The sequence below is a fragment of the Lutra lutra genome, chromosome 10 (assembly GCF_902655055.1).
Source record: "Lutra lutra chromosome 10, mLutLut1.2, whole genome shotgun sequence".
NCBI lineage: Eukaryota > Metazoa > Chordata > Mammalia > Carnivora > Mustelidae > Lutra > Lutra lutra.
The window spans coordinates 86,697,834-86,956,403 of record NC_062287.1 but is presented as its reverse complement, the minus strand read 5'-3'; the positions used below and the strand labels follow the sequence as shown (position 1 = coordinate 86,956,403).

Genomic DNA, 258,570 nt, shown 5'->3' with positions numbered 1-258,570 from the left:
ATGTGTCTTCAGTTCTGAAATAAGTATCTTAGGCAGGAAACAGATGGGCCTTGCTTTTTTATCCATTCCTTTAACCTGTGTCTTTTGATTAGAGTGTTTAGTTCATTTACATACAAAATAATTATTGATAGGTACATACTTATTGCTATTTTGTTACTTGTTTTACTGCTGATTTTGTTTTTCTCTGTTCCTTTCTTCTCTTGCTGTCTTTTCCCATGGTTTGCTGGATTTCTTTAGTGATATACTTAGATTCCTTTATTTTTTTGCATATCTATTACCGCTTTTTGAATTTGTGGTTACCATAAGGTTTATATATAACATCTTATGCAAAAACAATCTATATTAAGTTGATGGTCTTTTAAGTTTGAATTGATACATTTTTTTTAAGGATTTAATTTTCAAGTAATCTCTACATCCAACATGGGGCTTGAACTCACAACCCTGAGACCAAGAGGCATATGGCTCTACCAACTGAGCCAGGCAGGCACCTGTGAATCCATTCTAAAAACACTAAAATTTTACTCCTCTCCTCCCACATTTTAGGTATATTTTGTCATATTTTATATCCTTATATTTTGTGACTCCCTTGACTGACTTTTATAGATATACTTAATTTAATTTAATTTTTTTTTTAAATAAGTAAATTGGCTGTGGAAACCAACATGGGGCTTGAACTCATGACCCTGGGATCAAGACCTGAGCTGAGATCAAAAGTCAGATGCTTAACTGACTAAGCCACCCAGGTGTCCCTGGATATACTTTTTACCACTTTTGTGGTTCCCAGTTTTCTTACTCCTGCTTATGGTCTTTCCACTTCAAAGAGTCACCTTTAACATTTCCTGTAAGGCAGATTTAGTTGTGATGAATTCCTTTAAATTTGATTGCCTAGAAAATTCTATCTCTCCTTCTATTTTGAACAATAGCCTTGCTCGATAGGATATTCTTGATTGCAGGTTTTTTTTTTTTTTTTCCTTTCAGCACTTTGAATATATCATGCCACTTTCTTCTGGCCTGCAAAGTTTCTGCTGAAAAATCAGCTGATAGCCTTATGAGGTTTCCCTTGTATATAACTATTTTCTTTTCTCTTGCTGCTTTTAAAATTCTCTCCTTATCACTACATTTTAGTTACTATGTGTCTTGGTGTGGACCTCTTTGGGTTAATTTTGTTGGGGTCTCCCTACATTTCCTTGATCTGGATTTCTGTTTCCTTTCCCAGATTAGGGAAGTTTTCAGCTATTATTTTCTCAAATAAATTTTCTGCTCCCTTTTCTCTCTTCTCCTTCTGGAATTCCTATAATATGAATGTTGTTATGTGTGATGGTGTCACTGTGTTCCTTTAACCTATTCTCATTTTTTTTTTTTTAATTTGTCAGAGAGAGAGGGAGAGAGAGCGAGCACAGGCAGACAGAATGGCAGGCAGAGGCAGAGGGAGAAGCAGGCTCCCCGCCAAGCAAGGAGCCCGATGTGGGACTCGATCCCAGGACGCCGGGATCATGACCTGAGCCGAAGGCAGCTGCTTAACCAACTGAGCCACCCAGGCGCCCCACCTATTCTCATTTTTTATTAATTGTTTTTCTTTCTCAGGTTCAGCTTGATTGCTTTCCATTACTTTGTCCTCTAGGGCACTGATCCATTCTTCTGTTTCCTGCCTACTATTTATTCCATCTGATGCATCTTTAATGTCAGTTATTGAGTTCTTCATCTTTGTTTTTTTTTTATGTTTTCTATCTCTTTATAGAGGTTCTCATTGAGATCCTTCACTCTTTTCTCATGTCCAGTGACTATCTTTTTTAAAAGATTTAATTTATTAGAGAAATTAAGAATGAATGATGGCCAGGGAGAGGGGGAGAGAGAGAGGGAGAGAGGTGAAGCAGACTCCCTGTTGAGCAGGAAGCCCAGTGCAGGGCTCAGTCCCAGGACCCAGAGATCATGACCTGAGCTGAAGGCAGACACTTGACCAACTGAGCACCCAGGTATCTCTCCAGTGAGTATTTTTATGACCATTACTTTAAATTCTCTATCAGGTATATTACTTATCTCTGTTCCATTTGGCTCTCTTGATGAGATATTGTTCTGTTCTTTTATTTGAGATATATTCCTCTGTTGCCTCATTTTGTCTGTTTGTCTCTGTTTCTCTGTGTTAGGAAAGTCAGCTGTCTCCTGCTCTTGCAAGTAGTGGCCTTATGAAGAAGAGGTCCTGTGGTGCCCCACAATGCAATGTCCCTTGTTCACCAGAACCTGGTGCTTCAGACATATCTCCTATATATGTGGCATGCACCTTGCCGCTGTGGCTGAGCTACTTTTTCCTTCTGTCCAGTCATCTTCAGTGACTCTCTTCACCTGTTGTGGGCAGGATTTGGTCCTTGTTTTGTTAATGGGCCAGTCTGGGGCCATCTTAGCTTAACTTGGGTGAGACCAGGCATTTGCCAGAGCTGTGGTGGCATTGAACTGCAGGGTGCTCTGCCTGTGTTATCCCCTTGGGGGGCTTTCATTGGTGGGTGTGGCCCACAACGAGACCACCTGTCTGCCCCCAGCCCACTGCTGGGGCTACAGTCAAACTGGTGTGTGTGGTTATTTTCTCCTTTCTCTTGGGCAGGAGTCACTTTGGAGTGGCACTGGCCCCTATCAGGACTGCTCACACTTGTGGCACCCCTCCAAAGTCCTTTTTAGATATGGCCACATTTGTCAATGGACAAGGGGTGCCCTCCAGAAAAGACACCATTGGTAACCAGATGAGCTTGCTCAAGAAAATGAAATCTTGTAATTCCTGCCCATTAAGATATGCATGCTATGGAACAGAGGCCATTGTGTAATGTTTCCTATGCTGCCTTATTCTAAGTGAGTTTAAATTGTTTTTATTATAGTTATTCTTTCCTTCTCTACTGTTCTGTGTTGGGGTATTGGGATGATCAAACATCTATTAGCAGCAATTCATCTAACCACACAGAACTATACCCAGATCTGAGAGAACTGAACACCATGAGGGGTCCTTGTGACAAAATTAGATCAAGTGACTTGATAATGCTTTGGGTGATCTCCTTTAAGTAGAGAGGCAGAGCTGGACAACAGGAACCAAAAGCACCCCATGCATAGCAGAAATTCATATCCAGCCTCATGGTATGAAATGGGAGCTGAGACAGGGCTTACCCACAGGGAAAGGAGTTGTTGTAAACTACATGTGTTTGTTGGAGGAGGGAGAAAATGCTATGTGGAAAAGAGCTGACAAATTCTGCATTGGCTGGATGACTGAATCCTATCACTATAGGACAGGAGCCCTGAACTTACTATTGCACTCCTAGTCTTGATTTCAGGTCCTGAAACTAGTGGAAGGCAGCTTCAGAAATTCATGAACAGGATAGACTTAGGACAGAGCAAAGGAGAGAAGAAACTTCTACTCAAGTTAAATGTTCAAATAATATTTTTAGGGCATGTAATGAGAATGAGTAGAAATAACCAGCCAATGAACTCTATATATTGGAGAAATTAATTCACTGCTTATAAAATGCAACTGTTATTCTGCTATCAAAATTACTTTAAAATAAGTGCATATCATAAATTCAAGAAAATAAATGAAGCAATAATATACTTTAAAAAAAAATAAGAAAATGTAAGAAAAGGGCAACTTAAATTCAAAACTAATGGGCATGGAAAAGAACCAATTAGAAATAGTCCTGGAAATAGAAACATGGTGAACTGGATATACAGGCAGACCTCACTTTGCACAGTGTAGTGTTAACGCAACTTATGCACATCAGAACTGTGTCCTCACTTGCATTCTTCTGTGATCATTGAGGACACAGTTAGATATGCACAAATTTCTTAACATGATACCATGCAAGGCAAGGATGGCTTGGATCCTAGGCTGAACAAAGTAAAAGGAAGAATTTGTGAATATTGGAAGCTAGTGCAAAAATTTGTTGATAGTATAATACAGACAGGTAAAGATATTAAAACATGAATAGAAAACTAAGAGACATAGGGGCTAGTTTAAATATGTTTAGACATATGCTCTAAACATATTTTTTTAGGCTCTAGAAGAATAGAATGGAATAGAAAGAATGTTAAAGGGTCAATAATTGAAGAAAAATGTTTGTTTTCAGATTTTTTTTTTTAACGTGCATATTAAGGGACACTTGGGTGGCACAGTTGGTTCAGCGACTGACTCTTGGTTTCTGCTCAGGTCGTGATCTCAGGCTCATGAGATCGAGCCCCGAGTCACACTCTGGGCTCAGTGTGGGTCGGCTTCAGATTCTCTCTCTCTCTGCCCTTACTGCTTGTGCACTCTCTCTCTCTCTCTGTCTAAAAGAAATAAATCAATGTTTTTTTTAAAGTGCATATTAAGTGGGACGCCTGGGTGGCTCAGTTGGTTGAGCATTCAACTCTTAATGTCTGCGTAGGTCATGATCTTGGGGTTGTGACATAGAGTCCTGAGTCTAGCTCTATGCTTAGCAGGGAGTCTGTTTGGAATTCTCTCTGTCCCTGTCCTTCTGCCCCTACTCCCTGTGTGTGCTCTCTTGCTCTCTCTCTCTCTCTCTCTCTCTCTCTCTCAAATAAGTAGATCTTTTTTTTTTTATTTTAAGTTTGTACTAAGTGGTGAGAGAAAAGGGCTGGGGAGGATCTCAGTAAACAAGTAAAGCCTGTGAGAGAGACTCCAGGGGGCCCCAGCAGAGAACCTCATATGTGTTCTGTCTGTTCAGGGACACAAGACACAGATATGTGACTCACATATGAGAAAGCAGCCTGTGGCAATGGAGCAAAAGCTGTGTCTGGGAAGTAATGGACCCACCACCAACCATAAAACTGACTACATGAATGCTAGGGGCTGGGTGGGAATCTGGAAGAGCTACGCCAATGGAAAAACATTCAAAGGGATCTTGAAGGGAAGCAAGAAGAGCCTATAAAAGTGCCCATGGGAGAAAGATCTGCGTTTAAATGTCTGCCAGGTCCAGAATGCCCAAAGCATTCTTAACAATAGTACTGGCCAAGAAAGACCTTTCTGATCCCCATGACCTGTCCTCCCTCCCCTTGCTTCCACACAAATGGGGTTAGTGGAACAGCTAGGGGATAGAGGAGGAAGAAAGAGAGAAGAAACTCCCATCTCTCCTAGATGATGTGTTCTTATCTGCAGTAGGCCTTAGCTGGGAGAAGAGAAAAAATTTAAATACCACACTGAGGCTGAATTTACAACTTAAAGTGACCATAACATTTTATTATCTAAAATTATTGGTTGTCCAAGTTTTCATTCAGGAGTGGGGAAGGACTACACCTAGGTTTAGAGAAACAAAAATAAAGTTGCTTTTACTATTATACCCTGGTTCATAAACTGGTGACAGTAATTTCAAATACTACTCCAAGTTGGAGCCCCAGATCGAAAATAAACCTACTGGTCCTGCCTAGTACCCACAAGCCCTCCATGTAGCAAGGAGCCCACTCAAACTACATGAGAAGATCTCTTTTCTTCTTGATGTCCTGGCTTCCCAAAAGGGGGAGAAAAATCCTTCCTTCCCATGATCCAAGTCTCCTTTTCTACTCCAGGATGATCAATGGTGGGGAAATAAAAATATTTCCTTAAGGGGAAAATTGTTTCCTCCTCCCCACAAGGAGTATAAGCTAACTTACGACTCAGACAAGAAACGATAATAAGATATAGTGAATTTCCTAATGTCGGTAGTCTTGATATTCCGTGTAGGATCCCCTTTATTCAGTGTAGGGTGAGCTTTTCAGGACAGCCAGGTCTTTACTGTGGTCTTTCCTCCAGTGTGAGGCAAAGAGACAATCAGGCTGTGTGCCTTGTCCTCACGTGGTCTGGTCTCAGGTCCTAATCAGGTTTAAGCTCCTATCGGTTTGGACAAGAAGAAATACACATCTTCTAAGAGGTCATTTTCAGGCATAGAGCATTAAAATTCAAGCTTTAAGGAAAAAACATGTCTGTAGTGGCATTGATTTAAAGATGGACTCAAATTATACTCCTAAATATAATATTTGACTTCTTAATCTAGAGTATTACCACTTAGGTCATTGTATAAATAAAGAAGTCCATTCAAAAGCCTTCCCAAAACATCTAACCCAAAGTAAATGAAAATTTTCACTTCTGAAAACAGATAATGGTAGCATCTTTCAAATGACATTTCACTGTCTTACAAAAACCATTGGCCCCACCAGGTACCTCATTATATCCATGTTCTCAGCATCAGTAGCATTAATGGGCACACAAATAGAGGTGGAAAAAATCTATCATCTTATAGCAGGCACCCAAAGGTACTTGATTTACTGCTGTGTGACAGGGTGACATTGGATAGAAATAGATTAAACCACCCACATTTGCTTTTTCAAGTACATTTTGCCTTCTAAGATTTGACACAAACTTTGTTTTTAATACTTATGACTCACTTTTCAGGAGTGGAAATTTTGAATCCATTTCTCAGGATGATTTGTCTCTCGAAGGCAATATTCTGCTCTGCCATCTGACTATAACCACCACAGATGATGGAGGACTGTAACATAACATATGGCTCAAGTGGTTCTCATGTTATAAAAATGGTTCTTTACACTTCAGTGCAGGCTGAGTGGCATGCCAATGGTTTACCACCACCTGAGTCCAGTGCTGTGCGTAGCAACACACAGATATGTCTGATCCATGCAATGACCGCTCCATAGTGCTGGCTGCCCCCCTCGTCTCATTTCTCTACTTTACTTTTCTCTCTCCTGTCGTCTGTCATTTCTCCTGGGTTCCTCCCAAGCTTTTCAACTTTTGGCCAAAACAATAACATAAATAGATGTCGTGAGAAAGTATTTCAAGTTCATATAAGTGAAAGTTGCTGTTGAAAGTGACTAGAGATTTTTGTCAAGTCACAGTGATCACCAGACCTGTTCGAGAATCTAAAGAAGAAAGAGAAAAACAGTGCCCATAAAGAACTGTCAAGTATCCAATAATGTACATGGTTTCTCCAGTTGTTCCTTATAAATTCCCATTTCCTGGACCCACTGCTGCATATGTCTCCTTGTTTCCCCAGACCTCTGCTGTTCAGCAGTAGGACTTTTGGTTCTTTTTAGTTCCCACTGTAAGTTGGATCAATTGCAATATCTCTCCAGGTCATCAGTTAGTTTCTCTGCTTCACTTGGAAAGTAGATATTCTCTGTTTGCTCCTCCAGATCCACTCTCCATCCTTCTCTATTTACACTCGGGAATCTTGACCTCATCATCCATTTGGCCCCATGATACCCTGGCTTCTTGCTGAGTTCAGCCATTGTGGGGGAGGGGGCTGGCATGAGTTGAGAGGTTAGGAGGAGAGAGAGTCCAAGACATTCATACCTCAGCTGCAGAGCTAAAGGTGATGATTCTTAAACTTTGGAATTCCTCATGTGTGCATGTTCCTGCCAAACTTCTGGAAGGAGTCCTCATGATGTGTTTACATGTAATGTATTTTCATTAAATTAGAAAGAGTAAGATACTTTAGTCACAATTGAATATAACCATTGTCTCTTTCCATCCTGAATTCCCTTCCATCACGCTATCCTTTTATCAGGTGTCATTGGAGTGGCTGTGGTTATTTTTAGCATCCAGGTAAGGAGACACTGAGATGGAGACTCGTTTTATTGGGTTTAGTGGAATTTAATTATGGTGGTTCATAGTGTCTTCCCTGTGTAGTTAGGTTATTGTTCATAAGGCTTCACAGGCTAAAAAGTGGCAGAGTTACATCTGATTCTAATACTAGGGATCTGTATTGCCTTTCCCATGTCTGGTGATCATTAGTGAGCCTTTGATTCCTCAGCCTCTTGCCAACATTTGACACTCTTTTCCCACCTCACTTCAGACTCCAGCACACTTTTGTGGTCTTGTTACTGGGTCTTATCTCCCACTACTGTCTACCTGTACTCTTCACTCTACCAAGCTAGAATTCTTGTCTTTGCTGAAGCTTGCTCGCATTGCCCATGCCTTCCCTTGGCTTGAAATAATCCTCCTCAATCACAATCACTTAGGTTCTTATTAACTTCTTGCTAGCTTAAAGATGGCATAAAATTCAAAATGCAATGTCACAGCAAGAACGGTTATTACACACCATCAATCTAAGGAGTACTTGGAATTAGCCATGATACAAAAAAATTTGAAATGTCCTGAAATCTTACAAATCCCACATAAAATAAAGTTGCTTTCCTCAATTTGAGAGTTCATAAATTTTAAATGTTATCAAAAATATGTTTTATATTATCATGTAAAATATGTGATTTTCCAGGATTTTGTGATGTTTATGGTACTTACCAGATTATCAAAGTTTGTAACTTGTGATTTCTTTTAAAGAAATAAAGGCTGTTTTGTTTTCTTTTACCTAATAAGGTACTGCAAATTATGTAAGTGTTAGACCCCCGGAAGTCTGTACCCACCCTTCCAGGCTCACAGCTCCTCAGGGTAGTCATTTCCTACAGCTACAAGTGTAATTATTTCCAGGAACCACCTTTTTTTGTCTTTGCCTCTTCTAACCCAGGGTGGTAAAGCCTACCTGATAATCACAGGTGGTTTAATCTCCCCCCTTGGTTTCCCTTAACTCTAATCACACTTTTTGTATAGGTCCTTCATGAAAATTCCCTTAGTGATCCCATCAGAATGTGCTATCTCCTGCTGTGATCCTGACTGATACAATTTGTAAAAAGCAAAATAATGTGATGCATTTTAAGGAAAATTTTCTGGAGCTATTATAGGCCTATCTTGATCCATATTTATCTCCAACCAACATGGTATAGGGCAGGAGTTCTCAAACTTTTGGACTTAGACCCCATTTACACTCTGAAAAATTATTGAGAACCCTCAAAGAGTTGGCTTTTATTAATATTGGAATTACATATATACACACACATACACACACATACATACATATACACATACATATACACACAGAGATAAAAATTTTAGAAATTTATTTATTTTAAAATAAAACCAATAAGCCTAATATATGTTAATATAAAAGATATATTGTTATGAAAAAGAACTATTTTCAAGATAATTAGTGAGAATAATGATATTATTTTACACTTTAGCAAATCCTTTCATGCCTAACATAACAAAGGGGAATCGGATTCTCATACCGGTCTTGGAATTCCATCTCTTGCAATATCATGTCATGTAATTCTTGGGAGACTCCACCGTATACCTTTGAAAGAATGAAAGCGAAAAAGGCAAATAATATCTTAGTATTACTAAGATCATCTTTACCTTGTAGGCCCCCTGAAAAGGACTTGGGAACAACATTTTGAGAATCAATCACTGGTGTAGAGAAAGAGACTGATTTTTGAGAGTTAAGATCCTTACATTTTGGTCCTAATTCTGCCATGTCCCAGCAATGTGGTCTGCAATAAATTATTTAACTTTTTTAAAACATAGTTTCCACATATACTAAGTGAAGCATGCAAGCAGAACTTAAAATATTACTAATACTAAAATTCTTTAATTCTTTAACAGAATTAAATGTTTACTTAAAGAAGTATTAACTGTCTTTGAGTCACTTTGGAAGTTACCTAATGAGATGTCAGTATGGTTCATCTAAATGTTAATGGAAGTCAAATGCCATAATGTTGAGCTTCATTACTGAAGGCAGGCATCAGAAAAAAAAAAGAAAGAAAACATTATATCTAATTATGATTTATTTTGTTGAGAAATGCATATTGGAACTCTCAATCTCAACATTGCCAAACCATCATTAAAGATACAATGTGGTTATGATGAAACATAAAGCTGCCTTAGAAAATTACAATAATGATTTCCAACTTCCCATGAGTTAGGAACTTAAAGAATTAAGTGGCAAATATGTGGCCAACCTCAAAGATACTTGGCATAAATGTTGTGAATCCCCGCCACACCCCAAATGTAATTGTGGGCTAAACAATATTATTAAATTCTGAGGGTAGAAGTGCTCCTATTTTAAGAACTGAAGTCTAGGAAAAACAATATCCTCTGCTGCTGACTGGCTGGGTTGGACAAAGGGCAGAGATGGCTTTTGTAACTCTCCCCACCCTTCCTGGGATGTGTCCAGCCCATTGAGCAGCCTTGTTATGGAACATCCAGTTAAACTGGATCTCTGGGGGTGGAGCTGAAGTTACTGCATCAGTGTGAGAGCAATGTGCACCAATAACACAATCCCTGCTTCTCCTTAATTTTTCCTGGGGTTTGATCTCACATCTGGACCCACAGAAAATGGCCACTAGCATATGGGAAGAGTGATGATGGTAGAGACCAGGGGTAGGGGGAAAAGAAAGAATGGATCCATTGAGGAAGTCAGTTATTGTTAGGTAGGTAGGGCAACATCGATACAATAGACGCCTGTTCCCTTGAGAAAAGACTTTTGTTTAACATAGGGAGTTTTCGGTGTAAGTCATGCTCGTTGGGTATGTCATAAAGTGATCTAACCTGTTGATAGTAGGCTGGAGTTTTGGAATCCTCACCCTTTACACCAGTGGAAACTGGTAATTGAATTTGGTTTTCTTTGTGGTTTCTCCAAATGCACACTGATCGTGAACATTTTGAGTCATAGCATAAGTGTTGTAAGTCGAGCTAGTTCTGAACTGAAAGTTGAATTTTGTGGCTAGCCTGTCCTCAGTTGTTCAGCATTCAAAAAACTTTTATTGAGCATCTACATATGCAGGCAATGCAGGTTCAACAGTTAGTAAACAGTCATGGTCTTTGCCCAACAGACCTTAACACCTACTTTCTCCAGTTAGCAATATCATCGTTCCAGAAATTAGGAGATCATCCGTTCCCAAAGGGCAATTGACTAAGCTGGAAGGAACAATCCACTCCCACCCCTCAAGTTATTGATTTTAAAATAGGGGTTCAACTGTATTATTCTCTCTCTCTCTCTCTCTCTCTCACACACACACACACACACACACACACATTTTATGATTTTGATGTCACATTTTATCTTTTTATCTTGTGTATCCTTAACTAATTATTGTAATTATAGTTATTTTTACTACTTTTGTCTTTTATCCTTTATACTAGTTTTACAAGTGATCAATCCTCTAACTTTACTATATATTTACCTTCCCAGTGATATTTATCTTTCCATATTTGTTTATATTACTATTTAGCACCCTTTCTTTTCAAATTAGAAAAGTCCCTTTACATTTTTTGTAAGGCCAGTTTAGTGGTGATGAGTTCCTTTAGCCCTTGCTTGCTTGGAAAATTCTTTATCTATCCTTTACTTCTGAATGATAACTTTGCTACCGTTCTTGGTTGGCAGGTTTTTTTCTTTCAATATTTTGAAAATAACATGCCATTCTCTTCTGGTATGTAAAGTTTCTGTTGAAAAAATCTGTTGATGGTCTTAGCAGGTTCCCTTGGATGTAACATGTTGTTTTTCTTTTGCTGCTTTTAATATTCTCTGCTTGTTTTTGACTTTGGCATTTTAATTATAATATGTCTTAGTATAGGTTTCCTTGGGTTTCTTTATTTACAACTCTCTGGGCTCCTATATGTGGATATCTTTTTCCTTCTCCAAGTTAAGAAAGCTTTCAGTCATTATTTATTCAAATAAGATTTCTGCTACTTTCTGTCATTCTTCTTCCCTATCTGAATGATAGTCTGTTTGATATATCCCGTAGGTCCCTTAAGCTACCTTAACTTTTTTCATTCTTTTTTCTTTTTATTGCTCTGATTGGGTGAGTTTCACTGCTATATCTTTGAGTTGACTGATCCTTTCTTCTGCTTCATCTAGTCTGCTATTGAACTCCTCTAGTATATTTTTCAGTTTAGTTTAAAATTCTTTAGCTCTGTGACTTCTATTGATACTTTCTCTTTTTTTCCCTCTTTTTAAAAGATTTTATTTATTTATTTATTTATTTGAGAGGGAGAGAGAGCAGAAGCAGGGGGAGGGGTAAAGAGAGAGGGAGAAGCAGACTGCATATGAGCAGGAAGCCCAATGCAGGACTTGATCCCAGGATCCTGGGATCATGACCTGAGCCAAAGGCAGATGCTTAACTGACTGAGCCACCCAGGCACCCCATTTGATACTTCTTATGTTTCCCATCTCTTTGTTATAGTTTATACTGCATTCTTCAAGTGGTGAACATCTTTATGACCATAACTTTGAACTCTTTATCAAGTAAATTACTCACCTCCATTTCATTAAGGTTTTTTCCTGAAGTTTTCTCTTCGTTTAGAATATATTCCTGTTTTCTCATTTTGCTTGACTTTATGTGTTGACTTTATGTGTTTCTATACAGGAAATGAAACAACTATGTCTCCTAGTCTTAGAAGGAGTGGACTCATTTAAGAGATGAACCCTGTGTTTCAACCCTGCTCTAGCTCTTTGTTGTCTCTCAAAACTTTGTGCTTGTCCAAGCAGCCTATTATACTTCTAATAGATCCCATAGCTGAGGGTGTGCCAAGACCTGTCACTGTCCCAAAGGACCTCTGTGCCTAGATCAGGCCGACCAGAAGCCAGACCCTCAGACATCAAATTTTAAAATATGCAAATAGATATAGTCCTGTGGAACTGCAAGCAAAGCCCTCCTGGCCACCAGAACCAAGCAATCAGAAGGGGCCCCTAGATGGCAACCACAAAATTCAGAGAACCAGAAATGTGTCAAAGTTCCCATCTGGGAGGTACTGGTATTCTAGACCATGGCAAAGAGAGCACAAAGATGATGCTCACCAATGTCCATCCCCATGTTTTCCAGAAGGCTTCTAGATGTGTGTGTGTGTGTGTGTGTGTGTGTGTGTGTGAAATTAGATACCCGCACTCAGGTTGATGTTTTAATATAAGCAGGTGAGCCTCTTTCACTTTAACTCTGGGTGCAGTCAGCTCCCTCTGAGCTTCACCCTAAGGCAGATGAGATCAGGAACAAGGTAAAGATGCCTGTTCTCAGCACTTTCATCCAGCATAGTATTGGAAGTCCTAGCCACAGCAATTAGGGAAGAAAAAGAAATAGAAGGCATCCATATTGGAAAGTAAGAAGTAAAACTGCCACTATTTGCAGATGACATGGTATTATACATAGTAAACCCTAAAAAAGTGTTAGAAAAAAAGATGAATTCAGGAAAGTCAATACACAAAAATCTGTTGTTTCTATACACTAATAAAGAACTATCAGAAAGAGAAATTAAGAACGCAAACCCATTTACAATTGCATCAAAAAGAATAAAATGCCTACAAATCAATTTAACCAAGGAAGTGAAAGACCAATATATTGAAAAATATAAGACATTACTGAAAGAAATTGAAGACTACACAAATAAGTAAAAATATATTCCATGCTCATGGATTGGAAGAATTAATATTATTGAAATGTCCATACTACCCAAAGCTATATACAGATTCAGTGCAATCCCTATCAAAATTCCAATGCCATTTTTCACAGAAATAGAAAAAACAATCTTAAAATTTGTATGGAAACATAAAAGATCCTGAATAGCCTAAGAAGTCTGGAGAAAGAACAAAACTAGAGGCATTGCATTCCCCAATTTCAAACTTTATTACAAAGATTTAGTAATTAAAACAGTATGGTATTGGCATAAAAATAGACATGCAGCTCAATGAAACAGAGACTTAGATTAATGTAACAGAATAGAAAGCTCAGAAATAAACCCATGCATATATGGCTTATTTATGACACACAAAGGAATGAAACAGGACCACTATCTTATACCGTTCACAAAAATTAACTCAAAATGGATTAAAGACTTGAACATAAGACCTGAAGCCATAAAGCTTCTTAGAAGAAAAGATAGGCAGTAAGCTCTTTACTGTAGGACTCAGTGATGATTTTTTTAATCTGACACCAAATGAAAAGGCAGCAAAAGCAAAAATAAACAAGTGGGACTACATCAAACTAAAAAGCTTTTGCACAATGAAGTAAAACATCAACAAATGAAAAGGCAAACTACTGAATGGAAGAAGATATTTGTAAAGTATATATCCGATAAAGGATTAGTATCCATATATATAAAGAATGCCTACAACTCAGTTGCAAAAAAAAAAAAAAAAAAAAACCCTGATTAAAAATGGGCAGATCTGAACAGACATTTTTTCAGAAAAGACATACAGACAGTGAGTTCGTACATGAAAAGTTGCTCTACATCATTAATCATCAGGAAATGCAAATCAAACCACAAGGAGATATCATCTCACACCTATTAGAATGGCTATTATCAGAAACACTAGAAATAACAAATGTTGATGAGACTGTGGAGAAAAGGAGCTCTTATGTACTCTTGGTGAGAATGTAAATTGGTACAGCCACTATGGAAAATAGTGTGGAGCTTCCTCAAAAAATTAAAACAGAACTACCATCTGATCTAATAATTCCACCTCTGGGTCCTCATCCAAATAAAATGAAAACACTAAATCAAAAAGATATAGACGCCCCCCCGTTTTTACTGCAACATTATTTATAATAGCGAAGATATGGAAACAACCTGAGTATCCATTAACGGATGAATGGATAAAGTGTGGTGTATATATAGGGGCGCCTGACTGGTTCAGTCAAAAGAGCATGCAACACTTGATCTCAGGGTCATGAATTTGAGCCCCATGCTGGGTATAGAGAGTAATAAACAAACAAACAAATATTGTGTGATATATATATATACCTCAATGCGTTGCAAATGGCAAGATTTCATTCTTTTTTGTGGTTGAATAACATTCTAATATATATATACAAAGATATAGATATATATTTGTGGTTGAATAACATTCCAATATATATCTAATATATATCTAATATAGATCAAAGAAATATATATCTCTTTGATATATAGATTATCTATGTGTATACATAGATATCTTTGATATATATATCTCTTTGAGATATATATATGTATCTTTGATATATATATATATCTTTGTATATATATTAGATATCTATATATCTAATATATATATTAGAATGTTTTTCAGCCACAAATAGGGACTGAAATCTTGCCATTTGTAATGCATTGATAGACCTGAGATTCTGCAAATCCAACAAGCTTCCAGGTAGAGTTGATGCTTCTGGTCTGAGAACCATACTCTCTCCCTTTCTAGACCATACACTGGGCATCCTGCTCAAAGGGTTGCATAGCACAAGCTTTGTCCCTGGGTCCATCTTCCTGACTATAGCCCACATTACTGGTATGCATACCACCAGGACTGAGGTCCACTCCAAGGAGTGGCTATTTGAGGGTGAGGTGACAGAGCTTAGACATGCAGGGATGTCCATGATTGCATATGAAAATGCCCATGGTGTGAGATGATAAAAGAAGGGGTATAGGAAGAAAAGAAGGAGGTGTACTAGGAGTGGGTGGGAGATTGGTGGGCAGGGTCTGGCTCTCCCCACACTGCCAAATTCCAGTAGGGAACCAGAAGTCCAAGAATTCTGTTTCAACCTGGCCTTATAGTTTGTTATGAAGGCAACTTCGTCAAGGTAGGAGGACAGTATAAATTTTATTTTATAGTTTAATATGTAATAGTTTAATAGTTTGTTAAATATTTAGGCAAATAGTATGTGAGCCTCCCTTCTTATTGCCTGCCCCGACTTGGGCCATGCAGTTTAGGGACAGGTCCCTACAAAGATTTGCTTCAAGCCAGACCAAGAATCCTGTGGGAGGTGGAACTGGCCAGAACAAAATTTCACTAGGAATGTGCAGAAATTCTGGCAAAGATGTACAGTGGGAGCCTTAACCTAATAGCTGGATGATATTTAAATATTTGGAAAATATCAAAATATGATAAGGCAAAATATGTTAAGACTGTATGTACTTGATAAAAAAGATGGCCTCATCCTCAGAAAGCTTACAATCACATTAGAGAGGATGTAATCAAAGATAAGTAATACCTTAGCAACAATTTATCTGATACATTGAATACACACACACACACACACACACACACACACACACACTGTGAGGAACTATTGAACACTCAAGCAAGTTAAATAACGTCTAAAATGTTGAGGGCATTACATCAGTTTTCTACCTAATAGAGAAATGGCAAAAACTAGAGAGAATTACCAAGTATTATTTCAGTGGATCTGTACTTGACCTTTCAACATGAAGGTTTGCAACAAGATTCCAAAACCACAGTCACACCTCTGTGTACACAGAAAACCAGAGTGCAAAATGTTCTTTTCTTCACAAAATCATTGAAAGTCCTGACAAATCAAATTTGGAACATACTTGCTGTTAATACCCACCAGAGTTTCTTTCTTATTGGCTAAATGCAGTGGCTATTAGAGACCAAGACTGGCCAGGTCAATTAGGAGCAGTATCAGGTGTGAGGACCCTTGGCCCAGAAGTCAGAGACCGCTGGATTTTTTTTTTTAAGATTTTATTCATTTGTTGACAGACAGAGATCACAAGTAGGCAGAGAGGCAGGCAGAGAGAAGGGGAAGCAGGCTCCCTGCTGAGCAGAGAGCCCAATGCAGGGCTCAATCCCAGGGCCCCGGGATCATGACCTGAGCCGAAGGCAGAGGCTTTAACACACTGAGCCACCCAGGCGCCCCAGACCACTGAATTTTAATATCAACTCCGACTCTAATGAGCTATGCAACCCAGGGAAGCTGTTAAACCTCTCTGTGACTCCTCTTAAAACTAACATGACTATGAGGGCTTCGGCATTCTGTGGTATCTATGAAAATATTATTGATTTCACTCTTCAAGTATTGCTGCTGATGGTATGATTTTCTGTTGCCAAAAAAACTGACACACATGACAGAATCAAAGAGGAAACAGAAGTTGAGTCTCATTTTTGCTGCTGAGAATATCAAGGCTCAAGTTCAGAAAGAATCTGTGCCAGTTAAGGCTCACATATACAAGGGAAATTTATTGATCTGAAGTTAAAAGTCCCATGAATAGGCAAGGTTTTCAGGTGTTCATTCTCTTAGGTTCAAGTTCAATGAAAAGTCACTCACTCTGCAGTCTAGGCTCATGTTTGAATTTCCCTACAGTCCCACAAGGCAGGTATCATGATTCCCCTTTATTAAATACAAGTACCTACTTGGTACTTGTATTTGTGGATGGATTTGTGCTGAATTTAAAATAAAGCCATGCATTAAAAAAAGCATCCAGCACAATCCCTGGCACAAAGTTAGAGCAATAAATATCAGCTATTTAGATATATTTATATATATTATTATATATAATATATTAGACACATTTTATTGTCTATGCTAGTGGACTTTGAATTGTGCTCCAAGGAAAATAAAAGTTTCCATGGATTCCAGAAACTATGAAATATCTGCTATCAGTAATGAGAATTACTGAGTAAGGAGTCCATTTGTTGATTTTTTGAAATTTAGTTTACATATTTGTATGTTCTGTGTAAAACTTTGCTTGAAATAAATGGGCTTGATGGCTAAAAATATATTTAAAAGCCACTGATGTGTTCCAATATATTAATTTACAAATTATAAAACTGAATCACAAAGAGCTGAAGTTCTTAAATTCTCTGCTTTGAACATCTTAATAATATCTGTTAGGACATACTTGGTTGCAAGTAACAGAAAATCCAAATTAACTGGCTTAAATAATAAAGGCAAATAACAGTCACATAGCTAACAGAAAGGTCTATAAGTAGGACCTATGTCTCGGTTGGAGTGATTCAACAGCAGCTCAGTGATATCATCACGTCCTGTCTGTCCTATTTGCCTCCTTATCAGTTTTGTCTTGTCCCTGGCTTCCCTATGATACAAAATGGCTGCCACTCTTCCAGGCTTGAAGACCATCCCAGGCTATCCAGAAAGAAAGAGCGCTGACACGTCAGCATGCCATGTGAGAATGCTAACGCTCACCTTGATTGGACTGGTTTGGGTCATGTGTTTACTTCTAAGCCTTTCTATGTCCAGGGGGATTAAATATGCCATTCAGGGTACAACCTTGAAGTTGAGTTGGATGTTATTCACCTTCCTCCAAAGCACACAGTCTGTGAGTGAGGTATATGCTCAAACAAAAACCTGGACACCATTCGGAAGAGAGGAAGAGGGAACAAGGACTAATACAGCCTAAAATGTGTGGTTTTGGGTAAGTTACTTCCCTTCCCCTATCAAATAAGATATTGGACTTCCCTTCCCTTATCAAATAAGATATTGGATATCAAATAAGATATTGGACCTGGGATCTCAAATGTTTATATGCATAAAAATTGCCCAGGTTACTCATAAAAACTGCCAATTCAAAGACCCCGTGCTAGGCAGCTTATGTTTTTCTGAGGGTCACACATAGAGAAACACTGGACAAGATCAGGGCTACTGAAATTGAGGGCCAAGGACATGTGCCCATTTATGAACTGTTTGTTACTGCTCTGTAATGAGGTAAGGAGCTCATTCCAGAATACAGATCAATTGTGACACTCAGTACACTATTTGAGCTAATTTTTTTTCAGTACCTATTATGTGCCAGTAACAGTTCTTCACACCTGTGCATCAGTAAAATGAGTAAAAACAAAACCCCAAAACCTATACCCTTGCAAAGTTTGTCCTAGCAAACCTAAATTAACCCAGTTTCCCATCATTCTAGGTACAGAGAATAAAGGAAACATTGAGTTAGATAGGAAATACAGCAGAACGATATGTAGTCCACTTTAGTTAGAATATAGCTTTTTTTTTTTTTTAATATAAGACTTTCTTGATGAAAAGAGCAGTACACTGATAACTGGATCACAGTAGAGTTTCATTCTCTAATTATACTGATTATCAGAAGGCAGCTTCTCTGCAGATACTGATAACCAGGGCATAGAGAAGGTGGGTCATGGTGAGACATAAAGGGCTCCAACGCATGGGGGACCACAAGGCACTAGACGCCACAAAATCTCACCCTTCAGGCAGCAACATGGAGAAAGTGAGGGCAGGAACAGTTTACATGGCCCTAAGGACTTTTTCCCTTGTTATGCCATTGTTGTCAACCAGATAATACTTCCTTAACATGATGTTCTGGAATTAGGCTGATTCATAGGGAACCTAAATTCAGAAATGGCCCCATGCCATAGATGAAGGCTGGGCAACAGGGCAAGCTGGTACTGATCCTTGTTTTCTTTAGTTTTCTGGTTGAAGCACATCCTTTGTGACAAATCATATATCCTTCCATTTATATGTTCCTCTGGGGTATGTTATATTACAAAACATTTCTCAGGGATAATATTTCAAAATTCTGTTGGAATGAGATAAAGGGGCTTAAATTTAGAAAATTAGATTTACCAATTTCAGCATCCTTGTATTTTAGAGTTAGATGATTTGAAAAGCAGTGTTGGGTGATGTAAAAAGCCCAGACCCTGAAGATAAATAGATTTGAGTTTCAATCCTAGTTCTGTCCATTCAACTCTGTCACTTGGGCCTCATTTCATAAATGTTGGTGATATTTGTACTTACTTCTTAAGGTTATTGTGAGAATAATAGGAGCAATTCATCTAAAGCATTTAGCACAATGCCCAAGCGCTTAATAATCCAAATTAAACATAAACCAAAAATCTAATCAGCAAGTTAAGATTGTAATAAATGTAGCAGGTATACTGGTAGTAGTAAAGATCTAGGTTAGTGTAAGAAATCTTTTTATTCTCTTTCTGATAACCATACTCCAGTTTTTCTCTCAGAAGTCACCTACATCCTGCCCTTCCCCCAATCCATATGTTTACGGATGAGTTGATGCCACCCCCAGATTCATGACTAAAGCCTGATGGGTTAGGTCATTGCATGACACTGCCGTTGTAATGGCTTTAGCATGAGAACATGACCCAGTTGCAGCTAGTGACAATTTTGCTGGGAAAGCTGAGAGAAACCTGACTTTATTCTCTTGAACTTGAAGCTTGAAGGTGCCCATGGCTTTTGGCAGTCGTTTGCCCCAGATAAGGGAAGAGGAGATGCAGGGAAGCCCACACAGAGAAGAGCAGAGCTCAGTGATGAAGAGAAAAAATCCTGATGACATAATTTGATGCCTAAATTCACCTGTGCCAAAGTTTTGGTTAAATGAGACAGTAAGCTCCCTTTTTGGCCTGCATTATTTTTGCAATCTAAAGAGACTAAACTGGGGCACCTGGGTGGTTCAGTCATTAAGCATCTGCCTTTGGCTTGGGTCATGGTCCCAAGGTCCTGGGGTCGAGCCCACATCAGGCTCCCTGCTCAGCAAGAAGCCTGCTTCTCCCTCTCCCACTCTGCCTGCTTATGTTCCCTTTCTCACTGTCTCATTTGTCTCTCTGTCAAATAAATAAATAAATTAATAAATTAATTAAATAAATTAAATCTTAAAAAAAAAAAAGAGCCTAAACTGATATACCCACAGATGCACGTTGTAACATACTTTTATTAGAAAGTAGACCTAGAAAGTCTTCGGCTAATTTTCTGAGGCTGGTACATAAGTAATGGTGGGGGCCGGGGAAACATACGATCATCTCAATGAATACAGAAAAGAGATTTGATAAAATTCAGTATCCATTGATGATTTAAAAAAAAAAGAACTAAAAAAAATCAGGAATAAAAGGAACCTTCCTTAATCTTAATTGAACAAATGGTATCTGGAAAAAACCCCAGCAAATAATCAGCTGAGTGTACCATTAAAGACTTCCCCTTGGAGACTGGAAATAAGACAAAGACAGTGCTAATCATAACCTCTACTTAATGTTGTTGGGTATACTAGAGGCCCTAGATAGTGTGATAAAGCAAGACAAATAAAGAAAAGACACAGCAATTAGGAAAGAAGAAAGAAAAAGTCATTTACAGATTATATAATAATGGCATTAAAAAATCCAAAAGAATCTATTTTATATTATAAGGGAAGGCAGAGATTTTAGCAAGGTTGCTAGGATACAAAGTCAATAAAGAAAAATAAACAACATTTCTGTACCAAAAACAAATAGAAAATAAAATCTGAGAAGGTGATACTATAACCAATTGCATTGTTACTACTAAGTACCTAGAAACAAATTGTTTTAAAATTATGCAAGAATTCTACAGAGAAAATTATAAAATTATATTGAGGTATATTACAGAAGACCTGGTTAAATGGGAAGATATACCATATTCATTGGCCAAAACACTCAACAGAATTTGGGGGTTTTGTTCTGTATTGTTTTGTTTTAGAATTTGACAAGCTGAATTTAAAACGTACGTATATGGTAATACAAAGGACAAAATATATCAAAAGCAATCTTTTTTTTTTTTAAAGATTATTTATTTTTAGAGAAAGAGAGCAGAGCAAGTGAGAAAAACACAAATAGAGCGGGGAAGAGGGAGAGGGAGAAGCAGACTCCCCACTGAGCCAGGGCCCAACGTGGGGCTCGATCTGAGGACCCTGGGATCACAACCTGAATTGAAGACAGACACTTAACCAACCAAGCCATCCTTATCCAAGGCACCCTTATCCAAGACAGTCTTAAATAAGAAGCACAAACACACACACACACACACACACACATAAGAAGCACAATGGCAGAGGATTTTCTCCAATAGATACCAAGGTATGTTGATATCAAAGCTACAGTAATTAAATCTGTGTGAAACTGATACAGTAATAAAGAAACCAACAGATAAGAAAAGCATATCCTAAAAAAGGACCCATACCTTTATGGACTTCAATTTAGACATAAGTAGCACAGGGCATGGGGAAAGGACAGGGTTTTTTTGTTTGTTTGTTTGTTTGTTTAATAATGCTGAGATACTTAACTATATATGTGGGAAAAAATGAAACTGGACCTAAAAGGTATTGATCTCATTGATAAACAGGCACATGCAATTTAAAAATCGTAGGGAGATATCACTGCACGCATCAGGACACCTGAAATACCAAGTGGTTTGAGGGTGTGAGGCAATAGGCATTTTCACACACAGCTGATGGGAGTGTAAATTGGCTCGATTGCTCTGGAAGACAGGTTGACATGATTTATTAAAGGGTAAGAAATGCACACTCTGTGCCCCAGAAATCCAGTTCTGCTCCAGGAATACGCCTACGTGCACAAACATCCAGAACGAAGCATATACGTGGTTTGTCATGACCAGAAGCTGGAGACAACCCGAACATCCAGCAGCCGTAGAAGGGATTCTTCCTGTGCTGGGATATATCCATGTGAGGGAACACTAGATAGCAATGATGGTGACCAAACATTAGTTAAATATGAGTGGGTGTGCGAAACAGCCTAGAACCAAGACAGCAGAAACACACACTGCAAAGTTACATCTTAAAGTTCAATTTTGGCAGAACTTAAAACATACTGTTTTGTGTGCTTACAGAGGTGGTAAAATGATTAAAAAAAAAAAACCAAAAAACCAAAAACAAAAAAACAAGAAGAAGCCCGATGGAGAAAGGGATGTCTAGGGATAGTCAATATTCTATCAGTGCTATCCAGTAGAATTTTCTGGGTGATGGAGATTTTCCATACCTGACCCAGCCAACACTGAGACCTGTAGTCATATGTTGCTATTCAGCACCTGAAATGTATCTGGTGTGACCAAGGAGCTGAATGCTGAATTTTAATTTTCTTTCTTTTTTTTTTTTTTTCCACTAAAGTGAAGATTTAAATAGCCACATGAAACAGTTGCTACTATTTTGGACAATATATTGGTATCTATTTTGGATCAGTCAAGGTCCTTTTTTTTTTTTAAGATTTTATTTAATTATTTGAGAGAGAGAGTATGAGAGGGGAGGGTCAGAGGGAGAAGCAGATTCCCTGCTCAGTAAGGAGCCTGATGCAGGACATGATCCTGGGACTCCAGGATCATAACCTGAGCTAAAGGCAGTCGCTTAACCAACTGAGCCACCCAGGTACCCCCCGGCTTTTAAAAGAGTTTATTTATTTGACACAGAGAGAAAGAACACAAGCAGGGAGAGCAGCAGGCAGAGGGAGAGGGGAAAGGGCTAGATCCCAGGACCCTGGGATCATGATCTGAGCCAAGGGCAGACGTTTAACCAACTGAGCCACCTAGGGGCCCCCGATCAGTCAAGGTTCTAATGGGAAACAGCAGGTTTACTTAAAATAGAATAATTTGAAGAGTATTAACTTATAAGACAATAATTACAAAGGTACAGGTATAGGGGAAACAACCTGGGGCTAGCGGCAGCTAAGTTGTCACCACGAGTAGCCTGCAGAGGTAAGGGGAATGATTGGTTCCTGGAATCAGAAGGATGGAAAATTAAGTCGATTCTACCATGTCAAGAGGAGTGGAAAGACACAACCAGCCTGAAATGGCCTCACACTGGGAGCCAAGGGAATAGATGCCCTACCCCTACTCTCTTTCCTTCCTCAGATCTCCAGCAGAGACTCCCCATCAGCCAGACCCAAGAGAGAGTCATACAGCAAAGTTGCTCATTGGTCCACACTGGTCAGCATCCAGGATCAGCAGCAGGTAGGCAATGAATCTAGGGGGAGAAACAGAAGATATATGGCACATGGATTTGCCCCCAGTGCTTGCTTCATTATTGTTTATTACATCATACTTATACATATTATTCTTTTTTCCCTATGGGATTGTGGTTTACAAAAAAAAAGCTGGGGGGGAGGAAAAAGGGAGGGAGGGCGGGTTTAAGGGAGTGAAGGAAAAGAGGAAAAGATAAAATGGGAGATGAGTAAGAAAGAAAACAGATCTGATCAGTGAGCTCCTGTATTATATAACGCTAAGAACCTAATGAATTTATCAAAACTGAAAAACAGTAACCAAGAGTCTGAATAAATGAACATTATCAAATGTTTTTGTCAAGTCAATAAAACAGTAGAATTTTTCATGCTATCTACTGCATTTTGTTACCTATGATGAATCTCAGATAGTACCCTCTATTTTTTAATCTTACAATCTTTCTTTTTAAAGTAACCAGGAATTAAATAAAATGTATAATGCGCTCAGGAATGCTGTGAACAAACTCCATAGTGCTGTGAACCTTTGGTTTTGTTTGCCTTGGTATGTGTTGGAACTGCACTCCAACGTTCTGGATAAAACTAGAGCCATGAACTTGAACTGCGGTTTGTTTTTAAAGATGGGTGTATTAGTCAGGAATGCTTTGGCTGACAGTGAAAGACAACTGGCTAACTGGCTTCACAGAGACTATTTTTCACACATTAAAAAAAAAAAAAAGATCTGGATACAGGCAGATGCTGATGCTGATGTTCAGTAATTTCTGGGCCGACATCTTCAAGATTCTTCTGAACTTGTCCTGCCAGCCACCAATAGCTAAAATGGCTCCAGGCATGAAGTTGAAGGCACCTAGTGTGGAGCAGGAGGAGGTTCTGGAGGATATAAGCATCAGAAAATAAGTTTTCTTCCTTAGCCCTCAACAAACTACATCTCATTGGCTAGAACTGCGCCACATGGCTACCCTGAGAGGCAAGGAGGCTGGGGACAAGAGTATTTAGCTCTTGCAGCCTCGTTTAGGGAAGTTGGCAGGAGCTAAGAGGGTTAAACAGCAGTTGTTCAGCCAGTTCAGCTATGAATGCCTAAAATATCTCACCTGCAATGTCCAAAACATCTACCATGAGAATGATGAATTCTTTGGCTTGAGGAGTAATTTCTAGAAGACCTCTATTTATATGTACAGGTTGCCTTCAAGTGTGACACATCACCAACACACTTGGGCCCTTTGTCGTGTTAGCATTGATTGTTTTCTGAAGATGGGCTAGCAGTTGCCAAGTATAAAGCCACCCACTGAACGAATAAGATAATTAGGCTTTAACATAGTAGAAATCTATCAGGAAATCTCCAGACATTTAGAGTAGGCCTTTAGTATCAATCATCGGGGAAGTCACTAAATTTAGCAAGCCGGCCAGGTAGGGTAGAAGACACTGAGAGATAAATTTCACCCACTGTTCTTAACCCCAGATAACTCTCAAAGCCAATTTCCACAGGGCAAGGCAGATTCTCTCCAGTATATAATAACTTGATAGCATATGCAGTTTATAGTAAATGGTATGTAAGAGCTGGCTTCCAAAATTAGAGCCTTTCTCCTCTGATCTTACTGATTTTAGGCTTTAGTATGTGTGTTTTTGTCAAAGTCTTCATTTTCTTTTTTTTTCTTACTATAAAGGCAATAGAGGTTTACTACGAAGAACTCAGAAAAGACAAAGAAACCAAACCAAAGAAACTTCTAGCAATCCCTAATCTCCCTCCTTCAGATGCAACCACTCTGTGGATTTGATCCATCTATGTATTTTTGTTTACCAAATTAGGTCTGCTTTGCATACTGCTCTGTTTTATGTCCTTTTAAAAATTTTAACATTAAATTAGGAATATCTTTTCATATTTGTTTATTTATTTATTTATTTAAAGATTTTATTTGTCAGAGAGAGAGAGAGAGAGAGGGAGCACAGGTGGGGGGGGGGAGCAGAAGGAGAAGCAGGCTCCCTACTGAGCAAGGAGCCTGATGAAGTCCCAGGACCCAGGATTCATGACCCTACAGTATCTTTTTAGTTGTCACAAAGTATTCTGTTAGATGGGTGTTCCATAATTACCCTTGTCAATTCTCTGGCGTTGGGCATTGATATTGTTTGTTTTGGTTTAGTGCTTTTGTTCTGTTAACCTGAGAAACAGACACTGAGTTATTTTACCAGCAAAAGACGGGCTTGTTTGGGAAATAGAAGAGAATTGCAATCAGGGACAAATATGCTGCAGTAAAACCATAGGCAAGTTGGGAGGACAAAGAGAGGCTTTTTTTTTTTTTTTTTTAAGGAGAAAAGGAATAATTTTGGAAAGGCTGTTATGAACTAAGTCCACTGGGTGGGGAGGTCCTCAGTCTGTTAAAACCCCAGCTCTTGATATCTGCTGAGGTCATTTGCTCAGGGTTCTGTGATACAGTCCCATGTTGGGCTCCCATTCAGTGTGGAGTCTACTTGAGGATTCTCTCTCCTTCTCTCTCTCCCCTCCCCTCTCTCTTTATCTCAAATAAATAACCTTTCTAAAACAAAACAAAGAAAGGTCCACTGGAGGAAACTGGAAGTTCAAGATGTGGTGGCTTCTCCTTGGCTGAACTGTTAATGTGGAGGTAAGAAAAGCTTGTCCTCCTCCAGCTGGAGCAATAGAGCAGTACCCATGTGCAAGGTTAAATCCAAGTAGGGTCAAGTCTATCTCTTCCTGTTGGGTCTGCACTTGACTACTGAGTGGTAAGGTTTGAGAGCCTCTCCCGCCCCCCGCTGAAACCTACCCACTCCAATCCAGAGAGATTTCCCATGACTAATTTTCACAGTTCTTTCATTTGTTTTGGGTATTATACATGGAACTGTGATCAAGATCCTTAGAGTGACTTTCTTAGGCACATCCACAATAACTTCCTTAGGATAAATTTGCAGAAGTGAAATTATTAAGTCAAAAGTTATGCTATTTTTATTTATTTTTTTAAAGATTTTATTTATTTATTTGACAGATCACAAGTAGGCAGAGAGGCAGGCAGAGAGATAGGGAAGAAGGCTCCCCACCGAGCAGAGAGCCCAATGTGGGGCTCGATCCCAGGACGCTGAGATCATGACCTGAGCCGAAGGCAGAGGCTTAACCCACTGAGCCACCCAGGTGCCCCAAAAGTTATGCTATTTTTAAAAGCTTTTGATGAATATGCTTCACTTGATCTCCAGAAAATATGCATGAAAGTATGCATTTATTCCTTCATCCTTCTTGAAAGGACTAAGTATTATCATTTGCTATGTTTGCAGTTTTCCAATACTTTGAGATCCCAAACTTGATGGTGTCTTTGAGGTAGAACACACAACACAAACAGGTGATTTCTATAAATTATTTGTCTTCAGCCCTTGGCCCCTGACCTTTTTTCTTAACTTTGCCTTGAGGACCTCCTGTGGTGGATTGGATTTTTGCCCTGTTACAACTGGAGATTCTTTATTCTTTATGTCAGATTCTGATTTGGTTTGAGAGTAGAGTTCCCGGATATTTCTGATCATCATATAGGTTTGAGAGCCACTGTTTTTTGTTTTTTTTTTTTTTTTTCCAAATCAAAGTTTATTTTAACAAAAATACATTGACTACATGCTTAAGTTAGAGCAAGACAGATGGTGTGATTGTGAACATCCTGCTTTGAAACTAAAGCTGAAATCTTTCAACATTCTTCGGTGAGCTATATACTCAATTATTCAACATCTACTCATCACACTCTACATTCCCAACCTACATACTAGGGATCTAAAGATGAATAATAATAACCCTAGCCCTGGAGAAGCTTGGGCTGAAAGGGAGGCAGATATGTAAACAGATAAATCACAATGCAGTGTGAAATATGCTATTAAAATATTTTTCTCACATGTCACATTAGCACAAATTGCTCTGTGGGGACAATTGGACATTAAGTAACATTCGGTTCATTCATTTATTTTCATAATACTTAATAGAGCCAGGCCCTATAACTTTATTTTCAAAATGTATTGTTTTGGTATAACAAAGCAATATATACTCAATTCAGAAAGATTGTTAAACGCAGACAAGCAAAAGACAAAAACAAAAACAAAAAACTCCTACTTAAAAACTATAACCCCATCTACTTTATCTACCTTGAGCCACTATTAGAACCTTAGGATTTTAAGCTTTTTTTTTTTTTTTTTAAACAAAAATGGGATCCAAATATACATGTTTTATATGTTTTAAAGATTTTATTTATTTATTTGTCAAAGGGAGAGAGCAGAAACAGGGGGAGCGGCAGGCAGAGGGACAAGCAGGCTCCCCACTGAGCAAGAAGCCTAATGTGGGGCTCGATCCCAGGACCCTGGGATCATGAACTGAGCCGAAGGCAGATTCTTAACCAACTGAGCCACCTAGGCATCCCAACATACATGTTTTATAATCTGCTTTTCTCATTTAATATATCATGAACATTCAAAATAAAAGCTATTTTCTATGTCATTTTAAATGGTTATATATTATTCCACTATGTTGATGTTCTATTATTTATTTTACCCATCTGGTATTATTATTTATACTGCAATGGATTGTTGTTGTTGCTAAATATCTGAGCTCATTCTAATTTCCTTACCACAAATTCCAAGAAGTAAACCCTGTAACATTTGAAGCACTTCACCTGTAGTGAGATTTAGCGACAATGACCACAATATAAGCCTCCCAGCTCAGCTGTGTTTTGTGGTCTTGGGTTTTAGTACTATCTGCCGTTGATTAAACTGGATCACAGGTGCACGTTCAGGTAGGGGTAAAAGTTCAATGACTTTTACCCCTGTAGCTAGCTGGAGGGTATCACCATGCTATAAAACACAAGATTATGGTTAGTTCTGAAATGTAATGTCTTCTTGAAGCCCAAATGGCAAGCCGTCTGGGATAATTTGTAGACTACCTCCCCACCTTTTATTTTTCTTAATGTCAATATTTGTAATTCACGCTATCTAAGTGTTCCCTTGGCAAGATCCTCATTGGGCCACATTTAGCTGCAGCTTGCCAAAACCAGGAGTATATTTCCTGCTTTGCAAACTTTTATGTGACCTTGATCCACTCCCAGTGGACTGTCAGCATGTTAATTTTGCTCAAATAAAGAGCAGTTTGCTCTCCAGGGGGTTATATTCTTATTCAAAAAAAAAAAAAAAAAAAAGAAAAGAAAAGCAGAACAAGGAGGAAGGAGATTCCCTCAATGTCCATGAACCAGGGTGTCCAGGCAGGTCCAATGTGGGCATAATCGTACAGTGATTCCAACACAGGTTGCCTAGTTCTTCTGGCTTCAGCATGCCCCAATTTATCAAACATTAGAAACGACCCAGGAGTCACATCATAAAGCATGAAAACACATAGTTCCCAAGAATATACCCTGAGTTCCTCCAGCCCCTCTCAAGTCACCAGTTTCCGGACTAAGTCGGGCCAAGTTCTTATTCCGCTCTTTAACACTTTGAAAAGTGAACTCCAACTATATGACATTCTGGAAAAGACAAAACTATGAAGACAGTAGAAAGATCAGTGGTTGCAGTGGGGGAGAGAAAGATGAATACGTGGAACACAGGGAATTTTTAGGGCGGCGAAGCTATCCTGTAGAATGTTATAGTGATGGGACTCATGTCATGATACATTTGTCCAAACCCACAGAATGTCTAACACCAAGAGTGAACCCCCCAGTGAAGACTATGGACTCAGGGTGATGATACTCAGTGCAAGTTCATGAGCTGAAACCAATATACCCCTGCAGTGAGGGATGTTGGTAATGGGGAGACCATGTATATTTGGGAGCAGGGAGTCTATGGGAAATCTCTGTACCTCTTATTTTTGGTATGAGCCTAAAGCTGCTCTAAGAAAATAAAGTCCAAAGAAAAGAAGAAGAAGCAGGAGCAGATGCCAGCAAAGCAGGGTTGCCTCATCAGCAGTGTTACATCAATTACTCCTGAAGAATTTCAGAAGGCAGGTTGTAATTTCAGAATCATGGATGAGTGGGCGAGGCAAATGGCATTTATTCTTGTCATTAAGATGCCAGAATATGGACATGAAGGCAGCCACAGTCCGAGTCATCACTTTGTATAATTGTCATATTAACTAAAAGCAAGAAGAAAGAACGTTGACTCTATTGCTCCTGCTCCCTGAAAATAGAATTTTTATAGTGAGGTTGGTAGGTAATTGGGAGACCTACTTTATTAAGTAATTTTTAACTACGGACTAAGTGTTTGGGGTGACTTTTCCTGTTTGCTGTCATAAATGATGTATCTTGTTATAATACTGGTTTCTTCCCAGCTAATCTACCTGACCTTGAATCTTCTTCCCTTTGGAGAAAGAGTGCTCTAAATTGTAGTGCTTAGTGTGTATTTACAAATCCTTTGCTGTACAAGCTTCACAAGCAAACTGTGGATAGCCCCACAAGGAGATAGAGCTTTCAGTTTCTGAGCAATGAATGTTGCATAATTCAGTGTAAGTCAACTGAGTTTAATGCAACAAATATTTATTGAGTGCCTCTTCTGGGTTTAAACAGTGCTACTCTCTGGAAGAAAAAGGGCATAGAACAAGAGACATAAAACGGACTTCTTCCAAAACCAGGTAATGTTGTTGGAAAGAAAAGACATATACCCAAGAAACAATTCGGTCATACTTTGGGCATACATGATAAATTTCATTTGTTCATCTATTCAACAAGAATATGGAATGCTTTCCCTGGGTCTGCGCTAGGTAGGAACCAGGAATACACAGTTAAATGAAATAAAACTGCTGCCTTCAAGGAGCTTACAGTAAAATGGAAAAAATCGGACAAGTAAACAGGAGTCTCATCACACTATGATGAGGGATGATTACAGCCGAAGTGGGGTTGGGTGTGGGGTAGGGTGTGAGAAGATTATATATAGAAAGCTTCACAGGGAAGATAATTCCAGGGGGCCTGACTAAAAGGAACTGGGGCTTTCTGGAGAATTAACAGATCCAGGTCTGAAGCAGGGAAATGTAAGCCTTGTTAGATATTTACATTGTTTCTTTTTTAGAATCACTGACAATACAGCAATGGATTTTGTTGTTGTTGTTGTTGCTAAACTAATTTCCTAACCACAAATTCCAAGAAGTGAAACCCTGTAACATTTGAAATAGGCATATCATTTGCTCATAAATCTCTCTAGCAAAGTGTATTGTTTTCAGAACAGTCATGTATGAAACAGACAAGGGTACTGAGTGATAGATAAATTACAAATTAATATGGGCTAGAATACTAGGCAAAGTTTCACTTAGAAGCTGAGTAGGAACTCCGCTGCATGGAAGATATATAGGCTTTGAGAAGGCAGCATATAAATTGGTATAACATTTGGGGGAAAATTTGTTGACATATTTTTTAAAAAAGATAGAGCATACCCAGTGACCCATAATCCCACCTCTAGGAATCTATCATATAGAAATAATTGAAAAGAGAGAAAGATTCATGTATAAGAAAGTTTATTAGCATTATTTGTACAGCAGAGGAGGAAAGGAAGAAATGGAAGGAAGGAAGGAAGGAAGGAAGGAAGGAAGGAAGGAAGGAAAGAAGGGAAAAAGGGAGGAAGGAAAGAGAAAGGGTGAGGAGATGGAGGGAAAGGAGGGAAGGAGGAAGAAGGAAAAGGGAAGAAAGAAGAAGAGAAGCCCCTCAGTAAAGGACTAGCTGAAGAAATTCTGGTATACCATGCAATAGAATATTGTTCTGTCATTGAAAGACTGCAGTAAAATACATTACTAACTCAGAAAGATGTCCACATTATCTTGTCACATGATGTCTTGCAGAACATGTGCATAATATAAATTCATCCCTATGAAAAGAAAAAAAAAAGTGTGCATATGTGTGTGTGTTTATGTGTGCAGAAGAAGACCTGTCTGTGAAGCTCAAGGGAAAATTCTGGAAAGCCCAATTGTTAAGGAGCATGAGCTTGAAGGAATAAGCAAAGAACTTCTACTTCCTACTCTGTACAGTTTGTTAATTAGTGGGTTTATAGTTTATAGTTAGTACTTATCTTCATTGTATTTTTCCAAATGCAAATTTTACATATAGAAAGACATGTAAATATTACAAATAAAGTTGCTATCCTAGATTCCTAATATAAACTGTAAAAATATTTCTTTTCTAACTTAGGTGAGGGTGATGATTTAAAAACCAAAAACCACACTCTGGAAAAATAATTATTAGAGAATTACTCCCTTCAGAATCCTATAGATAGCCCCTTGATAAGGAGGGGGGAGTGTATTGGCTTCAATTCAGAAATTAAGAAAACAGATTAATAGTGGCTGTTCATCCTGAAAACAATTATTTTCACATAGGAGGGGAAAGTAATACTTCACCAAGTGTACCCTAAACCCCACAATCTAAAGCAGCACTCACATTTCCAAGTGTCTTCTTGGCATCGGGGGGCAGTAATTTGCAACCCTGGGGCATGTTCTGTTAATGTGACACTAGCAGGTCTCACATTAAGATTGGTCCTGTTGGGGTGCCTGGGTGGCTCAGTGGGTTAAAGCCTCTGCCTTTGGCTCAGGTCATGATCCCAGGGTCCTAGGATCGAGCCCCGAAATGGGCTCTCTGCTCAGCGGGGAGCCTGCTTCCCTTCCTCTCTCTCTGCCTGCCTCTTTGCCTACTTGTGATCTCTGTCAAATAAATAAATAAAATCTTTAAAAAATAATAAAAAAAAGAATGCTCCTGTTATGGGGCATCTGGATGGTGCACTTGGTTGAGTAGACCACTCTTGATTTCAGCTCAGATCATGACCCCAGCATCGTGCGACTGAGCCCCGCGTCTGGCTCCGTACTCAGAATGGAGTCTGCTTGAGATTCTCTCTCCCTCTCCCTCTGCTCCTCCTGCTCATGCCATCTCTTTCTCACTCAAATAAATAAAATCTTAACAACAACAACAAAGGGTCTTATTAAGCCTGCTTCAAACCACTGAATAAGCCTGGCACACAGACTTACATGGACATTGCTCAATGTTACGAACTTTGAGATTTGCTTTTAAAGATACTGGGAGATGGGGAAGCAGGTGACAGTGTAAACAAGGCTGCCATAAACTGATAATCCTGAAAGCTGGGTTTGAATGAGGGTTCATTCTCAAATTCTATCTTTCTATGTTTGGAATTTTCAGTAATAAAAAGTTTTTAACTAAGATCGTCCAAGCGGAAGTCAACAAATCTTGGTTATTAATCATGTGTCTGATTCTGGTTTGCTGACCAAATTGAGTCAAGAAAAGTTTCTGTGTTCTGGTGTTCATCTGTAATAGGAGGTCATCCCTAATGCCCACTAAGATCTTCAATTCCAAGTTGATGATTTTGGACTGCTTTTTAAAAAGACTAAAATGGGGTTCAATTTTAAAGCTTTGGTGCTAAATTAATGAATATTCCCACCATAGCCTTGTCTTCAAATCAATTCAGCCTTGAAACAGCTGAAGAGACCACTCCCTGAACTCTGAAGGTCATTCCCTCCAGTCCATCCCTGCACTGGGAGCTGTGTGCAGTCTCCCCTGTAATATTGAGCATTCTTGCTTCAGGGAAGAAAGAAATGTCTTCAGACTATGCAGTGAATTCATAAATAGGAATAGCTCTTTGGTCCCAAATCTATCCACTTGGGAAATTTAAAACTTGTTTAAAGATCCAGTCCCTAAGTCAAGAATTTCATTTAACAAACACATTTTTAGCAAAACGCACAAGAGCGCCACCTGCTGGAAACCTCTGAACATCCTGACGTCGGGACTCCGTGCATTCCAATTACCAGAGACCCATAGGTTAAAAAAAAAAAAGTTTTGTCAGCCCCAGACCTACTGAATTAGAAACTCTGCAGGTATGGCTCAAGAATAAGCATTTTTGTACCAGTCCTCGGGCACTCTGAGGTTTAAGAGACAAATGCCTTAGCATTCTGGGAATGCTTGTCGAAAATACTTTTACCTGGATCACGCTCCAGGCTTCCTAAATCAGGACCTTCAAGAAAGGGAGCTGGGACTTCAGGTTTGCAATTAAAATGCAAGATGAGTCTTACAAGATGAATGTTGAGTAAATATCGCAGAGTTGAATATCATATGTCACCGTAGATATTCTCTATACTGGGACGGAAGAATACAACGGCAGTGCATTTCGAAAAACATACAGAATATTCACCTGTGGGGATGTGGCATTATTACCGCCATGAGGCTGTTCCTTGGTTTTCTGTCCTCTTGTTTGAATGCAGCTCTGAGTTCCAGGCCATCCACTAAAATTCTTGCCCTTAATCCCCACGTGCTGATGGTTTCATCTCTAATAGCATCTAACAAATCTGAAACCAGTTGCCTAATAAGCAGAATTCCCCCCTTGGAGAGACAGTCTCTACCTCCACCCCACCCCACCCCACTCCACCCCCATCTGGTTTATTCTGTAAACCTTTTGACCTGCCCCAGTGCCCAAACCCACACCACCTCCTTTTCCCCTGTGGACCAGTGCTCTAGGTTTTGACCTACCTTTGGAATCACATTTGTGTCTAACAGATCACTAAACTCCAGCTTTAGACATTGGTTAGTGGGGAACGTTGCTCTGTTCTGGGATTTATCTGGATTGCTTCCAAGGGTCTTGCCTTACCGTCTCTGCATGAGCAAACTCATAAACATGGTCACTGTCTTCTCTGCTTTGAGCTAAATAAAAAGTTCCAATTACTTTTGCAGCAGCCCCGGGGCAGGAGGAATTCTCTGCCGAGTTAAGCCTGGTATATACTAGGTTCAAGGAAATATGAAAAAGCCTGAAAGGAAATACTATCCCTCATGACTATACTAGAGGGAGAAACAGAATGCAGAATTTCCCAAACGTGACTACTGATCTTTGTTTCACAGACCAACCCCTAACACCATTCTGCAGAATGTGCTTTGGAGAAGTGGATTTCTTTTTCCCTGGGTCATCTCGGGGGCTCTTTGTTCCAAATGATCTGTGTATCTCTTTAGTCATGAGGTCCAGAAAAGGGGGAGAGAGAAACAACAACTCTGTGTCAGGACTGGGCTAACATGGGTTGCATGGAATGGAAGTATCATCTCACAGTTTCCACAACATTGGTTCCTTTTTCATGAATGAGGGTTCTGCTGGATTTTCTGCCACAAAACTTCTCCACTAACCATGGCACACTCTTACAATGCCTGGCACCATTTCCAGCTCTCCTTGAGTTGCATGGAGTATTTTCTTCCTCGTATTGGTGTCATGTCTCTTCTACATGCACCCAGCTGTGTGGTGAGTCAAAGAACTGAGAGTGACCCTTAATCAAAATATGCAAAGCATATTTTGCCGAATAGTTAGTCTCGTATGCCTGTCTCACTGCATATTAAATCTTTTTTTCAACGGCAGGAACCTTGTCTAACGCACCTCTGTAGTGTCTAGCACAGTCTAGGCCCAGTAGGTATTCAATGAATATTATTGAGAGTTTACCAAAAACGATCCACAAACTAAATTGAAACTTGGTCACTCCCTAAAGTCAAGGACATAAGCGACTTTTCTCATATGAGAGTTCTGCCTGTACTTAGTTTACTTAGTTTTAACCCCTTTGCTTTCTCTCTCTCTCTCTTTTTTTAAGATTTTATTTATTTGACAGAGAGAGATCACAAGTAGTCAGAGAGGCAGACCAAGAGAGAGGGGGAAGCAGGCTCCCTGCTGAGCAGAGAGCCCGATTCGGGGCTCGATGCGCGGCTTGATCCCAGGACCCCAAGATCATGACCTGAGCTAAAGGCAGAGGCTCAACTGCCACCCAGGCACCCCACCCCTTTGCTTTCAAGATAAATTCTACGGTATTTCATCCCTTAATCTCCAGATAGATTTTGATTTTGTAAGAAACTATATAACAAAATATGAGACATCAGCCAAGGTAAAGTTTCTAAACTGTATTTCAAGCTTCCTCCCTTATATATTTTTGCATGGGCAATCTCAGATTTTTAATTACTCACTCCACTGGGAATTCTCCCAATATTTGCCATGGTTTCATCATGTTCTTTTTAATGTGTCCAGATACATGATAGTTGTTTTTCTCCAAAAATGATATTTGGGCCAGGCCTGGGTTGGGAGAATACTTCCCCTTCTTCTAATATAATTTGCATTCCTAACATTAATCACATTACCACCAGATTGCCTTAATTAAGCACACACGTGTATGTATAAGAAGCCATGTCTTTTCTTTCTTGATCCAAAGTTTTTCACCCTGTTTGCCAACTTCCCAAATGACTAACTGAAATCAATCAGCTGGTTAATTTTTAACATGGCTCAATGTATTTTGTCCTCTATCTCTATCTTTCTATGTTTCTTTCTATCTCTATCTCTTCTGTGTCTCATGTAAGTATAAGAAGCCATGTCTTTTCTTTCTTGACCCAAAGTTTTTCAACCTGCTTGCCAACTTCCCAAATGACTAACTGAAATCAATCAGCTGGTTAATTTCTAACATGGCTCAATGTATTTTGTCCTCTATCTTTCTATGTTTCTTTCTCTCTATCTCTCTCTCTTCTATGTCTCTTTACCTTCTATGTTTCTTTCTCCCCCCATCACATGTAACACAAAGAGACACACTCTGGGTTTACTCTGTATGTCCCGTCCTCAAGTTGGCCATAGAAGACTTTGGTGAACATGTGAAAGACAAGAGATCTACAATCTTGACCAACTTTCATAACTTTCTAGTCCCTTTACCAGATTTTCCCATAAGAATTTTCTTCCTTTTTCTTATGAAAAAGTTACAACACACATTTCACTATGTATCTCTAAAAGTAGAGAGTATTTAATAAACATACCACACTACCATTACCACATCAAAAAAGTACTAGCGATTTCATAATAGCAAAGATCTGGGCGATGTTCCTGATTTCCAGATGTTTCATAATGTCAAAAGTTTATTGATTCTAAAAAATCAAATTCCAAATAAATTCCACACATTATGACTAACTAGTTGATATGTCTTAAGTCTTTTTTAGTGTATAGGGTTCCTAACCATCTCTTTCTCTCTTTGTAATTATTTATTCATGAAACTCAGTTGTTTTTCCAGTAGTAATTTCCATGGCTGAATTTTGCAGAACAAATATTTGCGAGTGGCTTAACATCCACAAGATTCTGAAATTTGTCTGTAGGCATGTTTGATTGTCTTTACACTTTTATGTCATCAAGTCATTTATAAGATAAATGGCATCGACTCTTTCCTAGATAACTTTTCCACTCAGTAAGTTCCTGTTTTAAATTTCCAGTTAAGAAATTTTCTCTGCTTCTTAAGGGTGTGCACAACAAAAAAAGAAAAAAGGAAAGAAGGAAAGAGAGAGAAGGAAGGAGGGAAGGAAGGAAGGAGGGAGGGAGGGAAGGGAGGGAGGAAGGGAGGCAGGGAGGAAAAATAAAAACGACCTTTGGGCAATTTCTTTCCTCTAAATGTCCATTAGAGGGCGACATTTGCTTTAAAATTATATTTCCGCTAATAAGTTTTAAATTGCATCACATTTCGTTTTTGGCATGTTGAACCTCAATACCCACTTTTTACTTATCTCAGTTCCATCCGCTGTAGTCACACCTTGTGTCCTCTGTTAACTTGAACTCGCGAACTTGTGTCTTCCACCCTTGACTCCGTTCTCTCTCCTGACCATGAGGCGGCGATATTGCATAAATAAAAGACCCGCAGAAAGGAAACATTAAGCCAAACTGCCACAGGAAAAAAAAAAAAAGGAATTTCACAGGGAAAGGGCCATTAATTTCAGAAGTAAAGAGACAAACCAGACATTTCTAGTTCGTATCCAAGTCACGGCCCGAAGTTGGAACTGTGTAAGATACAGCACAAAGGAGCCCTTCAGGAGCGGGGGAGGCTGACTTGGGGGCACCGCGTGCACAATCTCCTCCTTCACTTTGCGGTTGCTCGGGAGGGGGCATGTGCACGTTCGAGCACGTGTGTGTGCATAGCTGCAGGACAGCAGGCGGACGGGGAGGACTGGGCGTGGATCTGCTGGAACCACAGCGCTCTGGCTGACCGCTTCTGGACGCAGGGCCGGAGACAGGTTAACAAGGGCGCTGCTTGGAGGTCAGCACTCGCTTCACCCCGGAGGAAACCGAGTCCCGGCGGGGCGCAGGGCTCCTCCATGGGCACACCGTCAGGAGGTGGTGCATGCAGCCAGGTGCCGGAGCGCAGGCCAGTGCTACCTAGCGCCCTTCTCACCTTCACACACACCCCGGACAGAAAGTCTCCACCTGACAGCCAGTCGTACTGTCCAAATGTAACGCGGAAGGCACGGGCTCTTTTGAGACTCTGATAAAAGTTAGGACCCTCTCCCCAGAGTTAATGCTCAGAAAACTGCGTAATTTCCCGTGGTGGGGAGGCAGGGGGACCACAGACCTCCTGGAGCCCGTCTATTCGTCAGAACTGGTCTGACTGGAACCTGGAGAGCACCGTAAAGAAAACCAGACGGATTCCGGAGAAGCGAGGAAGGACGTCCTTCCTCCCACTAAACACAAATGAGTTTCATCTCAGGAAACGGGAGGGGCCTGTCAGAAAGTCGGGGAGAGAGGTGCGGTGCCTGGCTGGTGCCTCCTCCCCTAGGCGGCTGTTCCACACCCCTCCTCCCAACCCTGGGACCACAGTCGACAAGTCAGCATCGGTGCAGGGCTGCAAGGGGGCTTGAAAAGGGGCTGCGAACGCCCAATGCCTGGACGGGGGGCAGGGGGCAGCGCACCGTGGCATTTCCTTTATATTTTTCATTAAATCGTCAGCTCCGGAGCCTAACGCTTCGACCCCTCCTTTCCCGGTCTGTGCTCGCACCTCCCGCCGCTCCCGAGGGCTCGCGAGCTCTTCCCCCTCCTCCACCTTCATCCCCGCCGCTTTTCCCGACCCTCGGCCTCCAGCCCCGCCTCCCTCGCCGCGGGGTTTCACCCGCAGCCCCGTGAAATCTGCATAGTGACCGCCCCTCGAGGAGATCATTGGTGCAGCCCCTGCCCGTCGCGGCCGATGATTGGTGAGCCGCCCCGGGTTATTTGCATGCCGGCGGCGGCTGGGTACCCAGCTGTGCGGGCCGCCCGCGCGGCGCAGAAGTTTGCTGAGCGCTTTCTCGCCGGCTGGTCCCGGACTCGCGCGGCGCCGCGAGCCGCCTCCTCCTTCTGCCACCGCCCTGTTCTCCCGGGATTCCTTCTCTGCGGACAGACGCTCTGCTGGCGGGAGGCTGAGGAGGACCAAGGGGCTGCCGAGGAGGAGCGGCAGGGGCCGTTCCAGTGACAGCTTCGCGTCGGACTCTGGACGCGCGGGGCCCCGGCCGCGGAGAATCTCGCCCACCTTCCCGCGGCCTCCGGGCGGGCGATGCGGCCGCCGAGCGGAAGGAGGGCGCCCGGGAGAGCCTAGAGCCTGTTCCTGCCCACTTGGGGAAGGGAGCATGGAGTTGTGAGCGCCCCTCGCTCGGCGAGGCCACCGCCGGCAGGCTCCCCATGGCCGGGACGTACAGCTCCACTCTCAAGACGCTGGAGGACTTGACCTTGGACTCCGGGTATGGGGCCGGGGACTCGTGCCGCTCACTCAGCCTCTCGTCCTCCAAGTCCAACTCGCAGGCGCTCAACTCTTCGGCGCAGCAGCACCGCGGGGCGGCCTGGTGGTGCTACTCCGGCTCCATGAACAGCCGCCACAACAGCTGGGACACGGTGAACACGGTGCTGCCCGAGGACCCCGAAGTGGCCGACCTCTTCTCGCGCTGCCCGCGCCTCCCCGAGCTGGAGGAGTTCCCCTGGACAGAGGGAGACGTGGCCCGGGTGCTTCGCAAAGGCGCCGGCGGCCGGCGGCTGCCCCTATTCTCCGCCGAGGCGGTGCGGCGCCTGGCGGGGCTGCTCCGCAGGGCGCTCATCCGCGTGGCCCGCGAGGCGCAGCGCCTGAGCGTGTTGCACGCCAAGTGCACCCGCTTCGAGGTGCAGAGCGCCGTGCGCCTGGTGCACAGCTGGGCGCTGGCCGAGAGCTGCGCGGTGGCCGCGGTCAAGGCGCTGTCCCTGTACAGCATGAGCGCCGGCGACGGGCTGCGCCGGGGCAAGTCGGCGCGCTGTGGCCTCACCTTCTCGGTGGGCCGCTTCTTCCGTTGGATGGTGGACACCCGCATCTCCGTGCGCATCCACGAGTACGCGGCCATTTCGCTCACCGCCTGCATGGAGAACCTGGTGGAGGAGATCCGGGCCAGGGTGCTGGCCAGCCAGAGCCCCGATGGCGGAGGGGCCGGGGCCGGGGAGGTGTCCCCCGAGGCCCTGGAGATGGTCATCAACAACGACGCGGAGCTCTGGGGCGTCCTGCAGCCCTATGAACATCTCATCTGCGGCAAGAACGCCAATGGTAAGTGTGCAAGCCTCAGGCCTTGGATAGATGGGAGAGAATTCCCGCCCTGGGCTACCCACGGGGTGAATTTCCTAGGGCGAAGCTGGTGAGTGTGCCAGGACCTGGGATAAGACGTTTGTTTTGAGGATGGAATTCATTAAATGGTTCTTGCCAAAGATAGTTCTTGGGGGTGGCTGGCTTTTGGAGGTTGTGGCGTCATCACTATGTGGATGCTGTTTAGTGATTGAGGCTCTTGATCAAGCCATTCCTGAACCTCTTTTCCCACGAAGCTGACTGCCCTGCCGCTCTTTACCTTTGCTTGACTGGATCTCTAGTGGTCCTTCCCCAGCAGCAGAGCAGATGGACTGTGGCTCTGACCCTAGATCTCTCCAGCCCAATAGCAGCCGCCAGCGGATCCAAACTCTTAAGACCTGAGCCTTGGATAAGTGGGATGGAAGGAAGGGAGCAGGAAGACCAGGATCAGGTGCAGCTGCCTTGAGCTTTGCAGGCTTCAAGGATGCACTTCAGGCCTCCTCCTAGAAGCAGCAAAGTAGTGGTGGGTTCTTAACTGTCTGTGCTCAGTGTTATAGTAAATGCACAACCTTATGGGCTTTCCTAAAAGAAATGATGACCCAGTAAACTTGGTGATGGGGGATGGGCAACTGCATGATGGGGAGTTTGAGAAAGGAACCACACTGGGTAGTTGCATTTCTCTGAAGGATGACAAGGCTTCAGTGCAAAGGGTGGAAGGAAGCACTTGACCTTCACCCTGGTAAGGCGAGGGTGTGACATACATTTAACAGCAAACTGCCTACCAGACTCCAATTTCAGAAGTCAGCAAACCATAAATTTAGAATGGTACTATGGCTAGACATCCTTGCAGTCTGATTGGAAGGCCATTTTGGGGACAGCCTTCGGTGACAAACAAGTAGTCCATGGAAGAGGGCAGGCGGGTGCTGAAAGGGATAAAGGGAGTCAACTTTAAACATGGTTGAACATCAAAATAGCTAAAATTTAAAGTGAGCACTTAACAGTACGTCAGTCCCTATTCTTAGCACTTCATACATTAATTCAAGAAATCCTAGCAATTCTATTAAGTGGGTACTCTCCAGTATGATCCTCATTATACTGATAGGGAAACCAAGGCTCACAGTTGTTAAGCAATTTACCCAAGATTACACAGACATTAAGTGACAAAGCTAAAATCTGAGCCTGGGCAGGTTCCAGAGTTGAAGCTTTTGGCCATCAGAGGAGAGGAAACAGCTTCATTCTTAACAGTCCAGTTTCCAAGGAAGGCAGCTGACGTCTAAGCCTCATCTTGAAGATAGTTTGTGTGTAGCAGCATGACTTTGCTTAGCCCTTCCTTGGTTTGGGTTTTAATTCTGGCACCACCAAAGGAGATGCCTGGAATGGAAGAGCACTTGCCTTTTAATTTTCCTCCTCTGAGGTCAGAGTTGAGGTCAGCCCAGAATCTGTGTTGATGATGTCACAGCTGATAATTGTGCTTTGCCTTCTGAGTTTGTGGTATCAACACCGGGAACATGAGCTCCAGGAGAGGAAGTCGAGGGCAGGGGAATTTCCACCCACCATCATAGCCCAGGGGAGAATCCTGTACTTTAGGCTGCGGGGGAGGCCCAGACTGAGCTCAAAGAAGGAAAGCTCCCTAGGAGAAAAGACGGAGGCCCGGAGCCTGTAGACCAGACTAGGACAAAAATGGAACAAGAGGTGCCAAACAGAACCAAAAACGCCCTTCGTGCTCAGCTGGTACCCAGCAGGTAGAGGAACTTCTCAGTTTTTCCAACTGCAAATTGAAGCTAGGAAGAACAGCTACCTCTCCGGGGTCCCCTGAAAAGTCAGAGTAGCCAGGAATTGCTAGAGCACAGCTGTCTTCCACTAAAGGGCTTACCCCAAAATGCCATTTCTTATCTAGGGTCATCACTCCCTGGGATTTCTTTACAGGCTGAGTTTCTGACCCCATCATTGAGCCTCCTCCCTTACTCCAAACAGTCCTTCTCAAGCAGTGCTAGTCAAGACAGCAGGATGCCACGTGACAGACAGCAGGGCTCCCTGGACAACTCGAGCAAGCAAGCGTCTCCTTCTGTGCCTTCCCTGGTCTCCTGGGAAGTCTCTTGCAGGCAAGGCGACCCTCCGCTTCCACTTAGGAGCATGGATGCTCATTTTTTATACATGAGATCCTGCCGGTGGCCTCCGTAAACAGTAACTAGGTTGATTTATGAAGTCTGTTTAGACAAAGTGAAAGGAATGTTTAGTAGAGGAGCGGTGAATTACTTATGCCTGAAAGCTGACTTCAGAGGGTAGCAGAAATTGCTCAGGGAAGGAATGGGAGATCCAAACCTGGGTCACGCTGAAGCCCAAGGCCGGCAGGGTTACCGTTTACGCAGGTGAAGACCAAGGGAGAAGTGGCTACACTTGGGAGGAGGGTGCCGGTTCGTGTTCTTGTCCTGCTGGTCTTCCCTTTCAATTATAGCTTTATTGTTGTTGTGCCTGCTAATTATACAGCATGGGCACATGCATTTGACTCAGCTATATGGGGCTCTTAAACTTTTAATGTCTTGCAACCAGGAATTTAAGGGTCCTAATCCATCTACTCTGGCCATTACTCAGAGTGCTGGGCGAATATGGTTTTGCTCAGCCCAGGATGGATGATAAAAGTTCTGTAGCGTTTATACAACACGATCTCAGCTTCGCAGAGCATCAGGAGCTCTCTATCACTTGCTCATTCGGTATTGATGTCCGTGTTCCTGGTGTCATTAAGGGATAGTATCTCCGTGGTTTCTTTATGGGACGTAGTATTTATAAGCATGGAGCTGGCAGAAAATAGAAACTTCTCCGGTTCGCTGCCCTGCACCACCCCCTCCCCCCGCCAGCGCCTGCTCTTTCCTATCCCTGATACTGAGACTCAGTCCTGGGTTTCTTCTGAAAGAGCTTTCAGGAGTGCTCAAAGCATTTGAGAAAATCCTCTTCAGTTCCAAACCTGTATATGAAATGAGGTTTTTGCTGAGAATGTCCTTGCTCCGAAGCAGTAACCCGGAAGTGCCCAAGAGTAGCCCCTTCACGGAGGTAAAGAAGGCATTCTCTGTCACCTCTGCTCTTTATAAGAGTGACCCGGGGCACATTTCTTAAGCATTATCATCTGTAAAATGAGGGGTCATAACTGCACCTGCCTCATGAGGTTGGTATGAGGATTGGGTGAGATCATAGATTTAAAGATCTTAGCACACAGTAAATGCTCAGTAAAGGGTAGCAGTTCATTCAACAAGTATTTACTGAGCACTGACCCTGTGTCCCCACTGCTGGGCTTTAGAAGTGCTGTGGATTAAGGGGAGAAGGAGGGGAGGGTCCACCTCTCCTGAAGCTTATAAACCAGTGACAAACAGGGATTTTACCCTTAGTAGTAAATGTTATTTAAAAAAAAAAAAAAGGCAAGGTAATGGGATAATGTGACTAGAGCTAATCTAAATGACAGCCAAGGAGGGCCTCGTTGGCATGTCACTGATAATAGGAAGTGTATCAGTACCACTGCTATTGAAGAATCTCTAGGCAAAATCTAGTGACTCGGGACTTGTCTGAATTATTTGGTTATTTATCATCAGAGGCAAGCCCCAACCATGTCATTTACAGCCAAGAAGTACAAGGGCTGCGTACAGCGGGTGTGCCATTCTCCTGGAGGACTCTGTTAGCAAGGAGATGATAAGGAGATTTCCCTGAAGATCCGTCAACGAAGGGGACAAGAGTTAATTGAGCCGCTAGTTGGTATTTAATCAGTTTTCACACCTGGGTAGTCTGAGGGAGGAGGGCAGCTTCTCTTGGACAGTTTTATTGAAGCCAAGGGAGCTGGTAAAACTGGAACAAAGCAAGCTTTGGAAATGAAAACTTATTTTTTTTCCCCCTTGACTGCCAGAGAAACGCAACCCAGCCTCGAGTAGTTAGAGGAACAAGGTGGAGTTGTTCTGCTTTTTCCACAAGGCTTTACCTGACTCCTCCACCCCTGATTGAGAGAGCCGCCTCTCCTCCATGTTTCTGCAGCCCTCAGAGCATATGCTCATATCATTTCCTGCTTGGGTCTGTCTCACCCACCCCACTGTGAGCTCGTCGTTTCCCCGGGACCCCACAGGGCATCTGGTGCGTAGTAGGTGCTCTGTACGTACTCATCGGGCAAATAAATGATTCTGCCGCACAGATGTTTAATTCCATAAAGTTGCTTTGAAATCCTTGGACACTGTGGAAGAATCTTCCCTCTTTTAATACCGTGGCAGAGAATTTCAAGTTCTTGATGAACAGAGGCAGCATTTGGGGGGTTCCCAAGCCTCAGGAACCTCATTCAACCTTTGATACCCTGATTTCTCACAGGGTTCCCGAGGCCAGCTGTGCTAAGTAGATGTAAATGGAGGGGTTTCATTTGTATTTCAAAGGTAAATAAGGGGAGCTCTTCAGGGTGCAGTACCCAAAGTGGGGGTGTCACAGCAGAAGTCTAATAGGCAGCAGATAAATCCGTAGGAGGACTGAGTTGCGAGATGGAGGCAGCCAGTTCCCCTAAGAAGAGCACCCTCACCCCTCCCTTGCCCCCAGAGCTGCCCCAGAGGGTGAGCTCGGTTGATGACTCTTGCTCAGAAGAGGCTCCACCCCCTGCCTCCCGTCTGAGAAGGAAGTAAGGCTGGCACTGCTGAGACACTCCCGGGATGGACGAGCGACACCTAAGTTCCAAGGCAAGCCAGAGACATAGGGTTGGTGCCAGTCCTTGGGCTGGTGCTTATCCGTCCCACTGTCTGTACTTGGCCTTTGCCTGACAGGACGGGGCTGGACCCTTGGGCCCGTCTCCACACTTCCATGCTCTGTGCAGCACCTGAAACATTTTTCATCCATGACCATAAAAATCCATGGAACAGGATGGCCCTTTCCCAAAATTCACAGCGAGGTCATAGATGTGGCAGGACCAGGCCCCGGATCGCCCAAGCCTTAGGCCCGTGCTTTTCCTGGGAATAAAGGTGCGAGGAACTATATGCGACCCTCCCCACCAAGCTCTTAGTGACAGCAGTATTTATGACAGATTTTATCAGTTGGCGGCCTGCTGGGTCCGGGCGCCCTAAATGGGTTTGGCCAGTGAGTCTTCCTAACCAATGTTGAAAACCGGGCTTCAAGATCTGGGCACAGATAGGCCCCCAGAGGGGTCTGCCTTACTCTGCATCAGTGCTCCTGGCTGTCCCAGAGCGAACGCCGCAGGTGCCATGGGCCTTAAGGACCCCCGGTTGCTGCCCCTGAGGGGCAGGGAGGGCCTGCTAAAGGTCAGCTGCTTGGTGAGCAGTCAGCCCAGCGCAATGGAAAAGCTGTGGCCTCCGCTGCCAGACTCGTACGGAGGGTGAGTCAGTTCAGGAGAGGAAGAAACCCAGTAGGGAAGGCACCCCAAGGGAGCCTGCGTTTCAGCCACTGGTCTCTGGGAGCTCAGCTCACAGGCTCTGGAGTTGGCAGAAGAGCCTTTATGATTTCCTGGTACAGCCTTCACGGGGCAAAATATCAGTGCTGGGAGCCCGGGGAGAGAAGCAGCCTGCATAGCAGGCCCCGGAATATTTTGGCTCTGAAGCCTGAGTTGGGGCCCATGCCTCCAGCCAGTGGCTCCATGTCTCCGTTGATCTATGGGAAAACGAGGGGCTGGTTCTTCTGCGTGGGGCACTGCCCTTGGTGCCAAGCGGGGGCTCCAGGGGTGGCCTAGCGGCTGGGGTCAGTGTGAAGAGCAGAGCTCAGGGTCGGCCTGCCTGGGGGTCCTTCCTGGCGCCTTACCTGAGAGGCTGTGCGACTCTGGGCAGGTTCACTTCTGTGCCCTAGTTTTCTTCTTGATAACAGGATTTCTTAAAGCTTGTCCCTGCTGACCTGTGGGACTGGATGGTTTTTGTTGTGGAGGAAGTCCTGTGGATTGTGGGGCACTTCGTGGTATCCGGGCCTCTACCCACTAGGATGCCCGCAGCATCCTGTCCCCTCCCTACTGCCAGCGTGACCATCAAAAGCATCCCCAGACCTTGCCAGATGTCCCCTGGGGGGCAAAATCGCCGGGGACTGAGAAACAGTACCCGCCTCACAGGATGACTCTGAGGATTTAATAAAAGCCCCTGTAAGGAACTCTGTACTCTGGCGCATAAAATATTAATTCTAATTATTGCTGTGTTTTTGCAGACTCGTGTTGAATGTACTAGTCTTATTTGCTTTTGCCATAGTGGGAGTCTCTAGTGCAGGGGGAGATCGTGACCCAAATGCCAGGGTGACAAGGAGTAGCCACAAGGATTTCCTTGGTGACTAATGGGTAGAGGGAAGTTAGGGAATCTGGAAAAAGCACCCTTGCACCCTGCTCCGTTATGATTGTCCCCAAGATGAAGCTGGCTGGCACAGGTCAGCCAGATCAGACCCCCTTCCCCACCCCAAGCTCCTGCCTGGCCCCCTGCACTGAGGACTGTGGCAGTGCACACGCTAGGCTCCCGGCCCCAGGGAGCAATTCCACTGTGGATATTGGCCCCCGCTTGTTGGAGCTGCCAAGTCCTGAGCCATGGGACAGCAGGTGTTTTGTGTTTTGCTGGCCTGTCATGTAAACATACTTTGTGGTCTTCTTGCTTGTTTTTTTTTTTGTTTTTTGTTTTTTTTTAAAAAAAGCCTCAATGGTTTTGCAGCTCTGGCAGCGTGTTCAGAGCCCCATGCCGAACTGGGAGGAGAAGGCGAGGGAGCACAGCTCAAGTAAGCTGAGACGGGCACGCCGGCCTCATTACCCGGCTTCTTCCTGAGAGCAGGCTGCGGACGGGGCAATGGAGACAAGTTGGAGGAGGGCAAGAGTTGATCTTGACTATCAGGGAGTGTGGGGTCTAGTAGGGAAGGCAAAGCACATGCCCAGATCCTTGCAAGGAAGTCCAGGGTGGCTGGCTTTCGTCGGCAAGGATGGTGCTGATTGCTTTCCATCAGCTCTTCCCCTTCTGCTCCCGAGCCCTTCTAAGAGGTGGATGTCCTATCTGCCCTATAGATGGGGACCTGGAAGCTTTTGGTGACAAGAGAGCTCAAAGCGGGGAAGAGGAGGCCTGGCTGGGAGGGAGGGCTGCTTTGTGAGGATGTGGCATGGGGACGTGGGACTGGGGCAGGCAGGTCTGTGGCAGGGAAGGGGAGGCAGTGTGGAGAGCACACAGGCTTCCAGACGGAGGGAACTTGGTACGCAGAGACCTGGAAGCTGAAGTGTGTGTGTTGGAGAACAGCAGGCAACCCCGCTTGGCCAGAAACTTCAGATGCTGGATGGGGAGAACGAGGCAGATAATGCAGCAAAAAGGGACAGCTTTCCCACATCTTTTATCCAGATGTTAAGAAGCCTGCCAGAGTGCAGGAAGAGAGCTTTCCAATACTCATTTTTATAATTCAGAAATCGAGTGCGTCTGCTCCCCCAGCGTATCTTAACCACAGCCGCAGACCTCCCGTTACCCCTTTTGTTGATTGGAAGCTTGGCCTCAGCAAAGCACACACCCTTCTCTGCACTTCCCCCTCCCCGGCACCCCTCCTCCCCGGCACACCCCCCCCCACCCCCCCACTGTCCGTTGTCCTAGCAGTACAAGGAAGGAGGGAAGACTGAGCAAGCTGGCCTGGGCTGAGAGGGCATGAAGAACCAGGCTATCATTCACCTTGCTTCTCCCATTCAACTTGGCTTCACACTCAGCCTTTCGTCCCAGGGCCCTAAACAGAGCAGTTCGGGCCAAAGCAATGCCAGTACCAAATGAAGGTCAGGGCTGACAGTCCTGTTAAATGAGGCCATTGGATTGACTCTTGCCAAGGCAGGGTTCTCAAATCCTGGAGATTGGAGAGGGACATAAAGCAGGATAAGATACTTTCTTTGGTCAGGAGTATGATTTGATAGGTTCAATTTCCGGTTTAGCGTTGATCATTCTGGAAAGTAGTGGGTCAGTTCTCAGGTTTAGTCACCTTCCTTTTCCAGAGTATTGATAATAAAGATTTCAGTCTTATTAAATGCTTGATCTGGTGGAACCATGCTATCACTGCACACCATCTGGACCGGACTCCCTAGGGTTTGGTGGAATTCCACTGACAATAATAAAATGTGATAGGTCATCAATGGCCTAGCTAATAACTCTGCTGTTGGTGCTTTTCCTGACCCCAGTGAAGGAATTCTCCTGTAAGAAAAAGAGCTTATGAATGAAATATATTTGTATATACATATACACAGTTGTTTATAGTTAATGATTTGGGGTCCATTTTTTTCCAGCAGTGAGTTGAGGAGAGAGGGTGGGTTCAGATCCATAATGGGAAAATTAAATAGGGAAACTGAACTTGGAAGTACCAGATAGACAAGATTTGGGTGGGAAGAGATTAAATTGGAACTCAGGGCAAAACAAGCCTTTCAGTGCATGAAAATCATCCCTGAAACCAAGGCCAAGCATTTGTTAAAAATTTAAAAAAAAAAAAATTTTTTTTTTTTTAGTCTGTATCTTTTAAAATATGAAAATCAGCATTTTCTATGAGGAGAGCTGTTAATAAACACAAGCTAAAGCTCACATACCAAGCAGCCCTCTGTGCACAAGCATCTAGGACAGTCCAGTCCAGCAAGCTGAGGGCTTGGATCTAGAAAGCTCTGTGTTGGAGCGTGGCCCCTCTGTGACCTGGAGTGAATCACTCTGTCTTCTTGGCTCTCCGTTGCTTTATCTGTTGTGTGAAGAGGTCGGGCTAGATTCTCCAAGGGCCCTTCTGTCTCTGATAATGTTTCTAGACCCCACAAGGACGCTGTGAAATCTTTTTCCTAAGGTCAAGCCCTATGCTTAGCATCCTGGGGAAAGAAACAGCCCGGGATGGAGCTGGACGTGCTCTCTGAAGCCCTGTCTGGGTGGTAGGACGAGACACCAGCCTTTTCCATATTGGGATGAACTGCAATTATGTATTAGAAATTTTACTAAACTCCCCCACCCACCCACCCCCATCGAAGGGATAAGTTCTGTCTTCTCCTGGCCGACCCAGCACTTCGGTGCGCAACAGCTGTGCCCAGACCCTGGCGGGCCGGCACTGTGGTGGGACTGGCTCCCTTGAGGTGACTTCATGCAGTCGGTGTTGGAGGCCCGCCTACCCAGACTTGGGTATTTATAGCAGGGGAGCAGCTAGGGGAAAAAAAAAAAATACGCTACACCCGTGTTTCTCCTATGTGGGACAGAGACAGGCATTGTGAGGAATTTAGAAAGCAGGGCTGTATAATCCAGCAAGATATTTTTAAATGCTGTTTGTTGCAGTTGGCAGGGCCGGTTTTTCAAAGAGGAGGGAAAGAGTAAGGGGGGATGATGTCAGGCTGCCAGCATCCCCAGGCACTGGGATGTGGAGCTCAGCAGTCCAAGGTGCTTGGGTTCTGAACCCCGGTTTACCCCGTAACCACAAAGTTTGAGCGGCTCTGCGAATGGGGCGGCTTACCGTCCTTCTTCCCTGCCAGCCCATGCACCGGATGAATCCCCAGGCTGAAGTTGAACAAAATGTTCAGAAGGAGGCAGAACAGACAGCCTCAAAAGTTGCTCCTGTACATGAGCACACACTTTGCGGGCAACTTGCTTGCAGCTGTCCTTCTGGATATAACCCTCCCAGGACGAGCCGGGCAGGCCAGAATGATGCTGGGACCCAGCTCCATAGCAGGGGAGCTCACTGCCTGGTGGGGCTGGCCCTGGACAGCCATCCCAGGGAGCCCTACCTGGCTCGTGGGTGCTTGTAGAGTATTCTAGGAGAGACCTGTGTGCCTTCTACCGTGTTGGTCTTTGAGGAGACAGACCATGGGTCACAGGGGTTGGGGTTGGGAACCCGGGAGAGGCCAAGAGTTGGGTTTGGGATGCATCTACTTGTTCATCCAACAAATATTTGCTGAGGGCTTACTGTGCGCTGGGCACCCTCCCAGGTCTGGGGACAGAGGCCTGGGGGGGAAGGAGGAAGAGGGAGGCATGCTGTAAGAATCACGGTGAGGCCAGCCAGGCTGGAGCAGAAGGACCCGGGCAGGGGAAACAGCAGGTGGCTGGTGGCTCTGGGAAACGAGCGTGGCTGGCCTGGGGTGAGGGTAGGGGAGCAGGGAGATTCGGTTGGAGAGACAGTGGAGGGGTGGTGAGCCAGGTCGGGCCTTGTAGGCCATTGGGTGGCTCTTCGACTGTTAATCAGAGTCTGCTGGGAGCCAATGGAGGGACTTAGTGCACAGAAATGACACAATCTGATTTGTACTTTAACGAAATCAGCCCCTCTGCTAGGTTGGAAGGAGAGCGTAGTATCGAGGATGGGATAGAGGCAGCCTGACCGGGGAGGCTTTTGCAGTGATCCAAGCCAGGCAGGATGGTGGCTTGCGTTGAGAGTCAGCAGGGAGGTTGTGAGTTCGTGGGTGTATTTTGAAGTTACAGCCTTGGGCTATGTCAACAGTTTGGAGAGGAATCAGTATGACAGTAAGGTGTGTAGTCTGAGCCCCTGAAAGGAGGGAGTAGCCATTGCTTAGAATGGAACAGCTATGTGCGGAAGAAGTCGGACTGAGCCGCAGGTCAGCGTGTGAGTTTGGTTGCTTGTCCCACACTCCTGCGTAGAGATGCCAAGCAGGAGGTTGGCCTCCAGATCTCCTTGAATGCCCTTAATCGTATGATGTGTGGAAACATTGCTTCCCCTTTGACCTGCTAGTGGGCACCGTCCCAGGAGGGTCAGATAGGGCCTCTGGCAGGAGAGATTTATTTTGTCTTTTAATTCCATGGTTGAGGGCCTTAGGAGCCCCTCAAGTTTGCTCTCTAGCTTCTTCAAGGGCAGCCAGCGGCTTTAATGAAGATCGTAGACTCAATCATTTCCTGTCATTAACAAAAGATCTGCTTAATTCGGACCAGGTCTTCGGTGGATCGATCTGACCCTGGGCCTGTACCCCTTGGTCTTTCGAAAGTGAGGTTCCATTTCAGGCTCTTTGGGTTCATGGAGGTCAAATCTGAGTCAGGAATTTAGCCCCAGAGAGAACCTTCTTGGGTGCTTTGAGAAGGCAGAGGGGGATCCGGAGAAGTCGGAGAAAGGCTCTGTGGGAGGGTCCGAGTGTCTGTTGGATGGGCTGGTCTCCTGTTCCTCCTGAGGGGCATGACAGCGCAGGGTGGCCGAGAGGTGGAACATGAGAGAGTCGCCACTGCCTGACTGCCAGTTAGTTATCTGGTCACTGAGCCTCAGTTTTCTTCTCCTGTTTAATGGGTATTTATCATGGTTCTTATCTCATTGGGTTGTTTCAGTGGCTCATGACCCTGGGTTCACATTAGAATCACCTGGAGAGCTTTAAACCCACGTGCATGAGTGCGCGCGCGCACGCACACACACACACACACACACACATGCACACCTGTGTATGTGTGTGTGTCTTAAGGCCCCACCTCCAGGAATTCTGATGTCTGATGTAAATGGCCTGGAGTGGGGCCCAGACCATGTGGGAAGTGTTCCTGGGAAGTCTGGTGCTCTGTGAGCACTCAGACATTAGCTATTATTGGTGGTAAAAGAATCATTGTCTGGAGTGCTCATTTCTGCCCCACCCCGGATGGTGACTTTCCTTCACTCTGCTGCTATGCTGCTTTGGCTCACTCATCTGGAAGGATCACCAGAGAACACCCAAGAGAAGCTTGAATTGTTAGGGTTGCGTGGAAGGGGCCGAGTGATATAACAGAGTTATTTATCCCTTTAGTAAATGAGGTGGGTACTATTTTATTCCATCTTTGAGTGGAGGAAACGGAGTCCCAGGTTAAGTCACTTTCCCAAGGTCGTGCCACTAAGAAGTAGAGACTGTAGTCGAACCCAGGCAGCCTTCCCCCAGCTTCTCTACTCTATAGCCATGCTGTGTTCCCTTCCCAGCCAGAGAAGCCAATGGACTGAACTCTCAACTCAGAACCCCAGCACATCCCTACCTCATAGGAGCTTCTCCAAGGTACCAGCCCCAAGGCCATATCCCTCACCTCTATCCTCCCACGTCATTCTTAAAATCACCTGGAGTGCTATGTCTTCTTCTTACCCCCCCTTGCACAGGGGAAGACCGTGAGGTTCAGAGAAGTCTAAGTGGCATAGCTGGTAAATGACCCAGCAGGATTCAAACCCAGGTCTGTCTGGCTCCAGAGTCCCCGGGTGGGGAGGGAGTGTATACAGTGATTCCCCGAGCGGAGAAAGGAACAGGTTGGTCCAGGAGGGCGAGAGGAACTGAAGCAAGGCCAGAGCATCCCTCGCTGCTTCTGAACAACAGAGTCCTGTAAGTGCCTTAAAATAGGGACCTTGCTTGGCCGGGTGGCCGAGCCGAAGGCCTGAGAGCTGTGGTTGGAGGTGTTTGGTTCTCTGCATGTTTAAAGAGATCTCCTGCCAAGCTCATTGCTTCTCATCTGTTGCTGTGAATGAAATAACCTCTGAGAGACTGTATGTGTGGGTTGCTTAAAATAGTTCAAGAGGAAGAATGTTTGGAAGCTTCTAGCTCCCTGAGTCTATTTCCTCTTGATTTATGACACCTTAGAGAGTGCCGGGCCTCCTCTTGTTTATTCTTCTGGCTTTTCTTTTCTACCATATTTTAGCCTTTATGTCACTGTAAACCAAAGAAATTTGTCCCCAGAAAAAGTGACAACCTTTCCTAAGTAATTTAATGGTAGGGGGCTGCACATTTGATTTTTTCTTTTAAAAGAAGAAAAAAGAAAAAATGAGGCGAGGCTGTTTGTTTTGGAAACAGTCATGTCCCTCTTCCAGCTGCAGAAGTTCCCAGATCATAGTGATGGTGTTTGCTCTGGGGTGAGAAGAATTTATTTTATTTTATTCATTTGCACTAAGACCTGCCTGGAAGCGTGAGTTTTCTTGCAGCCTTCGCTGTGTGGTGCCCTGGAGGCCTGGGCTGTGGGGGAGAGGAGTTCTGTTCTGTACGAGGCCACTAACTGGGTGAGGCTATTTAAATGGAAATTTTGTAAAAATTCAATGAGATTTTAAAAAAATCACTTCCTCAGTCACACAAGGCACATTTCCAGTGCCCACTCATCACAAGAGGCTGGTGGCCACCATATTGGACAAGGCAGATGAGAGGCCTCTCCATCATCGGAGACAGTTCTAGGGGATGTGTGGCCATTAGAGTGGGTCATTGGTCGGTCACTTGGGGTCAGCATTCTGGGTTTTCACAAGCCTCAAAATTTTAACTATTCTCTAGCCTCTCCAAAGCTCTCTGTTTGCAGAAACAAGAAGATTCATGGAAGTGGAGATGAAGGCCATTGATTCTTGTGGCTCTAACCTCTGGACCCTTGACACGAGGTCAGGTTTTACGGTTTTCAAGCTGCATGGCCTAGGGCAAGTCACTTAGCCTCTCTGAAGTGGTTTCCTTGTCAGTGAAAGTGTGGTTTTCAGATACCTTGGGCTTTTGTAAGGATTAAACAAAATGAAGAAATAGGAACGAAACACTTAGAATGCCTGATACAAGAACACACACGTGCTACAAAGTTTAGTACATTTTCTCCCTGCAGCGACATTGTATCCTTCAGAAGTAGATACTGTTTTCCTTCCGGGGTTGTGAGACAGGAGACAGGCTCCCCAGGTGCCACAGCTGCCATCTCTGCTGCGACTCCCAGCTGCTGAGTTGGAGGACTTGAACTTGAGTTCCAGAGTTCTCCAAGCCTCTTCTCCCTTCCTGGATTGTAGATGGGCCCAAAGGCCAAAGTTGGAGGCTGTTGTTTGAATTAAAGACCCTTCTGAACACATGTTCTTTCAGGAACTCCTATTCCTTCCACCACTGGAGGTGAGCTCTTTTCAGAGGCCTTTTGCCTAAAGTGGGCCCGTTGGTATCCACTTGAGAGCTGCTGCTGCCAGAGCCCGTGGCTCCTTAGAACTTGACATTTACCCAAGAGGTTAAGATTTTTAGCATTTTGCAGGACCTGGGGTCCTTTTGCATCTTTGCTAAGAGGCCTGAGCCCGAGAACCCTTAGTGGGATCTGGGAGGAAGGTGGCTTTGAAAGGAGTGTCCTTTGAGAAGAGTAGGACCAAGAGAGGCCTCTCTGATGGGTAGAGGCCTCTGAGAGGATATGTCCTCACTCTGGAGGCCTGGGTTCAAACACCAACTCCATTACTCACTTGCCCAGATCATACAGCTCATTATGGAACCTTTCTGTGCCTCAATTTTACCATCTGTAGAATGGGCATAATCCTAGAACCCTCCAGGGCTTTTCTGAGGACTAAATGGGATGACGCCAAACCAAGCCCCCAGCCCAGTGCCTGGCACCAAGCAGCCACCAGCATGTGCTCCCGGCTATCCTCACGGTCACTGCCTCCGGGCGATGGAATTTCGCATGCTTTCACTTCCCATGGGGCTCACCTTTTCTGCTTGAGGATGTATTATCTGTCTGGTCAGAAGAAGTGACCCAGGGGGTGTCAGCTCTCCCAGTGAATGGCTAGGTCAAGTTTGTATATCTTGAGCCTCCATGTGGTCTTTTCTCTTGCTCCTCTCTCTCTCCTTTCTGGAGGACGGTGAGGGTAAAAAGTGCTACTCTGTGCAATGGTCATGTCAGGTCCTCACAGGGTAACCAGCAGCCTGCCTCCTTCCTGCTGTGCTGGGTGACCAGCACTGCCACATCCAACAGTGGACTCAGAGCTGGATTTGTTCTGTAAGATGAATTTGTGGTGGGAAATGCCCATATCGTTATGCATTTGCCACTCGTTTGCCTACATCCAGAATGTGCTAAATCTGCCACTTGTAACAAAATCCAAATAACTTGGAACCGTATGCAGGGAATCGAGTAACTGTCACCACAGTTGTTTCGGAAGATGGATTTCAGTGAGGGGAATCCAAGTGCCACCGAGGGTGGTGGTTGCCCTACCTTCCTTCCACAGATGGTTCTACCGAGGGAGGCACCCCTTTCAAGCAGACGCTTCTAAGAGAAGAAGGGAAGGACATGGGGCCAGGATATCGCATAGCGTGATGTCCTTTGTGTAACTTGGGCCCTGCGTGGGCCGTCCCAGGCCGACCAAACCCTTGTCCTTTGCACGGCTTCCCTAGCATTGACCCATCACTCACAGTTAATCGGTAACTAGGACCCTTCTTGGCAAACAGTTGCTTTGCTAGTTATCTGTGCCAGGGTCTTCTCTGTTATTCCAGGGGGCCCCTGGAAGGCCAAAAGACCCCAGTGGGGGGAGGGGTGTCTGTCCAGATACCTGTAGCATGAGCCCAGGCGCCTCCTGTGCCCCAAAATGGAGGCAGTTCTCGCATCAGTCATTTCCAGGCCTGGCTGGGGGCTGGAAACATCTTGGGGCACTTGTAGAAGTATTCCAGGCCCCACCTTGGACATAGTAAGTAAAAACCGAGAACCGTGGGGCCAGAACACTGTTTCCTAAAGGCCCCGCAGGTAATTCAGATTTGTGAATCCATCCTCACCTGGATCTAGGCACCTTTCAGAGTATGCACTGGGCAAAGGCCCCTTCAAGAGAGAGCAGGCCCGTGCGGCCGGTGCATCAGCGTCTCCCCTGCGCAGCGGGGTGAACACTGTGGTGTGGCTGGGTGGGAGGGGGCGGGGTGGGGTGTTGCTGACATTTACTGGGTGCTCTGTCGTTCCGTCCTCTCAATCACACTCTGAGGTGATGAGAAGCCAGGCTGATGTTCACCGAGTGCCTGCTCTGAGATGGGACAGGATTCCAAGCGGTTTGCATGGGTTACATCATGGAACCCCAAGCCCACCTATAAAATAGAGGCACATTCATCTTCCCTTTCCAGATGAGGAAGCTGAGGCCGAGAGACAATTACAGTGACTTGGCCAAGTGTCACACACACACAGCAGGCGGCAGGGGTGGGATTTGACGTCAGAATTATCAGACTTCAAAGCCCACGGCTTCCCTTGCTGGAAGCTGACTAGGATTTTAATCCCAATCCTTAGGCTCTTGAGAGTGGGTCAAATAAGAATTCTGTATTCTAAATAGAGTGTGAGATTTTCCAGAAGGGTTTGCCATGCTGTCTTTCCTTGCAGCATTGCCCCCTGGCCCTCCAGCCCCGATTTTCAGAGCCTAGTTCTTTCCGTCTGCAGACCCAGCCCCTGACTGAGACCGGCCACCTGTAAACTTATGCCAGTCGCCGCTGAGCCTGTCTGCGTTTCCGTCTGATTTTTCTCTTCTCCCTCCTCCCCTTTCCTCCTTCCCTGCCCAGCCCCTGCTTGCCGCTCTTCCGGGACCCAGGCCTAGAGTCGGCACCTTCCTCAATAAATCAATCAATTGGGATCTGGGAGTGGGACAGTCACTGCCCAGGGTGCAAACTCCACACAGGTCTCCCAGCCACTATCCCTCTTCATCGCTGCCACTCAGATGGTGTCCCTCTCTGCAGCCTGAGAGGCAGACAGCCCTGTGACTGAGGGTGCTGCCTGGGTTGGAAGCCTGGATCCGCGGCTTCCTCGATGAATCTCTTCCTTGATGAATTCATATCTCCAAGCCTTAGTTTGCCTGTGAAATGGGGATAATACTACCTACCCCTTATGGTAGTTGCAGGGTAAGGCAGTTGTAAGGCAATTACACTTCATAAGACCTTTAAGATAGTATCTGACACGTAAATGTCTGGTATGTTAACCATTACGATGATCATGAGGACAAGGGTGACTATTGGGGGTGCAGGTGAGGGCCCTTGGGGACCCGTCCCACAGTCAAATAAGGGCACCCACTCCTATGTGAGCACATCCTGAGTGTTTTGGTGGAAAAGATCAAAGGTTTTAGAGTCAAATCTGGGTTTAATCCCAGCTAAGGTGATTTTTTTTTTTTTTTAAATGTGAGGTTGGGAAAACCCCAGAGCCTGTTTGATTTGTTTTGATTTTTAATCTATAAAATGAGGACGGGAACAGCACCTGTCTCATGGTGGTATAAAGGTGAAAGGCAAAAATGTGAGCAAATCACAGGCTTAGCTGGTAACGAATGAATTGGGAAGAAAAATAGGGGTCGAATGAACAGTAGCAGTGTAATAGATGAAAGTAAAACTCAACCTCAAATGATGACATAAGGCATGATACAGCGTTCGTCAAGTTAAAAACAAAATTTTTAAGTGAAACAGTATCAGAGGGACGCGTCTGGGCACAAGAAACATGCATAAACGCTCTCCTGAGCGTGGCTGGTGAACTCGGCTGGTATGTATGACTGGTGCGGGGAGGGAGGACCCGATGGCTTCCTTGTGGAGAGTTGTCAAGGCTCTGGCTTTGTTTTGGAGGTGAGTTCCCATTATCACAACAAAATAAACATGGTCCTGCACCAGGGATTACCACACGTCTGATCTGTGCATCTCACTAAGAACATAGTGGGTTCTCAGTAGGTGGTAACTGTCGTTATACCATGGGCCACCCGGACCATTCCCTAGGCCACCACGATTACACTCTGAGATGGCCTGTCATCTGCACAAAATGCCCAGGAACCACGCCTTCCCACCTCCACCCCAGTGGCCTCTGCGTGGGGAGTGTGGAGCAGTAGGGTCATCTCCATTGCCTCTCTCTTTAGGTTTGCCGCGGGTCTTGGGCATCAGCTCCTGTGTGGGTCTAACACAGTTGAACAAAGACGGGGCTGTTTTTTGTCCGAGCTGTGCCAGATATGAGGGCTTTCATTTGAGTCACTTTAGGAGCGTTTGTGTTCGGCAAGGGAAGGCAGTGTTTGGGTTGGAGCCGATGGTGTTTGTCTTGGTATGATCTTAGACCTCACCATCCAGCGTCATGACCCTTGCCTATGGCTTTTCTCTACCCGTGGTTCCTTCCCTTGACAGAGGGGATGCATGGAGGGTGCTGGAGATACCTAGTCCTGTGCCTCTGGGTCTGTGGCATCTGGGTCTCAATGATCCTCACATCTTGCCACCCTCTGAGTTTGATGAAGGAGAGGAGAGTATAGGTTTTGGAATTAAGGACACCAAGGTTCAATTTCGAGATCTTCACCATGTCATTGGGAGGCATGGGCATTATTTATTTTTCTTTATTTTAAATTGAGGGGCACAAAGTACAGATTCCTAAATTCCATGCAGCTTGATGAAATTTTACCCAGCTGTGTAATCGACCCAAGGGAAGCTCAAGATCTAAAATATGCCCACCCCAGGAAGTTACCCTCATGGTCCTTCCCCATTAGTACCCCTCCCCACCCCCCGGCATCTACCCCCAAGTAGCCATTATCCTGACTTTTGTCACTATCCATTCATGTTGCCTGTTGCAGAACTTCTAGGGGTGGGAACATTATCAAACCTTTCTGATCCCCATGTTTTTTTTTGTTTGTTTGTTTTTTTTTGCAAGCGAAATTGTAGTACTTGTGTTGTAGGGTTAAGAGAATCAAATGAGATACCATGTGTATCTCATCTTTGTAAAACAGTTAACACTTCATCAGGTAAAGCTGTTTATTGTTGACTGTTGACATGGTGGACTTCTGAGTCCTCGCCTATGTCTTCCCCTCCGCGCTAGCTGCAAGGCCTGTTTCCTGTGCCCTGCACGCCCTTCCCTGCCCTGTGACCCCTTGAACACCCTTCTGAGATGGTTCCATCTGTGGTTTTCAGGGTTTCTTACTGAAAGCAGTTCTTAATAAGGCAAAGGAAATGGGCAGGAAAGCCGAGTTCTGCTGTTTTTGCTTCTCTCTCTCTCTCTTTTTCCAAAGAGGGTCTGTTTGTTCTATTAGCAAAATCAACAGAGGCATTGCTGGACTGGCTCCCCTGGGTGGGGGCTCCTTGGGTGCTGCTCTTGCTGACATGCCAGGAGTTGTGGTCACTGAGGGTTCAGAAGCTGTGGGAAGAGCCATCTTTCAGTTCCTCAAAAGCAAAAAGCCAAGTGATCTTCTGGGTTTGCCTAAAATTCTAGGGTTCTCATTCAATTCCTGAGGCCAAGAGGAGACACTAATTAATACTCTGAGTTTGGGCTGGGGGTGCACTCTGTTTTCAGGATGTGTGATTCCACGTGACCTTAACCCCAATGATTTTTATCCTGTCCTTTCCCGAGGAGAGGTTTTCATGGGGGAGGAGGTAGAACCATGTGCCTGGCGGGCGGCCTGAGCGAACAGAGGGCAAAGTGGGGGCCATGAAGGCAGAGTCTGTGAATTTGTGGTGAGGCCCAAGGCGAGGTCTGCCCACAGGACACTGTACACACATTTACAGAACATCAGGTCTTGGGTATAAATACAGGTGAAACGTTCTGGGCCCCACGCTTCAGGGAGAAGCTTCTAGTCGGGAAGCAGGAATTAAACAGGCATTTGTACCATGGTCTGCTAGATGCTGTGCTTGGAGGACCCCGGCTGCTGATCCAGATTGGGGGTACAGGGTCATCGCATCCCTGGAGCCGGTGTTGTTTGCATGGGATTGGAAATATAAACAGAGGTTAACCCTTGGATGTCTGAAACATGTGGCTCCCATCAGCGTATCCTTGGGACTCTCATGAAACACATTTCCAAGGATAACATCCGTCCACCCCATAAAGGAGATTTTGGGTTTACTGAACTGCTTGATGCCTTTGCTGGTGACAAGACCATTGATAATTGTTCCCCTACAGCAACCTTGTAGCCTCTGTGCCCTGGGCAGTGGATGGAATGTTGAATACACAGGCCCTCGGATTCTGCAGGAGAGTTTCATTTCCCTGCAAGGTGGCTGAGACGGGCTGAGTGGGGAGATCCATTTATAAACCGAAGACTTTATTAGTAAGAGCTTATGAGCAAGAGACTAGCCCCGCCACAGAACCCGATGAGGGATGTGTTTGTTGTAGAAGAAGATACCCGCTTGGCATCCCTCACGTGGCCAGTCATCGCGTGTGGGGCCGGGATGCCAGATTTCTGCAGTTACCATGGGACCCAGACTTAGACAGGAAATCATGGTAGGATGGGAAGGAGTCCAAAACACACACGGCTGGTATACAGGCTGCAGTTAGGAAAGAGAGTAAGAGAACAATCTATCTATTTTCCTGCATGAGGAGTGCAAAATCAAATGGGGCTGTTTTTCCACGACTCCTTACGTTTTATGGACCTGACTTTCAAGCTTTAAGTTTTTCCATATTAAGCAATCCTTGGGTTATTTGAAGTGACCCTTTTGTATGTTTGTGGAGAGCACTCCTGAGGCGGCTTATGTGTTTTTAAAAGCTCCCAAACTTAAAAAGAACCAGTGTCCCTTGCAGCCCGGGGAGGGCGGGGGGCGCGTTCTTTCTCCAGACCTGGAGGGAATCTCTTTTTGGTTCTTTCACTGTGGTCTCTTTCCTGCGCGCCACCCCCATGAAACCCCACACTCCCGCATTTTCCGGGACGTGCCAGTGGAAGGTAGGAGGGGTCCTGCTGTAGGCAGACTCCTCACGGCTGGGTTTCCTGGAAATCTCTGCCGCCCGGTTCAGCAGCTGACATCTCTCATTCATAAAGAAGCACCTTTTCATCCCCCCTGTGCAGTTGTTAAAAGAAATACAAAAAATCAGGAAGGGAATCTTGCCTTCTACAGATGTAGCTCTGGAAAAGTCCAGACCAGGCCAGACTGTTCACAGCTTGGGAACAGTTCCAGGCCTCCAGAGGAACATTTCCCAGGTATCTACTGAGAGAGCTCTGCATGGACTGCCCTGATCTCTTTCTTGGGGGCCGCGCTGAACCGTCAACGAAATGACAGTTACAACACGGGGCTCGCAGCCCTGTGCCCCATTGGCTGCTGTCTGTCTCTCTGCTGGGTGAGGTATGATTTATCGAAGTCATTTCCCTGGGTTGATTGCCCCCACCTCACCCTGTGACATTCTAACTTAACTGCCAGCGTGGGAGTGAGGGGAAGGTGATACTAATATGGGGACAGCACCCTAGGGTTTTTACAACGTCATTTCGCGTTCTGCCTCATTCGGTCGCCGTGATAGCTAACATTTATTGAGCCTTTACTGTAGACCAGCTACATTGCTGAACACTTTACAAACTTCACCAGGTCTAATCCTTAAAACAACCCTATGTGGTAACACTCTATTTCTATTTTACAGACGTGGAAACCAGCCCAGAGAGATTAAGCCTGTGACCTAAGATCCCATAGCTAGTTGAGGGCGGGCCAGGGATTGGAACCCAAATCTGCCCACCTCAAAGCCTGTGTTGTTCAATGCCACGGGGCAGGGCCCCTCATTCCCTGTGCTCCAGGCGGATGGCTTCATTCTCTTATCAGGAGGAACCAAGGGTGTGTTTGAGGTGCCAGGGCCAATGAGGGACCCGCCTGGGGCCAGACCTCGGGTCTCCTGAGAGACCTATACTTCGTCATTACCCGAGACCTGTTAGCTTGAGCAGCATTATCTAAGTGAGGTCACCAGCACTTTTTTCCTTTTTTTAAAGATTTTATTCATTCATTTATTTATTTGAGAGAGAGAGAAAGAGAGAGAGAGAGAGTGAGCGGCAGGGACAGGGAGAGAGAATCCGAAGTGGACTCCACACTGAATGCATAGCCTCATGTGGGGTTCGATCCCACGACCCCAAGAGCGTGACTGGAGCTGTAACCAAGAGTCAGGCGTTTAACCAACTGAGCCCCCCGACATCTCAGGTCACCTGCATTTCTAAGCCAGCAGCCACTTGCTCAGAAGTGGCCAGCCCTGTACCCATTCTTCAGGATGGCCAGATGGGAGGGATTCTGGGAATCCATGCTCATTCTACTTCTTGAAGCTGGGAAGCTTTCACGTTACCACTTAAAAGTACACTTCTGTTTTAAACTCCTGGGTCAGGATTCTGTAGGTCGCAGGCATCTTTCAAACTAATTAAGAAGGACGTACACTGGCTTATTTAAAAGTCCTGAAGGAAGGTTGGCTTCAGGGATGCTTTGAATCTGGGGTTCAGTAGGGTCTTTGAGGCCCTGTCTTCTCTTGCTTGCTCCCTCCTCTTGATTCTGCTCCTGGCTTGGCTCTGTTGTCCATCAGCTTTTTCCCTGTGATTATGAACTGCCTGCAGCAGCCTCAACTTAAAGCCTATAGCGAAGGGGACAAGTCCCCTGGCCTGGCAGCTCAAACAAAAATCCTGGGTTTGAGTCTCCGTGGCCTGACTGAGGTCATAGGCCCACCGTTGAACCAGTCGCACTGCAGTTCATCGCCCACACGCGGTTCCCAGGCTGGAAGGGAGGGCCGGGAGCCCTGATGGTCACAGAACTGTAAGGGGGCTCTGCGTAGCAGAGAGCAGAACGGGTGCCATGGAGACAAGGCACTGGGGGACTTGGGAGGGGGAGAGGTAGGCCGGGCGATCTGGGAGGAAAAGTCGGATGGAAAAGCCAGTTTTATGGAGAAACACATCTGCCACATTAGGCTGGGCAAAGATAACTTTTATTTGAAGAGAGCTTCAACAGGCCATTCATGTGGACATGAAGTTTACGATGTCTTTCTGTTGCAGCTATTAGAGCAATTAGTCTTGTTATATCCTCTGACTCCAGCGTACATTTGTTCTCATGTAACCTTTCCTCTGTGGAAGAAAAGCACTTTGGAGTGCGTCTTCAAGAGTCAGATTATAGGTTTGAGGGAAAGAGCCATTAGGTCCCAAATAGCTGGTGACCAGGATGATTTCTGTCCCAGTGGCACCTAAATGATGCCGGATGGACTGAAAGGGCACCTGTCTTTCCTTCCGGTCGGTCTCTGGCTCAGGGCCACCTGCAAAGCTTAGTGAGACCGTTTGGTCTAAGTTGTGTGTTGTCAAGTGTCCCAGATAAGTTCATCTTGGGGATCTCTGCTTATAATCAGCTGCGGGGGCCAGTGGAAGGTGTGATCATCTTGAGGCCACAGGTTTTCGGAATCCTGGATGGTTTGGTGGCGAATTTGCTTTCCATTTGTGAACTAAACCAGACAAGGAGGGGTGTTATTAAATGTTCCTTTTGAAGTGCCTGTAGCTAACTAGATCCAGATAGTGTGAACGTGTGGCCAGCAAGGGCTCCTTGAATGCCTGTCCTGGGCCGGCATCTTGTAGGCGTCACGGAGGCCAGAAAAGGAGTGGTTTTTCTGCTGGAGGAAGGAATGATCCCGTGATGGTACCAACAGGAACTGTTCATTCCACAGTGACTCCGTGCGGGCCCCCAAGCAAAGCACTTGACATATACTGTTTCATTTAATCCTCCCAACAGGCAGGGGAAGGCGGAGACTCTGTCCTGGGCTTGAAGAAGAGGCAGTGGAGGCTCGGAGGGGTTAGGGACCCCGCCTCAAGTCACACAGTGAGTGAGTCTCAAAGCCAGGCTCACGGTGGGCTCTCCCCAGCTGCACAGCTCGAGTCCCTCACCCCAGTGCTGTGGACGGACCTTGTCACTACAGGATTTCTCACCGTTCAAAAAATGAGTTCTCCCCTGATAACAGATTTCATCACTCGTGAAACCACAGGCCTGGGAAGAAAGAAGATTGCCCGACTGCTAAGGCCAATGCCTTTCCAGAAGGAGGATACTGGGTGGGCCTCCTGCCAGCCTCTCTAACCCACGTGATGCCTCCATCTGTCTGACTTCTGACTCTGAGCTGCCGGTCCAGCCTGTCTGCAACCTGGACAGCGGGATGGGTCTGAGCACAAACCAAATCTGGCCTCAGGAATTGGGTGGGACCAGAGATTGTCCAGAGCTATGGAGGGCACCACAGTCTCAGTATTTTCACACACTGTGTGGATGACACACGTTGGGGGGCACAGACAGCATGGGGGCTGAAGGTGCTCCACTGCAAGGAGCCGGGTCTGGGAGGCCAGACAGCAGACAGAGCATGTCTCAACCATACACTCGCACACCACCGGGGGCTTGTTTAAACCAGATCCTGCCAAGGTCGTAGAAGAAAACATAATCCAGAACCCTTTCTTCTGGGCAGGATCATTTGCTTTTTAAAGGCTTCTCTCCCCCCGCCCCCCTTATATTGTTTCTCTTGGTAAAAATGTGAGAATAGAAGTGAGGGAGTTTTTGCCCCAAATCCTTGACAACATGAACCTTGAGCACCATGAACATAGCAGGATGTTCTCGAGTTGAAAATGGACCCCAAAGAACGAGGGTGTAATCCTGGACTGGGGATGGTATTTTCAACAAGGTCACTAATGTGTTGGGGTGGTTTTCCCTCAGAAGCTCATTGAGATCAGAAGGGAACTGGGAGTGAGTACAGAGAACTAGATGAGCTTGAGGCCTGGGAGGGGAAACCCAGGTCATGTCCCTGGGCTCTGGGGCAGCTGAGGTGGGAGAGAGGGTGGGAGAAGAGGGTCTTTCTGGACGGTTTCCACCTCATCCTGCTAGAAACTTCCATCTTTTCTGATGTTTTATATGAAAGCCAGTGTGGTAATGACCCTCTTTGTCCCGAAGAATTATCTTTGCTCTGAAGTCTCCTTGATCTGATGTTAATGATGGCCACTGCAGTTTTCTTTTGATACATATTTACATAGTATATTTCTCTACATTTCATTTTAACTGGTTCATATCATATGCCAAGTGAGTTTCTGGTAAACAGCATATAGTTGGATTCTGTTTTTTCTCTCTTCTCACTATCTCTGTCTCCACTGGCGTGCTTAGTGTGTTTACATGTAATATAGTTGTTGGTATATTTGGATCTAGGTTCTACCATCTTATTTTTTGTTTGTCCCTCTGTTTTTGTTCCTCTTTCCTTTTTCCTACCTTTAGATTATTTGAACAATTTTTAGTATTGAATTTTATCTATTATATTTTATTTTTTTACCATCGCTTTGTGTAGTTTTGTTTTAAAAAGTGGTTGCTCTAAGGTATAAGAAAATACTTTTCACATCAACTGAGAAATCATATCTTGATACTTAAGTGCAATGTAGACCGCTCACCATCATATAGGTCCCTTTACCCTCCATGTAAAATCTAGCTTTAGGGGAAGTCATTGTAACCCACCAATCAGGGAGTGTAGAGAGGGGAGGAATGAGTGGAAAGAATGAAATCTGGTTTATCTCATTTATTCATTCATTCAGTAAACTTTATCGAACATTTAACTAATGAGCTAATAATAGCTAACTTGGGCTACTTACTCTGTGTCGTGCACTGTTCAAGTTCTTTACCGGCATTAGGTTATTACTCCAACAACCCTATACTGTAGGTACTATAACTATCTGCATCTTATAAACGAGGAAACTAGGGCACAGAGTGTTTAACTTGCCCAAAGTCACCTAGCCAGTAAACAGCAGACTTTTGACCATCGATTTTCTCTCTCTATCAGAGAGTCTCGATGGAGGAAGAACATACTGGAAGGTATGCAGACTCTTAGTCTGTCCTAGGGATCTTGCCTTCTTCACCATGTTGAGATCACCCCCTGCTAGAGCTTGCTGGTGGTCCATGAAGAGACTCCTTTTCCTCCTCCTAGAAACACTGATGGGAGACCTTCTCTGTGGCAGGGGTTACGCACATAATTTCAAAGCTCTGAAAATGGACCTTGAATCGGAGGTCAGAACTGGAAGGGACTTCTCTTCAGGTGTGAAATTGGAGGTGGGAGGAGTGAAGCAGCCTGCCATGGAGATGGCAGGGCGGGATGTAGGTCTCCTGACTCCTGTTTTTGGTCTTTGTGCTTCCATGTGCCTTCTTGGCAGAAAGGTGTGGGAAGCGGCAGAGTAGCAGAGCTGGAAACTGATCTGTAAGTGACAGGGACAGCCAGCAGGCCCCACAGGGGAGCCCTTCCTTGCATGCCAGGCCTCAGAAGGCTTTGGCAGCTGGGCTGCGCTATTTAATAACCTCCTGGAGGCTGATCCAGTGGTCTGGCAGTATCACTTGCCAAGGCCAAGTTTGTTTGGAGCCTTCGGTTTCGTATTTCCTGAAGAGGCAGAATGAACCCCAGAAAGACCTGTTGGAAGGAGAACTCTATCACACTGACACCTGCTTTTTAATAGCAAGACCTAGTATGGGAATAGCAAGTAGACCTCACCTTGTGGGCCAGACCGAATCGAATGACTCCAACAGCCTACAGCGCTGTGTTGAATCCGGGCTCCATGGAAAGAGTTTGGCGATCTCTTAGGGATGCCTATCCTGGGCCCAGGAATGGGCTGGAAGCCTGTGTGTCAGGTGTGTGTCACCTTTAGTGTGCAGAGACTAAAAGTCCTGGATCTTTTTTTTTTTTTTTAAAGATTTTATTTTTATTTATTTGACAGATCACAAGTAGGCAGAGAGGCAGGCAGAGAGAGAGAGGAGGAAACAGGCTCCCCGCTGAGCAGAGAGCCCGATGTGGGGCTCGATCCCAGGGCCCTGGGATCATAAGCTGAGCCGAAGGCAGAGGTTTTAACCTACTGAGCCACCCAGGCACCCCAAAGTCTTGGATCTTAATCGTAGCACAAGACCTGCCGTCCTAGGATTATTGTGAGGAGTAAATGAATAAACGTAAATTGTTCTTTAAATGGTAATCATTCTAGTTAGTGTTAATGAAGGCTTTAAGAAGAGAGAGAATTCGATTTCTTCATTCGCATATTTGAGCGCCTTCTATACACATGGTGCTGTCTTGGCACCAGAGAAAGATTGTGTAGGGTACGCTGGTCACTCTTCTCACAGAGATTGTTCTAGATGGAAGAAATAGTGACTCGTAAACAAATAGGGTAACTCCAGGTAGCAGTGAATACCGAACGGCAGCAAAATCAGGCCAATAAGACAGAGAAGGATCCTGGGGGTAATAACACCAATGTGAGGAGGTGACAGCTGGACAGAAGTCTGAGTGTGAGAAAGAGCCAGAAATGCAAGGATCTTGGGAAACATCCCAGGAAGATGGCAGAAAAGGTCCAAAGGGCCTTGAGGAAGAACAGCTTGAAGGCATGGCGAGCTTTCCGAGGGCAAGTTCAGATCATAGCATACCTCACTTACTAGATCCTTGCTACAAAGTGTTTTTAAATATTAGAATAGAGAATTGTGTAATGCGCAACTGTATGTCCATCACCCAGATTGAACGGTTGTGCCTCTACTTGGCTGAAATAAATGAAATCCCAGACATCATGACATTTTATCCTTAAATTCCTTAGTTTGCATCCTCTGAAGAAATAAGGGTTCGCATACGTGTTGCATAGCTTCTCACATTTAATTGTCCCAATGACATTATCAGAATTCCTTGATGTAACCCAGGACCTACTCCATATTCAGATTTACCTGTTGGCCTCAAAAATATCTTCTCTAAGTTGGTTTAGTGTGAATCAGATTCCGAACAAGATCCCACATTACTTGCCTAAGTAATGAAATCTGGTTTATCTCATTTATTCATTCATTCAGTAAACTTTATCTAACATTTAACCAGGCAGCTGAATCCCCTCCCTTCTAGGTTGGATAATCCAATGACAAGTATTGGTAGTAAGAGTAGTAATAATAGCTAACTTGAGCCGCTTACTCTTTGTCACATACCGTTCAAGTTCTTTACCAGCATTGTTGTTCACCCAAACACGTTTTTATGATGGGTTGAATTTTGAGAAAGGCATTTGACACCAGGCCTGCATTTTGGGATGGCTTTTGTATCCCTCTGTGGCCTGATATATAGTTTAAATCCTTAGGACCCCAGGAGGACTGTGAGCTATGATAGATATTGTTGGATTGTCTCCCAGATTGGCACCAGAACCTGCTGTCTCCCCTCCCCCCCACCGCCCCATCCTTTGTTTTTGCGAACAGAACTGTGGCTCTGTTCAGGAATCAGAAGCATGGTACATGATGTGTCTGGGTGTCTGGGCTTTCCCTCCTGGCCCAGAGGTGAGTCCTGATTGTCCTGCCGGTTGTGGTACTTGTCCCCCAAACAGTGATTGATTTAGGAATGGACTTGGGATCTCATTCAGGCCATTGAGGGAAGTCTCCTTGGTGGGGCTTCTGGAAGGGTTTTCCTCTCAAAGGGATGACCTAAGTTTGGGGTCATCTTCTTTTCAGATTTTTGGATGTCATATGGGTTCCAACATCATTGGATGTTGGAACTAAGGCAGGAGCTATCCAGTGGCTGTGCAGGGAAATAGGATAGAACCAACCATCCTGATGCAGACTGAGAGGGGAAAAAAGGAAATAACTTGGATCCTTTATGATAATGTTGAGCCACAGAACCAACCAACCCTGAAACTCCCCTACCCAAGATGACTTAAGAGCTAATATTTCCCCTTACTGTTTAAGCTACTTTTTGTTGCTTTTTGTTGTTTTATACCCAGAAGCATCCCAATGAAACATACAGTTCACAGGCAGCTTTCTGGAAAAAGAAATGTCATCCCTGATCAGTTTTAATTTTCTTCGAATCATAAAAGGGGAACTGACCTTCAAACTCTCCTTGCCCTCCTGATTAAACCTCTGTGTGTGTTTGTGTTTTTTTGAATTGGTTGGTTAATGTTTCTCCTTTTCCTTTGAGCTCTTGGCATACCACTGTCTGTGATTTGTCTAGAAACGTTTATGAATGTCTGACTTCTGTGGATTGGGGAAATCTGCACATGTCCCCTCTCTCCTTGCAAGACTTAACCCAAGCTGAAACATCTTTGAACGGTGTAAAGCCAAACTTCGTGGGAGATCTTAGTGTATCTGGCTGGAAGAAAGATAAAAACTGTGTGGGTAACAGAAGTAAGCTGTTGTCCTTGGGAGAGGAAAGGCAGCAAGCAGGCCTTGCCCTCGGGGAAATAAATTTAGCCCGGTATATATGTGTTGGGAGAATTTGGCGACCCTCTGGTGTGGACACAAGGCACTCGTGGAGGAAGTACTTAGTGACAGTTAGGTGAGTGAATGGAAAAGGCACTCCATACCACCCACCCAAAACTTGGGCTTCCAATTTCTACTCTGCTTTGGAGAAAAGATTCTGCAGTGGTGAGACATGTCCATTCAGGTTGACCTATTGTCCTAAGTCTCCACTGGTGGGGAGTTGAAATGGCCATGGTCTTCAACTTGGAGATTCAACTTGGAGATCACCCAGTGACAATTTCTCCCTACCAACTGGACTGCTTCTGCCACTGAGTACATTTCTAGGGCCCTGTCTTCACACATGGCTTGTCCAGGAGATGCAGAATATTTCAGTGTTTGCCCAAGTTTAACATCCTTAAGAAAGTCTCCTCCTTCCTCCTATAAAAACATCAGTGCCTTCAAAGCTGGATTAGTTCCTGTTTGGGTCACCCATGCACGTACGTGGGACAGATAGACATCAAATCGTATTCAGCCCTGTGAGTCAAGATCCTGGGGAATGAGCTGTGTGTTAAGAATAAAAATATCATTAGGAAACCTGTATTAAGGGATTAGTAAATTCTAGGTCTTAAGCTCTCTATGCTTCATACCTAGGAACTCACTATCCACTTGCTCTCGAAGAAGGCATGGTGTCTCATTTTCCAGATAACAAAACTAGGGCTGGGAGAGGTGAAGTAACTTCCCAGGAGGTGACTAGTCATGGAAAGGGGACTCACACCCAGGTCTAGCTCTTTCTGAACTGCTTCCCAAAGTCGGCAGCACAGGCCACTGCACAATGTGTGGTGGCCATCCCCTTCTTGCCCACGCCCCATCTGTGGCTTGGAGCTATCCTGAACCTAGGTCCCCCTGCCCTGCCTCTTAGACACTGGCCAGCCCAGGCATCCCTTGGTCCTGATGGGAATTGTACCTCTGTGACAGGGTTGGAAGAAAGCCCAAAGGAACCTTGCTGGTGACTCTGTGACCTTCTCCGCCTGACCTCAGATAGACCGCCTGAAGTTGGTGGGATGGTGGGAAAGGATTGAACCAAGGCTTCCTGTCCACTAGATCCAGGCCGCAGAGCTTCAATGCACGGCCTTGCCTGTCTTTTCTCCTGGAGTTCGGGGTGGTCTTTGCTCCAGTGCCGTTCTTGTTACTCTTGGGGGGGGGCGGGGGTGGTGACAAAATGTGGTCCCCAGGTGCTGGAGCCTTTGCTGTCACTCCTGCTAAGGCAATGCTAGTTACTGGCTCCAGAATTTTCGTCTGGGGAAGAGGTGTCTTTGGCAGCGTGGCTGACTCAGGCTAGTAACTGGCGCAGTCCCTGGAATGGCATGCCAGCTTCCTTCCTTAGCCCTGAGATGATACCTCTTGGTATTTCTTCATCAAGACATCTTGTTTCTCTGAACACCGGGTTTTAGGGATTACTTGGGCCGGTGCTTAAGCTGCTCAAGGAAAACCTGAGAGCAGCGTATTGGATCCTTATCATATGACGGGTCACCTCCCAACTCAGAACATGGAGTCTCAACTCCCCAGCTGGCACTAACTGGAAAATAATGCCCTGGGTTTTTGGACTCTGTACTTACTGGGTGATTCACAGTCGTGAAAGAAGTAAAACCGCCTTCTTTCCGATTGCCCTGAAACCCGAGTTGGAATTCTGATGACTGCTCCATTGTGTCGTTTGAAGCGGAGACTCCAGTCACGTCCTGGCTCTGCCACCAGATGGCCAAGTGACCTTTGGCCAGTCACCTGAACCCTCAGAGCCTGTGCTTCCTTCTCCAGGAATGGCTGGGGTATGACTCGGTTGCCCTACAGATCAGCCATCGGCGATCTTGCTGGCGAGTCCCTCCCCTTACTGTAGCTTGTTATGCTTGTTCTCTCTGGCAACACCTGTGGTTGGGTGCTCTGCGGGCCAAGTGCTGCCTTTGGAAGTCCCCATACAGCACCAGGAGAGGGGACGTGTCCCAGCGCCTTTGCCGGCAGGAAGATTATAGTCTCCAGGGTAGACAGGCCTGTCATAACATGCTAATGACCGTGATAATGATCTGAACATAGGGCAGTGGAATCAGAGGGCGAGGACTGCCTGAGCCAGGCCTTGTCCAGCGATTCTGGAGTAGAAACTAATCTCCCAGGTGACATGCATCACCTGCCCGAGACAGGTTGTGCTTTTATGGAACACCTACCAGCGCACATTGTGAGATGTCAGGAGGCCTTCTGTGCATCTCTGTTGGCGGTCGGAGTCACTCTATCTCTGTCGATCGGGTAGTGGCCTGCTGGTGGCAGAGAATGAGACACCCTTGAGGTCTCTCCTGTCCCAAGCCCCACCGCATAGTCATTTTGGAGCTGATACGGATGGGGCCTGAGTGTTCTGTCCAGATCTTTAAGTTCTTTCCCATGTGGCTTTCTGGGCTTCCCCCGATGAGGTCATGGGCGTGTGGAGTGGGGAGCTGTGTCGTAGACGGCTCACGTCTTCAGCCTCACTGCACCTTAAGCATACATGGATCCTTACTGTGCCCTTCGTGCTGTCCATTAGGATAGACCCAGCTGAGCTTGAATCATTCTGGGAAGCCCTTTATTTTATTATTTTTTTAAGATTTTATTTATTTATTTGAGAGAGAGCGCGCACAAGTGGGAGGAGGAACAGTGGGAGAAGAAGAAGCAGACCCCTGGCTGAGCAGGGATCCCCACATGGGACTCGATCCCAGGACCCTGGGATCATGACCTGAGCTGAAGGCAGACGTTAACCTGATTGAGCCCCCCAGGCGCCCCTTGGAAGCTTCATATACAGTCTTACTGTGGTAGAGTTATCACATTTAAGTATGCGGTGTATTTGAAAGGTGAATGTGCAGGTATTTATTTACAGATATTTGTGTGTGTGCTGAAGCTCACAGATTAGCAGCAGCACCAATGGAAACAGGAATTTGGCCTTGGCATTTTTACCACACAGCCGGGTGCCTTTGTACTTAATGATGTACTTGTGGCAAACACATGTTTACACTTGGTCACTGACTTAAGCCTGTCGGTTTTAGGGAAGCAAATGAGCAGAATGTAGGAGATGATCCAAAGGATATCTTTGGCTCCCAAGGGATCAGGAGGTCCAGACCACTGGCTGGGCTGGAGCTGAGCTGAACATGAAATCATTTCTAGAAAGGCAGTACGTACCTACTGAGGAGTTCTTGTCTCTCCAGAGGGTCCCAATTACTGATGATGGAAAAAGGAAAAAAAGGAATAGTTTGCAACTTGTCTAATATGCATGTGACAAGTGCTACTGTGTGGCCATAGTCTGGGACTGACCACAGAACACGGGCTCATGTTGCATGCCCTCGGGCAAGAGCCGTCCCCACCCTGCGCCCCGCAGAGCACCTTCAGAAGGCTGGAACCCTAGTGTCTGTCCCGCTAGGTGGTTAAAGCAGAGTGCTGTTGGCATTTTTGGCTCTTTTTGAACAAATCTGGCCACTGGGTCATGAAGTTGGTTCTGGTCATGTCAGGTGTTAGGACAGTGCAAAATGTTTCTTTCTTACCTTACAACCCTAACTGTGAACATTTAATTAGCAGCTTGACACTGATTGGTTAAAAGTTGCTGTGTAAGCTGACCTGTACAAATTATCTTATGCCACCTCGTGTCCCTTCTTTGTAAAGGGACTGACTGGCGCAGGTGTTTGGGGAGTCTGTCCATGTGTCGGAACCACGGACTCCTGCCGTGGAAGCTAGTCTAACCAGTGAAGGCTGGTTGCTTCAGCTAGCTACTATGAAAAGGGAAATTGTTTTGGAGACCTGTATGCCTGAGGACCAGACTTCTGGTGGGAAAAAAAAAAAGCGCGTCAGGGCTGTGGCCTGCCAGAAGTCTCCCTTTCCTCTCTGCTGCATCTGCTGAGGCTTGTGGGTGAGCTGGGATTTGGGCAAGGGGAGGAGACATGGAGGAGAAGGGAGCTGGCTGCGGGGGAGAGAGGAGAATGGGAACCCAGAACTCATCCCTGGAATCAGTCTAATTGTTTCCATTCCTCCTCATGAATATTTGGAGCTCTATTCCCCAAAGCTTTTCTGGCTGCCCCCAAACAGCTTTCCATTGTTTCAGAGTTTCCCAGAGATGGGTTTTAGAGCCTCAGAGAGCCAAATCCCAGACCCTTCCGAGCCCGGGGTCAGGAAGGCCCTGGACACAGGTAATTTCAGATGTCTCACTTCTCTCCATCAGCAGAAATCAAGTCGGCCCGGACTGGGTGTGTGTATTCAGTGAAATCCAGGAACCTCAAGCCACTGGTTTTAATCAGGACAGCTCGCTCTGTGGTAACTGGGGCTCCTCAACCAAGGATCTGGTCCCACTTAGGTTTCCAAATGCCGGCAAGCTTGTTTCCACACAGTGTCTGCCACTCACGTGGCCTCCTGCAAACGTAGACGGTCCAGAAGACAGACTCACTAAAGCACAGGCCTCCCTTTAATGTGGAATTCTGAACGCTTCTGGCAGAGATTTTTCCAGTCTTTGCTTTTTTTTTTTTTTTTTTTTTTTTTTTTTAAGGAGGGTAAGATAATACTTGATGGCCTTTCTGGAGAAGTCATTTGGAGAGATGAGCTGGAACGTGGCAACGTGGAAATGGTCAGGAGCAATGCGAGGTTGATTATGTCTTGTACAGCCCGTGTCTCCCTCAGCTTTTCAGAGCCAACCCCTAGTGGCAGAGCAGGCCCCATGGGGGTGTATCCTATGGGGTCTCATAGAGTCTCCACTCAGAAGGGCCCCCCACTTATTGACTTATTGACTTATTGTCACTACCTTGAAACCCTTAATGTTTGAATGAGGGGCTCCATACTCTCATTTTACCCTGATCCCCATAAGTAATGTGGCCCATCCTGCCAAGAGGGTTCGGGCACCAGGCGTGGACCCCTGGGCTGAAGGCTGGGCTCTGCCGCTCACCCTCCATGAGACCTGGGGCTCAGGGATGCTGACCTCTTAGCCTCCGTGTCCTCCTTTCAGATGAGAACCTGCCCCTGTGGCTGCCACCGAGAGAAAGATAGGTTATGCCCTGCATTGGTAGCCCAGGGTGTAGCATGTGGTAGGCCCTTGAAAACACACACATCTGGGTTTCCTTTCTAGTCCTTTCCTTGTGTAACAAGCACTGTTGAACACATAGGCTAGGCACTGAATTGTGTCTCCCTTAAATTTGTATGTTGAGGGGTGCCTGAGTGGCTCAATGGGTTAAAGCCTCTGCCTTCAGCTCAGGTCATGATCTCAGGGTCCTGGGATCAAGCCCCACATCGAGCTCTCTGCTCAGTAGGATCCTGCTTCCCTCTCTCTCTGTCTGCCTCTCTGCCTACTTGTGATTTCTCTCTGTCAAATAAATAAATAAAATCTTAAAAAAAAAAATCGTATGTTGAAACCCTAACACCGCCCCCGCCCTGCCCCCACTCCAGTGTGGCTGTATCTGGAGATAAGTTCTTCAGGAGGTAGTTAAGGATAAATGAGGTCATAAAGGTGGGGGCCTGATCTGATAGGATTGGTGGCATTATAAGAGAGAGAATGGAGGGGTTTGGGGGAGAAATCTACCATGTGAGAACACAGGGAGACAGCAATGGGTCCTCTATAAACTCTCACCAGAAACCAAACCTTGATGAGCTGTGATTTTGAGTTTCCCGTCTGCAGAGCTGAGAAGAAATAAGTTTCTGTTGTTTCAGCCTCTCAGTCTGTGGCACTTTGTTCTAGCGGCCTCCACCTGACTAATAGGACATACTAGGTGCTGGATCAGACTTGGGGTGTAGACACTTCATCAAGGAAACCATACCTGGGTTCTTTCTTCGGTGAAGTGGAAGTATAAGCTCAGACCCATTCCTCCCTCCCTGAGTGGCTTCTGGAAGTCTCCGCTCTGCCTCACTTTATCCAGGAAGAGCAGCAGCCTCAAAAGTCTGGGACCCCCAGGACGTGTGGAACGGCTGCTCATCCAGCTTTGGCCTTGCTGGGTTTGGGGTGCTGGATATCCAAGAATCAATGCCACCCTCATGGAAACGGCCCGGGAGTATTTTCTGCAGTCATGGGCATCAGTCTCCTCCTCCTGCTGCTGTTGTAAGTCAGGACTTGTTTCTCAGGTGTTTATTTGTATGGCACACCACCGGCAGTCCCCTCGCCCCAGTGCTGTGTGTCAGCCAGGTCACGTCCCTGTGACCCCTCCCCCCCGCCCCAGCTTGGAGAAGAACTTGGCCTGCACTTCCCCTGGGCCTGTGCTGGGGAAGTCCCTCTCTGAGGGCGGGGGCAGGGGGGGTGGTTGAGGTTTTATGCAGGGAGTCTGTGGACTCTGGCTACTCATTGCCATGGTCGGAGCAGTAATGATGATAACCAGCAAGGCCTGAATGTTAAGCAACTGGCACCACTCGGGTGCTTTATGCATATTAACTCATTCTGCCAGACTCGAAAAGTCCAACTTTTAAGCCTGTTTCACAGATGGAGAAACTGAGGCAGGTAAGTCCTCACAGTGGCATCTCTCCCACTTATAAGGCATAGCTGATAGCATCGTGTGTGTGTGTGTGTGTGTGTGTGTGTGTGTGTGTACACATGCACATGTGTGATACCAATGCCTGCTATCTCTCTGGGTGTTTGAGATGACTTCTCCAGATGTCCACCATCAGATGGCCCTTGGCTGCTCATGAGGGACAGGAGGGCCTTGACTTAACTAGGGACGTGGCTGGCTCCACTGGGGCAGGAAGCGGGGCTTCTCTGGTGAGTGTGGCGGTGACGCAGCCCACTGCTCAGGTGCTGGCTCATCTTCCGAGCCAGGTGGCCTGCAAGGAGCTACCAGACACTTGAAAGAATGTGGTCAGACCACATCCTACCTGGGAGACAGCTGGGGTGCTCAGCAGCCGGCCAATAGCAGGCTCTGTCTGTGAGCCAGCCCTCAGGAGTGCCTCTTTGGGGTGTCTGGTCATCCTCTTACTCCTCTTCCCACTGCCGGCCACTCTCCAGCTGCAGACCTCATTTCACAGAAGGCTCCAGAACCCTTGAGCAAAAACAAAACAAAACAAAACAAACAAACAAACAAACAAAAACCGCATGGGCTCTTGTATAAGTTGCCCCATTGACAGTGAGCTCTTATTAACCCTTTTAGTCCCTGGGCCATTTCCAAATCAAGAATACAGATGTAACTTTAGTGTGCGTATCTCACTTGCTAAGGAAGGTGTTTTGTTTTGTTTATAGAACGTGGTTTTTAGACTCACTTAGGCTTGGTGGAGGCGCAGCTGCACCACTTGCCAGCTCTGTAACCTATCCCAAGTAACTTCCCTTCTCTGAGCTTGTTTCCTCCTTAATGTGAGAATAAAAGAAGCTGTCACCCAGGGTTGTTGAGAAGATTGAGTGTGATAATGCACGAAACACATTTACATAGTTCCTGGCATATAGTAAGTGCTCAGTAAACATTAGTTGCTGCTATTATGCAGTGTGAGGTTAAGGTATATCCTTGGGGAGGCTCATTTTTCTTAAATCAACTGGGAGAGGAAAGAAGAAACAGGAACTCAGGATTGCAAACCAGTCTGATGCAGGGAACATCTTAGAGTGCTCTTTCTGATCTAGAAATGGTGACGTACTGAACACTCTCCCAGGCGCAAAAGCCAGAGACTACGTTCTGAAGCAGCCAGTATCTGTCCAGCCCCATCACTGTGTACGGTTCATTCCTGTCATCCTGGAGGCCACCTCCGGAGGGAGCTACCACCCCCGGCCCACAGTTGAGAAAGCTTGCTTGACTCTGCAGAGTTGAGCCAGAAGCATCTGACCCCCAGATCCAGTGTTTCTTACCTCTCAGAGACCCTCTGAAAGTGAGTGGAGAACGTGGGTTTTCCTGGGACCCCAGTGTTGAACCAGACCAGGAACTCTCTTGGGTACGTCTGGATGTGCTCAGTCCCCTGGAAGACGCCCTTCCAGGCTTCTAGAACCAGCTGACGTTCCAGAGGATTATTTTGAGTCACTTTCTCTGAATGAACTGACAATTAGAAGTCCTTCCCCGGGGGCGCCCGGCTGGCTCTGCCGGTAGAGCACGCAACTCTTGATCTCAGGGTTGTTGAGTTCGAGCCCCATGTTGGGTGTAGAGATTACTTTAAAAAAAAAAAAAAAAAAGGAAGAAGAAGAACTCCTGCCCCAGCAGAGAGGAATAGTCAATTGCTCCCTCTTTTACTATAGGCTTCCACGCAAGAGAAATGGTGTAATTACCCTAAGACAGGGTGCTAGGAACCAGGGCTGTGTGTAAGTAGTTGGCCCACATTGAAAATGCATACCTTACTTAAAAAAAAAATTTTTTTTTTCTTTTTTTTAAATTTTAATCTCAGCCCTTGAGAGCAGCCTCAGCTACCAGCCCGGAAGGAACTATTCTCCCTCTCTCTCAAAATACCAGTGGCAACTGCAGAATCTCTAGGGGAGCTGAGGCGCTGCCTTCCTCTGGTTTCAGGGGGCGGTTGAGGGGTCGGTTTGAAGCTCCCTGAGCAGAAGGTCGTCTTTTACAGCAAACTGATTTGGGTTGGTTCAGAGCGAAGACCAAGCTGCGGCCGCTCTGGTACTTGGACGGTGGGTGAGACATCGCCTCAGATATTTTTAAACCTTCTGGGCTGCAGATAAATCTAGAAGCGCGGCAGTGTGCCTTTCTGGGGCTGGAGCAACAGCGAGCTAGTGTCGTGATCCTGTCCAGCTTTGCCTCACAGCTTGCAGTTCTCCGAGAGGTGAGGCCGCCCTTCTGGGCACGCACGAGGCCTGCCAGGGTCCACCGGCCTGAGGCCCACGGTCCCGGAGCAAGTTCGGAGGCAGCAGAGAAGCAGCTCCTTCTCACAGGCCGAAAAGGTCAGGACCAGAGGACAGTGGAGGAGAGGCCTGTGCGTGGATCCCCTGGCGGGTAGAGTGATGTCCTCTCCATGGGATTTCCGTCAAAACTGTGCCATCCTGGGTGCCTGGGTGGCTCAGTGGGTTAAGCCGCTGCCTTCGGCTCAGGTCATGATCTCAGGGTCCTGGGATCGAGTCCCGCATCGGGCTCTCTGCTCGGCAGGGAGCCTGCTTCCCTTCCTCTCTCTCTGCCTGCCTCTCTGCCTACTTGTGATCTCTGTCTGTCAAATAAATAAATAAAATCTTTAAAACAAAACAAAACAAAACAAAACAAAACTGTGCCATCCTAAGTCCGACTGGTATCCTGCCTTGGGCCCTGGGCTTAGGAGAGGGACCACCACTAAGGAGCTGCCTCCTTTCAGAAAATATCACACCTGTGCACGCCTGTGTTCTAAAAGCTGGTTTTGAGTGTTTCTTGTGGATTTGGAACTGTGCTGGGGACTGAGGACAGGGAGGGGCAGGGGGACAGTGAGGGTCATCAGGGGGCTGTGCATTCAACAGGGTGTAGCTACGAGGCAGCCCACCCCCTACAAGAGAACCTTGCACCCCCCGAACCACGGACACCTGACCCCACTGGGTCAAGGAAGTCTCCTGAAGCCAGGCTCTGAGGGGGAGGACTTGAGTGTGGGTGCTTGAGGGGAGGGACTGTACAGGGAAAGGGAACGGCCTGCATGAGGGCCCTGAATCAGAAATCAGCCAGGACTTGAAGGCTGGAGCGGCTCTGCTGGGGAGGTAAGCTCTACTAAGGATTGTGGTATCTGCCCTGAGGTAGGGGTTGTCATGGTCAGAACTGTGCTTACAAAGGAAGGATCGCTCTCACTGGAGAGTGGATGGGTGCTTGGGGCGGGGTGGTGAGTGGGAGGCCTGTGTGGAGGCACTCGGTGCCCCAGGAGAGAGGGAGAAGACTCAGACCAGCTAGCATTGGAGATCGAGGTAAGTAGGTGGTTTAAAGGACACCCCAGTGACAGACTTGGAAGCTGATTAGATATTGGCAGCTTGGAGAGGGACGTGACAATCAGGACTCAGGTGTCTGGCATTCACGGCAGGGGAGATACTGCAGGCTTTCATGGAGGTGGCGGGGAGGGGCCCATGGGGAGAGGACCAGGTTTGGGACATGCTGAGATGGGGGTATCTGAGATAGCCAAACAAAGTTGTAAGTAACCAGTTGGATAATGGATCTGAGGAGGACTTGAAAATCATCCCCATTTAGGTGAGCAGGCCTAGAGGTCCTGGAGTCCTCCCTGCAGCTCAGCCCGTCTAGGCCTTATCTCGTTTCACCAGCATGAGACACACACATGTAGTGCTTATCCCCCTTTTAGAAATGAGAGTGGAGGCCTAGCAGGTGGAGGGAGACGCCTCCCAAACCACATGGGTCATCCGTCTCGGGGTCAGGCTTACGTGACCTGAAGCTCCCACTCTGCCGACCGTCAGGGGACGTGTAGGTTTAGTGAGGCCTCAAGTTCATGCGGTTCAGAAGAAGAGCCTGGGGGAAAAAAAAATCCAAAATCACATATGCAACATGAGCATAAAAGTAGGTATTTACTTAGATTGGAAAAGATACCACAACAGATTGATGAGAGCTGATACGTCACAAAATCCAGACCAGTCATTTGATTAACTGCCTGATATACCTTGACAGGACTTTTCCCCCCACGGTTTTGGGCTTTGATCCCCTCTTCATATGACAGAGCGTTTAATCTCCTTTCTGGAGGGATAAATCAGTTTTCCCTTTAGAACAGTTCATCAAAAGTTTGTTTTTCGTGCATCACTAATAGTTAAGAAAATTTTATTTTGGCTTTATAACTCAGAGTCAGTGATGTCAAATACTTACAGGATTGTTGTTAAATTTAGGGAAACAGTGATCATATTTACTTAAAAGCGGTGAGATTTAGAAGAATTTTCTACAAACTAGCTCCTGACCCCATGCATTTGAGCTTCCTTTCTTCTTCTCTCCTGTCCCCTTCTGGTGCTGAGCACCATAGTACCCAGTCCTACCTTCACACGACCTGAGTCCTGTGTCAGGACACATTTGACAACAGGGAGGCATCTGGTTGTCCTTGGTACGCTGGGGAGGCTACTAATTTAACTGTGTGGAAATGTAACCACCAAGCCTAGTGAACTGTGTCCCCAACTTAACTCCCCGTCACCCAGCTCCCGGAGGTGCCCACCTACTGCCCATGGACCCTGACGGACAACCAGTTCGGCCGGGAAAGGACAGCGGTCTTAACCAGTGTTGGTAATCTTGCTTTGGCCAAATTTTGTAAAAACACATGTCCAACTGAACACAGTGCTGGACCCCACTGAGGGTTCTGGAAGGTACCTGGGCGCGTAGGGTCTGCCTGAAATTCAAGCTTCCTTGGCTTCAGTGCAAATCTGCCTCAGCTGAGACCCCAGACCGTGGACCGGGGGCGCAGGTCGGGTGGGAAAGCGGCACATCCATGTGCTGGAAGCGCCCAAACCTTATCATGGCAATAAAATTTTTCAGCTGTTTCGACCAGAGTATTTTAAAAGTGTTTCACACAGTTTCCTGTTTTCTGAAACAGAGTGAGCTAAGCAGACATGAGTGTTCTTGATGACTCAGACTCTTCGTATGAGTCTCCTCACAGCACCGTGCCTGCTCTGAGGGAGTGATTCACCCAGGGACCCCAAGATGTGACCGGGTGTTGACCCCAATACCCAATGGCCCCTCACTTAGTCCTGAGTCACGTCTGCTTTCTCTTCTTGTATTTTTTTTAAGTGGGGGGAGGGAAGGACAGAGAGAGACTGGGAGAGAGAATCTCAAGGAGACCCCTCACTGACCAAAGAGCCCAACGTGGGGCTTGATCCCAGGACCCTGAGATCATGACCCAAGCCAGAACCAAGAGTCAGACGCTTAACCAACTGAGCCACCCAGGCACCCCTCTTTTTTTGTACATTCTTAAGCCCTTCTAAAGCCCTTAGCGGTCATGTTTTCTTCAAACAAGCTATGGTCTGAGGGGAAAAAACCCAGCCAGCTTCCGTGGAGTCAGTACACTCTTCTGAGTATCTGTTATGTGTCAGGTGGTGACAAGCTGGGCACTGTATGTATAGTAATAATGATGAGTGATAGTGAGCCTCCCTGAGTGCTTGCTCTGTATCGGGCCTTCGAAGCCCATCATCCTTATCCGCTCAGTAGTCCCCATAGTACGGGTCCTTACCATCTCTGACATAAGTGCTACTACAGTGACCTCCCTCCTGCTGGTGAGGAGGCTGAGGCTCAGAGAAGTGAAATGACGTGTCCAAGGTCATGGAGCCAGAGGTGCAGGGCCGGGATTCTATCCTGCACAGTCTGGCTCCAGAGCCACATTTTTAACCGCTGTGCCCCGTGGCTTCTCAGCATATACTCTCTTGAAGGAAACGTTTTACACTGTGTTTTCAGAATAAGGAAATCAGAGCTCAGAGAAATTCAGGAACTTACCCAAGAACCCCGAGTCTAAAACACCCACCTTTTTTATTCTGCCATGTTGTAACTCGGAGAATCACCTACTATGGGGCTGGATTTCTAACCACCAGGAATGTAGACTCCCACCCGGACAGCGTTACCTGTCTCCCCGAGGAGATCACTCTCCCGAATGTACACAGAAGGAAAGAATTGTGGTGTGAGTCTGGAGAGGCCTCCTGCTGGAGCCAGGAATGGGGCTCAGGGCATTGAAGCTCTTGGCCTTCATTTCCTGATCGTTGGCTGAGTTTGCTCGGTGGGGATTGCTTAAGAGCTAGGGTTTTTGTATGTGAGATGTTGAGTTATCCAAGAGCTTTGGGACATGTCATGATGCAGGACATGCGTACAAGGGAATCGGGGAAGACCTAGGGGAAAATGTGGTTCAGCTAAACATGGTTGCTCATTTCTCGGTTCCAATTTTACAAGTATTTGAGAGAAGTGCCCTGGTTGTTCTGGACCTCGTGTGTAACCCAGTGACTGTTACCCCTTTGGGGCACCTCAGGCACTGGTTACTGTTGACTAATCAGGCAGTATCAAAAAGGAGTCTGGATGGTTCGGGACATTGTTTTATGGGTTCTTAGGATACCAAGCTCTGAGTGAGTGCGTGAGTGATTCATTCAGGGAGGCATGCAAGAAAGTCAGTCTCACACTCATTGGCCCCTCACTGAGTTGCCGAGTCTTCTTGCTTGAAGATTTATTCTACCTTTTTTTTTTTTTTTGTAAGTCCCTTATTACACTATTAGCTGTCATTTCTTGCTGTGGTTAGAAAACCAAGCGGACAAGCTTTGGTTCAGTCTCTAGACACTTTGAACACCCATTACGCATTGGGGTCATCGGAGCTCTCATGTAGCAGAAGTTTCTAAGTATTATAAGGTAGTGTTTGTTTATAAAAAGGAAAAACAACTAAGGAAAAAATGGCTCACTTTCCAGTCTTTCTTTTCCTGAAGAGAAATAGTTTTACTGACTGGCAAAAAGCAAGGACACAAGTGAAAATCTTTTTTTTTTTTTTTTTTCCTTTTTCCTTTTTGAGAGCGAGAGAGAGAGAACAGGAGCATGCAGGGGGGAGGGGCAGGGGGAGAGGGAGAGAGAGAGTCAAGCAGGTTTCATGGCTGGTGCAGAGCCCAACGTGGAGCTCGATCTCACAGCCCTGGGGTCACGACCTGGGCCAAAATCACGAGTCGGATGTTGAACCAACCGAGCGACTCAGCAGCCCCAAGCGAATATCACTTAGATGTGCAACGGGCTCCATTCACTTTGAACTTTATCTCCCTCGCTGGGTCTTCAGTGTTGCTTAATGAGAAAACTGGCTTAGACCTCACAAACACCTAATCATCACATGAAAGTTATTTTAGTTGCCAAACTGTACGTAAAGAATGGACTTTTTTTTTTTTTGAAGATTTTTAAAATTTATTCATTTGAGACAGAGAGCATGAGGAGGGGGGAGAGGGAGAAGCAGACTCCCCACTGAGCAGGGAGCCCGAAGTGGGGGTTGATCCCAGGACCCCGACATCGTGACCTGAGCCGAAGGCAGGTGCTTACCCGTCTGAGCCACCCACGTGCCCCGAGAGTGGACTCTTATACACTTTAGAATTATTTTCTTCTCTAAGCAATGGAGTCCAAAGTGTACAAATCCTATCGTATTATTTTACATAATTGAGGCTTTGCTGACTCTTCACGTTTTTAGGAGTAAATGTAAGGCTGTGGATTGACACCCGGTAGCCTTCCCTGTCAGTGAACAGCTTTCTTGAGAACGGCAGCATGAGGTCCAAGAGCGTCAGGTGCGCCCCACGTCTGTAGCCCACAAGTCTGTAGCTTGCAGGCGGCTCAGTGGAAAGGAGAACAGACGTGTGGCCAAATGGTAACAACCGGTGAATCGAGGTGAAGGGCGTATGGGTACTCATTGTATTTGCCTTCCTGTTGCTCCATAAGTTTGGACATTTGCAGCACGAAAAGCTGGCGGGGGAGCCTCGTGGGACATCTTTTGTCCCCTAACTCAGCTGAGGGCAGGTGAGTGGAATAGACGGAGACAGCAGATCTTTATCGGCCGCTTTTCCCTTATTCCGCTCGTTTCCAGTACCCAGCCTCAAGGCCACCTGTGGACATAAGGTGCACCATTCTTTTCGGCCAGGATTTCTGCCAAATTTCCCCAACTGCTTCCTTGACTCGATTGTTCAGTTTGCCGGGGAAAGAGGTCGGTGAGGTGTGACCGACCCCCGGTGATGCCTTTGGGAGAAGCAGCCACTTCCGTCTGCAGGATTTACTCCTTCAAGGGGCGGGGGACGCGCTGGATGTGAAAGCGAGCACGTGCGTCGGGGAGCAAGCTTGTCCCCTAGAGGCCTCTCTGCGCGCTGTAGGAGAACTCTGCCATGAGCTCATGTGTGAGCCTGGGCCTGGTCTCTGGGGTGTGTGTTGCTGAGTTTTGGCGTGGTTGCCCAGCTTAGCGCCTTGATCCTCGGGCCTCTTCTAGATCAAGCGCAGCCACGTGGGGTCTTCATATGGAGGCTGTGTTTTTCTGAGCTTGCGACGTGCGCTCTGAGAGGGGAGCCGGTGACCCACACTGGTGCGCCGTTCCAGACACTCCTCCGAGGTTCTTGACCTTACACAGCTGCGAGGTTCTGCTGTCCGCACAGCCCGCAGAGATGACACGTGGCCAGCGTTTCTTCCCACAATCCCTTAAACGGCCTGTAAAGTACGTGGGGAATGGCACCCGGAGACTGAGGCCGACAGAGGGAGGATGTGTCCATGCTTCTGCCCTGGCCCCACGCTCACTCCAGGGCCTGTGCCCTGGCAGGGGGGAATGGCAGCCTAAACGCAGGTCTGTGGGGCCGCCCCAGCCGTCGGTTGGCCTAGAACCCTCTTGCCTAGACCACCAGGGTTCAAATCCTGGCCCCGCCGCTTCCCAGCTATGTGTCCACGGACAGTCACTTGACCTCTGTGTCTGTCTCCTCATCTGTGAAATGGGAATCCTGTGTATGTTAGGAAGATGAAGTGAATTCACCCATCTCAAATGCCGCCCACTGTGCTGGCTCACGATTAGTTTCCTGTAAGCATTTAGCCGCTAGAGGATTTTTTCCTTCAAGGGTTTATATTTGCATTCATGTCAGTTAAATGCATTTCAAGAGCAACCACTGGAAAGGGTGAGGAGTACATTTGAGCTGGCTGTTTAAAAAGAAAACATCCGACCCCTTCTTCCGCTAGACAGGAAGCTTCTACACGGTCCCACTCATGAATTCCTTGAAAACGGTTGAGATTGCCTCAGATGTGGGGAGGCGGCTTCTGACCTTCTCACTGCGTAAAGCGACCTGTGCTTGGTTGGTTAATACAAATGGGAAGTTAGAATTGGAAAGGAAGGCTTTGTAAGCCATCGGATGGTGGTTGATGATGGGCTGGCCGGTGGTGGGGTCCTGCTCCGTGCAGTTAAGTCGCATTTACACCTTTTCCTCTGCCTCTCCCTGGCTCTTCCTCTTGACCAATGAAGTAAGCTGACCGCTGCGATCTCCCTACGTACCATAAAGCCAGCAGGACCGTGGGGAGTGGGAGATGCTTATTGTGTGGTCTCTCTCCTCGGTTCCCACCTGAGAAAGTGACCCGTGGCCTCTGTCTCAAAGACCTGAATGACAGGAATGTTGGGATGGAACTCATCAGGAATAAATCTGCCAGAGCCAGGAAATGGAGTTGGAGGTGTCTTATCAGGTGCTGATCTGAACCCTGGCCTCCGGAGAAGCACCAACAACCCAAGATCCAGATATACAGATAGGGTTCCGTTTACAACTGGAGGCTCGACAGCCCGGGACCCCTGGCTAGCCCAGTATACCCCCACCCCCATGACTCTGGGCTGCCTTCTGGGTAGTAAACCAAAACTGCCAGCAATGGCCCAGCTTCCCTTCTGACCGGGGCTTCGGATGTAAGGGTTCAAGGGAGGCTCCTTAGTTATTAGCTAACCATAGGGAACAGCTTGCTTTGCTGCAGAAGATATTTTCAAGACCACAAAGACAGATTTGTTGGAGGGCCGCAGTCCCACTGACGAGCGCATACTGATAACAGAAATGGTGGGCCCAGACCAACACTTGATTTCGGGCCTTGGTAACCTTTCTGGCTGCTGGTTGAGCCCTCTGTGGCTGGAGAGCTGGTGGACCTTCTCCTACTGGAGATATTCATGCAAGAATTCCTGCTCTCGAGTTTCCCTCAATAGAATATCCCTTGATGGATTTGAATCTGTCTGATCATGACTTTCAGATGGAAAGATAAGGATTTAATTTTAGTAAAGAAGCCAGGGAGAGATTAAAATCCTGTCTATATATCATCTGAGAACAGTGAAATTAATCACAACACTTGGATATGGTGAAACGTACACATCTATTAAGGAGTACATATTTGAGGGAAATGTGGTGGCCTAGGGAAATGCTTAGCAAATATCCAGCTATGGTGGGCAGGAGGGTAGAACAGGAAACTCTATCTGCCATGGTGCAGGTCTGTAAAAACGTATGTCAGCTATGTGTGGAAATGTACCAAAGTGTCACTAGTGATTATCTCAGGGAGTTGGAAACACACGGGATTTTTGATTTCTTTATTCTTTCTAACATTTGGCAAATTTTGTGCCCCGAACGTGTATTACGTTGAAATATTTTCTAATGTTACATATCCTGCAATGAGGAGAAGCCGAAGAGTTCTGAATGTTCCGAGATGATTCTTCTCTGGTTTGCAGACGGAGGGTGATGCTGAAATGATTAGGTTTCAACAAATTTGCAAAGCTCACCGGCATGTCCGTCTTCTCTCCCTTTTAGCTTTGAGGTGAGGCCTTGCATGCTTTGCTAGTGGATGTAACCACACCAGTTTACTTACCCATTGTTTATGCTCACCTTTCGATGGACAGGAAGAGTACACATTTGTTGATTTCGATTTTTGAAACTCAGTGGAGTCAGGATGATCACTGACAGATCCATTTCGAGTCCACAGGCCTTTCTGTGCAGCTGCATTGTCTGAAACACTCTGAAGACACAATTTTTGTCTTCAACTCATTTGCAGGCTTGACCGAGGTGGGTGGGTGTCCTCTGAACAGCGACAATCAGAGAAAAGGGGTGTGTTTAGGAGCAGGTGAGGAGTGCCCTCTTCTCTCGTGTCCTTTATGACCACAGTGACCCAGGTTAGCCAAGAAACCAGCAAAGGCCTTCAAGGCTGTGAGCTGCTTTTCTGTAATAGCCTTAGAAGCTGGGAAACTAACCCGCTACAGAAATATCCTGTGATTGGACAGAAAGTCATGAGACCACAGAGACGGTGAGACGGTAGACAAAGCTGCTTCATCTTCTCTCCTTCCCGTTTGCTTCCTTGTTAGTGGCAAAGATCGAAGACAGCCCTATCTACCTACCCGCTGGGATAGAATGGATCCTCCCCTCCCCCACTCATAATGAAGGAGATGGATGGGTAGAAGGATGGATGAATGGATGGTTGGAAGGAAGGATGAGTAAAGTTAACCCAACCGGAAAAGAGTTTATGATTCCCATTCTTTTAATGAGAAACAAATAAACAAAGAGCAGAGGAAGGAAAACAAAAGCGTAGAAGCATTTACAGTCCTTACGGGGACTGTCGCAACTTGAAACCTCTTCTCATTGGTTATGTTTATTGAGTACCGAGACTTTGAGCTCACCCCCCCCCCCCCCATTTTCTTCTTTTAAAAGAAAGGATGGAAAAGCTATGAGGGGATGTATGAGCTCTGATTATGCCCAATTACATTTGGCAAGCCCAAGACAAAAATTAATGGGACCAGATTATTCTTCTGTACGAGATGCAGTATTGCCCAGCCTAACGATTTTAGCTCTTGCCGTGCCGGAGATCGTCAAACAAATTAATAGCATGCTAATGGGTGCCTTTCAGGCTTCTCGTTTATATTAATGAGTTCCACTCCATCTGATAACCAGTGATTTATAGCGCTGGAACTTGGAGCCTGGCTGTAGAGATTGTCTTTTGTCGCTCTTCCTGGGGTGGAGCAGCCCGCCTAACAAGCTAAATGGTAGGGTTTTGTAATTGAATTCTAAAATGTGAAACGCCTGATACGAGAACATTTCATTCTGATCATGGCTGTGGAAACTGAAAGGCCTTCACTATGTCTCCCACCACCCAAAGCTGAATGCAGTCTGATTTGGGTTTCCGCAACTTGTGAGACGGGAGTGTGACATGATTCTTAATGTCTGGGTACTCATGCTGAGCTAGCACGGCAGTGAGATTCAGTGGGCTTGTAGAATCGCTGTGCTAAAAGGAAACAATATATTTTTAAGAGCCATGAAAGAAACCCCTTTCTTACCTTGAAGGTCCTTACATCCTGCCCTTGGGCCCTCCCACACACCAACAAGAGGCACGGAACACTGTGTGCCAGGCACAGTGCCATCTGGTTTATTCTAATCTCACTTATTCCCTTCGGTGTTATGAAGCAGGTGGTAATAGTATTCCTGATTTACACAGGTGAAACTGGAGCCACAAAGAGGTTCTCGGGGCCAGTAAGTGGTGGCCAGTAAGTGGTGGACACGGAATGTCAGCCTCAGCAACCCTCCGCTGCCTCCCATATCTCCCGCTTCTCGGTTACTTCTAGTTTAGGGACAATACAGAATGGGAGCCCCAGACCAGCAAACTCCAAACGCCCTTGGCACGAGGGCCCAAAGTATCACTGATGTCAGCTTGAGCCTGGGAAAGGAAAAGCCAGTTGCGAATGAAAAGGCCCAGCCCCCGGAAAGCTTCAGGCAGGGCTCGCTCCCAGCCTACGTTGTCCCTGGGGGAGTGGGGGGCCGGCAGGCCCCCGATGAAGCAGGATCTGCAGAGCAGCAGCCTCCTCGGGCTTGGCAGACAACTGCCTTCATTGTATTCCATGAGGACTACACTGTCACGACTTCCCAAACACACAGTCCTTCCAAGCGAGGCAACCCGATACCCTTGGAGATCCTGGCTTAAACATCACAGGAACGTCCTGCTTAAATGATTATTTTTTTTACATCAATTTGGATTCATTTTCTTTGGTCCATGACCACCGTGTGTAGCCAGGTCCTAGAAACGATCTGAAGACAGCTTATTTTTCATAAGCAGGAGTCTGGAAATTTAATTGATATGCCATTCCTGCCTCCCGGTCCAAACCCCTGCCCAGTCCATCGTCCTTACCTACTTTGACTTTGTTTCGTTCGGTGCTTCCTATTTTACAATCACCAGCCATTCCAGAAAAACATCTGCTAAAAAGATCCTTCCCCCATAGAGGGAATTAAGTACATATTTTAACTTCAGACAATTTTACTTAATGTTTTCTACATTGCATGGAACAGAGGATTAATGCAGACGTCCCTGAAAATCTCCTATGAAACCTTAAGCTGCATCTTCAATCACTCAAACCGTTCAAGGGCCGGAATTTGAAAGAGGGTGAGAAGCACCAGGAATGAAATTAGAACAGGGAACTTCATTAATTTAAACATTTATGCAGGCCCAGCTGCACATATGAAAGACTCAACTCTTGTTCTGGTGTATCCAAGCCAAGCATGGTTTTCTATGGGAAGACTGGAGAGTAAAATGGCTTTTTTTTTTTTAATTTTTTATTTTTTATAAACATATAATATATTTTTATCCCCAGGGGTACAGGTCTGTGAATCGCCAGGTTTACACACTTCACAGCACTCACCATAGCACATACCCTCCCCAATGTCCATAACCCCACCCCCCTCTCCCAACCCCCCACTCCCCAGCAACCGAGTTTGTTTTGTGAGATTAAGAGTCACTTATGGTTTGTCTCCCTCCCAATGCCATCTTGTTTCATTTATTCTTCTCTGACCCCCTTAACCCCCCATGTTGCATCTCCACTTCCTCATATCAGGGAGATCATATGATAGTTGTCTTTCTCCGATTGACTTATTTTGCTAAGCATGATACCCTCTAGTTCCATCCACGTCGTCGCAAATGGCAAGATTTCATTTCTTTTGATGGCTGCATAGTATTCCATTGTGTATATATACCACATCTTCTTTATCCATTCGTCTGTTGATGGACATCTAGGTTCTTTCCATAGTTTGGCTATTGTAGACATTGCTGCTATAAACATTCGGGTGCACGTGCCCCTTTGGATCACTACATTTGTATCTTTAGGGTAAATACGCAGTAGGGCAATTGCTGGGTCATAGGGTAGTTCTATTTTCAACATTTTGAGGAACCTCCATGCTATTTTCTAGAGTGGTTGCACCAGCTAAAATGGCTTTTTAAAGTAATTGATTTAAAAGGAAAAAGAGAGAGAGAGAGAGATTTCCGCCTCCCCCACCTCAACCCAAGTTTCTTTCTGTAACCTTCAGTGTTCTCAAGGTAGAAATTAAGACCTGAGTTTTATGCCAAGGGTATGCCACAAGTGATGGGAGGCTGGTCAGTCGTAGTGCCCTGACATATGGGCAGCATGTTACGTGGCGTATATTGGAGTGGCTGGTAGCCAGGGGTCCTGGGTTCCAGTTCCGAGTCTCACGCACCTCGTGTGATCGTGGACAAGTCACTTGGCCTCTCTGAGTCCGAGTAAGATGACAAAAGTTGGACAGACTGTCTATATACACTCAGCTTAAACATATGGTTATGTTTTCCTTTTAGGATATTCTACTCCAAAGCACATTAGAAAAAGTTAACCAGAATTTGGCGGACGTTCTTCACGTTAACCACTTAAAAAATACGTAGTTGAGGAGACAGGAGAAAGAACCAGCCCGAGGTACAAAGGCTTCAGAGAGACAAGAGACTTTTAAGGAAAAGCAGATCCGTTCCTGAGTTCCCGCAGAGCATCTGTGCTGGGCCAGGCACGAGGCGAACAGCGGGGATGGAAGACAGATAGGTACATAAAGCAAGACTAAACTATCTTCCTTAGGGAAATCCCGTTATAAAAGGTGTTTCCTTTCATGGTGAGCCATCTGTAAGACGGCTAAATTGTCCACATGTCCTAACACGAGGCTTTTAGTTGTATCGACGTTAGGTTTTTATTTGTATATGCGAACTCACGAACAGTGGTAAATTTTACTATATCTTTGAGCATCGTCAGAATTGTTCAGAAGTCCAGGGGGGTTTTTTTGCTTTTTTTTTTTTTTTAACATTTCCTTTGCCATCTTGTTGTCATCGAAATCTCCCCGTGGGCTGGAGGACATTACTGACCTACAGCTTCTCGGGGAGAGGCTATTTGTTTCTCCCACACACTGCGTACACAGGGCCTGGACACAGGTCAGAACTCTCCCTTGCTCCTTATTGTCATTTCCAGACCTACCCCCCCCCCCATTCCCCTTAAAAACAAAAACAAACAAACTCCCAGCTCCTTCAAAGCCTCAGGCATTGTGGATTATGCCTCCTGCTACTACTACTCATTGTTTCACTGATTTGCACATCTTCAGGTCCCCACCCTTCCTCAAAGATGGGAGCCCCTGGTCACTGCCCTTCGTGCCACGGCCACCCCCTCCCCAATTCCGGGCAGCATCAGCACCCACAGAGAACACTGTTCTCTTGGTTCCCGGACCTCCTCACTCCCAATGGTCTTGTCCTTTACTGACTTCAGCCACCTGCTCTTGGACTCCTGCCCTGGGCCCCATCATGACCACTAACTACAGCATCTCTAAAGTCCTCTCTCTCTCTCTTTCTCCCTCCCTCCCACCACCTCCTGTCTTTCTGGCTTAATTCTTGGGCCCTGACACTTGAGTGGTGCCTCTGTTCCAGTGGGACCTCCAACCCATTTGATCCCACAGTCCACGAACACCCTTCCTTCCTTTCCTTCCCTCCCCACCCATGTTAGATTTCAGGACCCGGCGCTCTCAGCGCTGCCTTGTCCATCACTCCATCTCACACCCTCTGGAAAATCTTAACCTTGGTTAAACTGCCCTCTGCCCTCTGCCCACTGGCACCCAAGCTGCTGAACGTTCTGGAAAAGAACACGCACACAAATCATCCTGATTAGATTCACTTTAAATTCATGGCCACATACCTCAGTTGAGCTTTCTGCTCTGCTTGGCAGGGCACTCCCTCTTTCATTTTCCCACACCTCCTCTCCTTTCTGAAACCTTAAACACTGTCCCCTTCTCTGGTCAGTTGCTAACTTTGCTTTATAGATCACTGAGAAAACAGAAACAATCAGAAGGGACTCTCCTTCTCTTGCCTTTGCCAATGGAATGGCCTCCTTGCGTCTGTCTCCACATACTTCTGTGCCTCCAGGTGACGGCTTGTTCCTCCACTGGTCTGTGGCCAACCCTCCGCTTCTCTCTGAGCACCCCACCCGCTCTGGCCTCCGAAAGAGCTCTGCTCCTATAGTTCTCCCACCTCTGCTGGATTGTTCTCCTCAGCAAAGACATTGTCTTACATAGATATCCTCCTAAATTTTTTTTTTTACTTGACCCCGTGCCCACGGCCCCCTCCCATCTCTGTTCCAATCTACAGGAAGACCCCCCGAAAAATGTGGTCTCTATATAGTATCATTTTCTTCCCTCTCCTTCTCTCTTGGGCCCACCAACATTCAGAGTTTTTTCTGTTCCATTTCACTGGGGTTGTCCTTGTGGAGGGAGCCTCAGCTCCTGGATGGCCAGACTCTGGCCCAGTCTATGTGTCTCATCTGACCAGATCTCTCAGAAATACCATTTTCCTTTTGACTTTGACAGAATTTCAGAAGTAGAGATGCAAGCGTAGAACAAAGAATTCCCCTCTCCCTTTTACCCAGATCCCCAGTGTGAACATTTTCCCAGATTTGCTCTGTCCTTCCCCCTATCTCTTTCTTCCACTGTGCGTGTACAACATTGGACCCAGAGGGTCACTCTTCCTTCCCGGAACAGGCTGTTTACTGGTGTCTAGAGCATCCTTACTCTCTTCCACAGTCCCTCTCGTGGTTCTTCCTCCTTCCCCGGGAGCCTAGAGAGCCAGTGCGCTCTCCAGTGCTCTGCCTTGGGACATCGTACCTCCAGCCTGGACTGCCTCCCTTGACCCCGGATCTTCTCCTGCTGCCTTCAGTCTCCCATCAGATGTCGCAGATTTGATGCCCCAAAACTGAGGTCCTGAATTCACCTTCCCAGACACACTTCTCACCTAGAGCTCCTTATATCTGCAAGCGACGTATTTTAGTCCTTCTGCCAAAAACCTAGCAGTCATCCTCGATTCTTCTTTCTCCTATCCCACATCCAATCCCTCCAGCCAGGCTGCTGGCTCTGCCTTCAAAGAATCCTCCATTTCCAAGCCGTTGCTCTAATCTAGTCTGCTGTCTTCTCTCCCTTCCACAACACCAGCATCCTCCTAAGCACTCCCCCTAGGAACCAGAGCTTACCTGGCCACTCCCCTGATCAAAGGCCTCTCATCACACTTAAAATCAAATCCATTTCTTCAGTGGCCTCCAAGCCCTCTGCGATCTGGCCCCTGTATTCTTGGGTCACTCCTCTGTTACCACTCCCAGGGCTGTGCACCTGCCATTCCCTTTGCCCAGGTGGCCCATTGTCACAGGCGCTCTCCCTTGGTGCAGGTCTCTGCTTCATTCCCACCTCTTCCAGCTCCCTGGGCAGTGAGGGGAGGATCTCCACTCCCCATCCCTCCCCATTTCCTTGTCTGGCTTAATGTTTCTTCATATCGACAACTGCTATCTGCTATGTATATTTGCTTATCGTCCCTGACCCCCTCGACCCCAACTGGAAGGGAAGACCCTAAGGGAGGACTTTGTCCATTTGCTCTCAAATGCCCTGGCACTTGTTAGTGTAGGAAGTGTTCTACGGAGCATCCCATATTCCACTGGGGCAAAGGCAAAATGACAGGCTGGTCTCTGAGACTGGAGACCAGTGGCCCGGGTCTGGCCACCACCTTCACCATGACTGAAAGGATCCTCCTGCCCACTACCTGGTCTCAGGTTAATGCCAGCATTTTACCAATTTGCAAAGTAGGAAAGATCATCTTGGTGCCACCAAGCGTGTAACTTTCTTGCAGCCCTTTTTAAAGTTTCCAAGCGTGTCTTTGCTAAATCATTCCCAGCCCTGCAGCAGACCGCTGTGGCTTTTCCTTCGTTACTGGGGAGGGAGTGGGGTTACTGTATGAACAAAAGGAACGCAGCTCTGGTCCTGATCCAATGGACTGCAGACCAGGGCTGCAAACAGAATGAAATATCTGTTTGATTTAAGGTCTATTTAGACTTGCCTGCCGACCGTCCCGGGTCCGTAGACCTGCAAAGTGTGTAGGCTGGGTCTGGGAGCCATTGAATCAGTGTACATGGCCCGTGTCTGAGACGTAGGAATCTGCTGAGCTCAGGTTTAAATGGTACCTTTGTTTGGTTTGTGTGAGCCATTTGAAGAACCTTTTTTAAAAAACCCGAACTCTAATTTAGCCCCAAGTAGGGAGGTTTCTTTTCAAATCATTTTCTCCCAAATGAAAGCCTATTCGTGTTAAATAATAACATTAAAAACAATGTAAAAAATGAATCTGATCAAGATCCATTGGAGGGTCAGTTTTCTTCGGTCCCTTATCACACCCCCAGAGAACACACAGCCGCGTCTGTCCGTCTGTCCGAGCCTGTGATTTCCACAGTCAGCCGGCCAGGTTGACAAAGGGGTCTCCAGGCTGGGAATGTTGTTTACAGACCCCTCATTCCAGCATGAGAGGCTGGCTGGGAAGCAGAAGCTGGTCCACTTGGGATGAAGACATCAAAGCGGATTCTGATCCAATTAGAAAAAGATACTATTGTCCTCTGAATTCCCAAAGTTTAGCAGGTTGTTAGGAACACTTAGTCAGTTTCCTTGGGGATCACTGTGGCATTGACTTAGAGCTGAAGCTCATTGATATGCGCACATAAGGACAGGCTCCCGTCCCCCTGTGTGCGGGGAGCCAGAGAAACCTGGAATCACTTGCTCCCTTTTCTACCCCGCAGATGAAGGTTTTCGGGGTTTTGCACAGTGGCTGTAAAATTCTGTTTTTTCCTCAGTTGGTCTTAAATGAGCATTAGTCTCTTATGTCTTAGAAAGAAGAATATGAACACTTTATTGGGGAAAAAAATTTATAACTGTTTCCATTTATAGCACTTCGGAGAATGAACATGGGAAATAGTTTAAGCTGGTAATTTTAGCTATTAGTCCTGGCTGTGGAATTCCCGGAGACACTTCTCCGTCTGTGTTCAAGTCGCAATTATTCTGTCCTCTCTGGCACACACTTTTCTTTTGTTCCACTTTTTTTTTTTCCTTCCCTTCTGAAGCTTTTTCGAAGGCCACCTGCCTTTGATGATCTGTAGATGATTTTCATATCTGCCCTATGTAGCTAATGAGCTGCCTAAAATATCTGCTTTCTTTAACTACTACCATCTATTATAGAGAAGAACTACACTTTTAAAGTCTAGAAATTATTTTCCTGGGGTTACTTGGACTGGCATGGACTGCTGAGTCAAGGAGGAATTAGAACCTTAACAAGAGAAAGTCATGCCTTCTCTGCTCCCTTGGCCACAGTGTAACCCTTAACTCGGGCTGCCATCTTGAAAATGTAGATGATTGATATCAAATGGTACTGAACCCAAATCCAGTCCCACTCTGCAAAGACACTTGCCCTCATCCAGTTGTTTGTAGGCTTTAATCGTTTCATGATTTTGTCCATGCCTAAATACATGGGCTGTAAACAGATTATATTTCACCCAATATTTCTCTTTAAATCCATATTTAAAAATTCAGCCCTATTCTGAGTCATACTGTCCACACCATTGAGTTTGATGGGCATGTTTTATTTTTTTGTAACACATTATACATGTTACTATTAATTTTTTAAAGTGTTAATCCAATATCACTAAATTTCCTGGTACTGCAGTAAGAGTAATATTTCTTTCGCGTAAGTGCTATTTTTCTTCACTAATGATTTAGAGAATCAGAAGTTCTGTATTTAGAGTCTATGTAGATTTTAAACCCCATTCTGATTTTAGATATGTAACAACTCAAGACGTGCATAAACCCGTTATGGTACTATGCAAAAGCGAGGAATTTGCAGGGTCTTCTCTGAATATTAAAAACAGAGCATTTAGGAACATTGAGATAGAAACAAGATAAAGATTAGAATCACTAGGGTCCCCACAGTGTTTAAGACTTTAACTAAAAAAAAAAAAAAAAGAAGGGGAAAAGGAAAGAAAATGCTTCATTCAGTCTGTCATTTACCCTTACTTATAATGCAAACTTTTATGAGTGTGTCTGGATCTCTCCTGCTCTTTGTCTTTCAAATGAACATTAACTTTAATGGCCAGCACTCTGGCCCAGATATTTTGGGTGGAGTCTCTTTTGCCAGCTACCCTAAGCAAAGTGTTATACGTCCCTATTCATGTATATAATCCCTTATCCTAGCCTTCGAACCCTGTTAAACCTGACATTCTTTTTCCGCAAAGGGGATGATTCTACTGATTTTTGTCTGATAATATTCAGTCACATTGTAAAAAAAAAAAAAAAGAAAGCAAAACAGAACACACCCGTATCCCATGATCCTACCCCCAGAGCCACACCCAAACTTCAGCAGTATTCATCCATTTATTTTCATTTTTTAAATATATTTTTTGAACTGTGGCAAAAATAAATAAAATCGACCTCCTTTTTTTTTTTTTTGAAGATTTTATTTATTTATTTGACAAAGATAGCGAAGGAACACAAACCAGGGGAATGGGAGAGGGAGAAGCTGGCTTCCCGCCAAGCAGGGAGCCCAATGTGGGGCTCGATCCCAGGACTCTGGGATCATGACCTGAGCTGAAGGCAGATGCTTAATGACTGAGCCACCCAGGTGCCCCTAAAATTGACCTCCTTAACCATGCTTAGGTAGTTTAGTAGTATGAAATATATTGACGATGTTGTGAAACAGTTCTCTAGAACTTTCTCAGTCTTGCAAATCTGGAACTCAGTATCTGTTTAACAGCTTCCCTCTTCCCCCTCCTGCCAGCCCCTGGCAACCATTCTGCTTTTTGTTTTTATGAATTAGATGACTTTAGCTACCTCATATACATGGAATCATAACAGTACTTGCCTCTGTGACTGGTTTGCTTCACTCAACATAATGCGCTCAGGGTTCACCTTTGTTGTAGCCTGTTTCAGATCTCCTTCCTTCTTAAGGCTGAATAATAGTCTGTTATATGTATACGCCGTATTTTATTTATCCATTCATCCACTGGTGGACGTTTGGGTAGCTCCAGCCTCTTGGCTGTTGTGAACGATGTTGCTGTGAACACAGGGACAAAGATAATCTTTTCCAGACCCTGCTTTCAATTCATTTGGATACAGACCCAGAAGTAGATATTGCTGGATCCCATGGTAGGTCTATTTTTAATATTTTGAGGATCCTCCATACTGTTTTCCATAGTGGTTGTACCATTTTCCAGTCCCCCCAACAGTGCACAAAGGGTTCTGGTTCTTTACATCCTTGCTAGCAATTGTTATTTCCTGCTTTGGGGATAGTCGCCGTCCTGACAGGTATGAGGCAGTGTCTCCTCGGGCATCCTTCCTGTCTTCATGTCTACGTAGCACACGTCTTTAAAACAAAAGTGGGATTGTATTATATGTGCTTCCGTTGCAGAAAACAAATTTTCTCTATTGCTGTATTTTTGTAAAAGGCTATTCACTTACATAAATATTTGAACTCTTAGTGCCAAGGGAAAACACAAGCTAAAGCAGAAGATCACGTTAGTTTGGTTTTGTTATGTTTAGACCAGGTGTTTTTAACCACTGTTCTCATGAATCCATTTGGAATCATTTTTTAGTTCTAGTTCTGTATATGAAAATTTTGGTAATGACTTTGTAATACCCCCGTGTTTTTATTAACTCACTCCTTTTCTTCTGACCTCAGGAGAAAAGTGGATTGAGCTAATAACATTCATTTACTTGTTTGCCAACTCTTATTGTATGCTTGGATAAGTGTTAGCTTATGAGCAAACATGGAAATGGGCATTCCAAGAAAGTCTGGGGTGAGGGGTTTGGGGGCTTATAAAATTCAAAGCAGGAAGAGAAGCGTTTGGGGGCCGGTATCAAAAATCCCTTTGTAGGAGTCAATACAACCGGTTCGCTGTGATTTAGGAGTCCCGCTCAAATGTTTTCAAGGTCTAGGCCATTCATCTTTGTTCATTTTGTTAATGAAGGTAGTGGAGGCAGGACAATTGGGAATATTGAAGACTATGTAGTCAGCTGCAGGCCCTGACCAAAAGCTATTCAAATTTAAACTTAAAAAAAATAATAATAATGGCCAAGTTGTATGGGCCAAACAACACACATCTGGCCTGAATTGGACCCATGGGTACAGTTTGACATCTGCTATGGAGCTGATTCTTTATGGGATAGTCTTTGCCTTGCGGGTTGATTCACCATCTCTCAGGTTTTAGTGACCTGCCCCTAGGCCTCCCTTGTTCAGGGCGCAGAGCTTTATGCTCCTGGCTCATGCCCAGCTCTCATTCTGGCTGGCCTGCCAGGATAGACCATCTCATCCGTTGACTTTAATAAGCCATTTGCGTGGGAAGGAAGACTTGGGGTCAGGGTAGCTTCAAGTTATGGCCTGAGCATGGTTGGTCTGAGGCATCTCAAGAAGTCCGTGAGCTTCTCGATGGTCCTGGAGTCAGGTCTGGGTAGACTCCAAGCCTGTTGCCTACCAGTCGTGTAGCTCTGGAAGGTAAATTGCTTTGCCTTTTTTATGCTTCTTGGTCTGCCCCTGAGAATGGGGTAATGACGACGATGAAGGGGTTGTCATGAGATTGTATAAGACAGTGTAGGTAAAGTGCCTGGCACAGAGCCCAGCACACAGTCAGCCTGCGTTGGCATTAACCCCAGCTGCTCGAACTTAGAAGCCTTGTGGATATGCTCTGGCGAACCCCTAAAAGTAATTGCAGAGTCCTGTGTTGACATGCTCTTTATTTTTCCTGTGAGTGGGGGAAGATCCGTTAACTTCCCTAAGACTCTGAACATCCACCAGGATGGAACAGTGAAGCTGTTTGGGGAAGCTGAGGCCGTCATTACCGAAGTGACCAGCAGGTCGTCCTGGGTCTAGAAGTCCAAGATCGTGTTGGGTTAGCTCTGTCCATCCTCATCAGAGCTTGACTGATCATAGATTTGCACCAGAGGGACTGTGAAGGTCACTGATGTGGCCAGGATCAGATGCTGGAGCACCCAGAGGAAAGCTGGGCTTAATGTCCGGACGATAAAGGAAAGCATTTCCGAGGATACTCGGCTGCACCCTTCCTTGCACATCTGGGGAGCGATTTCTGCAGCAACAACACAGAAGCCTGCTTCCAGGGCAGTGACCTTGGAAACGTGGCTGAGGGTCGTCCTTCACTGTCATCCCCCTGTGAACCCTCGAGTTCTTAACCACCTCCTCCCGCCTCCCCCCAGCCCCTGGGGGCCAAGCACATGACGAAGGAGACTAACGAGGCCCGTGGAAAAAGAACACACCTCATGCTCTGTGCTGCTTGATGGCTCCAGAGCTCAGGAAGTGTGCTCAGAAGAGTTGGAAGGGAGGCTCGGCGGCCAGGGGTCCCAGCTACTGGAAAAACATGGCTATTCTTCCACTTGGGGCAGTTCCGAGGAGTGTTCTCATCTCGACTTGTTTTCTTTGTTTATGTCGTAGGGACCTTTTTAGGTGATGGGATAGTAATCAGTAGAGAAAAAGTCAGATGGGTTAAAGGACAGATAGAGGACCAGACCGAAGGACAGGTCTGTGATAACACATGTGTAGCAAAATATAAGTGACGGCCGTAGTCTGTGTGGCGGCTACACAGGAGTTCACCACAAAATGTTTTCAACTTTGCTGTATTTTTTAAAAAATTTCAATAAGGAAATGTGGAGGGGGAGGGGGAGGGGGATGAAATATTTAGGTCTAAAACTTTTGGGAAAGGGCAAAAGAGAATTCATAAATTTGTGATTTCACTGCTCCTCCTCACCCCCTCCCCAACCCCCAACCCCGCAATCCTTTCCCCATTTTGTTCAAGCTCTGTCGTCTTCATGATCTAGCCGCTGTGTTTGGGCACATTTGGGCCTGTCCTAGGTGATGTGGTGTGGTTATGAGGGTGAGCAAGGTGGTTCTCTGCCTGCCAGACATACATCCTTCCCTCTTTTGTGGGGAGGACAGACAAGCAAGAGTGAAATGTTCCAGAACCAGAAAAAAAAAAAAAAAGCTACAGAGAAATCGTGGTGCATGCAAAGGGCTCAGGAAAGGCCTCTCCAGGGAGGAGACGTTGGAGCTGGGGCCTGAGGGAACAGAAGGCCCTGGCTATGCCTGGCGAAGGGAGGAGCGTTACAGGTGGGGCACAGATGGGGCAGAGGCCTAGAGATGGGGATGAGCTCAGTGCATCTGAGGAAAGTAAAGAAGGCTAGTGTTGGGGGGAGGGGAGGAAGAGTGGCTGAGAGATCAGGGACAGAGCCAGAGGTCCACAAGTTAGGCCTGGAATGTTCCTCTGATTGTAGGAGGCAGCCATGGGTGGGGGTGGGGTGGGGAGGGCATTCCATTAAATAGATCTCTGAGTACCACTCACATTGCGTATGATGAATGGGGTCCCCCAAGCTGAGTACTGCAGGTTGAGGCCCTGGCATGGGCAGAGAAGCTGTGTGTGTTGTGTAAAGGCCGACACTGGAAGGATTTGGAAGAAGTGGCTCTATTTGGCAACTAGGATCAGTCCATCATTCATAATTGCAGAATTTCTCCACCCTCATCCCAGGAGGGGACCAGTTCTGTTGGTACATATTTTTTTTAATTATCTTCATATGGTAAAGTTGGCTTTTGCGGATGTGTACAGTTCTGTGAGTTTCAATGCATGTGTACATTTCACCACAGTCAAGATACTAGAACAGTTCCATCACTCCCCAAAGCTCCCATTTGTTCTCCTTTGTGGTCACCCTGTCCCCCTACCCAACCCCCGACAACCACTGTTCCGTTCTATATCATGATGATCTGTCTTTTGAGAGTATCTTGTACACGGAATCCTATAGTATGTACCATTTTGAGACTGGCTGTTTCCACACAGCATCATACCCATGAATATGTTTTTCAGCCTCCTGGGAACACCTTGAGAGTAGTAGTTCAATGGCTTTTGTTTGGCTGTGAGTGAGGGTGGGGGAAGGAACAACACAGAAATGGTGGTGGATGGTGGGGACCTCGGTGGGCACTGGGAAAGGAAGGCTGAAGGAAGTACAGGCATGGAAAGGAGGCCACGGGAAGTTTTCTCCTGTCCGTGTGTAGTGTGAACTTCCTTTGATTTTCCCCAAGAAACCTTTAGCACTGTTGGGTTATGGAGTCGAATTTATTTGGAGGATGGGCCAAAAGTCAGCCTTCTGCTTTTCAAGGTGAACACGGGCCGAGGACAGAGGCTACCCGTCGGGTTCCCATCCGTTCCAGATCCAAGCTGCAGGGGGACAACTTTTGGCTAATCAAACAGAAAACATGGAATGAAAGGATTCGGAGAGCATTGGCCTCACTGTGTCCTGGGTCCTGCTCCTAAAAAGCAGTGAGGGACCCGCCAGCCCAATGCTATGCCCTCGGGCTGGGACAGGGGCTGCTGAGCTCAGCCCAGCTCTTGAAAAGGCGAGGATCCCCGATTAAATCCAGCCGTCTGTGCACGTGTGTGGCGGGTTGAGTGTAACAGGACCAAAGGGTGGGGTGGTGGGCCCCCGCCTTCCCAGCCAGGCTCCCGCAAGCCCCAGCCCCCCCTCTGACCTTCCTGAGATGACATGGATAGAATGACTTTGTAAACAGCAAACTTGTGTTCTTTTAATAGTAACTGCCCATTGCTGCACCTTCCCAGATTAAAGAGCTGCAAGATAATTAAAAAAGAGGGGCTGGTGGGGAGGCCAACCTGTTTTCCCACCGGCAAGGATGCGTCGCCATGTTCCTCTGGTTACGGCCAGAGCAGAGCACACGCCAGGTCCTGCTGCATAATGATGGGTCCCCGGAGACCCCCGATAGTGATCGATAGCCCCTGCCTAGCTCTGGGGCTCGCATAATGAGCTCCAAGGCCCCCTCCAAAGGCCCCAGCCAGCCTCGGGGAAGCCGCCCCTCCCCCACCACCCACTGGTACTAAGAACATCCCCCCTCCCCACCCGCCACCTCGGTTGGGTTTCCCTTTGATTGGCAGAGGCCTGTTATTTCCGCCTGGGTTGTCTGACAGCCCCTCTGCCTGGTCTAATTATGCCGGTCTGTTCGGGCCACCACGACCCCAGGAAGGCATTATCAGATTGTCCAACTGACCGTGACCAGATCTCTAGCACCTGCCGCCCTTGCTGATGGAGGAGGGAAGGTGTTTATACACAGCGGAGCTGGGGGGCTCATTGACCAGACAAGGTCCTGGGCTGAGGACTGCCCGTCTGAGTGTCAGGGATGAAAAATGGTGTCGCCTCACCACCCAGCCTCATTAAGGCCCCTCCAGGTCTAGACGTTATCGGGTGGGGGGCTGTGCATGCTCAGCGCTGGCTGCTATTGTTCGGGGCCCTCAGGGACACGCTTACGGGAGTAACAGGCTACTTGGGGCCATCTCTTACCATTTTTTTTTTAAAAGATTTTATTTATTTATTTCACAGAGAGAGATCACAAGTAGGCAGGCAGGCAGAGAGAGAGATAGAGGAGGAAGCAGGTTCTCCGCTGAGCGGAGAGCCCGATGCGGGACTCGATCCCAGGACCCTGAGATCATGACCTGAGCCGAAGGCAGAGGCTCAACCCACTGAGCCACCCAGGCGTCCCATCTCTTACCATTTTTATGTCCTCTGCTCTCCCTACCTTGCCTGTTAACAGTAGTCCTTTCCCTGCTTCCTATTCATCCTTCTCTAATTACCCTTAAGTATGGCCTCTCACCCTCCTTCTAGAAGCAGCCAATCAGAATGACTATTTGGGGTTGATTTGTTTTCTGAATGGACTCTCTGGTACCGCCCACCTGGTTCAGGCACCCAAGGGTGCTTCTGGTTCTACGTTTCTGTAGGGCAGCTCAGGCATAGGGACTGCTCCCTCAGGAAACCGTGGCAAACAGCTCATTTTGATAGGAGCATTAAGTCATCAAGGTCCTTCAGAGTGCCATCTAGATCACTCGCTAACTGGTCACTAGTGACCCAAGGAGGTAAGAGTTTTCCAAAAGCCAAGCTGTTTCTGCCCTCCTGAGTGGTGGGATTTGGGCTGAGCCAAGCCCCTCATCTGAGAATCGTGGTTGAGGCTTTCCTTCTCAAACTGTGGGCCCTGGACCAGCCTTGGCATCACCTGGGAATGCAGGTGAGCAATGCAGAGCATCTGGCCCCTCCCCAGACCTGCTGAATTCAAGTGCACACTTGGACAAGTTCTCAGGGATCACGTATATGGGGCAGTTTGAGAAGCTCCGTATGAGGACATTATTAACCAGGGTAGGGGGTAAGAGAACCCCGCAACTTACCTCCAGAACACTGGCTGGTGAAGAGTCCATTCTCCCTTCCTTCTGGCATCAGAGGGGACTTCGTTAGGAAACAAGAAAACCAGTTTGGAGCATCTTTACTGACAGTAAGGAACCAAATGTGGGTCTTGACCCTGGGGACTAAACTTCCAGGCAGTTTTTCCTCGTTCCTCGGGAAAATGTTTTGGTGTTGAAAGACCACCTACAAAAAATAGTGTCCTCTGGGGCCACCTGGTGATGATACTCTCTAGGCTGCCTGGCATTTAGTGACAATTTTCCATCTTGATCTGTGCCCTAAATTACTACTATTTGCCTTTGCACTGATTTGAAACTTTGAAGCTTGGATTTACGGGAGGGTGGTTTTGTTTTGTTGGTTTTCCATATACATTTTCACACTTCTAAATGGACACATGCTGCTTCTTCAATTAAAAGAAAATGTTTTATGGTTTTTGTACCACTAATATGTTCAGTGTAGATAAACTTTAAAAATAATGTGCTTCTTTCTGATGATCTATAAAGTCATCTATAATCTGGTCATTTGGAGAGTGCCTTCAGCAGGTCAATGCACAGGGTGCCTGGGTGTCTCGGTCAGTTCAGTGTCTACCTTCAGCTCAAGTCATGGTTTCAGGGTCCTGGGATCCAGCCCTCCCATCAGCTCCTTGCTCAGCGTGGAGTCTGCTTCTCCCTCTCCCACTGCTCCTCCCCTGCTTGTGTTCTCTCTCACTCTCTGCCTCACTCTCTCAAATAAATAAATAAAATCTTAAAAACAAAAACAAAAAAACGTTAGGGGCGCATGGGTGGCTCAGTGGGTTAAGCCTCTGCCTTCGGCTCAGGTCATGATCTCAGCGTCCTGGCACCGAGCCCCACATCAGGCTTCCTGCTCAGCGGGGAGCCTGCTTCCTCCTCTCTCTCTGCCTGCCTCTCTGCCTACCTGTGATCTTTGTCTGTCAAATAAATAAATAAAATCTTTAAAAAAAAAAAAAGTTAATGCACACTCAGAAGTGTTTTTTTTCTACAAAAATGTGATCTCACTTGCATACAATTTTATAATCCGTTTGTTCAATACGCTATAAACATCATTCCAAGTCAGTAAGTCTAAGTCTCTTACGTATTGGTTCTTAATGCTCTGCCAAGTATTTCTTCCTACCGGGTGCTCTGTGTAATGGAGTTACATAATTCTTCACCTACGACTGGGCCTTTTGGTTTACAGTTTCTTTCTCTGTTTTATCAACACTGTCATGAGCTTCTTCTGTGACAAAATATTTGCACATGGTCTAAATGATTGCTTTAGGATAACTTTCTGAATACATATAAAAAGCATAAGATTTGAAAAGAGGCCCCGAAGTTCCAAGAGCCAGAAGGTGGACTTTGAGACCTTACTCCCTCTTGGGATGTGGCCCATACCTATTCATCTGGAGCTCAGGGGAGTAAGCTGTTGGTCTGCTGGAAGCAGTTGGTGGGGGGATAGGGTGATAGGGGGCAAATGGCTCTTAGGCATTATCTGGGTTTGTTTTTGTTTTTCTTTTTTTAAAGATTGTATTTATTTATTTGACACACAGAGAGAGAGAACACAAGTAGGCAGAGAGTCAGGCAGAGAGAGAAGGGGAAGCAGGCTCCCTGCTGAGCAGAGAGCCTGATGCGGGGCTCGGTCCCAGGACCCTGAGATCATGACCTGAGCTGAAGGCAGAGGCTTAACCCACTGAGCCACCCAGGCACCCCTCATCTGGGTTTTCTGAAGGAAACAAATTATTTGGCCTCCGGGGCCGGTGGCCTGCCTAGCGGGTAGCCACAAAGGGCTGTGCGAGGATCTCAAAGCACGGTTGGCCCCGCGCTGGTGAAAGTTCCAGGACTGTCTCAACAGAAGGGCTCAGGGGAGGGGCAGAGGCTCCTGTAAGCGGTACAAAGCCTGATGCTATACTGGGGCCACACCCACTTTGGTAGAAGCCGGAACAGATCCAAGGCTTGGGTGTGGGCAGCTGTGCTGGGGAACTTGAGGTGGTTTCAAGCCGACACAGAGCTGGGAGCCCAGCTCGCAGAGCAGAGTGACCTCCACACCAAAGGGCAGACGCGGATCTGAGAGCCAGCCTGCGTTGGAGCCAGGGTCGGCAGTCTCGGTAGGAAGGTCCTAGAGAACTCTGGCTGTGTCCTTGCTGTGTACTGAAGAGCTCTGGCTACACACGGAAGGGGTGTCTGAACCTGCCTGCGGGAGTGCGTACTGCACTCCAGGTCCAGAAAGGACTCTGCGGGGTGTCAGGTTGCTGCCAAGACTGTGGTTTGGGGCGGAGGTTCTTGTTTCTGGAAGGCTGTTAGCTGTTTGTCCCATTCTCCCCCCTGCTTCTCCCATACAAGGCAGCTATGGCTCCTCCCAGCTTGAAACAAGCCCCTTTCTTTTGCTCTATCTGTATCACAATTAGGGCATTTCCCGTTGTCTTTGTTATGCTCTCTTCAGTGACATGCATGTCTTAAGAAAAGCAGGGTGGTGTGGGGGAAAGCACCCAGGGATTTCCAGTTCGCCCCTGTTCACCTAGCATTCTGCCTCCAACGACTACTGCGTCACCCTTGGGTAAGTCACTTAACTTGTATAGAAAACAGGGTGGTTGCAAGGATTAGAAGTGACAATGTTGCCACTTATACGTTGTCACTGTATAAACCAGCCCCCTTAGTATCTGACTGAACGGGAGATGCTTACATTGTCCGTTGGTCTTCAGGGCTTAATGTGGTCTACTCTGTAGGGTTCAAGGACCATTATCTGGAGGCACAGCCCACTAGACATGCCTGTTAGGTTAGTAATAGGGGCTCTGAGGTCAAAAGGCTTAGGACAGCTATTGTGGTTCCCAGACTTGGGCTGGAAAAACAATCATTGTCAATGGATTGTCAATGAATCCGTAGAACTACACCTTTCTAAAATGATAAGGAGAAGAAGAGGGGGTCCCTGGGGCAGCTGCTGGAGCTAGCAAGGGGCCGGGTGGCTGAAAGTTTCTGCAGGGAGAATTCCGCACAGGCTACAGCGAGAACTGTGTGATGCTCTCCTCTCTGACCGGCCAGCCCAGCAGGCAAGGGCAGGAGACACAGCCCTGTAACTCGGCCTGACTTAACTTGCCGTCTTAGCTCCAGACTCACCGTCCTCTGCCATGATGTCTGGGATGGTGCTCAAGCCTGCATGTGCCAGGGTCCCATCCCAGCTCCGTCCTTTCTGCTTGTGTGACCCATGGCAAGTTTCTAACCATTTCTTGACTCAGTGTTCTCATCTGTACAATGGGCATAATAGTACGTACCGCATTGGACCCTCGAGGGGATCAAATGGGTTTATCTATAAAAAGCGTTGAGAATACTGATGGGTATAGAAGGCATTTTCTCTCTGAAAGGCTTGCTAGTGCATTCTGGAGTTGGAATCTCCAAACCTCAGGCCTTTTCTCTTAATATCTTCTTTTTCCTCAGAGCAGAATCCCTGTCTGATCCATTTAGCCCCCACAGTACGTAGTACAGATTAAGGACTCCTAAATGTTTGTTGGGTGCATAGGTGGGGGCCGCTCAGGCTATGATACCAGGTAGACCTGGGTTCAAATCCTGACTTTGCCTCTGTCTCTGGACCTTTGACTGCTCTGGCCTCATTGCTTCATCTGTAAAATGGGCTCAATCATAGACTCCTAACAGGGTTCAGTCAGTGAAGTTTAACATATGGAACCCACACATAGCACATGGCAGGAGTGAGCTTTCAGGATGCGACGGTGCTCGTGCTAAGGAGTGAGACGGTGCCTCCGTTGTGCTTGCTGTCCCTCGTTAAATAGGTGATTTGTGCATTTTTTTCAGGTTTCATTTTGAAGTAAAAGGAAGCTTTCTGGTTTTTCTTTCATTTTCCCTGGTGACTGTCCGAACACTGGGAAGAGAGCAGGACCTCCGAGCACACATCCATTCTCTCCCATAGAGCTGCATTTCTGCATCTTTCACAAGTCATTTGTGAACGTGAGGCCCCCTGAGAGGTCCACTGTGGCCTTCAGAGTCCACACTGCAATCCCATAGTGACCAGGATCATGGGGCATCTCCAGAGCCTGAGTAACCTGACTCGGAGCCCATCGCCTAAGTGTTGCCAAGTTGGCCTTGAGTCTCGTGCTTGGAAAGACCAAACACACAGCGTTGTGCACGCACTGATTTCATGCTCACGAATGCGCCTGTGTGATGTCCATTCCCACTAGCATGTCATCCATTTGGGAGAACTGGCTGGCCATAAGGCTATGTTTCCGACAGGCTCTGACCCTACAAGTCACTGTGGGAAGCCAAAGGGAAGCCATGGTGCTGTGATTCTGTCTACTGTGTGTCCATAGGGACTGGTGACGCTCAGCCATTCCCTCATTATGGAAGCCAGCACATTGAACAACCTCGGTAATTCACCATGAACACATTTTTTTTTTCATGTAACATCTATAAGTGTTGCTAGGGGCTAGGCAAAAAACACTGAAAAGATAGATTTATAATAAGTGATAGAATCACTTTGTAAGAAATAATATGAGAATCTTAAGAGAGAATCTGTAATTTTTTTTAGTAAGACACTTAGAAAATGGTGGGATTTTAATTCAAGTAGTTCTAAGTACTTGGCAAATAAACAAACAAAAGTATGGGGTATTTTCTTGTGGCCACTTTTAGATTTGATCATAAAATACTCAATGTCTGACCGGCCCAGACACACATGACCCACCAGAAGGTGCTCCACTGGGGGGTGAGGGGGTCAGACTTGAACCAGAGGAGTAAAGGTAAAATTTGAAATTTCAGAGATACTCTTCATGAGACCCTGGATGAACTAGGGCTGTGCATTCACGTCGTCCCCTTTGAGCTAAAGGCTCTCAGCTCTCAGCCAGCTGGGCATCTCCCGGGCCAGCCCCTGATCTAGCTGTTACAGTTAGATCAAGTAATATTAGATTAAAGCAGTATGAAAGATGGAGAGTGATAGATTTGTCCCGAAAAATATTTTCCATATACTTTGTGTCTCTGGGGATAGCACTAATCCACAAAACTGCTTTGCAGTGGAATTGCCTTGACACGACTCATTTGAAAATGTGAGTGTCCTCATAGTGCTGCACCATGGAAATCGGGATGAATTACCAGACCTCCACAAGCCTCATTGCTCACTTCTTTCGACTGTCTCGTAAGGAATGGAAACGGGGATCTGCAGGTCACAAGTATCCTGGATCTCAGAGTTCATCAGGTCACTCCCAAAACCCCTGTGCCAACAAAGCAAGAAACAGTGGAGCGACTGCAAGCTTTTGTTTGTTATCCGAGCCTTCCAACTGTACATCCCGCTCACCCCTTTGCTCCTGCGGCTGGTCAAGCTAATTTGATTTGACATCCTGGCATTCGAGATTTGTCGAGTATTGTAACCCTAAGCGGTACTAATATTGAAAACCATACTTGAAATTTATATAATCCAGATGTGCATGCCAATAAAGCAGATGAAATGGCAGGCTTGGGCCAGGGAGTGTGTGTGCGTGTGTGTGCGTGTGTGTGTATGTAAGAATCCTGTTGCCCTATATTTTTTCCACATGGTAGATATATATAGCCAAGAAGGATTTTATGTATTAATATTTTCCCTTAAGAATAGTAACCGGATTATGAAATACAGCTCTAAGTAAGTCCCAGCATCGGTTTTATTTGCAGCCGAGAATAACTGATTAAGTTTGGGGGAACAGGAAGGTCTATTTTAAATGCTTTTTAAAACTTTTAAATTGGTCCGGACCCTTCAGCAGCATGGTCTGGGGAGTTATTAGTCACACAGAGTCAGGACTTTGGACATAGCTCTCTTTAATGTCAATTTTCTTTCCCCGCTTGGATATGTCATTCTTCTCGTTGGAGGGCCTTCGGTGTGATTTTGAAGACCCTTGAGTTGTTATTTCTGAGCCCTCCCACGTTGGTAAGGCCCAAAGGCCATTTCTCTTTTCTGTAATCTCAACAAGCCACTGTTGTGAAAAGTGAAGAGGTGTGTCTGTCCAAGTGTGTGACAGCGACCTTGCTTGGAGAGCTTGAGTGAACGTCTCCTCTCTCCACCGGCCGGCAGTGGCCCCCTGTGACACTCCTAGTGGGACAGTCACCTGCTCTGGCCCTTGCTTTGCTCCCCTGTGAAGACCACAGCTGATCTGATAGGAGGAAGAGTGCATGCAGCTCACCCAACAGGCTTGAAAGTTTTGGTGCCCTTGACATGAAAGGGTGGCAGAATGTATTATCATTCCTCAGCCTGCCGTGCATAATTAACGGCTGTCCTTAACTAGATCCGGCAGATCAGGGAAGACTGGCCGTACCAGCTTAGGAAAAGCAGATGAGAAATGATACAAAAAGGAGACACAGAGCTGAGACCCACCGATGCGGGGGTGACTTCTGGACTCAGGAGCTACAGTTGGGTCCCGGCGTCATCCGCGGCTGTTTCTAGGCAGGAGATCAAGGTCGAGTTGCTGTTTTAGCCCCCTCTGAGTGCAGAATCAAAGGAAAATGATGCCTGATATTCAGGGGAGGCTTGTGGCAAGCCATTGTCCCTACAATTTCCCTTCAACCAAATGGTTCTGGAGAAAATGTAGCGTGTGCTTTTTCCACAGCAGGCAGGGTGGCGGGTGTTTCATGGGCGGGGGGGGGGGGGGGGGTTCCACCACATGTTTTAGTCCTGGTTTACAGCCCAGGCTCCAAGGGGGTGAGGAGGACCATGGCTACGATTCTGACTCTCCTCAGCAGAGCCTTAACCTATGGGCTCCGGCCCTGTTCCCACTCAGGTCTTGAGTAAGGAATGCTGTCATGGATCCAAGCTAAATAGATCCCAAATGATGGAATCTGCTTTTCCTGCTGGTTTCGAAGTGCGGGCGTCAGTGTGTGGCGTATTCGGCCCCCATGGTTTGTTTGGTTGACAGACACGGCCCAGGGCGCGGAATGAGAGCGCTCCCTTGAGCTGACCCAGCCAGCACGGAGTGCAGGTGACTCACCAGCACCTGGAGATGTCCTTCCCCTCAGCAGCCCCAGGGCTGGGGCCCCAGGCAGGAGTGAGACGGTCAAGGCCGCTGGTCCAGTTCTCCCTGCTGACGTCATCCCCCCACATAGTCTGAGGATGAGAGCCGGCTGGAAATGGGAAAGCAGGAGAGGTTTCCAGGGCATGAACACATCGTGGGTTTTCAAGGCACCTTCGCCCAATATTGTGCGAGGCCAAGCCAGCATGGGTCGCGGATCCCAAGACTGAAACAGGGTTCTGTGCATCCGCTGGTCTGACCATTTATCTCCCAGATGAAACACAGACCTGCTTGGCCAAAAAAAAAAAAATAATAATAATAATAATCCAGAAAAGAAAGCAAACAAAAGACCTTTTATTTTTAATGGTGTCCAACTGACGTGTGCCGGTTTTTGTTTGTTCATATAGAGCAACCATTCCAATCCACTACCTCATGCAGGGATGTGTCAAATCATACTAGAAGGCTGTAAGCAGAACAGAGCCAGGCATGCATCACAGCGTTAATACAGGGCAAAATGAGAGCCAGCCCAGAAGAGCTGTGGCCGCGGAGTAGGAGTGCAGCCCGGTGGCTCTGAGCGCTCCCGCATGGGATTTCTGAGCCCTGGGTTTGAACCCTGGCTCTGTGGCTTATGGGCTCTGAGCCTCTCCAACCTTCTCTTCTTTTGCTATGAAATGGGGTGATAGTCCCACATCTTATGTTGGTCTGACAGCTCAGCGTGTCTAACACGAAGTGATAATAAATGGCAGCTCTGAGCGTGATGGTTGCCCCTCTTCCCGTAGCAACGGCCTGTTTGGGGGTGCTGCTCTCCATGCAGCTGTACATGTCTGATCTCCTTCCTCTTTTACATCGTTGCTCCGATACTAGTGCGTAAGGGCATGTAAGTCCTTAGGAGCTTTGACCTTGAAGCCAGACCGTGAGGCCATCATCAGCTCTCCTCCCACAGGCTCATTGTTCCGTCCGCCCCCTCTGAGGTCTGCTAATGTTGCTCTGCCAGGAAGCCCATCCAGGGGCCGCCAGTTAGATGGAGGGAGGAGTCTTTCAGAAAAGCCTGGATGTTCTGGGGTACTGCGATCCGCGGTCAAGTGCAGTCCTTCGTGAGGTAGAAAGGCCAGTCGGGCCAGCCAGCTCTAGCTCCCATGTTCCCTGCCAGCTGACTTTCCAAAACAGTGAGCCTGGAGTCCGTCGGGGTTCCACAACAGAGACCCTGGGCCTTCCAAAAAGCAGGTTCAGGCCCAGACTGCCTGAATTTCCTCCAGAGAGCAACAAGGTTTATTCCAAAACAAAACAGCAACAAAAGCAGACGCCTGGCCTTTCCTTGGCTAACTTCTGTAAAGCATTCTGACCAGCAACCAGTGGGGAAGAAAGATCTGAGCTCCATGGCAGAGGCAGGCCAGAATGATTCCCCCACCTCCCTTCCCGGGTCCCAGAAATAGGGGACATTGCGAACATAATAATAGCTAAAATTCATGGAGTGTTTTCTGCAGTGCCTCCCTGGCACGATTTAAGAACTTAACATATATGACGTTATTTAATCCTAATGATCCTGCCAGAGAAGTTCTATTCTTGTTGTTCCCCTTTGAAAGATAAGGGGACTAGGGCACAGAGCACTTACATAACTTGCAGGAGGTCACACAGCCAGCAATGGCCAAATTCAGTTCTAGAACCCAGATGGCCTACAATTAGAGGCTGCGCACTTAGCCACAGTCCTATGCTGCCTCTCGTGATGGTTATAAATTCTGAAACGGTTTTTATCATAAAAATAAACCACAAAAATATGCTAAAATGACATAGAACTACACATACACATTATTGCAATGTCCATTTCCTAGTTTTGCTGTTGTACTGTAGTTCTGTAAAATGTGTCCAGCTAGGGGAATTAGGGAAGGATACGTAGGACCTTTCTGTACGATTTTTTGCCACTTCCTGTGAATCTATAATTATTTCAAAATTAAAGGTCCCAACAAACAAACAAACAGGCCACTGGCAACGTTATATTGTGTTCTGATTTGTATGCCAGGCACTGTGCTAAGCACTCTACAGACATTATTTTATCTCACCCTCCCAACAACCCACAGAGGTGTGTGTGCTCTCCCTCCTTCAGTTACAGATGCAGAAACAGGCCTGGCGAACTTAAACAGGGATGGACAGTCACCAGCAAGTCATGAGGCCCTGGGGCCATCCTGCCTCCAGAGTGCACCTTTGAAAACAGCAAGGTTTAGAGGGCTGTGGCGTGGCTGCCCTGTGTCACATGCTACTGTGTCAGGCTGCACTGTCAAGATCCCTGGGGGAACAGCCCCAGAACTTATTCAGTCTGTGGCAGACCCGAGGAAGAGTCCAATCAGTCAAGTGCCATCATCTTCTTTCCTTCCCCACTGCTCCTCCCAGCAGTCCCCTTCCTTCCCATGAAGGACGTGCTGGTCACTCAGGCTCAACAGCCCTTGGAGGGATGTCCTTGGGGCTGCATAACAGGTGTTTCTGCTCTGACACTAGTGCATAAGGGCATGTAAGTTGCACATCCCAGTGCAAGAGTGGACTTTGGGTGCTCAGACCTAGGTTCCGATCCCCACTTGACCTCTCGTTGGTTTGTTTTTTTTTTACTTTAAGAAAGTCACTTAAACTTCTAGCACTGGTTATTTTTTTACCTTAAGAAAATCACTTAAACTCCTAGCACTGGTTTTTTAAATTTTTATTTAATCTGCATAGTGGGAACAATGATAGTCCGTCCTTGCTTTATTACAAATATCAAATGGAATAATGCACCTGGTGCATGAATGTTCCATGAGTGTTGATTTCTGCATGCTGGCTCAGCAAACGTGGGCCCTGCTGGGCACTGCACAGAGCACTGCGTTAGCCAGTCAAAACCTCTGCGGAGGTTTGGCACCGAGGATGCCAGGGTTTCAAGGACGACCACAACATGGTTCTACCATCAAAGAGCCCGCCATGGGTCACAGTGCAAAAGGCAAGTTATCAGTATTTAGAGAGTGTAAACTGGGAGCAGGGTGCCCACTGAGCTTTGAGCTCCTTCCTCCCCATCCAGAGTCTGATGCTGGACCCAAGCCAGGCCCCTTGCTGGGATTCAAGGACACTGTTGCGATCTGGAAGAGGAACATTATCAATCACCATGCTGGAGGGCATCAGTGATTATCATCTTCATTTCCATCAAAGGTGTCTTGTGACAGGATACCGTCAGGTTCAATTTGGTTTGAATAGGGACATGGCAAGGACTTATTTTCTATTTCTGCCCTGGGCTGAACCTGCTTGAATAATTCAGCGTTCATGTACTTCCAAACACCAAGCCTTTTTCTTTTATTTCCTTGTACTGCTATATTCAGGGTCATGTGGCTTGTTTCTGTGTGCTTGTTTGTTTCTCCTTGTTTCCGCTCCAAACACCGACCCACCCACACCTTTGGCTGCTGCTGATGGCTGTTTGGGGGAAAAGAGAGTCAGCTTCATGCACTACAAGGTGGTATCACCTGCCTGGAGTTTAGAGACAGGTTTCAGGGCAGAGGCCGCACGCAGAGGCCTACGGGTATCTTTTGACCTAATACTCCTTAAAAAAAAAAAAAAAAAAATCTTACGCTGTCATTGAAAATTTGGAGATTTCCTGATCTGGCAACAGTTGGCTAAAGCTGAGTAGCACCGGCCCCTCTGATGTAGCAGATGTTTTCCAGTTTGCGGTGTGCCTCTATCCCCCCAAACATCACCTATTTACCTCGCGTGCCTGACCCCGTACACATCTTGTTGTCAACTCCTGACACAGACGAGGAAGGAAAACTACCTTGAACGGTGTAGCTGCTTAAAAGCATCAGGAGCTAATCGGGCCCGCCCAGTCCTGAGACTCCCCTCCTTCCTGTGTATGGGTGCAGCAAGAAACAGCGGGATCTGCTCCAAGTGCATCCTCCTCCAAGGTCAGCGTTACACCTGGCCATCCTCATTAGGAAGCTAGGATTCTAGAAGAGAATTCTCTGCTCTGCACCAACACCCCAGTCATGGCAGAATTCCTAGAAAAGTGACGGGAAGATGACAAGTGCTGACTCGGGGAGCTGCGGACACGTGTGCATCTGTGGGGGCTTGGCCGGCTTGGTGGACATTTGGGTGACGTGGTACCGTACAAGGAGTCAGAAGACCTGTATGTTTCAGTCTGACTTTACCGCTTGCTAACTGGGCATTATTGGAACCTCTTGTTTTCTCATCTATAAAGCAGGGATAATGTCTAGTGTGCCCACCGACAGGGTGGATAAGAGGATCACGTCACCTGATCCTATGAAAATATGCTGTGAAGTGAAAAGTTGTGTTGAAAAATGAGGTCATATGACAGCAGGGGCTTGTTGTGGGAAAACATACCACCTCATCTCTCTGGCAGCGTGACGATCAGGGGTCCGCAAGCTGGGGTGCTGGGACATACCCTGCCCTCGAAGAATGGCTTTTACATTTGAAATGGCTGAAAAACAGTAAAAGATAAATAAAGCTTACTGGTACATAGAATTTCTATGAAGGTCAAATGTCAGTGTCTGTGAATAAAGTTTCATTGGAACTCAGCCATGCCCCTTTGTTTATGTATTGTCTGTGGCTGCTTTCACCGTAGAGTGGCAAAGTTGGGTAGTAGTGACAGAGACCAGATGGCCCCCCAAAGCATAAAATGTTTACTATCGGACCTTTTACAGTAAAAACTTAGCAACTGCTAGGGAAGAACATGGAAGGATAGTTGATTCCATCCTCCACTTCTTTTTCTTCATGTCTTCCCCCTGCCAGACTGAGGTCGTGTTGCAAACAGGTGGCCCCAGGAATATTTTCAGATCTAAAACCACACAGACGCGTCCTCCACGGCCCACAGCAGATCTGCCCTTCACGACAAAGCCAAGGATGTCTCTTAATTCAACTGCCGTGGAGTGACACTCCCATTCTCCGGGCTCCAGCTAGGGGCACTTCCTGATGAAAACCACAACATTTTTTTGTAAAACCAATCCCCTTTTAACAAAAACCGCAAAAGGAGAAGAGGCTGTTCTTGTCACAATGGGCATTTCTCCAGAATATTAACCGCCCAACGTGCCTGGTGGGCAGTTTCCTGCCCTCAGGCACAGACTGACAGGAGACACCGCTACCGCTCAGATAAGCCTGCTAGAGAGTGTTAGGGCTGGGGTGCCTGGGGGTCTCAGTCCGTTGAGCTTCTGCCTTCCGTTCAGGTCTTGATCCCAGGGTCCTGGGCTCAAGCCGCACTTCGGGCTCCCTGCTCAGGGAGCAGTCTGCTTCTCCCTCTCACTCTGCTGCTCCTTCTGCTTCTGCTCTCTCACTCATGCTCTTTCTCAAATCTTAAAAAAAAAAAAAAGGTTAGGACTGAACTGTGTCGCCCAAAAGATATGTTGAAATTCTAGCCCCCAGCACCTCAGCATGTGACAGTGGAATGTTACTTAGAAGTCGGGTTGTTGATGTAATTAAGTGAGATGGAGCCGTAATAGAGTAGAGTGGGCGGCTGATCTAACACGAGCAGCGTTCTTATCAGCAGAAGGAACTTGCAGCACAGACACGCAGGGAGAGGAACACCGTGTGCAGGTGGAGGCTGAGACTGGAGCGATGCGTCCGTAAGCCGGGGAATGCCAAGGACTGGCAGTCGCGACCAGCAGCTAGCAAGAAGCCGGGAAGGACTCTTCCCGGAGAAAGCACGGCCCCGCAGACACCTTGATCTCAGACTTGTAGTCTCCAGACATGTAAGAGAATACATTTCTGTTGCTTGAAGCCACCCCGTCCGTGGTATTTGGTTACAGCAACCCTAGGAAACTCAGCGGGCAGCCTGCCCACCCTCCGTGCAGCCTTCTGATGCCTTTCAAGGCACTTGGCGTTAACCCCATGCTACAAATGCAGCAACAGAGGCGCCGCCAGCCTGAGGTTTGGGCCAGCGGCAGAGCAGGACGCAGACCCAGGTCTTCAGGTTCCCAGCTGCTGCGAGGCATGGTCTGGGGGCCCGGAGCCTCCTCCCGGAGGGAAGGGTGCGCTCTCCGAGGCAACGGCTCCTCTCCCTGTTGTTCCTCCATCCAGGAGCTGTACCCAGCACTTCACTTCTCTCCTGGCGTCCGCGGAACTTGCTTGCATGAGCTCTCAAATGTGTAAGAGGAAAATTCAGTCGGTCACTTTGAACAAAAAAATAAGAAACAAACAAAAAGACAGGGGGTGTGTTTTGCATACACCTGTGTATTATTTACAATTGGGAAATAATGGAAAAGGAGGGAACTATCCGTTCTCTTAGCCATCTTCCAGTGCATCTGAATCATGTGCCAAAGAGATCCTTGGGGAGAGGTCCCAAATAAGACCCCAGCATGGGGGGGTGATTTAACAAGGCCTCCTGGAAAGCATAAGAACATCGATATCCTTCCTTCTTAGGCAGCACCCGCTTGCCCAAGCTCTTGCGTAACAAGTAAGTGAAATGCACACCAAAAGCTTTCTGAAACGCCGCGCTCCCCCACGCTAGGAAGATTGCTTTGACGTTCCGAGGTCACAGACTTGTGAAGAAACCCGGCTTGCAAATGAGATTCTTACCACTGAAAGGCTGGCATTTTGGTCAAGACTTGTTCTTTACTGCGAATATTTTTGACCATGCAGACACATGTAAAGAGTTGTATGCAGAACTCCGACCACGTACTCATTACACAGACTCAACGTTTACTGATCTTGCCTCACTTCGCCTGTATCTCTGTCCCCACTGTTGCTGGAGAGTCTAGAAGCGTAATCCCATGTGCATGTCAGTGCATCCCTTCCTCCTGCAGTACCAATCTCCAAAAACAAAATGTGTTGCTTCTCTTGTGACCACTATATCATTGCCGCGCCTCTGCACACTTGCAGTGATGGGGGGGCATCATGCTCCCCCGTTTGTGTTCAGAGCTCAGGGCTAGGATTTTTAACTGCCTGGTGGAAATGGAGGCTGGTGGGGGAGGGGTTAAGGGCATTGGGGATGGGCAAGAGGCTGGGGTTGGGGTCCAGGAAAGAAAATTTGAGGAAGTCCGCTGGGACTGTGAAGGGCTTTCAGAAAGTCAGCAAGGGGGGCGCCTGGGTGGCTCAGTGGGTTAAGCCGCTGCCTTCGGCTCAGGGCATGATCCCAGAGTCCTGGGATCGAGCCCCGCATCGGGCTCACTGCTCAGCAGGAAGCCTGCTTCCCTTCCTCTCTCTCTGCCTGCCTCTCTGCCTACTTGTGATCTCTCTCTGTCAAATAAATAAATAAATAAATAAATCTTAAAAAAAAAAAAAAAAAGAAAAGAAAGTCAGCAAGGCTGAGCCACCTGGATTGTTCTCGACCAGCTGATTCTTTCTCCGGGGGATGTGGAGACCCACGTTTCTCCGTGGAGTTCTGCCAGCATTGGCTGGCTCTCCTGAGGGCTGCTGCCTCCTGGACACCCGAGACCAGCCTCAGCTCTGGAAGGCTCGGCACTCACGACATATGGCTGGCAGCGCCCCGAAGTGCATTTCCTGGTTGCTGCCAATAAAGAGAATTGTTTCTCTCCCTGAGCCGTGTTCCCTTCCATCAAGAGAACCTCCCTCTCCTACTGCCACCACTGCCACCACCGCCACCCCCCCACACACACACACATGAAAAGGAGGGGAAGCTTTTTTGGAATTTGTTTTTAGTGGGCTCACTCAAAAGCAGCTTTATGTTTATTTTTTGAGTGGCTCTCTGGCCTGTTGTGTCCATTTATCATGCCTCACTAGCAGCCCTCCCCCGTCTCTCCTTTACTCAGCAAGCCGAAACTTCATCAAACTGCTCCTAACGACTACCACATGGCCACGGAGGGCGCAGGGGCCAGGGGCAGTGGGAGCTGGGAAATGAAGGAATCCTCCCGGGAGCACAGTAGCATATTAAAATTCAATGGTTTAGTCATCAGAGTCTCCGGCCCAAGCACTGCAGAAAAAGAATGGAATATTCTGTAAGCGTCTTGTGGATCTCAGAGGAAGGGGGTGACCGGGGGAGGGAGGCCGTTGTGGTTTTTAGATAGAGGAGTTCATGCTGTAGAGAACAATTAGAGCCTTTGCTCAGAAATAACAAGACCCACTACTGTTTGCCCGCTCGATAGGAGGAGTGCACGGCGTCAGCCCGCAGGGACCGCTCCAGTAGGATAGCTCAGCTCACAGTCGAGGAGACAGGGCACAGGCAGGGGGTGGGACTTTTTCAGTGTCACATGAGTAAGTGCTAGAGGTGGGACCCGATCCCAGGACTCAGCACTCCTCAATCTGAGGTCTCTCCTCCTTGCTCAAAGAGGGCATTTTCCCTTGGCTGGTAGGTCTTCTTGGGGCTGGTAGCAGAAGGGACCCCTCTTGTCAGAGGACTCAGCCGGAGACTTCGTAGACTGTGGAAACGCTGGTGCAGCCTTGCTCTGCTCCTCTGCTCCCCTCTGTTAGAGAACAGAAAGGGAGCATGGGGGCCGTTGGCGCAACTCAGGTTGTAAAGACTACAAAAAACCAGCTTCTCAAACTGGTTGCATTTGCTTCTGTTCCTTCCTTTATCCGTGCTTCTCCCACAGGAAGGACAGGCCTGTTGCCCTTCCCTTTATCCTTAGATAAAGCAACTGAGTCATAAGAGAGGAGGACTTGAAGTCCACAGTTATCAGGGTGAGAGCAGGCTCTGCAAAGCCTATCTCCTCATTCCTGGCCCTTTGTTCTGGATGATGATCCCCAGCTTCTGGTGACTGAGGACGTTGAAGGGTGCAGGGTTTGTGAAATCTTAGGCTAGAAAAACATTTACGGGAAAATGAAGCTAAGCCCTTTATTCTAAGGATGAAGGAACCAGACCAGGAAGGGGAGGCTAGTGCCCTGCAGAGCCAGACCCAAAGATGTGTTGATCCCGCCCAAGGCAATGGCCCTGGGACACACTTCTGAGCGGTTCAGCATCCCAGGGAGCATTGAAGAGTGGCTGGCCCATGACACCCGCCACTAGTCCTAATCAGGGAGAACGTCAGAGCTGATTCGTGGCTTTGAGTTCTCTGTTTGGGTTTCTTGGATCAGTGTCAGCAGGGGGACTGAAAGAGATAGAGAAATTGACCAACTCAACTTAAATGTTGGGAGCAGAATGTCAAAGAAGACAATTTTCTGAACAAGTTTGAAAGATCTCACCTAGAGGAGCTGGGCAAATTCCCATGGATTAGGGCCACTGAACGTGATTTCCAGGGCCATCCGTCTACTCTAGCTTCCCCAGCATATTGTACAGATGCCAGCAGTATCCAGACCTCTGATCATGCCTCTTCCGGTCCACGGTCCCAGGAAAGGAGCCACAGTCCATGTATGCTCTGGATGTGCGGCCATTTAATCGTAGACGTAGTGTGCGTGGAAGCTCACTTCACAGAGGAAGAAATCAGAGCTAAGGGGAGAGTCCCAGGCTGTGGCTCCCTACGCCCAGTGCTCCCCATCCAGTGCTCCTCTCCAAGCTGCTGCTCAGAGATCAGGAGGGCTTGGAGCCCTTTCGTTGGTCCTGCTGGAGAAGCCTGGTAAGGCCTGGGCCTCTTCCCGCAGAGGAGAAGGTGGGAAACTTTCTCTGTTATTAACCATGGATCTTGCAGAGAAAGCCCATCAGAAGACAATCCACGAAGATGTCCATGTAGGAAGGGGAGCTACTTGGGCCCACAGCACCTGCTACGACCCCCCTGTTAGCAGGCTGTTTCCTGTTCTCCCTCCTAAGCCTCCAGATCATAGCCGCCCCAGCAGTTGTCAGCAGGAGGGCTGGGGGCAGGAGCAGGGGTGGGTATCATGCCTGTGCCTCTAGTTTCTGAGCATGATCTTGCTGTTGGACTTGGAGGAGGGGGCTCCTGGGAGCAACTCTAGGCTCAGGGTCTGTTTCCCCAGCGGGCCTAGATCTGAGCTCTCTCCATGGAGGACACTCGTGATCTACTGATACATGACAGGGGCATGCCACACCTGCCCCAGGACCTGCTTGCCTCTCCAGCCTCTAAGAACAGGTCAGCCATACGGACGAAAGGCTCAAAGAAGAGCCCAGCTCCTTTGGTGACCTGGGCCTGTCACGGGTGACAGTAAAAGTAAAGCAAGAACAGACCTGCTCTTTATAAGCCTGGGGGTAGAGGTGAGGGCTCCGTCCCCAGAGCTGTGCTAATTAAAAGCTTTGAACCTGCAAAAGAACTTCTGTTTAAACCCCACCTCCCCTCTGCACCCACCCTGTTTCCTCCTGATGTTGGCTCTTGTTGCAATAAAACCTCGCGATTTTCCCCCACAACCTTTATTTTTTTTAATTTTTTTTTTTAAGAATTTTATTTGTTTATTTGACAGAGAGAGATCACAAGCAGGCAGAGACAGAGGAAGGGAAACAGGCTCCCCGCTGAGCAGAGAGCCCGATGCAGGGCCCGATCCCCGGACCCCGGGATCATGACCTGAGCCAAAGGCAGAGGCAAAAACCACTGAGCCACCCAGGTGCCCCGCCCCCGCCACAACCTTTATTAATGAGTTCCTAGCTGAAGCCCAAAGCTCCAGAATGTGAAGGATGAGCCTGCCTCTCCTGCACACTGTGGCGCATGTGGACCCCCACCCATGAGCCCAAACACACGAGGGCTCCCCTCCACATCCCCTCCTTCATCACAGGCAGCGTCTCTCAAGAGAGAAACCCTGAGCCCCGCCGAGCTTCCACAGGCCCAAAGTGCCTAATGAAAACCAGAGCTACAAAACACTCCCTACTCTGAACTGGTCCCCAGGGCTGTTTCACTCTGTGCCCTGAGCTGCCAGTGAGCTCCGTTCAAAACTAAGCTGGGGAGCATTATCTCCTTGGCCTGGGTTGGTCCCCTGCGGCTGCCTTGTCTGTCCTCTGCCAGCACTCTGATGCGTTAGATTGGACACCCCCCACCCTCATCTAATAGTCAGGGACCTTAAGGAGCTAAAGGGACAGAGTTGAGGCAGCTCAGTGTGGAGGGCACCGCTGGGTACCGCCCTCCGCCCCCAGGCAGCCAGGGGTGCCCAGGTGAAAGCCACCAGTAAAAGCTGGCAGGAAGTAGCATGGTGTGGGTCTGGCCAACCTTTGTGGAGGCCCTTGAGGAAACAATATTGCATTATTGCCACCATTAATAATAGCCCTTTATTTGAGCCTCGCTAGGACAATGCTCCAAACAAAGCTAAAAGGAAGAAACAGTCCCTGCTGGGGGCTTGTAATGTATCAGGGCTGATGGAGGAAGAGACACGACCGAGGGGTGGGGGGGGTTGGGGAACATTGTGGGGGATGGGCCAGGGATAGCTTGCAGGGTTGCTGGAGGTACAGCTCAAAGAGACCCCCACAGCCTTGCTGCGTGTTCCTGTGTGCTCTGTTGCATGAGCACCCACCCACACACACATACACACACACACACACACACACACACACACACACACACACACACACACACACACGTGTCTCCAGCCCCACCTTTGTCTTACCTCTTATGCTGGATCTGGGGCCCTTGAAGGCTCCGAAAAGAGCGAGAGTAAAGCTGGGCTGACCAAGCTCTAAATCTTGGCTCCCATACAGCAGTGTGACCTTGGGCACTTCCCTTTATTTCGGAGCCTCAGGTCCCTCCTCAGCAGAGGAGCCCTGGGCTCAGTGATCCCGGGAGCACAAGCCCCTTGCATCACTCAGGGCATAAGCTGATGGAAAAAGCCGGCTGGAAGTGATTTTGAGCCCCATCGACACTATGCTTGGCCCCAACCCACGCCGCCATTTACTGTGAACCTACTGTGTGCCGAGCACAGAACCTGTTGCATTTCCGGACCTGTTGCATTACTTCTCCGTGCAGGAATGGTCATGAGCATGAGATGCCCCCGGGGCCTCTTCTGATGAGGACTGAGTCCACCTCGTTCTCTCACTAGGGGCCCGGCTCGCCGTACCAGGGGTGCGGTGGTATTTGGGGCTGGATGGGTCTATGAAAACCATAGCCCACCCTGCCAAGTCGGAAGTTGTGCAGGCCTCCAGAAGGGCTGGCAGCCCGGAGCTGCAGCTGTGTTGCAACAAGCCTGATTTAATTTGGGGGGTGGTACAGACAGCGCGGTGTGGTGTTTGTTAAAAGCCAGAAGAATGCAGCTCATTCACCAGTCTGTGAAAATGACTGTGCCTCGGGTGGGGGACGCCAGAGGAGAATATGTGAGAGCATTTTAAAAGAGTGAAAATGCTGATAATTATAAATTTATCATCACGCCCATTATGCATGAGATCTAAGTGGCTTAACTCATTACAGTGAAGGAAGCATCAGGTTTCTTGAGGCCTCTTTTCTCCCAGAGTTTAGAATGCTCTTCTGACCTCTCTGTGAATCTGTAGAATGGGACTCTCATCATTGCCAGTAGCCATTGTCTTTCATAGTCCTTTTTTTTTTTTTTTAAAGATTTTATTTATTTATTTGACAGACAGAGATCACAAGTAGGCAGAGAGGCAGGCAGAGAGAGAGGAAGGGAAGCAGGCTACCTGCCGAGCAAAGAGCCCGATGCAGAGGCTCGATCCCAGGACCCTGGGATCATGACCTGAGCCGAAGGCAGAGACTTTAACCCCCTGAGCCACCCAGGCACCCCCTTCATGGTCCTTTTATCACCACCCTGGTTTCTCAGAAATAAAGAGCTGGCAGTATGTTTTTTTGTTTTTGTTTTTGTTTTTAAAGGTACTTTTTTTCCATAATGCAGTTGGTATAAACCCAAAAATGTTGGCAGGGGGAGGATTTTTGTAAGTTAAATCTTCTTTCAAATGCATGAGAAAAACAGGTCACTTACTGGAAGCCCATGGTAAATAGTTTTGTAGAACAAAGAGGCATCTGTGTATTTATCTTTTAGGTCAGTCTGGATTTTTCATACCCACAACTATTGCCCTGGCCGGATTCGTTTTCACATTCACTGCTGTCTTTCCTTGAGAGAATCCCTCAGATTCTTGAACCTTGCGAGAGCGATGGAGATGGGAGCTGTGAGCATGCCCTGTGGAGTCTCTCACAGAAACATGAGGGTCCTCTAAACCCACACGGGGCAGATGAGGTGTTTGGCGGAGATGGGGCCGTGGGAGCCTCAGCGTCCCCTCAGCTCTGCCCTCACCTTTTGAGGGGCCTCAGTGGGGACACTTGATCTCCATGGGGATCAGTTTTCATATCTGTAAATGGAGGGATTCGAAGAGTTGAGAAACCCCCACGAAATGGGTTGCTATTATAGGATTCTTCCAAAGAGGCAGTGCTGGGCCAGGTGTCCATGTGGAAACACTGTTACCCTGTTGTTATCAGTGTGGATTTATCCCTAGAAAGGGACAGGAGTGTTTCTGGACGGCGCTCGGGGTCGGGGGAGAGAAGCCTGATCTGGGAATTCTGCCACGTCCTTGAGGCCCCGGATCAGTGGTGTGTGCCGCCGACGTGTCCTCTTGGGAGCCTGCTCCTTGGATTACCCTGTGATCGGCGGTTGGGACCTTGAGTATGTATTATTCAGGAGGCGACACACCCCCTTGCCAGCAGGTACTTCATCAGCTGGGATCAGGTGGGCTATGGAGCTCAGAAAATCCTCGTTTTGTATTCGGCTTGTTTCTGCCTGTGCCACTGGACCACAGTCCTCATCAGCCCCCAGGCCTCTGGGCATGTCCCAGGGACGCCTCAAGGTGCTTGGACTGTGGCTATGATTCTGTCTGCTCTGCACCTGGGCAGAGCACCATCAACAACTATCTCTCCAAAGCCTTACATTTAGCAGAGATCTTTTTCCTTGTTGTTGTTTTGTTTTTTGAAGTTTGTTTTGGGGAAGCTCCCTAGGGAGTCATTGACTAAACAGTTAGTTCTGTAGGGGGGCTGAACGTTCAAGGATAGCCGTGCTCGTGACCCTGTGACTCACCCAGCCTGTTCTGAAAAGCTATTGATTGGTGACACTCAACTGCTCAGGAGTATGACCAGTCAGCCTTTTGTAAGACTCTCAGCCAGAGCCCACCTGCTGAAAGGGAGGGAAGGAGACAGATACCCCGCAGATCCCTAAATGTGAAAAGGCTGAATTTGCACCTGCCCAGACAAAAGAGGGCTACTTGTTTCTGGGAAGGAATGGAGCTGAACTGGAGAGGATCCTCAACCTGCCCTCCCTGCTATCAGAAATCTGTTCATGGGGTGAGCCTGGGTGGCTCAGTGGGTTAAAGCCTCTGCCTTTGTCTCAGGTCATGATCCCAGGGTCCTGAGATGGAGCCTCGCGTCAGGCTTTCTGCTCCTCGGAGAGCCTGCTTCCTCCTCTCTCTCTGCCTGCCTCTCTGCCTACTTGTGATCTCTGTCTGTCAAATAAATAAATAAAATCTTAAAAAAAAAAAAAAAGAAATCTGTTCATCTTCTAGAAGTTTCTGTGGTAGTTCTTGTCTGCTCCCCAGACTAGCTATAGAAGTTTTGGGGTTGCAAGTGCTTTTTTAATTCCCATTTGACACGTGATACTGAAGTCCTGAGAGGCTAAGTAACTTGCCAGAGCGACACAAGATTATCCTCCATCTTTGGTTGGGTCATTAACTCCACCTCTGTAAACCCCTGGCAGCTGTATTTTTCTCATCTATGAAGCAGACATGATAGTTCTTCCCTGTGCCTCTCCCTCACTGTGAGGATTAAATGGAAAAAATCAATGATAAAGTGGGTCAGACATTGGTGTTATTCCTTATTCAAATGAGCTGTAGAGAAGGCGTGTGAGGGATCATCTAATAATGATCGATCCCAGCCGAAATGGGTGATCTAGACTTACTGGCCGACATGGCGATCCATAGGTATGCCATGGGACTTCGTCTTAAACCTTGAGACTTTTATAAGTCAGAGAACTCACTCATATGGAATTTAAGAAACAAAACAGGATCATAGGGGAAGGGAGGGAAAAAGAAAATAAGACGAAATTAGAGAGAAGAGACAAACCCTAAGAGACTCTCAACTATAAGGGAACATACGGGGCTCCTGGTGGGGGCCATGGGGGGGAGACGGGGTAACGGGTGTTGGGCATTAAGGAGGGCACGTGATGTAATGAGCACTGGGTGTTATATACAAGGGATGAATCACCAAATTATACCCCTGAAACTAATAATATACTCTATGTTAATTAATTGAATTAGAATAAAATTTTTAAAAAGAACAACAACAAAAACCCCTTGAGATTTCTACTGGGCAAAACGGGTTGGGGCTTCTGAGGGGAGCTCTGAGACAGTGGGGTTTTGGGGTCATTAGAGCAATCTGCCTGCAGGCCTTGAAGGATACCAGGGTTCTGCCTCTGTGCAGGTCTCACCCCATGAGGGAGTCTGGGCCGGCCAGGGAAGGTGAGGCAGTGTGGCCCACGATTGGCAGGATATGCTGTGGAGGGATTTGGCGGCTTCACAGGACTGGTAACCCTCAGGCAGAGAACGTCTCCTCTGAGGGCCCCGCATCAGGGGCCGTCTAGGCTGGAAGATGGCCGCTCCTGGGTTGGCCTCCTAGGTTTTGTGGCCTCCTAGGTTTTGTGGCTGGGTGTCCTGGCGTTAGAAGGTGTGAGCTTGGCTGAGCGTTTCGCTTTTTTGAAAAGAAAGAAAAAGAATAACTGTCAGAGCACTTTGCTGAAGGCAGTTCGGAGGCTTTCTCATGAACGGTGATCGGAGGTTGGATCTGATGGTGGTGTCCAGTATTTTCGCCACTCGCCTCATGTGACGAAGTTTACATTTCAGTTAATGTTAAGACAGGCACATGTGCCACATAGCAAGTGCCCACAGCCAGAATGGGACTAGTGACCCTGACGTTGGACTGCATGGATATAACATCTTCATCATTAACAGAAAATTCTCGCCGTTAGCCGACCCTTCTGGGTCTATGAGGGCAAGCCTGCTCCTTCCGAGGCTGGCTTCTGTGTTCACTTCTCGTCCAAAAACACTTCTTCATCTCTTGGAGTCCCAGAGAGGCTCCTGGGGACTTAGCTGCTCTGAGTTGCTTTTTGGTAAGGACCAATTCTCAAAGCCTCATTCATGCTTCTGCTTCTCATGCCGCAGAACCAGGTCTCCTGGAGACACACGCGGCTATCGGGTTCATTTTTCTTTTCATTTCTCCCTCCAGTGGGAGGACCTACGGGGTGTCCGTTCATTCTGGAGCAGTTGCCCTCGTTGTGTGTTCACGACAGCCTCAGCTGATTCAAGTCAGGATTCAGAGGTCAGTCCTAAGACCTGCCTTCTAGAAAACCACCCCACGGGGCCAGCTGCGCTTCACACTAACCGTTGTGGCTCCCGAATAGCAGAACTATCTGTGAGGAATAACAGAACTATCTTGTGTATTTAGAATTTTTAAATGTCTTAAACGGGTTTGTGTTTAAGCCACTCGGCTACTGAGAAGAGAGTAGCCTCCTGTGAGTGGCCCCTGTGTCTGCGTGAGCTGTGCTGTGGTCAGCATTCAGAGCCATCCCAGAAACCTTGGGCTGCAGATGGGGCACATTCGGGCTCATTCTTGCTGCTGCACAGCCCCAAAACAGAGAGCTCGCCAGCCTGAGGCTTCAGGATTCATTTTCCTTTTGGATAGCCCATGGCTCCTCCCCGCTGGAGTTGAGTGTGTGTGTGTGTATGTGTGTGTGCGCACACGTGTGCGTGTGTGTGTGTGTGTGTGTGTGTATGAGAGAGAGAGTGAGTGAGTTGTGGTAAGACACTGAGAAAATAGACTTCATGAAACATTTTTCACTGGGGAAAGAAAAAGAAAAAAGAATTATTGGCCATTTTGCCTCGAGTGTTTGGAACCTGACACCAGCCCGGTTTTCCAACATTGAGCCTCCAAATGTCACCCAGTACAGGTTGCCGACACCGCGTCTCATTACCGTCTTGATTCTCCCCCCGACTCAGCCTCCTTTCCCCAAACAAACCCCTTACATCTCGAAGGTCAGAACCCCGGACAGCTTTATACGCAGCCGCCATATGGTGTTTGCTTTAGCATAGATCCACAAATGATGTGTTATTACAGTGGAGGTGCAGAAAATTATATGACAAAACCGGGTTTGTTTCCCTGCTAAAAACCCAAGGCTGAAATACTGCAGTCTTCCTTCAAGCCTGACTCAGAAGACGAAAGGGAGCCTTTCCCAGAATTAGGGGCATTCACCAGGGACCAGGGGGAAAAACATAACATTGTGCTGGTCACTAGTGGCTGGGCTAGTAGTTTATTTTCTGTCTGTATTTTATGAAACTCCTATGTTCTGTTTGTCTCTCATGTGATTTATTTCCACCTCTCGATGCCCCCTGCCCCCCAGGAGACTGTAACCTGGCTATAGCATAGGTGGGTACAAGATTATAAGCTGACGGTGGCATGGGCATCATTGCTGCGACTTGTGGGTTGGATTTCACAAAGGACCAGGAGTGGGAATGAGTGTTGGGTGGGTGCCAGAGTGTTTGGCAAGGACTTAGTGCCCACCCAGCGGATTATAACATTTTAGGCTGAATGGTGATGTCCTGAGGATTGGATTGATCCTAAAGGAAATGGTCAGGAGTTGGGTTTCATTTGCCGAGGCACTGGAATGTCCTTGAGGCCAGAATGTGGGATCACAGTATTTTCCCCCCTCATTTTGTCTTCTGAGACAAGACTGGTGGACAAGCAAAAGAATTGATCTAATTTCTGCCTCATTCTCCTCACCTTTATAAAGGTGACTTGCAACCACACAGGAGCTTAGAAGGATCTTGAATCCTGACTACCTGTCCCTTTGGTCTGAGGACACCGTACTCTAGGCTTTTTGGAACGTTCTGCCATGTGCATCTGCCCCTCTTATTTCTCAGCATGAAGGAGGGGAAGGTGAGAAAGTGATGTGTCTGTTTTGGTGGGCCAGAGTGGGGCCCAGTCAAGACCCTTTCTCCTGGCCCTCAGGTCAGAGGTCAAGTTTGAGTAAAGGACACATGATGGAAGTCGTTTGGGAGCTTAGAGTGAAGTGTTGAATTCAACTTGCACAAATCCCTGGCTCTCATCTGTAAAAGGGTTAATTTTACTTGCCCGTTTGCCTGAAAATGGGATGATATGATACTTGTGGAAGTTCTTTGCCCAAAATATGTTTTTATATCTGCGCTGTTCGGAATGGTAGCCACTAACCACATGGGGTGATTTAAATTTAAATTAATTGAAACTAAATGAAAGTAAAAAATTAGTTCCTGATATTCACTGGCCTTACTTTAAGTGCCCTGTAGCCACACACATGGCTGGTGGCCACCATATTCCCCAGTGCCATTGTTTACCAGCATGAGCAAGCAGGCGCTAATAGAAGCCTCCCGTCCTTCTGAGGTCAGAAGAAATGCAGGCTGGACACTTATAGTCCTGAGGGAAGTTTAGCATGGGGAAGGGGGATTCAATCCAGGCTCTCTCAGTCACCAGCCGTAGGACTAGGGAGGTGGCCTGCATTTTCTGAGTAAGCATTTTCTCGTCTGTAACACAGAAAACATAGCAGAACCCTCCCTACATGGTGGCCATGATGGTTTCATGAAATTGTGTCTGCCAAGCTGTCAGCTCGGTACCTGGCACTTCCTAAGTTCTCATTTGACTTCTTGTTAGTTAAGTCATGACGTGTTAAGCCGTGGGTCCTATCACTCCACCACTACGCCATATGGGAAAATACATATCTACACGGTCTGTGCCCTCACGACCTATGTAAGGACGGACAGGTGAACTTCACCAAGGGGGTGTTGAAGGAGGGAGTATGGTCCTCTTAAGCCCAAGGAGGTAATGGCCAGACTGGGCAGCTTTGTTCCTAGTGCCCCAAATGCCAAAGAGGTAGCCCGTCTTTGGGAGAGTAAAGCAAGAGGTGAGTTTCCACTGGGTGGGGAAGGGAGGAGGGAGGAGGAGGTACCGTGCCAGGCTAGAAGAAGCAGAGATAACTGCGGGCGTTTTGCTTCCTCTGGGGCTCCCCTGGAATCAGCCTGGCTATTTTAGTAAGCTGGGCTGGCTTCTCTGAGCTGGGCTGCCTCTGTGTACTAGGGCCTGGGCCGGGGCAGTGGCCTAATGGGCAGTGCTCCCAGTCCTGCTGAAGGATGGGAGTGATGAACCCCAGGCCTCCACTGTCCCCTGGCCCAGGTGCCAGTGACGAGATGAGAGACAGGGTGGGAGTGATGCTTCCAGCCTAGAAGGGGCCACTGTGCTTGGTTTTGCAGCAGGCAAGCCTGCTGTCATCCGGGAAGAATGCTGAAGAGATAAAGGGACAGTCTCCGCCAGTGTGGGGATGGGCATTAGCTGGGACATGGGGGAGGGAGCTCAGGGGCAGGGCTAACAGGAGGCTTTTCCACTGCGGGCAGCTGTGGAAGCCCCTTTCCTCCTAGGGATGGAGGGATGGAGTCAGCCCTGAGCTGTGCATAGGTCATGTGATGGCCGCCTGGAACGAGGCAGGACAGGTCCCTGATGTCTCCCTGGAAGCCACCTGGGCTCTTTTGGCCCAGCTGATAGTTTCATTGGCCCCGGCACTACATAAGGGAGGACTCTTGTAGTCATAAGTTATACAAACCATATTTGAGTATAAGTTGGAAATACAAAACGAAAAGTATAATTGGAAGCAGGCAGAGCCCAAGGGCAGGAGAGCTGAGACTTGGGTTGTGCTGGGCCCAAAGTCCAGCAGGATGTACCATGTCCCCTTTTCTCCTCCGGGCTTTCCTCTCTTCTGTGAGCTTCTTTGTAAACAAGGGCACCTTTGGGGATTGGGGCTGGGGTGTGTGCCCTAAATGCACAGCTTGGGAACCTGTCTAGATTCCCTTTCCACTTCTCCGGGAAAGGATCAGTGGTCCCCTGGGGGCGGGTCATGCTATCCAAACGGCCCCTCCCGCTGTGACTAAGGAAGGGAGTCCAGCAGTGTCCCTATGAACTGCCTAGACAGACCAAAAGGAGGTGGGCAAATGGAAGGCACCCGGCATCTGGCCCCCTGAGTGGCTCCAGTTATCCCTCCAGGTGTGGAGTGTGGGGCTCCGGGTTGGGGACGGTGCCATATCAGGTGGCCTTCCTTTCAGTTCACCTCCGAGAGTGTCTGCAGCCAGGCTCGTCTCCCCCCGCTAGATCTCCGGAGTCTGAACTCGGAACCACCATGTGGGACTGTCAGTGTTGCTTCTCTCATGAGAGGCTCCCCTTCCCCAGATGTGTGGTGAGCCCGGGGTGGGGAGGGGGGCTCCTGGGGGAAGACGGGGCTCAGATCCCCCATGCCCCGCATGCCACACCCTGGGAGCCCCGAGAATGGGAAGGAGCGAGGAAAGTTTGTCCTCCTCTGCCTTCTGAGTTCCCGGGAACACAGATGTAACTGCAGAAATCAGGAGCAATTTCAGTGTGTTTGTATCTTCCGGACCACCGGGGTTTCAATCTGCCGGTGATCCCCCTCCTCACGCTGCAGATACCCTCACCGCGCCCTTCCGTTGCTTCAAGGACGGCTGTGTCCTCAACTCTGCTGTCCCTTCTGAGGCAGACACCGACTGTCTGTGCTCTGCTTCATTCAGACGAACTTGGTCCCTTACTTGCATGGTGCCTGGTCCCAGGGGGGAAAAAAAGTCAAGGAATCTTACAAGAATGCATCTAATACGAGATACACCGAGTGAAGGGTTCTCCTTTTACCCTTTCAGTAAGACTGTCTCTCTTGCCGCCCAGAGCACCCGACCCCTACTAGGCACAGGAGTGGAAGCCTGGTCAACCACGACCAAGGGGAAGGCGGCAGACAGGGTCCCCTCAACAGAGCCAGTCCCCCTCGCGTCCTCCAGGTGCTTGGGGGAGGCGTGGGACGTCCGTGCCAGCTTCTGGCCGTGCTTCGTGCATCTCCCTTTCACCAAGGGCTCTGCTTCACACCCTTCCGCTCTCACACAGACAGAAACAGTGTGGGGCTGTCTGAGCAGGCACCTCGCCCTTCACCGAGGCATGAATCACTTGGGGCTGATGCGCTCCCACACCCACTGGCAGCCTTGCCCCCTCTATTTTGGTTTGGTTGTCATAGGGGAAGGGAGGAGCCAGTCTCCTTGCGTCTAAGAGGCCCCTCCCCGCTTCCCTCTGCCAGGGCCAGGCCAAGCCAGCCCTTACTCCTAAGCCGGGGTGGAATGTTCATCTCCTAGCCCACTGGCTTCTACTTGTCCGATCTGCAGGCACCTGCCCTCCTTCCCTTCCTCTTTGGGGTAACGTTAGGGATTCGGATGGAGGGGTAAGTGGAGAGATTAAGAACATGTACTTGGCTGTCAGACCAGTGTGGATCCTGCTCTGCCCCTAAGAAGCCTGGTGACCTTCCAAGTCACTTAGCCTCTCTGGACTTGACTTTCTCATCTCTAAAATGGGGCTGATGGTAGCCACTGCTCCCGAGGATGAAGTGAGCAGAGGGCGGTCTGTATGGAGCCTGACACGTGGCAGGATCCTAGCAAGGACGGCCGCAACGCTGGTAGGGAGGCCCCTGAGGTGCGGGTTGCGGGAGGAAGCTCGGGGCTGCCCTTGTTCCTCTGTGAGGGCGACTCTCAGTCATGGCTTCGGGGTTTGGGAGGAAACAATACGGGGACTGGAGAGAGGACGTGTTCTGCCGTGACTGTCCCTTTCTATGTCCATCCCTCCTCTCCCAGGACTAAAGTTCATCCCCATGTGAGCAGAAAGCTGACCTTAAGGGTCATTCGAGGACTTGTTGCAGTTGCCTAAAATCCTGCCATTTGATGTCTATGAAGCTGCAGGAAACCCATACCTCCTTGGACTGGGAAGGAAGGGATTCTGGGCACCCATCTGTCATGGCTTTCTTCAAGTATTTACCAATGTGTGCGGGGCATTTCCATGGGTGCCGGGAGTGGACCCCTGCCCCTACGGAACTCACAGTCCGGGAGCGCTAAGATACTTGCAAGGCCTTTCAGGAGACCTGGAGAGACTTCTCTTGCACGGACACTTTCCGTGTCCCCTTATGGCCAGGAGATGACAGTCAGGCTCCCTGCCCCCATGTACCTCGCCGGCATTCCTGGCCGTGCTTTCTCATGAACACCTGCCTCTCATGCCGCCTCTTCTTTCTGTTCCGGGGCAGCTCGCACTCATCACCCTTACCCCTGCCTCTCTCTGTCTGAGCTTCCCTGCTCTTCCAGGGTCAGCTTGGGTTGTCCCTGAGTCCCCGGGAAGCCATCCTGGCCCCTGGGTGCCATCAGCGGCCACGGATACCCCTGGACACGGGTGAGGCCTTGTGTTACTGGTCACGCTGCCGGCTCTCTGAGGGCAGGGCTGGGACCCAGACTGCTTCTGCTCTGCCGCCGGTATGCGCTGACAGGGCTTATGAAAGAATTACCCGAGGGGGACAAAGCTCCAAGTTTGGTGCTCAGGTGGGCTCAGGCCCAAAAGGCCTTCCCTTCCTCAGGAAGTGGTGGCAAGACCCACTCTGGTGGCCTGCCCTCTTGCCTATGTTCTAGACCTTAGCCTTAGCCCTGTGGCCTTGAAGGAGACTCCCAATGTGCTTCTGACTCTCTGAGAAGCTACAGGGGGTTATTTGGGGCAACGACACTGTAACCTGGTTGCTTTTGTAGCATCTAATTTAAATTTTTACCTAATCATGGGTGGTTTGGCTGTAAAACCAGTAGTTCACCACTTTTGTGCAACTTTTTCAGTTGCTCATTGGTGCCTGTGTGATACCCGCCTTGACCATGGCTGACCTCAGGGCCAGACTGAGACCCATCCCTAGCAGCCTCGGGGTGTCGCTGAGCCTCCGTGTGGGCGTCCGCTCCAGTCCGCAGCCAGAGCTAGCACCACACGGGTCATCCCCAGCTGGGCACTGAATCCGTGTTGCCAGTGTCTTCTACTTCTGTGACACCTCATGGTTTTTACAGTTTTAAGGAGTCATCATATCATGACTACTTCAATGGATTTTGCTGATGTCTCCCCATGAACTAAGTCACTTGTTTCGCTTTCCTAAATAACCTTTCTTGAACACCCTGAGGGGAGGTGTTGTGTGCATTCGGGTTCCCTCTGAAGGAAGAGAGGTGCACCTCTGAAGTGGGCTGGTGAAGTGACCCCACTTCTCTCTCTGCTTTGTAATAATTCCTCCTTTGAGTAAGGGCCGACCCGGCTTCTAGGCACATGGAATGGAAATGAAGCCGTAATTAAAGGACGTGAAGATGTTTCTTTTTTTTAACAGGAGGGCTTCCGAGTCAGGGTGTTGGGGAGGAGGGAGCAAGAGGTCTGGGGCTCCAGCCAGCCCCTCTGCCCTTCTGCTGCCATTTGTGTGGAAGGGCTACTGGTGGTCACACGCTGCCAGGAACTGATGGCAAAGACCAATATATACATGACAGACACTTGTCGCCGCAGCAGAAGGGAGGCCTTTCTCCTCTGCTGGGGTCCATGTGTTTCTGTAGCTGCAGCATCGGAGGCTGGGATTCTTTCCCAGTTCACAGTGTGGTCCAGAAGAGCGCAGTGGCTCCAGATATCTGAGGGGAAGGGGGTGGGCAGCCTTCGAGGGGAACAGGTATGTCCTGGGATTTTTAGCCATAGCTGGCTGCCAGATCTTTTAGCCAATGTCCAACAAATAAGGCCAAGTACAATTTGATTTTCAGAGAGAAATCTGCTTTGAGGAGCCTCTCTACCCCCTTAGAAGAAGTGCTCCATGAGGAGCCTGATTTCTGAGAATGATACAACACAGGGTAAAGAACATTAGCTCTGAAACCAGACGGCTTGTGTGTGAATGCCGGCTTGATCTATGAGCTGTGGAAGCTAGGCCAGGTTATGTCACCTTTCTGTGGTCCAGTCTTCTCCTCTGTTGAGGACAATTACATAGTGGAAAAGACTTGGAGGGACAGACTGTTCTAAGTATGTCATACTTGTAATTCCCGTGCTCCTCAGAACCACACTGTGAGGTGGGTTCTATTATTATCTGGCTGTCACCACACTGGAGGTGCCCAGTTCATCAGGAATGAAGCCGGTTAACAATTTATAATAGTGCCTGGGTCATAATGTGCTTTCAATAAATATCATTTCTTTTTAAGTCTCTGTTGGATGCTTCCATTCTGCCCCTCAATCTAATAGCCAGGGTTGGACTTGGTGTAGTTGACTTCAGAATCTTCGTGGGCAATTTGTCTGACAAAAGGTTTTAAAGGTCAGGCTTCAGGAGGAGCTCTCTTCAATGAAATCTTCATTCTCTGAGGTAGAGGTGCCTGTCCAGGTAGCTGGAAGTACCTAGGATGGCCAGGACCCGGTCTGGGTGTCCCCCTCTACAGATGGAATTGTCCCTCTCAGGGAGGGGGCAGGGACAACACTTTCACACTCCCTAGGGCAGAGACTGTCTGTCAGGAGACGATTCTCTACCCTTACTTCCCTCTCCTCAGTTCCCCTCAGGCTTTGGGATGGGGAGGGCTTCCCCTGACCCCTAGATCAAATTAGCTTTTCTTCTCTGAGTGCTCAATACCCTGTCATAGTATTCATTCATCCATTCATTCACTCATTCATTCATTCACTCATTCACTTATTCATTCAACAAATGTTTACCAAGTGCCTGGAATGTGCCAGACATGGTCTTGGGTGGTTGAGGTATGTCAGAGAATAAAACCCACATTTCTGCCTTCATGCTCCTGTGGGGTTGGAGTGGGGGGGGACGGGACGACGACCAGCTGTGAGGACAGTAAGTGTATATAGTATGTGAGAGGATGGGAAGGGGGAAGGAGGGGCAGGAGGGCGGGTGGTGGAGTTGAAGTTTAAAATAGGATAGTCGGGTGGATTTTAATGACAACACAGGCTGGAAGATGGTGAGAGAACTTGCCATGTGGAAATCTGGGAGAAGAATATTCTGGGCAAAAGGGACAGCCTGCCCAAAGGCCTGAGGAGTTCCAGTGAGACACGGGGCACTAGGATCTGGGGTGCCCTGGGACCAGCCCCAGAGGGCCCTGTAGGCCATTCTCAGGACTCCACTCTGAGTGAGACGGGGAGTCCTTGGAGGGCTTCGAAAAGAGGGGCGATGTGGTCTGAGGTATGTGCTGAAGCTGTGACTCCGACTGCTTTGTTGAGTCTGGGCTTGGGATGACCTTGTTAGAACTTTTTGGTCACTGTCTCTTTCCTCTGGGATTGTAAGTCTCATGTGGGGAGGGCTGTGGCCTTGTTTGCAGTTTTAACACCCGCAGCTGCCGAACGGTCATTCATTCTCGGTGACTGCCTACCGGAAGGCCTTCTGTCCCAGGTGTGATAGTAGCAGGGAGGCCTGGGCAGCACCCCGTGATCCACCTCAGGGACCAGCCTTTCCCTCACTGTCCGCAGGTTGGCTCTGGGTTCTGCCAGTGGCAGCCCAGATGTGGCCCAGCACTCAGGGGAGAAGAAGCCATCCACCAGAAGGCTTCTGTTTGTCTTCGCTGAAGGCTCTGCACTGGGTCAAGGAGCCCAGGGCGTGTGGAAGCATGTGAGGCGCCCCAGGGAGGAGCCAGGGCTGAGGTCTGAAGACTGCCCTCCTGCGCCTAACCCCCAGGTCAGCTCCTGCTCATCCCTTTGGGTCAGAGGAGGAGAACAAACAAACCAGAGGCGGGCAGTGTGGCTACAGACAACTCGGGGTCTCAGGCACAGCCAGTCCCAGCTAGTGCCTCCCGTGTCTCAACACCTCGGAAGAACCTTCTGGGTCTGCTGCTCACAGTGGAGCCCAGGGTAACTGAGGGTCAGGCCTTGGGTCTGCCCAACCGAGCATTGCCAGTGGCAGCTTTGCGGTCTGCTTCCCTGGACAGAACCCCCAGACGGGTTCCCGCTCCTGGGTGGTTTCTTCAGGCAGTGATTTCCGAATGGGGGAGGAAAAAAAGACTCAACAGCCCCCCTGCCTACTGGTATGGTTTCGTGGGGGAGGTGGCTGCTGGGAGGCAGGGCCATGAACAGTTCCCTTCTGGAGAGGAAACTGGACCCGGCATGAGTAGCTTCTGACCTTGAGAGTTTCAGCCTAGTGGTGTGTGTGCTCTAGATGACATGTGTGTCAGTCACAGGGCTGTTCACAGTCATAGTAATCGATCAATAACTCATGTTCACTGAACACTTGTGTCCCTGATCTGCCTAGAGCCTTATGTGTGTCGCTTCATTTAGCACTGACGGCAGTCTTACAGGTAGGGCCTAGTACACCCATTTTACAGATGAGGAAATCGAGGCCCAAAGCATTTAAACAGTGTGCCCAAGTTCACCCAGCCAACGAGGCCAGGTGGGTGTGGAGGGGGGTATGAGTGACTCTTTACAACCACCCGGCCGGACTGACTCTCAGCCCCGCTGCCACCCTCTGTGCAGAGGGCAACTGAAATGGGGTGATCTTCGTGGATGGCTTAGGCGGGCACAGAGCAAGTGCTCACTCAGTTATAATGAAGGCCCCTGGATATCCCCATCTCCTGTGTGCTTTATTTGCCTGCGTTTTGTGCTGGGGGCCCAGCTGTGGATTATTCTAGTCCCATGCCAAAAATGTGCAGGGTTTTCAGTCCCTTTGTGTTGCGGGTGAAACTGCTGTTTATCTACTTTTCCCACAGCCAGCCCAGGCCTGCTTCCCTTTTCACTTTGAGCTTTCAAAGGTCAGGGGAGTCCTGATAGATTGTCTTCTTATCTCCTAAGTATTTTAGAGTTGTTTATTCATTTAACAACTGGAAGTGATTTAAAGAGGGGAGAGAACCCCACAATACCCCTTTTGGTCAGCAGTGAATCTCCTTAGGTCAGCATCCCTATTCCCCAGGCAAGCCTGGTCTGCCGGTACCGAGGCTGGTACCAGGAAAGAAGCTGATCACGTTTCTCTGTAGGTCCAGAGCTAGTGCAGGGTCTGGCATGGGGCTGGTGCAGAAACAGAAGTGGCTTGAGAATTGCATGCGTTGTTAGGCTCAGGAGCCGATGTTTCAAATCCATCCTTTCTGAAGACACATCCACTCATGTCCTAGGGTACAGAAGGATCAGAAGGGGGTTTCCAGGATGATTTTTTTTTATAAGGCAGTGCCATGCCCTCTGCTGAGTCACCGGTCGATACCTGGGACTGGGGTGTGTCCTTGAAGAGCGACCTGCATTGGATGTCTCAGGGCTCCATTCTGGTCTGACTCTCTGCTTGACCTTACAGCTGTCCATGGAGGGACTTTGAATATTCACCTTCCAAACACTGAGTCTGTGCCCTGTGCATTTCATAAATGATCTTACTGTGTCCTCCTAGAAGCCTCATAAGAGAACCAGTATTGTTCCCATTTTCACAGATAGATAGTAACAATCTAGAAAATGGAGATAAGAAGAGGGTCTGTCTCCCAGCATTATTTTTGAGGATTAAATGAGATACCAAACGGGAAGTACTTAGCAAGAGTGCTGGACTCAGTGAGTGCCAGTAGTTGTTAGTGGTTACTTTCTGGGGGGCGGGGAGGATTATGGGTGAGGAAAGTGGAGTTAAGAAGGGTGAGGTGACTTACCCCAGGGCAGGAGGCTAGTCCTGGCAGAAGCAGACCTCTCTTATGCATCCAGGTGTGGGGACCACAGGCTCCCCGTCTGCAGCTCCTGGCTCTTTTTGTCCTGTGTATGATGATCGGCTCCTCCAAAGGGACCCCTGTGCAGGTGCCCTACCTCCAGTCTGCTTCCCCATCAGGCTCTGTGACAGGTTACCTGTGAGCTGGGCAGGCAGGGGAGATGAGGAAAGGTGTGGCAGGGAGGGAGCAGGGGAGAGAGGAGAGATGCCCTAGTCCGGGAGAACCCTTGGTTCTGCTGGGGTCAGGCCCTCGTGGAGGCCCTATAAGTGACGCACCGACCTCCACCTAGCAGCAGTGACCTCTTTCTGGGCTGTAGTTCCCCCTTCTGGAAAGTGAAGGCTGTGGTTGTGCCCATCCTGTAGGGACTTTGGTAGAGATTAAGTTAGGCACTGCACGGGGAACCACTAGCTCGGGGCAGAAGTAGGGCTCCACGGCCTGCAGTGACTAGCTAGATCTGTCACACAGCCCTGTGACAGAGATGACCGTGCTGGTCCCTCTTCCCACAAGTCCACAGCCCCTCCCCTCAGGATGCCATGCTGGTCCTTCCCGGGGCTGGTGGGGGGTGGGGGTGTGTGAACGCAGTCACAACCGCAGAGAGCTCTTTTACGGGATTCCTCCCCTCCCCCTGTCCCCCAAAATAGGAACCACAGCTGGTCCCGCAGGAGCTTTCACACTCCCCTGTGGCGTGGTACAGCAGCGGCACCTGTCCCATCTCGACTGCCCACGTGTCCCAGGCTGTGCCTGAGCCCCTGAGGGACCATAGGGCGTGGCGAGGTCTGACTCATGGGTGACGACAGAGGCACTTTACAGACCTGCGCCCGAATGAATCTCGGTTTCATTTATAAAAGGCAAAGCCCACTCTTTCCACCATCATAAGGCAGCCTCAGAGGTGGGGGTTTCCAGGAGCTCAGTTAAGGTCAAGAGTGACGCTGCCCAGAGACTCCCGATGTGGGGCCCCAAGCAGTATTCTCTGCTTTTTGATTCACTTGGTTTGTTAAGGCAAATGAGAGGCTGGGAGGCAAGATCGCCCTTGTGGAGACTTCACGAGATGCCTCGAAGGGCTTAGCTTCTCCCAGCAGCCTGTTGGGGGCTGTGACCTGTTTCTCATGGAAACTCAGCCTGGATCCTGACAGCTTGGTGCCTTTCAAAGATGAGGAAGGGGGACGAGTGTTTACGTATTAGAAGCAAATGCAGCCTCAGTTCCAGTTTATCTAAAGAATACAAGACGGACAGGGTCTCTTAAAAATAATAATACATGCGCAGTGTTGGAATTCTGGCTGTAGGAGCTACAAGACAGTCCTGCCGGGCCCTTGTCCTGGCTCCAACCTGGACTTGCAGAGAGGTGCCCGTGTGTGGTTCATGGTGTCCTTCCAGGAGCTTCCACTCTGTCACTTCTTCACACCTGCTGTGGCACATGGGCAGTGGGGATGTCATCCAGCTGGAAATTCAGAACATGACGGAGGCACCCTTGGTCTATCCCTGGGGCAAACGCCGCCTCCTCTCCCGACCCCCTTCCCCAGAAGCGCAGGCATGAATGTTTGATTACATTTTCCATTTCGCCTCTGTAAGGCCGTAGAAGAGAGGTATCAGCCCACTGAACCCTCACAACGCCTCACGAAGGACGTTACTAACTGTTATTTCCACTGTACAGATGAGGAGACGGAGCGGTTAGTTTGCACAAAGTCCCACAGTAACTGGGAGAGCTGAGACTAGAACTCAGACCACCTGGGTCTCAAACCCTTTGACCCATTGTGCCATAAGGCCGCTCTTCCAGAAAAAAAAAGGCAACTGCCTCTTCCCCTCTCTCTGTCTCTCTCGCTGCCCATACCCTGTGAACTTGGTCTTTATGAAGATTTCAGCCCAGGCGCTCAAGGGCAGGATGTTTCAATGGATCGGGCGCAGGGACAGAGTGACCTGAACATCTATGGCGTATTAGTTTATTATTACAGAATCTCCCCTGTCCCTGCTGTGCTAATGCTGACTGTGGGGATGCTGGGGGACCCTTTTTCAGGGGCATGGGTGCCAGCGGACAGAGTGAAGCCCAGTGCTTGGGAGCCCACGTGCTTTGGCCAGGGGGATCCTTAGAGATTCCCTGGAATCCTGGCTTCCCCCCTTGGAGCTCTTCCTGTCAGCCGCTTGGCTTCCCCGCTGGCAAATGGCGTGGTGCTTCAAATGGAAGTTTCCGGCACCGGGAAGGAAGGCATTCTTTGACGGCTGTCTTGCCTCCAGCTTTTGGTGGGCAGGGTTGTGGGGTAGGCGTGGCAGGCGCGCGCACACCCCCCTCCACACACACAAACACACGCAACCTTTTCTTCTCCCCTGTTCTCAGAAGCCCAGGAAAAAATACACTGTGATGAGGTTATGATGATTTTCATATGAATTGTCAAATCTTCTGTGTCCATTAAACTATTTTGTGGTGAGGAAATTATGTAACTGAAATAAGAAACTCCACCTAACTATTAAGTGATAATTCAGTCCCCAGGCTCTTGGATCTTTATCCAATATTTTAAAAACAAAACAAAACAAAAAGCCTAGACTACTTGCTTCTCTGGGAAAATGGTCCATTCAGACTAGAACATCTTCCCGCCCTTTGTCTGGCGGTGGGTCTCTGGTGGATCTTTGCCAAGAGAGTGGGGAGATGGTGGGGGAGGGGGCCTAGGGCAGGGAGAGAGTGACAACTGCCGTTAGCCCCCAAATATCCGTTCTTTCCATGGACTCTTGTCAGACTTACCTTGAACAACAGTATAGGTCTGAGTTACAGGAAAAAGCCTGTCTTGCAGTTTGTTTGGGTAGTTGTTCTTTGCTGGCAAAAAGCCCAGAGTGGGGGTGGGTGGGATAGGAAAGATGGAGAAGCCTGAGCGTGATTTCTTGGTTGGCTCAGCCTCAGGGTAAACTGCTTTCCCTGCTTCTGAACAGCTCTGTAGGTGGGAACCAAATCCAGGAGCTAGATAAAAGGCAAGGCAGTGACTCCCCCCACCTCAACCCTTTATCTGATTGTACTCATTTCATGGAAATTTACTGAGCACCGGGGACAGGGGATGAAGAGGCCAGACGGGCCCTGGCCCTCGTGGAGCTTCCAGTCAGCTGAGAAAACAGATGCCACTGATCAGCAACAGGGTACAATGAGTCATGAGGGTACGATAAGCCAAGTCGCTTAGCTTAGCTTCCAGGCTGGGCTTTGTCATTTATAAAGTAGAGCTTTATACTCCGAACCCACACAGGCTGTTACAAAGGCTTAATGGGATTGTGTATGTTATGTACTCACCATATGGTAGGCCCTGGATTAATATTTATGCAAATGCATGGATTCATATAAATATGGTCATAGGGTCGCTATTCATCCAACAAATATTTATTGAGCACCTCCTATATCCTGGGCATTATTCTTGATGTTAAGAATATAGCAAGGACTTAAACAAACAAAAGCCCTGCCTCATGGGGATTGGATTATATTCATGAAGAAAATAATTTAGCAGAATGCATATTTTATTTGATGGTGTGCCACATAGTAGAGAAAAATATTGCAGGGAATGTGAATAAAGAGAGCTGGAGGTGGGCAGATACAAGTCAGGGAAAACCTCACTGAAAGAGTTATATCTGTGAAAAGCCCTAAAAGAGGTGAGGAAGGGAGCCAGCCATGCAGATACCTGGGGAAAGGAGGATTTCAGGAAAAGGAACAGCATGTTCAAAGGCCCTGTGGCTGCATCATGTCTGTCTTGTTAGAACAGCAAAGGGGCCAGTGTGATGGGGAGACAATATAGGGCTCTGAAACCAATTTAAAGACCTACTCAGAGTACAGTGCTGGGTGGAAGGAGGGCACACAGGGGGTGAGCCATAGGAGGGCTTCAATAGAGGAGTGGCATGAATGGACTTGGCTTCTTGGTCTTAACAGGGTCCTTCTATTTATATTCCATTGGAAATGGAAAATAAAAAAGAGGCAGGGAGATCATCTAGGCCACTGCAGAAAGCCACATGAGTAACAACGGTCTCATGGACCAGGTAGTGCCAGGGAAGACTGGAAGATGGAAACCGATGTCCTCAGGGAAGACAGCACATTTCTGGGTAGAGGTGGTCTGCTATGTCCCACCTTGACCTTCCTTCTCAGATGCCAGAGGAAATTGATGGTGCCTGACCCTGGGGTGCCCTGGCTCTCTGCAAGTCCCCCCTTGAGGAAACTAGAGTGTCTGAAAAAGTCACGGCCAGACTTTTTCCTCTCCAAATGAGATGAGAGCTACAGAAATATAAGTGGGCTGGACTTGGCCTATCCTTGGAAGGGAACATTTCCAGGACTTCTTTCCCTTGGCTGAGACTTTGTTTTCACTGGGGCTTCTTGGTGCCTTCACAGCTATTTATACCTCTGTGGCCCTTTTCCTATAGGTAGTGGGGATTTAGGGAAGGAGCTGGAGATCCCAATTACCTTTCGGAGGGTGTCCTCACTTCTCAGCTGTGCAACCTGGGGCTCTTCTTGAGTGAGTCCCCCATTTACACCAGCCTGACTTGGGCAAGCTCAGATTTATACAAATAATAATTCAGAAAGGGAGAGTATCCTTTACAAAGACCGTCTTGCGGTGATCATAAGAACCATGAATAATCCGGCAAAGGAACTTATAGAGATAACAGGAAAACAATGTAAAATCAGCACATCCAGCAATGGCATGGGGTCCAGTCATGGTGATTTTTATAAAAACTACCAATATTGTTTATTCTGTATCCATCGGCACATTTAATTTCCCTAACAACCCACCGAGTTGTTGCCGTGGACTCCTACAGATGGGAGCACAATGATTCAGAGGTAGGTGATCTGTCCCCAAAGCCCCTGCTCTTGGCCATGACTCTAAATAGTTTGCTTCCCTTGTACAATTTAAATATTAAGTCTTTATGTTTACACTCAACTTGCTCCTAAACTTGAGGATCACAGATAATAACCGCCCAAACATTTCCATGGAACTGAGAGTCCAAATCCCTGAGGGTTCCCAGATGGCCCTGGCTGGCCCAAGCCACTGAGGCTGTCTAGAATGATTAGGGCAGAGGAAGGTGCTAATCCATCAAGGGGAGGCGCTTTGCAGCTGATGTGAATTCGTTTATCTCCCCCTCCTCGCTCTTTGTCTGTTTATCCCCCCTCCTCCCTCCTGGGCCCTGCCGACAAGCCTGATGTATGGGCATCTCAATCACTTCTGCTTTCCCTGGAGATCAAGGCTGGGCCTTGGGCCCTGAGGCCTCCCCGAGTAAATCAGTAAATGGGGGCAGGGGTACAGGGATGGGATCAAAAGAGAATGGGGTCCCCTCTGCTTCTAACTACCTAGAATCTGCTGCATATCCTGAAGTGGGGGAGGGGATCACCTCCCCTCCCCCCTCCCCCCCTCTCCCAACACACACCCTGACCTTGCAAGAAGCTGCCTTCTGGGAAATCTGGAGGGGCAGGTCCTTCTCCAGCCCTGCACACAAGCTTCTCTGGAAGCCCTCGGATGAACCAGTCCAAATCAGGAAGCATTTTTTTTTTCTTGAAAAGTACATGAAACGTATCCTATGTGTTCCGCCCTTCACGCGAGGCCAGAGGTGGAAGACAAGTGTGAACTCTCTAAACTTCCGTAAGAGAAAAGGAAGAACGTTTCCGTACCTTCTCAGCCATTTCAAAACGCATTTTTAGATTTCTCGTGAAGAGATGTTTCCAGATGACCTCTTCTTTCAGGGAAGGAGCTCCCTCTATTTCAATTCTTTATTTTTTTCTTACCTCTTTTTTTCTTCCAGCCTCTATCTATACCCCCCCACCCCCAACCCACAACAAGAATCATCAGGGACTTCCCACCAGGACCTCTTTCCTCTTAATTGCAGAGCTGTCCCCAGCAGGCCTTGCCCGACAACACTTCCATTCCCTTCCGGAGACCGACCAGACCCTGGGCAGGTGCTGTGCTCACCCCGAGCATGTAGCTCTCTGTTCAGGGCTTTGCTGCCTGGAACGTTTGCATCGTTTGCGGGGGGACGGGGGGGGTGCTCGGGGGATAGGTTCCTCTCTGGCTTCCTGGCTCTGCCCATTACCTGGGGCACAAAGATGTTCAGTTAGCTAATGGCTGACCTCCCGCAGCTAATGCATGCCTTTAGCTGGACTGAGCAGCTGGATCAGGAAGAGGTTTGCAAACCAGCAATCAGTGATGGGTTGTTCGCTGCTGCTTCCTAGGACCCATGGCTTACGGTTTATGAACCAAATGGCAAGATCCCTACTCAGACAGGGTCCCATCCAGGACTCTGATAGGCAAATCCTCTTTGGAAGGTAGGATCACAGGCACCAACTGGTTCCTTTTGCCTTTTCCTCTGCCAGCCCCTTCCTGTGGAGCTGGTTGAACAAAGGCGAATTCGTTAACTACTGGGGATGTGGCCGGTTACTGAGGGGTCCAGGATCCTTTCCCCTCTGATGCTGGTAACAGAAAGAGCCCGTGTATTGGTTTCTTCAACTCTTGCAATGTCAGGTGAAACCATTGGGTTTAGGGCTTATGTGCATTTGCCCTCTTAATTCTCCCCGTACCCACTGGAGAGGAGGTCCCATATACATTTTACAGATGAAGAAACTGAGGTCCAGCAGCCGTCAGATACTAGTTACCCAGATTCCAGTGGAGCAGCTAGTTGATAACATCCATATTTTTCCCTCCAAAGATATTTACTGAGCACCTATCACGTGCCCACCATCCTTCAGGCAACTCCTGCCAGAAGGAGTTTGCCCTTGGAGGGGAGCACCAGACACTGAACATTTAGGCAAATAGCCTTAATAAGCACAGCGGTCAGTGTCTCAGTGCTTCAGGGGAGCCGCAAGGGTGGCCTTCCCTGCCTGAACCGGGATGCCCAGAGGCCTCTGGAGCTGACAGGGGCTGAGCCTGGGTGCCTCAGTGGGCGGAAGTAGCCCCCTGGATGTCGCACGTCGTACCCTCCGCCATCCTCAGCACTGCTGGGTGACCTTGTGTTTGCAAGGAAGCAATGATATGCAGAGCCCTTTGGTCTTATTTTACGAGAAGCCGAGCCAGAGCCGACCCTCAGGCTAGTCCTGCAGTGCTGGCACTCTGAGGGACCACAGGGACTTGTGTCTTTCCCCCAACGGGCCAAAGCAACCCAGGTGGCCCCCTGACTCAGCCTCAGCCTCAGCCTCACCCGGGTACAAGCAGCTACCTTGTTATCAGGGAGAATAACTCGGGAATCTCCCTGCTGGGGAAGTCCTGGGTCCTTCATCGTGGTTCTCTGTTCTGGTACACCCTCTGGTCAGGGTGTTCTCATTAGCTGTTACCAGTTCCGCTTGCCATGGGAGCCCCCTCCCTTCCCTCCTGGCTCACTGAGTCAGTGCTCAGGGCCTCGCCAGGGCGGCCACAGATAGCTCCGCACTGGTGGTTCACTGCAGAAGCTCCAACGCGTAACTCAGGGCCTGCTAAGGCCCCTCCTCCCAGGAGCTGCTCTGCATGCGGTTTGGGGGCACCCCAGGAGGGGAGGAGCCTAGTGGAGGGGGAAAGGAGGGGAAGTCCCCGTGGGCCTGTAGAAGGCTCGGGCCCGGGGGAGGGGGTGTCTGCTGGGGACGCAGCCCAAATGTGGGGAGGTGGATGTAGCAGTGTGCAGATCTTAGAAGAACAGACACACACACACGTATGTATTGCCAAGTCTAATCGGCTGAAACAATGTCCACAAAATATAGGGTTTAGTGTCAGGCTTATAATGACATTATTTTTTACCTATCTGTGGAAGAAATATTGATATGTTAATATACACAAAAAACTATTTGAAGAAAAAGTTTATACTCTATTAACAAGTTAGCTCTGGAAGGTAAGATTATAGGAAACTCGCTTTTTTAAAATTTACGTTGTCAGGGCGCCTGGGTGGCTCAGTTATTAAGCGTCTGCCTTCAGCTCAGGTCATGATCCCAGGGTTCGAGCTCCACATCATCGAGCTCCATGGTCAGCAGGGAGTCTGCTTCTTCCTCTCCCACTCCCCCTGCTTATATTGCCTCTCTCGCTGTCAAATAAATAAAAATGTTTTTAAAAATTTTTTAAAATAAAGTAAAATTTATGTTGTCTTTCTGATTTCTAAAGAATAACCGTATTTACCTTTATAATCCAAAATATATATATATATATGGAAAAAAATGAATACAGCAATCTGAAGTGTCTGAAAGGATACCAGCGTCTTAAATGCCCAGTCATCCAAAGGTGCCCACTAGGTGCACAAAGTCCCTGGGAGGGGCTGAACATTCACCCATTAAACACCAGCTGCCTTCCCCGTCAGAGAAGGACCAAGCCAGTTAATCCCACAGAGCACCTCCCGTCCCGGCCCCCGGCCCAGAGGAAAGGGGAAAACACCAAATTCTCCACCACTACATCTTCTAGGCCTAGCACCATGCCTGGCCCCCCAGTAAGGGCTGAATAAAAATGTTTATGAACGGATGGCTTTACAGGTCAATAGATATAATGCAGTCAAGTACTTCAAGTGTCGCATGAGGTAAGTGTCAGCAGATTTTAGACAGATTTTGGGGATTCCAGGACAGGTTACCTTACTAGGAATTTGGGAAGTACACATGATGTTTCTGGCACATTTTTTTTTTTTTTTAGAATTTACTTATTTACTAACATTTAATAAACCTTTAACTTTAGAAGTTTAGATTTATAGAAAAGTTGCAAGAATAGTACAAGTTCCCAAATTCTCTGCATCTCATTTCCCCTATTATCATCTCAGAGAGTCACATCGTACATTTGTCACAACAAATGAATGAATATTGATACGTTGTTGTTGGCTCAAGTCCATACTCCAGGAGGACTTCCTTCATTTTCGCCTAATGGTCCTTTTCTGTCGCAGCATCTTGTGTTATATTTAAAGTCCCGTGTTTCCTGAGAGTCCCCTTGGCTCTGACAGTTTCTTAGACTCTCCTCATTCTTGGTGAGCTTAACATTTAGAGGAGCCCTGGTTGTGTATTTTGTGGAATATCCTTCAATTTGGGTTTGAGGTTTTTCTTCTGATTAAGCGGGAATTGCAGGTTTGGGGGGCAGAAGGTCACAGAGGTCAGGGACCCTGCTTCTCATGTCCTGTCAAGGGTCTGTGATGTCAAGGAGACTCATCACTGATGACGTCAACCTCGACCACCTGGCTGAGAAACTGTTTTCCAGGTGTCTCTGCTGTGAAAGTACACTTCCTCCCCCAGCCCTTTCCATGTCCTATCCTTAGGAGGAAGTCACTGTGCCCATCCCACACTTCAGGGGAACGAATTTATGCCTCACCTTCTGGAGGGAGATGCATTTATATAAGTGAGCTGGAATTATTTTATATTTTCTTATGTATTTTCCCTTTCAATCATTCCATCATTCTTAATCATGTGGACACATGGATATGTATTTTCTACTTTGGATTATCCAATGCCATGTTATTTTTTATTGTTTGCAGTGTTCCAGTGAGGGCCACTCTTTGGGTGGGCTCCTGCGTCCTTGGACATGCCCTGTCATTTTCTTTTTTGGCCCCTCTCGTACTCCCTGGTGCTACATGTTCCAGGCTCATCTTTTGTGCTTGCCCCATTCCTAGAATCTGCCATTTCTCCAGTGGGACCCTGGGTCCTTTTATGGGAGTCTGGCATTAGAACCCAGGGTCAGGGGTGGCAGGTGCTCGTTGCTCCTGGGCTGTCTGGGACATGCTATGGGGAAGCCTTTCTGAAACCAGGAAAAGAGGAACCACATCTGTACTAAAATTTTGTGATGAAATGAGGGGGAAGGGGCTAGAAGAGGCAGTCTAAGCCTCTTGCCAAATCAGTGACTTTAGGTTGACAGCACTCAGAGTCCTGTGGCCTCTGCTTTATGGAGTGAGTTGGGCTGGAAACTGGCAAATAAATGGTCACAGATGCTTTAGGGAGGGGCTGCTCATTCAGGAGCCCTTGGGGGGCAGGCCTCCCCATTGCTAACTTACTAGGACTTTCTCTGTTCCCTGCCTGGCCCCAGGGACTGTTTCTAGCCCATTCTGTGTCCCAGGCACTGCCGTAGGCTCTCACTGGACCCTCCCAGCACCCTGCAAGGTGCTTTTGGTGTCGTTGGCCACATTTTACTACTGACAGGCTGAAGATGTGCCCAACATCCCTGGGTCAGGGACTAACCTGGCTTTCGAACCTCCGTGTGGCCCGCTCAAATTCTCCCTTCTTGAGCTTGCTGCCCCTCAGTGTGCTTTGTGAACTCACTGGCCTTCAGTGCTTGGGGACTGTGGTGTCCCCGAGTCCACAGGTCCACCCTCCCTGCTTTCTCTCATCAGAATGGTCATCCCAGGAAGGTGTAAGGACTGCATGTGCGTGCACACACGTGTGTGTGTGTGTGTGTGTGTGTGTGTGTGTTTGTGTGCATGCATGTGTGTGTACACACATCCACATGCCCGTCTGTCCATCCTACAGGCTCTTCAGGGGCTTCTGCACAGACACCCACCCCCACCCTGGAAGGAATTTCTTTCCAACCAGAGGTCCTGATGCTGTGAGCTAAATGATGGTTAGTTCCAGAAGGCAGGAAAGTGAACCCCTGCAGGAGACCCGGAACAAAGCAGGCTAGCGGAGCCTGCAACAGATGGCAAGGGCCGTGTAGACATTTAGAGGCTTGTCTTGAAGACCTTTAATGGCCTGGAGAAAATGCTCACTGTGGAATAAGTGAAATGCTACAACCCTGCATGTTTAAAAAATAGACCAATACTTCTTAAAGTCATGGAATTATGGGCGACTTTTATTTTTTTACCTCGCACTGGACTATATTTTCTATATTTTTCTGAAGTAAACGTGCATTATTATTATAATAGAAGTAATCTGAAATGAATCTGGCGAGGAGGCTCCATTCTTATGATCACCCTAACCTCCTAGGACAAATTTCTTATTAAACGTGCTTGACGTATTTTCCTCCGTGCTTCCTCCGTATCTTTGGTGATGGCCCGCCTCCTAAGGAAGTCCGTTCGAGCACTGAATCCTTGCCAAAGAATAAATATATTTTTAAAAAGCTGTCACAGAACGAGATACAACTTCATAGCCACTGGGACGGTTTTTTTTGTTTGTTTGTTTGTTGTTTTTTTTTTTTTGACAGACAGAGATCACAAGTAGGTAGAGAGGCAGGAAGAGAGAGAGGAGGAAGCAGGCTCCCCAGTGAGCAGAAGGCCCAATGCGGGGCTTGATCTCAGGGCCCTGAGATCATGACCTGAGCCGAAGGCAGTGCCTTAACCCACTGAGCCACCCAGGCGCCCCCCCACTGGGACGGTTTTAACTAGAAAGACAGGCCGTCCCAAGCGCTGGTGAGGAGGCAAGTGAAAGGGGAACCTTCCTAGACCACTGCTGGGAACATAGAATGATGGCCTCATTGTGGAAAACGGTTTGGCCGTTCCTCAAAAAGTGGAACATGGGAGCACGCTCTGACCCAGCCGTCTCACTCCTAGAGATACACTTGGGAGAACCGAAAACCTCGAAAACAAGCATGTGCTTGTTCCCAGCTGCATTCTCCCCAGTAGCCCCTCAGCGGAAACAAACCAAGTGTTTAGGAGCAAACGAAGAGGGACACGACCCGTGGTTTACCCGTACAACCCAAGACCAGTCGGGCACAAAAGGAGTGATAGACTGACACGTGCTGTGGCATGCATGGACCTTGAAAACTTTAAACTCCGTAAGAGAAACCAGACACTGAAGTCTGCTTCTTGGGCTACTCCGTCTCTATGAACCATCCAAGACAGGCGCTTGGCGAGACAGGAAGTGGGTTCCTGGTTCCCAGGCCTGGAGGGGGGGGCAGTGGGGATGGACAGTGTGGTGTGACTCCTGAGGGGTATGGGGTGCCTCTTGGGATGATGAACATGTTCTGGAATTAAATAGGAGTATGGGTTCACAACACTGAGACTATACTGAAAACCACTGAACTGTACCTTTCTAAAGGATGAGTTGTTTTCAGTTTTGTGGGGGTTTTTGAGGGGGGAAGGGTGAAGGGAGAGGGAGAGAGAGAGACTCTTTTTTTTTTAAATTTTTTTAAATTTTTTATAAACATATAATATATTTTTATCCCCAGGGGTACAGGTCTGTGAATCGCCAGGTTTACACACTTCACAGCACTATGGTGAGTGCTCATCACTATGGTGAGCACATACCCTCCCCAATGTCCATAACCCCACCCCGCTCTCTCGGCCCCCCTCCCCCCAGCAACCCTCAGTTTGTTTTGTGAGATTAAGAGTCACTTATGGTTTGTCTCCCTCCCAATCCCATCTTGTTTCATTTATTCTTCTCCTACCCGAGAGAGAGACTCTTAAGCAGACTCCACGCCCAGCACAGAGCCTCACATGGGGCTCGATCTTACAACCCTCAGATCATGACGTGAGCTGTAATCAGCAGTCAGACACATGGTTAACCGACTGAGCCACCCAGGGACCCCCTAAGGGATGAGTTTTATGGTATATGACTTGTATCTCAAGTTAACAAAAACAACCAACTAGGCCCAGATTTCCTGTAACGGAGCAGCGAGGCCTATGGGCTCTTGCTTCCTAGCCAGGTGGTGTCAGGCAAGTGGCTTAACATCTTACTGCGTGGCCTGCTTCATGGTAAAATGGGGACACCGTTCTGTCTCAGGTTCCTTGGGACATTTCGTTCTGACCCCGCGCTCCCTCTGCACGTCTGCCTCCAGTCTGCAGCTGTTAACCCCTCCCCGAGGACACAGGGCTGTCATTCCTGTGAGGGGAGCGTCGGAGAGCCCCTCCATTAAAACCGCCCCTTCTGAGAGACCGGGCTCCTGGGGGTGGGGCAGCTGGAGGGCTCAGCCTGCCAAGCCATTCCCAGTGTTTATTTGAAGACTAAGAGTCAAACAGGCAGTGGCTTTTTCTAGAACTTTAGTTAATGGAAATGTCACAAGGGTTCTAAGTTCAAAGCAGTCATGTAGTCCTCGTGTTTATTTTTCAGATAAACACTTTCTTCTCTTTCCCTTTCTCTCTTTCTCCTTTCTTCCCTCCTTCTCACTCTCTCTCCCCCTCTGTTTCTTTTTAAGGTGAAGGCGTAGGAGAGCTAGAGGCAAAGAGGGTGGGCTCTGTGGTCTGCGGAGCCGCTGTTTACAGCCAGTGGACCTCACTGGAACCGTGGTGGCCGGGCCTTGCAGATACTTCCAGAGCCCATCTTCTGCATCATGTCCAGGATCGGGGCTGGGGACGGCTGAGGCAGGCGGTCACGCCCTCTCTTCTTCCATTCCGCCCTACTGTCTGTGGCAGAGTGGTCAGCCTGCGGCCAGTCCCTGTGCTCTGATGTCTGCCCCCGCAGACCTGCTGTTGGAGGGGACAGATGTCACAGAGACAGTGGCTTTCTTTAATCTTCCACATCCCTTGAAGCCATCTCTCGGTTTGCTTTAATATTGCAAGTGTCCGATTCGTGCTCTCTGATCCTGGGTTTTTCATACTTAGTTACATACTTACTTACTTGGCACTGCAGAAGTGGCAGAGAGCAGGAAGGAAAGAGATAAAAAACATCGCATCTGCCCTTCGTAAGCTACCCACCTTGGACCACAGCGATCTCCTGTGTTGAGCCTGAGGACTTGGGAGAAGAGCAGAGAGCAGTGGCGGTCGCAATGAGCCGATGTGGCACAGACAGGGACAGCCTCCGTCCACTGGGTGCCCGCCCTGTGCCTGGCACCTACTAAGCCTGTATGAGTGTGGTCTCAGCCGATCCTCCTTGCTTCCTGCCAGTGGGTCTTATCCCCATTTCACAGGCAGGGAAACAGGCTTAGAAGGTGCCGCTTGTCTTAAGCCACATGGCAAGTAAGCAGTGGAGCCAAGAGTTGAGGCTGGACCTGCCTGCCTCGCAGGGCCTGGGGTCCCAACCACTACAGTGTTGTCGGGGCGGGCTCTGGGAAGTGGGGGGGCCAGTCGCTAGGGAGAAAGAGGCTGGCTACTGATAGGGAGGCCACCAATGTTGAGGCTGCAATTGTGAGCATTTCAGACTCTGAAGCAGTCAGGTAGACACACACACATCACACACTCCAGAGTTGTGCAGGAGTCCTGGGCTCCTGGATTTAGAAGGGGTGGAGTTGTGGCCCATGGGGAGCCTGTGATGGAGGGAGCCCCCCCCCCCCCGTCATGGGAATGGGGTAGGTTTCCTGGTGTGGACACAGGACTGGGAGTATAGAAGCTTCAACAAGACAGAATCGGATTGAGTAAGAACTTTCTAGCAGTTGGAGCTACACACAAGCTCTCTTAGGAAGGAGTGAGTTTGTGGTCCCTGGAACCACGCCCTCCAGCAGCCACTTGGCGCATTGGCTGGGCGGGTCACACGTCAGAGCCCCAATCAGCTGGAGCTACTGGGTGCTGGGGGGTATTATAGATAGCAGGTACTGGGTGCTGGAGGTACTATAGATAGCAGGTACTGGGTGCTGGAGGTACTATAGATAGCAGCTACTGGGTGCTGGGGGGTACTATAGATAGCAGGTACTGGGTGCTGGAGGTACTATAGATAGCAGCTACTGGGTGCTGGGGGGTACTATAGATAGCAGGTACTGGGTGCTGGACGTACTATAGATAGCAGGTACTGGGTGCTGGACGTACTATAGATAGCAGGTACTGGGTGCTGGAGGTACTATAGATAGCAGGTACTGGGTGCTGGGGGGTACTATAGATAGCAGCTACTGGGTGCTGGAGGTACTATAGATAGCAGCTACTGGGTGCTGGACGTACTATAGATAGCAGCTACTGGCTGCTGGGGGGTACTATTGATAGCAGGTACTGGGTGCTGGATGTACTATAGATAGCAGCTACTAGGTGCTGGGGGCTGACGTAGATCACATGATGGCCATGCGTTAAGTCTGGACCGCAGGTGAGCATGAGGAGGGCTGGAGGCCGTGTGTTTTCTTCCAGCATCAGCTACATAAACATGGGGTGTGTTCTGGTTTATGTGCGGGGTGGAGGGTGAAGGTAGGAGAAATGTTGTTTCTGTGTGTTTTAGAAAACCCCTGGGATGGAGAAAGTATCTCTTGAAACATCAAGGAGGTTAAAAGACACTGATTCTTTCTCACTTTGGCCACCTGGTGGGTGGCTTGGGGGTTGGAGAGTAAGATCTCCGAGGCGACACATTGCTTCATTTAGCCTCAGTGGAGCTCTGGGCATGCTGACAGGTTGCTGCTGCGAGAATGAGCCCGACGCTGGGGGGCAGGAGACACTTTCTCTCCTTCCACTCACCTAGACCTGCTGCCCCCGGGTGTGACCCCAGCCAGGGGCAGAAGCTTCGAAGCAGAGATGACAGAGCTGGGATGGGGACAGGAGAAACAGCCCTGGGAGGAGAAGGCTCATCGGTCCAAGCCCGAGTGAGAGTTGAGGGGCTGTGATGGCTGGCAGTGGCCTCTGCTTGCTATGGTGATTGTTGGGGGACGGTGTAAACAGAGCTGGGGCACCACATGCAAAGATGTGAGGAAAGGCCGTGTTAGCAGAGGGGTTGTGGGCGGCAGCGAACCCCTCTGTTCAGTGCCACTCAAATCCAAGAAAGCCAGCCCAGCTGTCTCGAAAGGACTTCCTCAAGCTGCCTCTTCTCTGGCCCATTGCCACCACAGCTTCGGTCAGCAAGGGCCTGGGAAAGGGGTCTTGCCCAAAAAGTCTGATTCACTATTTCCACTGGGTCCACGGCGCTCTTGGTGGGCAGATCGCACGCCAGCCTTGTAAACTCACTCTCCGCTTGTCCGCGTGACGTTTATAGCCCCATGGGGAGCTGGCTTTTTAATGAGCCTAATTTGAGACTCTAAGTAGGAGTTTGTAAAACAAACAGCGAGGGACTCCGGCCAAAGCCCAAAGTTGTAGTTTAAGTGCACGGGGTCACATACGCTCTGCAGACAGGCAGAGACGCTGCCGTACTCAAGGCAGCCAGACAAAGGAGCTCCCCAAGGAAAGGCCTCCCTCCCAGAGAGGCTTGCTGGAGGCTGTCTTTCCCCCCGAAACCTGTGACCTTGCTAGCAAGAGATCTTCCCATGTGGGTTCTGTGTGGAGAGCCCTGGGAGTCCTGGGCTTCCCAGGGGAGAAAAGGATCCCTTTGGGCTGGACCTGTGTGCAAGTTCAGAGCTAGGTGTCAGGGGGCCAGAGACCCTGAGTGCTTCTCCTTGGAACACAGCCCCACAGCCAGCCCTCCAAGGCCTCTGCTAGGGAGTCTGTCATCCAAAGACTCATGTGTGAGGAAATCCCACAACCTTCTGGGGCTTTAATTCCCTGTTGGTAAGACCTGGTTTTCAAATGAAGAAAGAGGTGGAGGATGTTCACTGATGTCTGTGAGGTGGCCCTGATAAGGTCACCCGGCGGGTCCCCCGTGGGAGAGGCGGTTCCTCACCTCCTGGGTGGAGCCGGCACATGGCGGGCTCTTCTCATGAAGGCATTGGAGCACCGGGTTTGAAGAGACTTGGGGGACACAGCTCACTGTGAAGTCCTATTCGAAGGGTCCCTCCTGATTCACCCCAAATAATGGCAGTAAATGCTGTGAGCCTCCAGAATGGCGTGGGCTGCCACCATTGAAGACAATGATTAGAAACATTCTTTGGGGCCATGGACAATGTCCATGAAATAGTAAGTGAAAAAGGAGGTTATTAAACTATTCGGTAGGGTTCATTTTAAAAAAATTAAAAGTATGGTGGTGCAGTTGGTTAAGTATCTGACTCTTGGTGTCAGCTCAGCTTGTGATCTTGGGGTTGTGGGATTGAGCCCTGAGTCGGGCTCCATGGTTAGTGGGGAGTCTGCTTGCAATTCTCTCTCCCTCTGCCCCTCCCTGCTGCGTGCATGTGGGCTCTCTCTCTCTCAAAAATTAATTTTTAAAGGTTTATTTAAAGTATAGATGTACACTCAAAGCATAGGTGCTCGTTCAAAAGCCTGAAGAATATAAAACCGTAATGTCAGTGGTGATTATCTCCAGGTGGTAAAGTTACCACGATTTTTATTTTGTCTTTTTGCTTACCTGCCTTTTTGAACTTGAACAGGGAGTGGCGTTGCACAGATACTCACCTCGTAGTGGCCGAATGGTCTGCTGGGAAGTTCGGCCACGAAGCTTCCGATTGGGTCTAAGCAGGGGCTGGAGTTGCTGTTGCCCCCCTAAGCCCTTAGGGAGCTCGGCGTTGTGGACCAGAACCGCACTGTTCTTGATGGGGTCTGAGGGGCATTTCCAGAGCCAGCCAGAATGGACGGTGGGCTTTGAGCAGAAATCCGCCCTTCATGGAGACGTGGGGGCCCTGGGAGTGGGGAGAGGGCTTTATTGTAGGACTCTCCACGTGATTTCATTTGGACAGGGGTTCTATGGCATAAAAATAGTTTTGGAAATGTGATTTACAGGAATCATCTTTGTATTAGAGAGATCACTTCATAGGCACGTCACAGGAAACCTGACTTTTAGAGTCTGAATTGTGTCCCTCCCAAAATTCGTATGTTGAAGTCCTAACCCCCGGTACCTCAGCATGTCACTGTACTTGGAAATAAAGCTTTTGTGGGCAGGTAATGAAGGTAAAATGAGGCCATATGACTGGGTCCTCGTCCAGTGTGATTGGCGTGCGTGTAAGAAGAGATTAGGACACAGACATAGAGCACAGGAAGAGCACGGTCGCGTATGAGCCGAGAAGGAAGCCTCAGGAGAAAACAGCCCTGCCAGCACCTGATCTTGCACTTCTGGCCTCCCTGGTTGTGAGAAAACAACTTTCTGTAAGCCATCCAGCCTATGCAACTTTGTTACTGCAGCGGGTAAAATATTCAAAGACTGGCTGTTCCTACTGGTAGCTGCTAGATGAGGCTGTTGCAGACCCAGGCTCTTGGAACTTTCTGCTCTGCCATCCTGAGTGCGTTGGTTCTCATCTTGCTCCTGTCCCTTCCTGCAGCCCACCCCCACCACTGCAGGACCGTGGGCCCTGGACAGTGCTCCACAGGCGGCCGGCCTCCTGAGTGCACAGTGGCTGCCGCTGCACCTTCCTTGGATTGTGTGTCACATTGGAGGTCGGCAGAAAAGCAGAAGTTTTGCCAGCTGGGTGGCCTGTCCCCTTAGGTCGGGAAAAGTAACTTTTTCCAGAACCCCTGAAGTCTTGAGTTTATGTTCCATAAAACCATGTTGCATGGCTATAGGGAGGCCAAGGAAGCATCCCCTGGGGCTCAGAGTAGGTGACTGTTCTGGACAGAATAGTTCTGGCATTCTGCTAGAAAGAAGGAACGGCATCAGGTAGGTCACTGAGAGTGTTGGCACGGTTTCCAGCATCCAGTGACTGTTTTCATACATCTTAGTAGGGAGAGATCCTGGTGTCCTTCAAGATCCTGGGAGTGGCCAAGGGAGGTTTGGACGTCCTCAGCCCAGAAATGAGCAACTCTGTAGAGACCTTCTTTCTAGAAATGAGCTTCCTTCCCTGTACCTCCTCCATGCTCTTCAGCCCACTCTGGTATTGCGTGAGGCTGCTCAGCCATGGGTCGACCAGGGGCTCTTTGCTTCTCATAAAGTCTGTAAAATCCCTTTGGGGTCTTGGAGTAAGTGGGGGCTTTCTGAAACATCCTGTTATTTTTCCTCCTTAGCTCATGATAGCACGTAGCAAAAGCCCTCTCTTCAGACTTGGTCCAAACTTCTGTATGGACTCCAGACCTCCCCTCCCCCCCAACATGTATCCTACTGCCTTTTAATTATTTGTCTACATGTTTTTCCTCTCCTCTAGAGCAAGGTCCTGAGTCTATTCACCTCTATATTCCTAGTGCCAAGCTCAGGGTAATTAATGGGCACACAAGGGATATTTGCATAAGTGAATGAATCATGGGAATATCACCGTGCTAAAATTTCCATAGCCTGCTCAGATATTTATTTCAAATTTGAAGCCATCAGTTAACCTTGACACAGAGGGTCCTAAGGCCTAAGAGAATGTGTTCTCTGTTCCAGGATTTAACTGCTTGCAAGCAGCTGTTTCTCCACGTGTGTGGGGTGTGTGCGTGTGCCTGTGTGTGTGTGTGTGTGTGCTCTGTATGACTAACGAAGGGGGCATCACGGCCTCTGGGCCCTGGTGTCCCCAACGCACTCAGCATTGGGGTAACTTTGTTCGGACCCAGATTTCAAGGCACGTCTTGTAAAAACTCTCCCATTCTTTGTGAGTTACCTTTTTGCGCCTGATAGATTGAAACATGCCGACTGCTTCAGGTTGACCTAGGAATATCACCAACTTTAAAGGTCATTAAATACAGTTTTCACTTATTTGGCCTTAAAAATGGTACCTTGCTGAATTCTAGTTGTAAAAATCTGCTACCTCTGTCTTTGACGTCGAAGTGCTTAACACAGAAGCTGAAAGAGATGCGGGGCTTTGTCGCGGTGAGAGCCTGGGCAGCCATCAGGCTGGGTCTGGGACCCAGAAGTCCCGCGGCCGAGAAGGTGTTGCTGTCAGCTGCTGAGGGTTCTGGTCCAGGGCTCCCTCTGGCCGTTCCCACGGCACTGCCTGATTTCTCTGCCTGATTTCTCTGCCTAAATGTGTGGATGACCGCCTCACTCAACAGCCTGAACCTCTTCAGTGGGTCCACATTGCCCTCAGGACAGAGCCGCAGCCCTTTGGACTCTAGCGAGTGGTGCCTTCCCACCCCCGAGGCCCTTCCCCCAAGGCCAGTCACTTTCTGCCCATCGCTCTGCCCTCCCCCTCTAGGTCTCTACAGGCATCCCCAGGCCTAAGCTCAGAGCCACATCCCACCTGACCCCTGTTTCCATAGGGCCCATAAGCTCAGAATGAGTTTTACATTTTTAAATGGTTGGAAAAAGTTCATTAAGAGAAGACTATGTCATGACACATGAAGATGAGATGACATGCAAATCCGTGTTTATAGTTTCATACATGGAACACGGCCATGCACATTTGTTTGCACAGAGTATGTGTGCAGTACACAGGCCGTGTTGAGCAGTTGCGACCAAGACCTGCGAAGCCCAAAATATTTACTCTCTGACTGTTTAGTCTGAACACCCTTGGATTAATACTGGCTCCAGGGGTGGGTGGAGAGAGGGCAACATCTCTGTTAGCCAGCCCCCAGGCTGCTGCAAATAAACACAAACTCTAGTACAGACAATGTCCTTGCTCTGCAAACACAACTTCATGACCAGTCCCATCGGGCTTCTCACCAACCTACCCCTGCCCCAGAGCCTAAAATAGGCTTTTCTTCTCCTTGGAAGACCCTCCCAACCTCTTCATCAGACTGGCATGTACTCGTCATCAACTGAGATATCCCTTCCTCCAGGAAGCCTTCCTTGACCACTAGCCCTGGATGGTCCAGCTTGGACACCCCTCCTCTGGGCTTATTGTGCTGACTGTAGCCCTTTCCACACAATATTGACTTGGTTGGTAGGTATACCATCTGCCCTCCTTCCCTAGACTGCAAACATCAAGGATAGGGACCTTCTCTGTTCACTTTCCTATCCCCAGAGCATAGCTACTTCTGGTGCATGATTAGGTCATCAATAAATAATTGTTGTATAATTGAGTAAGTGAACGAATGCAGAATAAATAACCCATCTTTCATGAGTAAAGAATGATTTTTTATCTACATAGACCACAGTGGTCTTTGGAAAAATAATGGGATAGATTGGCTTCAGGTCCATCCCTTCCTCCTAATGGTGGTACTTTACTATGGTATCTGATGGTTTTATTCCAAAGCCATCGGCCTGGGAATTTACTACACACTTACATGTGTCGGGCATTTTGCTAAATCTCTTTTAATCCTCAATCCTGTGAACTAGGAGCTGTCCAGCCTTTTACACAGATGAGCACATTGAGGCTCAGAGATGTTAAGTAACTAGTCCAAGGTCACACAGCTAATAAGATTCAGAGCTGGATTTTAAACCCTCTTCTCTCTGACTCATGCTATTAAATCATCTAGAGAGTCTAACAGTCAAAAGCCTTTGGAATGGGACCCAAAGCCGACTGAAGCAGGTTATATTCGTTAGAAGAACTCTAGTGCAGTAAATTTCTGACTAATGGACTCATGATCTGTTAATAAATGCTTTGGCCATCTGCCCTGGACCTTGTGATAGTTGCCTCTTTTTTAACCCCCCCCCCCCAAGGGGTGACTTGTGTGTGTGTTTTAGGTGCTTGGCTTATTTATCCCTCTCCTCCCCTCCGGGCTGACTCTTGAAGACTTGTCTGCTCCCCTCTCTTTCCTCCTGGCAGCGCTGCTCCCTAGCAGGAGATGTGGCTCAGGAACCGGACCTGGCCTGAGTTTTGCCTCTTCTCCCACCCCTCGTTGCCTACTGGGACCACCACACCGATGCTGGTAGCGCCAGGCTACTTTTCTCAGTTGATGATTCTGGTCACATGGTGTGAAGATTTTCCTGACTGTCCCTGTCCTTGGTTACCCCCACACTACAGCCTGCACCCGTCATGGTGGGAGCAGGAGGTCTGGGCCACCGTAAGGGCTGCGTCATGATCACACAGGCTCGGTGCGGTGGGTACACAGCTGGGACAGGTTATCAGGGTGCCCCATGAGTCCGAATGGTGACACAGCCCCTGAGCCACACAGAGTCACCACTGCCTGGACAGGCGAAGAGGCAGATTCTTAGAATAAGGCATGCAGACAAAATCGCAACTTCCTCATTAACAATGTAGAAGGGTTTCTGCCTGGATTTCTTCCAAAAGGAATATCCTTCCTTCTTACCTTTTTTTTTTTTTTTTTTTTTTTGGTAGTAATAATTCTATAAAACAACCAGGTTTTCCTTTTATTTACTTTTTTTTTTTTAGCTCCATGAGTTCACAGTGGTTATAATAATGGTTTTGTCTTTATTAAAATACATGTGGTCATTATTTATTTAATCAGTAGGAAAAAAGTATGAAGATTAATAGAAAAAAGAATTCATCTTTTTTTTTTAAGACTTATTTATTTTTTTTAATTTTTTATTTATTTATTTGACACAAGAGAGAGATCACAAGTAGTCAGAGAAGCAGGCAGAGAGAGAGAGAAGGAAGCAGGCTCCGCTGAGCAGAGAGCCTGACGCGGGGCTCGATCCTAGGACCCTGAGATCATGACCTGAGCCGAAGGCAGAGGCCTAACCCACTGAGCCACCCAGGCGCGCCCCAGAAAAAAGAATTCATCTTAAATTCTCCCATGCAGAAATAACTATCTAGGGAAGCTGGGTGGCTTTATCGGTTAAGTGTCTGCCTTTGGCTCAGGTCCAATCCCAGGGTCCTCAGATGGAGCCTGCATTGGGCTCCCTGCTCAGCGGGAAGCCTGCTTCTCCCTCTCCCTCTGCCCCACCCCCTGCTCGTGTGCACTACCTCTCTCTCTCAAATAAATAAAGTCTTAAAAAAATCAGCAACTATCTTTTATGATTGATGACTATGACTTCCATTCTGTGCTCCTTACAGGTAACTAGATTATAGTATTTTTCTTTTTAACGTTTGCTTGTTTTCTTATATAAATATTTAATTTCCGATAACTAATTTTCTGCCATATTTGAAGTTATGGCTATTCCTTTGCTCAGAAGAAGCACTGGTCACCTTCCTCATTCTCTAAGGCTCTCTCTCTCTCTCTCCCCGCTCCCCATTTCCCTTATAACAATCACTTTTTACTATGCTAATAAATCCTATGCATTGTAAAAAAAAAAAAATTAGAAAGCATGGTAATTCAAAACATTTTTAAAGAGAATATAGAGAGAACCACTCTTACCTGGGTGACCGTGTGCCCTGATGGGGGGAAAAAGCCGATATTTTCGGGTGATGACTGTGTGTACCCACAGACATACTGAATGTGTTGCCTTTATACAAAAGTAGCTCTCTGTTGGCCTTGGCTCACAGGAATTCATGTGCTCACCCAGTGTGGGTCAAAGACAGCATTTGACAAAGGACCACGATCATGTGACGGCTTCTTTTTTAAAGAAGCAGCAGTTCCAAGATTCATGCTTCCTGGTCACTCAAGTTCTTGGTGTGTTACATCAATGCTTTGCAGAGAGGCCACCCAGAATCTCTTAAAAAGTACTCTAAACACCATGGAGATGTTTTTCCAGGGGAAAAAGCTCAGTAGGTCACTGTGAGTTTTCTGCCGCGTACTGCCTGATGTTGTGACTATTGCTGGTTTTTCCAGAGTTCACCTTTAGGTTTAATTTCCTGAAATTGATCTGCTTGGTTACTCTGGCTTTAATTTCACTCTCTTGCAAAGAGGAGAAATGGCAATGAAAAGACTGTATTTTATGAGGTTTTTTATTCCCCAAATTAAGCAGCAATCTGTGATCTCTACTAGTTTGCTCTTTTACGAGGCTCCCAGCACTCATCCTCCAGGTCTAGGACAGAACTGATCGGTAACTTAATGAAACAAGCAGCCAGGATGCCAGGGAGCCAGCATTCCTCGGGGAGATTGCGGGGTTACCCCCCAGCTTACTTTGTCGGGCTGTCATTGTTTTATGGTGGCCCCCTTTGGAGTCCCCTGAGAATTGGGTGAGTCAGCCCTGAAGTCAGAGGTGCTGCTGCCAGCTGGAGGGGAAGGAGGCAGTCCCGAGGCCAGCGCCCCAAGCAGGTCCTCTGCCAGCAGACCCACGACGGTCACGGGTTCCAGAGGGAGCTGAATGCCAGCCCAGAATTCATGGTGAGCTTTGCCTTTCCTCATTTTCTTTTTAATCATCTTTTTAAAGAGAATTGGGGATACTGGCAATGAGCACGTTGTACTTGAGCAGCCTTTGATCTTGCCCTGGCTTCTCTGGCCCCGGCTCCCGGGCGGCCATAAATGTGCATTGTTTCACTGTTCCACAGGGAGCTCCTAGTCCCCTGGGCCTGACCGAACTGGATGACCGTCTTTAGCCATTGGTGTTCCGATAACTTAGTCAGAGTCAGGTGCGAACCAGAGCACCACTGTTGGCTTTTAATTTCCTGACCCTGAAAAAGGGAAAGCACACTGCTAACAGGAGCAGTGTGCACAGAATCAAGTGTCTGTCCCTGGGCTTGAATGGGGAGAGCCCCACGTGGGAGGGGGTGCCGTGGCGGCGACCCGTGTGGATTCCAGTGTCAGACAGGCTGGCTCTGAATCCCACTGCTGCCATTTTCTAGCTTTGTGACCTTAGCCTAGTCACCCGGCCATCTAATCCTCCATGTCCCTCAGTGGGACTGGTAATAGGATTAACTACCTGCTACTAGTAATAAGACCCCTGCTGGGGCCTTTGTGTGGGTTCAAATGCTGGGGTTCATCCCATTCCTGGCTTAGAGTACTACTCACTCTGGGGTAGCCCATCTCTATTTTTTATTATTATTATTATTATTATTTGGAGTGGGGAGGGGAGAGAGAGAATCAAGCAGGCTCCGTGCCCAGCGCTGAGTCTGCTATGGGGCTCAGTCTCATAAGCCTACAATCGTGACCTGAGCTGAAATCAAGAGTCAGATGCTTAACCGACTGAGCCACCCAGGCGCCCCTCCATTCATTATTAAAACCTGCTTGTTAAAACCTGCTTCCCAAACTCAGACCACACTCCAGTCTCCCCCGGGCTCTCCTCTTCTCCTGCTTGAACTCTCGAGCCCCATGGCATTATGGTCACATCTTCAGATGGCTTCTGGCCAAGAGTTAAATGAGCTTTCCATTATTCTTGATGAATCAGTTTTACATGAATGATGGACAATTTGCCAGGTTTTTCCTTCCTATTTCCTTCCCACCTTCCCCATCCCCCAACCCTGCCTCAACACCCACCCCCAACCTTTTCTTGGACTCAGAATGTCAGGAGAAGTACCACTCAGTGAAGTTTTTCTAGAACTGACTGTCCTTGTGCTCCATTTGGGTCTCTCCGAAAACTAGTCATGCTTTAACTTTTCAGCACTTTGTTTCAGTATGACTAATATCCAACACTGGGCATTAAACGTACTCTATATAAAATTCCAGATCAGAGAATGGAAACACTTTTTTAAAAAGTAAAAAGTGTTGGATTATGCAGGCTATTTGGAAACCATTCATTGGGGCAATATAATTTTTATTTTCAGAAGCTTATGGACTGAACCCCACCCAAGCTTCCAGCTCCTAAGAAAACCAGCAGAATATACCCTGCCAAGTTTCCTCACATGGGTAATAAAAGAGTAATCCTCAGCATCCCGGTTTTCATTTTAAAGAAACAGGAGACGGGCAGTGGCCTTCGCTGCCTTCACAAAGGAGCCTCCCTGAGCCGGTTGCTGGAGGGTCCGATCCAGTGGGGAGCATCACGGGCAGGGGCAGGAGATACAGGACCGCCGGGGATCTAGGCCCACTATAGTCACGTGTCCTGGAAAGGCCATTTACAAGTCTGGGGAGAGGGCTGGTAATCACTTCTTGAGTTGGGGTGGGGTATGGTTATATTACAGTCTTGATGGTTTTTTGATGACTGGTCAGAAAAGCTGAACCATAAATCTATCCAGTTTTCTCACAAAAAAGACATCTTCTTTACATTTAAAGCTGTGCATGTGTGTACTGGGGAGGGGGTAGGATGGCGGTGGTGGAAATCAAACCATGGGAAGTGGTAATCACAGGGTCTATTTGTTCCCACTGTGGACACTTGGCAAGTTAGGTAGTGGAACGAAGGCAGGGAGAAGGTTTTGAGCGCTACGCATCAGTGCTGGAGCACACAGGCCAGCAGGAGCGCAGGGTCTGTGCCAGAGAAGACTTGAGAAGCCAGCACGCTACCCTAGTGTTTCATAGAGAAGAGAATGACATCCCCATGGATTTGGCCTTTGGCCTGAGCCCTGCTTCTGAAAAGCCTTAGCACTGAAAGTCTGGTTTGTCAGCCCCGTGTGCTGTCCATCTGCTTTGGGCTGGCCGCTCGCTTGCAGGAGCTGGCACCCTGGGGAACTGAAACCCAGGCTGATTCCTGGTTGGCAACCGCCGGCAAGGAGGCGGGTTCCCAGCCTCTGCTCAGTGGCTTTCCCACTTGATTCAGTGGCGCCCTCTCTGGGCACCCGCGGAGAATCTCTTGGGTAGAAAGCGTGTTGCTTTTCCAAGCCTGGGGCTGGGGCTGGCGCAGAGCCAAGGGACCAAACTCACAAAACACTTGGAGACACAGGGATCAGATAGGCGTAGGCTTCTTGACTCCCGCGATTTCCTGGGAGGTGCCGGGGATTTCCCCCATTCACTGGTGGAACAGAGCTGGTCCCTAAATTTCAGAGAAAGAAAATGCTCCATTGTTAGCTGTGGAAGGGTATCTGCCCCTGCTGGGGGCAGTGGGGAGTCACTGAAGAGTACCGAGCGGAAGTGAGGAGGAGTACTGAGCTGACTGAGTAAGGGGCAGCAGGGATGGGACAAGACTGGTGGGAGGAGACAGGTGAGTGTCTCCTGAAGGAAGGGAGTGGCCTGGGCTGGGGTCATGACAGCGGTGGGGTTCTGAGACACCCAGGTGGTCAAAGCAGTGAGGCTTGCCCTTGATCCACGGATCAGGTGGGTGGAGGAGGAGAGGGAGGCTTGATAGGGGTGACTCATGGGCTGTCCTTGTGCAACTGGGTGGATGTGGCACTGTGCTTGGGAGGGAACAAGGGAGGAGGCGGCCGCGGCTTTGGGGAATGAGATAATGAGCTCAGAGATTTGGGAGTTGGGCAACCAGACTGAGCAAAATTGAGTGAGGGCAGGTGAGGGTTCTGTGTATAGATTGAGGAATGCAGAGCTTCACATGCAGCCAGAGCACATTCGAGGGGAACAGTGTCTGAAGAGAGATGCTTCTTGTACAGGCGAGGGAGGTAAAGGGTGACTGCTTCCTACTGCTTCCGACTCCGTAGGGCACATCGCAGGAACGAAGGGAGTGATGCGTGAAGGTTTTCTCTGTCACTTTCACAGAGTACAACAGGGAATGATCAGGGATGTCCTTATTAACTCATCAAGGCAAACAGTCCAACATGCTTGCTTTTCGATCTGGATGGAAACAAACAATTTTTCCCAAGGATTTTACAAAAATGGAAAAAACAAGAGAGATGCTCTTTCTCTTCTTTTGGGGTGTATGTGTGCGTGCGTGTGTGTGTGTGTGTGGTGTGACATCTCTTTTTCCAAAATGGCCTTGTGCTGGACAGGCCCTGTCATAAAGCTGGGAGTGCGCGTGGGGCAAAGACTTAAAGTGTTGAGAGGATGTAAAGATTTTCCATCTCCAGTGAGAGCTGCTAAGGAACAACTTCTGTGAATTTCAGATTGACATAAAAAAAGGCTTTCATAGGGGCAGATGTGAAACCCAAGTTGTAGAGCTGCATTCTGGAAAGATCAAGGGAATAAGAGCACAGCCTCCGTCTGCAGACTTCCTCGGGAGACCTCCAGGGATCCTTGGCAAGAGGTGCCTGGGGACCCATTAAAAGGAAAGTCCCATTTCTTGTCGTAGTTTCTCTTTCCTCCTGTCAAACCCCAGGCTCACACAGAATGGAACCCCTCTTCTTGCAAATCTCCTGGGGCCATTTAAAGGATGAGGTGGCCGCAGTAAGGGCATCATTTCCTTTCAGCATTTTGGGAGCCAAGAGATTGAAATTCTAGACCCAGTTGTGTCTGCCCCTCAGTAACCTTGGAAGAGTCTTCTGGTTGTCTCGGTTTCCCCATCTGCAGGATGGGCGCAGAGTGCATCCTGCAGTTTAGGGGATTATTACAGTGGCCAGCACACGAGAAGCCCTCAGTGACAGCCGGCCGTGGCCGTTACTGACAGTGAGTGCCCTGCCTCTCGCGCTGGGAGAACACGTTGCTCAATGCTGAATGTCTCTTAAAAACAAGAGGCACTATGCAAAAGCTATGATGCCATCCATTATTATTATTGATAATAGGTTCATAATTACTTTTGCCACGATATTAAGTGAAAGCCCCTATGGTGGGCGATGACTAGGAAAATGGGAACTATTATTAATGGACCTGCCGGCTCCTGTTACTGGATCCATTGACATAATATTTCTCTCTGGGAATCCTTTGACAAATCAGCTGAATTTCCTATTCCCTTGCCCTAAGCACTGTAAATTTGATCCACATGTCCCCAGTGTTGTTTCTGCAGATTAATAATGAAGAAGGGAGGGGGAGCAGAGCCTGCACAGGACCCATGGATGTGTGGAAACTCTCCCAAATGTTCGTGCTATGGGTTGGAACGTGTGTGTGCGCGTGTGTGTTGGGGGAACCGAATTCTCTTTTGTTTTACTTGTTTTAATGCTCAGAGCCAGCTCTTCCTAATGTGTTTGGGTACTCAGCCATCAGGGAGAGTTTCTGCCTCGGGGTGCAGGCCTGGGGGGGCAGGGGGATCCCCACCATGCTTTCCTCCTTCTCCCACTGGAAACAGTGCTTTGATGCCCTGCCTCACCATGTCAGCACCAGATGTGATAGGAGGGGCCACCGCCACGCAGGAGGGGTGATGGGATTTGGTGGGAGGGGGGCAGTGAGGCAGCACAGAGGAGGCGGGGTCAGGGGGAGGCCAGACAAGGACCTCAGGGCGGACTATCAGCAGAGCGGTCAGAGAACACTGCCAGGGTCTGGGAAAGAGGACAACTGCTGTGTGTGTTTGCCCCATGGAATGCAGTGGGGGACTCCTTGGGTGAACCGGGCAGTGGTAACGCGCAGTATCAGCCCGCGCACTGGGATGGCCGCAGCGGGGCGCTCCTCGGGTGTGTGCTTGCAAGTCGGGGGAGACGTGTACCCATTTGCGAGCCCATCACATCCAGATTCAGCTCCTGGCTCTGTCACTAAGTTGAACAAGTGACTCAAACTCTCTGAACGTCAGTCCCCCAGTATCTAAATTGGAGACAGCAGTGCCAACCTTGTAGAAAGAGTAAGCTCGTGATGGAGATGAAGGCTCTGTTCCTGGCACATAGAAATACTAGCAACAGCTCCTGACAGAGCCCTTCCTTGTTAACGTGGCTGATGCAGGCATGGACACCCACAGCCCAGTTTGTCCTCGCAGCCACACCATGAACCAGGTGCTTGCTTTCTCCTTAGCTAGTGCACAAGGAACCCAAGGCACAGAGAAGGGAAGTCACTGGCCCAAGATCACACGGCTGGTTAAGTGACAGAGCCAGGATCAGGAACCCAAACGTCCCACCTCCAAGGCTCTGTCTTGACCATTCTCTGTCCCTGGTGGTCGCCTTCCTCATTACAGTTCTGTGTGCAGGTTAGGCAATTCTACCCTGGATCTGGCCACATCCCAGGGGCTCTCCAGCTATCTCAAGAAATTTTAAGAGTTCTTCCCAAAAGTGACCGATTAAATTCCTGTGGGTGTTTTTCTTTAATAATAATAATAATAATAATAAGTTCAAGGGGGTGTCAGACAAAGACGCATTGACTAAAGAAATGGCAGTTGCCTAAGGCTGGGAATCTCTGTGGCCACGGGCTCTTAAGAACCAACATGTAATTTTAAGCTGGTCTGATTTTGCTTTTCTGGTGCTTTCTAAGAAGCCACACATTGAGCTGGAGAAATTTACAGGCTGTCACCCTCTGGGATTGATTCTGACAGCTCTGTCCCTCTAGCACTGAAGTGCTAATGAAAAACATTAATTAGACTTGGCCAGTGCCTGGGATGCATCCCCTTCTTGGAGCAGAGAAGACCGTGTCCCTTTCTCTGTGGTTTGTCCTCATCACTTTCTTGGTGGAAGTGGAAATGGGAGCAGCATGAGGCACTGAGAGGACTCAGGGTGTGGGGGGGATCCCACCGGGGGGTCCCACCCTTGGGGTGGGCACGGTGGACATTCACAGCTCCTGAGATCCATGAAGGCAAAGCCAGGTCTCTTTGTCACCCCAGCGTCCTGAATGTCGCACAAGGCCTGGGCGGAGGGAGACACTCAGTATTCAGTGAACAAGGAAGCAAAGGAGTGAATGCATTCTTTTATGGCCCAGGAGCTAGGGCAGCCCAGTTCCTCATGCAGCTCCCAGAAACCACCTCTCCAAGGGGGCTGCTCTTCCTTCTGGCTTCTGTAGGACTCAGATGTCCTCAAGTGCAGCTTTGACATTTGCCTGACCACCCCCCCCACCAACCCCCGCTCTACCGTAAGAAGCTGCAGGGCTGGGCCTGTGGACACTTGCTTCCTTCCTGAACTTACCTGTCTACCCATTTCCACACAGGTGTCCTCTCCCTCCCCGAGTACTTCAGTCCTTACAACAGTGGGTCCCTGGGCCACGACGAGCGAGCCGATGCCTACGCACAGCTGGAGCTCCGGACGCTGGAGCAGTCCCTCCTGGCCACCTGCGTGGGGAGCATCTCAGAGCTGAGTAAGTGTGGTGCATCCCGGTCTAGCTGGCTCTAAGGGAGAAGTCAGGGAAGAGCTCACCTTCTAGATTCCGGCCTCCTCCTCCTTCATGCTGTCTCTGAAAGCCAGGTCCTTCTAGGCCAGAGGTTGCAAATGGGTGGCCCATAAGTGTGGACATAAGTCTGGCTCTCAGACGCCCCAGTGCGTCTGCGCTCCCTTCCCACAGGGCAGCAGTCAGGGGGAGCTTGCATTGTCATGCAGCTCGGCATGCTATAACCAGCCCGAGTCATTCATTCATTTCCCTTGCCCGGCCGGCCGCAGCACTCTGCAGTTATGCCTGCTACTTGTTCTTAAAGCACCCCCGGAAATCTCAGTGTAGAAAACGGGAGATCAAAGCTGAGCTCCTCTGGCTGAAGTTGGTTGTGCTGGGGTGCCACAGCCACGGCAGGGCCACCTGGGCCTCCCCTGGGACCTCAGGGCCCTGCGGAACACAGCTAGAAACCCCTCAAACTGGGTCATTCCTGTTTGGCAGCTGCTTCTCTTAAAGGAACGTGCTAGGCAGGGAATTGTGTGCATCTCCCGATCTCTTGCTCATTGTCCCAGTTGTTTAAGAAATCAGACTGCACACTCCTCCTCCTTAGTTCTGCCTGGCAGCCCCGTGAGACTGGCCAGTGGCGGGCGGGGACACACACAGGGGTCGAAACTCGTGGTATGGAAACAGGTGCAGTTTCACTCTGCTCTAGCCCTTCCTGTCTGTGATGTTCTGGAGCTTTCTGAATGGCAAATGGCAGCCCGTTTGCTTCTTCAGGACACAGCATCTTCCCTCCATCCTTCTTCCCCTCCTCCTTCCTCCCCCTTCCCAGAACAGGAAAGAAAGTACCTGGTTCAAGGTCACAGAGCAGCTTCATCCTAGGGCTGGATGAGAAGGCAGGACTTCCAACTCTCTCTCCTGGGGGCATCACAGAAGTCAGGGCTGGTGCATGGCTGCCCCGGCACTCTGTAGGAAGTGGGCTCAGGTATGTCTGGCTCAAGTGGCCACCCTTTTACTTGCCTGGGGCTGTGGTCTTCCTAGATGTATCCAGCAGCCCAGACACCAGCATCTCTAATAGCTGACATCAGGATTGGAGTCTGGTCCTTTGCCTTTCACCATGGCGGCCTCCGTGCCCATGATAATGCACAGCCAGGCAAAGGGAGAGCCATTCAGAAACTTTCCTCAAGGGAGGGGCTGGTCATCGTTCAGTCCCTATTGGTTCTACCTTCTAAAAACATCCCAAGTTTTAGTTTGCCCCTTTGGCCACCTCCACTTCTATCAACTCAGCCCAATCTAGGGCCATGTCAACACAAATTACATTGAGTCACTCATCTGTTCAATGTCCCCTCCATCCTCCCATGGCTTTCTAGCTCACTCAGTGAAATCCCAAATCTTCACCATATCCACCCCAAATCCAGTATATGATTTGGCTTTGTCGCCTACTCCTCCTCTCTTATGGACTGTGCTCCTGCCACCCTGGCATCCTGGCCAGGATCCTCCCTCCCCAGGGCCTTTGCACTGGCTTTCCCCTCTGCCTGTGACCATTTCCCCCACATACCCAACTATGTTGGTCCTTCATCTCATGTTCTTCAAGCCTCTGCCCAAATGATACCTTATTAGGCCTTCCCTGAGCATCCTCTGTGTAGATGAGTCCCCCATTCTCATTCCTCGGTCTCCCTCCTTACAACTTTAGTTCATTCAAAGGACAGTCACCATTTAAAATGTATCATGGATTCACTTGTAAATGGTCTTTCATCTCTCTCCCTTGACTAGAATGTCAGCTTCATGAGACTAGACTTTCTCTGTTTTATTCCTGCTGTACTGTATTCCCATGATTAGAATAGTACCTGATGCCATATGTGTGTGTGTGTGTGTGTGTGTGTGTGTGTGTGTGTGTGTGTGTGTGTGTGTGTAAAGGAATGAGTGAGTGTAAAGGAATCAGTGTTTGCCTCCTAAAACCCACTTAGAGTGGGTCCACATCCTGGCCCAGTGGATCCTTGGGGCAAAGGGAAGAAGCATTCCTCTCTCGCATCTTTTCACAGGCGACCAAAGAGGCTGGTCACAAGCCACGTTGCCCCATCTCCCCACCCTGAAACCAGGGTTTTTGCTATCCCACAGTGAGAGAGGGAGGAGACAGAGGTGGAGGCTGGTAGTGGAGATTTTCTCTCTGAGACTAAAGAACTTAATGAGGCCACTGATACTTGGCACTGAGCTCCTCGTACCGAAAGTTTACCGTGGGCTTAACATACATTAACTCCCTGCACCCAGCCAGGACCGGCCTGCTGGAAGTTTCTCTCGTCTCGGGCCCAACTGCACAGAGAATGTAGGCACTTGTATTTTTCTCTGTCCTTTTCTCCCTGTGAAAAGGTAAATGGGAGGGAATATGAGATAAACAAGACTAAGCATTTCTTTGTAAAGGGAGCCAGACGGCATAGGCCTCATCTTAAAGGCAGAGTCACCTTGCAGACTCTTGCCTGCCGTTTTTATTTGATGGCTCAGAATGAGGGTTGGACAGATGAGAAGCCCATGGTGCCTCTCCCAGAGGCTCTCCTGATCAGCCAGCAGCGCCAGCTTACTGTCCCGTGCCTTGTGAGCGTTTCTGGGCTTCAGGCTTAGGTTGCATCCCGCTTAGGATCGGCTGATTCTCAAGTATGAGGACATTTCTGGAGCGGTTCTGGGCGCCCACGTGCACGAAAGCAGGAGTGCAGGCCAGTCCGGGCCACGGCATCTCCAGGCAGCTGGGGTGACGGGCCCGGATTCTGTGCTCTGACCCTGTTGCAGACTGAAACCTTTGTAAAAATAGAACAGAAAACATATGTCAGGAAACATGAAACCAAAGACATAACACGCAAGCCAGTTTTTTAAAATGATGAGACAAAAGATCACTCTGTCAAATAGCCATGAGACTCTTCTAAAGGTCGCTCTCAGTTTCTAAAATTAGCTTGCTGTGACCCCCGACAAACAATAACAGTTTGCAGCCCTGTCCCAGGGCCCAGACCACACTCTCATGGAGCCATGGCCCAGAGCATGGCCCAGGGCTGAGTCCTGACTCGTTCACTTACTAGCACAGCCGGGACAAGTCCTTTAACTTCTCTGAGCCTGTTTCCTTGTTTGTAAAATGGAAATACCTCCCCCACGGGGAGGCTGTGGCGATTAGATGAGATCTAGTCTATTTTTCCCATCTCTCGAGCCTAGAAGATATGAGGTGGCAGGGAGGAAGGTCTCCCCTGGGGAGAACACCGAGGGCGAGTAGTTGGCTTTGGCCTTAAGGGGGGCTGCCGAGCAGTGTGTTTTCGGCGCCTCCTCATAGTTGTCTGTGGGCATCTGCTTCTTGGTCTGAGAGACCGACAGCACGCAGCTGGGCCCGGAGCCCAGAGCCGAGAGGCTGGGGACTTGCCTCTCCAGAGGCCATTCTGCCTCCTTTGTGATCCCCACCCCCCACACTCCCCGCTTCCCTGGCCCAAATCTTTGGAAGGCTCTCTCTGTTCTCGGCTCCCTTTCAGGGAATGCTTAAGGGTCCCTTCCATTTATTCCTTGATTCTGGCTGGAAATGTGCTGCCAAAAGGGTTCTACACCAAGAACAATAAAACGATCATAAACATAATTAACGATAATGGCTTCTACCTTGTCAAGCCTTTGAAGTGTTGCCACAAGGTCTCTCTTTGATGATGCTATCGGGGACTCTCTCACTTCTCCTCCTTGTGGTCCTGCGATGCTGCCAAAAGTTATGCCATTTTGACCTGGAGAAATGGAAGCCAGGTTTCAGCTGATAGCAGCCAACTTAGCCGCACAACTAGCTGCTGGGAGGCGGGTTGGCCTGGCGATTGTCGATGGCAGTTTCTGCCACCCGGGAGCCCGAGGGTGGGGTGGGACCTGACGTCTCCGGGCTCAGACTCCTCCCATCCTGCCCGTGGTGGGAAATGTGGAGTAAGGCTTGACTGCATGGAAAAGAACCCTGGAAGGGAGAGCACTGCGGCAGGCGGCCTGGAGGATAGAGGAGTAATAGTCCTAGGACAGCAATGATAATGGTGTTGTAATTCATCTGTACCAAGTACTGTGTGCCAAGCATGATGGTAAGTGCCTCACACTTATTATTTATTTGAATCCTCACAATTCTGAGGTTAGATAGGTAGATCTCATTGTACAGATGAGGAAAGGGAGGCACTGATGAGAAACTTCTGTAAGGCCCATCGCTGGAAATAGCAGAGCCCTGACTGGAAGCCAGGCGTGTCTGACTCTGGAATCTGGGCTCTCGTCCGTTAACCTGGCGAGTTCATAACCTCACTGGACATGAGATTCACCACAGGAACGTCTACAAAAGAGGATGTCCGGGTCCTGCCCAGACCAATTAAATCAGTCTTGGGGATGGGAGCCAGGTGTCCGTAAGTCACGAGGTACCCCCCAGCTGGGCTAAAATCGCAGGGACGAGCAGAGTCAGGTATGGAGAGAGGAAGGGGAGGGAGGCGTGGAGGTCTCTTTCCCAGTGGAGATCTCCAATTCCAGGGGTGTCATTTTCCCTGCTTGGAAGCCAGACACCGTCGCCGAGGCTCTCCTAGGGGAACCTGGCCGCTAATGAACTCAAGTCGAGCCCCACCAGAAGCTGTATTTTTTTTTTTTAAAGATTTTGTATTTATTTGACAGTGAGAGAGAGAGATCACAAGTAGGCAGAGAGGCAGGCAGAGAGAGGGAGAAGCAGGCTCACTGCTGAGCAGAGAGCCCGATGTGGGGCTCGATCCCGGGACCCTGAAATCATGACCTGAGCTGAAGGCAGAGGCTTAACCCACTGAGCCACCCAGGCGCCCCCAGAAGCTGTATTTTAAAGTGAAATGATTGTGTGAGGAGATTTCTTGATTTTGTAAACGTCTGGGGGGCACCCGTCAAGCAGCAGACCCCATGCAGGGTGCTGGGGACTCCGTGGAGCAGAGAACCAGACTCACGGAGGCCGAATCACAAAGGTTAATTGAATAAATGAGCTGGTTCTGCCACTCCCTGAATGCCCTTCACCAGAGGAGAACCTGCTCGTTTTTCTCGACATAGGGCCAGCCTTGTCCAGAGGCTTTCTCTGGAAGGGACCATCTCTAAGGAACTGCCACAGGTTGAGGGGGAGCTGGTCCCCGGTCAAGGCCCCCGTCACTTCTCAGGCCTGAAGAGAATGGAAGGGGGCAGGGGCCCACGGGGGCAGGGGCCCACAGGTGCAGGGGGCTGTGCGGCCCATCCTGTCTCAGCATTGTGGCCTCACACAATGATGGGACGTTTCCTGTCCCAGGCCACTAGGATATTCAAAAGACTTGACTTGGGCAGGATATGGGGACCCAAGGACCCCACAGACGTTAATGGGTCAGGCCTGGGTCACAGTTCAGTTCATGGACTTTGGAGTCAAAGAGGCCTGCTACAAATCTAGACCCTACCATTTACTAGGCACAGGACTTTGGCTGGTTAAGCTCTTTGTACCGTGGCCTCCCTGTGACTGGGGAAATGTAGGGAGTCAGTTAAGGATTTGTTTTCCAGATAAGCCTCCATTTCTTCACCTGTAAAATGGGGATAATACTGGGCCCCAGTGTTACTATTATAAAAGGATCGAATGGAAGCCCGTTTCTGGGAAACCGCACACTTGGCACACAGTGAGCCCTTGGGGCCAGTGGCTGCTGTCACCTAACCTGATGTGTTGGAGATGGAGGGCCCTATCCCACGGAAGCACCTGGCCTTGGTGCAGGATGGCACGGGGAAGGGCCACCGCACCCCGGGGCGCTGCGTGTCAGAGGTCAGGACTCCCTCCGTCAAAGAGCTGGGGAAAGGCCCACAGGGTGGTGGAGAGAGGAGGATGTCGAAAGAGAAACCACATTAGCATAAGTTCTGAAGCAGACCGGCCCAGCCAAGTCTGGGGCTCGGCAGTTCGGGCGAGACTGGCAGGGAAAGGAAACCGAAATGGCTGTTGCGTGTCTAGGTGACGGTTCCCACCTCCGCCTGCCGGCTCCAGGGTAAACAGTAATTACGCACCGCTGCAGAGGAGCCGCTTCTCTGCAGCCGCGAGGAGCCTTGGAAGCATGGGGGTGGTGACCTCAGACTTCTTTTCTCTCCCCCCACCCCCGCCACCCTCCCCGCAGGTGACCTGGTATCCCGCGCCATGCACCACATGCAGGGCCGCCGGCCACTCTGCCCGGGCTCCAGCCCCGCCCGCCAGGCCCGCCAGCCACCCCAGCCCATCACCTGGTCCCCTGACGCCCTCCACACGCTCTACTACTTCCTGCGCTGTCCACAGATGGAGTCCATGGAGAACCCCAACCTGGACCCCCCGAGGATGGCCCTGAACAACGAACGGTAAGGGTCCCGCCGGGGCTGCTTCACAGGTGGACTGTGGCCCACACGGGCCCGGCCCTGGCCTGCAGTCATGCCCTTCACCCCAGGTGGGCGCGGCTCAGAATGGATTGTGGCTTGTGTCTCGAGTGTTCCTGCTCTAACGCTCGCTTCCTGGGCTCGCTGGCATTCAGGTGCCCCTTTATAAACACAGGTATTCACAGCTGCCTGCAAAGGTGCTAGTGGGTGAGTGAGGGCTTTGAGGAGAAGCACTAAGGACAGCGTCTGGCTGGGAACAGGCCCCCCATCAATGGCAGCCCTGTGATCAGGGTGAGGCCAACGTTCCCACTGTTGGTAGGGACCTAAGGCTTGCTCTGCCCCAGCCACTCAAGTCACAGATGAGAGCATCATGCCTCTGGCAGGTTTGTGGTTGAAGAGCCGCGGGACCCAGGCCTGCTGCTCTCTCTTCCCGGCTGAGAAGCACAGATGTGAAGGTTTTGCACTACACAAGGGGACCCAGTGAGGGGCACGAGTGGGAGACAAACACGGCCTGAAGACCAGGTTGCCTTGTCTCGTTGCCTTGTCTAGTCTTACTCACAGGGCTGGCTTGTAAAATTTGTCTTCCTGGAGAGGATGCTTTTTTCTGATTCACCCAGAACATCATATGTGCTGGCATAATCGTCACCTGGTGGGCCAGATGGTTACCTGGCAGGGTCTGTCCAGGGGCTCAAGAGTTGGGTGCGTAAAGGTTCCGGGAAAGACTTGCCCTTGACCTAGAAAGCACAGTCGGCACGCATTCCCCCTGCTCAGCAGTCCCTAGAGAGGGAGAGAGCCCAGGCAGGGGGGCGCTCTGTGCCACATGGAGGAGGAAGGAGCCCCCAACCCATCGGGCTGCTGTCTTGGAGAGGCGTCGGATCTCATCAACTTTGTGGTCCTCGCGCCTGTTCCGCAGCCAGGCCCACTTCTCTGGTGCCCCCACAGTCACAGAAAACAAAGGTGTGATGCGTCCCAGCTCGCTCAAAACGGCCATCGTGGAAATAGGGGACATCCTGTAGACCTGTGGCCAACATTGCAGGTTGAGAATGCAGTGGCCCAGGCTGGGCACGAATAGCACTCATGGACCATGAGAACTTTGTGCAAGATTTCAGGCCTCCCTGAGCGTCAGCCTCCTCTGCTGTAAACGGTGGCAGTGAAGCCATTATAAGGGTTGAAACGTGACAATCAACATTTCCCGAGCACTTAGGAGGTGCGGGGCACCGTGCTGAGTGCTTGACAGCTGTGTGCTCTTGAGTATGCCCGCAGGAAATGCATGGGCTTCACGGCCCCACTGGACAGATGAGGAAGTGGAGGCAGAGAGAGGTTTGGTGACTTGCCAAGGCCACAGAGGCTCTGCTCACAACCACTATACACAAACGACTGTGTGTGTGACAGGAGGCATGAAGCAGCGGTGGCCCAGGGATACACACATAGTAGGCTCCCAGTAAAGGCTACCTCTGCTGTGATTATGACCAGTGTCATTATTAGATCGTCACTGTCTTGGGGATGGAGGGTGAATGCAGGACCCAGGTAAGTCACTCCGGGCCTGACCCCGAGCAAGAAGGCAGCGGGTGGAGGCTTCCTGAAGGAAGCACCCAGCAGGAAGGGGGAACCGGAGAAGAGGCCCTAAGTCGCAGCTGTTTCTGCTTTGTGCAGAAATTGTTGTGGTTTCCAGAGTGGGCTGGGAGGGAGAAAGGGCAAGGAAAACATGTGAGGGGTGGGGGGGACTCGCTGGTTGTTTGGTGAGGTCCCCAGGGGCCTAGATGACGCCCTATCACCCAAGCAAAAGTGGCTGGGAGAAGATGAGAAACCTTCTTTGGGTCCACTGCTGTGGCCTAGGCCTCTTGGCCCTCTGGTGGTGACCATGGCCATTGGCCATGGGGCAGGCCAGGGAGGGGCTCCTCTGCAGCCGTGTCACCCAGAACCCCTTGGCTGTCTCTGTGGCTGCCCTCTGGCTTTCCTCCTGGGAGAACTTCCCACCCCCAGGGCTCTAACACACAGCCGCAGAGTTTCTGCATGACTTGGGTTGTTGTCTGGATGCAATTGCTACTATGTGTTTGTGTGTGTGTGTGTGTGTGTGTGTGTGTGTGTGTAGATATCTCATTATTTAAAATCCACACTGTCTGTGGCACGAAAGAATTGGTAGCTAAGGCAATTTTCCATGAATCATTCAAATGAGTATTAGATACATGGGGAATTGGAACCACCATTAGGAAAAAAGTATCCAGACATTTTAGATTTGGGCACGAAAAGGAGGACACCCTAAAAATACCCAGGCTGGCAGACAGCCTGACAGCTGCGTGGTGGCCCGGCTCCTGGCTGCTTGGATCCTGCCATGCTTGGACTCCATTGGATGGGGCAGGCCCCAGCGAGCCTGGCTGCCCCTTCCTGGGGGCCACCAAGCTCTCGTTCCATGGCAGGCAATGCCACACATCTCCTCAAGGCACCGCCATGCTGGCATCCTCACCAGAGCTCTGGGGAAAGCTCCTCTCCATGCACATTAATGGCCAGAATTGGCTCTAGGGCGACAGGGCTTTGCTTTTGTGAGTCTGGAGAGGGCTGTCTCTTTCCATCTCCTCTACCCCCACTTCATTGACTCTTGAAGTTCCTGCCTCTGTCCCACATGAGGAGTGTGGGGGCCAAGTCCACCCAGCCAGAATCCAGAGCCTCTGATTTCCGGTATGATGGCTGAACAGGGTCCCGGAGGCCTCTGGTTCAGGGACTGGGTGGCTCGGGGCCTGTGGTCTTCAAGGTCTGTGGGAATATAGGGGTCTTTCACTGCCTTGCTCACAGGGGCTGAGGAGCCCAGTGTGGTGGCTTGGGTTTGGCCACACGGTAACATTGATGGTGCCATTCACGTCTCTGCTCAGAGATTTCTGCTTGGAGGAAATGGCCCTTCCTCCTTCCCACGGGGCACTCTGTGACCCCATCCCTGCTGCTAAAGGGTGGGACAGGCGTTCCTTCCTCTGTGTGAGGCTCCTCACGGCCTCCCTGCTAAGTCATGTGCTGCCTCGGCTCTGCTCAGTTGGGCTTTAGTATCTCCCTGGAGGGGCCGTCTCTCCGGAGCCTCCTGCTTGGGGTGCAGGAGGGGAGGTGCTGGGAGGAGGGAGCGGCAGAAACAGGAGCCGCGGTGTGTTGGGAGGGCGGCTTTGTGAGGGACAGTTGGGCTCTGGAGCCCAGGCTTTGGGGTGAGGCCTTGATTCTGGTCCAACCTCCCACACAGGCCCCTCCACGTTCCAGACGCCTCACCTGGAAAACGGGGAGAATGAGGTGAGATAACACATAGAAGGTAGCTAGCTCTTCCTTCGAAAAGGCCTTTCCGCCTACTTGTGTTTCTTTTGTGCCCCATGAATCAGCAGGGTAGGTGCTGGAATGACCTCCGTTTTACAAACAAGGGCTCGAGGCCGGAGGGGGCACCCAGCTGCTAAGTGGCCGGGCAGGGATTTGAACCACGTCTCTCCAACCTCACAGCCCTTGCCCTCTGCCGTGCCCAGATGGTTATCCCTGGTCCTCAAACTCTCAAGACACCTGATGGGTCTCCCGGGGCATCCTGGCCCCCTACCTGCCTGTCTGTTCCCAGCACCTGTCCCTTGCCACCCAGCAGAGCCTCACAGGCGGGGACTCCCTGCACCCTTCCGGGGCCCCTCTCCTGCTAGCAGCTCCGCCTCGCTGCGCCAGCGAGACACGAGGCAGGGTCTCACACACGGGAATGGTCACAGCTGCCGCCCTGCAGGGCATGTCAGCGCCTGAGCCCACACTTGAGAAGTGAAAGAACTTGCTGTCAGAGATCCAGGGTTGCCCATGGAGATGGGGGAGCCTCCTTCCCCCGAGGTCTGGAGGAGAATGGACAGCCATCTGGCTAAGTGTGGTCCTTGCTAGTCGTGCCTGGAGGCAGAGGGACGAGCTCGCTGCAACAGCGTCCTGGGTGGAGATGCCTCCTTGGCCATCATCCTCATGGGGATGAGACGTCTGGGAAGCAGGCAGGAAGGTGGCACGGACATACAGGAGTGGCGGGAGGTCTGCCAGCTTGCCAGCAGATTGCTGGAAAGGAGACAGATAGTTCGAGGGGCAGAGGGGGCTGAGATACACGGAAGGTAAACCAATTTTCTGCTTCAAAACCTCGGGTGCTGGAGGGCCTGGTCTCAGCAGGTGGCATTCCCCGGTGTACTTGATCTGATGGCGGCAGCAGCAGGGATGCCAGGCCTTTGAGGACTCGCTGGGAATCTAGGAATGACAGCAGGCCCCTTGTCCATGGACTGGCGTGTTTGCTGGAGCCTGGCCTCTTCCCTCTCCCCGGCCCTGCCCGGCGCCCCTTGGTGGAGGGAAGCACACTCCGAAGGCTTGGGGCTGCCGCTGCCCAGGATGCTAAGCCAGGAGGAACACGGGAGCCGAGCCAGAGTCTGATGGGAGACAGAGCCTGAAGTATCTGGTGTCATGACGTCCCAGCCTGCCAGAGCCCTATCTGAGGAGGGCCCTGCTCTTCAGACATGTGCCTTTCCGATCGGACTTCCTGCTTAGTGACTGTAGAGCCCTTGCCAGCAGGTTCCTCCAGAGCTCGGTTCTGCAGACCACCAACACGCAGTCCTCACAGTCCCTTGTAAGGTGCAAGGTCTAAGTGAGTTCACATTCCTAACATTCTAGAACAGTACCTGGAACACAGTAAATGCCGGATAGGAGCTACTGTGATCATTAACGGGATCACTTGTACTGGGCAGAGGGAACAGCATGCGGAGACTGAAAGGGAGGGGAGAGTGTGGTCCCTAGCGGGGACAGACAGGAGCGGCGTGGTACACAACAAGGAATCAGGTGGCAGGACGAAGCTGCGGGGGAGCCAGGACCATGATAAGGAGAGGGCTCAGTTGTGGCCTGGTGGGTCCTGGTCCTGTCCTCTGGCATGGGGCTTCCTAGGATTGGCTGGTTCTTCTTTGCCCTCAACCCAGCCTTCCGCACTCACGGCCCAGACCCCTCTGAGAGCGAGGGGAGCAGAAGGCACCGGGCAGCCCTGCCAACTCTGCTTGCCTTGATGCTAGGAGGAGTGGCCTTCCTACCAAGATGCACCCCAACGCCCCGGCCTGGAGCAGTCTGGTCTGTGATTCTGCCCCCCAAGACAGGACCAGGGGCCCCAAAGTGCTGGTTTGATAGTCATCTGAGGACACAGTTCCCGGAATGCTAGCTCTACTGAGGCTCTGGGGTCTGCTCCAAGGACGAAACCCTCATTCCGGTAGGATCCTGGTGGAAGATGGCATGTGTCTGGCCCAGCTCTTGGCTGCTCCGTTCCATGTGTCAAGCTAGTCAAGGAAGTTCCCAGCAAATATGTGCGCAGAATTTGGAAGCGATGGAGCCAGCCAAGGCACCACCCACCACAGGTACCTTTAGTCCCCTAAAAGTCCACCCCTGGGGTTTCAGACCCCACCCAAGAGGAGAAAGATTCCAGGAGCCTATCAGGTCCCCTGGGAGGTGTTCTCTCTGCTGCCTTCCAGCAGTACAGCGGGCCAGCTTATCTTTCTGGGCCTCAGTTTCCTCTCTGGGGAAATGGCAAAAGTACGATGACCACAAGCAGTAAACAAGATAATTCGGTGAAACACTAAGCTTAGTGGCTGGCTCATTAAAAATATGTTTTAAAAAAATATGTATTAAATGGCAGCTGCCACCCTCCTCATTATTGTAAGTCAGAAACGTGTTGAGATGACACGTGTTTGACACCCAGAGTCGGCTGTCTTCATTGACCTTGAATGGCATTTCTTAAAATGCGGTTCTCAGGTGGTCTCTGTTAGTCATACTACTAATACATTACTGCTATTACTAGTACTGGTATTACTAACCTAACTACTCCTGCTACTAATGCAACTAGTGACCGGTCTCCTTGCAAACGCTGCCCGGAGCAGAGAGCCAGCATTCAGAGAGCGCACACCAAGTGGCAGACACCGTCTTCGGTGCTTTGCTTATTAACCCACGGTTCTCCCGGTACTTCTATCCATCAGCAGGGAAGGGATATGAGGGAATCTGGAAGGGCGCCTTCCGTGCCCGAGTCTCCAGCCTCACGCGGGAGGCTGGCACGAGACAGGAGACAAAGAATGAGCAAAACCCAGCAGACAGTGGAAGAGGCAGCCCGCTGCCCGACCCCGTGGAGGACGGCCCTCAGGCTGCGCTGGTGAATGGGAGGCCTCGGGCATATCACTTAGCTTCTGTGCCACGGTCTCTTCTCAACAAGGTTATCACAGGCATCGAGTTAATATACCGAGAGTGCTTAGAGCAGCTCCTGGCACACGGAAGCCTCTATCATCCTCACTGCATATTCAGGGGGACCTCAAGGAGCCTGGTGGGGTCAGGGAGTTCAGAGCAGCCCGGGATTTTAACTGGATGTCCAAGGACAGCCGTAGGAAGATGGGGACAGGCCAAGGGGCAAGGGGCAGCAAAAGTCACAGAAGGACTTCGTTGTTTCAAAGTGTGCATTTCATGACACAGCTGGATCTACGTTTTAAAATCATAAGAATTCGGTGGAGAGGGACGCCTGGGTGGCTCAGTTGGTTAAGCAGCTGCCTTCGGCTCAGGTCATGATCCCAGCGTTCTGGGATCGAGTCCCACATCGGGCTCCTTGCTTGGCGGGGAGCCTGCTTCTCCCTCTGCCTCTGCCTGCCATTCTGTCTGCCTGTGCTCGCTCGCTCTCCTCTCTCTCTGACAAATAAATAAAATCTTTAAAAAAAAAAAAAAAAAAGAATTCGGTGGAGAGAATTTGGTGTTTGCTTTCTCAAGTTCTCAGCGACGGCGGATCTAGGCAAGTCCATTGAGGTGGAGCTGGAGCAGCTCTCCTGGGGAGAGGCATGTCCTCAGAGGCATCTGAGGGTCAAGTCCAGCTCCTGCCCCATTGCCCCTCTGGCTCTGGGATCTGAGAGAGTCCAGCTTCCTGTCTGAGCCTCAGTTCCCCCTGTGTAAAGTAGAGCCCCTTTGCTGGCTCCTCTGCTTCCAGATTCTGCCTCCGAGGGGCACCCCCCAAGTCCTGGGGGGATACTGCCAGCACAGGAGAGGTATAAAGCGAGGAGAGACGCCTCTTTGTTCCATTCCAGATGCAGAAGGGGGGACGTCTCCCCTCTGCCGCGCACTTTACATAAATAGGAAGCACCATGGATAGGCTGTGCGCTCAGTGTGAAGAAGCAGGCTCGTTAATCTTTTGCTCAGCTTGCGAAAGTGTTTTCTTATCAAATAATAGAGATGATGGCAGTGGGGGCTTGATGCTACTGACTTAGGGTTCCCTTAAATACCATTTCAAGAAGATTTGCAACATCAAGCTCTTTTCTCTCTTTTCCTCTCCCCCTTTCTGTGCATTAAATTCCCATCTGCTTACCCGAAGTGGAAGTCCAAGAAATCAGGATAGTGATTGGGTGAATTAGTACTTGTTTCCCCCACGTCCCCCAGACTGGAGCCTCCAGGAACCTCTGAAGCGGCTTGTTTACAGCCCACCGTGCCTGGTCCTTCCCCATCATTTTATCCGCTGCTGCTTTCCTCCAGAGCACCTTCCTGAGCCTGGGGATGCCTGGCTGCTGCATATCTGTCTGCTTACTTGTCTACCCCTTGCTCCCCACCCTCCAGAATGTGAGCACCATAGACTGTGGATGGGCTTTGTTCCGACTGCGTGCCCAGCACAGACAACAGTCCCTGGCGCACAGTAGGCCGTTAACGAATTTGTTCAGTTAACGAAGCAGGATGTAGAGCCTGTAGGTTGGACTCGTATCAGAAAGACTGCGGCGTGGGGTCTCTGCTCTGCCGGTTCTGAGCCGGACGACTGGGGCAGCTCGTTTCATTTCTCTGGCCTCTGCTTCTCAGCTTTCGCTGGAAAACGACTGGATCTCCTTCCAGAGGCTCTTGTGGCAGTCACTGGAGGTCACACGTTTAAGGCAGAGTCAGCTCTTCAGATGTGCTAGCCCCTGTTATCTGTGTAATTACTGTTTCTGTCAACCTTAGGGAAGGCTTAAACAACCAAACCATGTTGAATGCATAAATAATCCAGAAACAGTGGGGAATTTTTAAAAATCACGTCTACTCAGAACGCGTGTTCTCTCAGGGTCCCGGGGTGGCCCACTCAGTTAGGCAGCCGACTCTTGGTTTCAGCTCAGGCCATGATCTCGGGGTCATGAGGTGGAGTCCTGCATCAGGCTCCACACTTGTGGAGCCTCCTACTTGTGGGCATCTGCTGGACATTCTCTCTCTCTCCCTCTCCCCTCCCCCCGCTCACTCTCCCTCTCTCTAAACTAGATAAATCTTAAAAAAAAAAAAAAAAAAGGCATGTTTCCTCTCTCATATGCACGCCCTCAGTTCCTGCCCTTAATTCCTTCAAGTCAGCCTGGCAGAATCCAGGGAGCCAGGCAACTCAGAGAGAAGATGAGGTAGACCAGATGTCACAAAGGCTAAGTGAGGACAGCTTTGCACAGAGATGTGTACAAACTTTAGATTTACCACAACCTACCACCCAAGGATTGAAAACAACTTTAAAAACTGGAGGGGGCTGCCTGGGTGGCTCAGTGGGTTAAGCCTCTGCCTGCAGCTCAGGTCATGATCTCAGGGTCCTGGGATCGGGCCCCACGTCAGGCTCTCTTTTCGGCGGGGATCCTGCTTCCCCCACCCTCTCTCTGCCTGCCTCTCTGCCTACTTGTGGTCTTTCTCTCTCTCTCTGTCAAATAAATAAATAAAATCTTTAAAAAACAAAACAAAACAAAACTGGATTTTATCCACCCATTGGTTCAAAGACCAAGCGGACTCAGCGTCAGACCCTCTCCAGCGTTACTGGGGTACCCTGGCCCCTTGCTTGCTGTTTGGGTCCAGTGCCCCCACGAGATGAGCTGCGGTTACCAGGTCTCAGCTGGGGAGTGAGACGATCTGATGTATCTCATGTAGCTGGGAACTACATGGGCTGGGAACTCTCATGGGCTGGGAACATGTAGTCGAAGCTTCACAGTCTGTGAAGCACTTTACATGCAGCACCCTCTGATAGATTTTCAGGAGAGCTCCCAGAAAAGGTTGTTACTGTTCCCATTTACAGATGAGCAGACCGAGGCCTGGAGAGGGTCAGAGAGCCAGCCAAGGTCACAGCTAGGAAGAGGCAGATCGGGCTCAGGCAGGGAGGCCTTGATTACAATAGCAGCATCATCGGGGCTGCCGTGCCCCTCCCGCCTCCCAGGAGAGAAGAGGCAGGACCCTGAGAGCCGGGTCTCTGGGGGACACTGCTCTATGCCGCGTGATGTAGGCGGCCCGCTCTCAGCCACTTGGGGCCTCTTCCTCAGCAGACGGGAGTTCGCTGGCTCAGGGTAGCCAGCCTGACTGTGGGCGTCTGTCCAGCATCTGACAAGGAATGAGCCAGCGATTGGAGGCAGACAAAGGAAGTGGTAGTGCCAGATAATGGGGGATGGAGACCGGGCAGGATCCTAGCCCTGCGGTTGACAGGTGCCCCCAGGGGCTACCTGTTGCATCTCACTTCCTGCCCCATTGTTGGGGCCACAGGTCCTTGCAGAAAAAAGGCTGGACACCCGGGCCTGGTGTCCACCTTCCTTCACTGGCAGTGTTTTTGTAACACGGCAGCCACAGTCTCCTTTGTCTACAATATCGCCAGGATTCCGGAGAGCCTTGGTGTGCTGGAAGTCCCTGCTCTGCTGGGAACAGACTTTGTTTTCTTAAAGGTGGCTTCCAGGGCTGAGCTGCTGATGTCCCAGGCACTGAGGGGACAGGAGAGCAGCTCAGATGATGTCTGGTGGAAGGCCGGGCTGCTCTCTGGCCCGCTCCTGCCACACAGCTCTACAGAGCCCCTCCTCCCGCAGGAACAACCACCTGAGACAGGACAGCCACCTGGCCCTTGCCCCCACTTGGCTGCTGTTGTATTGGACATTTGGGGAGGGGGGCAGTGTCTTCAGAGGTCTAGAGAATACCCTTGAGGCTCCAGGGCCCAGCCCAGCCTCCTGTTCCCTGCTGACTTGAGGGCTGATGAGGCCACAGGTGCAGAAGCTGGAGTTTGGGGGGCCTAGGTGAGCCATGGGGGCCAGCCTTTTGTCTGCCTGCCTGCTTTTCCCGGGGTCAGCCAGCTGCTGGGCTCAGAACATTTTGTGTGTGGCAATTTGGTGTTGCAAAGGACCCCAGAATCTTTGTTTGCTTGTTTGTTTTACCTTTTAAAGCTTAAGATTGCCAGTGGCTAGCTATGTGACCTTGGATCTGTGTCCCAACCCCTCAAAGCCTCAGTCTCCATCTCCACATTTGTAAAATGCACACCGATAATTGTACCTCCCCTGCGGGGTGGCTGTATTAGAAATAGAGTCATGTGGGGCACCTGGTTGGCTCAGTGGGTTAAGGGCTCTGCCTTCGCCTCAGGTCATGATCCCAGGGTCCTGGGATTGAGCCCCGCATTGGGCTCTCTGCTCAGCGGGGAGCCTGCTTCCCTTCCTCTCTCTGCCTGCCTCTCTGCCTACTTGTGATCTGTCAAATAAATAAATTTAAAAATCTTAAAAAAAAAAAAAAAAAGAAATAGAGTCATGTGAGCAGAGTCTCCTCTGTCTGCTCTGCACATAGTTGGTCCTCAACAAATCATTGCCATGCAGTTTACTGCCCAGAAGCCAGTGCCAGAGTCTTTTTCCAAGTTGCAGTTGGGATGTGGGTGCAGAAAACAAGGTCAGTCCTGGGAGCCAGCACCATCTTTTCCTAGTCCTCTGGCTGGGTGCACCGCTGTTTACGACGTGGGTCAAAGCCCCTCGTTGCCACTCAGGAATTAACCCCCTGTCCTCAAGAACCAGGTCCCTACCTCCACTTAGAAGTTTCTAGAGACTCTTTACCTGACCACGTGAATGGGTCATCTTTTTTTTGCCTTAGACTGTGGAGGAGGGGGAGGCAACTTTTGTGTGATTATACTCAGCTGAATCCGTCCAGAGACCCTACATGAAAGCCCTTTCCCCCTCCGAGCCCTGGGTGTCTGAGAGGTAAGGACGCAGAACAGCTAAGCCACAGTGTTCTCCAAAAGCTGGCCCAATGGCTGGTGACAGGGTCTCCAACTGTGTGTGTGAACAGGTTGGAGGCCCGTGCGGGGTCTGGCTTCCATTCGGTGAGAGAGTCTGTGGTCTCTTGTCAGCCGTCCCGGACGCAGAGCAGAGGTGGAGAAGGTGGGTCTCTCGCAGGTGAGGTGTGGTGGGCGGGCCAAGGCAGCCGCACTCCAGGAACGTGGAGAGACACCTGCTTTCACACACTCCCCGCCAGGGGCCTGGGCAGCAGCCTCCGCCCACCAGAGTCCCAGGCCCCAAAGCTCCAGGGTCACCGAAGCTGGCAGAGCCCTCCCTGCGGGGCCACAGAGGGCGGTGAGCTGGTGGCCAGTGTGCAGGCTCGCCCACTGAGATGCCGCCCTGGACGCAGAGCCAGTTAGGGAAGACCGATGGCTCTGTCCCCTCTCCCGGGGCACAGCGACACACTGACATGTGCAGAAGCACATCTCCTGCTTCCCCCTCTAAGAAGCCTCCCCCAGTGTCCTCCCTGGGCCCCAGGCTAACCCCCACCCCCCGCCCTGAAACCCCCAGAAGGTGCCCTAGCCGTGGAGCCCCACCCCAGGACACTGCTCTGGGGTCGAAAACTCTCCTGTGAAATGGTTGTCTTTTTATTTTATTTTTTTTTTTAAGATTTTATTTATTTATTTTAGAAAGCAAGCTAGCAGGGAGAGGAGGCAGAGAGAGAGGGAGAAGCAGGCTTCCTGCTGAGCAGGGAGCCCAATGTGGGCCTCGGTCCCTGGACCCTGGGATTATGACCTGAGCTGAAGGCAGATGCTTGATGACTGAGCCACACAGGCACCCCGGTTGTCTTTTTATCTGGGAAGTATTTTCTTCACTGAAGGCAGCCATTTGCCAATACCCAAACCAACTCAAGCCTCCAAGAACGAAAGATGAAGTTGGTCCCCATTTTCTGAGCTCATTTGCCTGTAGAGTTAGGCCTGATGCCCTTGTTCATAGCACACGGAGCCCCGCAGAGAGTTCTGGAAGGAGAGCAGAGGCCTGAAAACACGGTCACAGCCGGAGGACTTTGCTGCCAGGAGGGAGGAACATGCCACACAGTTACAGATTCGGAGACTGAGCTACTAACAGCCCCTGTATGGACCTGAGGGAATGCCAGTGAGCAAAAGGCACCGCCTTTGGAGGGATTGTAGTCGGAAGAGAAAGCAGCTAAGCTAACACTCAGGTGAACCGATGACAGGGTGAGCCCCGCAGGGCTCGGGGGCAGAGTGGAGAGCTACTTCAGGTTGGGCAGGAGGGGACGGCAGGAGCCCGCCGTGGGCTTCACCCAGGAGCTAAGGTGGCCAGATATTTTGGGTTGTCTGAGAGAGTTTGCTCTCCAGTGTGACTGGCAATAGCATTCTGTTTTCCTCTCGGAAGCGGGCCAGTTTGGGTGACAAAAGCTATGGCTGTTGTGACTAAAACTCCCCATCGCTAAGATGAGGAAGATGGGGAAGGGTCCAGAACGTGGACAACCAGAGCCGATTTCCTAAGCTGAGCGACACTGGAATGCTCCGTGTGGGAACCCCGGGGGCTGGGATCTACAGCCCGGGACCTCATCCCAGCTCTGCCACCTACCGAAGTGCATGTTCTGGGGCAAGGTGGTCCACCTCGCTGGCCTTCAGTTTCCCCGTGTGTGAAATAGGGGTAATTCTAGTAGCTGCTTCGTAACATTTCTGAGTGTTAAGTGAATCAATAGGTGTGAGGGGCTTAAAACAGTGCCCGGTGCTTTGCATGCTATAGAAATCGTAGTTGTTAGTGTTTCTCTGTTATTCTCCACATGCCTTGGGAGCCAAGCCAGGATGCCACAGTTGTCACCTGATTGACCTCCCATCCCACTGCCCACTCTTAGGCTCCCGGGCATCCTGACGGGCAGTCCCTGGGAAGAGGCAGAGAAATGGCTGACAGCTAATCATGACTTGATTATAGTCTAAATTTGTATCCAACTGTATATCTGGACAAATAGAGGTTTTTTTTAGGTCTCTAATCCCTAACAGATGAGTTTTAATAAGAAAAGAGTATTTCCCCCACAGCAGGCCCTGAGCTCTGACCTCTGACCACACGTGGAGACCCTGCCACGGGTCAGCTCCAGGTGCTGGGGCACCATGGCTGCTGGAGAAGACAGGCCTGGGGGTCAGAGGAAGTTCTTACCCAGCTCTGACTCCAAGCCCTGCCAAACCATTCTGGTTTACCAAGCAATCCTCGAAAATTAATTAGTCCAGGATGTGAACCGGACTAGAATTGCTTCCTTTGTGCTGGGAGCCGCATCTGACTTCAGAGGGACACAGTGGGGTTTTTTCGGCATGGATGGTTCACCTTGGTGTTTTAGGTCACGTGGCTCTCAGAAATCTTGGACAACCAATGGTAAAGCCCTCAGAGCCGTCATGGTAAAGCTGACCTTGACCTTCCAGAGGAGTCTTTGCCTGCAGAGCCGTCATTCGACTGGGCAAAGCTGGACCTCTTTGCTAGTTCCTGAAGTTGCCACTCTCTGGCCCCTACCCAGACAGCATGGGGGGAGCGACATGGGAGCAGGGGCTAGGAGAAGGGGGATGCGGCAGGAAGATGGCCCTAGAAAACCCTGTTGTTGGCAGCGGCTCCATCCGAAGATGGGGCAGAGTCAGGGGGAGAATGTAGGGCTGAGGATGCGAGACTGTCTGGCTGGCCACTGTGAGGTTCCTTTCCTGAACTAAGTATGCTCACAGGTGGGATGGGCTGAGCTTCCCGGGGAATGGGACAATCTCATTAGGGAGCAAGCCAAAGGAGGCACAGACCTCCCCAAACCCTCCTCACCCCCAGAGCCAGGCCCACGCCCAGAGCCCTTTGCGCTTCCTGCCAAGGCTGGAAGGGAAGAAACCACAGGCCGGTTTTCCCAGGGCTGAGCTTAGGCCAGGTCTCCAGGCCCTGCCCAGCTGGTAGGCACGTCCGAGGCCTGCCTGCACGCTCACACCCGGATCCTCGTGGGTGGGCACAGAGGGGACAGGCCTTCCCATGCCTCAGGCTTGGGGCACACAGCCTCCAGTTACAGGCCTGTGCCCCTCTGCCAACCTGCCCCCTCCCTGAGGCCGCTGCCCACCTCGAGAAGAACAGAGCCTGCTTTTAGCTGGAAATTAGAGTCGTTTCCTGTTCCATGTTGTTAAGACACTGCTTATAGGGCTGTAATCCCAATAAATCATATGCTTGCTGAGTGGGACCGGGTTTTTTTTTTTTTTCCAGGCTGCAGGGACCTCTTAAAAACCAAAGCCTTAAGAAGCTTATTCTCTTTCATTTTTTTTTTTTTTAAGGGGTAAAAAGTGGTTTTTGCAGGTCTGTCCTGTCAAAGGGCCTTAGGAGACCCCTGGCTTGATAAGCTCAGGTTCAAGTATATGATTAACTTAGAGACACAAGGAGAAACTGAGTTGTGTGGCACGCGGGGCTGGTCTCTGTGGTGCTGCTGAACTGGCTCTGTGACCTTGGGTGAAGCACTTGGCCCCAGGAGGTTGCCATTTCCTCCCCTAGCAAAGAGGCCATGCCCACTTCTTCACGTGGAAGCCTCATCTCCCGGACTGTCCTTTGTGGTGGTAGCCGCTGTCTTTCGCACACAGACACATGCGGCCAGTCGGTAGCCCTTTTATGTGGCTTGGTTTGTCACAGAGGCAGCTCTACCCGATGTGCTGGTGTGCATGAGGGTGATGGTTTCAGCAGCATTTGGGCGGGCAGGGGCGTAGGTCCCTAACCGGTATTCTATGCCCACCCACTCCGCCCCCACCCCACATCATGTGTTGGTGAGTCTGTACCTTGCTGTGTCCCTTCCCCGAGTGCGATCCTAGACCGCCAAGGCCGGGAGGCTACACTGCCAGAAACGGCTTCCAGATCCCACCCCTCACAGTGGTTGCATCTGTTTTGTCTGTCTTCTGACTTGGGATGGAGTGGGTGATGGGCAGTTTGCTGGCAGGCTTTTGCAATCTTTACGTGTTTACACTTGCTGGAGGACCCGGGAGGGGAGAGTCGACCCCACTTGAAGAGCTAGAGTTGAGGCATTTGATAGGATCAGATTCCTGTAGCCTATTTTGCTGTTATGTGTTTTCTCTATCAACAGACACTAACATAGTAATAATAGTTCACCTTTATTGAGAACTTGCCGTGTGCCAAATGCTGGGCTAAGCACTTCCATACATACTTGTCATGAGGTCGTCCTGTTATTTATACCAATTTGGCTGATGGGACGACGAGGCTGAGGGTGCACACGATCACAGTTGAATTTATTGCTAGTGATGCTGGATCCCAAACCAGAAGGCTCCCACCTGAGCCCACAGCCTGGATCACTGCAGAGTACATACACAGCCATTGTCATGTGGAGTCAATGGAATACCAGCAAAAGAGGTTCTTCCCACGGAACATACCTAGAAGCCACTTCTAGGTGGCTGCGGGGTAGTGGGGTAGGAGCCTCAGTTCGCTGGGCTGGAAAGGCGCATGCAAGTCAGTATTCTAGAACTGGCTGGGCCGTGTGCCGCCAGAGGCAGAACCCCAGCCACACACTCTGCCCAAGTATAGCCTTGTCTTAAGGTGGTGATTCTCAAAGTGTGTTCTGGGGACCCCTGGGGTCCTGAAGACTTTCAGGAATCTACAGGGTCAAAATTATTTTCATAAGAATAAAGTGCTATTTGCCTTCTCCCTCTCATCTTCTCACATGTGTCCCGGGGAGCTTCTCCAGAGGCTCTGTTACAGGTGATGACGATATCAACGAAAGCTGATATCGGGATATTGTTGGGAGATGCGAACTGGCGTATTCACGTTCGAATATTTTGGTTTTTTTTTTTTTTTTTAAGATTTTATTTATTTGAGAGAGCACTCGGCGACAGAGGGGCCAACCAAAGGGGGTACCTTCAGCCGTGCCTCCTCCCCCTCTGGCACAGCGGACACCTGCCCTGGCAGCAAAAGGCTTGTGGCCAAGCTCAGCCTAGAGGAATGGCAAGAAGAGAGAAACCGACTTTTTCTTTGGGAGGGGACAAAGCAGGAGACCCTGGGAACAATGCAGATGTCAGTATTCCCAGCCTTGCCCCTCTGGGGCCCTCTCACCCTGCGGGTAGGATGTATTCACAGCCAGTCCAAATGGGAGTTTTTATGGGGATTTTCCAGAATGTCCAGGAATACAGGCCAGCTTCTCAGCATGTCCAGTGGGCTAGATGAAATTACCAGAAAGGAAGTAGTAGCCTGGAACCCACAGGCCAAGGGAAGGATGTTACTGAGAAAGTCTATGAATTGCTTGTCATTTTATCTTCCCATGGACCACAGGGGGCTGGGTAGGCCAGGGGAAAAGGCCTGAAGACATCAGTGTGGGGGCTGGCCCTGACAGGAGGACACTAGCCACTACCCCAGAGGCAGAGGGACCCTCTTAACCCTGGAGGATTTCTGTATGTTGAGAATATTTAGTCAGCGTTCAATTCAGGAAACAGAGCCACTCTAGGTATTTTAAGCAGGAAGGGATTTAATGCAGGGAGTCAGATGCCAACAGAATCATTGGAAGAGCTCAAGGAGTAGGTTCAAGGCCCAGCCTCCGAGGAGGATACAAGACTCCTCGAGCCGGGGCCGCTCCCTCTGAGATAGCCCCTGGAAATGCAATTCTGGACTAAAGCCGAAAGAAGTCTTTGTCTTTGCTTTCTGAAGCACACAGCCTCTGAAGCTCTCAGCCAGGTGGAAAATGGACACTGGTAGGGTCTGTAAGAAAAAAAGAACTAGACCTCATGTCTCATGAAACTGGCAAGGGGGCACAAACATGGGCTCGGCCTCACACCTGTTCACCAGACTTCTTGCAGCTGGATCTTAATGGCGAAACCTGATTTGCCTCCAGAACCCCAGCTGCAAAGGAGTCTGGGAAATGTAGTTTTCAATGGTTTATGTCTCCAACAAAGATGGGATAATGGAGGCTGAACGAGCCAATCCCCAGTACTTGCCCACCAAGGTTACCAACGCTGTATTTTTTCATGTACCGAACTCTCAGAGGCCCGGAGCGTGGTGAATCACGACAGCATCTGATTAGACTTGGTGATTCCCCAAGTTCCCTCTTGGATTTCCCCTAGTGCAGCTGGGAGATGCTGCTTAGAGCTTCAGTGTCCATACTTGGCACTTGGTCTTGGCTGTCGGCCACAACAGGGAAGAGTGGCTGGCAAATCCACAAACTAGCTTTTCATTTACACTTCAGTCCCAATGCTGGTGGTTTAGATAAAGCCTTCCCCTTGGATCAGAAGGACTGATATATATAGAAATATGTGTCTGAGCTTGCCTTCTAGCATTGCAATGTCAGAATTGGAAAATCCAAGACTATTTGGGGAGAATTCAAATGGGTATTTATAATCAAAGTCCTATAAACAGGAGTTCACAAATGGCTCGTGAACTTTCTATATTCTATATGCTCCCCCCATGGATTCCTGGCTTCCCCACTCTAGCAAGTCAGCACTATACCCTTGGAAATTATATGCCATTCTTTTCTGGGCAGAACCAGGAGTTGGTCCAGAAATGAAAGCTTAGATACACCATAATAAGTTCCTGACACTCAGCCTTACTTTTAGTCATTGGTCCAATGTTTATTGGGGACGTATTCTGTTTAGTCCCTGTGCTGGGCATACTTGGGAGTACACAGACATGAGCAGGCCATTGTTCTTGTCCTGAGGCACAGTGGGTCTAGTCAGGAAGATGAGACACATTTATTGCAGGAAGAGCAAGTTCAAAGGGATCTTGGAGCGGAAAGAGATTATTTTCTTCGGGAGAGAGGATCAGGAGGGCTTCTGGAAAGAGAAAGTATTGGAACTGAGCCTTGAAGAATAAACAGGATCTGGATAGGCAGAGATGAGAGTAGGTTCGTTCTCTGCAGGAGGTAGGAAGGGCAGGGGAAGCTTGAGAACCACGGATATGTGGTGGTCTGGTGTGTCCTGGTGAAGGATCCAGGACTGGAGATGGGTCGGGTGAGGTCCAGGGCACTCTTGAAGGCCAAGAGCAGCTGGGCTTCCCCCACCTGTGACTATTCATCACTCCTAGTGGTACACGCAGACCCGGATAGGTTTTCTGAAACGATGGGGCCAGAACATTAAAATAACTTCCAAATGAACCACCTTCAAGATCACATCTGCTTATTTTGTTTAAAAATAAATAAAAAGCATCATTTCCCTCAAGGAGAGAAGCCCTTTAAAGTTCTGACAATTTCCTGAGTGTTTGGAAATTTAAGACCAGTGGTCTGAGGGTCTCTCGTGGATTCCAGTTGACTGACTTAGTGGCTGAGGGAAGAGATTAGAGATCCTTTTCCTGGTCACAGCACCTCTCTGTGAGTCTAGGGGCAAGATGGCGGGTGACAGCAGACACCTAATGCTCCTGGAGCCCAGGGTGTCCCAGGGAGTGGGTTGTGGAGGAGTGGCAGGCAGCAGGAGGGCGGGGAGCACACACAGGAATTGGAGGCGGACTCGGGCTGTCCTTGAAGAGAACAGCAGCCACAAGAGGCAGAGTGCCAGGGCTGCCTCATCCTTGTGACCAGGCAAGGAAAGTTCTGGGCAGAGCAGGCTGGTTGTCCATTGAGTCATTTGGCCGTCAGGGCTGCCCACAGCACTGAGATGGGTTGGACTGTGAGGTGGTCTCCCAAGATGGTCTTTACCACGGGAGACTTGGCCAGAACGGATAGAGGACAGGAGGAAAGCCCCTCTGGACAGGGAGCAGACCCTGCCTCCCCAGCAGTAATCCAGATCTGGCAGGATGGGGATGGGAGGGCTGGGCAGGGAGAGGGCTAGCCCTGAGCAGCTGTGCCCGCTGTATTGCTCAATGCTAGGGGGCACTAGTCACAGTCAGTGTGAATGGCGCCCCCTGGTGACACATGGACAACCTTGTGAGTGGTGCCCCCTGGAGTTGGCAACTCAGAGGCCTTCCCCAGCAGAAATCTCTCCCTGCTTCCACCTCCCGCCCCATGTCACTGTGGCCCTGAGTTTTTAGTGTTATGCTCTCCTGGGACAGGAAGTGGCATGCTGAGGCAGCTCTGGTCTGCCACAGGAAGGGACGTAAGGCCCACCTCAGCCCAGGTGCAGGCTGAGGAAGGGGGGGGTGACCGTTAACTATGCCCCATACGTCACGACACACAGTTTCACGACAGCCCATCTCACAGATGCTGGGAGCAGGCTCAGGCTGTGTTGGTCTGTGGTGATGGAGCACAGCTGCTTGGGGCAAAGCTGGGGTGGGAGCCAGCGTCTGTGGGACTCTTCCCTCCGCACGCCCCCCACTACCCAGGAGGCAGTCTCTCCTGCAGAGAGACCCCTGTCTGAATTCAGGAGTCCTCCATTTGACAGGCTGGCAAACCGTTCCTTTCATGGGTCACCTAAGGCCCTTAGGTTCTGCTCGTGGCCCATGATGGGAATTTCTCCTGACCCATGACAGTGTCTACGGAAGGGGACAAATTGGGGTCTCTGTGTGGGCAAGGAGCAGGCCCCCCCCCACCTCACTGCCTGAAGCTTAGGGGTGAGCAGCCTCTGTAGCCGTGCTCAGAGCATGCGTGCTGGAGGGCGCCCCTCCACCTGCCTGACCCTCTCTCTCTCTGCTGCCTCACAGGCCCTTCATGCTGCTGCCGCCCCTGATGGAGTGGATGCGTGTGGCCATCACCTACGCAGAGCACCGCCGCAGCCTCACCGTGGACAGTGGCGACATCCGGCAGGCTGCCCGACTGCTGCTGCCTGGCCTGGACTGTGAGCCCCGGCAACTCAAGTATGGAACGGGGGAGGAGTGAGGCTGGAGGGCCCCGGGCTCCACGCCCAGCCCCCTGCACAGCCCCCTGTCTGGGAGTTGGGGAAGGGGGCCCCTCCCAAGGCTTGCTCTGTGGGTGCCATACCTCTTAGACTGATCATTCCAGACCTTGGCTGCTTTTTGGGTGCATCTTCTGCAGCCACGGGTGACAGAGCAGACACGCATTTGGATATGGGCAGGAGAGCCCGCACAGTCTGGCTCTGTGGGATATTTAGGGGGTAATCAGCAAAGTCGGGTCCTCTCCTCTGTTCCTATATCTGACACTACTATTTCTGAGCTCTTCCTTGGTGTAGATGTACATGTGTCATCTTGGTCCTTGTGACAAATTTACAGAAAGAGAGGCTGTAATGCACATGTTACAAATGGAGAAACCAAGGATCAGGGAGGAATAATCATTCACCCACAGATACTCAGCTAGAAAATTGTCTGAATTTGAACCCAGGTCTACATGGCCCCAAGCCTAGACTCTTAACTTTCTTCCCAGCATGACTGTCTTATATTGGACTGGTCTCCAAAAGTTAGTCTGGAGAATGTTCTGCTGGTTATCCTTGTCGTATGAGAGACTTGTTTCTCTCTCTTTCTTTCTTTCTTTCTTTCTTTTTCCTTCCTTCCTTCCTTCCTTCCTTCCTTCCTTCTTTCTTCTTTCTTTCTCTTTCTTTCTTTCTTTCTTTCTTTCTTTCTTTCTTTCTTTCTTTCTTTCTTTCTTTCTTTCTTTCTTTCTTTTTCTTCTTTTTTAGCCTTTGCCCCAACCCCAGTTATAGCCTCCTCTCTCTCCATGGCAGATTCCCAAATGTCATTCTGGGACATTTAAAAAATGTCATTCTGGGACATAAAAGTGTGGAAAACACTTTGGCCCAGCTAAGGCTCCAGGCTGAAGCCCCCCCCATGAAAGCCCCTCCATGCCATCTCATAGACACAGTTTTTAATCTGTGACTCTCATTGGTAGGATGGCTGGATGGTAGTGGGGTGGTCATGGGGTTCTGGGCCTTTCTCCACCATCTGTTTGGTAATTCTGGGTCTCCTCGGGAAGCCTTGAGGAGAAGATATAAGCCAAGGACTGGAACCTACTGTGGCCATCCTATAGTGCGAGGGCAGCCTTCGCCCTGCAGAAGGCATACAGGCGAGCACTGTGGCCCAGGCTGGAGCTACATCTGGCTCAGGCAGAGTCCCTGGTGGGTTCTTTCTGAGGGGACTTCGTTTCCTGACAGTGGACAGCTCTGAGAAGCTCAGAGCTCTTCTTTAACCTGTTTGCAGAAGAGCAGAAGTCTGTGCTCCTCATGTCACTGAGCATGACAAGGCCAGTCGCTGCTGATCAAACTGTAATTCCCTGTCATCCTGCCCCTCATCAGCTTCGCCTCCCTGAGAGGCGAAGCCCTCGCCCCAGGCGTTCACACATAGTCCTGATCACGCATCTCGGGGTCCCGTCTGTGCAGACCCGAGTGCTGTTTCAGCTCCTTCCGGAGGCTGGATGCCCGAGCGGCCACGGAGAAGTTCAACCAGGACCTGGGCTTCCGCATGCTCAACTGCGGCAGGACGGACCTCATCAACCAGGCCATCGATGCCCTGGGCCCGGACGGGGTGAACACTATGGACGACCAGGTGCGTGCAGAGAGCTCTGCTAGCCAGGCGCGGGGGACACAGGAGGGAACTTGCCATGGCAAGAGGGGGTGGCACAGTCCTTCTGTTCCAAATCTGAGAGCTGCTCTGCTCGGTGCTCCTGAGAAGTGGGCGGCCTCCCACATGGCGCCCTGCCGGGGGCTGGTGGGCTGTCAGCTGGAAGACCTTCCTAGCACTGCCAGGGAAACCTCCTGTCTAGGAGCTTCTGCTTCCCCTGGCTGGAAGGCCAGACGCTGTGCAGGGCTGGGCAGAAGCCCGGAGGACCGGCTGTGAGAACTAGTCACTGGGGCGTGTGCCCTGGGTGCCTCGTGGGCTGCTCCGTGCCAGGCCCACAAACCCTGCTGCCTCCATGGAGTTAGCGTTCTAGTTGGGGAAACACGTGCTAAGAAATATGAACATAGCATACCGAGTGTGTTGGTGAGAAGCGTTAGAGAGTAAAATGAAGCCAGAAGAGGAAGTGTTGGAAGTGACTCACAATTTGAGATAGAACTCGGGGGTCTTGTTTGCTCTGTTTACTGTGTTGGCCATGAGGGGGGCCATTTGTAGGGTGCGGCTATGTTCCAGGCACCATTCAAAGTGCTTTGCCCAGATGCACTCATTCAGTCCTGATGGTGGCCAGAGGAAGTCGTACTATTATCGTCCCCATTTTATAGATGAGGAAAACTGAGGTCTGGAGAAGTTGCTTTACGTGAGATCACACAGCCAGGGCGGAGCAGAGCCGGAGTCAGAAGCAGTCTGACTCCAAGCTCTTCGCCCCTATGGACTGTCCGGCTGGTTTGTCTGACGCCACTTTGTGTGTCCTCACTGCAGAGATGATGGCACTGTGGTCTGGAAGGCCACACAGACGTGGGGGGGAAGCTCTGTGACAGCATAGGGCTTGGGTGGAATGCTGTCCTGTGAGGTGCCAGCGCGGGACGGGGTGTGCTAATGTGCCAGGTCAGCCACGAGACCAGGGTGGACTTGGATGGGTGACTGTCAGGCAGGACGGCTGGGGCCCAGCGCCTCCGGGAGCGGGAGGGCAGGGCTGAAGCAGAGAGCGGTGGGGCAGCGCTCCAGGGAGAAGGTGACTGGGAGCAGGAGCACAGAGGCGGGATGGTCAGGCCGTGTGCTGGGCTGGGGGGCCGAGGCAGGGCAGCAAGGAGGCCGCAGGCTGGGTGCCTCTGTCAGAGCAGTTTCCCTGGGCCTTGTGGGGGCTTTCATCCTGGGGCATCCGCTCCCCGCTCTGGGCGCTAGGGTGAGGCCCCGGGGTCATCTGCCCTGTCATAGCCATGGCGTCGTGGACAAGCTGCCCCACCTCCGTGAGGGTCATTCTCCTCGCCTCCACCCACGGGGGACCGCAGCCCCAGCCCTGTAGGGTTCAGGGATACTTCTGCATCTGGCACATAGTAAAGGCTCAGTGAGCATTTGTTCTGGGTCTCGCATCCACGCGAGGACAGCGATGGTTATCCGTGAGCTCTGGCCGTCGGCCCTGCTAGCTTTACCCTCCCCGCGGACCTGGAGGGGGATGGGGCTGCCACAGAAAGGTCGTTTCCCCTCCCGGGACTCGTAGCCGATGCGAACGCTGGACCGCATGCAGACGCGTGGAGAGCCGCGTCAGTGAGTGCGGAGGGGGCTGACAGCAAGCCAGGGCCCCCTCCTGCCACCGGGCTCTTCTCGGAATGCTCGATCCTGTTTGTGCCCTCGGCCTTGGTGTTTATGGGATGATCTGTGGGTAAACAGCTCCTCACCCGTGATTAATGTCAGGCCATTTCTTTATCTCTGGGCACCAGGCAAGGATTTATGAGGTAAGGAGATCTTGTCTTCACACAAATAACCTAATAAATAACATCGCAGGCTCTAGACGTGCGCTCGCCAGGATCCAGCTGTGGAATAACACTTTCCATCGCCTCCTGTGCTATGGCTGGCCCCGGAGACAGACTCCCAGCCAGGAGGCAGCCCGGCGAGCTATGCTTCGAAACGCGGGGAGGGACTGGGCCTCGGCCTCCGGAAAAGCTCGTCCTGGCTCCGTGGCATGAGAGAGCCGAGTGAGACCCCTGGCTGCGCTCCGTGAGCTGCCTCCGAGGGGCGGCTTCACGGCTCAGGCGGATCCGGGTCCCGTGTGAGGTCCTCCTCCTCCTCGTGCGACCTGGCCTCGGTTCTGTCTGCTCCTCGTCTGTAAAATGGGGATAACAATAGAGCCTCCCTCATAGGGGTGTTATGGTGACTCGAGGAGATGTTGGCCATAAACCACTTTATGGGGTGACCAAGGTGCCCAGGGCCAGGGGTGGGTGAGGAGAGCGCCGGGTGACACCGCGGCAGTGACGGGCTCACTGCGCTCTTGTGATTTCTTAGCTCCTGAGGTCGCCTTCCTCTGGATGAAGCACTTCACACATAGTCACTCATCTTTTTTACAACAAGCCTATGAGCTGGATACCATTGTTTTCGTTTTCAGGAAGAAACAGGGAGAGACGAGTGACCTGGACACAATTTACAGCTCCCCTTGGCAGAGGGGGCCTCGTCTGGCCAAGTCTGGCTCCAGTGCCCCTGCTCTCCACCCCTCTGGGGGCCCGCCGCACTTGTGGAAATGGCCCCTGCTTGCACCTCATGGACTGTGTGTCCCTTGGTCCCAGAAGGGGCAGGAGGCGAGCTCAGGATGGGCAGCTAGGTCCAGCAGGAGCCCGGACTGTGGTTTGTGGGACCGAGGCCTGTGGATGACGTGGCAGCATGTCTGTTCCCGGAGGGTTTAGCGTTGATCTTTGATTCCCATAGGGCCTGACACCGCTGATGTACGCCTGCGCGGCCGGGGATGAGGCAATGGTCCAGATGCTGATTGACGCGGGCGCCAACCTGGACATCCAGGTGAGCAGCTCCGCGGGGCACCTGGCCCAGCAAGGGAGCACCCCACAGTCTCCAGCAGCCGCGCCAGGGCAGTGTCTGGGAGGAACGGGAACGCAGATGCTCAGGGCACTTCTGCTCTCACCTGGGCTTCCCATCCGAGAGCGGGGAGCAGGGCGGAGAGAATGGGCTTGGTTCTGTTTCCGGGACAGCCTCATCCCTGCCGTGTCCCTACCCAGGATGGGTGGCACTCACCGATCATCCTGCCAAGTCTTGTCTATGGCGGGGCGGCGGGGGGGCCCTTCATGAGACATGACTGGGGCAACAGAAGGCACTCAGAGGGGCTCCTAGTCACCCTCTGCCGATGCGCCCCCAGGTGCCTGGGTGACCTGCCTGGGAATGGCACTTGCCCACACACAAAAAAAAACAGCTCCTTTGTGGCATTTTCCAGGTTCCAAGCAACTCTCCCAGACATCCCTCCATCCACCCCGACAGCCGGCACTGGACCTCACTGACATTCGCTGTGCTTCATGGGCACATCTCTGTGGTGCAGGTGAGTGTCCGCCATGTGCACAGGGAGCCCTCGCCTGCCCAGGGGGGCAGGCCCCAAAAGTAGCCCTGCCTGGAATCCGAGAGAGCAGAGGTGCTGCTTTGGGCCACTCTCCAAGTCAGCAGGACAGACCCCCTGCCCCCACGGTTTGGCTCAGGGAGGTTTAGGATAAGGATACGGGTGGAATTTTAGGGAACAAGCCCAGGTCCAGGCAGGCATCTCCGTATTGGTCCAGGAGTCTCCGGTCTTGCTGGAATGGCATGTGGGCTCCTTTTTCTCTCCTCCGATCATCTTCCCCACCTGTAGCCCTTTCTGCTCCCTGGCCCTGTCTCAGGGTGTCCTTTTGGTTCTGCCCATCCCCATTCAAGTCTTAGTCTGTGGATTTCCCAGTTCCTGAGAGGACTCAGAGCGGCACAGCTCACCTGGCCAGACAGGCCACGCCCTGTCATGCCCATGATGGCCCAGATAGCTGTGGCTGGGGTGAGGGTGGGGCTCCGGCCCAGAAGTGGAGCCAAGCAGCGGCTCACCCCACCTAGGCCACCAGCCACTCTGCCACTCGACTCCCAGACTCCTTTGCTCCTTGGGCCACCGGGGTACACAGGGTTGCACACTCCTTCCTGGGAGTTCACGCGTCCGCCTCGCAGACTGTCCGCTAGACGGCAGGTTCTCTGAGGGCAGGGGCCGTGCCCAGGCTGTAGCCTGTCGCAGTGGCTCGGTAGTGGGTCTGCACTAGGCCAGCTGCCGTCCTCTGCCTGCTTCCTGCTTCCTGCCCTCCTGAGCACTGAGCAGAGCTCCAGCCTAGCCCAGACCGGCCGGCAGGGCTGTGCCCCAGACCTGCCTGGACTGGGGCCCAGTTTCACCCCATCAGGCGGGCCTCCACCTCCCCCACCTTGGCGCACCGGCTCGGGCAGCAGGGCCACAGCTGGTTTCTGACTGATGAGAGCCTCCGGCCGACAGCCATTCCCCACTTCCCACATGCTGGAGCACAGGCTTGGCGGTCAGCCTGGCCCCCCCATGCCTGGTCTGCAGGTGTGCGGCGGGCGGGGTTTCCCCTGGGTTTGGAGAAGGCTGTGGGTTTGTCAGAAACCCAGGAAGGATCTCAGGGCTCTCTCCGGAGCAGCCGATCAGGGAAGGTGAGGTGCAGCTCAGAGTCACCTGCTAGAGCTTCACGGACGCCACCCCTGCCCCAAGGCAAAGCCAGGCCCGGCTTGGCTGGAACTGCTTGGCGTCTCTTAGCCCTGCGCCACCTTGCCCCTGCCAGAAGGGAGAGGGGCATCCCGGACAGCGAGGTCTTGCCCTGGCCCCGTGCCTCCCCACCTTGCCTGCTGGACCCCTCTTGTGAGACCCCATGACACCTTTGGTTATGATCCCTGTTGTGGGCTCAGCACCCTTCCGTGTCATCCCCAGCATGGCAGCAAGGCAGGCCTCTGGCCATTTTTCAGATGAGGAAGACTGAGGCCTCGGGAGTTGAGCTCATTCCCCACCCGAGGTCACTCACTGGTTAGCGGCCAGCACTGACACTCAGCTCTTTCTGACTCTAACACCTCTCCCTTTCCCACTACCTCTGCTGCCTCCCAGAGCCTCAGTTTCCCCTGGTAGACTGGGGGTGATACTTTCTGTTCTGCTCACTTGCCTAAGTTCTTAGAAAGGTCACTGCAACCGATTCATAGGAAAGCATTTGAAAAACAGTTCCAAGGCCCCCACAAGCTCAGGGCCTTGATCCAAAGCCACAAAAGTGGACGTGAAGATTCTAGAAACTTGAAGCCCTGAGGGTAACTTCAAGTTCCAGAGTTTAGTTTCCTCAGCTGCCCAGGTGAGCTGGGTCTTGGCCACATGCCTAGAGGGAACCAGAGGCCCTTCTCCCAAAGCCTCCCCTGCCACATCCCAGCCACTCCCCACCATGCTGAATTGTCCTGCCCCCTGTCCTGCCCTGTGCCCTGTAGCTGCTGCTGGACGCCGGGGCCCACGTGGAGGGCTCCGCAGTGAGTGGCGGTGAGGACAGCTACACAGAGACCCCCCTGCAGCTGGCCTCCGCAGCTGGTAGGTATACGGGCAGCTGCCCTGCCCGGCAAGGGGCCCTCCCGCCACGCCAAGGGGTCCGCCCAGGCGGGCCAGCAGCCAGACTTGTGGCCACATGCCCAGGTCCCTGAAGCAAGCCCGGATACTCCTTCTGGGCCCCTGGGACTCCCCTCACCCTGTTCATCCGCCTTTCTATGGAGCTCGGGAACTGGACAGCAGCCCGTAGAGGCACACGGTGACGGGGCAGTGGTAGCACCCTCTGTCCGCCTTGCCTTCCAGGGAACTACGAGCTGGTCAGCTTGCTGCTGAGCCGAGGTGCTGACCCCCTACTCAGCACGCTTGAAGCCAATGGCATGGCCTCCTCCCTCCACGAGGACATGAACTGTTTCAGCCGCTCGGCCGCCCATGGCCACAGGTACGCACCTGGGGTTCCTGTCCCGTGTGATCCAGGAGCATGAAACGGGCTTTCAGGGGCCCAAGTCCCCCATGGGGAGCAGAAGAGCTGGAGATCTTTCTAGATGGGGGGTCTGCGTGGAAGCCACCCAGAAAAAAGATACAGGTCCTCGAAGAACAGAGAGGCCTCAGATGTCAGAGGCCCAGAGACACTGGGTGGTGGGGACGGCCCCCAACCTCCTGGTGGAGCTGGGACTGCCCCTGGGTCTCCCACTTCTTGTAGACTCGCCCCTGCACGCTCTGGCCCACCCTGGGGCCAGGTCCCCTCCCGCGCTCGTCCCCTCCGTGTTCTCTGGGTAGTTATTTCCCGGGGTTCCACGGGCCTCGCACAGCGTAAGCTTGCCCCGAAGAGCCTCCTGGCGGCTGTGTGGGAAATCACATCCCGCTCCGGGAGCAGATGGCAGACCTTGCTTTTTGGGGGCCAGGCCTGCCCAGGGGTGTGGCGGGGCGGGCAGCAGGCCACGACCAGAGCCATCCGGCAGCTCGGGGGGGGGGGGGGGGTGGTCAGACTGAGACAAGAGAGGAGGTTATTAGAAGCCAGAAAAGGAGCCAGAAGGGAAGGGTGGGCTGGACAACTACTTCCTATTCTCCAACGCTGCTCTCAAAAGCAGTGTGCCTGCTGTGGCCTCCTCCCTAGAATGCTTTCTTCTCTGGCCCCTGCCGGTGCCGTCCCTGCTCGGCCACCAAAACTCACACTCCCCTCCGTCCCCCAGTGCCATACTGCACACCCGTGCTACTAGGCCTTTTCCCCCAGCGGCCCGTGGTTTCCCCTATTGTAGCCTCTTCACCCTGTGCGGACACGCTCTGTCTACACATCTGCTTCCCATTTCTCTCTCTGGAACATGGGATTTGGGGGGGCAGGGGTGGTGGCCGGCTCACCTTCCCATACCAGAGCACGACACAAGTGAGGTGCTCTGTAAGCTCGGTGAGCTAGTAAGGCAACAGCAGGATGATCCTGGGTCTCTCGAGAGGGTCTCTGCCTGGTGCAGCGTGACCTCTGTCACAGAGGGGGAGCTGGCTGGGCAGGGCTGCTGGGAGGAGGTTCAGCACCCCCAGATGACCTGTGGACCTGCCCCCCCACTGCAGCCATCCCAGGCCACAGGATGTAACAGAATGAGCCTGGGGTACGGAACCAGCAGTCCTGGGTCCACACTCCTGCCCCATGTGACCTCGAGTGCGAAACAGTCATCAGCCATGAGTGGTGGAGTCCCTGGGCTCTCACAGGGTTAATGCAATGCAACGGTACACGGGAATGTGCTCCGTCAAGCCCAGCATTCTCCACACGGGAGTCCGTGTGACCGGGCTTCTTGACTTCAGCTCGTTATTGTTCGTGGCAGGCGGGGAAACAAAGCGTATGAACATGTCCTGGGTTTCAGACCCTTCCCGCGAGTATGGTTGGCTGTCACCTCAGGGTTCTGCTACATGTCAGGCTCTACATCTGATGCTGTCCGTTGGCCTCCCGTTAACCCTGGAAGAGGGTGACGTGGACACCCCACTCCACAGATGACAGAGCAGTCAGGGCACAGAGAGGCAGAACAACCCATCTGAAATCACACAGCCAGGAAGGCAGGGCTGGCTTGGCCCCAAAGCCCATGACTAAGTAGTACCAGGATGGCAACGACAGGGGCAGGGGTGTGTCTCGCCAGGGCCAGTCCCTCTGAACCCTCCCCTGCCTTGCTCAGGTGGCTACGGATGGAGGGTGCTGGGAGCCCCAACCCAGCCTGCCTGGGAGGGGAGGGCTGTGAGCCCCTAGTGCCCACTGGTGCCCCACACCAGCCCATCAAGGCCCTGGGGCTTGGGAGGGCAACTCCGGTGGGCATTGTCCATGGTGAGGACCTCAGGCACACCCCCTCCATCATCCCTGGGCCTGCAGGAACGTCCTGAGGAAGCTCCTGACGCAGCCCCAGCAGGCCAAAGCAGACGTCCTGTCCCTGGAGGAGATCCTGGCCGAGGGCGTGGAGGAGAGCAACACCTCCAGCCAGGGCAGCAGCAGCGAGGGGCCCGTGCGGCTGAGCCGGACCCGCACGAAGGCCCTGCAGGAGGCCATGTACTATAGCGCTGAGCACGGCTATGTGGACATCACCATGGAGCTGCGGGCACTGGGTGAGGCCCCACGCATGCACGCACACACACGTGCGCACACGAGCACTCGACCACTCTCTAGCAGACGGGAGGAGGGCTAGGCCCACAGGGGCAGACAGGCCACAGGGCAGACGGGCATCGGGCGGGACTCCATCTCCCTGGGCCTGACAACAGCTGGTCAGGGCAGGAGAGGCCATGAGCCTCAGTTGGTCCTCCATGGGGGTCCTCCTTGGGGTGCGTTGAGAGGGCATCGGCCCAGCCCTCCAGCCTCAGGCCCTTCCTCCTCCCTGGAGCCTCCTCAGCTCCCCCCTCCCTTTGCAGCCCCTGACCTCGTTGTGGCCTGGGATGTGTGGCCCCTGGAACATCTGTGTCACTAGGAGTCAACGTTTCTGGTCAGTTAGAGGCCAGTTTCTGGCCTTGTCCTGTGATGTGGCCAGACTCGTTCGCTCCTCGGGTCTGTGAGTCTGTGGATGCTCCTGCCTCCAGGGAGGCCACTCAGACAGGCAGACCTGGGCGAGACCCAGCCATTCTGTCGTCACTGATGCTGCGGAGTCTCGTCTAAGACCGTGATGTCCTGCAAGGCCCGGAGCCGGCTCTCCATGAGCTCTGCATGCAGGAGGGCAGCTGGGCTTACTGTCCCAGCAGCTACCACACATGTGCCCAGCCTGGGCCAGGGGAGTGGAGGCCATACCTTCTTCTTGCTGCCAGTCAGGCTCAGTGCTCCTCCCTTTAAGATGGGTACATCATTCCTAGCTATAGGCAGAACACCGAAGATGCTAATGCTACCTACGTCATTGTGTCCCTGGGGAATGCCATCGTCTTTTTTTTTTTTTTTTAATTCCACAGTGAGGCTGGGGGGTAAGAAGCTATCTCACTAATTACCAAGGAAATTACTAGCTTTTGTCATGACTTCCACAAACTAGTTTTAGGTTACTTTATGGCCCCACTGACACCCTCCAGGGAGCTGGTACACTGTAATTACATGCCACTGGATGCCAGTGCCCTGAGTGCTGGACAGGCGTGGGCCCGGGTGTCCATGCTTGATAGGTCGCCTGGCCAGCCCCCATAATTGATAGGTCTTCCCAGTAAGTGTCGCGGGGCCCCACAAACAGTGGGGCTGGTGTGGCCCCAGGCTGAGCCGTCTGGGTGCCCTGCGCTCGGGCCAGAGCTGTTCCTCTGCCTTATCTGATGGGCACCTGAAGTCCCCTCTGACCTCTCGGCAGGGCCAGTTGGGGTCTATGAAGCTCCCCTGCCCTGGTTCGAGAGCCCCTCGGCCTGAAGGAACCGGGCCGGAGCCCGCCCAGAGAGGGGGTCACTGTGCAGTGGGCTCTGGGGTCCACTCACTGCAGAGGTGACGACCGCCCACCCTCCCCCCAGGCGTCCCCTGGAAGCTGCACGTGTGGATCGAGTCTCTGAGGACCTCCTTCTCCCAGTCGCGCTACTCGGTGGTGCAGAGCCTCCTGCGGGACTTCAGCTCCATCAAGGAGGAGGAGTACAACGAGGAGCTGGTGACCGAGGGCCTGCAGCTCATGTTTGACATCCTCAAGACCAGCAAGGTGAGTGATGTCAGCGGGTCCCTGCCCCGGGTGCCGGGCAGGCTGGGTACCCGGGCCCCGGCCGTGGCCAGACAGACACAGGCCCCCTCCCGCACACCCCACACCCTAACTGCCGCGGCCAGTCTGCAGAGGCCGGGGAGCTGTCGGGGCTGAGGCCTGACCAGAAAAGCCACCTGGGGACTCCGCGATGGAGGAACAGGCATCTCCCACCAGGCCAGATCCAGGAGAAGCAAAGGCCGGTGGCTGCTCCGAACCTTCGGAAAGGAGCCCACTGTGTCTGCCGCCGTGGCCATGGCCGGCGGGCTCACCGCGCCCCTCTCTCCTCTGCCCGGCAGAATGACGCGGTCACCCAGCAGCTGGCTGCCATCTTCACGCACTGCTACGGCAGCAGCCCAGTGCCCAGCATCCCCGAGATCCGGAAGACCCTGCCTGCCAGGCTAGGTGAGGCTCGCCCCGTGGCCACCCACCCCTCATCCTTTCCAGAGCCCCCTCCCATCTGTCTTCCTGTTTCTCTCCCACAGATCTTGGTCTCCTATTCCCCATTCCTGGCACCAAGGACCTGGCCTCAGTGTCTCTGTTCTTCCCCTTTATACCCCCACCCTGGGCTCTTGGAATGCTCACCCACCCCCCCGGGGGGCCTTTGGTCATGTCTCTCATGTCCCTTTGGCCATAGATCCTCACTTTCTGAATAACAAGGAGATGTCCGACGTGACCTTCCTAGTGGAAGGAAAGCTGTTCTATGCACACAAGGTCCTGCTGGTGACAGCTTCTAACAGGTAGGCTGCCTCAGGGAACAGGCCCCAGCTTTGGCCCTGGATGGGCGGGGGAGGCTTCCGGTAGACGGGAGGTGACACAGGTTCCTTAGAGGAGCCTCTGCCCTGTGGAGATGGGTCCTGTGGACAGGGGGCAGTATGGGTGGGACCCAGAGCTCTCCAGGAGACGCTCTGCAGTAGCGTTCTTCCTAGTCGAGGTACTGCTTCTGATTATTAGAAAATGTTCTGGAATGAAGAGTCACTTTTCAAGCCAGAGTCATCACAGTCACTGATGGGGGGCAGTGGGGACAGATCGGGGCCCAGCCTGGCTGTCAGCCCAGCATGATGTAAGCTGCCATTTGCTGAGAATTATTTTGGGAGTGCTGCAGTAATTTTAAAAATGTCCTGTCTCCCGGTGACCAGTCGGGTGATGGATGGTGCCATTACTGCCCAGTGGTGAAGTCAAAGTCACGTGCAAGACCCGCGTTGTTTCACCCCTTTGCTCCAGGTTCAAGACGCTGATGACCAATAAATCAGAACAAGACGGCGACAGCGGCAAAACCATCGAGATCAGCGACATGAAGTACCACATTTTCCAGGTGTGTGAGCCTCCGCGCTGCTGCACACTTCTCAGGGCAGGGGTGGCCTCCCCCAGCACCCCCTGGCTTCGTCCGTCTTGGCTGGGAGGCAGCTGGGAGTCGGCCATCTTGTCCTCCATCCCCTCTGCCTTCTGCGTTCACTCGATCCATTGTCGGCTGGAGCATCCAGGTCTGTCCCAGGCCTCAGTGGCCATTCCAGCATGGGCTGACAGTTCAGAGCCTCGTTCACGAGTCCTGAGCTCTGACCGCTGGGCGAGGGGCTTGGGCAGACGGACGGCAGAAACGTGAGGCCCAGCACCCACCACACGGGCTTGTAGGAGCCCTCCTTCCTCACGGTGGGCTCCCCACAGCACAGACTGCGCATCTGCCCCCCGCCCTCCCGTGTTTCAGCGGGCCCCCAGACTCTGGGGAGCACGGTGTGGGCTGCACCAGTCCTGCCCAGCATCGGACCCCAGCCAGGCAGGCCAGGCAGAAAAAGCCAGCTGGGCCATCCTGGTTGTGGAAGACCAAGGTCAGGCTTTTGGTCCCTCAGCTTTGGAGAACTTCGGAGGTTGCGTGATAGACACTCCACAGGCTGGCCGCCAGTCGTGGCCAGAGAGTCTGGAGGGAGGAGACTGGCTGGGATGTCAGCCGAGCCCCAGCTGAGAGCTCCTTTCTGCGAAGTGGTGACTCTAGGTCTCCAGCCTGTGTGGTGGGCCCCAGGCTTCAGGGACGACCCCAGGGGCTGGGACTGAGGCCAGGGAGCAGCCGGTGTGGGGTCCAGGGTCGAGCTCTGCGCAGGACAGCTTTGTGGCCTAGTGAGACGGGTCACTGTCACAGGAGCACAGGGAGGAGCCATCTAAAATGGCCTAGTTCCCCCCTCATGCAGTCTTCACCCACTTACTGTTAGCGTTTCATTGTCCCTGGACACCGTGGGTACAGCAGTAAACAGAACAAGGACCTGCCCTCTAGGAGACGGGACTCCAAGAGTGAGAGGTGTGGGGACAGCGTGGGGAGTGCAGGAAAGGGGCATCTAATCCCGAGCTACAGCGCTTCCCGGGGTCTGGGGCACCCAGCAGGCAGGGGCAAGCTCCAGGCAGGGGGATAGTGCAGGCCAAACTCCAGAAGCAGAGACCACAACATGCTCCAGAAATGCCCTCTAGTCCAGTCTGGTGCCCTGAGAGCCATCGCATGAAGAGTTTGACCTTTAACCTACACAGGAATCTTCCTGAAAAGTGCTCAGGGCTAACACTTAGCCAGGCTGGTTCCAAGTGCTTTGCCTGTGTTCATCAGTTAAGCTTCTGAGCCCTGCACCGTCCTAGGAGGGGCGGGTGTGTTATTCCCTGTGGGTAGATGAGTCAGAGGCACAGAGAAGTTGAGGAACTTGCCTGAGGTCACACAGCGAGAGTGACAGAGCCAGGATTCACACCCAGGCTGTGTGGAATGGCCCAGTTCGCATTTACAAAGCTCTCGACCCCAGCCCGGGCACCATGTAGGAGGCTGCAGAGAAATCCAGTTGTGTGATGAAGGTGAGGAGGGACGGAGGAAGGTGCGTTGGGGGAGAGGGGACCGGCCCAGGGACTGACAGAGAAGAGGTGAGGCCCAGGGTCTGGCCCGGCAGCGAAGTGGGGCGTCTCCTCTTCCCTCTTTTCCCTCCCTTGATCCGAACTCCCTGGGCAGGCGGCAGCTCAAGAAACTCGTTTGGCTAAGAAGCCCATGTCTGGGTGAGTTGGAACCTGAGGTGGGGGTCACAGTCAGACACAGGAGGGCAGTGCACGGGCGGCAGCAGGGCACGTGTGCGCCCCTGGGGGACCACCGCCCTGGAGCTGCCCGGTGAGGCCGCACTTGCCCAGTGTTGGGGAGGCCCGTGCCAGAGCAGCCTCAGCCCCTTTGACAGCTTCTCGGGGCTGCGGGGAGAGTCCCCGGGAACATTAGATCCACCATCCACAGCGCACACGGGCCTGGGAAATGTGGGCTCTGTGGCTTGAGAACTCCACCCCCACGGCAGAGCCCCATGTGGGGGGCAGCCTCCAGATGCAGACTTCTGCTCTCTGGGCTGCTTGGAGCCCTCTTCGGTCCTCCGCCAGAGCTTCCTGACAAAGCCTGCAGGGTTCAGAGCAGCCCCTGAGTAGCTCCCTGGCTTCCACAGCCCTGGGAGAGAGAGAGGGAGGGAGAGAAGGAGGTCCGTCATGATATGTGCTTTCCAGTGGAGGAAACAGGCCGAAGGAGCTCTGGGCTGGGCCATCCAAGAGAAGGGTAATGCAAGCCACCTGCGGAATGTAACATTTTGTAGTAGCCACATAAACCACCAAAAGGAAGTAGGTGAAATTAATTTTGATGATATATTATTTAGCTCTTTATAGCCTAGATATTACATGCAGTCAATATAAAAAATAATGACCTATCTTACATCTTTTTCATACTAAGTTTTTGAAATCCACAGTGTATCTGACATAGCACATCTCAATTCAGACCAGTCTTACTTCAAATGCTTGAAAGTTACACTTGACCAGTGGCTGTGGCATTAGTGCAGGTCTAGACTTTTGCCAAGGTCACTGCCAAGTAAACCCAGGCCTGTGAGGAACAGCCCTGCCGGTCTTATCTGGCTTGACCCCACTCCTATCCGTGCAGTGTCTGCAGCCTTCCTGCATTTGGGTTCCTGGGTTCCTATTCAGCCCAGAAGCAAACTGCTTTCCCGCTGCAGCTGCTCCTGTCCAGGCCTTGCCCAGGGCCACGGGCAGCCTGCTGGGAGGCCTATGACTCCCGTCCAGCCTGGGGGCTGCCGGGCTGGGCAAAACCCATCTATCCAGGCCTGCTGGCCACCCAGTTCCCTCAAAAAGGTTCCGAGGGAGCAGTTCTGGTCTGACGTCCGTGGATTAATACTCATGCAGGTGACCTCAGGGAGCTCCAGGGGCCACCGTGGGGTGCACCTTGTCCAAACCAGCTTCTGAAGGCGGAGGCTGGGAAGGGGAGCTGCACCCCTGCTTCCCCTCTTGCTGAGGGGCTGCCCTGAGGCCCCTTAGCCTCTGATCCTGGGAGCTCGTGCCCACCCACCCACTCCTCTCCCAACCCTGGGCCAGGGGCTTTTGCCCTGGTTCACCCAAGGCTCCGAGCCCAGCCTGGAGGGTGGTGGAAAAGCCCAGGCCTGGGGCCCCCCGAGGCACACGCCTCCTGGAGGGACAGACACATAACGCAGAGCACCCTGTATGTGCTCCAGCAGGGGCTATGGAAGGCCTGTAGGCGCCCACCAATCTGTGGTTGGGGGGTGGACGAAGGTCTCGGGCACAGACCTTGAGCCTGGACAGACTGGCCAGGCCATCTCCACACCCCCATGCCCCTGGGATTGGGCTCCTTTCCCTAGACCCTCTGGTGCCTCTTGTAGCCCGGGGGCCGTGCTGCTAACAGAGCCCAACTGTGCCGGCTGGAGCCGTGTTTACTTGCACACTTGCCAGCTCCTCGCTGGGGCGGGTTCTGCAGCCAGCCAGTGCGAACTGCTTTTCTTTTTCCAGCGGGGAACTTCCTGGACTCCAGTGTGATGGCAGAGCTCGTAACTTAGACCTCAGCAAAACCGAATGTCGTTCCCCACTCCTGGGCTACCTCATTTGATATCCTGGGCCCTCTGCTCCCAGAAGCCCGGGGCAGGTCTGGGCCGGGCGGCGAGGTGACCTCTGGAGCAGATCCCAACCCCAGCTCTGGGCCTGCCATCCAAGGGAATAAATCCGGGGGTGGGAGTGGGGAGACAGGGTCTGGCTCTCACCTCCACATTGGAGTCCCAGCGCAGACAGGAAAGTTGGAAGCAGCTTCTGAGCGCAGTCCCCCCCGTCCCAGGCCCACATTTAAAATGTAGGTGAGAGGGCGCCTGGGTGGCTCAGTGGGTTAAGCCGCTGCCTTCGGCTCAGGTCATGATCTCAGGGTCCTGGGATCGAGCCCCGCATCGGGCTCTCTGCTCAGCGGGGAGCCTGCTTCCTCCTCTCTCTCTACCTGCCTCTCTGCCTGCTTGTGATCTCTCTCTGTCAAATAAATAAATAAAATCTTTAAAAAAAAAATAATAAAATAAAATAAAATGTAGGTGAGAGAAATGCACAGTGTGTGGCCTGGGGGTCTGGTGTGGGGATCAAGAGACTGGAGTGACTCGAGCCATGCTGCCTACCTGCCCCCTGAGCCTCGGTTTCCCCATCTGTGAATAGTACCTTCCCTTCTGGGCTCACAGGGCTGTCCTGAGGATCAGAATAGAGCCACCACCTGGAAGGAGGCCTGTCCTATACGCAGGCAACCAGGAGGGAGAATCTCTGGACTGACTTCTAGAAACTGCACAGACACAAACTATAGCTTTAGGGAGTTGGGGGATGTTTGTGTGTCCCCCTATGGAGGGATGGAGGGCACAGCCAGGCCCAAGGCGAAGAGTGGCCCTCTGCTGTGGACAGATAAGGACATGGGACTTGTGGGTCCATTTGGTGTTCACATGGGGCCTCTTCCTGCCGCAGATGATGATGCAGTATCTGTACTACGGAGGGACAGAAGCCTTGGACATCCCAGCCGCTGACATCTTGGAGGTGAGGCCTCAGCGCTGGGGAGAGGACTGGGAGCCCGTGTGCTCTGTGCCCTGTGCCCAGCTGCTGGCACTCAGGGACCAGGGCATTTGGAGAGCCAAGAGAGGAGGCGGCCTCTTCCAGGACCTCCTCCTTCCCTGCTGGTCCTTTCTCTTCCTGTGACAGGAAGGGCCTTTTGCCCACCCACCTTCTGGGCCAGGCCTGGGGGTGGGGGCGCAGGGCCAGGGGGAGGAAGGGCTTCCGTGTCTGGATAATGGGCCCAGCAGGATCAAAGGCAGCCCAGCCTCCCTCTCACCTCCTCACCGCTTAGGAAACGACCCCATGCTAGTTGCTACACAGAGCGCAGCTCGAGGTTGAAAACCTTCTGAGGTCAGGAATCCCATCCAGTGTCTGTCCACCGTCCTGTGCCTTCCAAAGTGTCCCAGCAAGTCCCTAGGTGACCTAGAACAGAAAGAATCAGTCCTCGGACTTGACCTGCGGAGGCAGGCAGGGCCCCGAGGATTAGGAGAAACCAGGGCCTGCGGCACGCTGCCCGGAGCAGCTTTCTGTTCCCCCATGCCTGGGCCACAGGCCTGGCTGCCCGCGTCCAAGGCCACGTCTGCCTCCCCCACCAGCTGCTGTCGGCTGCCAGCCTGTTCCAGCTGGATGCCCTGCAGAGACACTGCGAGATCCTGTGCTCTCAGACCCTCAGCGTGGAGAGTGCCGTGAACACCTACAAGTACGCCAAGGTGAGCGCCACGCTGCCTGCTGCCTCCTGAGGCTGGGCTCCTCCGGGGCCTCAACAGCCTCGGGAAGGACTGCAGGGGGGTGAGCGGTGCTCCCCGCAGCCCAGGAGGCGGGCTTCCCAGGCTGGGGGGCCTGGGCCAAAGGGCTGAGCTTCCCCGTGTTAGATCACTTCCTTAGGTTCCTCCTTGATTTTTTTCCCCAACCTGTTCTTGTGACCTCACCCCCTCGGTGCACAGTACAGCCACTGGCTCAGGTGCTCGTGCTCAAAACTTGGGAGTTACACGTATGTTAACCTGCCCCATCTTGACTGGCTTCCTCCCTGTGAACACATCAGCAGTCTGTCCACTCTCTTCCATGTCTGCTGTGCCCACCCTGCCCCAAGCCACCCAGCCTCCCCTCTCCAGACCATGACCTGGGCCCGCCTCACCCTGCTTGGCTGTCACTCTGCAGACTCCAGGGTCTTCGACAAGTGTTAAGACTGTCACTTCTCTACTTAAAGCTTCCCTTCCATGAAGCTTCCTCTGCGGGCAGGCTAATACCACACCGGCCGGCCCCTTAGGACCCCTCCCACATCTCTTTACCTGCCCCGTGGCTTTCTTAGCTGCCGCCACAGCCCCCGGCTTACCATGAGGCACCTGCCACTTGTCCTCACAGAGCTGCCCACCAGCGGCTGTGACCTTACCTGGTTCTCTGGCTTCTGTGTCTTCCAAAGTAGAACCATCAGCTCTAAGCATACTGTAGGGACCTCGCCCCAGAATTTGGTGTCTGAGGCCCGGCCCGGAGTGGATACTTGGTATTTGTTGAGTTAGAATCTTAACTGGGCATCCACCGGGTGAACTGCTCAGGTGCCGGGCTTAGGCTGGGCTCCCCGTCCCCGGCACTGCGAAGGGAGCTTCTGCCCCCACAAGGACGGCCACCCCTCAGTAATGGCAGCAGTGGGAAGTAGGCAAAGAAACCAAGAACGGTGATGTTCCTGGTGGTGGAGCTGGGATTTGAGGCCAGATTAGTCTCAGGAGGAGAGAATTATGGAAGGAGTCCAGATAAGGGGAAAGCCCCTGGCCCCTGGGCGACATCTGGGGACGGGGTGGGGCTGTGCAAAGGCTGCAGCTCTCACACTCCCTCTCCCCTCCCAGATCCACAACGCCCCTGAACTGGCCCTGTTCTGTGAAGGCTTCTTCCTCAAGCACATGAAGGCCCTGCTGGAGCAGGACTCCTTCCGGCAGCTCATCTACGGCCGCAACAGCAAGGTGCAGGGCCTGGACCCCCTGCAGGACCTGCAGAGCACCCTGGCCGAGCGCCTTCACTCGGTCTACATCACCTCCCGGGTCTGAGGGCGGAGGCAGCACAGCAGGGCTGCACACCCCCCAGGCTGAGGCATCCCTGGGGGGTGGGAGCAGGTGCTAATGGGGGAGTTGGAACAAGTACATACCTGGGGCCTGCGGATGGTCGGGGCCCCGCTGCGGGGGTGGGATGGGGGTTGTAGGCCTCTTTGGAGCCAGGCTCATGGGACTCATGGGACCCTTTCTGCAGATCTTCCCTCTGGCGTCGATCTGTCCTTGGGCAGGTAGATGTGCTTGGAGCCCTCCTGTCACTGGGCAGCGCCACCTTCAACCCCTCTGCCCCAGGGCGGTTTGCTTGATGAGCGATGGGCAGACAAGGCCAAAAGGCAGCCCCTCCCTCTACCCCCAACTCCCACACTGTTTGCACCTTGAGGGCCACCATGTACTCACCCTCGCGTGCCCCTTCTCTCCTGGAGGTCTGTGGCTGCTCCTGATTCACCCCTGCTTGAAACAGCTTCTGACCATGCCTTCCAGGAGGCTCTGACCACTCACAATCCCAAGGCCTCCCCAAGCGCAAACTGTCCCAGCTAGGGCCCTTGGGGGTGTGGGCATCCTGATGAAGGGAGAGAACACAGACTCGGGGCCCCAGGCCACTTCATGCAGAAACTGCTATTTTTTTCCCCTCAAGGTCACATCAGAAAGGCTGCCCAAATCCCTGAACTTCTTCCTCAAGGCTGTGCCTTTGTGATGTGAGCCTTCCAGGGTCTGAAGATCCCTGCCCAGAGGGTCACTTAGAGCCGGATTTTCATTGATGTCTAGGCCTACAGAGGCCCTCCTTCGGGGGAGCACACCCTGCTCCGTTAGTGTGAAAAGGCAGTTCCCCAGCTGATGCCCACGGACTTCCTGGCTGAGCCAAGGGCGGCATGGAGTGCACAGGGTGGAATGGGAGAGCCTGCTGGCCTCAGCTTTTGTTGCTGCTGCTTTTAGAGGCCAATCCTGAACCCCCAGCCCAGAGTTAGGCTGCCCCGGGGGCTCAGGAAGCAGGGCACCGGTTGTGGGAACTGCGGGTCCAGGTGTAGAAGGGGTGGGGCAGTGGGGCGAGCCGAGGACCTGCTGCAGCTGTCCTGCCGCAGCTGTCCTCCCTGCCCCAGGCCCATAGCCCCGGGCTTTCCCAGGTGGAGCTGAGCATCAGGCAGGACGCCTGTCGTATTTATGGACCAGACACTGGGGGAGCATCCGGACAGCTTGCTCTGGGTCGAGCCTTCTCTGGGCTGTCTGGCTGCACCTTTGAAACTATTTATTCACCGAGAGCCCTGGCGCTTCAGGAGGCGTCACTTTGGTTACCTTGAAAAGCCCCCAGAGGCTTACAATCTTGGAAAATATTTTTGACTAGCTGCTTGAGCTGGATGTACAAAGGAATAGGCGTTATTTTATTGCTGTAATATTGTATGATACTGTAACTATACATTAATGTCACTTATTGTAAATGTACCATGGTTTTATTAACAATAAACACTTGTTAACAATGACCTTGGTCTTGTCACTCCTGCTAGAGGGTTGCTCAGAGCTGGGCTAACTCCTTGGTTACTCAGGCCTCCAGCCCCTCCAGCTACAACTACCCTGCACCCCACCCCTCCCCATGCATGCGCTCACACACACACACACACACACACACTCACTCTTCACCCAGAACCTGAGCCTGGAGGTGGCCCTTGTTGGGCCCTACTTTTCCTCTTCTGTCAAACAAGGTAGCTGAGGATATAAAATCCTTCTCCTGTGTTTAATATTTATGTGCCATTTATGAGGACAGAAAAGGGATTTGTGTGGAGTGATGGGAGCCCCTGCCAGGAGTAAGATGTTTGTCAGGGGCTTTTCTGGTCTTCCCTGAGCCCAGGCCACCCCCAGGGCCCTCACGTGGGAACTACTACTAGGGCTGTCTTAACGTCTGCAATTCTTGTGTGGTCCAAACCTGTGTGGCTGCGAGGTGGAGGCCGGGCCTTCTCTCCCTGATGAGGGGGCACCTGTCCCTCAGTGGCTGCTGCCTCTGGGCCCAGCTGAGCCCAAGCTGGTCTGTGCCATCTGGGAATGGAGAGAGGACAGTTACCCGGTGACTCGGGCCCAAGGGTCTTCTGGGACGGGTTATAGTTTGTTTCGGGTACGAAGTCCAGGCAGAAAGAAAGGTTTTTTCTAAATGTTTGCTACCTGAGGCAGGAAAATTTCTACAGTTGCTCAAAACACTGGCCTGGGTGGCTGTGGTTCAGTAACTAATAGGCCGGAACTCAGAAGCTGAGGGACAACATCAAGACCTCAGGGGGTCAGTTGGTGTCAATCCAGGAAAGGCCTGATGCCCAGCTTTGCAGGACAGGGCCCAGGTCAGGCAGCTTGAGGCCCAGCCTCGGGTCCTGGCCTGGGTGGGGAAGGGACCCTGCATGGACCCATGGCGCCCTCTGGGGTCACAGGGAGGAAGCGCACCCCTTGGCACCACCCTGGGCAGAGGCCCCTGGGAGGTTGGTTTAGGGGTCTGTCGCTGCCCAGCACTTGCCATCCACAGTGACTTTCAGGGGTGAGTAGCTACCCTTCCCTCCACGGGCCTGTGTCCACCCTCCTCACAGGTCTCACCCCCACTCCTTGTGCCCCCCTATAGGATATGCTTCAGTCAAGTGCCTAGAGAGCTCAGCCGCCTTCTTTTGGGCAGGCAGGCTAATGGGAAGGCAATGTAAGGGAGGGATGGGACCCCTTTGAGCCTATATGTAGCAAAACACACTAAGAAAGCATTTCGATAATAGAGGGGCACCTAGGTGGCTCAGTCCTTTAAGCATCCAACTCTTGATCTCAGCTCTGGTCTTGATCTCAGGGTCGTGGGTTCAAGCCCCACATCGCTGGGCATGGAATCTATTTAAAAAATAATAGATAAAAATCAGATTCTTCCAAAGGGGACTAGGAGGACCAGGAGTGGAGGTGTTTGGTCACCTTACCTTAGCCCTGGTGGCTGGGCCTCCTCCTCAGGGCCACTGCTCCAGAGCATGAGGGGGACAGGGGGAGGCATGGGCATTTCTCCTCCAGCTGCCCTCTTCAGGCTATTAGCAGCCAAAGGCAGGCTTGAGGAGAGAAAATAAACTTGTCCTTCACAGGAGTCCCTGGGAAACAAGGGACTGAAAGCAAGTTCTATACCAGAGGGAGTTCAGTCTCCTGCGACCACCCTGCAGATAATGACAATCTGGTGCTTAGCAGCTGCAGCCTGGGCCTTGTCCCCAAAGGAAACCCTCTCCAGACATGAGGATCCCCTGCCTTCCCACTCCTTCCCCGTTTCCTTGCTCTGCTGGTTACCCAGTGCCAGTCAGACACCAGGACCATGGAAACACTCTCCCCAGCCGAACCACCTACAGCACCACAGGAGACCCTCGGGCCTTCCATTTGCTGCCACCCCACCCCTCTGCAGACCATGTTTCCCCTTTAAGCAGCTGCCCACAGACGGGGTATTCCCTCCCCAAGGCTGAGACCTGCAGCCCCCCCAGGCAAGCAAGCAGCCAGGTCTAACGGCCCTCAGATAATGAGTCTACATTTTTCCAAGGTGGCGGTCACTTAACTCCTCCACTCCCCCAGCCTCCACAGCCCTCTTTGTGTCCACCTCCCGGTCACTCTGGAGTACTCTGGGGAGGCTGGAGCCAGACGAGCAGTGGAAGCCCTGGAGCAGGCTGTGGGGAGCCTGTCCCGGCTGCGGGGCTGGGGGGGGCGGGGGGCTGCGGGGCCAGGGGCCTGGAGGATGATGAAACCCATTTAGGCATCTTCTTTGTTCAGGCTTCCTGAGCCCCTTCCCGTCCCGGTGACAGCAGCATTCATAGCCAGCCTTTCTGAATTCATTTCACCAATGACATTTCCCGAGAGCCTGGCTTTACAGATGTCACTCTGTCTGGGGGCCAGATGGCAGTCTGGGGGAGGTGTGCTTTGTCAGGTTCGGAGGAGAACCCGTGATCACAACTCCAAGTGCAGAGACCTGCTTCGGAACATTCGCTTTGCCAAGAAAAGGGCCAAGACCGTAGGTAGTAGGCGAATGTTCGCTTCCTCTGCGTGCAGAGAGGAAGGCGGCCTCAGAGAGGCGAAGAAAAACCTTGATGGAAGCCGGACGGCCCAACAGGTCTGACCGCCAGGTGCACCTTCCTGCTGCCCAAGTGGGGCTCTTCCACGCGGGCTGTTAGAACAAAGCCGGTCTCACGAAGTCTTAGCAGTTTGTGTGTCACCAAGCAGCTCACCTGGTTATATGAACACGGGCACGTGACAGAGATTTCTGGAGCCCTTGCCGCCTACCAGGCACCATGGTCCGCTCCTCTTGCTCGGCTCCACTCACTCCTCACAACGGCCCAGGAGGCGTGAGCGATCATTGCCAGCTGCATCTTACAGAAGCTGACTGGACAGCAGGTACAGGTGAGTGACATGCCCCGGGTCACGGCGAGACTCGGACAGAGCAGGGTTGAAGCCAGGAGGTCTGACTTCAGGGCACCTCTCCCTGCATCCTGGAGCGAGCACGAGCCAGGCTTCGGGGCTGGAGAGGCCACTCAAGGGCTGGGCCCCCCTAACCATGGGATGACATGGCTGGATAGTTTAAAGAAACCATCCAGCTCTGACCATCGGGGATTGACTTTGCTTTTAAGCATTTCTCCTAAGAAAATCCTCCTTAAAGTCAGGCTCAGGCACGCACCTGGAAAAAGCGGATGAGAAATTAGTCCTTATTGCCCCTCTCAGCAAACCTTTCTGCAGAACTGACAGAGGGTCGGCAGGCAGACACCTGCAGATCCAGGAGACAAAAGGTCCCGAGGCCTGTGTAGACAAGGTACAGGGGTCCCTAGCCCAGGCAGAGCCTGCTCTCCTTGCTGTGGCTATGAGTTCCGGGCAGTGTGCCTTTAATCCTCTCTGCTCCAGAAGCTTCCCTACCTTCCCTGCCATGTGTTAAGACTTCTGGAACCTGGACTACACATCATGGTGGAGGAAAGGGTCCTTGGACTCATGGAAGACCAGTCCTTTTCAATTCTATGAAAAAACAAGGAAGATCAGAAACCAAGGCCTAAATGTGAATTTTTCCAGATAAAACGAAGAGTGAGCACGGAAGCTGGAAACTGATGCCGCCAGGACTGCCCTCAGCGGCCACGTACGGCACCGGAAACAGGATCAGAACAAGGACACAACTGAGCAGACCTGCACCGGGAGCTTCGCTCGCACTCTGAGACAGGGCTGAGGAACAAGCCCAAGGAAACCGGCAGAGGCCCTCCAGGCTCAACACTTAGTTTCACTTTGAAATCCAGCACTGTTACTATCAAACACACAAACCAAAGTATGTGTGAAGCCACCACATCATTTCTGTCCCCAACAGAAGGAAGGAACCAAACGACCGGACAGGAGCTCGGGGTTGGGGCAGGGGGGAGCCTGTGGCACCCGGAAGCCAGCTAGCTATGCCAGGTGCCACAGGGAGCACAGCTGGCTAGCTTCTAGGTGCCACAGCTTGTCCCTCAGAAGGACCACCGCAAGCACGGTAGGTGCCGGCCACTTCTCCCACAGGCTTCTGGGTTGGTAAGCCCTGGCCACTGCCCTCCCTGGCCTTGGCACTAACACCTTCCAAAGTCTACCTGGCAGCCAAGGTCCTCCAGAAGAAACAGGGCAAGGACCAACCCCCAGCTCCGTGGAGTCAATGGGCACTCAGAGGCAGTTGGGTCTTTCCAGCTTGTTATTTATTAAAAATAGATTCTCTATCCCTCCCTCCCCCCCGGGCTAGTGAAAGAGTCTTGCCCTAAGTTTTTTCCCAAATAGATGAAATAATCAACCTGGGGGACTCAAGGCCAGATTCTTCTTAAATTAAGAGCTCAGGCTTTTCTGGGACACGGGTCCTGCAGAGGCAGGAGTGGAACGGTTTACGGCAAAGCCCAGGGCACAGAACAGTGACCTGCCACAGCCACCTGGTCAGGCAGAGCTCCTGCTGCTCTAGGCCTTGGGGTGTCTGGATAAGGCCACGGCGAAAGGCCCAGGGCTCCACTGGCAGCGTCCCGAGCATCACCGAAAAGCTGTGTGCTTAATGCCTCAGAGGGAATGAGAGTCAGTGCGGCGTCCACACGTGTGAGAAGGAGCTAACACAGCTGGGCCCAGAGCAAAACAGGAACTTATAGGGGAAAAGAGGCCTGGAGTGCGGGAGGGAGACCGGTCCTTGGCAGTGCCGGAGCTTTGCCTAACCATCGAGTTTTGGGTGGACCAGCAAGGAAGGGATGTCGCCTTAAGCCAAGCTCAGGCCACAGACTGAATTCCTGGCTGGTCTCCAGGGCCGGTGGGGGCTCCTGCTGCCTTTAACAATCCAGGCCACCGCCCGGTCTAGCCAGAGAGTCAGGGCGCTCTCCTCCCATGGCAGCCGCAGGTGCCCACGTTCTTCCTATTTCTTCTGCTTCAGTTTCCAATCCTTTTTGTTCTTTGCGTCTCTGTTTTTCTTCAACTTTTTGTTCTGTTTGGGTTCCTGTTTGGCTTCCAGCTTCCTTTTCTTGTCACTGGAGAAAAAAAAACAAAAACAAACAACAAAAAAACCATGAGTAGAAAGAAAATGAAATCCACAGATCGGTACCATCGTTCAGACTGCTTGGCTTTAGGCTTGCTTTGTCCGGAAGGGTTTCCACCTTCTGGAACATTAATGACATTCGGCACAAATGTTCTCTGCAAGCTGCCCACATGCCAGGCACTGGGCTGGGGGATGCCGACCCACTTCCTGCCCTGACCGGGCTCTTCCTCGGACAGGGGAACAAATCTCTCTCCCAACCCCTGAAAGCAGAGCTCTCTGTGGAGTACCGGTCATCCCCCGCTCCCGGGACCACAGGGAGATCTCCGGTGTCCAGAGGCGGGTTCGCTCCCACTGCTCACCACTCGAGATTACCCTGGAAACCAGACACATTACCCCAAGGACCCCGAGGACAGTCTCTAATACAAAGTAGGAGACTCCCAGGAGAACCTTTAACACTTTGCGATGTGGCATTATTTTATTTCCCCTGAGGGAGAGGGAAACCCAAGTAGCAGTAACTCAGGTCTGGGCCGGTCAGCGGAAGCCTGGCAGTTCCATGCTGGAGTCACTCAGCAGCCGCTGCCCTCCGACCGCTCACAGGGTAAAGATCCTCTCTGGCGGCATTCTGCTCCAGGAACAAACACCTCCCTCTGAGGAGAGACCGAACAGTTCTACCCGCGGACCACTAACATCACCTGAATGAAGTGACCTCCCGTGGATGTGTGTTTGCGGGGGGGTTTCATAAAAAAGCAAGGCCTCAAAGAACAGGATGATAGAGATCAGTGTCTTTACCTCCAAGAGCACGATTTACTCAGAGCTCTCAAGCAGATGAACTACCACAAAGGGCAGGGAATCCAGGAGGCCCCCTCACCAGCAGGAAGAGCCAAACCAACAGCCGGCAAAGCCAAGCTCTGAGGAGGGAGGATCCAGCAGTCACCACACCAAGCACGTGCCCTGGCCTTTTGCAGCGCTCAAAGCCCCGCTCAAGGCTGGAGCCGTCGTGGGCCCCGGGCTCGCCCCTGCCGTATCATCCAAACCAGAAACTAGGACACACTGACAGGGCTCTCGCGCCACATCTGAGAGCATATGGGGAGTATGGCTGACATCAACTTTCAAGACCACACAGAAGCTTACGGAGATTGCAGAGGACAACATCATGATCTCTGGGATCTTCAGCTGCTAGAGTCACAAGACTCGTCTTTTTAAATATATCCTCTAAGGGATGCCGTCCTATGGCAACGCCAAGAACTCCCCTCCCTATTAACCCCAAACCACACGTGGACATTCATCTCCAGAGTCCCAGGGCAGGGAAACCTCACTCCCTTTCCGAGGAATGATGAGGAAGGTTCTGGCCCGAGGAGCCATTATCTACAGATGCTCCCCCGTGCAGAAGAGCAGCCGGAGGGAACGGTTTTCAAAGCAGGGTCCAGGCCTGCTGGGATCCCCTCCACCCTTCCAGGTGGGCCCGAGGTAGAAACTATTTTCCTAACAATATAAATACACCGGCCGCCTTTCACTTCCGCGCTCTCACAGCCGCCGGTCTTCCAGAGGCCACGAGGTATGTGGTGGCACCAGACGGAAGGCGGAGGCAGATGAGCCAGCTGCCTCCCATTAAGCCAGACAGTACCGCTTTGCAGAATGGAAAACCGTGCCACTTGGGACGCCTGGGTGGCTCAGTCGGTTAAGCCGATGCCTTTGGCTCAGGTCATGATCCCAGGGTCCTGGGATCGAGTCCCACATTGGGCTCCCTGCTCAGCGGGGAGCCGGCTTCTCTCTCTGCTTCTGCCTGCCACTCTGCCTGCTTGTGCACGCGCTCGCTCGCGCTCTGACAAATAAATAAATAAAATCTTAAAACTGCCACTCTAAGATTTGGGGGGCGGGGGAGTATTTTTTAAAATAAATCAATAACAAATCCATGACTGTTAATTTTGGATGAATATTTTTGTTTTTCATTTCTAACACTGGAAATATCGAAATATACAACCCACGTAAACAAAAGCCCTTTGGGGGCCCTCAATTTTTATGACACTAAGGAACTCCAAGCCCTAAGCCTTGGAGAACCTTTGGCCTGAAGGTAAAACTCCAGCCTTCCCAGTGGACACACCTGGTCCCCGTCCCAGCCCCGCCTCCACCCTACAGCCCTGGTCACTTCATCTTTAAACCAGCGCTGGTGACAGAAGAGCCACGCTGTTGTTCGGAGGGTGCACGGGACACCGCACTGCAGCCCACAGCAGCCCCACGGCCCTGCCTCAGCTGTAGGAGACTGGATACCAAAGCAGCGACCCTCCAAGGAAAAAGAGCAGTGACTTGTCTCTCAAAGCTTTTGCTTCAAGCCCGATCTCCTAGTGAAAGTCACCAGAGAGGCACAAAAGTCAGAAAGCCTCTCCTGTCAGAGGTCACGGGGCCCTCCTCACCTCTTCAGGCTGACGATGGAGGCATTCTGCCCAGCTTTGTTCAAAACTTCATTCCATTCTTCATCATCCCCACGGATTATGTATCTAAACAAAATTTAACAAAAGGAAATCTCAGAGCCTGCTTAAAAGAAGACAGTGGCAACAGTCTCCTCAGACACACCCTGCCAGGAAAGCCGGCGGCTGGTCAGTGCGAGCCAGAGGGCAGGGGCCGCGCGCAGAGCTGAGCTCCTCCAGCCGGGCACTTCACTGGAGCTGGGGGGCACCGGGCCTGCCCGGACTCCCACTCCCCGCCCACCAGGAGAGCCTCCTGGCGCCCCCCCAGTCACTCACTCCCACCTCCAGGAGCACCCGGACAGCCATGCGGAGGGGGACGAAGAGTCCTAGCACACAAAGGGTTCCACAGCAAGGGGTTTGGTTGCTTTAGGCAGCAGAATCCTTTCTTCAAACACATTCACATGCAAGAGCCAACCACAAAGTGGCCATTAAAAGTGGCTGCTCATCAATCAGCATCCCCCCTCTTCCCTGAGGGGCCTGAAGGAAAATCCTTCCAAGTTCTGCAAAGAGTGAAGGAGGAAGCTTTCAGCAGTGAGTGCTTCTGGAAGGGTGCCACGCCACAGCTGCCAGGGCGCCCGGAAGGGGGTCAGAAGAGGCCCACAGGCAGGTTCTGAGGGTCCTGAAAGCCTTCGCTCCCCATAAGTCACTCAGGGGTCTTACTGGGAGAGGTCCATGTTCTTCAGCTTCCCCACTTCTTTCTTGTGTTTCTCCTGGAATTCCTTTGCTGCCTCATCCTGCAGTCAAAGCCCCGGAGACAGAGTTGGTCAGAGGCAAGCCGAGAAGGAAGCTCAGAAGAAAGGGGAGGGGACAGAAGATCTCTGTGACCAGCACACATCCCGCCATCAGGGACAGACAGCTCTTACCAAAGACACAGGAATATAAGATATGCATTTGGAAAAGTCCAGAAGGACAAATAAGAGGTTGTTAGCAGCTGCTGCTGGACTACGCGCACGCACGCACGCACGCACGCACCGGATGGGACTCGCATGTTGAGGAGGGAGCCGGGGCGCACCCAGGCCGGGAGAGGGGAGCTCGCGCTGGCTCCACCCACAGAGCACGGAGGCCACCACCACGGCCACCACTGGCGGGGGTCAGGGCGGAGCACCCCTCCCCCAGGGGAAGGGCTGCACGGCCGGCCGGCAGTGCCAGGCCTTCAGTGGGAACGTACCAGGTCATCACTGAGGGTCCTCACAGTGGGCTCCATAACCACGTCCTTCACTGCCGCCATCTGCTCCTCGATGGCCCGTTCCTGCACCTCGCTGAACAGCTGCAAGACGACGGCCGGGCGCGGAAGATGAAGCCGCAGCCGGCTCCCAGCCCCTTGCCCCCGAGTCACTCGGCACCCACTTCACGCAGCACAGAGGGCACACATTCGCCGTCAGAGGGCAAGAACACAGACTAGAAAGACAGCAGATCCCTAACAGTGTTGCCTCTGGGAGAAAGCAAAGAACAGCAGAGATACAGCTGAAGCCCGCCCCTAGGTGTGTGCGTGTGTGTGTGCATGTGAGAGAGAGAGAAAATACCTGCAACAAATATGGCCAAATGTTACATCTATTTCTCTTAAGGCAGAGAGCGAATTTGTTAAATTATTTGGAAACTGCCCAAAACCCCGCCCCCAGCTGCTCCTACCTTCACAACTTTTCGGATGATCCGGTTGAAAAGTCCCATCAGCTGGCCTGCAGGCAGCTCGATCTCCTTTTCCAGCTGGTCCACAGACTTGTGCTGGAGGCCAATTCCCAAGAGAAGAGCCTGGAGGATGGAGTACCTGCTGACGTGGCCACCGGGACAGGCCCTTGCCCATTCAAATGGCACCAAGAACCAGTCACTCTTTTGACCAAAGCCATCTGGATCAAAATCCGACTGGCACGGTCTATTCTGGCTTCTCCTCTTTCATCCTATTACTGAAACCACCAAGAAGTGCTCTCCCTTCCTGAGCTCCCCACACTGATGATCCTGACAAGAACCGCATGAGAAGTTCAGGGCGCCCCTGACCTCTGCTAAGCTAGAGTCAGAATCAAGATGATGTGGTGGCGCGGGAAGGGCACGGGTTCAGAGCGCAGCTCTTCCACGCACTAACTATATGGCCAGGCACATGACCGCCTTCAGAGTCCAAGTGTCCCCAGCCATAGAATGGGGAGAACGCTACCCACCGATCAGAACTACAAGGAATTAAATGCACAAAATTATATCCAAGTATCCCAGCCGTCACCCAGCACACAAGCAGCAGATAAGCTACCGACTGGGCTGCCGACAGGGACAGGTCCCCCAGCTGGTTGAGGAAATACATCCGGGAGATGGCCGGGATCAGGTCCATGATGAGATGATAGTCCACCATGTTCCGGGAGTACATCTCTAGCCTCTTCAGGTCATAGGAGAGGAAGAGGGCATCCAGCTCCTCCCGGCGCAGCGCTGTACATGCAACAGAAGGTCAGGAGGCCAGATGCCCTTGCAGGGTCTGACACGATCCCCACATCACACACACAACAGTCCCTAGGTGGCATGCCAACAGCTGCTCCTCCATGGGGCCTTGAACCAGAGCAGGACAGGAGCCTCCTGAAAGCACCTGCCCACTGACAGAACACACAGCCCCAGACAGCCTTGACCTTCATCCTGCAAGGGAAGAGGTAGCTTTGGACCACCCAGGGAGTGGGGACAGTTGGCACGCACCCCTTGCTTGGGATTCCATGCCAACACACCAGACCAAAAAACGCTCCTTCTCCACTGGGTCCTTCTCCTCGGGACCCAGCTTCACAGAAAGTGTGTGCTCTGCCCAGTATAAGGAACACAGCTTTTTCCATCAAAATATAATTGGGGGAAAAAAAAAAGACACACATACATAATGAGCACTGGAAGAAAAACAAACCTACAGCTGTTAATACTACAGGTCCACTTTTAAATATTCAAACAGGATTTATATGCCCAAAGCATCTCCCATGTGTCAGCCACGTCAGGTTGGGGCGCATATTCTTTTTAAAAAGATTTATCTATTTATTTGACAGAGACCACAAGTAGGCAGAGAGGCGGGGGGTGGGGTGGGGGTGGAGCAGGCTCCCCGCCAAGCAGAGAGCCTGATGCGGGGCTCAATCCCAGGACCCTGAGATCATGACCTGAGCCAAAGGCAGAGGCTTAACCCACTGAGCCATCCAAGGGGCGCATGTTCTTATTACAATTTCATCAATGAGGAGACTGAGCCTCAGAACTGAGCTGGTTACCCGAGCTCACAGGATTTAAATCAGGTTCCATAATTAACTACCTGTATGACCCTATTTAATATCTGAAATCAGATCACATCTCCAAAGTCTTGTTATACAGATGGAAGGTACTATGGGAGCTGGGGCCCCTAAGGTAGAGTTTGGTGGGGGGTGTCAGTGGGAGATGCCTAGGACCTGTCCTTCAATTCCTGAAATTCCTAATCCAGCCTTCTTTCTGGACCACCATGCTCACCTCACCTCCTCCCGCCACGAAACCTACTAAGATCTGCCACCACCAGCCGTCCATGCCGGCCCCCTGCTCACCTGGCTGTGCTGGCTTCTCGACGTTCTTGTTCTGGATGATGTTCAGAGCCAGTGGGGGAGAGAAGGTGCTGAACTGGTAGGACAGCAGGGCTAGGAACCGCCTTCGGAAGTCTGGAGTACCACACACAGTCAGAGGTGTGGGGGCCCCTTGCCTATTACCTCGCTGCCCCCCTTCCCCTCCAATTTACCTTTCCAAAAGGCCGGGAGCCAGGCTCCCCGGTCAGCCTCCTCCTCATCAGTTAGCGTCTTCAGCATGATGCATGAGTGCTCCCCGGTCAGGTCATTCTGTGAAACACAAATGCCTACTTGGCACCAAGAGTGCCCTTTTCTGAAGCATCTGTCATTGCTGAAGAGCAAGCAGGCAGAGCGGGAAGATGTGGTGCTTGCCCCGGCCTTTTCTTCCTCCCAGCTGGGAGAGGGCCCTCTGCACATGGCCTGCACCTTCCACAAAGCCCCATTTCCCGCATGACAGCTGTCAGAGGCCACTCGGTTCTGTGAATTCCTAGCAGGTACCACGGCAGCAGAGCAGATCGGTTCAGATCATCCGAGAATGCTGTCTGCTCTGGACCCACGAAGTGAGCCACCTGCACACATCAGGTCAGAGTCTGAACTCAGAGTCATTACGGCTTAAATTCCAAGTGATCCAGTCCACGTTTTTGGAACCCTACAAAACTCCATGCCCCAAACCTAGAATTCCCATACTGGCGAATTAGCTTGCAAATGCAAGCTTCTTTAGGTGCTAAATAGTGGGCATGGCTTTTTAAATTTTTATTCTGTAACAACCACAAAAGCCCACACCATAAAACTATCTAATGGAATTCGACCAAAGAGCATTTATAGAACAAAACACCCACACCATGTCACCAATGAGCGGCGCAGAGCACAAAAGCAAGGAATAAGCCACGGTCGATGCTGAGCTCAATGGTCTGAACTCTCCTGGCAGCTGACCAGAAGACTTACAGCCCGGCCTCAACCGAACTCACTAATCAGGACCCAGCCCATGCACGAGCTGCTCTGTGCCCACACGGGGCAGCCCAACACCCAGCAAGCAGTCTTGGCCAGGCCCACTTTAAATACTCAAATGGGCACCATCCTTGGATATGAGCCTTGTATGCTTAAAAAACAAAACAAAACAAAACAAAACGAACCTCCAACACCCCTTCTCTCAGCTGACAGCCCCCCCTCCCTGGGGAAAAAGAAGGAACCAGAAGAGAACTTCATCCACCCAACACCAACTCAAGCAACTGACCAACACCTTCTCTCCTGCTCTTGGGGTCCTACTCCCCTTGCCTCAAAGTCTGCAATCAGACCCCTGTCACCTGTGCTATTTGTGCAGTCTCTACAAGATCAGACCCCATAGCAAACAAACATGTTCTAGAATCTTCTATCTGACAAACTCCTCTTAATGCCAATGTCCCTACAGCTACCTGGTTTCTCTGTTCCCTCTTGCTTCCTCTAAAGTTATCTACTCCCTCGCTTCCCCTTCTCTCCAGCTGGGATGATCCCTCAGCTCTACGGCAGCTGCTTTCCCTCTAGTCACCACTGCCAGCAAGTCCACTGGCCATTTGTTTGTCTTAGCTTACCTGCTCTCCCACAGCCACAGATTCCCCCTTTTACCATTTTTTTTTCCTTGAGAGAAAGAGAGTACATGCACACAGGCAGAGATGGGGGCAGCGGCAAAAGGAGATGGGGAGAGGGAGAGAATCTCAAGCAGACTCCAAGCTTAGCACAGAGCCCAATGCAGAGCGGGATTCCACGATCCCAAGATCATAACCTGAGCCGAAATCAAGAGTTGGACGCTCAACCCACTGAGCCACCCAGGCGCCCCCCACCTTCCTGAAACACTCGTTAAACTTAGCTTTGGATACCTCCCCCCACTTTCTCCTTCAGCTCAAGGCCACTCCCATTTCTAACCTACCCCTCTGGAGGCTGGAGAGTCCAGGATGCACCCTCTTCTCAGCTTTCAGTCCCGGTTTTCAATAACTTTAAAAATGTACTCATTCACTGAACCCAACTATTTAGTACTCTACGTGGTAAATGTTATTAAGTGTTGGGGTTAAGCTCTGAAGAAAACAAAGTCCTTGACCCAGGCAGCATATTCTGCTGAGACCACACTCCCAGGTGTCCATCTCCAGCCCCAGACTCGCCCTGGAGGACCAGACTCCTGTAGGCAACCACTTGTCCCACGTTCCCATCAGGTATCTGACAACACGTCGCACTGTGCCAGAGCATTCCCGTTGTCCTCCCCTCCAGACTTGTCCCTCCTCCAGCGATTCTTCTCAGCAAACAGCACCTCCACCTTCTAGTTTCTCACCCGGATTCTCAAGCCAAAAACCCACGAATTACCCTCAATTCTTCTGGTTCACTCATCTTCCAATCCAACCTGTCAGTTCGACCCCCAAACACGCCTGGCCTCCGCCACTTCTGTCCGTCTTCACCACTTTCTCACAGCCTGCACCCCGTCTCAGGCACCCTCCTCCCTGCCTTCACTCTCAGGGCACCACCGTCCACGGTCTACATGGTAGTCACAGTTCCTTAACACCTTCCTCCAAGTGGACGGGAAGCAAACAGAGGCCCCACCCAACCTCACTGCCCCACCGGGAGCCTCGCCAGCCTTCCTCTCCTTCAAACCACCAATTCACTTCTGCCTCAGGCCCTGTGCTCACCGCACCTGCTGCTAGGAAACACTTTTTTCCCCCAGGAATGCGTGCACGGCCAGTCCACTCTGATGACTCAGGGACCAGTCTGAAAGGCTACCCCTCAGAAGCCCGACCACTCAGTCCACTGCAAGTTCAGTGTTTCCTTTTCTTCGCAGCACCTAGTATGATCTGAAAAGTTGTCATTTTCTTTAATTTCTTGTTGCCTATTTCTACTCATCAGAAAATAAGCATCGTGGCTTGTCTTGCTCACTGCAGGTGGTAAATACATGATTTTCTTTTTCAAGATCTCCCAGTCAGTAACTCCCCCTTCCACAGCCTCCACGGCTCTGTCAGCCCCGCAGTCACATTCCTCCCTCAGAGACCAGCCCATAATTGGAGTCTGCCCACCTGTAACTAGTTCCTAAAAACATCATTTTACTTTTTACAAATTCCAAGAGGCCCCCAGGCTGCCGGATTCCTGATTCCTTGATGAACAAGTCCATGTGCACCTCTGCCTCTTTATACTCAAGCACAAACAAGGCCAAGCACACACCCGGTGTGCACCACACAGTGTGGGAGTAAGCGTGGGACTGCGTGGCCTTTCAGGGATGCCGGCCATTTCAGTGTCAATCAGAACAAACCTCTTGGAGGCAGGGGCACACGTGCTCAGAGCCACAGAAAGAGGTACCAGGGCCCGTGTAAGGACAGACTTGTCACCAACTGTAACCACAAACCCACACCCCTCCTCTGCCTCACTCACCGGGGTCTGTCTCAGATAAATAGGAACAAACCCAGCTCGTTTCCAGAACCTGCGAAGATACAAAATGAGCAGGTCACTGCGTGCCCCTTCGGAGAGCAGCTGATACGTGAAGACAGGCAGGGTACTCAGTGGATGGCTGACAAACACACTGGCTGGAAGACACACACAACCCACAGAACACTCACTCTCGGGACACCAAGGCCACAGGGTGACACGAGGAAGGAAGGATAGGCAAACCCTTACTTGAGGAGCCGGGGGGTCAAGCCGTAGGACACACCCAGGTAGTCCAAGTGCTCGGCAGGCCTCTCGTTCAGTTTGAGGAGTAAGGGAGGCAGGTCCTTCCGAGGAGTGACGACCTCTTCCAACAAGCTGACGGCCTGGAGGATGCCAGGAAGAGAATACAGTCCACCCAGCAGAGGAAGAGGAAGCTCAGTGACATTCCCGAGCACCCTCACCGTGCCAGGCTCGGACCGAAACACAGCAAAAACTGGGACAGGTTTGTTGTTTGTTCCCTGGTTTTTAAAATTCAGGCAACCACTGGGTCCAGCAATCGTTCCCCAGCACACCCAACACCTGGACACGCATGAAATCACACCGCTCCACACCTCAAACTCAGGAAAATAGCTACACGGTTTTAAAATGCCTTAGCACTGAGGAAGAGACGGAGACAGGGTCCTGAAGATCCAGCTCTGTCGCCAGGTGGCCCTGTGACTTGGGCAGGACCAACCTCTAAGCCAGCCGTTAATCACAAGCCCCTTGCCTGCCTCCCAAACGGGCAGACTATGAAACTCAAGTCAATGTGTATGAAAAACTGTTGCAGTTCACGGCATTCATGATGTCACCGAGAGAGACACAACTTCCCGGAGTCTGGGCTCAGTGACCCGAGGAGGAGGCCGACGAGTGCGGAGATGAAGCGGACACGGATCTCGGGGCCCTCCCCGCCCTCTGACTCAGGAGGCCTGCGGCAAGGCTCGGGGCATTTTTAACAAGTTTCCAGTGATGCTGCGGAGGCTGGTCTGAGGCTCTCCATTCAAGCGCCTCCAGAAGCTGCTGCTTCTCCAAAACAGAGGAAATCTGCGAGTGCTCCGAGCCCAGAGCGCTGAACAGTTCTTGCTGCTCCCGAAGACCCAGAGGCCCGTCCTCCCAGCATCGTTCGGCCAGAAGAGGCTTACCTCGCTGCTGACCGTGTGAATTTCTTGTGACGTCTCCAGGACCTTTTCCTCCAGACAAGGGAACCTGCCTTCGAAGTACATCTGCAGCAGCTGCAGAGCTCGGCTGCCGTAGCCCATCTGGGAGCCAACACGTAGGGAAACAGACAAGAGATCAAGAAAGGTTCTCAATCTGTTGGAAGCACCTCTATGCCCCTGTACTGCTTCCAGAAAGCCTTCGTTCTAAGTCAAACTACACTTGGCAGAGAACCAATAAAATCCCTCCATGAGGTCAAAGCAGAGGCCCTAAGAGCGAGCACCCTATGACTCCCACTCTCACACCATCTAGCCTGAGCAGCAGGAGGGCTGGGCCCCAGATCAGCAAGCCCCAGATGGACGTCTCCACAGCGGACTCCTCAGTGGGGCTTTCGAAGAGACGGGAGCTAACTGTGGAAAGTAGGTCAGGTTCACGGGTGCCCTGTCTTCACAGAAGAAAAGCGAGCATATACAATCACCCTGTCCACCTGCCAATCCCTGGCCCCAGGCAAACTCTCCACGGCAGAGAAGTACCTGGAACGGCCTACTCCGTGACTAGCCATCCACCCAAACAGCCACATACACCCGGCCCAGGGAGCCGCCAGAAGCACAGCTGCAGCTAATGAAGCCCAGCAGGTCTGAGAGGCCTGAGGACGAGTTACCCCCTGATAATCCGGGTGAACAGCAATGCGAACAACCCTTCCACCGGAGAGGCCGCCGAAGTCTGGGTCTTGGAACTGTGTGGGAGACACAAGCCAGGAAGTGAGCCACAAAAACCTCGTCCAGTCCCGCCGGCCTCACTCACTCAGCCACATCAGGGAAAGGGCGCCACCTGTTCAGACACCGTCCACGGAATCAGGTCCCCCGAAGCCTTCTTGCCTCGAGACAGGCTGTTCAAGATGGACTGGCGAGAGATCTCCCCCTCAAGGCACACCTGCGGGGGAAGCAGGACAGTGCAGACAGGCCAGAAGCAGGAGTGAGCCCATTCACAGAACATCATCAATGTTCTTCTGCAGCTCCCCTGACAAGACCAGCAGCTCTTTCCTAACATTATGATCTCATGTATATGAAAAGGAAAAATAACATAGAAACGCATTAGTAGGGGCGCCTGGGTGGCTCAGTCGGTTAAGCGTCTGCCTTTGGCTCAGGTCAGGATCCCAGAGTCCCGGGATCGACACCCACACTGGGCTCCCTGCTCAGCGGGGAATCTGCTTGTCCCTCTCCCTCCCCTGCATGTGTGGGTGTACGCACACTCTCTAATAAAATCTTTAAAAAAAAAAAAAAAAGAAAGAAAAAATGTGTAAGTACATGCCAGGCATTAAAAACATTATTGTTTCCAAGCCTTTTCTTCTAATTTTAGAAGTACAAGTATTGCTTTTATAATAAAGGAGGAAAACAAACAAACAAAAAAGTTCTGTTTTAGGAAAAACCCTAGGTCAAAATACGAGTGGCCAGTTCCGACCTTCACCTCTCCTCCAACAGTGAGGCTCTGGGTTTCCGGCAGGGGTAGTTTCCTTCCTGCACCCTAATCACCTGCCTCAAATCACCCAGCCACTTGGCTCCACCCCGGGAATCAACACCTCCCCCGACACACCCCAGCTACTGAGTCATTAACACTTGATTCCTAAGTGCATCCCCAAATAACGGCCACCATACCTGGATGACAGCAAGCACTTCCGGCAGGGCATTCTGGGTGGGGGGCACTGGGGGCAGGAGGCAGAAGAGATGGTGAGCAGGTGCATCGGAAAGCATCTGGAGATCATTGGGAGAGTTCTGTGGGGGCACAAACAGAGTCCGTGAGAACCACTCCTCTTATTCTTTACTCGAGAGGCCACTCTGGAGTCATCGGCTGACTGGAGTACCGCCCTCGCCCAAGCCAGGCTGTGAGCTGAACCCCGGCTAAGCGCTTTTCTAGTATGTTGGCCGGCCAGCCCGAGACCCTGCAAAATGGCCTAGGAGGGACTTTGCCTCAAATATTTGCTGTCATCGTTACACAAGTGCTGAGGCTACGGAGGAGGGCAGAGGACTGCTTCGTCAGCACTGTGGATTTCACCGCTGGGAAGGGAACTTTTTCCTGAGAAGAGGCTGCTACTTCAACAAAACCTATCACCACTTCTAACACCGAACTCTTCAGCCTTCCTTTGAAGGGTGTTCACAACAATGCTACCTAGAGCCTCACAAAGTGTCCTTCCCAACATGCCCTTCACTCTGGAAGACTTTCAAATATACTAAATTCTCATTTGGTGCTCCTTAAATACAGCCCAGAGGTACAACAGTGGCCTCGGTCAGTCAGTACCACCAGGTAACCGCTGCTATGCCATCTGAGCCCATCTGTGTAGCAGACAAGTGAGAAACACAAGACCCTATTTTAAAAGCGGCAAAGCTCTCCGTTCTCCCCAGCTACGAGCAGGAATTCCACACTCTGCGTGGCTGGAAGCCCAAGACGGGTCTGAACAATGGACAATGCAATCTCTCCAGCAGTATCAGTGCAAAACATCTAAGTCCCAGGACAATGGTCACCTGGGCCATCAGGAAGTAAAAGATATGAAAAGCCAAAAAAGGGACCATGAACGCTAGAGTGCACCCGAGTGCACCCGAGGGCTGGCTGGCTGCAGTTACCTTGTAGTGAGAAGCCACATAGAGGGCCATAAGCCTTTGCAGGAAAACTTCAGAGGCCTTGTGGTAGCAAAAGAGGGTATCTCTATTAACATAGTAGCTGGGTCTGGAGTTAAGCAACCAAAACAAAGCAGAGAGCCAAAACAGGACTGCTTCCAGAAGGGACGTGGATACACAGATCTCCTCAAAGGAGGAGCCCCACGTCCCTCAGAGAAACCCCATATTGTAGGGAAGGAACAGCAAGGAAATGGAGAACATTCAACTTTCCCCTCTCCCTGGAGCAGCAGCCTATGGAACAAAGGGCCGAGGCCTTCTGTTCAGTGCCTTCACCGCCCCCTCCCTTCACAGGGTGCAGGCGCCGGGAGGATACAGCTCGCAGGCCTCGGGCAGGGGGCAGCCCGAGACTATCCGGGTGATGTTGAGGCAATCCAGGCACAGCAGGTCGTTCAGCCACTTCTCCACGGCGTCTCCGGGGGCATATCGGATGGACTCTTGCAGGGAGACCTCATGCAGGGTTCGCGCTGCTCCCCGAAACACACATACACGATGAGAAGAATTGTTAGATATGTTTTGTCAAAAAGAGCAAGGCAAATGTTCTACTCCCTCTGTCACAGGCCCAGGTAAATATGGTTGGAGAATTCAAACTGAGTGGTTTTAAACTGTTCTGGGGGATGTTCAATTTGCCATGACACTGATCCCACAGGGATCCCACTAAGTCAGTGCAACCATGCCCTGAGGCGGTGACAAACCAGGGCCCAATCCAGAAGGCCTGGGTCAGGCTCCCAACAGGTCACTGGCCTACTGGTCCCTGGGGAAAGCAACTCCACTTTCTGGGGACCCAGCCTCTGTGCCCCATGGCTGGCCAGGCTGGTACCACCCAGGCTGGTATGAGGAGATGATTCTGCAACATGGTCTGCGGGGACCTGGCGTGGACAGGCCCGTCAAGAGCTCTGGGGGTACCTGAGGCCAGTCTGGCTGTCGCTGTGGCCTTGTTCTCTGCGGTGGTGCTGATCTGGCTCTGGGCGCTCTGCTGACGGAGCTGCTGGATCAGCTTGAGGGACAGGGACCGGCCAGTGCCCTCATAGCTAGGAGCAAAAGCAAAGGCCATCAGGCAGGACGTCCGAAATCCACCCCCTAGGAGAGGACGGAGAGCTCCCTTCCTCACCCTGCTGCCGTCTGGACTCCCCACAGAGGGTGTACACGCCCACAGAAGGCAAAGCAGCAGGGTGGCTCAGCTGGGGGCCTGTGGGCCCGGGGTTCAAGTCTGGCGTGACTACTTAGCACCTCTGGGCAAGGAACTCACCCTCTTTAAGCCTCACACCTCACGGGATGATGCTGTGAACCAAAAAGAAAATAAGGACTGGAAAGAGAAGGCGAATACAGCCTTCAGCATAACAAACTGGACAGTGTTCAGGGTCAGTGAGCAAGGTGCCACTGCTGATGCACCTGAAGGAAGGCAGAGAGTGCTTCCGGTTTGGAAAATCAAGACTGAATAACCCACCCCCTCAGTAATTCCTCTCAGCCCTACTTCCACTGAGAAGGTGACAAAGCAACTAACAAAGATTTTGGGGAAAAAAAAGAAATTGTCTTTACTCTGGTCAGCAAATGGACTCTTCTCATTTGTATTTCCTCCTTCAGTCACAGCATAGGTCGGGGGTGGGGGCGGAGCGGGAGATAGACTGCTTAGTGGGTCTTCTTTTTTGTTCAGTATTACATCACCTCACGGTATGTACTATGATAATATTTGTAGACCATATAAATACTTCCTCTTACTCGAATACTATTTTTAAAGAATGATCAAAAAATCGGAACGTTGAGGTATTTTATTCTCCTTCCCAGCCACACGTAACAAAGTTTTCTCAAAAGAATTCCATTTACTTATTTAAAAAAGAAGAAAAACAAGTAAGCACAAGCAACAAAACAATTTCTGGTGCTTCAAAGGACATTATCAAGGAAGTGGGGGAAAAAATAGAAGAAAATTTTTGTAAATCATGTAAGGCACCGGTACCTGGAATACATGAGGAAAACTTACAACTCAGTAATAAAAAGACAAATATGCCAAATAGAAAAATGAGCAGGGGATCTAAATAGCTATTTCTCCAAAAATCACAAACCGTGGATAAGCACATGATAAGATGCCCCACCCACATCATCAGCCATTAGGGAAATGCAAATGAAGACCATAACGAGACACGACTTCACACTCACTAGGATGGCTATAATCAAAAAGACATGTAACACACATGCTGGCAAGGACATGGAAAACTTGGAAATCTCATACGCTGCGGGTGGGAATTTAAATTGGTGCAGCTGCTTTAAAAAAACAATCTGGTGGATCCTCAAGCAACTAAATGTGAAGCTACTATCTGACCCAGGAATTTCACTCCTAGGTATAGACCCAAGAGCACTGAAAGCATGTCCACACAGAAAACCTTCCCAGAAGCATTATTCCTAACAGCCAAAAGACAGAAACAACCCAAATGTCCATCAACAAGTAAATGGAAAAACAAAATGTGTATAAACATTCAATGGAATATTATTTGATCATTAAAAGGAAGGAAATCCCAAAACAAGACACACGGACGAACCTTGAAAACATGGTAAGTGAAAGAAGCCAGTCACAAAAGACCCCACATTGTTTGATTCCATTTACATGAATCGTCTAGAACAGGCAAATCTATAGAGACAGTAGATTAGTAGTTCCCCAAAGCAGGGGGATTAGAGGGTGATAGGTAAAGAGTATGGTTTTTCTTTTGGGGGTGATGAAAATGCAAAATTGATTGTGGGGCTGGTTGTACAATTCTGTGCAGATACTAAAAAGCACAGAATTACACATTCGAAGTGGGTAAACTGCTTAGTATATGAATTATATCTCAATAAAACTGTTCGCAAAAAAAGTAAAATCCACGTTTTAAAATATTTTCAGTATAGTAAAGCAGACACAATAATATATCTGTTAACAGAGGATTATCTCTTCAAGATGTGATTCACACAAAGAAATCTTTCCAATATTGAAGATAGATACTTACTGACCTGGAAAGAGCTCACAATATATTGTTACATAAAAAAGCAAACTAAAAACAATATGTAAACAATGTTCACATTCTTGTTCAAAATAAAAAAGTAAAGTAAATGAGTAGAAAATGTGTAACAAAATTCGAACAGAAGCTACTTCTCAGTGGTGATACTATTGGTGACTTTTCTTTTTGCTTGCCTGTTTTTCCTAATGGTTCCACAGCAAGCATGAACTAAATATTCAAGTATCTAAACAAAGCTCTTGAGCCACTGTAAGACTGCTGTCTTGGGGCAGCAGGGGGCTCAGTTGGTTAAACATCTGACTCTTGGTTTTGGCTCAGGTCACGATCTCTGGGTTGTGGGATCAATTCCTGAGTCAGGCTCCACGCTCAGGGGGGAGTCCGCTAGGGATCCTCTCTCCCCACCGCCCCTTCCCCTACCTTGCTCTCAAATAAATAAATGTTTACAAAAAACAGACTGCTATCTAATGCTAATTTGATAGCTGCTGTCACACTGTATTTTCGCATGGCTCTAGAAGTGACATCAGTACTGCTGGGTGCTCTCTGAAAACTAATCAGGGCTAGAGACAAGATGAGACCCTCACCACTTGAGTTATGAAATTCGTCAGCCTCGTGCTGCCCATTTTACCATGAAACCAGAGGTGGGTGCCACTCGTTAATGAGAGCCTGACTCCAATGCGCCAGGAGAGACCAAAGCAGCTCCTATGACTCTGGCTTCGAGAAAGCAGACCACCTACCCCGACCCAGGCATGTTCACTCATGCCCACTAATGGTCAAGAACCTATAACGGGAGCAATGACTCCTACCCTAGTGCTTACCCGTTGATGGTGGATGCCATGAACACAAGGTAGGGGCCCAGGAGGCTTTTCACCAGGGGCAGGGGGATGGCAGCGGCTTCATCAATCACAACAAGCTCAGCCTGACCCAGTTTCACAGCATCTGCAGGGTGTATATACTGTGGGGAAGAAAAGTTTATGTTATTACCCGGCCACCCCGGGTCCACAGCTGTGATCCCTGCAAGGCCTCAGAAAGGCCCCTCTCTGTCCTATTTCCTACTTCCCAGTTCTTTTCTCATTCCTCCTTTCCACTTTTTCTTGGCAGGACAAAACAGAATGGGCTTGAAGCCCAACACCTGGGTTCGGAAGTTCAACCACCGATTACGTGCCCCCGGACGGGTCACTCAGCCTTGCAGCCTCAGACTCCTGTCCGGTAAAGTGGAGGAAATGCCCATCTGATGGCTGCTTGGGAGAAACATTGGGGAAATCTGGAAAAATGCCCTGGCTGGTACCTGGCCTAGTACTGATAAGTGGGGCTCCCCCTTCCTTTCTTCATCTTCCCATGCTTCTCCCCAGCCTCGCCCTGGCCAGGGAGCCAGAGGCACAGCCTCGTCTCAGCAGCATGTCTCAAGCACCTCCTATACACTGGGTCCTGGGCTACCTGCGTGGACACCGTCATCATTAAGGCCACATCTCCCAGCCCTGAAGAGGAAGCTTCTTTTTTTTTTTTTTTTTTTTTTAAAGATTTTATTTATTTGACAGAGAGAAAGAGAGATCACAAGTAGGCAGAGAGGCAGGCAGAGAGAGAGAGGAAAGCAGACTCCCCATTCAGCAGAGAGCCTGATGTGGGGCTCGACCCCAGGACCCTGAGATCATGACCTGAGCTGAAGGCAGAGGCTTAACCCACTGAGCCACCCAGGCGCCCCGAAGAGGAAGCTTCTAAGACTCGAAGATGCCTTCCTAATACATACACACTCACATATCCTTAACTGTATGACGAGCTTGGCTACCTAACGCCACAAAGTTGCCCTAAGTTTGGCATCCTTACACATGCAAACCACCCCTTCGGTTTCTTCAGGGCCTCTTGCTATTTTTAAAGTTTGGGCAAGACCACGAAGAGGTATTTTACAGGAGGGAAAACCTGAACTAACATAAAGACACGCAACCTCGCTAGTAAGCAGCACAATGCCAAAGACGGAGAGGAGGTCCCATTTCACTCATGGACACGGAAAATAGATAGCCATAAAACACCCTGTGTTGGTAAGAACTTGAGGAAAACAAAAATTAAAAAAAAAATGCTGGTGGGAAGGTAAACTGGTCCACTTTTTTAAAGGAGAATCAGGCAAAAACAAAGAAAAGGGGGGAATCTGTGCATACCCTAAATCGAATAGTTCCATTCCTAGAAACATAAACAAACAGTAAGATAAACATAAAATTCTTGAAAATCAACCAGAGCTGCAAGCTTTCATCTGGACGAATCTTGAAAACAAATGCTGAGTAACAAGGCAGGCCGAAAAAGGACAAGTACAGTATGTTATCGTTCATGGATACCTAATTACTTAGTAAAATACAAACACAGGAAATGAAAGGAAACACACCAACCCAGAGCTGAGTTACCTACGGGGAGTGGCAGAAGGAGGAATGGGATGGGGAGGGAACCAAGACGGGCTTCAATTTTGTCTCTGATGCTTTACGTCTTTAAGACAAAAATAAAAGTGACTTTAAAATATGAAATAAACATAGCAAACAACAAAGTGTCAATATTTCTTAGGCTTATGTGCTTGGATTCTGAGTATAACCTTGACCTCCGTACTTTTCTCAAGTATTTCTTCACAAGTAAGATCATCTAACTGCTTTGCTGGAAGTGGAATGATGGGTCAGGGACGGAGCAGCCCCACTCAACTCTAACAGCAAAGACACACCCTCAGTAGGGCCCCATGTCTTGGACTCTTTAAGGGGAAAAAACTAAACAAGCACCTCATAAAAACAGCAGAAAGCAGCCTCCCGGAGAGGCGTAGCCGACTTTAATCCAATATTCATCTTTTTCTCAATTTCCAGCAAGGAGAAGGAGGCCTCAAAGGGACCCAAATGGGGCCTCATAAAGTCAGGTCACCTCTTCTGTGTTTACACTCCAGCCTGGAGACAAAGGCACTGGGGCAATAAAAGCCGGTCTCTGATTACACATCCAAAAAGCAAAGGGCCAGCCTGGGCATTTCAAGGAAAGGTTTCCTTTCTCTGGTTTGTGTATTTTTTTTTTTGAGTTTTAACAGGTCTCTGTATTCTCACTGCCTGTCGCCTGCCCTCCACCCCACCCCACCATCGGACTTCCTCCCTTTCAGGGAGGCTGAGGGAATCTGGCAAAAATGGGAAGAAATGTACAGAACGAAAGGATTCTAGAAAGAGACCTAGCAGGAAAAAATGAAGATCCTTAGGTAAAAGGCAGAGACACTTACTTTTATTTACAATCTGAACCTTTGATGAAAGGTATAGCTCCCTGACAGGCGGATACATATGCCTTCACGGGCAGAAAGGTAACAAACTGCCAAGCTTACCTGGCCCACTTCCCACCCCAAGACCGAAAATAATCAATGAGCCTCCTCTGCTGGGAGCCCAGGGGCCTCCATCCCTTCTGCAAACCTGTCACACTGATGCTTCCCTACAACTGAACAAAACTGCAGCCTTTGGACACGTGCGTGCCATTCAGGCTTCCAGAGCACTGGAGGTTTATGGAGCTTTCAAGAAAACAGTTTAAAATGGAAAATAGGGCACTAGCTAAACCACAAAGATTCAGAGTACATCTTCCAAAGTTTTCTTTCTCTTTTAAATGGTGAGGCTGTTGTTCTTGTTACAGATGCACCATCTCAAAACCTACCGTAACTAAGGAAAATCAGACCTGGTGTCAGACAGTGAGTGTAGTTCTTCTAGATGGTTCACAGTCACGATCCCACTTACTCAATTTCCAAGGGATAAAACGATAACCTTCCGACCTGGCTACATACGTTTGCGAGTTTGCTTCCAGGTTTTCCTTGACAAGAGCCTGAAAATCTCGATCAGGTTTATCATAGAGCAGCAACACGTACACAAGACACCCAATTACACATGGCATAAAATGATCTAAAATGGCTGTATTTAGATACAGCAGAACACTGGCCTCACACAGCAGGGTTTTAGAACAAGCCTCACCTGAATGGTCTGCCTGTGTTCTCGGAATACATTCACTCTGATCACGGCTTTGTTAAATTCAGGATTGAGAGACTGAATGATCTCATAATCCAGGTGCTCCTGATGGAGAGAGTCAAATCAAGGACAAACTTTAGAAACTAAAATTAAAGTAAGCAGGCATTCCGAAGACTTCACCTAGACTTAAGCCCAGCCCGGAACCAAAGTAAATCCTTATCCTCATTTCCTACCTGATACTGCAGAGCGTCAAATCCTTTGAAGACAAATTCAAACAGAGTATGGAGGTTATCAGGGCTTGGAGAGGTAACAAAGATATTGGAGTACCTATTGAACAAGAGAAAAGGACAATTTTTTTAAGGAATCAGGACATCCAAAAGGGACGTGTAGGGAATGTAAGAGGAAAGAAGAGATTGTTGTTTGCCCTGTCCCACAGGTGATTACCAAAGATAACGGCAGGAAAAAGAAAAAAAAAAAAAGAAAACTTTCTAGGGAGGAAAAGTGAAACTCCATCCACATACATTTTTGTCCCAAACTAAGGAGAACACATGAACAGTGAGAAGGCGCTGCGTCCCGGCAGCCTGCTCCTGACATCTGTGAAGGTGCGCTACCGAGAGGTATGCACTGCTTCCCGAGCCTGTGTCCTGGGATCAGAGGGTGGCCTCACTCATCGCTAGCTGTGCTAAGAGCGTTTCAGACCGTGAGGCCCAACAGCTCACTGGGAGCTCAGGCCAAGACCGCAGCCAACCTGCAGGGGCCCTGGTTGAGTGTAGAGTGCCAAAGGCAAAGGTGCTGACCAGCCCCACCGGAGTATCGGGAATGACAGACCAGAAGTCAGGGGCTGCCCTCGGCCCCAGCACTAACAGCACTGACCTGCTGGGGAATCGTGAGTGACTCACTGAAACTCCCTGGGCCTAGGTTTATCCTGCCGTGAAATGCTTACAGAGCTACTAGGAGCACCAAGGAAGACCGTGTATATGAGGACATGGTAAATTCTAGGTCCATTATTTCTGCCTGTGAAGCAGGAAGTACACGCTCTTCTGGCAACTGCATAAACCTCCCGCCCAGAGCAAAAGAACAGAAAGGAACATCACACTCAAAGACAGCTCCTCAAGAGCAAACAAGCTGTTCAACTGAGCAAAACCATTAAAATGTCAAATGTGTACTTTCTGCAGTCAGCAAAGATAGTCACATACATTCCCATCTCCTGAAGAGTTTAAAGTTTCTTACTCTTGTTTCTTTCCTCTTGTACATCTGTCCCACTTTGTGTGTTCAACTTTAAATAGTGATCACAAAGGTCCTAGTGTATGTGTCCACATGCCTGCATATGTGTGCACTACCAGGGGAGGGGGAAACAGTGTTGCTGTGTCTAGACAGGAACCCACAACCTAGAGAAATCACAGAGGGGCTCACACAGCCCCAGGGACAGTCTCCCAGTCCCTTGACTCCTATTCCGCACACTTATTCCTCAGAACTCAGACTTCCCAAAGAGGGGGAATGAGAGCTCCTTACCCAAAAGCCACTGCCCCAGCAATAGCCAATCCCAGAGCTGCAGACTTCCCCCTTCCTCGGGCAGCTGTAAGCGCGACAGTACTCCTCAGGGTCTTTTCAGAGATGCCCTCGATGAACTTCAAGACAGCTTTGGCCTGTGAAAAGAGAACCCTATTAGGCGAGCTGGGAGAAAGACCAAGTTTCAGCCACCTACCGCCACTACTGTGGGGAAGTCGGGGCTAGATCAAAGGGGGCCTGTTCCAGCAGGCCAGGAGGCAAAGCTCAGCACTTGGGCTTCTCACTGCCTGGTCATCTCCTCTCAGTCTCAGCACCTGAAATGCCACTTGGATGCTGGGAACACCCACTTCTAGACCTCTTCCCTACCCATCAAACTCCTGTATACATGCAACTGCCCCTACATGTCTCCACTGGGATGTCTGTCGAGACTTCTCAAACTGACCTAAGGGGAACCCAGGGTGTTCCCCACCAACCTCCTCCATCTACAGTCTTCCCTCTCTCAGTTAACTGTCCCACTGTTCAGGCCAACAGCCTCTGCATTTTCTCCCTACCTCTGATTCACTGGCAAAGCCCATCAATGCTACCTTCAGAATATGTACCTATCCTACAATCCCTCACCTGTGTCCTCCTCTGCCATGCTGCTCAAAGCCCCCATGCAGTCTTCCCCCATCATTACAAGAGACTCCCAGTTAGTCTTTCTGCTTCCGCCTTTGTTCCCCTACAGTGTAGACTCAACACAGCAGCCAGAGGGTAAATTTTAAAGTTGAGCCTGGGGATCCCTCCAACAGCTGTGCTGAGACTGGGCATGTGAAACCAACTGTGGGTGCCCACCTCTCAGACAATAAGTGCCAAGCCCTTCAGGGCCACGTGGTTCTGCCGCATGACCTCTGTCATCTCCCCCTATTCGCATCCGCTCACTCTGTTTCAACCCAGGCAGCCTCCTTGCTGGTCCCCGAGCACACCACACAGACTCCTACCTCAGAGCTCTGCCCTGGTGACCCCTTGCCAGAAACACTCTTCCTCCAACGGCCCCAAGGCTCATTTCCCCAACTCCTTCAAGGCTTTGCTTAAGGATCACCTTCTAAACCAGGGGCCCCAGAACCACAGCCTCTGCCCACCTCCTACATTCCTGATCCCTCTGTGACACTGTGTGTTTCCCCATCGTACACAGCACCTTCTACTACACATCAGGATTGGCCCATTTCCTTGACTCAACGTCAGACTCAACCCACCAGAACACAAGCTCCACAAAGCAGGTGTGCCCCTCCTTTCTACTGCGGAGCCCAGTGCTTAGGGTCATGTCTAGCACCTAGGAGAGCAAGAGTCCAGAGGCACTGAATGAGAGGAGGAACCACAACACTACTTGGGGGCCAAACTCTACTCCTCGCCTGGGATCTGCCCAGGAAAAGGCTGAAACTGGGAAGAAGGCCAGATAGTCCAGCCTGGCCTGTCTGGTCCTAAAGAAGCTGCCTGACACACCCAGGGAGTGACACTGAAGAAGACATTGAGGAGACACAAGCCCAGGCAGATGGAAAGGAAGGAAGAGAAAGCTTCAAGAAGCCAGAGTCTCTCCAGATGGAAACACTCAGAGATCCAGGTCCTACTCTTCTTTTTTTTTTTTTTTTTTAAGATTTTATTTATTTATTTGTCACAGAGAGAGAGAGAGTGCGAGAGCGAGCACAGGCAGACAGAGTGGCAGGCAGAGACAGAGAGAGAAGCAGGCTCTCTGCTGAACAAGGAGCCCGATGTGGGACTCGATCCCAGGACGCTGGGATCACGACCCGAGCCGAAGGCAGCGGCTTAACCAACTGAGCCACCCAGGCGTCTCCAGGTCCTACTCTTCTTAATGGCTTTTGCTGAGCGCTGTGTTTTGCTTATTTGTTGCTTCCTACTGAGAAGTTCTAAATTCTGACAAAACATAACCAGGAAAAATCTAACATAACAGAAGGGTAAGATATCTGGACTAAAACTGCATTCTAAGGGCGCCTGGGTGGCTCAGTTGTTGAACGTCTGACTCTTGGTTTTAGCTCAAGTCATGGTCTCACGGATCATGGGATGGAGACCCACGTTGGGCTCCCTGCTCAGCAGGAAGTCCTCTTGAAGATTCTCTCCCTCTGCCCCTCCCCTGCATAGATGTGTGTGCTCTCTCTCTCAAATAAATAAATCTTTTGGGGCACCTGGGTGGCTCAGTGGGTTAAGCCTCTGCCTTCAGCTCAGGTCATGAACTTAGTATCCTGGGATTGAGCCCCGCATTGGGCTCTCTGCTCAGCAGGGAGCCTGCTTCCCCCGCCCCCCGCCCCGCCTTGCCTGCCTCTCTGCCTACTCGTGATTTCTGTCTGTCATATTAATAAATAAAATCTTTAAAAAAAATAAAAAATCTTTTTAGAAAATACATCCTAAAACAATATGCTACAATGAAAAACCAACCCCCCGAAATAATTTACAAAACGAACAAACCCAGATGCCCAGTAATTATATGAAAAAAGTACCTGCTTTTCTCATCATTAAAGCAACACAAATCAAAAGAGTGATTCTGTGTCCCTGTAACACAGGACTAGTAGGCTTAGAAGTTTAACCATAGCCAGTGCTGGCAAGGTGTAGGAAAAAAACGCGTTTTTCACACTGTTGCTGGTTCCATGAACCAGTGCGATACCCGTTTTAATGCACACACACTCTAATCCAGCAATTCTTCTAGAAACTTATCCTAGAGACAGTGCATATCTGTAAAAAAGATCCTAACAGCATTGTCTATAATAGGAAAAAAGCTGGAATCAACTCAAATGCCTACTAGGGGACCACTTACACTGTACAGCATAATCCCTTCACATATTTGTAAAATCTCCATTTGTATACACAGGAAAAGTTTAAGAACACACAATAAACTGTTAATGGCAGTTGTCTCTGTAGAGGGGGACTGCCAAGTAGAAACACCATCTTCCATTTTTAAAGCACGCTCTTTCATACTTGGTGATGTTTTTTCTGTGTATTTTCTTACAACGCTCCTACTGCTTTTTTTTTTTTTAAAGATTTTATTTATTTATTTGACAGAGATATCACAAGCAGGCAGAGAGGCAGGCAGAGAGAGAGGAGGAAGCAGGCTCCCCGCTGAGCAGAGAGCCCGATGCGGGGCTTGATCCCAGGACTCTGAGATCTTGACCTGAGCCAAAGGCAGCGGCTTAACCCACTGAGCCACCCAGGCACCCCACTCCTACTGTTTTTATACTTCTCCCTCTTCTGTCCTTTCTCCATCCTCTTGCTCATTTCCTCTCTCTGACAAAGGGGACGAGAAAGTGGCTCAAAGAAGCCGAGAGCCTGCAGCCTGGGCTGCACAGAGAGCTATGTGGCCAATAATTCTATTTCTAGAAAAAGCAGGGAAATCAGCCTGCTGGGCCTCCACCCCAAGTGGGAGGTGTCACTGCAGCTGTTTTCCATCATGAGGGCAGAGCCCAGTGCCAAGAGGCCTGGACTGTTCCTCTGGCTCAGGCTGGACCAGAACCCTGAACACACCTGACAGCGTGAAGCCCTCTGGGCACAGTCAGGTCCCGCACAGCCCAGGAACCACTAGAGAAGCTGAGGGTGCCAGCCCTGATCACCTTGGTGTGCATAGAAATGCGTCCTGGAAGCTCCCTCCCAGCCCACCTAGCCACACCACCACACAGGGCCCCATCAGACCTCACTCTGGAACCAGGGCACAAGGGGCCTCAGGCTCTCCTCTCACTTCTACACAAAGCGGAAGCAAAATCTTTATGTCATTAAAACCTAACTAAAATGGAAGAATACAGATATATCACCCTCTTTTGGAAAAAGTGCTGGGGAGGTTCCTCTTTAAATTCAATCCATCTCCCCCAGCACAGCCCCAGACCCTCTACTCCCAGAACTGATGACTTGGGGTGGAGGGGGAGGTAATGCCTGGACCTGTTATGAACGCAGAAGACAGAGACTAGCCCTGATGTTCCTGCACAAGTTAAAGCAAGAGAAAAGGTCCCTTCCCCAGGAGGATCCAAGTCCTGATTTGTCCTGACTTGTCCAAGTGTGGCTTCTGTAGCTTTCTGCACGTTCTCTTTTCCTCTGCACTGTCCATCCTGGCGCGGGGAAGCTCGGAATGCCACACTCACCTGGTCGAGGGTCCTGCAGCAATCCACCAACACGCCCACCGGCTGGGTGTCCTGTAGGCTCTCCTTCAACTCCTTCAGCTCCAGGTCAGAAGGACCAAGACTCTCCTCCTGCCAGAGAGGAGAGGAGAAGGTTTGCCACTGCCACGGGAGGGTCTCCACAGAAAACACGGCCTCGGCCTGACTCCTGGCCGGCTGGCTGACTCACCGGGGTCCGGGGAGGTAGGGCCTCAATGCTGGCAGCGTGCGACGAGATGGGCAGGATGCTGAGCTGGTCATCGATGACGAGACACTTCTTACAAGAGGCCAGAGAGAGGATAAATCTGAGGAACAAAACGGTCATGAGGTGTTGGGGGGGAAGGAGGGCAGTGCCTACATAACAAAGGTGTGGCTTTTCTTCAGGAAAGTCATTTGGCCCGCACAGCTCTAAGAAAGCAACAGAAAGCCAAAACACAGTTGGAGGGCAGGGCAAGAGGATTCTGAGCTTCCTCTACAAGGCACCTGATCGTGTTTTTTTGTTGTTGTTGTTTTTTAAGGTTTTATTTACTCATTTGAGAGAGAGTGAGCAAGACAGAAAAGGCAGTGGGAGAGGACAGAGGGCAAAGCAGCCTCCCTGTGGAGCAGGGAGCCCGGTGTGGGGCTCCATCCCAGGGCCCCAAGATCATGATCTGAGCAGAAGGCAGAAGCTTAACAGACTGAGCCACCCAGGCGCCCCCAAACGTGCTTTATACAGCAAACAAGAACACCCAGAACTGTCTCGAGAGACAGGTTGTAAGCACTCCTACTGTGCACAACCGTCACTGCTCCCTGTGTCACACGGCTCTTCCCACACCCTCTCACGCTCACCCTTTAAAGACCGAGCTGTCTCAGGCCATCCTTCAGTGGGGAGCTCCAAACCCACCCCATAAATGATCACCAGTCACACAGGGAAACAAACCCATACATGAACGAATTTACCTTCTGCCACGAGGAAAAAATAAAGACAAGGGAGAAGACAGAAAAGCTCCCTCAAGAAATTAACACCAACGCTCCTGAGTGTAGGAAAACATGTGTTTGGCTAGAGAATTCGAGGGCCTCCCCCTGCACAAGGAGCGAGCCTCACAGGCTCCTGTCACAGGCTTCCTTCTGTTCCATCTGGCAGCAGGCGGCCAGCTCCCAACCTAATCCGTCTACTGAGTGAAAGCACCAGAGACGATGAAAACTAGAAAGGCCCCAAGTTTCGAGGCCAGGCCTTCTAAACCTCAGCACGAGCAACATTTCAGACTCTTTGTTGTGGGGCTGTTCTGTTCACCTCAGGCTGGTCAGCAGTATCCCTGGCTTCTACTCACTAGACGCCGGCAGCGTCCCCCACCCGTCCAACAGTGTCCCCCAAGTCATGACAATAGAAATGTTTCCAGACACTGCCACATGTCCCCAGTGAGCAAGACTGCTCTAGACGAGGACCACTGACCCAGGCCACAGCTTCCTATGGAGTTTCACAGGCTGCTAACCAGTGCTCCCTAAGAAAGGGCTCTGTGGTCAAATAAATCTGGGAAACGATCAGTTAAATAGGTCCCTGCTGCTGCAAGACTTCCAGAGGCTACAACAGGCCAACGTGAATCTTCACACAGGACAAACTCTATCAGCATTTCCCAGATACAACTGGCCAGAAACCCTTTTGACATCAAGTCCCTCTCAAAATACTAACATTCTGTGAAACACATTTTGGGAAACGGTGACCCAGACAAATTACCCCTTTGACAGAAGAGTAAGTGAGAAGCCAGAGAGGAGGAGGACTTGGTTCAAGCCCTAGCCCCCCACTCACTTTCACTGCTTCCAGTTGGCTTCCCAACCACCGCTGCTGTCCGGGCTCTCACCACTCTGCACCCGTGCCACCTGCCCTCGGACAAGAGCGCAGCTTTCCGCTGGGTCCAAGACAAAAATATGTTTCCCGCCACGGCTCCTCACAATTAAGGGCCCGAGGAATGTGCCTCAGACGTACCTCTCATTAAATCTTCCCACCACATCCTGATGGGCCTCAGTCCTGTATCTTGAATGCACGTCCTGAAAGAGACAACATCCGTGAACAAAGACATCCCACAGTATCGCTGGGGCTCTGGGTCTCTGCACAGACGTAACAAGCAGCCCTGGGATAAGAGGCGCCAGAGCGGCTGCTGGAAATCCACCCCTACGCGATCTGCTATGCTCAAGGGTCGGACCGCTCCTTGCTGGAACGGGGATCGGCAAACTCTCAGTGTAGTGTTTTTTTACGACAATAAACTTCCCCTCATCTCAACTTTGGCGTTTTTCCACATTTTATCCAGCACCATAAAATGTCTTCATTCAATAAAACGTACATGCCAACCGTGTGCCAGACACGCTGGCTATACACTGGTGTTTAACGAAGCATGGCCTCCGTTCCCATGAGGCCTACGGTCTGATGGTTGGAGGGAAACAAATGAGTAAAATTCTGGCCAATGCTACAAATGAAAACCAGGATGCAGTGATAGCAAATGGCGGGGGCGGCTACTTACCTGCAGCAGAGAGGGAAGGCCCTCTGAGGTGAGGAGCAGACAGCCATAGGTAAGGGGGCAGAAGGACAAACAAACTGACATGGGCACAAGGTCATTCATTCATTCACATTTAAGCATTTAACGAGTGCTTACTAAATGCCGGCCACTCTCCCAGCATCTGGGAGCGTACCAGCAAGGAGAACAAAGTCCCTGATCCCATGAAGTTTAGAGACTAGCACAGGAAGTCAGACAATAAACAAATAAATATGTAACTTCAGGTAGCTGGCCAATGTTCTGAAGAAAAACAAAGCAGGTCACGCATTCCAAACAGGGGGTGAGGAAAGACCACGCTGAGGAGGCGGTGTTTGAGCAAGGACTTGAATGTGCTAAGGAAGAGGGCCCTGCGATATCCCAGTGGCCACAGCAAATGCATGGGCCTCTCAGGACACCCGAGGAAGCCAGAGGGGCCACAGAGGAAGGTGATGGGAAGAGCAGTGGTGACAGGAAGCAGCCACTAAGGTTTGAGGAAAGTCCAGGTCACCGTAGAAACACAGCTCGTGAAAGCCTGAGGCTAATCCTAACTCCATTCCCGAGTAGGATCATGGGCATGACTGAAAACCTAAGAACTAAGAACATCCACATGGCAATATGACGGGGTATTACTGACAGCTCTGCATCCACTGAGACACAGTCCCACTCCTAACCATGACCTTGGCTCTGGATGGAAACTACCCTTTCCACAGTCAAAGCTCTTGCCAAACTGGGGGTGGAACTGGCAATGTTCCCTCATCATCCACAAGGATGAGGACTGGTGAGGATGTCTGTGCGTGGTCCCTTTTTTGCAATACACGAATGAGGCACCGGCACGGCTCTCTGCAGAATACCACTCCTGAAATGGAACTACGGAACAGCTGCATCTCACCCGAATCTCACTGGCGTAGAAATCCGCAAATACCCAAAATCAAATGTGAAATTCAGAGTCTAAGTCACAGTCGGGGCCACTGCATTTCTCCACAGTGACGTCCTCATTACTGGCAGTCGAAAAGTTACCAGCTTGTGCCACCGCTCACTGGAACTGCTCAACGGAAGTTCTTTAAAGAAAGTGGCCAACAGCAAAAACACAGCTTGGTCTGAACCGCCTGAGTTCGGTTACAAACCACACACCTACCATGCTCATCGTGTACAACTGCTTCAGTGAATTCATGGTCCGTAGGAGGATGACCACCAGCCCGCCACCTTCCACCGTTTCCACAGTTCTGGCCAGCAAGTTTGGAGTTAAAGCTTCAAAATCCTGGAAGAAGGAGACCTTGGATAGGGCTGGTCATGCCAAGAGCACCCCCAGGGAAGCTCAACTAAGAGTCAGGTGATAGAGTAGGAGGAGGGCTTCAGAACACAAACCCAAGACCATGGCCCCCACCCAATTCACCAGTGTGGACACACATACACCCACCCCTTCCTGATGGGCAGAGAAGCGAGCCCAGCCCTGGAGAAAAGGGGTGCCTGGTTTTGTATGTCAAGTGTGTCTAAGAATCTCAGACAAAAGCCTATTTGGGAAGAAATCCTCCCACTTTCATTGATTTGCACTTGGATTTCACAAATCCCTCACACGCATTTTCTGATGTGCTCACAGACAGAACCTGTCTGACAAGACTCAACTGTGCCACACGGGGGAGCCACTGCCTAAGGGAGCCTTCTTCATGGCAACCAGTAACAGCGGCTGCCTAAGAACACTCGCTCCCAATCCACCGTGGGGTGAGAAGAGGCTCTCTTCTCGTCTCCAAGGTGGGGTGCAAGCCAGCAGTATGGGACAACCCACTGGAAGGTAGAAAGAAAAAACAGAAACTCCCAATTCATGATTTTTTCCCTCATTTCTTAATTTCCATTTTATAAGGTACGTTTTATAACGTATATTACCACAGTATTACATGCATACTATAAACACAGACCAAAATTGGGGATCTGAGCCTAAATGTGTTCTTTTTGGGGGGAATGCAAGGGTCACAGTGTCAAGGAATAAAAGGATAAAACACAGACCACCAGAGCTCAAAACAAAGAAAAACATGAAATTTCGTCTATTAACTTGGCTGGCAAGAGAATACCAGTGAAAAAAAGCACCAGGTAGTTCTCTGTGTGGGGGGACAGCGAGGGGATTTTAAGGACAGAGAGGGATGGAGGGTGTTGCCAGTGGTTATGGCAATCGAGCGGTCTGGGGAGAACGCCTGAGTGCACATAGGATTCCACCCTTTCGGTGAAAACAGATCCCACTGCTCCCTGCTCACCAGTCTCCAGCTAGTTCCAGCAAGGACCAGGGAACATGGGGTCGCTTGGGGTTCACAGCACTTCCTTTCTCACCTTCAGCTGGTCAGAAGCAGCTGTGACGGAGCATCTGTGTCAGCTCTGGTGTCTCGAGGTAAGTGCTGCCCGAAGTGGAAAAGTTCATTCTCATACAGGGTGAGTTATCAAGTCTGCTTTGGCAAGTGGCCAAGTGTTCCACTGACCATGTGCAGGGGAGGGGGCAGGTGAGCCTTCCTCCTTAGGGCCCAGCTGTTCTCACGGGGAATGCTCGTGCTCGGACTCCAGGCCCAGGCCGGGGGAAGCCACCCACCTGGAGGACACACATGCCGAATGTATTGCCCAGGATCTTGTGGGTCTCGTTGTAGTAGCAGTAGCGAATATTTGTAGCCGCCACGAACAGTTCGAAGGGGTCATCTTGCTTTATGTTCAGTGTCCCGTTCTTTATTTTTTTCTGGAGCTGTCGCATTCTTTTCTTCCGGTGACTGCAATCACCCCCAACACACACACCCCAGGAGAGCCAGTTAACCAAAGAGGCTATTAAGGGTGAGAGCAGGGGACAGGCCAATCGATGAACACCCACCCAGACCTTCAGAGCGTGAAGGAAACTCGGCAACTACAGGGCTAACCCCGCCCTTTAAAGGTGAAGGAAAGCGTAGAGAGGTTGAGAATGGGCTGTGGAGGGAGCCAGGGTACGTCTGTGGGGGGCCTAGCTATGCCGCCCTGGTACCTTCTGCAGATACTCAACTTCCCAAGGAAAGTAATGGAAGGACCTAAAGCTCACATCTGGCTAGACCAGAGTTTGAAATCAACCCTGGTCACCTCATTACCATAGTCTCAAGCCCATGTTTCCACTACACGGTACCATTCCCCAGATTCCCCAGAAGACCTGAGAAAGGCAGGGTGACCACAGGTAGTTTATTCATTTTTCATAAATGAATTCATCTACTTCCTTCCCCAGACTGTGGGATCAAGTCCTCAAGGGCAGCCCTGACTTAAGACAGTCCTGACAGAGGATATAAGGGTTGGAATGGGATCTGGATAGCTCTCAGGAATCCTGAACTACTTCTTTTATCTTAAAATCCCTGACCGCCCCACTATCATTCAACTCTTTGATCTACAGAAAGAGAGAAAAACAAGACAATTCCAGAATTAAGGATTATAACTGATGAAAATGTTACAGTTCTCTAGCTGAATAGCTAGAACAAAGGCCTTCCCTCTGGGCCCATATTTCTTCATTTGCAAAAGAGGCCACTGGGCAAGGTGACCGTCCCTGTCACTTTGGGCTCATGCCTTAGCCCATGACTTACAAGCATCAGCTAATCTGGTGTTCTGTTACCTCAAGACCGGGTTGGGAGAGCTACAAGAGGTACAGAAGAGAGTCTTACAAGTGAAGATGGAGGGGTTAAGGTGGAAAGGCAAATCTGCCCCGAACACTGTGAACCACTTAATTCTGTGCCGTCTGACGTTAACCAACCGCACGGCAGTGACGCAAGCCCCGAAACTTCACATTCTGCTGACAGGCAACAGGCCTTATTCTCAGTCTGTATTAAAAATGCTTACCTGCCCAATTATGAAAGAATATATACAACAAAATACCTACAGTAATTTACAACAATCCACAGTGACAGACAGCTAAATGCTAACAATGCCTATGTACTGAGATTATGAGCGCTTTTATCTTCAACTATGTGATTCATCTGTATTTTTCATATTTCTTACAAGAACGCCATATATATATTTTTTTTAGAACAGCAAGACAACTAATCAAAGTTAGCCTTTGGAACTAAGTACAATTGAAAGCAGCTCTAAGTCTGCTAAACAACGCATTCAACTCAACAAATACCACCTGAGCACCTACTACTAACATGCCAGACCATCTGAAGATATGAAAATATAAAGATAAGCAGGCGAGGCCTCCTAACTAAATGAACTTACCACCTGGAAGTAAAATAAGACCAGGGCGCAAATGAGCATCTTCCCGGGGAGGGAGAATGGAGGGTGACCAGCACTGGAAGACGGAAGGCAGCAAAGAGGGTAGAGGCGCCCCAACGTGTGACTCCAGGGCTTGGGGGAAAGTTTGGAGAAGGAGACAGGCCCTGAAGAGTGGGGAACATTTCAGAAGGGGACACCTGAGAGGTGGCGGTGGCATCCCAGACAGAGGCGGCAGGACCAATGCCAGGAGTGGCCACAGCACAGGGCAGCCTGAGCTGGAGACTTCCATTTCCGAGTCAACGTCAGAGACAAACACATTTGGGAATAAAGGAGAAAGGAGAGACTCAAGGACAGAAACGCACATGCAAACTGGGCAAATAGTAGGAGGTAAGATCAAGAAAAAGAGTACTGCTCAAGAAGGCAGTCTGAGGGGACGCCTGGGTGACTCAGTTGGTTAAGCAGCTGCCTTCGGCTCAGGTCATGATCCCAGCGTCCTGGGATCGAGTCCCACATCGGGCTCCTTGCTCGGCGGGGAGCCTGCTTCTCCCTCTGCCTCTGCCTGCCATTCTGTCTGCCTGTGCTTGCTCTCTCTCCCTCTCTCTCTGATAAATAAATAAAAAATCTTAAAAAAAAAAAAAAATAAGGCAGTCTGAGAAAGCATCACTGAGGCCAAGACAGGAGCGCACCTCTGACGTGACCACAGAGTGGGTTATCTGCCAAGTAACACGACTTGGCACCCCAAACTCCTCCAGACACAGAATTGCAGGCTGAGCTACCAGATTTCCACTAGATGGACTGACCCCCACCTCCTTGGGCCCAGGGATGGGCATCTTGCCACAGGAATTTGGGGAGAAAGACAGAGGTCCAACATTGCTGGACCTCCACACTCAACAGCTCTTCCAGCCGTGGGGACAAAAGAACACAGATGGTGGAACTGGAGCGGGAAAGAACAGGGCCGCCGAGCAGAGCTGAGACAGGCAAGCACTGGGAGCATCTGGGCTACGGCTCTACACCAGCTAAGGCAGGGCTGACATCGCATTCCCGTAGGTATCGTGCAGACCTCAAGGAACTCCCTCTGGGCCTAAGTGTGTTGTGGCGCAGGTGTGCAATTTCAACCAGGTGTCCTAACTACTGCAGCTTCAAAAAATAAGAGGAGAGCCAACCGGCAAACACGACAGTGAACCAGTGGAAAAAGAACTCTGAGAGGAAGGAGAAAGAGGGAGAAAAGCTGCTGCATGAGGCGTTGGGCTGCCAGGGACTTCCCAGAGCACAATCTGCTCACAATGATCGAAGCAGAAGCCAGTTTAAAAAGAGCGTGACTAGAAGTGCACAAGGTTTCTATTTCACAGCAATAAACGTGAGAGAAAAATGAAAGCCTGAGAGATAAAACTGGGTAGGCAGCTCACCATTTTTTTTTCCTGAGACTGGAGAGCTGAGCACATTTACAGGAAAAAGGAGCAGATTCCAAAGGGGTATGGAGTTGGGGCAGAGGAAGAGGATGCAGGTCCCGACACAAGTGAGAGAAGAAATGCGGTGCTCATAGGGGTGTGCAGGGGCCATGGGATGAGGCACATCCTCCTCAGAAACAAAAGGCAAAAAAGAGAATGAAAATGCAGAGTAAATTTGAGATGAGAAAAGGCAACTGAAGGAATCTGCATTAGATCGGCGTGATCAGCTTAGAAAAGTAAAAAAATTCAGAGGCAGAAAGCAAGGCACTGGGATGCGGTCCTCTATAGAGCATGAAATGGATTTGAAACTTACTGTCAGCGGGGCGCCTGGGTGGCTCAGTGGGTTAAAGCCTCTGCCTTCCGCTCAGGTCATGATCCCAGGTCCTGGGATCGGGCTCTCTGCTCAGCAGGGAGCCTGCTTCCTCCCTCCCTCTCTGCCTGCCTCTCTGCCTATTTGTGATCTCTGTCAAATAAATAAATAAAATCTTTAAAAAAATAAAATAAGATATTAAGCCGCTGCCTTCGGCTCAGGTCATGATCTCAGGGTCCTGGGATCAGGCCCCACATCGGGCTCTCTGCTCAGCAGGGAGCCTGCTTCCTCCCTCCCTCTCTGCCTGCCTCTCTGCCTATTTGTGATCTCTGTCAAATAAATAAATAAAATCTTTAAAAAAATAAAATAAGATATTAAGCCGCTGCCTTCGGCTCAGGTCATGATCTCAGGGTCCTGTGATCGAGTCCCCCATCAGGCTCTCTGCTCAGCAGGGAGCCTGCTTCCCTTCCTCTCTCTCTCTCTGCCTGCCTCTCTGCCTACTTGTGATCTCTGACTGTCAAAAAAAATAAATAAATAAATAAAATAAAATAAGATAAACGAAACTTACTGTCAGGAATGCAGAAAGGACATCTGTGCTATCATTTTCTATATCTGGAAGTGTCCTCAGAGATAGCACCTCCCTAATGATCCCTGAAAAACTAGATCTGGGAATCACTGCCTGGCACTAAACTAAGAAGCAGGAATTGTAAGTGGTATGGGACATTCAAAGGGCCAAACTTACCTGCTAAAGCCCAGCTCTTTCTTGTAACACCACAGCACTGAAGGCCGAGCCTTCACCGTTGCTTTGGACAACATGTGATGGAGTATGACCACCTGCCAAAAGAAAGTCACGGAATCTCAGGGCCCAAAGAGGCCTCAGAGACTGCCAGGCCCAAGACCTCACTTGAAAGATCCAGAAAGTAAACCAAGGGCCAGGACAGGAAAGCACCCCGGGTCCCAAGGCCAGCAGTGCCTAGGCAGGGGCAAGAAGCCCAGTCACACATACTTAACCTCATGCTCAGTACCCCCTGAGGTTCTCACTAGGCATCTTACTCAGAGAAAACCAGTTAAAGGGACCTTAGTGTTACCATGTGCGGAAACCTCAGACGGCCAGTAACAAGTTGACTCTAGGATAAGACACAAAGTAAGTCAGAAAGTGCTGACCAGGTCCTACCTGATCCTTTCCTCGGTCTCCAACTACAACAAACAAAGACCTTTGTCGTTCAGTGACTCCATTTTCAATGAGAATCCGGATTCGGTTATCTACTTTCTTTCGATGCATGGTGAACGATTACCGCTGAAACAGAAAGGAAACACAGCTGTACATGAACACCAGATTCTGGGTGGTAACATTAGCTTGTGGCCTCCTGTGGGGCCAGGGGTTGTGCTAGGCACATTTGTAAGTATCATTTTACTTAACTCTCCAACTGCTCCCTAGGGAACATGTCAGTTTCATTTTTAAAATTAGGAAACTGTGGCTTGGGAGGTGAAGAGTATGTTTCCTCAGCAGGAAAGTCAGAAGAGAAGCTGTAATTCATACTTCTATCAAGGAGGTTTTTTCCAAAACCAGAAACAATGCTCCAAAAAACAGAATGATTAAAATATATGATGGCATATTTACAGGATAATAAGGTAGTTTTCAAGAAAAGTTTTTCAAAATAACTTTCAGAAATTATCTAAGGATATGGATGTAGATACTTATAAGACAGACATCACAAGACCAAGCATACCTTCTTTTTTTAAATGCATTTACCTAACATATAGGGAAAACAGACCTAGAAGGAAACACCAAAATGTAATTATTTCTGAATGGAGAGACTGCAGATGGTTTTTATTTTGTTCTTTTGTTATTTGGTGTTCTGTTGTTTTTTTTTTTTTTTAATTCATATGCATTACTAATAAAGTCAGGGAAAGGAAATCAATGAATATTATTGTGATGAAATGTGTCCCAGGGGCAACTGGGTGGCTCAAGCATTAAGCAGCTGCCTTCAGCTCAGGTCATGATCCCAGGGTCCTGGGATTGAGCCCTGCATCGGGCTCCCTGCTCAGCGGGAAGCCTGCTTCTCCCTCTCCCATGTCCCCTGCTTGTGTTCCCTCTCTCACTAGGTCTCTGTCAAATAAATAAATAAAAATCTAAAAAAAAAAAAAAAAAAAAGAAAAGAAAGAAAAGTGTCCCAATTGTCTCCTCGAGGGAGGGAAAACCATACTGAAGTCTGTACAGAGAGACCTTAAAAATTATTGTGATTACATATAACAAAATACTGCATCATTACCACAATAAATACACCAAGGAAACATCAGGAATATCAATTATATTATTGCAACATAAGAGTAAGAATGACAGGTTACCTAGGAAGTCCAGAGCTTGCTGCTTCTAAACATAAGGTTCATCAATTGCCTTAACTATGCCATAACCATCCTTCTAACTTCCAACCCAAATGTGGATTTTAGCAGTTCTATCTTAATATTCAACACTATATTACAACCAATGGCTCCTTTTTCATGAGGAAAGGAGCAAATATAAAAGAACTCAAGTATCTCAAGGAAGAGAGACTCCAAAGCCTAAGCTTTTTCCAGCTCAACGATCACCTCCGCTGAGCTGTCACAAAACAATCACACACTAATCAATCAATAACTAATTATTAGGGGCTGCTTTTTGCCCTAGTTACTAGGGGAGCCCCAGAAGCAATGCCAGATAAAGGCTTGACTTCAAGAAGCTTTCATTTTCCTTGGAGAAAATATTCAAGTAAAAGAGATAAGGGGCGATCGGTCTTACGACAGACAAAATTGGATGTAAAAGTAACAGTACAGCCAGTGGTCTGATGAAGGTCTGAGATTACTCTGGGCTGGAGTTGCACGGAAGGCTTACTGGATGAAGAGGGCCCTGAGAGAAAAGAGGACTTTTCTTCATTCATTCATCTATTGGTCTAACAAAATAGCATCTGTGTGCTAGTTACCGTTCTAGGGGCATTAGCAAATAAAGTCTTGAATGTGACTGCTGAATAAAGACTATAAAAGAATGAGGTGAGACAAACAGTTTAAAACATGGGAAGATCTGGACTCGGTTTAACGCCCAGCGCCTCAGTTTTATGCCCAGAGCCTATACCAGGAACTGTGGGCAAGCTCCGCGGAAAGCGAAAGTGTTGTCACCCACCCCCTCACCCCGACCCCTAGCAAGAGGTCCTAGAAGGTGGAGATCGAGCCCCGAGAGCGCTCAAGAAGCACGCCGAGGGTGGCCGCCAATCGGGAAGAGGAATCTGTCATCTAGGAGCGCCCGTGCGGGAAGGCAGGAGGCGAGGGCCGAGCATCTGCATGGATACAGAGACTTCATCCTCGAGCCGGTCACCTCTGGGCCCAAGAAAGACATGGACACCGACCTCAACACCCACCCCAAGACATCCCGTGTTGGCTACCTGCGCCCCGAGCCCAGCGGATCCCAGCCAGCAGCCAAGCCGAAGCACGTGGGGAATCCGAATTACTCCAGCAGCGAGAAGGGAGCAGTGGGCTGCCCCCAGCGGATGCCGGACTGCGAGCTTTCAGAGTTGGTCTTGCTCCGCGAAGCTCGTCCCGCTCAGGCCCTAGAAATCGGCGCGTGCGCAAGCGCACTAACGGCACGCGTGTGCGGGGGACCTTTCTCAACCAGGTCTCTGTGTGATGACGTCAGAGGCCCGGGAGGCGGAGCGGCAGCCCAAATAGACAACGCGGCCGGGAAATTACATTTTTACTCGGATGGCTGGGGTGCCGCTCGTCAGACTCAAAATACCTTGGCTTCGAAGGGGAAAATGTGCATACAGGTGTCCGCACCCCCAGCCCCTGCTACTGTACTGGGACTAGCCCGGGTTCCCAGATGGGTCCGGGGCAGTACATGACAAGTGGACCAGGATTGCTTATTAGCCTGGTTTTATGAGATTACCGACTCCAGGGATCTGTGCGCGATTTTGATGATTTTTATTAAAATAACTTCCCACTTTAATGTGACAAAATGAGGAAACTCGACCAGCAGACCCGATTCATTTCACTTGACCCTCCCCACCTGCAGAAACGACCCTGTAGACCTGTCGGGAATTCAGTAGGCTTTCCATCCACCAGAGTGGGTACTTTGTAAGCTCCCTTTAGGCCTTTATCTGGCCATCAAATGATGGCGATCTTCTGAAAACCAGCTCTGGGGCTCTGCTCTTGATAAATTACTTAACATCCTTTTTTCCTTCACCCTCCCACCCCACCAGCTCCCAGGTGAAACTCGCCCATGCACAAGAACCACATATATATTCTTACACATTCTTGTCTTTGGGCCAGAGCGTTGACCTTCAAGTAAATCCCAATTGCTTGCTTGACATTTTTCGGATACCTCAAATTCAAAATGTCTGAAGCCCAACTTATCTTCCCTTCCTCACTGAAATTCCTTCCCATCAAGACACATACAATTATAATGTAATCATCACCACCACCCATTTATCCAATATCGACCATTTTCTCACTCAACAAAAATGCCAATATGCCAGACACAAAGGATAAGGTGACCAAAATGTTCCTATCACTCATGAAGTTTGCATAATTAAGTGCTATTAAGAAAAAAGTATCCCCCCCCAAAAAAAAAAGAAAAAAGAAAAAAGTATCCAGCAAGTGAATAGTGACAAAGGATATGTTTTAGTGGTGGCCATGGAAGGCCTATGAGGCAATGACACTGGAGCAAACACCTGAATTTAGAATAAGCATTAAAAATATTTGAGTGAAAAGCCTTCCCAAGCTGAAGATGTAACACATAGATTTCTAGATGGGATTTGCCTAATTGGCAAGGTAGCAAAGCAGCCAACATAGCCAGACTACAATGATCAAGAATAAAATGGTAGGAAACTAGGCCAAATAATGAATGCACATGGACCAAACTTTAGAATTCTAGGTGTAATGGGGAAACCAGTGGAGTGTGGGGAAGTGACAAAATCTGACTTGCCCTCAGAAAAGGCTTTCTTGGCTGCTGTGCAAAAATCACTGCACAAGGGCAAGAGTAGCAGCAGCCATGCATTAAAAGCTACTGTACTTACCTGCTCTAAGCTAGTGGTAGGGGTGGTTAGAAGTGCTAGAGGACTCAGGATACATTTTCAAGGTAGAATCATGTAGGTTACTTAAGCACTAGATACAGGGTATGAAAGAAAAAACAATGGTAGCCGAAGTATTTGTCCTAAGCAAATGGATGAATGCAGGTTAATTAAGAGATTAATTTGGAACACTCAAGACATTCAAATAGAGATTAAGGACTAGGACTTGAGTTTTTGGGAGTTTGGGACCTAGGAGTATGTAGAAGTGAACTAAAGTGATTGTATTCAAAGTCCTGGGATTAGATGAGATCACCTAGGAAAGATTCTAGCTGGAGATCAAGGTCTCACAACTGGATTACCCAGCAAAGAATACTGATTACTGAGTAGTGGCCAGTGAGACAGGAAACATGTAGAAGCCATTCACTACCGCCCTCCACTTTATAATAATTTCTCACATGGGCTACTCCAATAGACATATCTAGCCCCATATATTTTGTTCTCAACAATGCACTGTGTATTCTTTAAATGGCAATTTTATTAGGTGACCATCCTTTAACCCACCCCTGGCCCCATACACACAGTTTAGAAACCCTTTAGTTTCCAACTGTTAAGAGACAAAACTTAACATGGAACATAACTATAAAGCCCCCTATAGTACCCTTTACCTGTTTCTTCAGCCACTAACTATTAACACCCACACTTCTCCCACTTGAGCAGACAGCCTTCTCAATCACTGGAGATGACACCTTTGGACATTACTTTTCTCTCCACTTCTCTGCCTAATTACTCCTCATGCGTCAAATCTTAGTTCAATTATCCCTTTCACCAAAGTCTTTCCTGATCATTTTGACTAGGTCGTAACCTATCTGAGTCACGGCCTTTATACTTGTCATCAATCACGTTGCTCCATCATGGCATTGGTACATTTTTGTGTCACCACATCATTATCTTTGATGAGGTTGTTCAGTGAAAGCAGGAACCACAGTGATTTTTGTCACCACTGAATACTTAGTGCTTGCCACGATGCTCAGAAAAGGACACCCAGATTTGCCTAATGAAGCCTTCGTTCAGTGGCTTAATACAGTGTCTCCCGAATATAAACACAGTACTTAAAGAAAACTTGTATTTATAAATAAAAATGCAACACTGAGAATTGCCTTTACTAGATCAGGTGGTCTTGCACTGTCTATACTCAATGAGCCACTCTTCTGCATGAACTGGTTAGACCTCGCCAACACCTGTTAAATTAAGGTATTAAGATCCTGACTGAAAGAAGGTATGGTAGTCTAGTCTCTTAAGACAAGGCTACCAGAGAGATTTCTTTTAAGCTTTTTCATTCTCCTCTTATAAGCAGCACTTCAGAGCTTCACTGGATAGTATACACAACTAATGTAGACTTCACTAAAGGACAGTAAAGAATCAGATTTTAATATTTAATCTAATGTAATTTAAGACAAATAGTCTTTTCCAGTATTTTTAAAAACCCCAGAATGGGAAAAGGTATAGAGATAAGCCTTAACTAATTTACATTCATTTTCCTGATGGTTTCCCTCCCCGCTGACTCTACAGAAGGGATAGGCTCAAGGGCAATACTGATTCTT

General features: G+C 49.7%; 2 protein-coding genes across 2 annotated transcripts; one reads left to right on the top strand and one right to left on the bottom strand.

Moving 5' to 3' along the window:
• The first annotated feature begins 38,312 nt into the window (after positions 1-38,312).
• ABTB2 (ankyrin repeat and BTB domain containing 2) lies at positions 38,313-212,668 on the top strand. Its single transcript, XM_047691605.1, has 17 exons — positions 38,313-39,597; positions 165,920-166,066; positions 172,180-172,393; positions 191,971-192,123; positions 193,596-193,761; positions 196,528-196,617; positions 197,045-197,146; positions 199,087-199,183; positions 199,442-199,577; positions 201,489-201,718; positions 203,075-203,253; positions 203,589-203,694; positions 203,927-204,029; positions 204,514-204,604; positions 209,068-209,136; positions 209,748-209,861; positions 210,993-212,668. Exons 1-17 carry the CDS (start codon positions 38,715-38,717, stop codon positions 211,188-211,190), a joined length of 3,078 nt encoding a protein of 1,025 aa, XP_047547561.1. The 5' UTR covers positions 38,313-38,714; the 3' UTR covers positions 211,191-212,668.
• Positions 212,669-216,825: 4,157 nt separating this feature from the next.
• Positions 216,826-255,542, bottom strand: NAT10 (N-acetyltransferase 10). The gene is made up of 29 exons (XM_047691604.1): positions 255,347-255,542; positions 253,108-253,230; positions 252,676-252,767; positions 248,554-248,725; positions 247,117-247,239; positions 245,438-245,499; positions 243,665-243,779; positions 243,460-243,567; positions 239,348-239,481; positions 238,069-238,162; positions 237,842-237,940; positions 234,701-234,837; positions 231,808-231,932; positions 231,218-231,368; positions 230,851-230,947; positions 229,888-230,004; positions 229,064-229,165; positions 228,894-228,968; positions 228,220-228,336; positions 227,291-227,424; positions 227,048-227,096; positions 223,837-223,933; positions 223,649-223,759; positions 222,370-222,542; positions 221,763-221,882; positions 221,302-221,400; positions 220,794-220,867; positions 220,080-220,163; positions 216,826-217,660 (listed from the first exon to the last, which is right to left on the bottom strand). The coding sequence occupies exons 2-29, from the start codon at positions 253,213-253,215 to the stop codon at positions 217,549-217,551; spliced, it is 3,081 nt and encodes a 1,026-aa protein (XP_047547560.1). The 5' UTR covers positions 253,216-253,230; positions 255,347-255,542; the 3' UTR covers positions 216,826-217,548.
• Positions 255,543-258,570: the final 3,028 nt, after the last annotated feature.

Bases quoted from the DNA above. Each gene is read 5' to 3' on its own strand.
- ABTB2 (XM_047691605.1), top strand. From the start codon at position 38,715: ATGGCCGGGACGTACAGCTCCACTCTCAAGACGCTGGAGGACTTGACC. The intron at 166,067-172,179 runs GTAAGTGTGGTG...CCCTCCCCGCAG, and splicing joins GGGGAGCATCTCAGAGCTGA to GTGACCTGGTATCCCGCGCC. The intron at 203,254-203,588 runs GTGAGTGATGTC...TCTGCCCGGCAG, and splicing joins ACATCCTCAAGACCAGCAAG to AATGACGCGGTCACCCAGCA.
- NAT10 (XM_047691604.1), bottom strand. From the start codon at position 253,215: ATGCATCGAAAGAAAGTAGATAACCGAATCCGGATTCTCATTGAAAAT. The intron at 248,726-252,675 runs GTAAGTTTGGCC...GGGTGATTGCAG, and splicing joins AAAGAGCTGGGCTTTAGCAG to TCACCGGAAGAAAAGAATGC. The intron at 231,933-234,700 runs GTAAGCACTAGG...TTTTGCTCCTAG, and splicing joins ATGGCATCCACCATCAACGG to CTATGAGGGCACTGGCCGGT.